General features: G+C 42.5%; 10 protein-coding genes, 5 long non-coding RNA genes and 1 other non-coding gene across 21 annotated transcripts; 11 read left to right on the forward strand and 5 right to left on the reverse strand.

The window, feature by feature from the left end:
• Positions 1 to 1,750: 1,750 nt before the first annotated feature.
• On the reverse strand, positions 1,751 to 4,872 carry LOC105095829 (uncharacterized). Of its 2 annotated transcripts, XR_010381782.1 has the most exons (3): positions 4,414 to 4,872; positions 4,144 to 4,339; positions 1,751 to 2,464 (listed from the first exon to the last, which is right to left on the reverse strand). It is a non-coding gene; the product is annotated as an uncharacterized LOC105095829 (long non-coding RNA). The 2 variants fall into 2 exon arrangements; XR_010381781.1 differs by having other exon boundaries at positions 4,144 to 4,872.
• Positions 4,873 to 5,642: 770 nt separating this feature from the next.
• Positions 5,643 to 9,447, forward strand: HOXA11 (homeobox A11). Its single transcript, XM_031455100.2, has 2 exons — positions 5,643 to 6,552; positions 7,971 to 9,447. Exons 1-2 carry the CDS (start codon positions 5,829 to 5,831, stop codon positions 8,201 to 8,203), a joined length of 957 nt encoding a protein of 318 aa, XP_031310960.2. The 5' UTR covers positions 5,643 to 5,828; the 3' UTR covers positions 8,204 to 9,447.
• Positions 8,055 to 11,283, reverse strand: LOC135321681 (uncharacterized). The gene is made up of 3 exons (XR_010381650.1): positions 11,223 to 11,283; positions 8,808 to 8,936; positions 8,055 to 8,121 (listed from the first exon to the last, which is right to left on the reverse strand). It is a non-coding gene; the product is annotated as an uncharacterized LOC135321681 (long non-coding RNA).
• Positions 10,775 to 20,352, forward strand: HOXA10 (homeobox A10). 3 transcript variants are annotated; one of them, XM_031455097.2, is made up of 3 exons: positions 10,775 to 11,338; positions 15,604 to 17,623; positions 18,809 to 20,352. In XM_031455097.2, exons 2-3 carry the CDS (start codon positions 16,657 to 16,659, stop codon positions 19,081 to 19,083), a joined length of 1,242 nt encoding a protein of 413 aa, XP_031310957.1. In that variant the 5' UTR covers positions 10,775 to 11,338; positions 15,604 to 16,656; the 3' UTR covers positions 19,084 to 20,352. The 3 variants fall into 3 exon arrangements, with proteins under 3 accessions (XP_031310957.1, XP_031310958.1, XP_031310956.1); XM_031455098.2 differs by having other exon boundaries at positions 15,766 to 17,623; XM_031455096.2 differs by lacking the exon at positions 10,775 to 11,338 and having other exon boundaries at positions 11,345 to 17,623.
• Positions 20,353 to 23,072: 2,720 nt separating this feature from the next.
• HOXA9 (homeobox A9) lies at positions 23,073 to 28,512 on the forward strand. Its single transcript, XM_031455099.2, has 2 exons — positions 23,073 to 26,047; positions 27,118 to 28,512. Exons 1-2 carry the CDS (start codon positions 25,468 to 25,470, stop codon positions 27,354 to 27,356), a joined length of 819 nt encoding a protein of 272 aa, XP_031310959.1. The 5' UTR covers positions 23,073 to 25,467; the 3' UTR covers positions 27,357 to 28,512.
• A 4,303-nt stretch (positions 28,513 to 32,815) lies between these two features.
• HOXA7 (homeobox A7) lies at positions 32,816 to 37,177 on the forward strand. Its single transcript, XM_031455095.2, has 3 exons — positions 32,816 to 33,013; positions 34,119 to 34,706; positions 35,672 to 37,177. Exons 2-3 carry the CDS (start codon positions 34,328 to 34,330, stop codon positions 35,995 to 35,997), a joined length of 705 nt encoding a protein of 234 aa, XP_031310955.1. The 5' UTR covers positions 32,816 to 33,013; positions 34,119 to 34,327; the 3' UTR covers positions 35,998 to 37,177.
• Positions 37,178 to 38,530: 1,353 nt separating this feature from the next.
• On the forward strand, positions 38,531 to 83,481 carry HOXA3 (homeobox A3). 2 transcript variants are annotated; one of them, XM_031455088.2, is made up of 6 exons: positions 38,531 to 38,590; positions 50,811 to 50,914; positions 63,937 to 64,116; positions 68,382 to 68,464; positions 79,689 to 80,334; positions 81,731 to 83,481. In XM_031455088.2, exons 5-6 carry the CDS (start codon positions 79,809 to 79,811, stop codon positions 82,534 to 82,536), a joined length of 1,332 nt encoding a protein of 443 aa, XP_031310948.1. In that variant the 5' UTR covers positions 38,531 to 38,590; positions 50,811 to 50,914; positions 63,937 to 64,116; positions 68,382 to 68,464; positions 79,689 to 79,808; the 3' UTR covers positions 82,537 to 83,481. The 2 variants fall into 2 exon arrangements, with proteins under 2 accessions (XP_031310948.1, XP_031310950.1); XM_031455090.2 differs by lacking the exons at positions 38,531 to 38,590; positions 50,811 to 50,914; positions 63,937 to 64,116; positions 68,382 to 68,464 and adding an exon at positions 76,793 to 76,852.
• On the forward strand, positions 43,046 to 45,342 carry HOXA6 (homeobox A6). Its single transcript, XM_010995407.3, has 2 exons — positions 43,046 to 43,696; positions 45,082 to 45,342. The coding sequence occupies exons 1-2, from the start codon at positions 43,255 to 43,257 to the stop codon at positions 45,339 to 45,341; spliced, it is 702 nt and encodes a 233-aa protein (XP_010993709.1). The 5' UTR covers positions 43,046 to 43,254; the 3' UTR covers position 45,342.
• HOXA5 (homeobox A5) lies at positions 45,363 to 49,953 on the forward strand. The gene is made up of 2 exons (XM_010995408.3): positions 45,363 to 47,940; positions 48,927 to 49,953. Exons 1-2 carry the CDS (start codon positions 47,046 to 47,048, stop codon positions 49,175 to 49,177), a joined length of 1,146 nt encoding a protein of 381 aa, XP_010993710.3. The 5' UTR covers positions 45,363 to 47,045; the 3' UTR covers positions 49,178 to 49,953.
• Positions 60,185 to 62,479, forward strand: HOXA4 (homeobox A4). Its single transcript, XM_031455093.2, has 2 exons — positions 60,185 to 60,894; positions 61,449 to 62,479. The coding sequence occupies exons 1-2, from the start codon at positions 60,288 to 60,290 to the stop codon at positions 61,793 to 61,795; spliced, it is 954 nt and encodes a 317-aa protein (XP_031310953.2). The 5' UTR covers positions 60,185 to 60,287; the 3' UTR covers positions 61,796 to 62,479.
• A 9-nt stretch (positions 83,482 to 83,490) lies between the features above and the next one.
• Positions 83,491 to 85,786, reverse strand: LOC135321682 (uncharacterized). Its single transcript, XR_010381651.1, has 3 exons — positions 85,734 to 85,786; positions 84,427 to 84,488; positions 83,491 to 83,961 (listed from the first exon to the last, which is right to left on the reverse strand). It is a non-coding gene; the product is annotated as an uncharacterized LOC135321682 (long non-coding RNA).
• A 1,804-nt stretch (positions 85,787 to 87,590) lies between these two features.
• HOXA2 (homeobox A2) lies at positions 87,591 to 89,885 on the forward strand. Its single transcript, XM_031455092.2, has 2 exons — positions 87,591 to 88,456; positions 89,115 to 89,885. Exons 1-2 carry the CDS (start codon positions 88,075 to 88,077, stop codon positions 89,852 to 89,854), a joined length of 1,122 nt encoding a protein of 373 aa, XP_031310952.2. The 5' UTR covers positions 87,591 to 88,074; the 3' UTR covers positions 89,855 to 89,885.
• A 446-nt stretch (positions 89,886 to 90,331) lies between these two features.
• On the reverse strand, positions 90,332 to 94,456 carry LOC116154023 (uncharacterized). The gene is made up of 2 exons (XR_004137840.2): positions 94,127 to 94,456; positions 90,332 to 90,832 (listed from the first exon to the last, which is right to left on the reverse strand). It is a non-coding gene; the product is annotated as an uncharacterized LOC116154023 (long non-coding RNA).
• Positions 94,457 to 94,512: 56 nt separating this feature from the next.
• On the forward strand, positions 94,513 to 97,247 carry HOXA1 (homeobox A1). Of its 2 annotated transcripts, XM_031455094.2 has the most exons (3): positions 94,513 to 94,942; positions 95,146 to 95,240; positions 95,727 to 95,787. In XM_031455094.2, exons 1-2 carry the CDS (start codon positions 94,595 to 94,597, stop codon positions 95,203 to 95,205), a joined length of 408 nt encoding a protein of 135 aa, XP_031310954.1. In that variant the 5' UTR covers positions 94,513 to 94,594; the 3' UTR covers positions 95,206 to 95,240; positions 95,727 to 95,787. The 2 variants fall into 2 exon arrangements, with proteins under 2 accessions (XP_031310954.1, XP_010993708.1); XM_010995406.3 differs by having other exon boundaries at positions 94,513 to 95,240; positions 95,727 to 97,247.
• Positions 97,248 to 102,637: 5,390 nt separating this feature from the next.
• Positions 102,638 to 201,157, forward strand: LOC135321746 (uncharacterized). The gene is made up of 3 exons (XR_010381783.1): positions 102,638 to 102,866; positions 104,719 to 104,760; positions 201,076 to 201,157. It is a non-coding gene; the product is annotated as an uncharacterized LOC135321746 (long non-coding RNA).
• On the reverse strand, positions 136,570 to 136,676 carry LOC116154149 (U6 spliceosomal RNA). Its single transcript, XR_004138034.1, has one exon. It is a non-coding gene; the product is annotated as a U6 spliceosomal RNA (small nuclear RNA).
• Positions 201,158 to 242,410: the final 41,253 nt, after the last annotated feature.

Below are 242,410 nucleotides of genomic sequence, written 5' to 3' on the forward strand. Positions count from 1 at the left end.
AATGGAGGTCAGACGCTTTGCCCTTTAGCTTCCCACCCCCATCTGTTCTCACTCAGTAGAGGAAAAAAAAACTTTGATGAGTCCTCAACAATAAAAATTAAAATAGTTCTTCTCAAAGGAGGTAACCCTCTTTCTCCTATCACTTTGGGATTCACTAAACTAAACAACTAGATTGCTTGGGTGTTTGAGACTCTCAGCTGAGCCATATGCCCCACCCCTCAGTGGCCAGGAGAAGGATGTGGACTTCTTCAGATGCTTAGGGACCTTGGAGATTGAACCTATGAGTCAGAGAAGAACCAACCATAAGGTCAAATTCAAGGCATTACCTGTTCCTGTGCTTTAGGGAAGGGTAGAGGAGCTGGTGGGTGGGTCAGGGTGAGAGAAATTAACCCCTGCCTCCACCTCATAGTGATTGGGGGAGTGTGTCTCTAAATAATTCGTCAAAGCTTCAGTGCCACCTCTACACAGTGCTTGGAAATGTGGTAAGTTGGCCATGATCTGCCAATAGACCATTTCCTGAGAACAAATACTGGGAGATCTCCTGGGCTTCCCAGACAACCCATCTCCTAGGCTCATCGTGGAGGACAGATGTACCCCCAGGACATCTCCCAGTTAGAAGGAGAAAGCCCCCAAATGGAGACCTGGCCTCTAACCCCATGAAGGGCTTGATGGCCATATCTAACCTGGGTCCTCCAGCTGGCTCTCACACCTATGTGCAGTATGAGCACCAGGGTCTAAATGGTCTTGTGGGTAGCTTTCTAGAAACAAGTGATATTTAGGGATGGAGGAAGGTAGGGGCTCAGATCAGCAAGAAAAAGCAAAAAAATTGGTGCCCTATGTGATAAGCACAGATAAACAACTATAGTTCTTTGAGGGTGAATTCTGGCTGTCAGGTGAGCCTAACCCCTCCCAGGCTGGCTGCCATCCAGGATTGGCAAGGCCGAGAACACAGGAGCTGAATCCCAAGAAGAGAAGGAGGAAGTATTGGTCAGGAGGTGGGGAGGGGAAAAAAAAAGAACATGGTAGGGCCTTGGCATGGAGTATTCAGAAGAAGGAGGTAAGAGATCCAGTCCAGACCCCTGGTGGAGGCCTGAATTGGGGAATCGGGAACCTAACAGCCCCTTTTCTCTGTGCTTGCATACTGGGTGCCCTCCAGTGGCACCTCAGCTCTTGCTCTTACTGGGAGAGTTATCAGAAGAGGCAGGAGGCTGCATAAGGGAAGACTCCGCTGGAAAGAGGCAGGGCAAGCGGGAGCCATGCAGGGAGAGGAATTGGCCAGCTAGGGAGGGAATGGAGTAAGTGGGCAGCTTGGTGTTAGCATTCACATTAGGGATCACACACTGAGCAGTCAAAGGTCTGCAAGTGCAGGCACTGGGGACTCCAGATTCTCACATTCTGGGATAATAAGCCGCTGCCAGAGTCCAAGCTAGCCCCAAGGAGAGCAGAGGGCAGCCTATCAGTCGGGCCAGTTGGGGTTGGGAACCCCAAAGTCTAGAGGCAGTACCTGCCCACAGCTCTATTCTCCCTCAGTGTGAGAGGGTCTTAACTTACATATTAAGTGATGGTCCTTTCGGCTTATGTCCCTCAAATAACTATGCTGCAAATGACTGCAGGACAACCCTGGGGGAAAGGCTCACTCTGCCCCGGTGCACTCTGACTATACCAAGGCTATCCAGCCTGGGCACCGCCAGCAGGCATCCTCCAGCTGCTGCCCAGACCCCTCCGCTGCAAGAAGAAGGGAAGGCGGCAGTGCTGGCCAGAAGCACCTGGACACACTTTATTCCGATATCCCGCCTGGGAAGGCATGTGGAGCACAGGGCTCACGAGTCTCCGCCAAGGTGCACTCAGTCCGCCCGCCTAGGAAGGTCCAGGAGGCGCTGCAGAATCCCCAACCCCCAACTTTTAGGGCCAAATCAAATGAAGTTTAGAAAGGCTTGGTCTGCTTTGCTGAGCAAATCGCCTCGTTAGTCGTTTCCGCCTGACAAGGCTGGCTCGGGCGCCAGCCTTTTCCTCTCCGGGTGGCCATCTCCAAAAGCAGCGCAGGGAGCGCAGGCCAGCCTGCGGAGGGCTGCCTAGACCCTGAAGTTTGGAGAAACAAGATGAGATTGAAACGACTCCCTCCCTTCTCCGCAGACACACACGCACCGTCAGTCCGCCGCCACTTCCTGCCTTTGTTTTTCTTCCTCCCAAACATTTTTGGCCTCTTGCATTAGCTGCCGTGGGGCTCTGGGTTGACGATGAAAGGAAATACACATTGAAGACTGTTTTCTGGAGAATGGCCCTGCGCTGTGGAGCTCCTGAGAAAGAACAACTCATGGAAGACCAGTCTTCAGGGCCAATGTCACAGCCTTGCCCGTCTTGGACTCTTCAAAAAATGCAACTCGCACTTGGCCTTCCAGGGCAGGCCTAGCCCCCATCGGGTCTTCCCTTGAGCTGGGTGGGCTCAGCTTGGCTGTTGGGCCTCCTGCAAAGCGGAAGAGTCAATTAGGATCAGAGCAAAGTCAAAACCAAGGACCCACAGCTCTGCCTCTTCTGCCTTTCCAAGATTTGATCTGATCCTTAGAGCTGCTCCCACCCGCAAATAACCCCCCCAAAACATTCACACTGCCAGTATATTCCAGGCAAGAGGGGCAGAAGCAGGCAAAGCTGGAAGCAGTGCGCAGCATTGGGGATCTGAGCACCCCCTCCTGTCCCTGCTGAGGAAGTAAAAGCATTCGCCGCTGCAGGCGTTTTCCCTTCTTCTGGCATCAAAAGGCTTTTTCCTCATCCGTCTTCACGGCAGCGCCCCCACTCGCCCCCTTCCAGGCTACAAGTCTCTTCCAGCACCCCGCTTCGGTACAGCCTTCGGAATTGCCCTGCCAGCCGCTCCCAGAGTGCCTTCCTCTGCCCCAGCCTTTCCTCGGGAATTTGCCTTTGTCTGCTCCAGACACCCATGGGATCCAGACTGGCCAGCACCCTCTCAGCTTGGCTCTCAAGGACATGGGAAGCACTGGTTATGCGGCACAGCGCACATCCCCATACCGACCTTTCTCCGGTGACCCCTCTCCCTGGCACCAAGGGGAAAACCTATCTAATTGGGAGAGGGGTTGAGTGTGGCTAGGGTAGGTAGCCTGGTGTCCCCCGCTGGCGGGCCACTGCAGCCGGTCTGCTCAGGAACAAGCTGAAGTTGACTGCCAACACTGCTATAAAACCCCAGGTCTGTCTAGAACTGTTTTCGGTTCTCCTAGACGCCCCCGGGTTCAATTATAGTCCTAAAAGCCCTAATACAAGTGCAAGAATTTGTTTGCCTTCACCCAGGGGCGGGGCAAGCCCTGCGATGGTGGCGCCTTTGTTATGGCAAAGTCACTGAAACCCCTCAAGCGTTCCTTTTGTTCGAGGGTCGGGGTGGCGGGGACTGGGTGGGCTGCTGGGAGGGAGTTTGAGAGAGCCAACATCAGCCAGGGAATGACTTAAATACTGCTGTTCACAAACCTCTCCTTCTCCTTTTTATATTCTGTCTTCAAGAAAGAGAGGCTGTGGAGAAATAAATATTTTGCCATGTTGGTCACCGCTGGAAATAGAAGTTTTTTCACTGCAGGGCAATCCTGAAACTGTGATTTCCAGCTTTAGGAGGTCTCAAGCTACCCTTCCCAAACAACCTTCCTTCCCACCAGACCTTCTTACTCACACTGATACTGCCCTCTGCACAAGCCACAGTGGACAAATGAGTCAAACTGAAGATGCACAAATAATTTCAAATTCAGCTCTCAGGGATTTAAGGGGCATGAAAGTTCTTGCAGCAAATCCTGAATAAAGAGTTCATTAAACCAATGTGTCTGAGTAGTTTGATTTGTGATATGCAACCCTTGTAAAGGAGGGGGTTAGGAGCCACATAAACATTAATACTAATAAATTAGTTTACTCCACTACAGAGTAATTACTTGATATTACTGATATTTACAGCATGTATTCAAATACAATGGTGGGCCATCATTTGGAAAAAATGCATAATAAGAATATTTCTTTCCCAGTGCAATACATGATTAGATTTGTTATTGAGTCAGTTACAGTCAGCTCGGCAATAAATAAATAAATCGATGTTGACACTTAAATACCAAAGATATTAGAGTTTATACTCTAAATCTCCCCAAGATGTATAAATACCTTCGGCTATTTCCTGGATGGGGAAAGGGAAAATGTTATCCTTTTTCATTTTTCAACTTTCCTTCAGCGATATCCAGGTCCTTCCAAGAGGATAGATGTGGGGAGGCCTCAGAGCTGGGCCCCTCCCAGCTCCTGGCCTTGCCTGCCGTCTGTATGCCCTCCTCTTCTCCTTCTCCTAAACATTGTTCATTTAGTCCTGTAGGATGACAAACATTTTTCACCATATCAGGTTCCCCCCACCCCACCTCTTCCCTAGTAAGCTAAACATACTAGCTGCTGTGGCCTCTGTCTCCATCTTTAGCTCAAATCCAACATTTTCAAAGCCTTCTTTTCACTCAAGGTGCTGGGAGTTTCAGAAGCATGTCTCTTTCCTTTGGCATTGTGTTCCTTCTTTGGGATAGTATCAGGAAAGGCACCGAGAATTCTGAGTTTCTGCCCTGCACATCCCTAGCTCTCAAGCTTTGCAAAGGAAAGGAGACGTGTTACCCCTTTCTGAACCACGGCTCCCTAGCCCTCGCCCTCTCCCCACTGCCCCTAGTCTCTCCACAGCCCTGGAGCTCCACTGTGGGCCCCCAGAAGGCGCAGCATACCCAGGAGAAGCGCCTCTAAAGCAGCCAAAGCCTCGCCTCAACTGCATGGTTTTCCGAGTCCTCAGCTCCAGGAGACCGGGCGGGCGGGCGAGCGGACCAGTGCGCAGCGGCTCAGCCCCCGCGCCTCTGGCTCTGAGGAGTCACTCCGAACCCCAGCAGGCAGCGGGGAGGAGGGGATTTCTCCAAGGGCAGGGCGTGGGGTGAGGAGGCTGGCGGGGAGAATGGAGGGGAGGTGGATCCCGGGTAAGACGAAGGCCCTTCCGGGACCTGCGGATCCCTGACAAACCGCGGGGGAAGCCGCCCTGGTTGTTGGCGGTTTAGGGACGGAAGGCACTAAAGCGCTTCGGAAGTGACCATGAATGCGAGCGTGTAATCAAGTCACCGTGCAAATCGAGCAAGCCACGAGGCAGGCACATCCACGGCTGCGAACCCTGGCCCCGAAGGGGGTCCGGCCAGGGTCGGAGGCAGAGGTGGTTCCCAGAGCAAGCCCGTGGAGGGAGGGGACAGCGAAGAAGGAGGTGCGAACGCGAGCCTCCAGGCGAATAGATTCCAAGACCACGCACTGGTCACGCAGCGACTGTCTCCCACCTAGCCACCCCCAGCCTGTGGCATCCCTCACCCGGGGAGTGGTGGGTGGCAGGAGTTGAGCTCTCTCACCGCCCTCGGCGCCCTCGAGGGCCAGGACCGTGCAGCTGAGCACAAGCAATTGGCATGGGGTAGCACCCAGTCTAGCCGCGCTCCGGGAGGCCCCCCCAGCCAACATGAGTTACACCGGCGATTACGTGCTTTCGGTGAGAACACGGAGTGACGATCTGTTGCTTCCCCTGAGGTGGCTACAAAGAAAGGAAGCCGGGGAGGGAGGGAAGAAAAAAAAAAAAAAAAAGGAAAGGGGGAAAAAAAAAGGCCCGGACTAGCTCGCAGCTTGTCAATTTCAACATCGGGTCACATGACCAGCACCTCCCTGCTAAGGATGGGGATAGATTTCCACGTCAGCTTACGTCTCCAAATTTCTACTTCACGGATCCGCTTCAAAGAGGCAGCTGCAGTGGAGAATCATGTTAAGCTCAGCTACTGCGGAGAGCCCAAGGTAGCCCAATGATGGATTTTGATGAGCGTGGTCCCTGCTCCTCTAACATGTATTTGCCAAGTTGTACTTACTACGTCTCGGGTCCAGATTTCTCCAGCCTCCCTTCTTTTCTGCCCCAGACCCCGTCTTCGCGCCCAATGACATACTCCTACTCTTCCAACCTGCCCCAGGTCCAACCCGTGCGCGAAGTGACCTTCAGAGAGTACGCCATTGAGCCCGCCACTAAATGGCACCCCCGCGGCAATCTGGCCCACTGCTACTCCGCGGAGGAGCTCGTGCACAGAGACTGCCTGCAGGCGCCCAGCGCGGCCGGCGTGCCTGGCGACGTGCTGGCCAAGAGTTCGGCCAACGTCTACCACCACCCCACCCCCGCCGTCTCGTCCAATTTCTATAGCACCGTGGGCAGAAACGGCGTCCTGCCACAGGCTTTCGACCAGTTTTTCGAGACGGCCTACGGCACCCCGGAAAACCTCGCCTCCTCCGACTACCCCGGGGACAAGAGCGCCGAGAAGGGGCCCCCGGCGGCCGCGGCGACCTCCGCGGCAGCGGCGGCGGCGGCGGCGGCGGCAGCGGCCACGGGCACGCCGGCAACTTCAAGTTCGGACAGCGGCGCCGGCGGCTGCCGGGAGGCGGCGGCGGCGGCGGAGGAAAAGGAGCGGCGGCGGCGCCCCGAGAGCAGCAGCAGCCCCGAGTCGTCTTCCGGCCACACTGAGGACAAGGCCGGCGGCTCCAGTACGTATAAAAGCAGCGCCCTGCGCTTTATGAAAGGGGAGTTGGAAATCTAGCACAGCACCGCTGTTAAATTTTTATATGCTGTTTTATAAGCATATAAGGTTTATGAAGGGCCTTTAGGTTTCCCCCAACAAAACTTTGTTATAAAAGGCGGGATCACGTGGCGAGTGCTGAAATTGGCCGTGAAATACCCACCGGCCAAGGCATGCCTGCAAAAAAAAAAAAACCAAAAAAAAAAAAAAACCAAAAAAAACTTTTCCCCCTTTTTTTCCCTTCTCAGCTCCCAAGCCCGGCAGCTCGACCCCGGTCGGGGCCAGCTCGGGGCTGGGGAGCCGGAGGTGGGCGCCTGTAAATTCCCCCAGCAAGGGCTCGGGAGCCTTTGATAGCGAGGTAATCCGGAGATTTTTATAAAAGCCATGTGTTGCGCCGGGACTCCAGTCCCGGCCGGGATTCAAAGGCATCGCTGTTTAACGATGGCGCTAGAAGCGTGTTTAACAGATAAAATAGCCCGCTTAGCTCGAGCAATATATTAAAAGAAACAAATTAACCCAAAGTTGGCCTTTTTGTCCAAAGGAAGCCATTTTCCTCCGGCGCGGTGGCAATTATGTGCTGCCTTCTGTCCGACTGCATGTTACAATTGTTATTCAATCTGTCAAAAGCGGGTTTTTTTTTTTCTTTACTTCTTGTGGAATTTTATGGAAAGGGGAGCAAGTTGAGCCTACTCACAGCTTTGGGAAACCCCTCTTCCTATGTAAAACAGCACCCCGGTCCTGCCAGGGAACCAGGATGGCTGTGTGGCCTTGGTGCTCAGGGAAGGCCCAGGGTAGGGGGCTTCTGCTGTCTCCTCCCCACCTCGCAGAAGCCAGGACGCTGGCTGGAGAGGCAGGAGCTGGTGTCCAGGACTCAGGCTGACAAAGACACGGCAGCTGCCCCAGAAGTTAAGGAGGGCCGAGTCCCGCCACAGCCGGGAAAGACTGGGGCTGGGGCCACCTTTACTGCCTCAGGACCCAGCCAGCCGCCCAGGTGCTGGAAGGTGAAATGTCCGAGGTCGTCTGTTTGTTTAGTCTGGCTGGGCTGAAGGCAGCCGGCAACCCCCACTCAGCTGCTTTGAAAGCGGTTTCCGCAGCACAAATTCTCCTGTTGCAGTGAGGAGCCCTCCTTTCTGCTCTGGGGCAGAGTAAGCAGCTTCCCTGGGGGCCTATCTAGGGAGCTGGCTTTTATCTGGGACGGAGCCTCCGTCTGCAGCCTGTCCCCAGCCAGCAGCAGGAGCCTGAAGTCAGGGACCTTGGGGGAGACCCTGATGGGGCTTGGGTAGGGCCTCCAGTCCCTGGGGCCAGCCCTTTTCCTCTACTTGGGACTCTGAGATGGATTGCAGCCACCACACCTGGCTTATTCCCTGCCTCCTTCTCCCTCCACAGGTGGCCAACGAACCCGAAAAAAGCGCTGCCCCTACACCAAGTACCAGATCCGGGAGCTGGAGCGGGAGTTCTTCTTCAGTGTGTACATCAACAAAGAGAAGCGCCTGCAGCTGTCTCGCATGCTCAACCTCACCGACCGTCAAGTCAAAATCTGGTTTCAGAACAGGAGAATGAAGGAAAAAAAAATTAATAGGGACCGTTTACAGTACTACTCAGCTAACCCACTCCTCTAAGTCTCCAGCCAGCTGGAATTGGGTGGGGGGCTTCAGACACTTGAGATCATATGCAGATTTTGTCCTTGACAAGGTCAAGGCACGCAGTGACTTTTGAAGAAAGGAGATGTGCAAGAGAGGGGAGACTACACGGAGACAGCCCTGAAGGAGGCAGCTTGGTACTCTCCTGGGGATCTGTGGTTAAGATTTCTAACAACAGTTGGATTCAGAGAGTTGTACATCAACTAAAATGAATGGTTTGGGACCTCTGGTGGTTCACTCTTGGAGATTGCGGAGCTTCGGGCTGGGTGTGGTCTCCAGCAGGGACTGGGCTCCTTGCCAGGCCCCCTGGAGAGTGACCCCTGCCCAGGACCCTCCACATGGAGCCTGCCCACCCCCAGGACCCCTGTGTCAAGATCTCCAAACCCAATTCAGCTTGAGGACAGGAGCAGAAGGAAGGGGGTGGATTCCTAGATGTCTGGATTGGGGCTGCTTTCCAAAACCAATGTGAAAGATGACTGACTAAGAGGTGCCTGTGAGGTGGGAGAGGGCTGCTGATCATTAAAGGAAAAAAAAGATCTATTCCAGGTGGCATTAGTGGCTCTCCACCGCTCCGGTCACTTACGCATTGTCCCAGGCCTGAGCTTCCAGCAATTGCCTTCTGTGGCCCACCTAGTTTTTCCTACCGATGAGGGTCTTCGTCCAGGCCTGCCACTCGAGCCTAAAGCCTGGTTGCAGAGCAGCAGACCGTTCCCTGAGGTGGAAGACATCAAAAACCCTGAGAAGCTGCACCCAGGCTACTGGCCCCGAGATCTCTGCAGGAAATGCCTGTGGAGTGCAGCAGCTTGGCAAAGTCTACTCCACACTTAATTCAAGCTTGGATTTGCTCAACGGAGCAGCGGGCCTGGCCAGCGGTCCCCATCTATGAGGGACCCAATTCCTCCAAACACTCGGTTCCCACTCCGTACTCTGTTCTTCACCACCCCAGAACTGAGCTTGGAAGCTTCTGGTGACCTTCCAAGAGCTCAGGAGTGATTTGGAATTATTTTAAAAGATAAATATTATATTATATATATATATATTTCCCTGCAGGAACCAAAGTGAATTTTAAAAAATGCAATGTAGGGGGGGGGGGAGAAAGATGATGAAGAAAATATTTAAAGGCGCTATCTGTTTACAGTGTTCCATGGTTAAACTCACTCACTGCTAGGAATAATTGAATGTACGCTTCATACAGGGATGGTATTCAAAAGACTTGTAAATAAAGGAACTATAACCTATTTTATTTTAATGCTTTTTTTTTTTTGCCATTAGCTGATTTCCTTTGGGGTGTTGGAGGGGGCAGAAAAGGTATTGGGAATGGTCTTTTTAATTTCTTGCAATACTTGAAAAGCATTAGGGAGATGGTCTGAGGTAGTTTGGCCCACCAGAGTCTAGAGATCTCAGCTGAGAAAGCCAGGCACCCTCCCATTAAATCTCCTCTGCCTCCCTGTGTTAAGAAGTATCTGGTGGCTCTGTTTGTAACGGGAGTGCTGGCCTGTTCCTCAGTTCTCACTCACCGCGTATGTCACAACATGTATACAGGCGACAGGGCACAAGGAAAATGACTGTGGAAACTTGAGTATTGGGTCCTGGTGTGACATTCCTCTCCCTGTTCACCTTTTACTGCCAAATGTCTGCCCCCCCAGCACTATCACCCACCCCACTCAGGAAAGGGGCTAGTCACTAGGCCCCTGAGGGGATGCGGAGCTTGACTTAGGATTTAACTCCATCAGAAGCCAGGTTTAGAAAGCCAAGGTGAATGGCCAGGACCTTTTGGAAAGTGGGGTCCCAGGAATGGAGTATCTCAGGGCCTGGAATATGGGGCTTCATCCTCTCAGACTGACCCCATCCCTGGGAGAAAGCCTTGGGGCTTGAGGTGGCCAATGGGTCTGAACCCAGGCTGAGTTCACTCACCTCAGGACTAGGAGGCCTGAAGAGGAAACACTCTAGGGTGCCCTGGGGAGCACTTCAGCAAGAGGGAGATGGGTCTGGGTACAAAGACAGAGCAGACTCTCAGGAGACTCTAAGGGCGCTTTCTCCCTAGCTCCCAGCGGAGGCTGCCTTTTCCTTTTGGGAAAAGAAAGATGCCAGTTTCCTTTTTGTTTCCTGCCTTTGAACTTCTGCCTTAAATTTGGACATCACACATAACCTTGAGGGGCTGGGCGGAAAGGCCAGAGCCTTTTGTTGCCCACCCCACCCCCACCCCACCCCACTCCACCCCACCCAACTCTCTCCCTAGCCACCCAGGAAGGACCAGAGCAGCAGAGAGGGTGGAATTTGGAGTGAGGCCCCAGACTCCAGATCCCCATTTTGTTTATTTGTTTGTGTGTTTGTCTAACTGGCGCGACTGGGGAAATCAAGCTCAAAGGGGAGTGGGACAGACCCCAAGATGAATGTCTAGGTTGATAGACAGACAGAGGTGAACAAGGACTCTCCTGGGGGGCGGGGAGGGGGTGGGTAGGGAAGTCCAGGATTTAAGGAAAGACTTCCTTTGGGACGGTTAAAGATTAACCAAAGTCTCGCAAGTTGCTAGAGTCTAGCCAGGACTGTTTGAGGGCGGGCGGCAAGCGGGCGCGGGTTTGATTTCTGAGCCCTATAAAAGCCCATCCTCCGATGGCTGTGACAATGTGGTCGTAAACCCGTCCGGGGCCGGCCAATTTGCATATTTGGAATGCGCCGCTATAAACCCGACTGGGGTTTTGCAGCAATTTCTTAGATGTAAAAATGAGATCTCTTTAGCAGCGGGCTGGGCACATTCTCTCCCTCTTGCCTCTGCGTTGAGCCTGCTCTCCGTCTCCGGGCTCCGGGCTGGACTTCGGGCCCGGCCTAGGCGCTCAGCCGCCACGAGATGGCGCACTTCCGATCAATGTCAAAGCCGCCGGGGAGCCCGGAACCCCAGCGCGATTCCTGGCCTTTGTTCGCTTCTGATACTAAGAGCAGCACGTTACATTATTTCGCTTGTCCCGCTCTCCTTCGTATCAAAAAAGGGGGGGCTCACCTTCAAGAAGTTGTTGGTGGTGTAATTTAAAGCAACGCGCCTTCTCTAGGCCTCGCAGGCGTCGCGGCGTGGAGAAGCCAGATGTCCCTAGGCAGTGATTTCGGAAATATGTCAAGGTAAGAGGCCACAAGTTTAGTAATTTCAATCTGGCTGGGGCAGGAGTGGGGCCGGTGTCAGAGGAAGGCTGGGGAAAGTGGCTGGGTTTGTGAGCTCGTGGGTGACGCTATAGGCCCTCAGCCCACCCCACCCCCCTTCTCCCATCGCTTCCTAATGTTGGAAAGCAGGGGGAGGCCTCAGTGGAAAAGTTGACGATTTTAACCCTCCGCGCCAGCAATTCACCTAAGGCGATCTTTAGATTTTGTAGAAATATTCAGAGTGGGATGAATCAGGGATGGAGGGAGTCCAAGCAAAAGGGTCCCAGGCTTGTGGAGGGTGGGGGAAGGCGGTGGCGGGATTGGGGAAAACAAAGTTTCTACTCGGAAACAATGAGGTGGTCAGGAACCGTGGCCGCCGGGCGAGCTTATTCCCTGGGAGGTAGCTGGTTTCCTACTAGGTGCGATCTCTAGGTTTGCGCCACAGCCTGAAGGAAACCTTTGTTCCGAAAAAGGCCAAATCAGAAACGTCGCATTAGATTTTTGAGGCTGCCAGAGAAGTCTGTATTGCTTATTTGGAGTGTACCGCTATAAACCTGGCTGGAGTTTTGCAGCAATTTCTTAGATGTAAAAATGAGATCTTTTGCAAATATGCAAAAATTGTATTGGTAAATACCTATACATTTTCAAAATCTGGCCCTGAATCCCTCCATCAGTGTTGTCATAAAACAAGTTTAAAATAATGATATCACTTACCTTTCTGAGGCCAGATTCAAATTCCCCCTCTTCTTATATTAAAATTTTTTGTTCCAATATGTTTTTATTCATTTCTTGAAATGGTTATTTTTCTTTTCAGAAATAAGCAATGCAAGGGTGAGTGGGAAAGGGAATCTCAAAGTAGGTGCTGCCCGTGTGAGCATGTATGTATGCATGTAAATTTTGCCGATCATAGTCAGGAGTCTTTGTTGATCACGGTCTCCCAAATTCTGATAGAATAAAGCAAGAAGTGGGCACCCACACGGTGCTCTCTGCAGCCTGAACCTTCCCTGAAATCCCAAAGCTGTCTCTAGTTTCAAGGCCAGAGGCAGTTTATTATGGACAAAACTAAGGATATTGCAATTGAGGGGTGTATGTGTAAAGGCCCCAGCACTCCTGCCATCAGGAGAGAAGGGCCAGTTCAGTGGCTGGATTTAGAAAAAAATTTAAAGCAGGTTGTTTAGGGACAGATTGCACCTGATGGATTCAAAGCAGATACATGAAATATTCCTGGAAATGTTCACATTGTTAAAGATGAACGGGGAAAGAATGTCACTTCTCACCCCCCAGATTTTAACTATGCAGTAAATTCATGAATCAGAGAAGTCCAGAATTTTTGTTAAAGCTGGATATGTGGAAGTAGCATTTATTTTTCCTCTCTGGTGCCGCAGTTCAACAACACAGATGATCAGATAATTCTGATCACCAAAAGCACTGAGAGGAACATCCAGATACAAATTGTTTACTGGTTATCTCAATCTCAGTACCTAGTTTTTAAGATTTTTTTTTTTTTGGTAATAATAGTTTATTTCTCATGGCTTGCAAAGGCCTACTCAGGAGAAGGAATCCGCTATCTGGTGAACTGCATGGTAATCCTCACCAGAGAGCTTATTTTACCAGCCTGGCATTTACTTCGGCTCCATAGCCATGTGGGAGGGGAGTGTTAGTAACCAGGTAGAAATGAGCAAAATTTACTCCTAAATAAAATGTGGACCCTGGTGGCTGCACAGGCCTGGTTGAAGCAAGCAGACACCAGAGAGTTTTAGGTTAAAGGCATACTGACCACCAGAGAGAAATTCAGCAGCTAGGAGAGAGGGCGAAAGAGAGAGAAAGAAGGCAAATGGGCGAGAGGGAGAGAGAGTGTCCAGAAGTCAACCCGTGCTGCAATTGAATTGCTCTTCTTAATCTCTCAGGGGTGGGGAACCCCAAGAAAGCCAAGATGATCAATAAATGGACTATTCTATTGAGGAAGCTAACACTTTATTGTTACAGTCTGGGGGGTGTGGAGCCTTGGGGCTGTCAGGGATGCTGGGAGCTCCGAGATGAAGACCGAGACCGACTAAGAAGGCAGCAGGCATTTTGGTTAAGTTTCTGCTGTGTGGCTATCTTCTCCATCTGAACCATTGGGGCAGGCCCATCTGCATCCCAGGTCCCAGGTGCACCCACAGGCTCCTGATTCAATCTCGGCTCAGCATGGAGGTGGGGTGGCAGTCCTGGGCCAGTGAGAGGCTCCCACTAGGGCTTACACATTTTTTTTTTTTCCAAACAAGAAACAGCACAAACCCAACGGGGTGGAGGGAGGGTGGAAGATGTTGGAGAAAAACATCCGACTCTCCCCAAAGGAAGACCCAAGTGCCAATGCCATGGTTTGTGAGCCCGCAGCAGGCCTTCTGCCTCCTCTACTCCACAGCCAGGATGGCCCTCTTGTAGCTAATGCCATACCAAACTGATTTTTGTAACCTCGGTTGGAGCGGGCGTGCTCTTGGATCCCATTCAGCCAACAAGTCCATTTGGCCACCCTAGAGAGCCTTAACGTGACTGGGACTGAGCTGCCTACTGCCGGATACCCACCTTGTCTTACCAAACTGACAGGGCTGCTGAATTCCCAGAGAGTCTTGGAACATTCTGGAGAGCCCAAGGAGAAGGCTTTGAGGGGTCTGTGAACTCCTTGAAAAGGATGGGTCAAATTGTGGGAATGCACAAATGTGCATTTTTCACAGGATTTGAGAACTTGGCCTAAGATTTTCCAAAGGGGCCTTAACTTCTGAAAAGATCAAGAAAGACAGATTTAGATCATTGTCTTTCACTTTATTTTTTTAGCCTCCACCATCTCAAGCATTCTCTCCTGTGGCCACTAGCCTTTCCCAACCTGTGGCCCGGGGAGGTTGCTTTCTGCGCTTCATCTGGAAAGGCCTAAACCCTGGTCCACTGGCCTGCTGGGGCTCATTCTCCTCAAGGGACCCTCTCCTGTATTTGGGACCTACTTCCAACTGGGCAGAGCTCTCTTGAGAGGAGTGGACACTGCTGAGGGGCAAAGCCCTCTTCTCAGGCAGTCCTCAGCTTTGTGGCATTTCTCAGTAGCATTGCTGAGCTCAACAGTCCCTGTCAGTTTCACTCTTCTGACAAGCTGGGTAAGGACCAAGCCCATTTGGAGAAGGGTCCTAGACTTCAGTGCTCTGAAGCTTTTGATACTCAAGTTCGTTGATCTCGTGGGCCTAGCCAGATTAGAATTTGCCTTGGCCTTGTGCGAGAGCAATAAGGAGACCGAAGGACAGTTCCGGATCCCTCCGCCCAGACACCTCACTTGATTCGGCTGCGCCGCTACTGCAGCCTCGAGACCCTGTCTGTTTGGAGACAACTGGCTTTCTCTTCCTCTCTCTCCTTTTCTACCCCTCTCTCTTCTTTCCCTCTGTCCTTTCTTTCTGTTCCTTTCTCTCTTTCTCTCTCTCTCCCTCTCTTCTCCACCCCAGACACCCAGTCCTCAAAGCCAGTCACCGCGGGGCGCAAAGGTAGAAGTGGCTGGAGCGCAGCGCAAGTGGTGGCGCGGCCTCCCGGGTGCTGCGCGCTGAGCCGCGGCTGCCGACAGAGACGGCAACTGCTTGCTTGTATCTCCGAAGCCAGCGCCAGGGCTCTGCCGTCGCTCTCCCGTGCGCTCTCTCTCGGTCCTCTCAGGCTCAGCTTCCTCCTCCGACTGGGTTCATACTGGGAGGAACAAGGCCAAGTGCCAGGCAGATCACCCAGGACGCAAAGGTCTTTCCCCGCCGCACGCAGAGGCCTGAGCGGTCTGCTTCCTGGGATCCCGGCGTTCAGCAGCTCCAGTCAGGGCCTCTGCAGGGGCTGGTGCTGGCGGAGCGGGCAGGCCTGGGCATCCTGGAGAGCTGTATCCCGCAGGGGCAAGGCAGCGACCTCTTGGGCTCCACTGGATCCGGCCGGAAAAGGTCGCATTTCCTGAGGCCCACACTTGAGGGCTAGAGCTCTGGGCCAGCCATTTCCAACTGACTAAGAGCGTGGTCCCTACGGCCAGGGAAGAAGGAGGCCCCGGTGTCTACTGAGCAAAGGGCTTGGCCTCCGAACGCGCCTATAACTGGGCCACGAGCCCAGGCAGGCCTCACAGGGAACGGATTTCCTCACCGAGGGCCTCGTTAAAATGCGAACACCGCAGGAGTGAGGGCTGCCCCAGCCGCGGGTTTGGTGGGGGGTGGAGGAGGGAGGAGATGGAGAGGCAGGAGTGGTGACACTGTTTCTTGTCATAGCCTCCAGTAGCATGCGAATGCCAAGTCTAAAAGGAGAGTTGGAGAATTGTGTGGCAGAGGTGTCCATTAGCCACCCCCCGCCTCCAGTTTTCCCCTCCAAGTCTTCCCCTCCGGGCAAGCCAAAGACCCTGAAGATCAATGTTTCTTTCACTTCCCGGAAAGGAAAGGCATATGAGCTTGGAGGCTGCCAGGGTGATGCTGCTTGGGGTGCCTGGACCTGACTCTCGCCTCAGAGTAAAGGTGAGGGAGCCTTTCAGCCAAAGTTGCCAGTTGCCTGGACCCCGTCTTATGCCAGCCCACCAAGGTTCACCGACAGAAGCTGCAGAGAAGGCAAGCCAGGTGAGCGCCCCATAGGCGAAGATCCTAATTGGGTCAACCCATTGGCAAGGAGGAGTGTGTACGAGGCTGAGAGGCCAGGACATTGCATTTTGGCGAAATTTCTTTGTGGGATGCAAGAAAGAAGTGGCAGTTGCCTGCTTTCAATCTACTCTGGATTTCATACACTCTGAGGATTTTGGTGGCCTTAGGATCAGGTCTGCCACTTTGGGGAGACAGCTCCAGGTTCAGGGCTAAATGAGAAGAGTTTGAGGCCCTGACAGGCCCCCTTAGTGTTTAGAGTGCACCGAGGTCTGGTGGCTGATTCCGAAATTAAAATGGGGAGCACCCAAGGCGGGCCGGGGTGCGCACCATAAACACCCCACTTGTTAACTGCTCGGGGCCCAGGGGCCTTTCAAACAGACCCCGAAGGAGGACTCACGTCTGGGCATGGGCGGGGCGAGCCCAGGGGCCAGGCCCCACATCAGCCACGTTGGAGCAGCCCCCGAAGCTTCTGGCCTTTGGGCTGAGGTATCGGGTGTGCGTCTCACAGCCCATCAATACAGATTACATATTTATATCAATCGCGGGCTCGGAGGGCGCCCTCGGAGAGCGGCCCCGCGCCTACGAAACCAAACTGGGAGTGGTCGCTCGGAAACTCTGGCTCAGGATTGGCTGCGGGCGCCCGCCGCGGTGCGGGGGGATTGCTAATCGTATTCAGCATGTTTTGCACAAGAAATGTCAGCCAGAAAGGGCTATCTGCTCCCTTCGCCAAATTATCCCACAACAATGTCATGCTCGGAGAGCCCCGCCGCGAATTCTTTTTTGGTCGACTCGCTCATCAGCTCGGGCAGAGGCGAGGCTGGCGGTGGTGGCAACGGCGCGGGGGGCGGCGGCGGAGGCGGCAGCTACTACGCCCACGGCGGGGTCTACCTGCCGTCGGCCGCCGACCTGCCCTACGGGCTGCAGAGCTGCGGGCTCTTCCCGGCTCTGGGAGGCAAGCGCAATGAGGCGACGTCGCCAGGCGGCGGTGGTGGCAGCGGGGGCTTGGGTCCCGGGGCGCACAGCTACGCTCCCGCGCCTATAGACCTGTGGCTGGACGCGCCCCGGTCCTGCCGGATGGAGCCGCCCGAGGGGCCGCCGCCGCCGCCCCAGCAGCAGCCGCCGCCCCCGCCGCAACCACCCCAGCCCCCGCCGCAGGCCACCTCGTGTTCTTTCGCGCAGAACATCAAAGAGGAGAGCTCCTACTGCCTCTACGACTCGGCTGACAAATGCCCCAAAGGCTCCTCCGCCGCTGCCGAGCTGGCCCCCTTCCCGCGGGGCCCGCCGTCCGACGGCTGCTCCCTGGGCACCTCCAGTGGGGTGCCAGTGCCCGGCTACTTCCGCCTCTCCCAGGCCTATGGCACCGCCAAGGGCTACGGCAGCGGCGGCGGCGCTCAGCAGCTCGGCGCCGGCCCGTTCCCCGCTCAGCCCCCGGGGCGCAGCTTCGATCCGCCATCCGCTCTCGCCTCCGGTTCGGCGGATGCAGCCCGGAAAGAGCGAGCCCTCGACTCGCCGCCGCCCCCTACGCTGGCTTGTGGTGGCGGTGGCGGTGGCGGGGGCTCGCAGGGCGACGAGGAGGCGCACGCTTCGTCCTCCGCCGCGGAGGAGCTCTCCCCGGCCCCTTCAGAGAGCAGCAAAGCCTCGCCCGAGAAGGACTCCCTGGGTAAGCAGGGCTCGCTGAAGGGCCGAAGTCAGGCGGGCAGATAGGCCGACCCAGAGAAGGGAAGGAGCAGAGAGCCAGGAGTTCGCACAGCAGCCGGCTGGCCTTGGCCCGAGCTGCAGTCAGGCTGACCTTGTGAACTTGCTTTTTAATATTTGGGCGTGGGGACGCAGTAAAAATTCATGTCCGGCTTAGCGCCCCACACAGCAAGACGTCCTCTGCGCTCCCCTCAGCTCACCCCAACTGGGGGCGAGGACACCGGCGAGCAGCCCCCCTCTTGTGCATGCCCTTCTCCGTGCCCCAGAGCACCCTAAGCGGTGGTCTGGGCCCAGCCTGCGAGGCTCGGCCCACGCGAGGGGAGGGGGAGGGAGGGAAAGTAGCTCACCCGCAGATAGCGCGGATGTTTGTAAGACATCCAAAATAAGCAGCCGCCAGCACCAATAAATAAGCCCATTAACCGGCGAAGTTCGAGTTTACGATCCCCCTTGCTTTTTTCAAAGTTGCTGGAGGGGCGGGAATCCTCGTTGTGGGGAGAAGAAAAGACAAACCCGGCCCGGACGCCGGGGCCCTGATCTGAGTGTCAGAGAGGGGCCATTTCGCTTCCTCTGGAACTCGGAATCGCCCAGACCGCACGTCCCTGGCTCCTGGAGAGACGTGAGAGACGGTTCTTGACTCTAATCAGTTTTTCGTGCCTTTCCTATGTCCCAACTATGCTGTTCTCCCTCTTCTTATCAGGCCTTGGGCAACCATGGGGCTGGAGTGAGACAGGGCCACGTTGCCCGTCCCCCTTCCAAGTAAGCACCCCGCGCCCCCAGCCTGGGGGCTGCAGGAAATGCTTGTCTACCTTGGGGCGAGAAGCAAAGAAAGGCGTTAAGTTCAAGATATACAGCCTGCCCTCCCAGGCTGTCCAATGCAAGTGCCTGGCAGCTTTGTGCTAAAACAGGTGTTTGGGGGGAAAAAAGTGGGGGGAAATGTAAATTGTAAGAGTAGGTGTAGATTGAAGCCCCAGTCGATTTCGCACATGACTTTTGGAGGAACTGTTCTCCCTGGGTAAGCTAAACCAGGGCATAACTCTATCCGTGTCACTTGGGGCATCCCTCTTATAGTGGAGACGACCTGAATTTACCCCTGCGTGCAGCCCGCGTGGCCTCGATTTAACCTTTCCCTCTTTATTCTTTTAAATGCCAGGTAATTCCAAAGGCGAAAACGCAGCCAACTGGCTCACTGCAAAGAGCGGCCGGAAGAAGCGCTGCCCCTACACCAAGCACCAGACGCTGGAGCTGGAGAAGGAGTTTCTGTTCAACATGTACCTTACTCGAGAGCGGCGCCTAGAGATCAGTCGCAGCGTCCACCTCACGGACAGACAAGTTAAAATCTGGTTTCAGAACCGCAGGATGAAACTGAAGAAAATGAACCGAGAAAACCGTATCCGGGAGCTCACAGCCAACTTTAATTTTTCCTGATGAAGCTCCAGGCAACGTGGGGTTTTTTCCCCCCCACTTCCAGAGAGCTGTTCTCCCTCTATCTTCGGCCTCTGCCCAGGAACTCGCACCTGTGCTGGAGACCCATTCCTTCCTCCCACACTCACCATCTCGCTGGCCGTTACATCTGTGCAGGGCTGGTTTGTTCTGACTTTTTGTTTCTTTGTTTGCTTGGTGCTGGTTTATTTGTTGTTTTCTGGGGGAAAAAGCCATATTGCGCTAAAATTCTATATATAGAGAGATTGTCCTAGGTGTCAAGCGGTGACTAAGATGGTTTGCTGTCTCGGGGTTCCACTACTGGAAATGGCCCCTGTCCTTCTGGTGGAGCTGGTTTCCTGTAGGGCTGGCAAACCTAGCCAGAAGGCGGAGGTCCCATTGTAGGCAGCTGAGGTGTCTGGCCTGAGGTCAATGATGCAAGAAGCCGCCACCGGGCTCGCCTGCCTGGAGTGCTGGGCTGTGTTTAATCAGGGGATACAGGCCCCTGGGTTTCTTTTTTCTTTCTTCCTTTCTTCCCTGGCAAAGAGAAGGGATTGTAGGCATGAACACGCAGGTTGGCAAAAGGGCTTGACTTTGGCTGATGGGAAAATGGGGAAAGTCAGAAAGATTAATTTTTCCTTCTCCAGCTTTAAGAGGCGAAAAGAATGACCAGGAGAAGGAAACTTCTCTTCCAGTTTGTGTAAGGTTTTGCATTGCAGGACTAAATTATTTCACTTACCTCTGAATTTCCATGTCCTTCTGTCTGTAGATAAATAATTGAATGTCGTTTTGTTATACATACAGATTTAATGGATTTTTTGTCATTAAATAATTGTTACCATTGGTAACACATGACAAGCACACCCCAATTCTCCCTATCTTGTGGAGGTTCCCCCCCCACTTTTTCCTTTTCTTTTCTCCCCCCCCCCCAGATTCATGGCAGCCGAGGAGGGCTGGGGCAAGCCGAATAGACTAGAGAAGGGAGACATTGTTTGGGTTTCCTTTATACTGTGAAGTTACATGCATAAAAGGGTCAAACCTGTAGGTGCAGAAAAAGAAAAAACTATAAAATACAAATCTGTATAAATGTCTATTATTATGAAAAATTGCCAATCTTGTTTTATGCAAATGCATTCTATCGTTATTATAAATGTTAGTTCTAGCTCTATTTACTTCTAATCTTAAATGAGAATAAATTAATATTGTAATGCTGCTGTGCGTGGAAAAAAAGACGATGTTTATGTTCTTATAGAAGAATAAAAGCTGTGGAATGAAGCTTTTTTAATTTTACCTCTTTTTTTGACTTCTTATCTTCACCTTCCACTTTATCCCGTCTACCACTTTTACAACAGGAGGACTAGCCCGCGCCCCCTGCAATTACTTTAGGCATCTATTTAAATATTACCTAGACGGTCGTAATTTGTCTGGGCCCTATAGCCCTGGTGCCGTAAGGTTTGTCGGCTTTTGTTCAGTTTTATGACTTGCTAGTATATCTGGATTGTGGCTGTCTTGGACCAGTGGTTTCAGTTGAGAGGGGAGCTGCATAGACAGAGGAAGCCAAACAGGATTTCTTTCGGGAGCCCCAGGGAGGTTCGCAGAGGCCGGTTATTTCGTGGGTCTCTTGGTCCTAGATGACACCCAACCTAGGATTCGGGGGAGCAGGCTGGGCCCACAGCGCGTCAGTAGCATCCGTGGCAGCGGTTAGGCAGACCTCGGCGGGGCTCCAAGGGTGCCCCCTCCCCCAGCACGGCCTCCCCCACCTGGTCGCCCTCGGCGGGGCCACGCGTTTCCTGCTCGCGGGAGGTGGGAGGGGGGCACGACAGGGGGGAGGGGGCGCGGGAGCGCGCGCCCCGGCTGGCTGGCTGGCGGGGAGGGAGCGAGAGGGAGAGCGAACAGCGGGGAGCAAGCGCGGGAGGCCGAGACCAGACAGGGAGCCAGGCTCCTTGCTATCCCTGGCGCTTTCGAATCGCCCAGGGCTGCCGCCGCTCGGCGCCCCGCCAGCTTGCTGAGCTGCGAGATTTGGGAAACCAGCAGGCACACTGCTCTTTCTCTCCTCTCTTCTCGCTTTCTCCTCTCCTTCCATTTTCCTCTTTTTCCTTTACCTTCCTTCCCTCCCTCTCCCAGGTTTACCTTACCAGGGCTTCTCCCTCTGCGATGCCTTAGCGGCATCCCGGGGCAAGCAATGGCAGCGGCGGGCGCAGGTTGGCGAGGGGCCGGGTCGGGCGCGATCGCAGGGTCCTCCGTGGGCCGCGGCGGCGGCAGTGGCGGCGGCGGCGGCGGCGGCGGCGGCGGCGGGCGAGGCAGCTCCGCGCGGGCAGCACCAGAACTGGTCGGTGATTTAGGTAGTTTCCTGTTGTTGGGATCCACCTTTCTCTCGACAGCACGACACTGCCTTCATTACTTCAGTTGAAATCGTCTCCAGGTATCTGTGCGCGCGGGGGCCGGGCCGGGCGGGGCATCCAGGCCCTGGTCATGCCAGGCCTGCGGTGGCAACCTCGGCTTTTCCAGCGAAGGAGCCTCGACCCTGCCTCTTTCTCAGCGCTCTGCCAGGCTGCTGGCCTCACCGCCACCCCCACCTGGCCTGGAGCAGGTACGATCAGGTTAGCTGCTTCTTCGAGGACGCCAGGGGCGTGGTAGGAATTCTGGGCCCCGGGCCATTCAAGGTCAGGGGCGCACGCTTCCATCCTGGGCCTCTCCCGCTCCAGGCTTGCTCCTGGCCAGGGCCTCCGTCATACTCCTGCAAGGCTGGGACACCTCCAGCCCCAATCCATGGTACTGGATCAGGAAAGATCCCTTTGACAGTAAGAGGCTTAGGCCAAATTAGGAGGGACAGGGCTGACAGGGGCTGAGATCCTGGCCTTGTCACTTACCCTTCTCTCTGTAAGCCGCCCTCTAACGAGTTACCTTTGACTCTTTTCTTCCTTCTTTCCTTCACACATTTCTTTTTTTCTTTCTTCTTTTCTCCCCTTTATTTTTCTTTCATTTTCTTTCTACCTCCACTCCCTCTCCTCCCCAACTATTCTCTTTGGGAGGGACCCAGGAAAGACCCCGAGCTTTTTGGGGAGAGCCTGGGAGTGGGGTCTTAGTTTTCTAAGCGTCTTCAAGTAGAGGTCGGACTCTGCTGAGGAAGGGCTCGAGGGGCGCGGCTGTCCAGGGCTGTGGATCTGGGCCTGGTGTGCCGCGGCACAGACAAGGCCTCGGTTACGATCACGACCGGATGGCGGCGGCCTAGCGTTCCTACTCCGCAGGTCCGCAACGGCAGCCTAGGAGATCTGATTAGGGGGCATTCGCTGCGTTTTTGTGTGCCCACTCTGAGTGCAAAGAGAGGCTTTCGCCAGCCTCACTGGGGATCTGAGGCTGGGACGTGGGCTGTGACCCAGCCGGGCTCAGTGGAGCCTAGAGAGGCAGGGAACTCTGCTGGGAAGCTTCCTCAGCTCTCTCCGCCTGCCGGTGCAGGCTCCAGCTTTAACAGCGATAAGGGAGCCCCGCTAAGGCAAAGATTGGCTGCTTGCTTGCCAGTATTCTATCAGGTTCAGAGTATGTTAGATATGGTATCCTTGTGGGGACCAGTGCTGGAGAAGGGAACCCTTGCACTGCCAGTCTGTTTCAAACAACAGGGGAAAGGAATCCTAAATTCCAGAACTGTTGGAATACAAACTTGAGTCCATGTTTCAAGTTGTAGAACACTGGTTCGAAGCCAGTGAGACCATTCTTGCTGCTGGGAACTGAAAACAACTTCTATTCTCTCTATCCCCCAACACACGCCTGGTCCTTCAAGCTCAAGCCTACGAAGAAGTGCTTCCTTTCCCAGCTCCAGCAGCCCAGGAACTGTTTTCACTGCTCAGCCTACCTTCCTGTTATCTGAAAGGCCATGCACAGCATTCCCCTCAATTTCTCTCTGCCATTTTCAGGACCTGATTATTGGATTTGTTTTGGAGATCAAGATTTTTGAACTCTCAGGCTAGAAGAGGTTTGTAATTACACCCACTTATTATTTCTTTATGCACACACAATCCCTTTCACTTCTAAAATAAAACCAGACACAAAAGCCTGAATATTCTCTCCCCAAACTTGTGGGTTGAGTAGGGATAATATTTGGTTTTGTGATTTCCCCCTATTCTAGAGACCATTAAGGACTTTTTAATACTCAACGCCTGTCAATTATTTAGTATAAGTTCTATTTGGGGGGCTAAGGCTATTTAAAGAAAGTCTTTTTATTTTTAAAAATACGAATTGGTGTCTTCTCTAATTACAAAAAGTGGAAAAGACAACCAAGCATGTCCAGCCTGTTTGCAGACAATTTAAAATTAGGGGCGACGGTTTCTTCCAGGGTTAATTTTTCTTAATGAAAACCTAAACCCCGCAAACTACTCGGTATTTGGGACACTTTGGGGTAGGCAGCAGTGGGAATAAGGCGGAAGAATTTACAGGGAAAGGAAAATATTAGGAAGGAGGAGAATGAGGCGGCCGGGACCGGCCACGTCGGAGTTCATTGTGTCCTCCACTTCCCTCTTCCGGCGCGGGCAGAGAAAGGGGCACCCGGTTGGGCTCTGCGTGGCTACGCAGCCTCATTCTCGGGGAGAACCTGGCATTTGAGGGTTCCTGCCTGGGACAGGGATGTATCAGGGTTTGGGGGTGATTACTGGAACTGTTGGGGAGGATGAAGGCAGAAAAGAAGATGGAAGCGACCGAGGCCGCGGGCCTGCTCTCGCCGACAGGGAAGTGGGCTAATGAGAAACACACTCTTGCAGGCAGAGTATTCACACGTGAATTTAATTACCCCGTTTTTTTTTTTTTAGCAGTCGCCTCTTTTTGTTCAGGTTTGGGGTAGGTTTTTCCCTCTGCAATTAACAGACAAGCCAAGGCCTTTTAATTTACTCCTAGAAAGACTCGAAGGGATGAGAAATACCCTCCTCAATTTGGCCAAGCTAAGGAATGGGAGTTAAAGTCAATGGCCCATACCCCTCCCCGTTTTAATTTCTAGCCCTGGACTTGAGCTGCGGGCCATCTTGCTTTGGGCCTTGTAACTGCTGAGCCGCCGACCGGGTAGGTAACAGAGGCGGGCCCGGGATAGTGGCCAGGAAGGAAGGAGCCCTGAAGGACTTATACAGGGCCAGCCGCTTGGTCTCTTAGGCTGGGGTGCCTCTTCTCAAGCGGAACTCGCCTTCCATTGATGCTGCCTGTTTTCCCCACCTCGCCGCCCGCACCTCAGGTTCAGGGAGTGCGCTGAGGTTTGCATAACTCGGCGTTAGGGCCTTCGAAGTCGGAACACAGGGCTGGGGAGCCTGCTGCGTCCGCCTGGGAACAGTGAATCCAGGCTGGCTACGAGGAGGGCGCGCTGGGCGCCCGTGTGCGCGGGGTTGGGAGCAAACGTGCGGCACAACCCAGCCCTCAAACCCATCGCCTCAGGGAAGGCTGGCCATTCCCTTCCTGACCCCTTCTTGGTGGGGCCCTCGCTGGGGGCTCAGCTGCGAATCTGGGGGCTGCCGGGGCTCCCTGTGCACCAGTCAGGCAGATGCGAGGAGACCATAGTAGGTTGTGCCTTCTCGGTGGTCTGTCGCTGCAAAGCGCGCTCCGTTAGAGGCTATGGTGGCTCAGTTTGGAACGGATACTGCGTTGAATTTGACTTTTCTCAGTTGGCTCGGGGTAAACTCGCGTCTCCTGGGACCGCAAGGATTATTTACAGGGAGCTCGCCAACCAAACACAACAGTCTAATTTAACCTTTCCAAGTTCTCATAAATTTTTACAGCTGGGAGTCACGATGAGGCAAACGAATCTGTTCGCCGTTCCCAAGTTCCCACCAGCCTGTGTGGCTTCTGAAACAGTAACTCCTTATGAAATATCATAAATATAGATTTAAATACAGTAGAGCGAGAATGCGATTTAGCTGCTTTTTTATGGCTTCAATTATTGTCTAATTTTATGTGAGGGGCTCCGCTGGCCGCACTCGCACGCGGGACCCGCTCCTTGCTGATGGCGTGATTAATTGTGATATAAAATAGTCCGCTTAAGAAGTGTGTGTATGGTGGTGGCGGAGGGAGGGGAGGGAGTACAGAGGCAAGGCCAGATTTGATCTTTTAATCTTCGTTGGCCACAATTAAAACAAACCCGATCGTGGAGCGCCGCGATCCCTTTGCATAAAAACATATGGCTTTTGCTATAAAAATTATGACTGCAAAACACCGGGCCATTAATAGCGTGCGGAGTGATTTACGCGTTATTGTTCTGCTGAGCAGGCACGTGACGCGCGCGGCCAATGGGGGCTCGGGCGCCGGCAACTTATTAGGTGACTGTACTTCCCCCCCTGGTGCCACCAAGTTGTTACATGAAATCTGCAGTTTCATAATTTCCGCGGGTAGGGCCGGGCCGGCCGGACGCGGGGCACGGCGATGGCCACAACCGGGGCCCTTGGCAACTACTACGTGGACTCATTCCTTCTGGGCACCGACGCCACAGATGAGCTGGGCGCCGGCCGCTACCCGCCGGGAGCCCTGGGTCAGCACCCCCGGCAGGCCACGGGGCTGGCCGAGCACCCCGACTTCAGCCCGTGCAGCTTCCAGTCCAAGACAGCGGTGTTCGGCGCCTCGTGGAACCCAGTGCACGCGGCGGGCGCCAATGCGGTGCCCGCGGCGGTGTATCACCACCATCACCACCACCCCTACGTGCACCCCCAGGCGCCTGTGGCGGCGGCGGCGCCGGACGGCAGGTACATGCGCTCCTGGCTGGAGCCCACGCCCGGTGCGCTCTCCTTCGCGGGCTTGCCCTCCAGCCGGCCTTATGGCATTAAACCTGAACCGCTGTCGGCCAGAAGGGGTGACTGTCCCACGCTTGACACTCACACTTTGTCCCTGACTGACTATGCTTGTGGTTCTCCTCCAGTTGATAGAGAAAAACAGCCCAGCGAAGGCGCCTTCTCCGAAAACAATGCTGAGAATGAGAGCAGCGGAGACAAGCCCCCCATCGATCCCAGTAAGTGTCTCCTCCCTCCAGACCAGCCACCACCTCCACGCCGGCCGCCTGGATCTGCCGGCCCGCCAGCTTTCCCCGGAGCCTGCCTTCGCCCGCCCTGGGAGCCTCCTGAGCAGAGGCCGGGAGCCAGAAGTTGCTGTTTGGGAGGCCTCGGATGGGGCTCCAAGTCCAGAAAGCAGTGACAAGCGGGCCTGCAGGGCACCGGGGGAGGGGAGGCGGCAGCTGCCGAGAGAGGGGGCGGGGAAGGCGCTGCGGGACAAGCCAAGACCCGCTGCCCCTCTCCTTGGCTGCCCCGGACCAAGACAGAGATACTTTGGGCAGTTCTTCGAAAGCAGGACTGCAGAGAAAGTCTTTTGTGCGGCTAGATTGTCCGGGAGTGGCGGCAACAACTGCAGCCTGACCCGGGACGCTGGGGAAGACGGCCGAGTCCCGTCACTTCTTGCCTTCAGCCAGTGGCGGCGTAAATCCTGCCCAAGATGTGGCTGCAGGCGACTGGGATACGAAGGTCCCCATGCCAGATTATTCAAATAAACTGGAGAAGTGAGCAAGGGCCTTGGTGTGCGTAAGGGCGCCAGGCCGGCCTGCCCAGCCCCGCGGCCTTCCATGGAGATCAAAATAAGGAGTGGGGAGAGTAGAAGGAAAGGTGGGAAAAGGACGACACAGAGAGTCAGTGAGAGGGAGAAAAGAATATTAATCTCGCTAAGGAACGCAGGGCAGCGTGGTTTCCTTCTGTGTGGCAAGAAAGAGACCTGTTTTCAAATTTCACTCCTAACACAATGTGCAGAGAGTGGGAGGAAGGAGAGGAGGGGACAGGAGGACAGAGGAGGAGAAAGGAGAGCCTCGGAGGGGAGGGGGGAGCCGAGGTTTTACTGCGTGCAATTGTAAGTGACCGATCCAGCGTCTGTCTGCCAGGGTTCCATTGTGTCCCAGGCTCAACTGCCTTCCCTAACCAATTCAGCAGCGTCCTGCACTTTGGCTGAAGACTCCAGGAGTTTTCCTAGCCCCCAGCAGAGTGGGGTGGGTATGCTTCTTCTCCTTCTAAATCCCTCATCTGTCTCCCCCACCCATAGGTAACCCAGCTGCCAACTGGCTCCACGCTCGCTCCACGCGGAAGAAGCGCTGCCCCTATACAAAACACCAAACGCTGGAACTGGAGAAGGAATTTCTGTTCAACATGTACCTCACCAGGGACCGCAGGTATGAGGTGGCCCGACTGCTCAACCTCACCGAGAGACAGGTCAAGATCTGGTTCCAGAACCGCAGGATGAAAATGAAGAAAATCAACAAAGACCGAGCAAAAGACGAGTGATGCAACTCGAGTTCATTTAGAAAAGAGAGAGAGAGCTAGAGAGAAAGAGAAAGAATTGCCCGTCCCCTTCTTCTACCCCTACCCCACCCCAGCCTCCACCACACTGCACAAAGCGGCTTTAAACTCCAGGCCTCATCTCCCCCTGGCAAACCCTGCTCAGGCTGGCTCCTTGGCCTGCCTCTTTGATGGAGGAGGTATTGTAAGCTTTCCGTTTTCTATAAGACAGAAAAAAGGCGGGCGGGGGGTGGGGTGGGGTGGCATTAGCGCTGATGGCTGTGTGTGCTAGCTTGTATATATTTTTAAAAATCTACCTGTCCCTGACTTAACACACACACACACAAAACTACCTTTTTATAATGCACAACTGTTGATGGCGGGCTGTATAGTTTTTAGTCTGTGTAGTTAATTTAATTTGCTCTTTGTGCAGCAGAGCAATCTGCCCAAATACTTGAACACTGTGTTTTATTGTGGTAATTATGTTTTGTGACTCAAACTTCTGTGATGGGTGATGCACCCGTTGTGATTGTGAAAGCTAGAATTCGATTTGAACTCAGGTTGTTGGGGGGGGCAGTTGCATAGAGTATAGCTCTGTAGTGGAATATGTCTTCTGTATGACTAGGCTGTTAACCTTTGATTGTAAACTAGCTGTAAGGAATTCCTAGCGAAATAAAATTTTTTAAAAAAGAAAAGAAAGGGTTCTCCAGAATGCGTAAATTCATGGTTTTCTTCTCTTTTGAAATGCGGACATTTTAGTGTCTACATGCTCCATAGACCCGTCTTGTTCATTGTATATATATAATCCACATATTAAAGAAAAAGTAATCAAACAAGCTTGAATATTGTTTTTGCACCAAACAGTGAGGAAATTTGGAGCTATACGTATGTGCAGAAGGTTACTACCTATGGTTTACATTTAATTTTAATCGGGGAAAAATGAATGCTTATTGTAATGGAGTTAATTTTATTGATAATAAATTATACACTATAAAACCGCCATTGGGCTACTGTAGATTTGTATTCTTGATGAATCTGGGGTTTCCATCGGGCTGAACATACACTGTATATTTTGCAATAGTTACCTCAAGGCCTACTGACCAAATTGTTGTGTTGAGATATTTAACTTTTTGCCAAATAAAATATATTGATTCTTTTCTAATTTTTGCCGGTCAGTTCTTTGCACCCTCTTCTCCGGGGCCGGGGAGCCTGGGTAGAGTCTCTGGGCGGGGGCCGGACTGGACTGGATGAGGACAGAACCTTAGTTTTGTCTTGGGTGGGCCTTTGGGAGGTGGAACCTGCCACATCCAGGCCTCAGTTCTGCCTACCAGGCCTGCTGCCTGGCTGTGCAGACAGCGGAGGAAGGCTGGGCAACAAGCAGCGGTGAGGCCCGGCTCCCCGCTTTGTGTCCATTTGCGGGACGGCGGGGAGGCCTCAGAGAAACAGGTCTGGGGTGTCGTATATGGCTGGCCAGTAGCTGGGAAAGGCCACTTTTTCATCTTGGCGCCCCAAGAAATTTCTCAAACCCTGGTCCACGGAGATCCCGGGGGCCTTTTACCCTGGCGGGGGACGGGGAGCAGGAGAGGGGAGGATGGCAGAACGGAGACTGAGGGCCTGCCTCCTAAAGAGTCTGCCAGGAGGGAAACAGGAGTCTGGCCGTTCCAGTGTGGTCGCAGCAGAAATTCAGGGCTCTCAGGGGACTGAAGGCCTGCGTCCCGCGAGTTCCCCGCGTCCTGCCAGGCCGGCCCTGGGGATGCTGTGTCCTGTCCCGCGCACGCTTCCCAAGCACAAGTCCTGACAGAGGCAGAGCCCAGGCAACCGACCAGCCCAAAGCGCCATAAAAGAAAATGAGGGCTGTTACCGTTTATGGGGTGTAAAGGGCTGTGGGGGGAACTGCCACAACTTCGGAGGCCCCAGCGCCTTCTAGATGTGGCGAAGGGTTCAGTCTCATCTCCCCCCTTTTCTCGCCCTCCCCTCTGACCCCCCACGATTTCTGCAAACTGTAAAGTTATCTGTGGGTGTAAACGGGGAACCCAGGCTCCAGGGGATGGGGCGTCTCCTCACTCCCACCCCCACCCTGCCGCCAGGTTGGGATGCCCTCTGTTGTTGCAGACAGAAGGAACTTCAAAGAATGGGCAGTAAGGGTGTGCCATAAAGGCCGGGTCTGCAAACTGTCTGGAATTCGGCCCTTAATTAGTTTACAACTGTCCAGCCCCAATTAAGATTTTCCACCAAAGCCCTTTCATTTGTTTGCTCTGTCTGCCGCCGATAAAGCGGCTGCGGAAACAGCTCTCTTTTATAGGCACTGCCCTCTTGGCAGCAGAGATTCCGGGCTCCATGCAGACCCCCCGGGGATGGGCCCTTGCACATCTTTGGGAGTGGGACACCCGGCCCTAGGCGGCAGCTGACGAAGTTCGGGCCGGGTTGCTGGCCTGCAGTGTCAAGATATGGCCAGCAGATGGCAGTATGGCTCCACGCAAAAGGCGCCCGCGCCGCCATCTCCCGCCGCGGCGACCCTGGGAAGTTCCTAAGATGTCGACTTGACGCCAGCTTTTCTGGAATGGGAGCTCCAGATTTGAGTGAACGGCGGTCGTGTATTTTCGGCGTAGCTCACGCCGGGCCAGAAGCCTCTCTGGGAAACAAAAAAACGAGCGGCGGGGCCTCGCCTGTCTTGCACCGGTCCCGCCCCGGTCTCTGCCATCCCAAGGGCCTAGCCCTGCGGGGCTACAGCTGTCGGGCGGCTGCGGGCAGTAGCTGCACGCGCGGGGACGGATCTAGGGCCACCGTCCCCAGCTTGAGACAGGCCTCGGGGCGGCGCGACTCTCGGAGAACGAGGCTGACCGGCAGACAGACACAAGGACTAAGGCCTACAGTCTCTGGACCTGGTGGCCCCCACCCAGGGGATGTGCAGAGGGCATATACGGTGGCCAAGGGTCCTGCAGCGTCTCGGGAGGCCCCCGAAGGCTGTGCCCCGGTACAGGGTCGGAAAAGCCAGCACCCGCAGGCGAGCTAAAACTCCAGGACTCAGCCGCTTTTAAAACGTGACAACAAAATTAGGGGGCTGAAAGTTTGGCGCAAAGGCATTCTTGGTAACTGTCTAGTGTGGGTATGGCAGGATGGGGAATTCCGGGGGACAGACTGGGAACTGCTTTGGTTATTCTAAAATAAATGTGATATTTGAAATAATTTCATTACCATCCCAGCTCCAGGATAGGCACTCATGTGGTGAAAGCCGCCTTTGCTTTCTCTCCTCGCTGAACTACCTCGGTAGTGGAGGCACTGCGGCTACTCTGGCATCCTCTGCTCAGGAGGAGAGGAGAAGGGAAGGGACTTCAATCCAGGCCCAGCCTATCCCCGACCCTGGGCTGGAGAACATGCCTCAGAGCCTTCCAGGAGGCGGCCTGGAGCAAGGGTGCAAGGATCAGACCCAGGTGCAGGGTTTCGGAGGGTAAACGCAAAGGCAAACAGGGAACCCTTCGAAGCACCCCGGAGCCCTGTGAACACGCCACGCGGTGCATTTATTTGGGTTGTAATAATCTCTGCCAAGCCCACAAAATGTTTACAACCTGCATCTCCGCGCTGTACACACAGTAAAACTGGGGACTGGAAATTTGGCTGACATGTCTCCTGACTCAGTATCCTTCCCCTCCCCTGCCCTTTTCTGTTTATATACACACCTTGGTATTACAGACACATGCTTTCATTGTATTTACTTATATAATACACAAAATTCCACAGCATCTGATTGAAAGGGTTTTATAACCTCCTCCAAGATGCGCCCCTGGCTGTGTATCCAAGCCGCAGATACGAAGCCAGATTTATGTAACTACAAATAAATGGCGAAGAAGCAAATCGGTGGTGACCGCTTCTCTTCACCGATCGCCGAGGCCCCACGTAAGGTGCAGGCCAGTCGGGAGCTCAGAGGCCTCATGAACTGCCAGGCGGCGCCTCTCTTGCCCTTGGCCGGTGGATGGCTGGGAGGCAGTTCTCCCGCTCGGCTGCCAGAGAACGGCTTCCCTGTAAACAGCGCAGACAAGACCTCGCGCCAGCCGGAGCTCCTTTGCCTTCGTCAGGGAAGAATCTGTCCCCGCGACGCGACGGAAGACTGCTCACTGGAGGACAGACGCGCAGCCGGCGCAAGGGTTGCGGATTGGAAACGTTTAGAGAAGCAAATCGCCAGCCGCCCAACTCCGAGCAAGCTCCATGCGCTGCCACAGAGTTTGGTTTATCTTCTCAGCCGGATTTAAATATTGAGGACTATCTGGTAACATGAAGCAAGAGAAACACATTCCGCTTGGTAGGTAGGAGCCCAGCTCCAGGAGAGCACTGGGGAAATGTCTTTCAAGACAGCTCGGCTAATTAGAACCCCGCCTTCACGTGCCTGCTCCAGGCCTAGAGTCAACGAGTATTTCTGTGACTATTATCACATCTAGAGCAGTGCATTTGTGTCTTCTCAGCCAAATAAGTAGAAAACCAGTGGCTCGAGAACACGCAATTAAAGAGGCCATATTGAAAACTTGATTTTGTCTGGCCTTTTCGTTTTAAAACCTCGCTGCATAAGGCAGGATGGGAGAGAAAAGCCCAGAAACGAAAGGGAGGTTTCAGCAGCCTCAGGACTTGGCCCAGTTGGCTGACTTGGACCAAAAAAGGCCGAGCACTATCTGGATCCTCTTTGGCCCAGGTGGAGGAGTCGTGCGTCCTGCCAGGACAGCTTGGACCCGTTCTGGACAAAACCTGGGCAGGCATGAGCCTGTGGCACCGGTTCCTGGATCTGTTGGCTGGAATTGGGTTTTCTCCTGCACTCCCAGAAATCGCTCCCCACTCAGTCTGATTTGTCGCCCCATTAGGGCAGGTTCCACTTTAAATGCCATCGCTGTCGGCTGCTCCAGCCGCAGGAGTCTAGACAGCCGGCGGCGGCGGACCCAGTCTTTTTCTTTGCATTTTGCTCTGTGTCACCAGAGGAACAATTTATTGGTCTAAAGATGTCTAATTCCACCTCTTTGATCTCCTAGCCTTCTTCTTGTTTGTTTGGTCTTCCTTTAACTTTCTTAGGTTTTTATTTCCTGCAGGAAAGTAATGCTATTTGGAATATCTGAGTTTTTCTTCCTTTCCAGTTTTACCCCCTCCATTCTCCAATGGAGACACACTATCATCCTGACCCTCCATAAAGGGCATCCCCGGATATTGCCCCCACTATGGCCCTGTACCCCCAGGGGAAACCACCAGGCACCTACCTGCCCTGACGGCTCTGGTCTCCCCATCTATGCCCCTGGGCAGACCACTAAGCCAGAGCTGGGGCTCCTTGCATCTGAGTATGAGCCCTCCCTCCCCCTTTTGTGCTTCTGGGACCCCTGAGAGGGTGCGGTAAACAGAACAGCCAGGACCCTCTGAAAGTGATGGGAAGCGCTTTGTACACAAGGAACCAAACTCTATAATTCAGAGGAGAATTTCCGGGGCAATTTCATTGTGAGGCTGGGTTTATGGTGTGCAATCGAGCTGAGCAGTAAAAGGCATCCTGACCTGGCGGCTGGGCTTCCAGCACGGCCTGGGCAGTTTATGAGGCATTTTAGGGGAAGAGTTTGCCCCACCACCCTCCTGGGGAGTGGTGGGCAGCAGGGGCTTCGGTTGGTCCAACCCTGCACAGAGGTTGGTGGCTTGGGAAGGTAAGCTTGGAGAGTTGGGGCCCTGGGTGGAAGGGAGGGAGACTAGTGTGCACTCTACTCTCTGTGAGCCAGAGCTGGGTGGCCTTTACAGATGGACCCCCCTATTTGTTTTGGGGATCTCCAAAAGAAACAGAGATCCATAGTGGCTGTAGTCCCCAGGCACCTGGGCCCTCTCTCTTCTCCAAATTGACTTTAAAGCATGCGTTGCTCCCAGGCATCCAGGCCCATGAAGAGCTGAATGAGGCCCAGAGGTGGCAGGGATAAACGCTGCCAGAAACCTCACAGCGCGACTGATACCTGGAAAGGTGCGGGCCTGAGGTTTCTCCCAGTTAGGGAAAAGAGACTTGGTTCTCCTTGAGCGAGAGGGAAACCAAGGGTTGCAAGGAGGACAGAAGAGTGTCTAACCATTTCTTAGGCTGCTAGAGGCCAGCGGGTGCCCAGAAGCAAGGGCACAGAGCCTGCTGAGCTAGCGGTGTCCAGGAGGAGGGGGAAACCTCATGTTAATAACTCTGCTGGCAAATGAGACTCATTAATAGATAAATATTTCACTGCTTCCTTTAGGGCGGATAACAGTGCACTACCGATTAAGGAAAGGAAGCTGGGAGACCTTGACTTTATTCCAACCACATGGTTTCAGTTTGCAGTGGCCTTCTCCCTGCAGCTGGAAGCGACGCTGCGCCTGCCCCATGTGGATCGGAGACTAAGTCGGTCTATGGCCCACTGGACCTGGTGGTGGTGGGGGGGGGCATTTAAAGTCGAACCTGCCCTAGTGGGGCGACACAGGCAAAGAATCAATTTGCCCAGAGCCGAGGCTTGCCCACCCCGCCACCGTGGGGCTGGCGGGTGGCGGGGTGCGGAGACTCTCCCTGGGCTGGGTCAGTGGGCAGAAGATGATCAGAGAGGACCTTGAGGTTTCCGTAATAGGCAAGTGGGGACTGCACCCGGCCGGCTCCGAGCGGCCTCTGCAGGCCAGGCGTTCAGGCTGGCGGCGCACTGAGCGCCCGCTCGGAGCCTCAGGAGTTCTCTTCCCGCAGGACGCGCCAGGCCCGCCGTGCGCGGGCAGACTGTTGGCCACATATTTGAGCCTCTTCCCCTTCCATTCTAGGCTGCCGCGGGCCCCGCGGAGCGAGACCACCTGTGAGGGCTGCTGAGATTGGCGGAGGCGGTCATGTGGGCGGTCACGTGCTGCGGCCAGCTCCGTCCAAAAGAAAATGGGGTTTGGTGTAAATCTGGGGGTGTAATGTTATCATATATCACGCTACCTCGTAAAACCGACACTGAAAGCTGCCGGACAACAAATCACAGGTCAAAATTATGAGTTCTTCGTATTATGTGAACGCGCTTTTTAGCAAATATACGGCGGGGGCTTCTCTGTTCCAAAATGCCGAGCCGACTTCTTGCTCCTTTGCGCCCAACTCGCAGAGAAGCGGCTATGGGGCGGGCGCCGGCGCTTTCCCTTCGACCGTACCGGGCTTGTACAATGTCAACAGCCCCCTCTATCAGAGCCCCTTTGCGTCTGGCTACGGCCTGGGCGCCGACGCCTACGGCAACCTGCCCTGCACATCCTACGACCAAAACATCCCGGGGCTCTGCAGTGACCTCGCCAAAGGCGCCTGCGACAAGGCGGACGAAGGCGCGCTGCATGGCCCGGCCGAGGCCAATTTCCGCATCTATCCCTGGATGCGGTCTTCAGGTAGGCGCAGCCGCTAGGAGGGCCGGGTGGCCGGGCGGACTGGGAGCTGGGAGCGTGGGGCTGAGGGCGCGGAGCGCCGGAGCAAGGCGGCTGCAAGCCGGCGGCCCCGTGACTCCTGGCGGCGCTGCCTTTCTGGTTTTAATTAGAGCCGAGGCGCCATAGCGTGGAGAGCTCATAGCATTGTATGTAAATGAGGCTCATAAAACTTTTTATGGCCCAATTAATGGGTTCGATCCTCGTAAATTTATTTAACTCCATTTGCCTTGGAATCTCAACATTAAGTTTGTTCGCTCTTCTCTCTTTCTCCCTCATTTTCTTCTCTCTCTCCTTCCTCCTTTGCCTTTCAGCCTGACTTTTCTTTCTCAAAAGCAGGCAGAGCCAAACCCTTTAGCGCCCCTCACACGCCCCTGTGCCAGGGCCATTCAAGGTGGGGATGCATGGGTGGGTGGGAGCGGAGACGGAGAGCAGGAGTGCCCTAGAAAAGTCCGGGGATGGGGGCGCGGGCTGCTGGGGAGGGAAGGCGCCCCTGGAGTGCGAGCCGCCTGAGAGGGTCTCCCACTTGCCTAGCAAAGCGGGCAAGCGGCCCGGCTCGCCTTTGAATGGCAAAAGCACAGCGTCTCCCACTTGCCCACACTCTATATTTACAATTTCCCTTTGTCAGGGGGAAGCAGGACATTGTGGAAGCCTAGCCGGCTGGAAAGGTCGGTTGTAAAGTTGGGATTCTGCGCCTTCCCTCTTCACAGGGCTGCCTGCGCGTCTGGGACCGCAGTTGGGGTCTTCTGCTAACATTCCCGCTCCTCCCCCAGCTCAGTTTGGGGCGCAGGGCGGAGGGGGACTCGTGCGTGGGTCAGGGCCGGGGGGAAGATGAGGGCTCAGGGGTAGCGGCTAGGCGAATGCACTGTCCTGTCTGTGTCCTTGTGGGCTTGTCTTTCTGTGTATCCATGTGTCCGTATGTCTGCTCGCAGGGCCGGACAGAAAGCGGGGCCGCCAGACCTACACGCGCTACCAGACGCTGGAGCTGGAGAAGGAGTTCCACTTCAACCGCTACCTGACGCGGCGCCGCCGCATCGAGATCGCCCACGCGCTCTGCCTCACCGAGCGCCAGATCAAGATCTGGTTCCAGAACCGCCGCATGAAGTGGAAGAAAGAGCATAAGGACGAGGGTCCGGCCGCTGCCGCCGCCCCCGAGGGCGCCGTGCCCGGCACCGCCACCGCTGCCGCCACAGCCGCCGACAAGGCCGACGACGAGGACGACGACGACGAGGACGATGACGAAGAGGAGGAGGAATGAGGGCCAAAGCCCGGGCCCTGGCTGCACCAGACAGTCGGGAAAGCATCTTTAGAGACTGATTTTATTTACAAAAGTGGGGGAAAAAAAGAAAATGTTAAAAAAAAAAAAAAGCCCCCAACCTGCACCCAATCTACCCCATTACCCACTCCAGCTCCCAACCTTTCTGGACTGAGCAGCCACCTAGACTGGGTCCACGTGGGGATCCCCTCTGCCTCTGAGGACCCCCAACAGGCACCCCCCACCCAAGGCCGGCCAGCTCTGCGCTGGCACGGTTAAAATACTACCTATCACAGGCCTCGGGGAGAGGCACCCCCAAACTACCTATGGGCCCAGCCCCGGAGGGCCTCCACTCCTGGGAAGCCCAGACCTGTCCCAACACTGGCAGATACCCAGCAGCCCCCATACCGGCAAGGACCTGACTCTCAGTACTACCTACTAGCCCCAAACTACCTATCTTGTGCTCGCTGGCTTGCCTGCTACCTAGTGCCGAACCCTCGCCAGCCAGGCCTCTGCTGCTTCTGGCTGGCAGCCTTTGGGGTCCCTGAGGCTGCACTGAGAAGGTGCTGGGGTCCAGGGACCAGGGCATTGGCTTCTATTTAAATTGAAAAATTAATATATTTATTCCAAAGCATTCTAAGTGCTGCAACCTAAAATCCCTCCTTCTCTGGCCTGGGCACCCCAAGTTCAGGCCCATCACCCCCTACTTCTGGAAGGGAGCATCCCCAAACTAGCTGTAGACCTCTGGGTTCGCTTCTGCTTAGTAGGACTGCAGAGATGCTCCCAGCCTCCCTGCCCCTCCCCTGGCCCCCATGTTCTACTGTCCAGCCATGTTGAATATATACACCCTGACTTTTCCTACAATGGCAAATATTGTATATTTGAACAAGATTTTTTTGGTCATGTATATAGTCTTGGAGCTCATTTGTAAGGCAATGTCTTGACTTGGGAAGGAGGTGTTAATGGGATGACTTTGTAGCATGGTGTGTTGTCTTGCGCTGACTCTAGTGGGTGGGGAGGGCAGCCCTCCCTAGTGCCCTTCATCTCCTGTATTGTCCTGTGTCCCCCTCATCCCTCTCGGTTCTAGCCTGGGCTTCCAGGAATGGGAGGTTACGCTTCCTGTCTTGTCCAGTTAACTGCGTTTTATGTAACCGAAAAATAAAGATGCTCGATGACAAAGAAATGTGGACTGCTTTATGGAGAGGGGCCTGGGGAAGAGAGGGTAAGCATGGCTGGAGAGGAAGCCCTGGCTGTGTCTGTGTGGCCCAAGGGCTTTGGGGCAGCAAAAATGGAAGGACGAATAGGGTCCAAGTGTTGGGTATTGGTGTATATGTGTGTTGAGTCCCTTTATGTGTGGATTTTTTATGTGTAGCTTTGTATAGTTACATATGTACCTCTCTTTGTATGTCTATTTCTGTGTATGTGCGTTTCTATGTATATTTTAAATAAGTCCATAATTGCATATATTTCTGAGTCCATAATTGTGTGCATGTGTTTCTGTGTGTCTGTAATTGTATATGTGCACTTCTCTGTGCAGAGATTTTTGTCTGGTTTGTTTGTGTGTGCACAGACATTTTCTAGATCTCTTGAAAACATAATACTCGATTGATACATTATATTCTATGAACCTCCCAAAACACCTTCATAAATTCCATGAGCGAATCCCAAATCCACCCTTTCCTCTAAGGCTATAGGTTGGGCTTGGAAAGGGGTATTGCCCTGAAACTGATTCCAATTTCTCTATGAGCCCTAAACCTGATGCCAGGGTAGGACCCGAGATTCAGGGCCTCTGATGTAGCCCTGACCCCACATTCAGGCAAAGCGAGGCGGCCCCAGGGCCCAGAACGAAAGCTGAGGGGTATAGGAAGGGGCAGGGGCCACTGTGAAACCTCACCCGGGCGTCTGGGCGTGGAGAAGGATGAGGGGCTGGGGAGGGGGCAGAGGCGATGAGGACAGCGCAGAACAGTGTAAGCTCGATGGGCAAAGACCTCGACTCCAGCCTCCTGCTTGGGTTGGGCCCGCTTCTTATTGCTCTTTTAGTAAAATCCGGCCCAATTTGGGTCTGTAAAACCTGCGGCCCAAAGTCGGGGCTGCCTCCGTGGTAAGATGGCGCCGATGTAAGAGCTGCCTCCTCTTAGTGATGGGGAAAGGGTCATAAATCCGTTGTTGTTTATGAAAATTTACAACTTTGCAATACAACTTTATGAGTTGTTCGGCCCTTCCATTGGCCGCTGTCGGTCATGTGGATGGGAACCGTGAACATGAACTTTTTTATAATTTCCCTTGCGAGAATAGAGCCGCATTCTTTTGCTCCGCTCCATCCTGCCTGCTTCAGAGCTCTGCCTTCCAGCCAGGCTTGGCTGCGCTTTGTCCGGCGATGGCGAGCGAGGCGAGGCCCCGGCCCGGCCCGGCCCGGCTGCTCCCGCTGGAGATGGGGCGCGTCCAGTTCCCGGCGCCGCGGCGGCCGCTTTGCAACTCGCAACCTGGCTAATTTCCTGCGTCCTCTAGCACCAGGAAGAAGGACAATTCGTCTTCCCGGGCTGCCCAAGCGACAGCTGTCAGAGGGGCAGGAGCTTCTGGGAGCCGTCATCTGAAGGTGAGACAAGTGGGGAGACAGGAGCAAAGGTGGTGAGATGGCAGCCGGAGCTGGCAGCGGTGGAAGAGGGCACCCAGGGCGGCTTTCAAGAAGGGCATACTCACCCTCGCCCACCCACTTACCAGTTCACACCCGCCCCCATCACACACTACAGCCGCTCGCGCGAGCGCGCGCGCTAACACACACACACACACACACAAACACACACCCAGACACACACAGTCCCTCCCTCTCCTCTCCTCTCCTCTCCCAGACCATGGCAGTGAATGCCCTCCTTCTTTCCGTGGCACAGCGCTCTGCGCCGGGCAGGAGCAGTGAGGTCTTCTCTCTCCCTTCCCCAACGACCTCACAAAGCCCAAAAGGAAGTGGCCTTGCACCCCGCATTCCCCCGCCAGCCTCCTGGGTTTGGATTTTTTTTTTTTTCCTTCACGACCCAATTGGTTCGATTGAATTCTCCAGTAATTGGAGACAGTTCCCGACCTGGGAAGGTGGGAAGAAGTGAGGGCAAGGTGAATTCATCGACGGGCGTTTTATCAGCATCAACACAGCACCTTCTATTCTGTGGGAAGTGGTTTCTGGAAAGAAAGGTAGAATAAGGAAAAAAAAGCAAACTTACTAATTCAGCCAGAGTCCTCTGCTGAGAGCTCGCTTCCCTTCACGCGGTTTTCCAATAGGTGTCTGAAGCGCGGGGAGAGGGAATAGGTGCGTGGGTGGAATTCTGTTTTGGAGAAGAGTATGGGGTTAATTGGCTGAGTGTTGCTTGGCGGGAAGTTTCGGTGCGCAGGATCTGGTGTTATTGAGAGTGGCAGGAGCCCGAAGCTAAGGCTGAAGGAAGGACGCAAACCGAGCCTGGGCTATAGGGGGACCCCCCCCCCAAACCACCTCGGCGCAGCAGACTGGCTGGCAACCGCCCCGCACCCCATCTCCCGAGAGCCGGGAAAGGACTGTTCAGCAGCCCCGGAGGAGGCGTGGAGGGTGCCGCGGGCATGGGCTTGACGTAGGGCGGTGGAACGAACTGGACTTGGCCGGCCTGGGTGCGCCTCGAATAGATTTGGCATGGGAGCTTTCTGGGACAGCGACCAGAAATGATCCTGAGGTTCTGGGCTCAAGTTCTTTTTGTTTGTTTTTTGCTTTTGGTTGTTGTTTTCCCACCTTAGGATAATGGCTTGGTACGCATTCGATAATTAAGAAGGGCCTGTGGACCTTGGGGTCGTCCACCCGCGCTGAGAGGGGTGCGCTGGGGCGGATAAAGCGGCGTATTTGCATCGAAGGGCCCTGGGCGGCTTGACTGCGGCTGCCGCCGGCTGATTATTTATTGCGAACGCGCCGGGCGCTCGCTGCTGCCACGCTGTGGCCGTCGCCGGGACCGACGCCAGCCGCAACCCCGCGTCGTGCAGCTTGGCGCGACTGCTGCGCGGGCCCCTCAGAGATTCCCAGGCAGCTTGAGGAGAGGGGGGCGAGGGAGAATCTGAGGGGCGGCCTCCCAGGGCCTGACTGGCCAGGAACCTCCCCCGCCTTGGCCACCCATGACTGGAGCTGGACGCCCGACTAGACTCAGGTCCTCCCCCAACCCTAGCACCATGGAGACTGGTTGCACAGGCCGCTTGGCACGTCACGGCTGCTTCTGTCCAAACTGCGCGTCCCAAGGCGCCCCGGGGACGTACACTGGTTCGGGAACCGCGCCCGCTTTGGGATTTTGAAATCGGAGATAGCACTCGTAGCCCTGAGGCCTGCAGGCCCGACTGGCCCTGAGGAGGATTGGCTATGGCAAGGAAGGCGGGCTTTGGCTCCAGGCGAGGGCCTGAGACACACAGAGGACGCACCTGTGTGTCATGGGCTCTGGCCTGGTCTAGCGATCGGGGAGAAGGGGGGCCCTCAAGGTCCCCCCTACCCACCAGCAGGCTGCCCTCCAGGCTGGCAGAGGTCGAGGAGCTCAGTAGGCAGCCTAGTGAAAGGGCGGACTGTGAGGCCCTGCTCACCTTCCCGTTTCCCTTGAAGAACAGCTGAAAGGTAAGTGGACTTTCTGTGTGGCTTTGACAGAGAAAAGAGCCCTGGTGGCCATTATCACCATCCCAGGAGAGGCTCCCTCCAGCGTCTGGGGCTTCTATCCTTGCCTGAATGGGTCTCTCTCTCTCTCTCTCTCTCCCCCTCTTGTTACACACACACACACACACATACATACATACATACATACATACATACATACATACATACATACATACATACATACATACATACACACCCCTAATGCTGGTTGGAGAAATAAATTGGGAGTCTGCCAACATAAGTACCAGCCTTGGCTGCCACATACAGATTTCAATTTAATATATTTTTTTCCATCTTAGTGCCTGTAGAAGCTAGAAATATAATGTTTTTTGGTTCTTAGCTGAGAAATCAAATTCTTTTGTCGGCTGGGACAATGATTAGATTGAGAATCCCAGGTCGAACCATAACAAATACTACTAATAATAGTAAACTGCCACCAGCCCCAAGACTGTGTGGGACTTGGAGGAATGAAGCAGACATTATAAATGTAAACATTTATCAACATCTCTGAATGATTATTTTCATCTTACATGATAATTACTTGCTTGAAATCACTGTCATCTGACGGTCTTGTTTAAGAAACAATAACTCAAATATGATTTTCTTCTAAAACAGCTTTAAAAAATAATTCCCTTTTTAATTTTTGACTCTTGAACTTTCATTTTCACCTACCTGATTTTTTTCCTTGAAGAAATTCAAGAGAAAGTTAAAATTGTATCCTCTCCTGTCAGGCCCTTCTTTATACATGCAAAGGAGAAACTTTCCAGAATTGGATTGATTGGGGCACAGGCAGAAGGCTTCTGGGTGCAGCCCCTGCTGGATGGGCAGCAGCTGCTTTCAAAGATGCATGATAGGTTCTGGGGAGGCCAACCATAGCCCTGTCCTTTCCCAATTTTTTCCCCTTGGGGGAAATGAAGGGTAAAAATCAAGAAGCAAGGAAGAGATTAGGAAATTCGTTTCCAGATTCCTAGGGGGGCCTTGCCACCCTCAAGTCCTGAACCCCACCAATCCGCATTCGCCAGTTTTACAGAGCATATAAACACCCTCCGGAAATTCAACCAAATCATATAAATAGTCTTTCTTCAAGCTCCACAGAATTGAGGATTTTAAAGCTAATTCAAGGGGTTTTACAAGCCCAACAAATACAGTTGTAAAAGTGCCATTGGAAAGATACCACATTTTACAAAATGAGATTGATCCATGTGCTGTAAAAGTCAACTGTCTCGAAGGCACAACTCTCAGGCAAGAGATGGCAGCCCAGGACAGGCTTTTCACGTCTTGTCTGGGGAAGGCCAGGCCTGGGACTGTGGTAAAAGCAATTCAATTTCTGGAGCCGGTGAGACAACTGTTTCTGGTTCTGGAGCAACTGTGGCTCCAACTTTTTGGCAGGTCCCCAAAAAGTCCCAGGAAAGGGGGACACCCCAGGACAAATAGGCAACCCAGAAACCAAGCACATCAATTACCCTCGCCTTTGGTCAACAGAGCTGCCCTCTGTGCCCAGCTGGGCCAGGGACCCAGAGTCACCGGCACCTCTGAAATGAGGATAGAGATTCCACATCTGGGTCTGTCTCATCTCTGAGCAGTCAGGGTGGTGGACTGCAATTCCGGGGAGCGGGGTGAGAGGAGCAGGTCCCAAGGCTGGCTTCAGAGTTCAGTTTCACAGCCACTCCTCTGCAGGTCCCTTTCTCGTTGAAACCAGTGGTTTCTGACCTCTCAGTGCCTGGATTCAAAGGCGGTGGGAAGGGGACATACAGCTTGTGGGGGTGCTTTGAGGCAAAGCAGTCACTGGCCATTAGAAGGAAGCCCTTGGAGACTCTAAGGATATGTTGTGTGTGGGAGTAGGGGCCGGTGGGGGAAGGGGGAAAGAGACTGGACTCATCCTGGTCCTGATCAACTCGAGATGAGCCTTCCTCCTCTTGTTCTCGTGGCCCAGGCCCCTGGTGGGAGTGGGGAAGGAAAGAAGGAGGGGATGCACCGATTTCTAAGGCGCAGAAGTGAGGAGCAGGGCATGAAGGCCTGGTTTCTCAGAGCTCTTCTCCAGCTCCGGAACCCACACCCACGCGTGGGGAGTGCAGAGGGTGGGGCAAACTCTGGGCCCCGCCGCGAGGGCAGGGCGGCCCGGAGCAAAGCCATCCTTGTCACCGCCCCTCCCGGCGCGGGGCTGTCAGGTTTCCTGTTTGGAGAGAAAACCCAGCAAAATCCAACAAGGCGAAAGGGGTGGAGAAAAGAGTGGGCCTGGCCGGGCCTTTGCGGCAGCCGGGTCGCGGGGTGGCCCTATCCCGGACCGATCCTCATGCCCTTGCCGGGGCCGTGCCCGCCGCCGGCGTTCGGGGAGAGAGCCGGGCCGGCTGGCTGTGCGCGTCCATTAATCTGCCGGGCGGGCGGCGGGCGGGCGGGCTGGGGGCTGTTTGTAACTTTGCTGCCTCGGTCGCCGCGGTCCCCGGGGAGCGGGCTCCGGCGCTCGCTCCCATTGGCCGCCGCCGCGTCAGCTGGTGCGATTTGCTGCTGTCGCTTTTGGCGTTCGGCCATCCAGAAACAAACCAGTTCGATGACTACTAATAGTTATAGCCAGATGTACTAATACACAACAAATCACAGTCCTGCAGAGGGGCGCGCAAATGAGTTCCTATTTTGTGAATCCCACTTTCCCCGGGAGCCTGCCTAGCGGCCAGGACTCCTTCTTGGGCCAGCTGCCCCTCTACCCGGCCGGCTATGACGCGCTAAGGCCCTTCCCGGCCTCGTATGGGGCGTCGAGCCTCCCGGACAAGACGTACACCTCACCTTGTTTCTACCAACAGTCCAACTCCGTCCTGGCCTGCAACCGGGCGTCCTACGAGTACGGGGCCTCGTGTTTCTATTCTGATAAGGACCTCAGTGGCGCCTCGCCCTCGGGCAGTGGCAAGCAGAGGGGCCCCGGGGACTACCTGCACTTTTCTCCCGAGCAGCAGTACAAACCCGACAGCAGCAGCGTGCCGGGCAAAGCCCTCCATGACGAAGGCACCGACCGGAAGTACACGAGCCCTGTTTACCCCTGGATGCAGCGGATGAACTCCTGCGCGGGTAAGGTGCTTTCCTGCAGCCCCTCAAGAGAGTGGAGGGAGAGGGGAAGGAGGCAGGGAAAGAAGGAAGGAAGGAAGGAAGGAAGGAAGGAAGGAAGGAAGGAAGGAAGGAAGGAAGGAAGGGTAGAAGGAGGAAATAGAAAGGAGGAAAGAATGAGCAAAGTTTTTTTGGCTTTTATAAAAAATTAAAAAAAACAAAACCCTACCCATCCCCAGTGGGGAAATCACGTTGTGGCAGAGTGAAGGCAGTGCATTTGTGTCCATGTAAGGTGACACCTTAGGGGACCTTGGGGGAGTCACTGCCATGCTATGTGAGACTCAGTGACAGGTAACCTGAAGAGAGAGCAAGGCTGGATGGGACAGAGTGCCTGCCTACACTACATCCTGGTAACACCCTGCTCAGATCCCCTTCTGCACCCATCCTGAGAACTCTCCTTTACCTCCCACTCCCTCACCTTTCTGCCCTTCTTAAACCCATCTAAAGGCCCTCATTTGGCCCCTCAAAGTGTCTCCCCAAAGCCTAGGAGGGCCACATCCCCAGCCTCAGGATTTTTCCTCTCTCCTCCCTCCCCTCCTCCCCCTTCCACTCAACTGCTCACTCACAGCCAACTTCTGCCTCCTTCTGAGGCCCTGCCTGAGTCTCATATGCCCAGCTTGGGGAGAGACCCCCACCCATGGGTCTCTTAGGCACCAGAACAGATAGCCCATCACAGTCCCATATTCCAGAAACCCCTGATGGCCCATAGCTCCTTCTTTTTGCCCCTGGTTTCCCAAAATTCCACCAGGAATCCTTGGAGAAGGACAGAGCCTAATGTGGATTTTTTTAAATTTGTAGTGTCTTACTTTAAAATTCACTTGTGTTTTCAAGAGCTCTGTCTTCCTCAGAAGGGCCATACAGTTGGGAGGGATTTGCAAAGATTTGAGAGGGCTGACCATTTTGAGTTTTCCAAAAAGCATGTTGTGTTCTGATGTGGTTGGCTACAGTAACATCTTCACAGAGGTCCGTGTATGAATTCAGAGTGTCTACCCTACTCACAGGGTTCCACACCCACTCCCAAACACACACACACTATACTCCCACAAAACAGACTTAGGTACCCCGAATTAAGAATGCTGTTCTGTTCTTTTGCTCGTACTGTTTCTTTTACAGAACAGATTTTTCAAAAACAATAACTTGCCACCCCAAGTCGTTTTAGGAGGAGAGTATCTCGCTTGATATGAAATAATCTTCTCCCATCCAGCCCGCTTTCGGCCCCAGACATAGGGGAGACATAGTGGGAGAGGCTGGTGGTTTCCAGCCCCGAGGTTCGGGGCGTGGGGCGCGAGGCTGGCTGGTCAGGCTGCCCGGATCCTGGCTTACCGGCGCCCGGCCGTTTCTGCCCGCAGGTGCTGTGTACGGGAGTCACGGGCGCCGAGGCCGCCAGACCTACACGCGCTACCAGACGCTGGAGCTGGAGAAGGAGTTCCACTTCAACCGCTACCTGACGCGGCGCCGCCGCATCGAGATCGCCAACGCGCTCTGCCTCACCGAGCGCCAGATCAAAATCTGGTTCCAGAACCGCCGCATGAAGTGGAAAAAGGAAAATAAACTCATCAATTCCACACAGCCCAGCGGGGAAGACGCTGAGGCAAAGGCGGGCGAGTAGACGCGTGGGCAGGGACCAGGCCCGCGCCGCAACCTCCCTCGGGTTTGCCCCCTTGCCTTGGCCTGCTCCCCAACTTTTCTTCCCGCCTGCTCCCATCTGGGGGATTTCCGCAGCTTCAGGGGATCCCGGCGCTTTGCAAACGCCTGAGCATTTATTTCTTACGAGAAAGAAAGAAAAAGAAAGAAAGAAAACCCACACACAGCCAATCCCAGCGGTGGACCGGGGCGCACTGCACACGCAGTACCGCTCTCCAAGGCTGCCTAAGCCGGCTCCGGATCTCAGGGCGCGCCCCTGATCCGTCCCCGGCTCTTGTGTTAGTGCCTCTGCACGGCCCTGAGCTCGGGAAGCTGGGTTGCTGGAGAGGAAGGAACCTTGGGGCCGAGCACCTTTCGGTGTCTGGACGCTTCCGCCTCGGTTCCTCGCCACCAAGGCCCGGAGGGCATCACCAAATCAACTCCCGCCACTGGAAAGACAGGGCCTAAATGTTGGGGCCCCAGTACTGCCGTGGCTTCCCGGGCCGCCCCCAGACAGGAAGAAGCGCGAGGAACAAAGGGGGCCCCGAGAGAGCCTAGTCTCTCGGCCCCGCGCGCAACCGTCCGTGGAAGAGAAACAGCCTCAGCCCAGCGGAGCCAACCTGGGAGCGGATGGAACTTTACAGATCCGGGAACGACTGGGCTCCAGAAGCCCAGATTCTGAGCTCCAGATTCCGGTTCCCTGCCTCCGACAGTGCCGGCGCTGCCATAACAGCTTTCAGGACCTAAGGTGGGAGCCCAGGGCTATGGGAGCGGCAAAAGTCCTGGTTTCCAAACGTGCCAGTGGCAACTGCGATGCCTAGCCTCTAGTGGGGGAGACACCCACCCCATGCCTTTAGGCTCTATTTGTGATTTGCTTTCGTCTTTCAGAATCCAGGAAGACAACTACGGAGGTAGTTGCCACAAAAATGCTTTCATTAGCGCCCTCGTTTTACTCCTGGAAGTCTAAGCAAGACCCTAATAACTCAGCCCACGGATCCCCAGCCCCCAAGCAGCTTCTATGGCTGCAAGGAGCCTGGGCCCACTCACTGGGTTCACTGAGAACCCTCCGACTTGGGGCCCAGTTGGCTGGAGAAACGGTACCCGGTGGTGAAGATTCTCCAGGACGGATACTTAAAGAAATTAAATAGCAAACTAATGACACGAAAACCGTATTTACACGAAAGAAAAATCGACTCTGGTTATAAAAGTGTATGGAATTTGACCTCGCCTAAGAGAAACACTACACAAAAGCTATCTTTAATAGACGCCTGTCATTTAAGAGCAGCAGGGATACTGTCCCTTATGCGCTCGCAAAAACAGAGCCGTAATTGTAGCTGCTGCTGCGGGCAGGATTTATTTCTCCAATTGGCTAAATGGCCTCCCCCCTTCCCCGAAGGTGATATCTGTATTTTCAAATTTCAGAGCTGCCAGCATGACGGGCAGAACGGACCCCAACCTCGACATAAAAATAAGAGGGGCTGCACAGCGGGGAAATAAAGTTGTAAATAAAAACCAAGTCACCATCTCCCCTCAATCCTCTGCATCCTCGCCGGGCACGCGATCGGCAGCTGACGGCCTCACAATTGGTACATCCTAATGGAACTGCGAGGGAAATGCAATAATTTTGCCATAATGGGCTGTAACCTCAATTCGACCCCGGCCCTTGCAGCCCCGGGTCGGAAGCGGAGCGATGCGCCCTGCCTCCAGCGGGTGGCGCTCGAGTCCAACTGAACGGCGGCGGCAGGCGGCGGGCACGCGCCTGGGGCGCGCGCGCCACCCCTCTCGCCTCCACCCAACTCCCCCATTAGTGCACGAGTTTACCTCTAGAGGTCATCAGGCAGGATTTACGACTGGACAACAAAAGCACGTGATTCGAAGTCGTACCCCATATTTGGGTGCCTACGTAGGAGGGAACCAAGTACATGTCCCAGTCATTTCCATAATTCATCATAAATTGTGCAAGGGTGCTATAGACGCACAAACGACCGCGAGCCACAAATCAAGCACACATATCAAAAAACAAATGAGCTCTTATTTTGTAAACTCATTTTGCGGTCGCTATCCAAATGGCCCGGACTACCAGTTGCATAATTATGGAGATCATAGTTCCGTGAGCGAGCAATTCAGGGACTCGGCGAGCATGCACTCCGGCAGGTACGGCTACGGCTACAATGGCATGGATCTCAGCGTCGGCCGCTCAGGCTCCGGCCACTTTGGCTCCGGGGAGCGCGCCCGCAGCTACGCGGCCGGCGCCAGCGCGGCGCCCGCCGAGCCCAGGTACAGCCAGCCGGCCACTTCCACGCACTCGCCTCCGCCCGACCCGCTGCCCTGCTCCGCCGTGGCCCCCTCGCCCGGCAGCGACAGCCACCACGGCGGGAAAAACTCCCTGGGCAACTCCAGCGGCGCCTCGGCCAACGCCGGCAGCACCCACATCAGCAGCAGAGAGGGGGTTGGCACGGCGTCCGGAGCCGAGGAGGACGCCCCTGCCAGCAGCGAGCAGGCGAGCGCGCAGAGCGAGCCGAGCCCGGCGCCGCCCGCCCAACCCCAGATCTACCCCTGGATGCGCAAGCTGCACATAAGTCATGGTAAAGCCAACCTTTTTCTAAACCCATGCGGCCGCGGGGGCGCGGCTCTCGGTCCCCCCTCTCTCCTTTACCGCCTTCTCTCTCCCTGTCTCTCTCCTGGTCTCGCCTCTCCCAGCCCTGTGGAGCCTCTCCCCGTCGTTCTCCTTCCCCCTGCCTTCCTTCTTCCTCCTCTTCTCTGCAGCGCCCAGCGCTCCCAAATTGGGGGAAAGGGGCTGCTGGTGAGGCAAGTTTACACGTTGGGTGGGAGGGAGAGAAAAAAACCCAGATCGAATCCCAGCGCCTCGGAACGCGCTCACGGGTCAAGCCAGCCGAGCTGGGCGCAAAGAGGTAGAGGATGGCAGTAGGGGCCGTGAATCGGGCTTGTCAGGACGGATAATTTATGACGAGGGCTACGCTGGGGAAACAGCGTTACTAATTAGAGTCCCCGAAAAGGGGCTTGGCGGGGGAAATAATCGAGGCGAGAGCCGCCAGAATTCTGAAGTTTGGGGGCGGAAGGGACAGCAGGAAAGGAAAGGAAAGAAAAAGAAAGCAGGCGCCCCAACCGTTCAAGCTGGAACAGGAGGCGGCTCGCCGGGCTGGAACTTTTAAGGAAGGGTGACCTGGAGGCCACTTGGGCACTCAGAAAAGGGCCTTGCTTTGGTGGGTTTCTTAGCGGTAGGCAGCCTGAGAGGTCTGTGCCCCGCCTCGGGTGCGCCAGGGGCAGGGCCAGAGGGCAGGAGAGGGGCGAGGGAAAGCAGGGCGATCCTCCGGGAAGCGGCTCCAGCCTCAGATGGGCCGATTGTTCCCAGAGTCCAAATCGTATTGTTTTCTCTCTAGAAAGGAAGAGGGAAGGAAATTTGGGAGGGGTAGGCGGGCGAGCAGGGAGGACTTGTTGAGCTTTTCTCCTGCTCAGGACCCTGCTCAGGACCCTGGCTCGTCCAGCTGGAGGACTTTGGTAGCCAGAGGCGGAGGAGTTGGTGGCTAAACCGCTGACTTTTCTATTGCAGACAACATAGGCGGCCCGGAAGGCAAACGGGCCCGAACGGCCTACACGCGCTACCAGACCCTGGAGCTGGAGAAGGAGTTCCACTTCAACCGCTACCTGACCCGCCGAAGAAGGATTGAAATAGCACATGCTCTTTGCCTCTCCGAGAGACAAATTAAAATCTGGTTCCAAAACCGGAGAATGAAGTGGAAAAAAGATAATAAGCTGAAAAGCATGAGCATGGCGGCGGCGGGAGGGGCCTTCCGCCCCTGAGTATTTGAGCGTTTAAAGTACTGAGCAGTATTAGCGGACCCCGCGTAGTGTCAGTACTAAGGTGACTTTCTGAAACTCCCTTGTGTTCCTTCTGTGAAGAAGCCCTGTTCTCGTTGCCCTAATTCATCTTTTAATCATGAGCCTGTTTATTGCCATTATAGCGCCTGTATAAGTAGATCTGCTTTCTGTTCATCTCTTTGTCCTGAATGGCTTTGTCTTGAAAAAAATAGATGTTTTAACTTATTTATATGAAGCAAGCTGTGTTACTTGAAGTAACTATAACAAAAAAGAAAAGAGAAAAAAACACACAAAAAAGTCCCCCTTCGACCTCGTTTAGTGCCAATGTTGTGTGTTGCACTCCAGTTGTTTAACTGTGCATGTGAGTGGAAGTGTTCCTGTCTCAATAGCTCCAAGCTGTTAAAGATATTTTTATTCAAACTACCTATATTCCTTGTGTAATTAATGCTGTTGTAGAGATGACTTGATGAGACACAACTTAACTTGTTCGACGTGTAGTGACTAGTGACTCTGTGATGAAAACTGTGACTCTGAGCGGTGTGTCCCTGCGTGCCTTTGTAGGACCCTTTGCACGAACTCTGGAAGTGGCTCTTATAAGCGCAGCTTCAGTGATGTATGATTTTGTGAACAAAGTTACAAATATTGTCCAAGTCTGGCTGTTTAAGCAAACTGTGATCAGCTCTTTTTTTTTTTTTTGTATTTGTTTTTAAGGAAAAATACTGACTGGAAACAAAAAATAAACTTTCTATTGTAAGTTCTCTTGGTCTGATTTGTGCCAACTAGCAAGCGGCTCTTTCTGCTCGTCTGTCTGTCTGTCCAATGCTGGGAGGCAGTGAGTCTGAGGCTACCTGAGCAGCCTGCTTGTGCAAGAGGACCTCAGACCAACATCCTGACCCGCGGCCTCCTTAACTCTGACCCATCAGAGAGTTCAGGGCAGGAGGTGGAAAAGCTGTTGGTGGTTCCAAAGCCTGAGCCAACCTGCCTATCTCTGAGGAAACCAAGTTAACTTTCTGGGTACAAAAAAAGAGGAAGAGAGAGAGAGGAGAAAAGGCCAAGGGCTTTGTTAGGGACCCTCGGGGTCCACCCAGATGCTGCCTCTCTCCTAAGGCCATCCTAGGCCTCCACTTGCTGCTATGTCAAGTTGTGGCCCCCAGAGCCTCTGCCCCTAACCCATCCAGGCACCCTTTCCCACTCCTCGCCCTCCCTGAACCCAGTTGGCTTCTTCTGCTACAATTAATTTGCTACAAATGGAAGGTACTTACCCCATCCTAGCTCGGTTGGGAAACTCCTCAGAGCAGCTAAAGCGCAACTAGAGATTTGCACATTTACCGACTGCTTACACTGATGCCGTCTTTCCTTTTAAAAGTTATAAAACAGTAAACTTTATAAGCCCCAGTTCCGGCTATATGACATTTGGGTGCCAAATGAATAGGGTTTTGTCTATGAATTAGATCGTAAAATCATCCATAGCACAGACAGATCGGCTCACTGGCTATAAAACGTCACGTGGGGCCATTAAAGTAAGTTTTATGGTTTTGGGGAGTTGACATCCAACATTATATACCACATAACATATAATCTCACTGACGCTGGACTCCATTTGACTCTTTTGCAGGCTACGTGTGCCGCCTGGTCATTCAAACTATCAATTTTAGGTCCAGAAGTGTCCAAACCACAAGTTCTCAAAACTCTCTGAAAAATGGCTCCCTCCGAGTTAAGGTAAGCTCGCCCCCTGAACGCTTTCAAGTTTATTTGTACTCTGAAAACTTTCTTTCTCGATCTTTCTCTTTCTCTCTGTGGTTCAATAACTCTGAGCTTGCCTTGCAATTCCAAAGGGGAGAGTAAACTTTTCCTCTGTCCATATTAGCAGCGCCAGGAGCCAGCTTTCACAGGCACCGCGGTGCAAAGCGCCTGTGGCCGCGCCGCATCCCCAGGCCTAACTTTAATTGCTGCACCACCGCGGATGTTAATGACTTCCGCTGCTCTCGCCCTCGCGGAAAAAGAGGATTTTTGTGTGCGAAGGGGCCTGCGTGCCGAGACTGGGCAGGGCCACCGCCCATTCCGGGGCTGGCGGCCCGGTTCTGCGGGGTCAGCGGAGCCCTGGGTGGGGGCTGGGAGCCAGGGGGGCGCCGGCCGCGGGCGCCGAGGCCGCGCTGTGCTGGGGCGCGCTGGGGAGTTGGAAAGAAAGGCCCGGGCAGGGCTGAGCGGACTCTGGCGGGATTCCTTGCGGGGCTGTGGCAGTACGTCTTCGCGGGCCCGGGTCATTTGGCGGCACTGAATCGAGGCGGCGGCCTTCGGGGCCGGGCTGCAGGCTGGCTCGGGAGAGCCGGAAGGTGGCAGAGGCCGGCCGGGCGCGGGCCGCACCTCCAGGCTGGGCCCCTGGGTTGCCTGGCCGCGCCCAGGCCGCTGGCGCCTGCAGGAGGCTGAGGACCGATGGTCCCCACCTTGGGGTAGGGGGCTCAGCACCCCCTCCTCTGCACCCGGGACCAGGCCCTGAACCTTGTTTGCCTGCGCGTTCTTTTTACTTCGGTGGGACTGTTCTCACCCGCCTGTGAGTCTGAAGCAATAAACTTTATGGCCGGATTTAACTTTACTCTTTGAATCCCCAGGCTAAATGAAAGGAGTTAAAGCGCTTTCTTTTCTTCCGCCTTGCCTTTCTTCTCCCTCCCTTCTTTCCTTTTCCTCTCCTCCTTTGTAGAATTAAAACATCTACGCACAGGACCCTCAAAAGGCAACTTAGGCATCCCCCTAGATAACACTAAAGATTAGAGAAATTTATTCCCCCTCAATATACAGGCAAAGTCTCTCTTCCAAACTGTGCCCTAAAGTTTGGGGGGAAATCGAGGTGTCTTCAATGCCCAACTTAAAAGTCCCCAGAGCCATTAGGTTGTTTTTCCTCACACATCATAAAGGATAGTTTAGGGAAGAAATTGGTCGTTTGTCAGTAGGAGATTTCCGCCTTTCTTTTGTTAGCTGCTCTTTCTGTTTGATCCCAGGAAATTTACATAATCTATGATTTCCAAAACAATCCCCAGTATTGCACCAATGGGGGAAGTAAGGTGAAATAAATTTTTCTGGGGTACAATTCTAGCTTGGTCTCAGCCACCCCTTCTGGCCCCAACCCCTTACATTCTTCAGTGGCAAAGCCGTGACTGGGGACGCTGTGGCCTGTCCTGGGGTCTTTCTCTGGATGGGTACCCACAGGGGCCTAGCGGACTTCCCCATATCCCATATGAAGAACTAAGCTAAATTCTCCAACTCAGAAATGAAACAAAAAATGGGATCTTCTGTCTCCAAATGCTTTTCTGCTTAGGAGCTAGCTGAGTAGTCTTCTGCAGATGCTAATTGGTAAAGGTATTTACTAAGTCCTTAAAGTGAAGAAATTGAAAGTATAGGTGAGGAATTTCCACAAACTTTGCTGTGCAGAGGCCACTTACACTCAACGTAAGTCCAACAGATATCCCAAAATCAGAAGTCCAGAAAGCAAAACCTGGGAAGTTTTTTTGGAAAATCAAAACCCTCTCACAAGTTCCATTTCTCTTGAATAGTGGCAAGGCAAATCCCCGAAATCATTTTGTGTAACCTGTTAAAGTGAGCATTGATAATTCAGCAGCTAGGAAGATGTGTCTGCATCTTAGTGGGAACCAGAATATAAACTCTATTTGGGTTCTCAAATTCTTTTATGTGTCTGTGAGAATTCTGGAGTCTTTGTTCCGCTGCTCTGACTTTTGGGTTCTTTATTGGAAAATATTGGGTTAAGGTTTTATTTTAGTTACTCATTTGGTGACCTTGCTTGAGTGATTTCTTGGTGACTAAAATTAGTGGCAGAAAAAAAGAGTGATAAGGCTACTGGCAGGTTCATTTGAGTAACTTGCTTGGAGGAAGTGTCCACGCCACTTCCATGGCCAAATCCCACCCTAGGGTGTGGGTACCAGCAGAAAGACTGTTGGACCAGCATCACAGAATATGGGGAACCTTTCCCATGTATTAAAAAAAATTACAGGCTATAAATATTGTCAGCTTGCTTATTTCTGTCTGCTGTAATCATCATAAAACTTTAGAGCTTAAGAGAGCAGGCCAACTCACATGAAGTTAAATGACTTTTTAAAAATACAGCATCCCATCAGACCTACGTGAACGTCATTGGAGGAATTTTTTTCTTTCCTCCTATTTTCATAGGAAGCATAGTAAAGAGGATGGTTGGTTATCTGCTCATGTTGTAGATAAGTTTTTTTTTTCCCCTCGTGCATTCTGTGGGGTTATTTTCGCAGAGGAACTTACTTAGGGAAAAAAAAAACTGTCATCAAGGGCTTTATGAAGACATCCAGCCTCAGTCGGTGGCAAAAGTGTCTTTGCTCCTTGTCTTGTAAAAGGAGAAGTCGTCTGAAATGTGCCGGGCCCTGTGTGTTTCTACAAGCTGAAGAGACAATATTTCCTGAACTATAAATATAATAGGAAGCTTCTGGTCACACTTACTTAGGGGTTTGTTAGGGTTTCCATGGTCTAATTTCACAACATTATGCCAAGATTCCTTTTTTCCCTGCTCTTTCCCCTGCTTCATTGTTGGCAGCTCTGGGACAGCAACAGAATTTTCTACCAGAAACAGAGTCATGTTCATTTGTTGAGATGTGAAGAGTATTATATCCAAACAATTAGTGAAGAGAGAGCAAATTACATCCTGAAAGATGGGTTTTTAAAGAGGAAAACAATCCTTTTATCTTAAAAGATGCCCTTCAAAGCCTCTCCTCAACCTTGGCTCTGGAGTCTGTCCGAGGTTTGCCCACCATGGAGAGTGCAGAACATTGTGGGTGCCATTCCTTTGGCTTGTAAGGTAGAATTTCTTTCCAGTCAATGATTATAAACGGGGCTTCCAGGCAGGGCTCAGGGGGTCTGCCAAAGCTCCCACCCACACTGGACAGGGGAACCTCAGTCCAAACCATTCTAAACCCCAGAACTAGAGGATCTGTGTAGGTCTGTTTTATTTGCTGTTTTTCCACAAAGAAAGCTGCCTTTCTCCCACCAGGTCCTCTCCCCACAAATGGGTCTTTTCAATAATAATATTTGTTATGAAGGTTATTGGGTAATTATTACGATTTTGTGAAGCAGCCCTTGCTGGAGGTGAAGTCTGTCATCGCCTAACAAATGACGCCCATGCAGTTCACTGCCGGGTTAAGTAAATGCAGAGAAGATAAATCTGCACACCCTAGGAATCGCCAGCAGAGCACGCTTTAGTACAAGTTCACAGTCAACTCGCCTGCCTGGGCCAGCTCTTCCAACAATTAGGGCTGCGTCTTTATTTTTAAATAAAGGGCTAAAGTCTCCAGCTCCCATTGCCTGCTTTCTGCCCATCTTCCTTTTTCTTTTACTTTTTGCAAGTTTCCCCTGTCCCACTACAAATTTTCCTTGTAAAGGTAATGATGAGTGACTTAAATGTAATCTCATTCCTATTTAAGTGCTGACAAAAGGAGGTAGGAGGCTGTTTTGACAGGAAATACAGTAAGAAATGCACACACACACACAAAATCCAATTCACTCTCTTATTACAAAAGGCAGAGGCAGAGGCAGGGCATCCCTGCGATCCTGGGTGTGTGTGTGTGGAGGGGGCTTCCCCTTGAAAGAAGAGGCACAGCTTTGTGTATCTTTGTGGTTGCAACTGCAGGTCAAAAAGTTGAGGGTCAAAAGTTTACGTTGTGCAGCACTCTTAGTCATCTGCCCAGACAGAGTTTGATGTCAATGTTAGAGCTGCGATCTTGACTATCAGCACAAAAGATAAAATGGCTCGGAGTGACGCGTGTATCATGGTATGGACTCCAGGTGAACCCTAGTGGTTGAATGACCTCAATTATGAAGGAAAGGATAGAAAATTCCTTTTTTCAAGAGTAATACATGCTGTATTTCATCTTGAATTATTGCTCCCATTCTGAGGGAATAGCAGCAGGTAAATAGGCATAGATTATTGAAAAACCAACACCTTAGATGTTGGAGAACCAGGAGTCTGTTTGTGGGTTTGTCACAAAATAAAAAAGCTCAAAACTCATCAGTGGACCTTTAAGAAACAACATAGCAAGTTTCCAATGTTCCATCATACCTTTAAAGGCAAGAGAATGGGGCAGAAAACTTCTTGAAAACCGTGATTTTGATTGGCCAGTTTTTTTGCTCTTTAGTACCTATAATGATCCCTAAAGTGTGTGAGAATGAGGACAAACACAGGCACTTCTCGCAAAGTGTATTCTTTGCAATTTTCAAGCACAGAATGCTTTTTCTGAAACTGCCACTCAGTAAATGTGAAGACATCTTAGAGCTGGGAAGGGCAGAAAGAAAGCAGAAACCCTCCCAAAAGGGAAAGGATTCCTCTACCCCTCCACCAGTGAGAAAGTACTTCTTGGTACCATGAAAATATTCCTGTTATCAAAAGGTTTTCGCTATATTTATGGTTAACCCTACACTGAATGTAAGAGAAATACTGTAATCTCTAGGTGAATAACTTGAACTGTGAAGAATATGCCATTTTAGCAGGAAGGTGGAATCCACAAATGCAAGACCACTTCAGAAGCCCACTGAGACAGACTTCCCTTCTATAGAAAATACTCTTTAAAAATACATTGGGAATAAAAGTTAAGGAGAGAGAAAGCAAGCTAAGGAGGGAGGGCAGGAGAGTAGAAAAGAAAAGGAACAGTGTGTGAAGGAAGCCGACTGGAACCATGCCTCCTGTGTGCGTTGCAACTGGAGAGCTAAACGATATTTTATTATTCATGCACCTATATTAACCTTAAGTGTTGGTGTCATTAGCATCTATTTTTGGGGGGACATATTTTTCTTCTCTATGTATTGATCTTCAAGTAATCAGTGTAGTGAAACAGAGAAGAGAAAATAAATTTTTTCCAGGTTTTTCTTCTAACTTTACAGATAAGCTAATTCAGCTACTCAGAACAGAGACTCTTGCAGGGACATTTAAGATCATCCCACTATATTCTGGTTGATTGGATTTGCTGGTGCCAGGTATGTTCAGTGGTAAAAAACAAATATTTCCCAAACACTGCATTCATGGAAGTAATCAGATGGCTTCCACTGTGCAATGTGTAAAGTTTTCACTCTGGCCAAGAGCTTGAAGCCAAATGGGTGTGAGCCAGATGAGAACAGAAGAAAGGGAACAACTGTGGTGACCACTGTTCCAGCAGTGAACACTTCACCACATCTGGGCTAGTGAAATGATGACAACAGAAACCGCCTCTATTACCAAGACAATTACGTGTCTCTTTGAGAAAAACCTTCGTATTGTGTTATTGGTTAAAGACGCGCCACACCTTAGAAACATGTCAGCTTCAACAATCACAGACACCTCTTACCTAGTTTGCAAAGTAAAAGAAAAGGTACCTGCAGAAGTTATTGCTTTTAGAGTACTTTTTTCATTTGGAGGATTTTGATCTTTAGGCCTCTCACACAATCCTGGTTAAAATTAATGTCTAATCCGAATGTGAATTCCAGTCCTTAGACTTGGGTTGTGTTCATTAGTATAACCTACTTGGAGGAAATTACCGCCAAACAATTAATTGGTCAAATGCTTGATAAAATATTGCTTCCTTAAAATCATATGCCTAGCGTAGGTTGGGGGAAGCCCTTCAAATGCCACCATCAAGCATTTTGAAATTCAGCCATTCTCGTGCGCGTTCCAGAGGCGTGCTTCAGATGGCGAACAGTCAGGCTGGGGGTCTCTCACTCTAGAGAACAAAGGACAAATACAGTCAATACATTCCATAACGTTTACATTTCCTTTGCCCCCCCACCCCGATTTTCCCTGAGAAGGAGTGACCTGGGCAAAGCACCCTGCTCTCTAAAAGACACTGTATAGACCTTTTAGAAGCGCAAAGTCCAAGGCCGAGGTGAACTTCAGGTCAACGCGTCTAACAAATATGAAAATGTCGGCTGGTGAAGGGCGCGCCTTGTGATTTAACAAAGACTGTCAATGTGTAAGATTAATAAGAAACAAAATGCACACGGTGTCACTGTTCGGTCACTTTGAAACTTGGGACAGGGTTGCATTCAAGAGGGAAGGCTGTTCCAAATATATTCAAAATGATTCAAATCAGATTCAAACTAGGCTGCAAAACACTGCCTCCCTCTCACCCTCCCTCTCCCTTGGACTCCCTTCGCTCTCCTCCATCTGGGATTCGAGGACATGATGAAAAGTTATTTCACTTAATGGGATTTTAAGAAAGCTTTTGTTGGGAATATATGTTATCCCAGCACGTGGAAAGGAGCAAATGTGCTTACCAGTTTCCCAAGGAAAGGATAACGCTTTCACCCTGCTTGGGACTGGAGCCAGTTGGTGTGCGAAGATTAGCACGCTCCCTCTCTGCTCGATTTCAGGGCGTCCCATCTTTTTCGGGCGAGATGCTGCTGGTGAACTTGTTTATTTATTGAGTTAGTTCCTTCCTGGCTTTACTTTGGTGTCTTGGATCTCATGTGAAGGCAAGAGTTTTTTTATTTTGTTTTTCAAAAGATTATTTGATTCAATTGAATGATGCTATGGCTTGCAAAGAGAGATTGTGGAAGGATTAGAAAAGGTACTGAGATTGTTTATTACAGCCATAAATCTTGCAGTAAAATGTCAAAATGTCGGTGTGTGAGATAACACTTGGTGGTCCTGGCTCCGTTTGTGTTTATGATACGAACCACAAAGACAAGTTGCAGGCCTTGGGGGGATTCTGTGTAAGCCCATCTTCCTAAAGTAATAGAACCACATGAAACATAGGCACAGTTAACTCGTTTAGGTTACATATACAAAACAGTGCCCGAACCTCGTTAATACTTTAAAATAGAAACTCAGTAGAAGGTTCTGAGGCTAAACAACATGAATTTTGTGTTTTAGAGTCTGTAAATAATATTGAACAGACATGGTTAAGATCCTGTACTCAAGACTGATGACACGAGGAGGGGGGCAAAATTTCCTTGCTATGTTTTTTCTTCCCTGAAACTTAGAGAGCCCAGTTTTGTAAATTACATTATGTAGGTATATATTATTCATGTTATATGGTGTGTATATATATATATATAATTTTTTCTTGCTTTAGAGAGATACTGGTTTAGGCAGCTATATCACAGGCTAGTTTTTTTTCCCCCAAGTCTAGAGAGGATGTCTAAAGATTACAGTCAGTGTTGATTTCTGTCTGTGGCTCAGATTTCATTTAAAAATTTTTTCAGGGTGCCGCATGTCGATGGACAGCACTCTTTACAGACACACATCCAACATGGAAAACCTCTTTGTACCACTTCAGGGTGATTGCAGTTAGAAAGCTAACATGATCCCTTTTTTAACCTCTTTTCCTAAATTAGTTTAAAGATTAGTCCCATATAATAGGCTTTATGTGGCTAAGCATTAAATGACTATCCATCAAATGGATATATTCCAGCATTTAGTAACTCATATGAGTAACCGATATAAATGAAGATAGAATTGACATTCCTTTTGAAGTGTCTCCAGGCTTAGGCTATAACTTTCCTTGTCTGCGTTCCAGACTCAGTTGTGAGAAGGCTGTTTATACTGCTCTTTGAAAAATCAACTAAGGTACAGCAGCTGAAAAATCCCTGCTTTGCAAGCCAGTATGAAAGTATTTTTAAAATGGTGACTATGCACTGCTTTAATCTAGGCTGAAAAGTAAAGGATCTAGGTGTGTCTGTTACTTAGAAAAGTACACACTAAAGGCATCATTATTTACTTCAAAGATCAACATTAGATGGGATTAATAAGTAATTTATTTGTTAATAATGGCGTAATTAGTTTACCCATCAAATTTCAATTACCAAATGGCAGGCAACAGTCCTCTCTCCCCACTTTTCAGAGCTACAGAAATCGTTAATATGCTAATTTTCAGCAATTCAGAAATTATAAGCTGTCCTTAAATGTAACTTTAGCCTCAGATACAGCCTGAGAAAGCAGCATCCAAAAGACAAAACAAAGTTCTTAACGGGAACAGACCTATCGGCATAGTGCCTATTTTCTATCCTCGTCTTGTTCTTGTTTGCGGATTGTTCTGCAGTAGGAAGTTGTTGGTGTCAATGCTCGATTTTGTGGAGGCGTCGTCACTTCTATCTATCCCCACCCCGGATCATCTTCTTTCTCACAATCGCACCTATTAAATTCGAGCATGTTTAACTCTGATTCGACATCTCTATCAAATGAGATGCTATTTAAGAAAATTCTGGTTTTTCTTAGGGAAAAAACCCAATTGATTCTGCTTTTAAAAGAAAAAGGTAAAGTGCTCATCCGGTTATATTGGAATGGCTTTGCTTTACCTCCTGAGGCCAATTTCTCTCAGCTGCTTACCCACCCACCCTTTTCGGCTCCTGCCTGGTTTCTCAAACCGGGGAAGTCGGGCGCGGACGCGACGAGCACGAACTGGGGCAGGGAAACCGGTCTGTTGGCCTCATTCGTTTCATTCTGGGGCCAGGATGAAAAACAGGATACCCCCTTGATCCCGACGCCACTCCCTCCCCCAGGAGGCCTCGAACCCTGGAAGACGCCAGGCCAGGCGAGGCTGAGCCCCCGAGGTCAGCGCTGGGCCGTGGCTGCCTGGCTGCCCCGTTGCTGCCTAGCTGCCCCGAGGCCTAGGCCAGAGTAGGGCACGCACAGGGCCCGGCCTGGGCATCTGAGAGGACCAGAAGCCTGCGGGCCCCGAATTCCCAGCGGGACTCAAAGTTGGGGGGTTGGAGGACCAAAGAGCCAGCTCCCTCCCTCCGCTTGGTGCCGGACAGCAGCATCCATCACCCGCCCGCGCGCTTCCTGATCCGGGTCCGCGCGCGCGGCGCGCACATTGGCGGAGGTGGGTCACGTGGAGGTACTGGGCGGGGCGCGCGCGGGGCAGAGACGGAGCGCGCGCGCGCCCGGGCGCGGGCGGGGGAGGAGCGGCGCGAACTTTGGTGGCGTTGGCGGCGGCGGCGGCGGGAGGGGGAGGGGTGGGCGCTTGACAGCGGGGGAGGGGAAGGGAGCAGAGGAAAGGGGGGATGGGAAGCGAGGCAGGAGGGGGAGGGGCCTCAGCCAGCCCAGAAAAACGACAACGCGAGAAAAATTAGTATTTTTGCACTTCACAAATTAATGACCATGAGCTCGTTTTTGATAAACTCCAACTACATCGAGCCCAAGTTCCCTCCCTTCGAGGAGTACGCGCAGCACAGCGGCCCGGGCGGCGGAGACAGCGGCCCGGGCGGGGGCCCCAGCTACCAACAGCCCCCAGCGCCCGCGGCCCAGCACCTGCAGCCGCAGCAGCCCCAGCTCCCCCACGCGAGCGGCAGCCGCGAGCCCCCCGCCTCCTACTACGCGCAGCGGGCCGCCCGTGAGCCCTCCTACCCCGCGGCCGCTCTCTACCCTGCGCACGGTGCGGCCGACACCGCCTACCCCTTTGGCTACCGCGGCGGCGCCAGCCCCGGGCGGCCGCCGCAGCCCGAACAGCCCCCGGTGCACGCCAAGGGTCCCGCGCATGGCCTGCACGCGAGTCAGGTCCTGCCGCCGCCTCCCCCGCAGCATCGAGCTGCTCCTCCAGCCGCCCCGCGGCGGTGCGAGGCGGCTCCCGCCGCCCCGGGCGTCCCGGCAGGGGGCAGCGCCCCCGCGTGCCCACTGCTCCTGGCCGACAAGAGCCCGCCAGGCCTGAAGGGCAAGGAGCCCGTGGTGTACCCCTGGATGAAGAAGATCCATGTCAGCGCCGGTACGTGGCGCCGCTGGGGAGGCGCGTGAGGGTGGGCTGGGGCCGAGCCCGGGGTTCTAGGGTCGGGGCGAGGGTCAGGGGGAGAGGCCGAGGGGAAGGGGGCCTCTCGAGAGGGGAGCCCCCAGCTGGCCCAAGCTACAGTGGGATGTGGGTGTGTGTGTGCCAGCCAGCCGCCTGATCCCAACGTGAGAACCCTTTTGTACCCGGGTCCCTTTATCGGGAGATTTACGAGACGCCAAACTGTTAGGGCAGTAATTATAGCCCCCATAAATTTAATTGCCCTGGCAGAGGCTTCAGGCCATGTGTCTTTGAAGCTTTTCTTCAGCCCCAATGCCCAGCACCATTCTTTATGGCTCTCGGGTGTTTCCCGTTGTCAATAGCCTGTGAAACATTTTCTTTGCCGTTTTATGTATCTTGCGTGAACTTGGTGTCAGGTTATTATATAATGATGATGTCCAATTGCTCTTTCCCACCCCACCTTCTCTCTCCTCCGCCTTTCCCTCTTTTCCACTCCCTTCTCCTTGGCTTTCTCCTTCGGGGTGATGGGCTTTCAGTCAACCCCAGTTATAACGGAGGGGAGCCAAAGCGCTCCCGAACCGCCTATACCCGGCAGCAGGTCTTGGAGTTGGAGAAGGAGTTTCACTTTAACCGGTACCTGACCCGGCGGCGCCGCATCGAGATCGCCCACACACTCTGCTTGTCCGAGCGCCAGGTCAAGATCTGGTTTCAGAACAGGAGGATGAAGTGGAAGAAAGATCACAAACTGCCCAACACAAAGATGCGATCCTCAAACTCGGCCTCGGCCTCAGCAGGCCAGCCAGGGAAAGCACAAACTCAAAGCCCGCACCCGCATCCTCACCCTCACCAGGGCGCCTCCACACCCATTCCCTCCTCCATATAATGTTCCAGTTCTTTCCCTCACCTTTTCTCCTCTCTTCTGCTTTTCCCATCCACCCTTCCCCACCCGGATCATAATAGACCCCAAAACAAAACCCAACTTGGTGAAAAGTATAATTAAAGAAGAAGAAGAAGAAGACATTATCCTAGTAAGAGTATGAGCTGGTTGCTACCCAAGAGAGGACAATGACCAAGATGCTGGCTGGTGGAACAACCTGCTGGCCTGAACAAGGCTGCCAGGTTTGGGTATCCGAGAAGGACCACTAGGTATCAAATATTTCTGAGACGGCTAAAGTCAGCTGCACAGCCCATGCTGACAGCAGACATGTACGTGTATATTTGTTTCAAGAGGAAGAAAACAGACCCTTTTCCTGTTTTTCCCACCTCCCCCTCCCTCATTAAAGGCAGCTCATACAAGCTTGTATTGAACTGAATAAATGAGTAGACATTGTGGATCTCACAAGATTATTTAATTCTCAAAATGTATAGACATTGGTGGTAGATATGATGTGTTAGTTTCCCTTCTTTTCATTTATTTAAAACGTTGTAGAGATATTGTTGTCTTATTCTGAGATACAATCTCGGGGGAGGGGGAGTGCATTTAGACCCATGTGCAACTGTCCAAATTGTGGTGTGGCTCTATAGAAAGCCATATGCTAAGAATAAACTCTGTTTAAAAAACATTAAAGTTCTATGACACATTTGTGTGTTTCTTACTTTTAATTTAAGAAAAAAATTTTCTGGATTGAGATGTTTGACCTTGCATGTAAAAATCCTGTAGATGGCTTGAGTTGTGTTCACTTGAATTGACTGCTCCCATAATTTGTACGAGTGTGTTCAACTTGAGCTGAACTCTTGTCGAGTTTGACCCACTATGGGAAAAGTTCCAAAGAGTAGGAAGGCTCTTGAGCTCTGAGAGGGCTCCTCTTCTTCCCAAACTTGGCCAGGCTTTCAGGCTTCAAGTCTGTGTAAGGCATAGAAACGTGTCCTTCCCTGCAATGAAAGGTGAAACCGCTCAGTGCTGTGGGCCCAGGAGTTTCTGCAGCTGTTCTACACGCTGAACTCCGAACACACTTGGAAAGAAGTGGTCCCTTTGGTATTTATTGCACCTTCACACTTAATCTGCCTGTTTCCCTGGAGATAAAAAATAGTTTGTGCAAAGGGTTGAGATTGTTTTTTGTTTCTTGGTTGTTTTTAAGGTTCTCGTCACTAACTACAGCTTGGGATTTTTGTTTGTTTGTTTATTTGTTTCTTTCTTTGAAGCAAGAGCTTTCAAAATAAACTAAACTTTCCCAGTACACCCTCCAAAATTTCTTCTAAGGAAAGAAGAAGCATCATGGCACCCTAAAATGTGCCCCAAGCAAGGCAGATCTGGGAGTATTAGGTGCTGGAAGAAAGCCAAACTCTGAACTAGGGTCACCTTCCTCACATGCTCTCAGAACTTTCTGCCCAGCCTAGAGATCTAGATTCAAAAGGTTGAACTCAAAACCCACTTCTCAATCTCCATAGCCCTAGTATTTGTTTACTGATTTACAAATCAGAAAAGAGAAGTTAGATTTGGTTGTCACTGAAGGGACTGCTCTGCAAAATGATTCAGAAAACCAGCACACACTATCCCCAGAATATTAGAAATGTCACCTGGCCTTGAATTAGTGTAGTTTTTAGTTTATGTAATAATTTTAGCACAGATGGGAGGGGGCACTCACCTACCTCTGCACTGTCAGAGGCTTTTTCCGTCAGTGGCTAACCGTTAGCCAGTGGTCAGCGCTGCTACCCCTTTCGCCTCTGATGCCCTGTGTGTGATACAGGCAAGGGCGATCAGTTGTCTACCTGGGAGCAAACCAAATTCCAGAGAAAAGCAATGGACAGTTAGTCTCTGAGGGCCCTCCTCTTCTCCCCAAGAAAATTCAGGGGCAAACAAATACACTCCTGCCCCAGTCAGGCCAAACCTGGCATAAAGTGCATCTTACAAGGCGTGAACGGGTGCCAGGGATTTCTGGAAGCACTGTGACTACTGCTAAAACTTATTATCCCTCCCCCTACCACACGCACTTGTAAAACGAAATTAAATCACCCTGAAAATAGCAATTTTCTGAGGAATCATCAATCACCTTATACAATAAATACTTCTTTGTGATTCAACAGCAATTCTGAAAGGCCTTCTCTGGGAAAAGTCTATGGAGAAGCTTGGGATCTTCTTGCAAATAATGTGGTCTCGGGCAAAGACTCAGCATCTTCACTGTCTGCTCAAAAAATGCCTGGATTCTTGGTGGAAATTGAATGTCAAGCTGCAAAACCTCAAATGGCAGATTATCATCACTTAAGGTAAATTCTTATATTTCTCCTTGATAGGGAAGGAAGGAGGGTACAGGGGCATTCATTAGCTTCATACCGCAGGCACTTGTATGGGGGTGAAAGAGGTAACTTTCTTTCACTTATTCTGAGCCTATCCATGAAAGCAAGAGAGAGAGAGACTCAGGCTTGTTTTTCTAATATTCCAGGACAAATGGCAAGTTTTTGCCCAAACTGTCTTGCTTATTAAGGTATTGTTAAGTTTTACAAAGCTAAAATTATCCACAGTGATCCAGATGATTATGTCATTTCTTCAAGTGTTTTGCCTGTTTCAGATCTGGTTTAAGGGAGCTTGTTATAACAGCTTAGAAAATCCCACTTTGTGCTTCAAAATCGTGCATTGTCTGCCCTTTGCTAGGGCAACCATGAGAGTTCACCCAGAGGACAAATTTTCTATCTCATTAATTGTTTTTTTTTTTTAAAGCTAACCCTACTGGCCCCTCAAACCCTTGACCTTTAAAGACAGTATTTTGTGTAAGCTCTATAATTCTACCAAAATGACCCTTATACATGCTCCCCTCTTCTTTCTCTCTTTTTCCTTCCTTCCCTCTAATACATACTCATCTGCTTTAGTCACAGAGCCACACTGTGCATGACTCCAGAGATAAAAGTTTTGTCAACATCTGAAATCAACCTAAATCGGATAAGAGACACTTTAATGGTCACAGTTTGAATTAAGTGCTTAAGACTCTCCCCCCTGAAGAAAAATGGCACTTTGTAGGACCTCTTTCCTATTTTTGCTGAAATCTACGATATACCCGGTGTTTTATTACAGCAGGAATTCAACTGTGACAGGCATAGTAGAGTACTTAATACCCAGGATGGAGCTCCTGGGAAGATTACCTAGATATATGGGGAGTGGGCTCTCTGCACAGCATCTCTGACTTTTTATTCAACTGTCCCAGGGTGCCCTCATTCCCCTCCCCCCACCTTTCAGCCTCCTCCCCGTGGGGTGGGTATCACCATCTCTCCTCTTTCCCCCTGCTTCCCTGATCTTCCAAACTGTGCTGCTTTTCTCACCGCTGCCTTTCCTACAGTGGTTTCAACCTAGAAACAGATAAATGACTCCTTAGAATGGAAGGAAAGAAAAACCTCGAAGAATCAATGTAGCAAACAGAAACCTGGGACTCCCCATGTGAATGAGTCCGTTCTGTGCAGGCAATAGGCTGTTCTTTGCATTCTCTTGGTTTCTGCATCCCCAGCTGCAGTCCAGTATTGAAGAACACAGGTTCACCTTTCCCAACAGCTGCTCCTCTTGCCCCTTCTCTGTACTATATGCTGGCCCAAGAATAACTCTGCTTCCTCTCTCAAAGAGTACAAGCTGGGAAGGAGGAGTGTGTTCTAACCCCGTGATAGCATCATGGAGGCTGCAGGGGCTGTTGTGAAACATTCTAGTCTGAAACTTCAGTCTTGGAACTCAGGCATTTCTTCTTAATGTCCCAAACTCATGGAATAACCCCGCCTCACCTCCCCCTTTCAGGGCAGTCCCATTCTCGCTGGGATTGATTCCTGAGACTCAGAGAGATTCCCAGATTGAAGCAATGTGCAAAGTAAAAGAGATCTGGAGGCCATTTTGGTTGTCTTCTCAGTTTACCAATGAGGAAACTGAGGCAGCTGAGTGCTCCCCCTACCCCTGCATGTTCTTTGTGTTAATGAATGTGTAGATTGAATAAAGTCTTTGGTCTCACCTTGGGTAGAGGTAAGTGAATTGACATCTCTTCTCTGCAGAAGCCTATTCTGCCTGGCATGAACATATGCATCTGGGCTTACACTTGAAACAGACAGCCACAGGTGTGGAGCGGCCAGGGAAGAAGGGTTGGTTCTTGCCTGGTGAGCTACCAAATTGAAGCAGAGAGGCAGATTTTGTGACTAAACGGCCTTAGCTAAGCGCTGAGACAGGTGGGCTGACCTCTGGGCTCAGGAGGGAATGGATGGCAGTGTGCCTGGGAGAGAATTGGGCACCCCACTGTCTACAGTTCTCCTGGCATGACTAATTCTTGCCCAGGGATTTCGATGTCAGTGGCTTGCCTGGGAGCCGGGCAAGAGCATCTGTGATCCGGAGACCTGGGAACTAAAAAAGCCAAACAACGACCCTGGTTGCAGGAGATAAAGGTGTAGCGTCTGTTCCAGGGAGATACTGAAATTGTAATCTCTGAAGTCACGTGACTCATTAAATAATTAATGCGGATCGTCAGGAATGGATTGGAGTCGTCAGGGCCTCACTAGGAATGAATCTCTCAGAAGTGAGTCCCCCAACTTCCTATTTGATTTTTAAAAGCACACAACCTCAGATTTATATCCAAAGGCTTTTTAACTCCTTCAGGAGGGGTGGAGAGAGCCGGTCAGCGGGGAGGACCGGAGCTGGCAGGCCCACACTTGGTCTTGGGGCTTTTCCTGCAGGGTTTCTGCGAGTCTGGGGATTGCGCGGCGACCAGGGAAACGTGAGTTGGGGCTCGGGATTTCTGCGGTCACATCTTGGCTTTGGTGATGAAGTGGGACGGATGCGCAGACAGTTGGTAATGTTCTGATTCACACCGGGGAAGGCTGCAGAGATACCACAGGACGGGTGCGCGGCTTTGTTCAATTTTCCCGGTGTTCATAAATCACCCGCGCCGGGCTAGCGAGGGAGCAAGCGAGCGCCAAAAACGCCGAGAGAGAAGCTACGGCGGCGGCGGCCATTGCAGAGGGAGAAACCTAGGCAGCATCTCTTTGTGACTCATTAGTCTGAACGATTTATGGGGAGCAGCAGCCCTGAATATTTGACTTGGGGATAAGGAAATAGCAACAATAATAATAACCATAATAATTACAATACTCCTAAGCGTCAAGGGGTGAGGTGTGTGTGGTAGTGGATGGTGGCGTAAGGCATCTTTCCGGGTCTAAGTTCAGTGGCAATGTGCAGGGTAGCTAAGCCCCACCTTGCCCAGGGTCAGACCAGGTCCCCAAGGCCAGGGGGCACTCCCTGTGGGGACACAGAGGGCAAGTATGAACAAGAGAAAGGGGCCCAGCATGCATTCTGAATCCCAAGTGTCTGATGGATGGTGGGGGCTGCAGTTTCGAGGTGGTAGCAGAGGGCAGCTAGCTGCTGGTGTGCGGCCACTTGTTCAGTGTGCTATGAGGCCTTGAAGCCTGAGGGTCAGGGGACCTGTTACTTGTTGGTAGCCTCTCCTGGCTATCAGCAGGATTGCATGGACACAGAACAGTCATCTAGGGCTGATTTGGGCAGGGTAGAGTTTGGGGAGGCTGCCCAGATCTGGGTGAAGGGGTAATGGGACAAGGACAGGACTGTGGAAGCAATCGGACCCCACAAAGTCCCTAGCCCAGCAGAGGACTTCTCTCTAGGGCCCAGCACCCAGGAAGATTCTTTGCCCCTCCTCAGTATCTTCCCACATCCCCCCCCCCCAAATTTGGCTGACCATTTGCTAGTTAGAGGGCAAAAGAAGGTTGCAAACATCTTGAGGGATGAGGCGACAGCAGAATTAGGGCTTGGTGCAGCTCAGGGCCCGCTGAGCAAAGGGAGGCTGGGTAGGGCCTCTGGGGCCGGTATTGTCTGATGCTCGCTTCCTTCCCAGGTTCCCCTACTTCCAGCGGTCATACTTAGCCTACTCTGAGGACCTGGGTGCTGTGGTAGTCCTGCCAGCCCACTGGGACCCAGAAGTGACGTCCCAGGGCTTGAATGAACCTCTCAAGACTGCCCTCCGGTCCATGGACTGAACCCGGGTCTGATTTCGCGCCAAACAAAAATGAATACTATTAGTGAGGTTTCAGGAGAGTCCGTGATTGAATGCTCCCGGACAAGGCTTCCCTTTGTTAGCAAAAGAAAATAAAGCGTGCATTCACATCCCCAAGTTGAGGTGCGTGAGGAACTCTTGCTGCTGAGCCGGCCGCACCAACAGAAAGCTTCTTCCACCTTTCCGTCTTCCACCGCCTGGTCTATTTTCTTCCCGCTCCCCTTTCTCCTCCCCTAACCCAAAGAAAGAAAAAGAAGAGTGTGGGTGCGGAGATGGAGTATGTATTTATTTTACAAAAATAAATCACCATCTTCAGGCCATTTGTAGACTGGAACCTTTAGAGCAATGAGTGCGCCTCATGGACGAGTGCCCTGGCGACTCCTTCGTGTCCGCGTCACCCTGGGGGCCACCTTGGCGCCCGCGCTGCCCGCGCCTCCGACTCCGATCCTCCAACTCCCTTCCTCCTCCGCAGCCACCGTTCACCCTCTGCTGTTTATTTGTCCGCAGAGTGCCTGGACACCGGAAACAGCGGTTCCCTGAGCTCCCAGAGCTGGAGACACTCTCTGGTTCAGTCTTCGACATCTTTCGAGGTAAGCGCTGCACCAAAACTCTTCACTGCGCCAGGCTTTGCGCCCGGGCCTTTGTGAGTTTACTTTCCCTGGCAGCCGCATCCCTTTGCCCTTTGAAAGAAGTGCGGTCAATGTTTAACTTCGGAGGAGTTTGGGAGCTGGTTCCACTCAGCTGTATGTCCTATGAATGCGGGGCTTCGGGGCTTCGGGCGGACAAAGAGTCTGCCCCAAAGCCAGCGTCCTGAGGGAGGGGCGGCTGCAGAGACCAAAGATGTGTGTACTGTAGGGGGAAGGAGGGTATCAGAAGGGTGTGTTTGTTTCTTCCCGCAAGCCCTAGACAAACCGCCACACGGAACAGCAGGGCAAAAGCAAGTCGAGGCCACCGGCGCAGCAGCCGCCGCCGCGTGGGCCGCTCTCCTTGTCCACTGTTCGTGGCGCCTGCGGAGACTCAGTTAGATGATCGTCTTCAGTCTCAGCTCTGCGTGGAGGAAACTTGTCTCGCCGCCTTTCAGTTTCTCCTATCCGTTTGCCTTTCTTTGGTAGGGGGAAGTTGCTGTATTTCAAATGTGTAGAACATCACAGGCAGCTGGGCTTCTCAGTTCCTTTAGCCGGGTTGATCCGCTGTTCCTCCAACTGGAAAAGCATGGGTTTTCTATGTCTCGGCGTTTTCTTTTCCTATTTGGAACGAGGGAAAACTCTTTAAAATTCTTTTCAAGTTCTGGCTTAATTTGTTCTCTTAGTTTGGGATGCAAGGAGGTAATTACTGTGGTTTATTACCTTGTAAAAGATCCATAAATTTTGTGCCTATTTGGAGGAGGGGCTGCTGGAATAGCTTTCAGAAGCTCAGGATGAAGGAATGCATTTGCTTTATTCTTTCAGGAATTACTTATTTTTTGAAGTTTTCCAAGATTTTGTTTTCTATTCCCTAGGCCTCAGTCTTCCTTAAAATCTGCTACCACGGTATATATCAGGTTGTTAAATAATCAAAACATGCTATTCAGTGATGCTCTAGGGCTGATATGGTGTTCCAGATACAATTATTACTTTATCAGATAGGAAGTAAACAGAGTAATAGTAAAGATGGTTACTTTCTCAGCTACTGTATGTCTATTTATACCAAGGATAGACGGAACATTTCAGGGATTTGCAACGCAGTGTGTACTTACGATTTGCATCTCTGCACACAACAGAACCACACTGCATGTATAAATAGTTGCAGGGGTCTGTGGCCATGTGTATAAAATGATACACACATCCATATGTGTCCAGAGAACCTGGAGCCTATTTGTACTGTAGTTGCACCCACAGGAAATACCTCATGTTAAATAATGATCTATAACCTACACACACACACACACACACACACACACACACACACACACACACACACACACAAACAAAGTGGGCTAAGAGGGCCTTACCTGATGCTACGTAGAAAGACCACTAGAGTTAAGAAAAGGGAGAAAAATGTTAAGTGTATTTTTGACAGAGAAATCAGATTGCAGTGTTTGAATACAGATATAGCTAATCTGCCAACAGCCTTGCAAATATTGACTAAAGCTCTGTATCCTTGGTCACCTGCTCCTTCCAAGACAACTTTGTGGCTATTTTGGCTCTGGTGTGTGGATCCAGGGCATGTGTCCCCAGTCCTGGCCAGGTTGGGGATGTGGGGAGTCAGTAGAGGGGGTACTGGCAGCTGGGTTTCCCAACCTGGGGATAGATACTTGCGCATCTCTGTTCTTGTTCTCTGGAATTGAACTATAAAAGGCCCACAGCTTTGCTCCAGGAAGCTGGGTTTCGGAGTGGTGAAGGAGGACTCTCAGCTGCTGGTTCCCTGGGGGTTTGCCAAACCAAGATCTCTCTTAGGGAAGCCGTTTTCAACCTCAAAAGTTAAATTTCCTTTGACTTGCTCAGATTTTTCCTTTCACATCCCACCCAATCACTCCATCCCACCCCAAGTTGTTAATGTTAATTGTTAAACAGCAGTTGAAGCATTAACTGGGCTGTTAACAGCAGCATAGAGGCTCCTGGCTGGAGCTGAGATGCTGCTGGGCCCTGCTGGCGTTAAGGCATTTCTCTGAAGCAGTACCAAAGGCTTCTCCTATTGATTTATTGCCTTGGGAGTTTGGTTTGCTCCAGACTGCTCTGAGAGTTCTGAAGGGGGCCCCTTCTCATCTTTGAGTTAAAGCCTCTGCAGAAACTTTGGTTGTGGGGGAGGGGAGTTTGCCAGGCTATCTGAGGAGCTCCGTGTGAAATTGTGTGGGTAGAAGGGATAAGAGGAGCAAAGGACAGTGCATTAGTTGTCTGAGTCCTTGGGGGGGACTGGAGAGTGCATTTTTGAAACCAGTCTTTGGTCCTGTCCCTTACCCCCAAACCTGAGAGAAGCAGGTTTTCACTCTGAGTTGTCACTTTCTAGCTTGTGGCTTAGGTCAGAACTGGGAAGGTTCACATTAGAGGTTCTCTCCCAGCTATCCCACAGATGGAACCTTATTAGAACACTGCCTCCAGCTTAGACCAGGGCTCACTTCCAAGGGATTAGGTCTCCTCTTTTATTGCCCTTCTGATTTGGAGACCCCCATGACCAGGCTCCTTTACGGAAGGCCTTACTTTCTCACCAGGCCCCTCGGTTCCTCTGCAGGGTAGGAGTGGGGGGAAGGAATCATGCACAGCTTCCTGCAGCTGCTACAAGTGAGTCCTCACACTTAGGGAGGCCGAGCCAGCTGAAGACCCACTCAAGGAACAAAGGAATATGGCATGAGGATCTCACCACCTCAGAGCACTCCCCAAGTTCAGAAACTAAGACCTGAAAAGAGGAAATTTTTAGAGGGCTCCTGAGAGCTTGACAGTGGGCAGTGTCACCTAGAAGAAGGCAGGAGTTGGAGTAGGGTGAGGGCAGGGGAATGCTAGGATCCTCTTGAGCAAAGTTGGTCCAGTTCAGTTTCTGATGGTTGACAGAGAGTTGTCTTGGGGGAGTGGACCCATCTGCAGAGAGTGTCCTAGGTTGTCTTGTAGGTTAATTCAAGGGATGCCAGCAAAGGTTGGTTCCTTTTTTTCTCTCTTGAAGAGACAATTAAATCATTTCCTCTTACATTTTTCATCATTAGAAGCCTATAATTTCATGTATCACTCAGCTATGCACTGAGGAAATGATTAAGTGCAGGTTTAGCCAGGGTACTTGGTCTTTCCAGGTTTTACAAAACTCTGACCCTCCACTCTAGAGCCAAGCATCTCTCTTCTAGGGGGCTACCATTAAACAAACCCAACTGGACTTGGAGGAAGTGCTTGAGCCTTTTGTCAGGTAATTATGGGCCTTTTGGGTTTCTCCAATGAGTGTGGTGTATGGTGTGGGTGTTAGCAAACTCCATACAATGGCAGGCCATTAGGGAGTCCACTGACTAGGCCAGTCATTACTGGGTTTTCTTCTGGAGACAGGGATCTGTGCCTTGCCTTTTGATGTACTGGCCAGTGGGCCAGGGGAGACTGGTGCTTGGATGTTCTGAGTTCAGCTTGTCTGTGAGTGGAAGCCTGTAAGGAAAGTTACATGAACTATAAGGATGGGGACAGGATTGCTATTCCCTTGTGTTTGGATTGGGTGTAAAGAAATTTAAGCAGAGATAAGTGGCTTTGTGTGGCATGTGTTGGTGTGGGTGGGGTGGGGCGGGGAGGTGCCCCCAGAGTCCCACTGCCCTAGACAAAACTATTCCCTACTGCTGGTCAGGGTCCCCCACTTCCCCTCCCTGAAAGCTAAATGTTCTGCTAGCAAATCTAGTTCCTTCAGTGATTCCCTATTTCAAATAAAAGGATTTAAGTTGACGTATGACCACGTGAGCACATAATACAGCACATTATTGTGGCATTTGGAGCGGAGACCCAGGCGGGCTTCATCTGTGATTACGTTTTCTAGATTCTCTACAGAGCGAGAGCTTTTTCCCCCACCCCCACGCACCCACCTCCTCCTTCTCCTTCCCCTTCTCTGGAGAGCACTCTCCTAGCGGGTTGCAGTTTTCAGCGCTCATGGAGCAGTTCTGGGCAAGCTAGCCGATGGGATTCCAGGCCACACCGGGAGGATGGAATTTATTTTAAGGTATTTCCGTTGATTGTTCATATCTAGAGTGAGTTATGGCTGTGAGAGACAAAGGTCAGGCGAGGAGACCCTGGTTCAGGGACAGGACCCTCTGTGCTTCTCTTCTTTTGTTTCTCCTTTAGAACCGAAAGCATTTGAAAGATCCCCAGTAGCTCCTCAGACTGAGTTTAATTCCCTGGAAAGTGTTGGGGGGATGTAAAGAAAGAGCAGTTGGGGGCTACTAGGTGGGCCTGGTGGCCTCCAATGCTTGGGTGGCTTTGTCCACTGCAGAGGGACTTGAGTCCCAGAAGCTGAGCCCCAGGCAGAGGGAGGGTCCCGAAGCGCCCGCTCCGGCCAAGGTGGCCCGTGTTGCGCTTGCTGGACTCCACTGCCTGGAGGGGGTGGGGGCTGGGTGAATGAGAAAGGGAATGGCTTCCTGGGTAGCCGCGTTTGCCGTGTTTGCCGGCGGGATGGAGGGTGAGGGCTGACTTGCACAGCCAGAGCAGCTGGGAGAGAAATCAATGAGTGTACAGATGCGCTGCCATTTTATTGATGATGCTTCAGGCTACTTTGTTCAGTGCTGGGTTGCAGGATGCACTTTTCCACTTGCCAGACTGAAGGAGCCAGACCCTGAGGAGGAGCCATTGTTTCCTGGAGCACCTTCTGCTCAAGCAGGGGGTGGAGAAAGACAGTGCAAATCTAGGAAAGGCTTAGGGTGGGGGCAAGCATGCTGGATGCCCAGAAACTCTGTTATTCTAACATTCAGGAGACATAGAAAGGAGGGAGCTGGAGCTGAGTTTGGGCTTAATAATGCGAAAGGCTTGGGCACCCTGTTGTACACCCCACCAACCTGATGTGGAGAGTTGGAGGACAGGGCTAGAGGGAATTCCGAAGGCAGGGTCTGTAGGAAGCAGAGGCAAATGTCTCAATGGCTTCAGAGGTCCAGAAACGGTGCTGTAGCCAGGATGGAGGCAGATGAGAGTTAAACAGTGTGCTTCCAAATTGCTGGGAAAGCCAGAGCTAATTGGGCTTTAGGGACCCAGCACTCCTGGGAAGGATGGAAACTCCCTAAAAAGGTGAGGGAAACTTTGCTTTCCTCTGCTCTTAAAGCTCTTGGAGCAGAGAAAAAGGGTGCTTACAAGGAATCAGGAATCGGATTTATCCCCTGACTTAAAAAAATCTTCTTTCTTTCTGCACTTGAAAAAAAATCAAATCAGGTTTCCCCTACTTGAGTGGGATTTACTTCTCCAGACGGAAGGGCTGCTTCAGCCCTCCCCTGCTACTGGCCCAGGCGGTAACCGTGTTTAACTGAGGCCGTTTCAAGTGCTCTAAAACACCCCTTGGAAATAAAATGTAAGCTTTAATTGCTGTTCAATTACTTGTCAGCATTTCATATGATTTATGACCCAGTTCTGGCGCATTTTTGACCCAGTTAAAGACTCATAAATAATATAGTTTCGCTAGAAAGAATGAGAGAGGGAATAGAGGTTTGTTAAAGGCATCTTTTTATTGTCACTTCAGTGCCAGCAAGTGGAATAAATATCTAAGGATGGACTCTCAAGCTGATTCTGTATGAAAGTGTGCACAAAGAGAAGCCAATAGTGGTGTTTATAGAGAAGCAGTTGGTTTTTCCTCCACAGAAAGAGCTAAAGCCACTCCATTATAGCTAAACTATAGCTTAAAAAAAAAAAGATAGTCCTCTTTTACCCTCAAAATGCCAGCCTAACCCTCAAAGGCAAGCATATTTCCTCATTGATCTTTCTCCCCATTCTGGGATTTCCATGCCTCTTCTTGCCAACAGTTATTCCTCACCTTCCTCCTTGGGTGCACAGCCAGCCTAGGACCCACCCGAGGCCCTCGTGACAAGTTCACAGGGAGAACACTGTGAAGGGTGGAGAGGCACCAGCACACCTCCGCTCTTTCAAATATTCTTCTAGTGCTGAGAAAATGTTTTCTTCTCATCCTCCCGGGCAAAAGATGGGGGGCATGGGACTTGGGGTATTGGGGGAGTCAAGAGGTCCTCTCCCCAAAGAAAACCTCAGTGGTTTTGGCGGAGCCGAGTGAATTGTTGCTGGATTTGCCTAGAAAGAGCGCAACGGCAGCGGAGGGTGATTTCTGACGCTGGGAATCGACAAGGTATTTTCCTTTTAAAAGACAATAAAAACCCTTCAGATATTATACGTTATTATTTTAAATCACCTCACCTGCCTAGCTCCAAAAGCCAGTCCTTTGGATTTCAGCAGAGGCCTGAACCCCAGCAATTTGCGTGTCAGGCTGCCGGCCCCTAGTCCTGAGGTCGGAGCCCCATTTCTGTCCGCAGCAGCTGTCGGCCAAGAGGCCACTTAGTCGGGCTCAGGCGGAGGCCCCGGCTTTCCCTGGGCTCCCCTTGCCCTGGGCTCCTGCGGCTCGGCGGTGTCCAGTCTCCTCGTTTTGCAGGCCCGGTTTTGGCACAGATGGAAAGGTATGCGCCCCGGGCTCCCCAGCCCTCACCACGGCGCCCTGGGCCCCCTCGGCCCCGGCCTTCCTCTCCCTGGTAGGTTCTCACGGAGTGCATGCCTTCCCTGCAGCTGGCTTAGCTGAGAAGGCGGTGAGTCGCGTCAGCAGTTTGGAGGAGAAAGTGCGGGTTGATTATTGACCTACGCCTTCTTTCTTCAAATGCCACATCCGACCCAGCCGGTTTGAAGAGAAAATGCCGCCCAGCGGATTTTTGCGGCCGGCTCTCGCCTCCTACGCGGCCCGGCTCCCCCTTTCAAGTTGTGCTGCAGCAATATGCCATAAGGAGCAAGTGTTTGCTGTTTCGTGCTCTGTTTACAGCTTTGGGGCGCCGAGTCATAAATCTTGCCCAGCCATAAATGACAAAAACCATTGGTATGCATGAGGCCACCCTGGCCCGGAGTGCTTTTTGATTTCTCCCTTTTCCCTTGGCTTTGTTTTTGCTCTAAGGTGACACTTTGGCTCCCTGACAGTTTAAACATACTACTTATATTTTTAACACCTTCCTTTGAGAAGGTCCGGCCGTTGACACCTTGGAATTACACGAAAGCTCCATTTCTCTCTTTTTGTCACACACATATCCTTGCAGAGTTCAGTTTTGAATCTGGGGAGTTGAAGAAGCTTTAGGAGGGAGAAAGACCATCCTCCTTAAAGTTGTGGCAATATTGCCGGGTACACCGGGCCTCTCTGCTCAGCGTGCCTATCACTAATTAGGGGAGAAAGTATAGATGTGGATTCCTGTTGGGGTCAGAGTTTGTCTTTGCCTGAGAGTGAGCTGCATGTTTGTACTGTGAAATGGGCACAGAAGAGCTGGAGAACGGAGTTTCTAGCACCTTTGTGTGTACCTGAGCACAGAACATCCCATTTCACTGCCCCATAAACTGCATCTTCCTCAGGCTACTTTCCTCCTGGCTACCAGGATTTCAAGGGTTGCTGCCTAAAAATATAACCAGAGACAGCTCAGTTGGGTCTTGGGGAGTTCTTCCGAGAATGGAGGCCCATCCCGGGCCCCCAGAGATTGACTTTGAGGTTCTTGGGTTGGGGGTGGCAAGTAAGTTAAACTGCTCAAAGTCTGGGGAACTCTATTCTGGTTCTCTTTTTCCCTTTGCCCCACAACTGGAAATGTCCAGGGCACAGGGTTAGGTGGTTTTTCAAACCGATTCCTAATAGAGCCAGCAAGAGAGCCCCTTTGTGAGAGCCGTTTGTCCTCATTAGCATAATTTTCCTGGACTTTAGAGACGCCTAGGAGCGGGGAGAGGGCGAGGGTTGGGGTTGGGGGGAGGCTACCCTCCTCCCGCAACCACCGAGCTCCCCCTCTCGCTCCTGTCCCTCCCCTCGCCTCAGCCCCATCCCCCACACCGGCCCGCGCTCCCCCAGAGCCTTGGCCTCCCCTCCCGCCCGCCCCAAGCACCCCCCATCGCACCCCCCGACCAGACGCTGCTCCGCGTGTAGTATTCATAAGAAACATACCCAAGTCGGTGCCACTAGCCCAGGCAGAGCCCCGCGCCGCGCTAGCGCTTATCTCCAGGCCGCGGCTGCTGCCCTCGGGAAGGGCAGGGGGCGGGTGTAGGGGGGAGGGGAGGGAGGGTGGGTAGTGGGGGTGGGAGGGGGGGTCCGAGCCGCCCCAGTCCGCCCTGGGCGAGCCGTGCTGGAGCAGTGAGGCAGCCACGCTCTGCGCCGCGGCGTCCGGGCCTCAGGGTCTCCCTCCCGCCCTCCGTCTCGGCTGATGCTGAGGGTTGGTGCCCATCCCGCGCCGAGGGGACCCGGCCGGGCCGCCAAGCCGGGCCGGGGGCCGGATCCCAAGCCTGCGCCCGAGCCCGAGCCCACTCTCGCAGCGCTCGTCAGAAGTTAAGGTAAGCAGGGCCACAACCGGCTGCTCTCAGCGCTGAATGGCGGAGTTTACGTCTCGGTGATTTATGGCTGCAGACTTAAATCTCGGTTCAAGAAGAGTTCACAAGCCGGAGCTTCCTTCCCGGCAGTGACTGATACCCTTACACTTCGAGTTCAGGCCGCTTTCCCATCCCCGCCCCCACTTCTTCTCTCTCCCCCAGTCCAGCCTCAACTTTTCGGGGTTGGGGAGAGAGGAAGGGGTGGGCAAAGGGATGCGGGGGCTCTTACCCGTTGTTTCCGCTTAACTCGGGGTGAGGGCAGGCAGAGGAAGGGGCAGAAGTGGAAGAAGGGAGCGGTGCCTGAAGGTAAAAGGTTGAATTTGGGCAGATCTTCCAGAGAGACAATAGGGCTTGCTTCCTGTAACTCAGTTTAGCCTCCTTAGCCCTCTTTCAGCTCTTGCACCTGGGGGTTATTGTCCAGAAACACATCTTTCCAGGAGACTCTCCTCCCATCCCCAGCCCTTGCTTAAGGGTGCAAAGCAAAGTTTCCTGGCTGGCAAATCTACAACTTCTTTACTAGGTTGCAAACTTTAGGGGCTGTGTTGGGGCAGCGAGGGGGAATTGTGGATTATGTGTGTCCCAAGGTGGTTATCTGCTGACTCAAACAATAGGAGGGACTTTGGTGGGATCTACAAGGTGAATTCACATTTTAAGTTTAGGAGGTTGTTGTATGTTCTTAGAGTTCTAAGGGTATTTTTGTTATTTTACAAGACAATGCACAACTTAATGGAAAGACCTAAGCAGCAGGCTGGTGTAGCTTGTGATAATGGATTAGCAAGTCGCTTGAAATATTGCATGTTCAAAATCAACTTAATTTTGTTTTATCTAATATCTTGCTGTTCAAGTGTCTGGAGTAATTTTCTTAACCTGATGTTTTATTTTACACAAGCCCAGTATCTTAAAAATTTATGATGGCAGACATTAACACTGCCAAATGTAATTGGAACTATTTTCAGTGAAAGAACAGGAAACTAAGACATTAAATTGCTATTCTGTTTTAAATTTTATTTTATCATTTATTTACTTTTAACCATGGTATCTGTAGCTTCCTATCTGTTTCCAAAAGAGAAACAATACTCCAGGGCTCAAGATCACATACAATAACTCCGGATAAGGGTTGCTGTAATTTTTAATTGAGGTTCTGGAAAATTAATTGTGCCTGTTTTCCAGATGTTGGGCAGATTGTTAGTTTAATAATGAAATCTAAAGGAGCCCATTATTAAAAACAAAATTATAATCATCTACTGGTAGATGCTTATTACATTAATTTTTTTAGTTAACAAACTGTCTGCTATTCCTGGAAGACTTGAATAACTCCAGGACTCAAATACACATAGTTGAAACATAGAAGTGTAAACAATTTTCTTCATGAATTTGTCATAAAGAAAATTTGTAATTTTCTTAAATGGCCAGGGAGACTAAAATTCTGATTGGGAGGGAACTATATGAACTCACATCGAAGTTTTCTGAGCTGAGAACCAGAGGTTAACCAAGAAAAGGTGAAAACAAAAATAAAACATAGATTTCACTTTTGTAGTCCACTTCCTAAATAAAAAGGGGTTGAGAAGACTTTCAATTGCTTTTTAGATTTCCAGGTTTGTCCTTTACTTGGTGTTTCTAAAGCAGGTAAAAAGGCCAAGGAATATTAACAACAACAACAACAGCACACAAAGATCAGGGAACCCTGGCAGCATTTTATGGCTTGTGCTTCCATCCCTCGTCCGGAGTTAAATGACCCCCATACATCAAATTACATAGCAGTTTCTAGGACAGAATCTATTATCGTTAAGTTGGAAGGAGAGTTCAAGCCGTGGTCATGGAGATGAACGCTGGTTTTTCAGGTTCTTGGTGGATTTTTTTTTTCTCTAATCCATCATGTTTTAACAGGTAGAATTTGATAGTTGCCCTGAATAACAGCACCTTGGAAAGTCCAAGGCAGGAAGGTCTGGGGACCTTCTGTAGCAGGGGAAAAGAGCTGGGAGTGACCTGCTGGGACCTGCCTGAGAAATAGGGAGAGAGAAGGAGTAAAGAATTGTCCAAGATTTGAGTGACTTCCTGGAGGGGAATGGTGGTGTTGGTCCCTCCCCACAGGATGTTCCATCCAAAGTTTTCTCTCTCCTCTCCTTGACCACAAGGGGCTCTTTGGAAGAGGTAGGTCATATCCCTTCACAAGTGTAGATTAACTGCCTAACAAGCTCAGCTTCTGAAATCCAGCAGGGTTGAGTATGGCTATTGCCTGAAAAAAAAATTGTGCATACCTCTCTAGGGTGCTGGCCGGTCCAAGAAGGGCCTGGATGGGAAGTCACCACACATCATGATTCTTTTGGCAAGTATCAGTTCTAAAGAGAGAATTGGAGGAAAAATTGGTGACCCAATCTCACCTTTACCCCCTCGCCCCTTGCGCGTGATCCCCAGAGGGGAGAAATCCAAGGAGCCGTGACGAAGAGACACCCTGTTTCTTCTTCCCTGGAAAAGAAGGATCCCGACCCTGTTTCTTTCTAGTCCATCAGGCCTTTCTCCTTTTGGACTCCAGCTCCCGAGACCCGGCTTCCAAGGACCTTTCACTCTCCTCCTCACTCCCCGGAAAACCCCCCAACTCCAGGCACAAGTTAAGCAAATATTTGTAGCTGCCAGTAAATTCCAGCGGCTTTTTATAGCGTGGCTCTCTGCGCCCGGGGCCAAGTCGTGCTGCTAAATATTGCTGACCACTTTTTCTTTTATGGCTTTCATGTCACTTAGCTATTGAGAGTAAGATGGATTTGCGCCGAGCCCTCACGGCGCTGCGATTCTCGCCCCTCAGGTCTGCGCGGGGCAGCCATTGGCGGCGGAGCGTCACGTGACCGCGGGGGCGTGCCAATGTGCGCCCTCACGGGTGTCAAGCCCCTGTCAGAGTGTGCGATCAAGATCCTGAAACAACGCGATGCAAAAAGCGACCTACTACGACAGCTCGGCGATCTACGGTGGCTACCCTTACCAGGCAGCCAATGGGTTCGGTTATAATGCCAGTCAGCAGCCGTACTCGGCGTCTGCGGCAATGGGCGCTGATGGCGAGTACCACCGACCGGCCTGTTCACTCCAGTCGCCCACGAATGCCGGGGTCCACCCGAAGGCGCACGAGCTGAGCGAGGCGTGTCTGCGCACCCTGAGCGGTCCTCCCAGACAGCCCCCGGGCCTGGGCGAGCCGCCCCTGGCCCCACCGCCACCCCAGGCCGCGCCCCCTGCCCCACAGCAGCCTCAACCCCCTCCGCAGCCCCCTGCGCCCATCCCTGCTGCGCCCCCGCCCCCCTCATCAGTCTCCCCACCTCAGAATGCCAGCAGCAACCCCACCCCTGCCAGCGCAGCCAAGAGCCCTCTACTCAACTCGCCCACCGTGGCCAAACAAATCTTCCCCTGGATGAAAGAGTCTCGGCAAAACACTAAGCAGAAAACCAGCGGCTCCAGCTCAGGTAAAGGGTGCCTTCCCGAGGAGGGTACTCCAGCCTGGTGCCCAGCTGGGCAGGCCACACCAGCCACAGCCAGCATGGTCTGGGGGCCCTGAAACATGCCCAAGAATTCACTCCTCCTCCCTCAAACCCTTAAAGGTTTCCAGAGAGTTTTTGCACTCGGGAGGTGACAGGACTCTGTGTGCTCAGGAAAATCCCAGAAAGAGACCTGATGAGAGTCTCTCTGGACCTAAGAGCAAGTGGGGCCTAGTGACTTTGGAATGCCTTTTGTGGAGTTAAGACCTTTGGGCAGAACAAACCTGAACTCCACTTTTCATCACAGTTCCTCATTTCTAGTGAAACAGTGACAGCTACTCCACACTGAAATGTGGCAGAATAAAAGCAGGACTCCAAATCAGAATCAATGCTCTGCCTATAATCAGAGCCTATTTTTAAGTTTTTGCTCCAGCAGATGGAGTGGCTGCCTTACCTCTGGGAAGGCTCTACTCAGACTTAGTACAATGAAGGCAGCCAGGGATCTCCTGGGGGAGGGGATGCAGACTTGTCATTCTAATGGGAACCACATGGGCCTCCTGGAACCAGATTCCAGTAGAAGATAGGTGTTGGGTCTTGGGCTTCCCAGTGTCTTGATTTCCTTTGCCCCTGGCTTCTCCAATTGCTAGGGCTCTGCTCTGAGCCTGAGTATCCGGGTCATCCAGAGCCAGGATTTGGGGGGCCAGGGAGGAAAGGAAGGTCAAGATTAGTGGGTGAAGCTGGAACCGGCTGCTTGATGACATGGAGAAGTCCTAATTAATAGCACCCAGCATCAAGGGCCTGGGCCTCCCCACCAGAAATGAATACTTTCAATGGGACCTCTTCCTTTGGGCAAAGAAGGCCTTCCAGATTGGAGCTTCCACTCCACGCATCTGCACTTGGTAGATTAAATAAGTGGCCAGTTGAGGCAACTGTCTAATTCTTCAGTCAGACAGTGACAGAGGGAAAAGTTTATTGAGTGTATATTAGGTGCCCCATATTCCAGTTACTGTGAAGGGAATGAAGATGGTGAGATTGCCCACAGGGAACTTGCAGTCCAGTATCCCTAGGGTCCATAAATTAGACAGAAAGTGAATGTCCCCAGCAGGGAAATATAGACCAGAAAAACAAACAGGGTATCCTGCTTTTCTGTCCTTCCCAGCCTTGGAGATGCCTATGATCTGCAACTTTACTCTGTTAGGAGCTACCAGCACTGTTTGCCCACCAGGACAGAGGACAGCCTCTAATTCCTCTTTCCCTTTCTGGGCCCTGACAGATGGAGGAATCTTTGGGGCCTGGAGAAAGGAGGAGACTGGCTGGGTCAGGGGCTGGGAGGGGCTGCGGGCAGCCCCTGATGCCACTCTTCCTCTCTCCTCTGATCTCGCAGGGGAGAGCTGTGCAGGCGACAAGAGCCCACCTGGGCAGGCGTCGTCCAAGAGGGCGCGCACGGCCTACACGAGCGCGCAGCTGGTGGAGCTAGAGAAGGAATTTCACTTCAACCGCTACCTGTGCCGGCCCCGCCGGGTAGAGATGGCCAACCTGCTGAACCTCACCGAGCGCCAGATCAAGATCTGGTTCCAGAATCGCCGAATGAAGTACAAGAAGGATCAGAAGGGCAAGGGCATGCTGACGTCATCAGGGGGACAGTCTCCAAGTCGCAGTCCTGTGCCCCCCGGAGCGGGCGGCTATCTGAACTCTATGCATTCGCTGGTTAATAGCGTCCCTTATGAGCCCCAGTCGCCCCCGCCTTTCTCCAAGCCCCCCCAGGGCGCCTATGGGCTGCCCCCCGCATCCTACCCCGCACCCTTGCCCAGCTGTGCACCCCCGCCGCCCCCACAGAAGCGCTACACGGCGGCGGGGGCGGGCGCCGGGGGCACACCCGACTATGATCCGCATGGGCATGGCCTGCAGGGCAACGGCAGCTATGGGACTCCACACTTACAGGGAAGCCCCGTCTTCGTGGGGGGCAGCTATGTGGAACCCATGAGCAACTCTGGCCCACCCCTCTTTGGCCTAACTCACCTACCCCACGCCGCCTCGGCTGCCATGGACTACGGGGGCGCTGGGCCGCTGGGCAGCGGCCACCATCACGGGCCCGGGCCAGGGGAGCCGCACCCCACCTACACGGACCTTACCGCCCACCATCCTTCTCAGGGAAGAATTCAGGAAGCCCCCAAGCTCACCCATCTGTGATGGTGGGCTCAGGGCTGCGCGCCAGGAGAGTGCCCCCGCCCCCCCCCCACTTTTCTTTTTCATTTGCTTTTTCTGTTTTGTTTAAGGTTTTCCCTGCCCCTCCCTTTTCTCTCTCCTCCATTCCCCATTCTCTCCCTCTCCCCTCCCCCGTTTTGTTTTCTTTGGTATCACGTTTTTATAGTTTATGTGACGTAGCAATCTTGGTTGCTGGAATGGCTGTCTGTATCGGTAGCGATATTTATCTTCTCCCGCCCCTCGCTGGGCCGCTGGCCCTGCACCCTTTACCTTCTCTACTCTTTGATCAGAAACAGGGTATATGAACAGATTTTCTAGCCGAGTTCTCCAATGTGAATTTGTTCGTACATTATGGCTCCCGAGGGGAAGCGATTACTTTTTTTTTAATTTTTAATTTTTTAAAAAATTGCACTTCTTGTAAAGAGCGAGAAAAAAAATCAAAGGCGCTTTGAAACAGGGGCTCCCTGTGCAAGGATGACTAAGTGTACGTCTTTCCGTGTGTGTATGCTGGTGAACAGTCAGATTTATTTATATTTTTTTTTGCAAGCATTGAATAATCTAAGTTTTAAATATTATTTATCCCCATCCGCTCGTATTTATATTAAAGAAATTCTGTACCCTGATTGTTCAGAAGGTTTCTTGGGCCTTTTGTTCAATGGTGTATTGGCGTACATAGAAAAAATTTTATTTGAAAGGGAAATATAATTCCTTTATAAAAACGGTAATGATGCAATAATACCAGAGAGGATCCAGCTTTTGAAAACAGTGATTTAGGTTTGTAACATCCGGCAAAACTGAAAAAAAAAAAAAAAACAATCTGTAAACGCGAAAAACGCTAGATTTGTTTTGAGAGTTCTACATTCCTTGCTGCTCACATTAAAAAAATGAGAAACAAAACAAAACAAAAAATAAAGTTTTTATTCTGAATAATATCCGTGTTCAGAAGGGGTTCTTTGGCCGAAGATAAGGGTCTGCGTGGAGTCCAGGCAGAGGCGAACTGGCGGAGCAGGCCACCAGGGCCCTCCAGCTCCAGCGTGAGGCCTGGCCCGGCGGCTCGCCTGGGAGCGCGACGAATTCTCGGGAAGGCAGCTGGAGCTTCTAGCGGCAGCAGCTCTGGAAACGCCAAGCAGCCAGCCCGCTGGGCTGCCTGGTGCCCAGCTGCCACGGAGGCCGGCCATGGGCGCAGGGGCTGCGGAGTGCAGGAGAAACAAAGGAAGCGGGGCCGAGGCGCACAGGTGCCCCGCAGCCCCGCGGGCGAATAAGGTAGGGCTGTCTTCTCCTCCACCGTCTTCCTCTGGTCAAAGCGGAGCAGCCAACGCCGTAGCACGGAGACCTGCCCGCAGCGCGGAGGATCCCTAGCACTTTCTAGGAGCAATCGGACTCTTCGCAGATGCTTCGCTGTCTCAAACGCTAGGAGGAAAGAATCACTCCTATAATCGCCGCTGGGAGCAGAGAGGCTCGGAAAAGACCGAGGCTGACCCAGGTCTACAGCAAAAGGAAGGCTGAACCTCGAGGAGCCTCCCTGAGCCCTTCCATGGACTACTTGAGTTCAGCATCGGCTTCTTCCCGGAATTTGGGATTTGGCATTGTCTGGATTTATTTCCTCTGCTTCCCTCCTCGCTTTCCTTTTATGGCCCCAGGGGGAGGGGGAGAGAGAAAGAAGACTGGTATCTTTCTAATAAAAATGCAGTTTTACAAGTACTTCTTTTATTTGATGCTACAGGAGCTAAACATTACATTTCTACTCCTGAATTTAAGATAGGGCTGCGTACTGACTGGCTGGCAGAGGCAAAGGCAGTCACAGGAAAGGGAAATAGTTTCATCGTCAAATAAAAGAATTGCTCAGAGAAGGAACCAAAATCAGAAAGTGCAAACCTCAGAACTGCATCCTTAGCAACATGCTCCCCTTAAAGCTGGAAGCGAGGAACCACCTGCGTCTGGGGATCAAGAACATCTGATGTGAGAAATAGATCCCCCTTCTCCCTGGATTGTATCTTTCAGAGACAGAGATGGAAAATGTCGCCATTTTGTTTGCAATTCAAAATATACATCATCATGGCCTTTATCTTCCCCCTGAGAAGCTCTCTCAGATGAGCTTTAAAAACAGACACTGAAGCCATTTTGGGGTACCTGCTGGGTCCAAAGGAATTGCTTTTAGGGCACCTCCTCACGTTTTAAAAAAGAAAGAAAAGAAAGACTGGGAAGATGCAAAGCCAGGAAGCTGTAGAGATCTGAGTGTTTCTCTCATGCCAGAGATGCTTCCCCTACATCTGTCCTTGGGGCTCCTGCTATGTCCTTTTTTTTTTTTTTTTCTTTTTAAAAAGTTTGGGCTGTGGAAGAAGTAGATTTGCTCCCTACCCCACCTCAGCCTCCCTGCTGAAATATGGTGACCCTCAGAAATGCAAAGCCTAGAAAACCAGTCTTTGTAAGGACTGGAGCTTCTGCCCTTTTGGTTGTTCAGCTCTGGACACAGTGGGCTGAGCAGACAGGGAGTCTTCTTTTAATGAATAATTTTAGAGAAGTGTGTAAAATTACCTGGGAGAATTCAGAACAGTGGAGATAGAGAGAGAGACAGGGAGAGAGCCAGAGAGAGACAGAGTGAGCAACCCACCCAGGGAGGAAAATCTTTCAGGGATCTCACTATTTGAACCCATTTCTAAAATCTACTCTTTAGCTGAAAGAGAACTGTTTGGAGGCTTCCTCCTTCCCTCAGGGCAGAGATTTTTAAAATGAGATTCCAATATGATTTCCCATATCTTGCCAGTCAAGACATCCATTTTGGCTTTCAAAGAAAAAATATCGATCTCAACGCCCCAGCTTCCTAGATATTAAAAAGTAATCCTTATTAAAATATCTCCCAAGTTAAAGTAATAGATTTGGGGAAGATTGCAGTGTTGAATGGTCAAAGAAAAGGATTTTCTTCCAGATGGTATTTGAATTAAGGCCTCTCAGGCAAGCAGAAAGCTCTCACCCACACAGCCCCTGACAAAGCCTCAGCGATATGGGGGCAGCGCTGCTCCCTCTCGGTGCTCCCCCTCCCCTTAACCCTCAAAATTTTCTGGTAAAAGCAAATGCCCAAAGCCACCATCCCAGAGTCCGCAAAACACCCTTCTTAAAAGCAGCCTGATAACTCTTTCTGCTGCCAAAAAATATCTTTTAAAAGACTAGTTTTCCTTGTTTACTTGCGTTTCCTCCTCTCCTCTCTGCTCGGCCACATTTGATCTTGGAAAGAGCTTGAAGCTGAAATGTGTTCTTAAGGGCCAGAAGCTGTCAAGGCTTTTGGTGAGCAAGATTGATCGCACCCAGACTTCCTTCAGAGCTTTGTTTGGAATAAAAGCAAGAAAACTGAAAAACCTCACATTTTTCCAAAATAGCATCTCTATCTGTAAGGCGATGCTCTGGGCTGGTCAAAGACGGAGGCCGCTTCATATATAATTTCCAACCCAAGCCCCCTTTGATGCCAGCCTCAGAGATGGAGTCCTATCCTTGTGCCTTGGTCGGCCTTCCTTGTTTTCTACATAGATTTTTCTCCCCCGACAATCTCTCCCTGGCCATCAGAATGATTTATTTTCCTGCCACCGATGCCTGCCGGCCTGGGGGAGTCTGATCACTTGGTCCATTTCAAAGGAAGCAAAAGCGAATCATCATTCTCAGGGTTTGGGGGAAAACAGATACCTTCAGATTTCTCTCTCAGCCTCCTCCCTTCTTTCTGGCTTGGTGGATTTTTTAGAAGTTATTGTTTGGTACCTAAAGGTGTTATCTTTTGAACCCTCCAGCACAGTCCAAGATGCGCTGAGTCTCGTCTCGAAGTTGGAAAAAAGAAAGTGAACAGAGAAACAGAACCTTTATATTTCCTCCATGGGTCGCCCTCTCTCACCCACCACACTGTTTCCCATAACTGAACCCGAGTGCAAACGTCCCTGGTGGCCAAGAATCAGGAAGGTGCAGGAGACAATTCAGGCTGCCAGGGAGGGCTCACTGCGCCTGAACCAAGAAGCCCCCATCAGAGCGACAAAAAAAAAAAAAAAAAAAAAAAAAAAAAAGACAAACCGAGAAAAAGGGGATGAAAAGAAAGGGGGGAAAAAAACAGAGAGAGAGGAACAAGCGCCTTCTCCCTCCCTGCTGCTAACTTCCAAAAGACTTCCTGGAAATCAGAAATACTCACCGCACCCGAGCCCCACGGGTATGAAACCCAGAATGCCAGGAGCCGCACGCGTTTGCTCGGGGCGGCATTTCTTTGGCTGGCCGCCGCCCTGGCTACAGGGATTTGGACACAGGGACCTGGGATTGTTGGCTCGCTTGGCACATGCATCTATCTTTCTCCAGCCACTTCTGAAAAGTTGATAGCGCAGGGAGGTCGGGAAGCTTCGAGAGCCGTCTCCCGTTTTCCGCTTCCCGGTGGAGCCAGATGCATAGCCGGCTAACAATTGGAAAAGCCGGCTAACAATGGGCTGGGGTCCGGGGTCCGGGGGCGCGGACTCGGAGCCGGGCTTGGGAGGGGGGCGAGGGCCTGCGGGAGGTTGGGGGAGGAGAGGTGGGCAGAGGAGAGAGGGAGGAGGAACGGAGAGAATAGGAAAAAAAGAGGATAAGAGGGAAAGACAGACTGATAGGAAGGAAAACAGAGACAGATGAGTTCAGAGATCCAGGAACTGGTTTTAGAAAATGTGGAGAAAAAAAAAAAGAGGGAAATAAATGGGGGAATCCCCCAAAAGAATCCTTCTTCTCTTTCTCCGTTCTCTCCTTTTTTCTCTCTCTCCTCCTCTCTCTCTTCTGTCTCATCCCCCCTCTCCCTCTGCTTCTTCCTCCTGCCTTAGCAGAACTTATGTGGCTGGGATGCGGGGGCCCTCGGGTGTCAAAACTTTGAAGATTAATGAATTACTTTGTTAATGACTGCAGGCGTCAGACTGAGGTGCTTAAATGATTTGTGAGGTGCGAGGCGTCTTCCCGACAGTCCCAAACAATGCGCGGAGTGTGCGGGGGAGGCAGAGGGCAGCTGCCGGCGGGACCCGCGCAGGGCTCACCGCTCGCACGCACTCGCACACTCACACACACTCCCAGGCGCACACACCAGATCTTTGCTGATCAGGAGGCAGGCAGGCACCCTTGCCCCCACGCACTCCCAGGCATCTCCACCCACACCCACATATATGTATTTTTGCCCTGAAAAAAGTGTAAATAAAGCCTCGCTGGCCCCCAATGAGGCGTTCCTTCCCGACTTTTTTGGATCAATCAAACAGACAGTGGCTTCTTTTGATTAAAGCCCAAATTGTCATTGGGCAGAAGCAATCATGTGACAGCCAATTCGGTCCAATTTCAACCTTGTCTCCATGAATTCAATAGTTTAATAGTAGCACGGTCCCCATACGGCTGTAATCAGTGAATTAGAAAAAAAACACCCCAGCAGCGATCTTCTATGATAGATTTTTTTTTCCCTCCGTGCTCGCCTTTTTCCTGGGCCTTGCCCCCCCAAAGCCCCTCCAGAAGAGGGAACTTTTTCTCCGAGGGGGCTCCAAGGAGAAGGCCATGAATTACGAATTTGAGCGAGAGATTGGTTTTATCAATAGCCAGCCGTCGCTCGCTGAGTGCCTGACATCTTTTCCCCCTGTCGCTGATACATTTCAAAGTTCATCAATCAAGACCTCGACGCTTTCACACTCGACACTGATTCCTCCTCCTTTTGAGCAGACCATTCCCAGCCTGAACCCGGGCAGTCACCCTCGCCACGGCGCTGGCGGCCGCCCCAAGCCGAGCCCCGCGGGCAGCCGCGGCAGCCCAGTGCCCGCCGGCGCCCTGCAGCCGCCCGAGTACCCCTGGATGAAGGAGAAGAAGGCGGCCAAGAAAACCGCGCTGCCGCCCGCCTCGGCCGCCGCCGCCACCACCGGCCCTGCCTGCCTCAACCACAAAGGTCAGTCCAAAGACTTGGCCCCAGGTCCCGGGACCCTCTTCCCCTTCTGGGCTGCCCCAAGAGCGGTTATGGGGGGAGGGGAGAGTGGGCTGGGAGAGAAGGGGGAGAGGGAGAGATGCTTGGCTGCTTTCCCTTCCCCTGTGGGCTCAGGAGCGGGTTTGATGTTGAGAAAAGGGATCCTGCGCTCCACTATGAGACATATATATATATATATATATATATTTTTAAGAAGGGGGTGGGGGAACTTTCCCTAACTTGTGTAATGTGGGATGATTTATTTGAGTTGGAACTGACCTCCTCTTGTCTAGTTGTCCTAGAGTTTGGCTTTTTGACAGTAATGAAGAGTGATAGATCGCTCTTGCTCAGCTAAGCAGCTGATGCATTAATTATAAATTGTGGTGTGGCTAATATAAAGTTTGCTCCCGGATGGAGAGGTTGGGGGGAACTACAGGCAGGAATTTGATGGAAGTGGAAGAGATGGGGTCTCCTCGGGTTGGGCTCCCAGGAAAGGCAGCACAATAGCTTTCCTGCATCCAGGGGCGGCCATTTTGTTGCAGTTGATCTTTTCTGCTATATTTATTCTCCAGTGGAATAACTCTGCTTGGACCCCTCCACCTCCAACTGTGCGTGTGTCTCTTGTTGGTTTCCCTTTCTGCAGAATCCCTGGAAATCGCCGATGGCAGCGGCGGGGGCTCCAGGCGCCTGAGAACTGCTTACACCAACACGCAGCTTTTAGAGCTGGAAAAAGAATTTCATTTCAACAAGTACCTCTGCAGACCCCGAAGGGTGGAAATTGCAGCGCTGCTGGATTTGACTGAGAGACAAGTGAAAGTGTGGTTTCAGAACCGGAGGATGAAGCACAAGAGGCAGACCCAGTGTAAGGAGAACCAAAACAGTGAGGGAAAATTTAAAAGCCTCGAAGACTCTGAGAAAGTGGAGGAGGATGAGGAAGAGAAGTCGCTCTTTGAGCAAGCCCTCAGCGTCTCCGGGGCCCTTCTGGAGAGGGAAGGTTACACTTTTCAGCAAAACGCCCTCTCTCAGCAGCAGGCTCCCAGTGGACACAATGGCGACTCCCAAAGTTTCCCAGTTTCGCCTTTAACCAGCAATGAGAAAAATCTGAAACATTTTCAGCACCAGTCACCCACTGTTCCTAACTGCTTGTCAACAATGGGCCAGAACTGTGGCTCTGGCCTAAACAATGACAGTCCCGAGGCCCTCGAGGTCCCCTCTTTGCAGGACTTTAACGTTTTTTCCACAGATTCCTGCCTACAGCTTTCAGATGCAGTCTCGCCCAGTTTGCCAGGTTCCCTCGACAGTCCTGTAGATATTTCAGCTGACAGCTTTGACTTTTTTACAGACACACTCACCACAATCGACTTGCAGCATCTGAATTACTAAAAACATTAAAGCAAAACAAAGCATCACAAAACAAAAACCCCTCTGACCAGGTGGTTTTGCCTTCTTTTATTCTGAGAGTTAATTTTAATTTTATTTTCTTCTCCATCCATCTACCCTCTCCCTTCTTTAAATGTTGAAGATTTTCTCTTTAGTGATTCCCCTGACCCAGTTTCAGAGCCATCTTTTTCAGATTATTTTGGAGTTTTAGTTGTTTTAAATCTAGCCCAACAATCCTCTATGTGATTTCCTGAAAGCAATATATGAGGCCTGCAAGAAAGTGATCATGTAATTGTATCTTCACTTTCTTTTTATTTTTGTATTACATTAGGATGCATTGTCATGCGTATTTTTGGTAGAATAAATTCTCCTTTGCTATAAGTAGCTTTCTTATTTTTTTTTCTCCTCCTCTTAAGGCTCATAATGGTTTCTTTTTCTTCTTTTAGTCTAACTTGGTAAATAAAATTCTGGAACAATCCATTTTCTTTTTCAATTTTAATATATTTATTAAAGGGGGCATGTCCAAAGTCTTCAACAGTCAGCAATGGAAAAGAAAGCCAAAAAATGGTTAGGGCTTCTGAGAAGTGTGGGTTTTTTCTTTTTGCTGTTGTTGTTGTTGTTGTTGTTGTTTTTTAAGGGAATGGATTTGGTTTTTCAATGTAGAGGTTCAAGCCATAGATTTAAATTGGTAATAGAAACATGATTGGGAAGCTTCAGAGCTGGGCCAAGCCCAAGCTTTTGAAAGTGGAGAAACACAGTGCCTACAGAAACCCCCAACTCCAGGAAGGAGGAACATGAAGTTTCTTTAACAAGCTACCAATAACTAAGTTATCAGGTCAATAACTAAGTTATCAGCAACTCATTTATTTATACATATTTGTTTCAAACATCTACATTCCAAACCCCTCCCCCACAAATCCCCGAACATTTTCAGTGTGGTTGATTAGTCTCCCAGCTGTTGATGGGTCCAGGCAAACAGACCTAAAAGAGAAAAACAAAAATAAAACAAAACAGAGGTTACCAGTTGGAAAATGCACTTTGGAAAGGGTTCTTTCCAATCCTTTGGTTCAGTCAAACTAGGATTATTTTCCCCCAGGGTCAGAAAAATCAATATTTCATTCTTAAATATGTTTACATGGCAAATAATGGACCATTAAATCTTTGAAGTCAGGTTAGCAAGATGAGATTTAAAATATAATGTTCCTACACCCTAGGTTATAAATTAACCCAGTTTCTAGAGAGAAAAAGCAGAAAAGCACTTTAAATGAAATACCAATAAAATGTAATCTAGGCTATGTTACTGGGTTGCTCTGTCTTTTTCTTTCCTTCTTATGTCTCCCTATGTTTATTTTTTCCCTCACTGAGCTCTGTTCTGATGGCTACTGACCGTGAGAAAACGCAGCGTGTAAGCAACATGTGTAGGGGGCGGGTTGATTTAAGAACCCGGCTCTCAATAGCAAAGGCTTGTAAGTTATTAGGAAATCGCGATCTTTCTTCCTAGGTATGCTCCCTACCTTCCCCCACTCTTTGCCCCCTTAATCCCGGCAGCGGTGGAGGCGTGTGAAGACCCTGGCCGGTCTCCTGCCCCAGGCGCAGAGCGGAGCTGAGCAGGCGGCCGGGCTGCGGCCAGGGCTAAGCCGCTGCTGTTTGCGATTCATCCTACACTCATAAATCAAACGCTTTCTATGAATGAGAATGTCATCAAAGAGATCAATTGCAGGAACACATGCACAAATAAAAATCCTCTTACGTATTTGCCGGGGATCCCGTCCGAAAGCATTAAGTTAGAAGGCGTTTAGTCATAATTCATTTTTATTGCTCTTTAAAAACAACAGCTTGGCTGAGCCGCGGATGCCGTGAACCGCTCGGGCCTCGGCGATGTTTTGTCTCCTCCTCGCTCCTTCCCCTTCTAGTAGAAGAGCCCTGAAAGAGGCTCTTTGAGCCCAGCAAGCCGCTTGCAGGCGATCATTTAAATAGTGACCAAGCTCGCCTTTCACCCACTCTCCCGGGGGGGGTTAAAGAGACTAGCTCGAGTCTTGGGGCACTAGACCACTTGCCCAGAGGACCAAGGGTCTCCTACAAGGAGAAGTGAGCCTTAGTATTTCGTGGGGGTGGGGAAGGAACCGAGCTACGGAAGCCTGCGGGCTCGTGGCCAGAGGAAGCTGCCTTTGTGAGCCGCGCCGGGAGAGCAGAGCTCTGGGCAGCCAGCCGGGGCGGGGTTGGCCGGGCCGCGAGAGCCCGGCCTGCCGGGAGCAGTGAGCGGAGGCAGGCTGGTCGCCCGCCCGCGTGCAGCGGACGAGGGTCCGAGCGCACGCTTGTGATCCCAAGAAAAACGCTCCACCCAGGATTCCATCCTGAAAAGAGCCCCGGAGGGAGGAAGAGAGGCGGAGGGAGAGGAGCGCCAGAGGCCGAGAACAAGCAGAGGAAGGAGAGCAGCTGTGGACTAGGGTGGCTTTGTGGCTCGAGCCCTGCGGCCGGCGGCCGAGAAGGCCAACAAAGGGACAAGAAAGAGACAAGTGGGGAGAACGTACCGATGGGTTCGGCTGGGAGAGCAGATCCTCCGCAATGCCAGCCGAGACCCGCTCACGTCCTACCTCCTCCCCAACAGGAGCCCCTTCTCTACCCCTGACTGGAGGCCTGGCACTCCCAAGGAAGCCACCATCGGTAGGGCTGCCTTGCCTTTTCCCTTCTCCAGGATGAGGTTCCCCAGATGCTGCAATTGGGGCAGGAGTGACCTTTTCTGCCTCCTTCTTAACCATGATTGGGGATGGGTCAAAGGTCACAGGAAAGTACCCTTTCAAAAGGAAATGTTTAGGGGAAATATTCCTTTGCTACTGAAGGAATCCATAGTCAAATATCTGCCAGAGATGTGGACAGGTTAGGAGGGAACTCCTATATGTGGAGAACAAGACACAGAAACCTGAAAGGCTAACACATTGGAAATGTGCTTGCCTCGAGCAAAACTTCCTTCTTCTAATTGGGAAGGGAAAACTAGAGGCGAGTGGGAACCCCAAATCCACATACAATCCTCAGATAAATTTCATCTGTCCGATTCCGATGTGGCAAACATGGTCAGAGTAAAATCTGCACAGCATTGGCTACAAAACTTCTTGGATGATCTTTGGATTTCTTTTACCTAAGAATGCATCAATTCTTGGCCTCTGGCCTTTTCTCTCTACAAGCCAAGGGTTGACACGAAACCTAATAGTAAACAGCAATTAACCACCCCGTCAGCATCCGGGTAGGATGAGGGTGATGGAGAACAGGACCCCTGTCCTGGGATGACGCTCAGATTTACACGTGTCTCTCTAGAGAGAGACTTGAAGATTCACACAAGTAACTACAGTCAGTCACAAAAGGGAGGAAAAAAATGTCCCGTCCACCATCAGCCATCTGTCCACTGCCCTCCCACCTGCCAGCCCTCACCCCCACTTCAGCTGTGCAGCAGAATCGGGGTGGGGGTGGATAAAGGAGGCTTTACCATTCCTAACATCCCCCCTCCAGAAAACGAGAAACGTTGCGGGGGCGGGGATGGTAGTTTAACGTACTTTGCTGGAGCTGTGTACTAGCTCGCCTTTTGAGGTCGGGTTAGGAGGACCCAGACTCCTGGGTCCTAGGGAGCCAGCAGATGGTCTGCAGCGTACGGCCCGGCCCCCACGCTGGCCACGTCCGCTAGCGTCATCTCTCTCCCCCGCCTCCTACCCCTCAAAATCCAGCGGCGGAGTTGCTCCGGATCCCGTAGGGCTCCCAGAGCAATTCTGAATGGGGAGGAGAAAGGGGCGGAGAGCGAGGAGAGAGGGAGGGCGAAGAGCCGGGCCACCCCCGACCTCTTCCGGCAAGCTTAACTCCCAAGGCTCACTCGCTCCCGGGCGTCGAATTACAGAAGCTCCCCGTTGCCATGCTAATAGCCAGTGGGGGGAGGGGGGAAGGGGGGAAAAGGGGCTTCAAGACCCTCCTTGGAGAAGGGAAGTTTCCTTTCTTGCCCTCCTCCCATCCACGCCCACTCGAGATCTTCCCAGCCAGCCAGCCCTCTGCGCACTTTCCTCTCCTTCCGGAGTTTGGAGAGTTGGTGGCCCAGATTCGTCATACGCCACAGTTCTCGGCGCTCCTCACAGTCCCACGGCAACACAGCAGGGACCGCAGTGAAAGCGCCCGGGGAGCGACTCTTCCAGCTCCTCGCGTTACGGGCTCGGCCTCTGTGCTAGTGGCGGCCCACAATGCTCCCGCCCACTGATTCCCGACCCAAGAGAGCGCGGAGCCCTCTTTGCTTCTCACCTCTTGCCAGTTCCTCTTTCTGTGCACCGTGGGGAGGGGGCGGTGACTGGGGATGCCTCCCAGCACCCCCTCCCGGAGAAGGGTGGCGATCGGAGTCAGCGCGCGCAGAAGGCAGCCTCCGCTGCCCGTCGCCCCAGCGCTCCGAATCTGCCCCTGCAGCCGCCGCAGCTGCTGCTGCCGCCCGAGCTGCCTGGGGGGGCGACTGCGCGTCACCTAGACTGAGGAGCGCCGGGGATTTAAATGCCACTGAAACGGTGATCCATCACCGCAGGAGCCAGCAAACTTTCGCAGGAGGCTCGGCCATTGGCTGATACAGTCACGTGCCTCTCCCCTAGCGCCCTCCGCCCTCCCGCCCCCCCTCCTGCGCACTGTACATTCATATCATTTTTCTTCTCCAGCCCCATGGAGGAAGTGAGAAAGTTGGCACGGTCGCCCAGAGCTTCGCAGGACCCGGTCACTCAGTGACAGATGGACAATGCAAGAATGAGCTCCTTCCTGGAATACCCTATCCTCAGCGGTGGCGACTCGGGAACCTGCTCAGCGCGAGCCTACCCTTCCGATCATGGAATTACAACTTTCCAGTCGTGCGCGGTCAGTGCCAACAGCTGTGGCGGCGACGACCGCTTCCTAGTGGGCAGGGGGGTGCAGATCAGCCCGCCCCCCCACCACCACCACCATCACCACCCCCAGCCGGCCACCTACCAGACTCCCGGGAACCTGGGGGTGTCCTACTCCCACTCGAGTTGTGGTCCAGGCTACAGCGCGCAGAACTTCGGCGCGCCTTACAGCCCCTACGCGTTAAATCAGGAAGCAGAAGTAAGTGGTGGGTACCCCTCGTGCGCTCCCGCTGTTTACTCTGGAAATCTCTCATCTCCCATGGTCCAGCATCACCACCACCACCAGGGTTATGCTGGGGGCGCGGTGGGCTCGCCTCAGTACATTCACCACTCATATGGACAAGAGCACCAGAGCCTGGCCCTGGCCACGTATAATAACTCCCTGTCCCCTCTCCACGCCAGCCACCAAGAAGCCTGTCGCTCCCCTGCATCAGAGACGTCTTCTCCAGCTCAGACCTTTGACTGGATGAAAGTCAAAAGAAACCCTCCCAAAACAGGTCAGTCTTGCCATTCCAAGATTGCTCCTTGATGATTCTGGAAGGAGCTGGTATGCTTAGTTTCCAAGGCAAATTAATCATGTTTTTTCCCCCAAGTTTTTGTTTCCCACTAGTGTTGTCGGGTGTTGGGAGGTTGCCCAGGTGCAGTTGGGGCAAAGGAACATCTGGGACTGTTGTGGTTCCAAAGGGGCTGGGCTTTAGAGGTTTTGGAAGTAGGAAATGGGGAAGTAGGTAGGTGTGTTTGTGTGTGTAGGGGGGCGTTCTGTTAATATCTCCAGGATCTATTAATCACTGGTCTGATGAAGTTAATGGTCGGCTTCAGATTAACAACGTTTACACCTCATCACTCACACTCTCCAGCACAGTTTGTGTTGAGAAATTCTTGATTCCTCCTTTACCTTAATGTTGCTCTGAAGGGTGTAGGGAATCTCTTATCAATTATAAAAATTTTACTTTTTCTCTCATCACTTCCCACCTTGCCCCCAGGGAAAGTTGGAGAGTACGGCTATGTGGGTCAACCCAATGCAGTGCGTACCAACTTCACCACCAAGCAGCTCACGGAGCTGGAGAAGGAGTTTCACTTCAACAAGTATTTGACGCGCGCCCGCAGGGTGGAGATTGCCGCGTCCCTGCAGCTCAATGAGACCCAGGTGAAGATCTGGTTCCAGAATCGCCGAATGAAGCAGAAGAAGCGAGAGAAGGAGGGCCTCTTGCACATCTCTCCAGCCACTCCACCGGGAAGCGAGGAGAAGGCCGAGGAATCCTCAGAAAAGTCCAGCTCATCACCCTGCATTCCTTCCCCGGGGTCTTCTACCTCAGACACTCTACCTACCTCGCACTGAGGCCGCCCCAGCCCCACACTCAGCAGCCCAGGCTAGTCCTCCGGCTGGGACTTCTTACCTAAAGCACATTCTTAGCTTATCTTCCTTTCCATTTACAATCTCTCTCTTCCTTTCTGATCCTATCTGGGGGACTCCTGGCCAAGATAATGTATTTCCAGAGAATTCTGGAATAGAGACTTGATGGGGAAGGGAAAGAGGAGGGAGTGTTGGCTCCTTAATGCAGACTGAGTGCCAGCATCAATTTTCTGATGGCCCCTAACACTCCTACTTTTAGGAGATTTCCACAGAACCTACTGTTCCTTTCAGATGCCCTTTGGAATATAGTCTCCTTGCCAGCAGAATCATGTCAGAGGGAGGCCCCTTATCTTTTATCTATGTGTATATTTACAGTTCTCCCCTACTTTGCCCATAAAGCAGGCTAGAGAAAGAGGAGAGTCCAGGAGCTCATGAAGAAGAGATGTACCATGAGCGTGTTTACACAATTAATTCATTCCTTAATTTAATTCAATTTCATAGTGTTTGAGTTTGCTGGTTGTAAATACTTTGTCCTGAAAGATTTATCTTTACACAGATTTTCTAGAAATGTTTAGATTAAGTGACTAAAACAGGGTGGGCAAACTCTTAAAGCTGGTACAACTTTCAATGTGATTGTAGGTTAAAGAATAAAAGATCTCACTTAAAATCAATCAGATGCCTCAGAGGGTAGCCTCAATTTGTTCTTTCAGTGAGTTAAGAAGGCCTGCAGAATACAAGGTCAGAAACCTTACTTCCTGTGCTGAGTCTCTCCCCATCCCCACCCCTTTCTTGTTTCTCTGGCCACACTCTAAAATTTGTGCTAGATTATTCGGGTCCTAAATGTACTCTTTGAACCAGCTTCTTCTTTCCACAGTTACCTTAGCTGGATATGATGTATTTTCAACTCAATCGTTAATGTGATGGATGGCACAATGAATGTATATTTTGTGTGATTCGTGAATAGGCTTTTGCATGTCGCACAATGTTTTGATGTCCCTAAAGTACCACACTGAGTTCTATCAGTTAGTTAGCCTTTGTGATATTCCCCATTTCCTGTACAATCATGAGCAGCTCTGAGATCTGGAGTGATATGATCCAGAGCAGAGTTTACGGGTCTTAAGATGTCTGTAATAAATATATTCAAGTTTCAGATATGCTTAAGCATCCATGTATTTGGCTTGGCTACAGTTTGTTGGTTCCGACAAAGTTGGCTCATTTCATGTGGGGAAGGGGAGAAGGGTGGTGTGTATTTTCAAAGATATGGATCATGTTCTTGAAAAAAAAAAGAGTAAATGCTTTTCATCATGTAGCTGAAGCTTCCCCTGTAAGTGTAACTGCACCTAGCCAACGTCTATGTAATAGGTTGATTTTCTTTAAATAGCAACAGCTTCTTTATCGTAATCAAAGTTCATCATGGAAAAAATGAATGGTGAAGAAATTTATGGAGCAGATCTATTTTTGAAACAAACATGGATACTTCCTGGGTCAAGTGCTAACCTTTTCACCTCCAACTGAATGTTGACATATATATAAACAGAATCCCCTTCAAAAGCCGAAACTCTTCAGTCAGTCTTTCCTCACATCAGTGAACCAAGAGCTGAGAGATTCACATTTAATTAGCTCCAGTATAAAGCTGTTTGAGGATGAGGCCCCCACGCCACCTCTCTTTCTTTCTTTCTTTTTTTGGATTGTCAGATAGTGCGCCAAGTATTCCACCCTTTAAATTGAGTGTGGTCTGTTCTGAGTAAACCCTTGTATCCCTCCTCCCAGTCCTCCTGTCAATATCCACCCTTTCCTGCCACTTTTTAACTCCCACCCCCAGTTCCTTCTGGGTTACACATCTCATTCCCGTCCAATTCAGCTTTTACTTCACAGCCATCATGGCTCTAATGGGTCTACAGTTCGAATTCCATGCCACATAACCCAGAAAAAAATTTTATTTTCTCCTCTGGGTTCAACAGGTTTTTCCAGGTGAACTTGTGGAAGCCACGAGGAAGTCTCTCAACATTCAAGTTGCTTCTGACCAACGTAAGAATCTGCTGCTCTCAAGGAGAGGAAGCCAGCAAATCAGAGTTCAAAGTGGCTCTCCTCCTAGACCTCTTACCACAGTTTCCTTTACTTTCACGAGTTTTTGAAAGCTTTAATTTAGCCCCAAGAGTAGAGCAGAAATTTTACAGCATGACAAACAAATACAGACATATGACTTCCTTCCTCACCAAAGGGTGTTATACAAAGGATGGGCTGGGATTGGACTGGGGAGAGAAATCCTACAAAAACTTGTTATTTGCAGGCCTCCTGGTGTATCCCTGAAATTTCCTGTAGTTCGCTGTCAAAAGGCAGCAAGCCCGGACTCTGCAGGCGCAGTTGCTGCGGCCATATCAAGGGCACCCTGTGCCCTCCCCTCAGCTCCTGGGTTCTGAGATTGCTTCTAAAAGACTCAAGTGGATGGAGAAAAACTTCAAAGTCGGCCAACTCTTTCTTTCATTTCCCGCCTGGCTTTATATAGTATCTTTTGTTTATTAGTGTAAGGCCACACAGCAAAACAGATGGCTGGTTTCCAAATACTTTAATGTGTTAAAGTGTCATTTGCATGCCACTGCCGAGATTTCAATATCTAAAAGCAGGGCCGGCCTGCTGGAATCCCAAAGATTCCAATCTTCAAGGTGCTGGTTTAAATGTAGTTGAGAGAGAGGAGAACGATGAATTATGGCTAAACATCTCAAGCCTTTTCTAGGTCATGGAATAAATCAGTTAACAAGCAATGCATTTAGGAAACATTAATATACCTTTCAACGAGGAAAACATTTGTATCTTTTTAGTTGTCCCAATCGATTAAATCAAAGGTGCTTAACACATCCTATTTCAAGGTCTCTCTTTTTCTGTTTTGGTCTCTGAGGAGCATGGTTAGCTCCTTAAAAATGGCAGCCATGGCAACTAAAATGACAGAAGAGAGAAAACAGAAAATAACGTTTTGTTGATAAATTTTAAAGGGACAAGAGTCTCAGTTAGGAGCTTGGGATCATTGCAATATAAAATTCCAGTTTCCAAATGATTTTTTTCTCACTTCTCTCACATTCATTCAGAGTTCTCCAGAAATTCAGGGTGTCCCCAAACTAGGCTGAGTTGAAATCGTGCTGTGGTTCTGAAGTCTGCTCTCAGCTTCACCTTTGAAAGTTTACTTTTGGAGGCTATTCAGATGCTGTGGTGTTTTCCTCTGGGGCAATCAGATTCAAACCGATCAATATTTACTCAGTCTGAAAGGGTTGTTGAAAAGGCTGCTAACAACAAACTGCTTAGCTGCTCACCCCCGTTTAATCTCAGGTTCACCGAAAGTTCAAGAAGAGATGAATGCAGTGATGGGTCACTTTAGAATGAGTCCCAGCGGTTTATCTGAGCTCTCTGCTAAAGGCAACAATTACAGTTCCATCCCTCTTTGGGAAAAGGGGCAACTTTCATATTATTCTTTTGCTAAACAGTGCTTACAAGAAACTTAAAACACTTTCCACTCCCTTCCTGGCTTTTTTTTTTTTTTTTTTTTAGGGGTGGGGTTGGGAGGGGGGTCTGCCCTTCTCCTACCTCCTCTTCTAGCTTTCTGCCAGTCCACTAGGTTTCATTCAACTCAAAACAAATTACACTGAATATTTTAAAAACGTTAAATTAGACTGACAGGAGAGATCCGATTTATTTCAGATGCCATGAGCTATGAAATGAAGCTCTTTGGGCCATTAGAGTTTATCTTCTTTGCGAAAGTACAGGGCAAGATTGAATTGAAATCCATTTGCGTTTGAGTAATATCGACAATCAGAGCCCCCAAATCCATCTGAGGCGGCTGTTTAGACAGGATTGGGGGGAGCGGAGTGGGGAAGTGACTTGTATAGAAGCAAATACCTCAGGTGGAAAGTCAACTTTAAAATTTTATGCCCTTCTAGTACACGAACTGCTGAGATGAAAAAGGAAAGCCCGAGGAAGCCAGTGGGGAATGGTGGGAGAAGATGCTGGACACTGAAGCTAATTGCTACAGCTCTTCGGAGGTCAAAGTTCATGTAATCACTGCATAAATGCATACTAAATAGGGATTTATTAAGCTTTTCTGATGGCTGAGCACATCTGTGGGGGAAAAAAAGTCACTGCTGTATGTGTTTCCTCCTGAAGAATAATCATCCTTGCAGTAGAAGCTCTAGGAGTCTGAGTCTTTAATTTACTATTTTGAATGACAGGCAACACTTGCTTTTAAAATTTTGAAATCAGTGCATGAACAGCATCTTTCTTTCTTTCTTCCTTTTTGGATTTTTAAAATAGATTTTATTTTTTGCATCTTTCTTTATATTGAATGGGACTGTAAAATACCTCTCTCACTCTTAGAAATGCTGTTTTCAATACACACAAGAACATGAGTTAGTATGTCCCTATCAAATAAACTACTCACTAGATGGCTAACTTTGGTGACCCTCTGCTATAGATAATCTACTTTTTGCCTTCATTTCTGAGAGCATCCATCTGAGATGGCTGTTTAGACAGGACTGGGGGGAGCGGAGTGGGGAAGTGACTCCAAAAGTTCTGCCTTAAGACTTCTTGTGCCTAGGTGACCAGAATGGAAAGGAATCCATCTATCCAAACTCTCATTTTATGAATCAGATAGATAAGGCACCCAGACATAGATCGGTTTAACTTAGAGCACATAATATGAATATTCTTACTTTCTAAATAAAAACCAGAGTGGCTTAGAACCTGAAGCCAGTGCACTTAATTTTAAATTCCTGATTTGATCTTGCTCCTTCTCATATATTCTATGTGATTTGGTTCAGGCTGGATATTGCTTAAATTTTTCCACTTCTGGTTTACCAGTCACCCACTCAGTCAGGTCCTTGATTTTGAGGCCATCAGGATTACTGAATCTTTGAAACATCTCCCAGTTGAATGTTTCTGCCATTTTGTTTGAACAGCAAAACATTAGGCTACTTACTTTTAAAGACATATGTTCTTAAAATATAAAAATAGAGACAGAGTGAGCAGGTTCAATATATGTGTATGTGTGTATGTATATATGTATGTGTGTGTGTGTGTGTATACATATATATGTGTGTGTGTGTGTATATATATATATATATATATATATATATATATATATATATATATATATATATATTTGTTTTTAAACCTAGACTAGGGAAGAATAAATGAAAGAAGAGTTGCCTGCACCCAAGATAAAACTCCTTTAAATTATCAGGAGGTATCAGCTAGGAAGGGCTTAGAGATCAAGGACCATTTCAGGGGTGTCTGAACCCTGAATCTTTTTTTGGTCTTTGTTTCTGTTTGGTTTGTGGCACAGCATATCTTCCTGAATGTTCTGGTTCATATTTCTTGATTTTCTCCACGACTCACTCATGTACCTAAAACATGCACGTGGGTGCAAACCCACAGGCACCCCAAACCCCCAAAATTAACAAAGTTTCCTTGCAACAGAACTTTTCCTTCCTCAGTGGGGTCCTACTGATCTCAGCAGAACCTGCTGCCCAAAGGGACATCTATGGCTGTCAGTGTTTGAAGAGCTGAACTGAAATCCCTAGCGTTTTACAGCCTTTATTTTTAATAACACCAGTCAGCAAATACAGCTGACCTTTGGGTTGCAGAACCGAAAACCTAATATCAATCAAACTACTCTGCTCCGCAGACGTTAGCCTATGAACTCTTTCCCCCTCAATCCCAAATCCCAATTATGTCCCGCAAAATATTCTGGAAAGACTGCAGTTTGGACTTACTGTGAATAAATGAAAAGCCCAGTGTTTCTTTTTCAATATTTCCAGACGCACCTCAAATGTGTCTCCATTAAAAAAATTCCATTAAATTTTTCTTGTCAAAAACGTGTTTGTAAAACGTCTAGTCACAAGGCTAAACTATAGAAATCAGATTGTTTTACGTCTTCCTTTCAGGCTTGGGTGGTTACTTGGTTGGAAAAAAAAAAAAACTCCAACTGTTTGCAACAGAAAATAAAGGAAAAATTATTGAATGACTCTTCAAATCGGGAGACTTTTTAGCCACGCTGGACATTGCCCAAACTACAACCTACTGCCTTTTCAAAGAAAAATCGCCGCAGACCCGTAACGAGAAGGCAGAAAGCAATGATTTTAAATGGTAGGAGACCCCCCCCCCCCGCGCACCCCCTCCCTTCAATGCCCGCCAAATATCACCAGTGCGGTCTGGGAACGTATGAACGGGAATTTTCCATTACAAGGAACAAATGGGGTCCCTGCTTCAGGGAGCGCAGGGGGCAGCTGCCCGAGCCTCGCGGGGACCCACGCCTGCCTCCCAGCGGCCCGGCTGGCGCAACTAGCTTGGGGGATGGGGTTAGGGGTGCCGCCCGGTCCCTGCGGGACAGCGCGGGTGGAGGGGAGCCCCGACGGCATGGCTACGACCACTTTCCCCCTTCGCTCCCCCGGCTTCTCTTTCCGAATTCCGGAGCAAACGCCGCGGCTCCCGTTCGCGTCCTCGCGGGACCCACGCGGCGCGGAAGGAGCAGCTTCCGGGCCTTCCGAGTGTGTGGGCGCCGCCGAGCCAGCCGAGTGCCCGCGGGCTTGACCGTGAACGCCGCGGGAGTCGGGGCGCGCCCCCTGCGGCGGCCGAGAGCCCCGCCTTGTCTCCGGGGACCACTTCGCCTCCCGCTTCCTCCTTCTTTTCCCGCCAGCACCCCTGCGCCCGGGGGTGCTCCAGGAGGGAGTCGTAGGAGCTGGAATGGAGAGCTCAAGTGCCTCAGGCGGCCGCCTGACTCCCGGTGAGGGCCTAGGCCTTAGAACATTCTCCTGAGGGCAGGAAACCCGGTCGGAAGACCAGCCCCCTAGTTCACCTTTTTGAGATTTGAAAGGGGAGGGAGGCTTTAATCCCTGCCCGCGCCCTCCTCTCAGATATTTTCAAAATATATTTAATTGAGTAACGCATGCATTCCCTTCTAGTTCAGCTTACATGTTTTGAGGTAGAGGTGAGGGTTGCAGTGTGATGAGTAGAACTTTCTAAACCGTGAATGTTCCTGGAGAGACAAGTGCTTCTCTACTCAGGGAAACGTCCTTGTTTCTCGGATGTCCTCTCCTCATTCAGCTCCAGAGTTAGACCCTGCCTTGCCTCAAGTCTCCCTTCTTTCTAGAAAGTCTCCTGTACTACTTCTGACTCTTTCAGCTGATCCCCTCCTCAGAGCTCCATCTTTTGCACTGGTAGCTTTGTTATAGAGCAGCTAAAGGAGGTTGTGAGCTCGACTCTCCGTGTGTGTTAGTCTGGGCTCCCGCTATGGGGTCTTAAGCTTCTTAAGGGCATGGCTCTTGACATCCAGTATGACGAGGCAATCCCTCTGGAATGTACTCAGGACTGGAATTCAGGACACTTGTGTTTAGTCTTTTCTCATTCACAGTATAAGCTTGGGTAGGATACTTAATTTTTCTATACTTGGGAGATTCTTAAGTTACAAAATCAGGTGAATGTTCGTCTTGACTTTTAAGTTATTCTCTAAAATTGATGTGGTTTTCCAGTATCCTGAAAATCTGGTATTTATTCAGGATTACTCTGAGCCAAGTCGTATGTCAAATACTTTACATACATTAAATTATTTAATCAGCCTCAAGAAGGAAGTATTTTCATTGTTTTGATTTTCAGATAAGGAAATGGAGAGGGCTAAGATATTAAGTATCTTGTCCACTGACCCCAGAGCCCAACCTCTTACCCATTTTGTTGCAGTGCTCCTCCACAGGGCCAACCACGTAAATCCTCCACAAAGAGTTATCTGGCTGTTGGTGTTTGATACAGGTATCATAGTGGATAATTGCTTACTGGTAAATAATTAGAGAGTTGGAGAAACTGATATTTTAATATCAGATGTATATGCATACTGTGGCTATACATTCTTGGGAAAATTAGCGAATGGCAAATATTTGAATGAAAACAAAGCTAAAGAGAGAGGTCAAGTTTACCAGTAAAGTCAATGAGAGGATTAACTTTACAATAAAAGACTTTTCTCATATCTGACACTAATTGCCTAAGGGAATTATTTGCAAGGAGAAGAAAATACACTTTATATTCACAAATTCTGTCTGTGGCATGCCTAACATGTGGACAAAATTGGAAATATATAAAATACAGATGTGTGGTCTCCATGGAAGCTAGCATCCATATGGTTGGCAACATTTGAATGCATGATGTCCCAACCCCTCAGTTTTTGCTTAGTTATTTTATATACTGCAAATCCAGTCACAATTTACATTTAAAGATAAAAGGAAAAGAATAATTCATCCTCACCCACACAGGCTACCCCTCATAGTTTACCACTTAACACTTTCTGAGAATAACAAGGGGAACCAGGTTCAACAAGAACTTGACTGAATGTGTATTAAGTCCTAAAGAGAGCCAGTCTTTAGAAGCCAGTTGTTCTCAGAACTCAGTTTGCACTGAGTCAGATTAAGAATTGTATGTAGAAGCACAGGTTGTTGCTTCCTCCTACTTTTCTAACTTTCATAATTGAACAAGGACTTGGCATAGTTACAAATATTGCAATATTACTGATATTATTTAGTTTTGAATCACAGAATCTAAGACAAGAAGAGACATTAGAAATCATCTAATTTCGTTTATCCATTTTACAGGTGAAGAAACTAAGGCCCGGAAAGGTGCTAGCAGCAATAGTGGTAAGAAAAAAATATTTACTTATATCGTTAATAAGTACTTAAGTGGATATTAAAATTGGCAGGCAAAAGTTAATCTCAAGCTAGATGTATTAATGACATTAATGATTAATTACTATATTAAATGTAGTAATTAAAGTAATTAATTACAGTAATAATTAAATACTGAAGATCTAAAAGTTATTAAGGATAAGCAGGTTTGAATAACTAGATATATAGCCAGAGGGTTCCTACTTCCTACTTAACCTCCATGAATCCTACAGAAAGGGTGACTGCCCAGATCCCTCCTATCCCACAGGTAAAGAGGAACTGGCTGATCCATTTTATTTCTTCCACTTCAGAAATTTTTTATATAGTGTGACAGATGAGCTAGAGACAAAATCAAGAAAAAAGCTGAAGGGGGAGGATATAGCTAAATGGTAGAGTGTGTGCTTAGCATACACAATGTCCTGAGTTCAATCCCCAGTACATCCATTAAAAAATAAATAAGTAAACTGATTACCCCCCAAAATGGAATAAAGTTTTCAAAAAAGCTAAAAAAAAAAAAAAAAAAAAAAAAAGAAAAGAAAAGAAAAGTAAAGAAAAAAGCTGAACCTCTTAATTGTCCTGCCCAAGCCACTTAGATGCATGTTAACTCCTTGGTTGTTCCTTGATTCGGGCACCATGGAAATTGAGAGCATTCAGGCTTCTCTGACATATTCCCTGTGGACCACAAGACTTAATTTGCAATTCATTGTCTTGCATACAATACACTCCTTCTATGAGAGGGACCCAAACTTCAGCAAGTTATGACAACTTATTTTTTTATGTTAACATTTATTTAAGACATTCTTGAATAAGAGTTCTATACGCCTTACCTCAGTTTTGTATGCATTATCTTAGTTATTCTTCATAGACATCTTATGATGTGGCTTTTATTATCCCCATTTACAAATGGAGAAACTGAAGCTTGGTTCTGTAAGTTCTGTAAGTTTCTCACCATTACACGATAAATGATTAGTAAAGTTGGAATTCACAGCCCACGCATTTAATTCTCACATGTGGAGACCTGATATCTTAAGGATGTGACTGTAATAATGTTATTAGGACTAACCTTAAATTTAATTTCAGATTTAAAATGTTTATGTTTTAGAAACCTAATGTTAGGTTGTTATGAACCTATATGTAAGCTATAAGAGATCTTAGTTCTGTAAAAAATATTAAAAATATATAATTATGCACATGCATAGAAAAAGGTTAATTCTTCTATTTGGGGTTTTATTGCTGACACAATTGAAGCTCTCAGAGTAACAATGACTTGCTTGCAATACTCATAGTCTAATAAAGAAGGAGTGTGGTTCTATAATGTCATACAGATAAAATTATTAATAGGAAAAAACCTAGTTGCAGTCTTCCAAATATAGCTTTTTTTCTATAGTCCAGTCTTTGGCCCTATGCATAGTTGTACTTAAAGGTAATTATTGTGCCACAATTTTGAATCCTACTCTTTTTCACTTATGTTATATCATAAACATTTTCTGTGTTTGTGTGGTATAATTTTTATTTGATTGTTAGTTAAAACAGTAGAAGTACCATTACTTATTAGATAAGATTTTTTTTTTTCCTTTTCTTTCTTTCCCTCTCCCAACCCTCCTTTCTTTGAGTGAGATTGGCCAACATCTGAACCATGTTTATGTAGAGGAAATTTCTCACTGTGAGCCAGAAGAAGTCATACCCTTGCTTTCTGGGTAGCCTCATCTATTTGCAGCACAGCCACGGTGAAGGTGCTGGAGATTGCGTCCAGTGGCAGTGAGGCCTAGTGATTTGGCGGTACAGGTGCAGCATCAGGGTTTGGCGTAAGGGTGGTTATCTCCTTACCAGACTGGCTCTGGGGTGATATTTAGCTCTGACGCTGGCTGTCAAACTTTCCATTTTTTGAGCTTGATTTCTAGTCTTCCTAGCAATTATCTGAGCTATCCATGTGTTCCTTTTCCAATTAAGTCACCAATAGTCAGTTTCTATTGCTTACAGCTAAGAATCCTAATAATATATCATGTGATAAACCACATAATAGTGCTTTGAAATTTTTTAGGTCTTGTGGGCTATGGCCTGGAATTGTGGGAGGAAGTTAGATTGTATGGTTTACAAAGTGTCTATGTAAGATGGACCAGATGGAAGTTTCTTCACCTTCCATTTTGTCTCCTTCCCCAGCTTTGGGCTCTTTTAATGCACACCCTTTTCACCTGTTCACTTTCACCTAAACAAGTACGTTAAAAGAGCCAAAGATGGTCCTTTTTTATACACCAAGAAAACATAAATTTATCTAGTTGGTTGTAGAACAGAACTTATTTCCTATTTTACTTAAAGCATTCCTATCCTATCATCTTGAGTAGTTATTCTTCTGAGGCTGAGCCAATATGTACAAGAGCAACTGACACATTGATAGCTTATACTGCACTGAGCACTGTGCTAAGCACTTTACATGGATTCACTAAAATCCTTTCCTCAACACTGTGAGATGCAGGTACTATTAAAATCCCTATTTTAAAGAAGAGGAAACTGAGGGGTGAGGTCACCCAGCTAGAAAATGGCAACACTCACTTTTAAACTTAGTCTGGCTCCTGAGCACTCATTCTCAATCACATTGTATATACTCTCTTCCCTAACTCGCTTGACTGATCCAATTTTTCATTTTCTTACTTTTCCTCTTTCTCATGTTCTCTCTCTCTAATTTTTCCTTTCTTATTTGAGAATGACACAAAAGCATCTCGTTAGTCCCTAATTGAACACCTATAGTTGTTTAAGGTGAGTGGTTCAATACCTGTCGGCTGTGAGTGCCCTTGAGAAGAACCTCTAGTTTTGCTCTCCTGGCTCTAGGAATTCCTTCTGGCTTCACCTCTTCCTGACCTCCACTAACTCCCTCTCTGCCCTCACTTGGAACTTCTGCTGTCTTGTCATCTGGTTTCTTTCCTGCTGCCTTCTATTTAAATCCTGTCTCATGACTTTGCTCCTTCATTAATTAAAACATTTATTTGGAGATAATGCAAAATTTTACAGAGAGAAGATACCATTCTTTTCCAAGGAGTTTACAAATCATAATGAAGTGTATAACCTATTACCTAATTTATGTTATATTACACTTTTATTAGTATTTTTATTAAAATTTAGTTAGACATTTAAACTCTTAGGATTTTATTATAATAGTCTTATAGAGTAATTATAGGTGACATTCCTTTCTCCCCAAAATGGGTAACTTGAGAGTAAGCCTTTGATTCTGATTGTGGCTGTGACCAGCATGTGATTTGGGTCAAATGCTAAGGTTTTAGGATTACTTTTGCCATGGAGGAAAAGACGTTAGGGAAATGTTAATATAAACTTCATGCCCCCTGTTTGACTGTGAAAGCCAAGGGAATGGTAAAAGAAGACAGTCAGAATTGGGGCTTTTCAAGTGTTTATGAGTCAGAACGGATGTACAGAGAGGATGAGATAGACAGAAATGAACCTGGGGAAATTGTGTACTTAGGGAAAAGGGGATCTAATTTTGGGAAAATTCTGTATATGGAATCTAGGGTTGGTACCAAGTCAGAGTCCTTGTGGTTTCAAGATGATCCAGTGCTGGAATATGTGAGTGCCTAGAAGAAGTTTAAAAAAAGAAAAACTTCTGGTTTAAAAAAAGAAAGTAGAGTTAGGAACAACTCTAAAAGGAAGATAATTTGTCTATGCAATTATACATATATGTGTATGTATGTCTCTTTAGGAAGAGCCTTTCCTCCTATTGCAATACTGCTCACATTGTTCACCTGCCTTCCTGAGTTCTGTCCAAAGAGCCAAGCTCTTTCTTGTCTCAGGGGCTTTGCAGCCTGGAACCCCTCTCCCCATTTTTTCCTAAGATTTTGAGACCTTCAGTCAATGATGTGCTTCAGAGAGGCCTTACCTGAGCACCCTCTTTGTTTTCTTTATACACGATCACAGTTTGCACATGTAGATATATATAATCTCTTCTTCTAGACCATAACAACCTATGCCCAGAGGATGTCTCTGTCCATTTGCTACCATATGTTTCCTCAGCATACAGTTCTCATCACGTGGTAAAATCTCAAGGGACACTGAATGGATGTTGACATTAACTAGGGTCCAGCTAAGCCGCTGTAACAAAGAAATCTAAAAACTCAGTGGCTTAAATATAGCTGAACTTAATTCTCTTGCATGTAAAATTTCAGAAAAATGTAAGAGCCTGGACTGGTGAGTGCCTTAGCTCCATGAGGTCATTCACAGTTGGGTTTCTTCCATTGTGCTGTTTCAGTATTCCTTAGGTCTTGTCTGCATGATCGAAGCTGTGTCACCTCCACATTCCCATTGCAGTGTTTAGGAAGAGGGGTAGAGGGAAAGTGGAAGGCAAGCAATTTCCTACAAAGTAAGTAACTTGTGAGCGGCACACATAGTTTTTATGCACATTTTAGTGTGATGAACTTAGTCCCAGGGCCACACATAGCTGCAAAGGATACTAGGAAATGCTGTCTCCAAGTGGGTGGGCACAACTAAAATGGAAAAAAGAGAGGATAGGTATTTGGCAGATAACTAACCATTTGCCTCATTGTTGGATAAATATTTGTTGAAAGAATAGATATTCAGTCTTACATTTTCAGAGGTCAGAATACTACAACGGTTTGAGGTCTGTGTTTTAGAACTCCAGAAAAATATTTGTGATACAAAATATTAAATACTGACTGAAGTAACATCCAGTATGTTTTATGACACAACATATTCCCCTGCAAATTTTGGGGCAAAGGGAGTTAAAGGTCTAAGAAAGCTTCTTAGGCCCAGGAATTGAGCAAAGGGGGTGTGGGTGGCTCTGGCTATTGTGAGTACATACCTGGTTTTGTTAGAATTGGGGGATAAATTCTCTGCCTTCTGCAGGCTCCCAGAAGTAAGCTATTAGCTGCTACAGTTGGGTAAGACCTCCCTCGAATCCTTCCCTGGCCGGAAGGGAGCTATTGTGAGGCAAGGGCATTACTTGATTATCAGCCTTTTACCTTGATTAACCTAAATTTGACACTAACAAAGGCTTTGAAATTACAAGGCCCAAAACAGAAAAAAACCAAATAGTAACTATTTTAAAGAATATGGATCAAATTTATGTTCCAGTGATGTGTCCTGATAGAGAAATCACATTTTAACAAGTGTGGCTTGAGTATGGACTTATATGACAATGCTTGCACCTGTCCTTCCCTTTGAGTGGCTTACGACATCTTGGCTTATCATCAACTGGCCTCATCAGATGACTACAGATGAAAGGAAGGGCCCCAGCTGCTGACACAGCCCAAGTTGTCTTTGTTTGTGGCTGCAGGAGACACTGGGCTTGGTGTTAGCCCCTCCTGCCTTAAATTTTCTTTGCACAAAAAAGGTAACCATTCCCCGCTCCCATCTCACCATATACTTGGCCAAAAGATTTAGAGAACCCATTTTGCCCCTTTCTCTGCCTTTCTCAGCCTAACAGACTTCTTCCAGCTGAGCTCACAGGTCTGTCTGCTGTGAAACCTGCCCCAGGGAGAGTGAATCCCTGTCCTCTCTTGCATTTTATTTGTTAGAGAGAGCACTCCTCACATTTGGACTTTAAATTCTTTTAACGTGTATGTTATTCTTCTTTGTAAATTACTCCAAGATAGAGACCACACCTTATTAATCATTCTCTCTGCCTTGTACAATCCCAGGCACATGGTAGGCACTTGATAAATGTTTGCTGAATGCATGAATGGGTGAGTGGATGAGGGAACAATTCTTTGGGTACTTTCTATAGCCTCTCAGTTATTCTAATGTGGTTCATGGCTCCTCAAGTCTAGGAATGCATAGTGTGATCTCAAGTTCTTCCTTGTTTCCAGAAGGTTTTCTTACTTTCTTACTAAAGTGAAATTGAAGTTCAGAATTCTTTAATGGAGAATTGTACATTCTCCAGTATACAATGAGGTGTAAAATGGTTTAAATGTAAATGTTGCTTGAATTAACATACTGACTAAAGCTTATTGAAACTAAAGTGTAATCAATTAGTCAGTCAAAAAGGGTAAATAACTGATACTAGAGCCTTTTCTGTTTTGACAGGGGGGTGGAGGTCAAAGAGAAGTTGGTGCTTGGGCCTTAGTGGGGGCAGGAGAGAATGGGAGGTCAAAGAGTCATCTAGGTAGAAACAGAGCATAGAAAGGGGAACTAGGGGCCACTGATTTAGCACTTCCTTAATGTCTCAGTGATAGAGAGAAGTATGGCACGACTGCTCATGTTCGCGTTTTGTCAGAACAATGTTGGCAACTATGTGGCCCATGAACACTGCTTTACAGGATTTGTTAAGATCTGAGTTTTTGTGCATGTGTGCTCTTTAAAGAGTTGACTTTGTTGCAGAGGAATTACATTTTCAGAGGAATTAATTGAGTCATATAACCTAGATTATACCCTAAATAACTCTACCAGCAGTAGAACAGTTTGTGTACTTTGCATGACTAAGTTATGTTGGAGATAGCCTTGGACAGGTGGATGATATGCCAAGATTGGATTTTGAGTTGGAGCTCCCTAAATGGGGACTGCCGGAATCTACATCTAATGGTAAATTGCTGTTAGCAAAGGATCTCTGATACCTCAGATTATTCAGGTATTACTGCTTAAATAGCTCAAGGCACTTTGCAAACTTCTGGTTAGTTCTCTCAGTACCTTTGGAAGTGGAGAGCAAATATGTGTCAACAGAGGCCCAATGCTACACAATTGATTGAACATTTGCAGCTTATGTAGTGCCAAATGATCGGTTTGACTTTTCTTTTCTTTCTAAAAAATCTCCCTTGAACTGGAATTGAACTGGAATTGAAACTGGAATGTTGGTTTGAGAGTGAAATGTCCTAGGTTTTAGTTTCCATCTTCACACTGAGTAGCTGTGCAGCATATCACAAATCACTCCTCCACTGTAGGGTGAAGTGAGACTGTATGAACTCAGGGCTCACTCCAGACATAATACTTTTTGTTTCCACTCAGTTGCAACTAGAGTATTTGACATAGCAAAACAGTGGCAGAGTTTGGACTGAAACATATGTTTTATAACCCATTTAACCTTTACTTTTAAAAAAATTAATTTTAAACTTTTTCATGGAAGTATAAAATACACTTAGTATAGTTAACATATAAAGTGCACTAATCTTAAATGTATAGATTGTTGAATATTTTTAAAGTAGGTATTGAATTATAATTAGTTATGTTAAAAAATAATTAAAGAAGACAATTTAGATGATACGAAAAACTTATTTAACACTTCCAGGAGTGAATAGTCTCCTTATGGAAAACTGCAAAGAACCTTTTACAGGATAAAGAAGTAAGAACAAGGAAGAGCAAAGAAAATATCTGATTGTTTGGAACCACATAGTCAACCTTGTTTGGGGTGAGAAGGCCTAGAGTTGGCTTGGCGTCTGGGAATTGGCTGACTGGATATACTGAGTTTCTGGTCAAGTGGCGCAATTCCAGGGACATGAAAGTTATCTAAGTTTTGGTTTGCTGACGTGGCACCCCAAGCGCCATCTTGGGCCTAGAAAGTTATCTAAACATCTATAAGTGGATTCAACCTTTTAAAATGTATGAGGTTTGTACATGTATTCTGTTGTGTAGCACCAGATACAGGCCATTTCCATCATCCCTAAATTTCCCTCTGTCCCTTTGCAGTCAGTCACCTCTGCCAACCCTAAGCTCCTGGAAACTACTGATCTGTTTTCAACCCCTATAGCTTTGCCTTTTCCCAAAATGTCATATAAGTAAAATCTACCATATGTAGACTTTTCTGCCTGGCTTTTTTCTGTAGTTCTTTTAAGATTTATCACATACCTGTATAATTGCCACCTAGATCAAGATATAGTCCTTTTCCAGCACCCCCAAAAGTTTCTCTCATGTCCTTTTCCAGTCAATACCCTCTTCACACTATGCTGACTTCTACCAATGTATTAGTCTTATCTGTTTTTTACTTCATATAAATATAAATGGAATTATACAGCAGGTACTGTAATGGCTTTTTTGCTTAACCTGTAGGATTCATTCATGTTGTAACTAGTAATAATAGTTTTTTATTTTAAAAAAATCACTGTGTAGTATTCCATTGTATGAATATACCACATTTCATTTATCCATCATACTGTGATGGCATTTTGGTTGTTTCTAACAGTTGGCTATTTTGAGTAAAGTAGTTGTGAACATTTTTACTGATGTCTTTTGGTGAGAACATGCACTCACATCTCTTGGATGTATTCTTAAGAGTAGAATTTCTGGATCATAAGCCAGTCATACATTTAGTTTTAATAGGTGCTACCAAGCAGTTTTCTAAAGTGGTTGTACCAATTTGTACTCTCACCATCAGTGTATGAGAGTTCCAGTTACTCCACTTCCTTTTCAACACTTGGTATTGCCATTTATATTTTAGCCTTTATGGAGAGTTGTAGAGTTACTGCTACTTTTTCTTCCCTTTTTTTTTATTGTGGTAAAATAGACATAACATAAAATTTAGTATCTTAACTATTTTTAAGTATATAGTTCAGTGGTATTAATTATATTCATAATGTTGTGCTACAATCACCACCATCTATCTTTAGAATGCTTTATGTTGTAAACCTGAAACTATATACCCATTAAACAATAACTCCCATTGCCCTCTTCCCTTCAGCTCTTGGCAGCCACCATTCTCCTTTCTGTCTCTATGATTTTGACTACTCTCACATTAGTGAGATCATACAGTACTTGTCTTTCTATGACTGGCTTATTTTACATAACGTAATGTCCTGAAGGTTCACCCATGTTGTACCATATTGAAGAATTACCTTCTTTGTTTTTAAGGCTAAATAGTATTCATTGTATGTATATGCTACATTTATTTATTCATTCATCAGTGGACACTTGTGTAGCTTCCTCATTTTAGCTATTATGAATAATTCCATTATAAACATGGAGTGTACAAATATCTCTTTGAGACCCTGCTTTCACTTCTTTTGGGTATATACTCAGAAGTGGAAATACTGGATAATAGGGTAGTTCTATTTTTAATTCTTTTGAGGAACTGCCATACTATTTCCCACAATGGCTGTACCATTTTACATTTCCATTAACAGTGCACAAGGATTTTAATTTCTCCATGTCCTTGTCAACACTTATTGTTTTCTGTTTTCTTTTTTAAAATAATCATCATTCTAATGAGTGTGAGGTGGTATCTCATTGTAGTTTTGATTTGTATTTCCCTGATGATTAGTGGTATTGAACATGTTTTCATATGCTTATTGGTGATTTGTATTTCTTCTTTGGAAGAGTATCTGTCATGTCCTTTGCTCATTTTTGAACTGAGTTTTTGTTGTTGTTGATGATGTTGTTGTTGTTGTTGTTGAGTTTTAGGAGTTCACTACAATCTGGATCTTAGTAACCATTATTTTTAAATAGAGTGAAATTGCGTGTGCAACATCAGTAGTGCAATTCAGAGGTGTGGAGAATCTGGAGTGATTGGTAATAAGGCAACTAACAAGGGCAAGCAGTGGTGGAGCCACCTTTTGTTGCCAAGAAGACCCGAGGGTTTTTTTTAATGTATCATTGCTGTATCACTAAGAAGAAATGGTGGTGGTGGTGAGCCTTCCCTCCCTGGTTCAATCACCCCCTGTCCTCTTTAATATTTATTTAATCCCAGTTTCCCTGAAAGAAAATACCTGGGAGATTGGTTGGTAAGGATCCCCTTCCTTCAGCCTTATCGAAAGAAATAGGTGAGTTTATTCCTCCTTCATTCGAGGTGGCCTTTGGAAGCCTGTATCAAACCTTCACTGAAATCAGAGTAATAATTATTCAAGAAAGGAAAACTAGCTGCAGAGAATCCACAAATGGAGTATGGGTTCATATGCATGTCTGGAGCAAAAACATGCTTTCTATTTTTAAAGACAGTAGTTTCCAGGAAGCATAGTGAAGCTAAAGGGTCCATTTAGGATTCAGCTCTTCTTCTTGATGTTGCTAGCACCAGGCAGGTTTGAGCTGGTGGGCTGTGGGTGGGCCTTGCAATGTGGTTGTTCATCTAATAACATGCCTATGAAAGTACACCCCAAACTGCCTGATTTTTTTGTACTCTAAGCCTAATGCAGACTGTATAATGAAGTCTTTATGTGTACCTAAGAATCACTATGCATTTTAGAGTATTTCTGGCTACTCTACAAATACATGAATCAGATTAAGGAATAGTCAGTCAGACTTGAATTAAATATATATTCCCATAATGGTGATTATCTTTTCTTTTCTTTTCTTGGCTTGACATTATTATAGCAAGCTAAAATAATAGGAGATAAGTAGCTATTATAAATGAACCATTAAAGGCAGTAGTAAGCCAAAGTTATCATTGATCTCTCCCTGTCTCTTACTTTATAAAAACTAATGTAGTGAATTGCCATGGAGTTGCCCACTTTAATAATAAATCTATTGTGTCAGGGCAATGACCTGATGTTTTCTTTTACATATAATTTATAGTCTATTGATTTAATTCTCTGAATATCTCACTGTATTAGTATAGCACAAAACCATTTCTTAATTGAAAGACAAAGGAAGCTTGGGATGAAACCACATGACAGAATGTTTTTATTGAAGATTTCTACTTGATCAATAGACAAACATGAGCTTATTTTCAATGACAGTTTCACATTTAAAAGAGCAAAAAAGGAGATGCTTTGATTCATCATGTATTTAGATAAAACATTTTTGGATTTATTTAGAAATTGGGGTTTTCTCCATGGTCCAGGAAGGAGGCTTATGGAGACATTTTAAGAAGACACTAGCTTCTTTTTGCAGTGAGTCATAAACTAGAATGTGGAAAATGAACTCAAGTAGCAGACAGTTTAATGTGGCCAAATAAAACATTGATGTGCTGCTAAAGCTCTTCCCTCAAACTGTGGAAGAGAAAGCCAGCACTTTATACTCTTCCAACCAATATCTGGCACCGTTCCACTTGGCTACACGTGCCAGGCTGCTAGGCGCCACACCACCACTCTCTCACTTGAGTAGAGCTACTGACTTCCTCTTCCTGCCAGTTTTAAATTTCTGGCCATGGCTGTTGCCATAGCCCTGTCATACCTCCTGTCCATCTGCAGACATCTTCAGCTTAGTGTCCAGCTCCTGAGATTTTTTTCACTTATATCAGGCAAAAAGTAATGAGTACCGTTAAATATTGCTGAGAAAAAGCTGAGAAATAGCAAATATGATAGAAATTAAACACAGGATTAATTTGGCAGAAAACTTTTCTCCATTTTGGCCACTCACCTACTTATTTATTTATTTTTCTTTCGCTGTCACAGATCTTACCCAGGCAAGCTAAAAAAATGACCATACATCATTGTCATGTCACAGACATCACTCAGATTGGAAGGAAGCAATTCGAGGATATAGGTATCCTATTACCATGCTTTATTTTTTCCTCACATAATGCAAATAACTGTAGAGACTATGGAAGAACACCTCAATACTCGACCCTTGAGGAGAAAGCAGCGATTTTTTTTATGGTGCTCATAACTCATGCCATTAGTTTTATCTGTGGTAGGTCCATGTCAAAATTGGAGTAATTAAATGGAATGACAATGTGTTAAATGTGTTCATGCCATTGCATTGGCAATAAAGCATGTGCAGTTTTACAATTAAGGCTTGTCTTTCTCCTTAGCTATAGAGAATTGTGGCAACCATTAAGTTGCATAGGCATAGGGATCCAAAAAGGTATTCATCAAAATAAAAACACCAGGTGGATACTCTTTGGATTATAATGTCCTCTTATGCAATTATTCTTTTTCACTGCATACTTTCTGACTGAATAATAATTACTTTTACACTAAGAAAGGCAGGATCAGCTAGTTTCAACTTGTTTTATTATAACCCCCACTTTTTAAAATATGCAAGGCAGCATAGAACCATAACTGTTTATTCAGATAAAAGTGAATATTTGTTCCAGTTTTTAGCTTTCAAAGGGTAACAGACTCTTTCAAATAAAGCACGCTGAGCTTTTAGTACAGTCACTTTGGTGCTGCAAACACACTATTAAGATGCATATGAGTGGTGTGGTTAAGTTCCTAAGCTATCACTAGGAATCATCAATATAACAGAGATAAAGGAGACTTGAAACCCAGCCCAAGCAGTGAATTGACAGCCATCTTTAAGCACCATGACCTAAGAATGACCCTAGGCTCTGCTGGGTGCAGGAGTTAGATATGTAGCAGAGCACAGGCATCAGATATCTAAAAGACTTGGAGGGCCCCACTGTGATGCAACTGCAGAATCACTTGAAAGGTCTGATATACATATAGGTGACAAATAGTGATGCCAGCTCCAAGCTCTTTTATTTTATATTTTGAAATAAAATTCTGAGTGTTTCATGTTGACTTTAGTTGCTCCCTGCTTTGTAAAGTTAAGATCATAGAAGAACAATTAGTAAGCTTTTATATCATTTAAAATATTCTAATTTAACAATGTCTTCAAATACTGGTACTGTGTGTGTATAGTATACATTTTACAAATACACGTATCAAGAATTAATTTTACATCAGTGGAACAATATATTCTAAAGTGCTTAAAATCACACACGGCATTTTATGGTAAAATGTACCCTTTGTTTTGTTTTTGGTAGCTCTTTATCCCTAAAATTTGCTTGCATTTTAAATTTCTTGCTTAAATCTTTATAACTTGGTTAATAATGATAGTTTAAGGGAAGCACACATACCAAGCTGCAGAATATGGATTTAGGCTTGATTGTCATGCTCCCTTGTTACAGAAATGCTGTGTAAAATAGTTATTTTAATAAAGCAGAATTGTTAATAGGGAATAGACACTTGGAGGAGCTAAGCAATAGGAATGCAGTTTACCTCATTAGCTTTCAGTGCCTAAAGTGGGGAGTTTTAGGTTGTTTTCTCTTTTGTAACACTTCTTTTCCTAGGATTCTCATGCATGAAAAGTGAATATATTCACCTTAAAAAAAGAGATAAATTATTTGTACTATTAGCATATGCACAATGACTAAAATGTTTATAATCAACCAGTGAAAATGCAAATCAGATGATATCCGTACAATCTCCTTCAAGTGTAGAATTGCATTTAAAAAATTATTCACAAACAATAAATAATCATAAAAATCCTCTATTTCTCTGAAGTCTCCCTCTTCAGTTTTTCAAAGACCACAGCATCTCACAAGTAGATTCTGCATTTGGAATTTGCCAGAGTCACTTTGGAATTTCCACTGGCAGCACCCTAGGAATTGGACTTTCAGGTCTTTTGGGGGTCTGTGACCCTGAGCACAGAGCTAGGGCTCCCACCCTGACCACTGGAAAAAAAGGAAAAAGCCCTCTGCCTCCTGCTTACAGTGTTGAAATATAGTAGAAGTTTTGAGTCAGATCTTCACAAATACCAAATTTTGGCTGAATCACCTTCCCTCCAGGGCCATACAGGATGCCAAATTCAACTGCCATATTTACTTTCAAGCCTATGCTTTTCCCAGGATGGCATTTCATGGTTATTTTTCCTTGTTGTGCTTTTAATGAGACACTGGTAGTGATCTGATCTGCATACTCTAGTTGGTAATGCTTTCTAATAACATTGTAATTTGGGTTTATGTAATACTCTGAAAAGTGTGGAGGGATCTGTGGCTAAGGGAGGATTATTACCTCCCTGGCTCTATGACAAATGAGGATTTTAATCTGATTCATAACCTTTTACAAACAGCTTCATCTTGCCAAGACCACTGTATCTGGTGACCTATTCAATTTATTAATGTTCCACATTGGGTCTAAGTGCCTACAGTGGGGAAATGACAAGTGAGTACCAGTGACCTCATTAACTTGGCTAACACTTCTAAACGGATGGCTTGGCATTATGTTAGTTTGCCTCATGGAAACTCTTCTACCTGAAGACAAGGATAGTAAGACAATTGTCTGCTGCACAGATATCTATGTTCTGCTGCTTTGCTCATTTGCTTACATCCCAGTGCTTTTTCTTTTATGTGCACTATCATTTGTGCTCAAATGACCCTTCCCTGTAAATGGGATGCATCTTTGGCTTGACTTGTTTATCATCACAAATCTGTAATGTGTTAGGAAGTAGGATGTTTCATGGTTCAATTTCAGGAAGCAGAAACCATTTAGCTCTTTCAAGGAGAGATTTAAGTATATGGAATTTTGTTCTTATACAGTTGGAGCTGTGAGTGAAATGCTGGGCCTGCAGGAGTGACTCCCAGAACTGTGGAACTGACCTGAAATTTTAGCTGCAGCTTCATCAGGAAGGTGGGGAATCAGGAGGCTGCCATGGAACTGTGAATCTCAAGAGCTCACCACAATAGCCTCACAAACCTAGTGACTGGACACTGGGACTGTGCTGTGGAAAAACTCAGCATCTTTTCTTCTCAGTTCTACTTGCCAGCGGCAAGCAAAAGAACAGGGTGATTGCTCTCACCTCCTTTCCATCTTCCAGATCCCATGTAATTGCATCTATTTGGTGGGTCCTGATTCCAGAACTCTTGCTACAAGGGAATGTAGGGAAATACGTATTTTAGTTTTCTAGTCTCTGCACAACTGGGAGGCACAATATTGGGGAGTTGGAATTGTATGTTGATTGCTGATTCACCATTTTCATCTCACAGCCTAAAGAAGCAAAAATGTGTAACAGGATGAGAAATCCATTGGGTCTCTTTCTCTTCCTAATGCTCTTTGGTTTTCATTTAGGCAAGTGATTTTTTTTTTTAACTAAAGTAGTAAAAAATATGATGATTCTACAATATTTTTCTACTGTTTGTCTGAAACAGTTTGACACCTTGACAGCCATTTCCCAGATATGATAACCTGGGTCTCCGAGATTCTTCATCTTCCATCTTCTGTTCCAGCCAGTTGCTCCTGATCTCTCCCTTGGCTCCCACTTGTTTTTGTCTCATTGTGTGCCTATTTCCCTCAGCTTTTTGCTTTGGTGGAAAATTGTGCTGCTTGACTTTAGCTTTCTTTCTGGAAACTATCTTTGGGCTCTTCCTTGTTCTAAGCTCAGAAGCCAGAGGAAGCCATGAGCAAATGCCCACTCCTGTTCTTTTAGCCCCAGCCTGGATGTCACTTGGACCCCCAGTTATCCGGGAGGTAGTTGAGCCAGTAACAATTATGTTACTGAAATGCTCTTAAAATTTACTGTTATAAAAATCTCAAACAAAGCTAGGTATGTCATTTGAACAAATGGAAGCATTTAGAGACTGCATTTATTTCCCATTGCTGAACTGCCCTGACCTTACTAGAACTGACACCTAGCACAGTCACAGAATAGGCATGCAATATACGTTGAATTAATCACAGAATTTAATGGTGATGAATCCAATTTTCAGAAATCATGTATTGTGATAAGCAAGATTATGCTTTAAGTTTATGCATCTTCCTTTGGGGATGATACATCCTTTCTCTTGAACTAAGGATGCCTCCAGGTATACTCATTTTCTATCTTCTTGCCCCGTTTTATGCTACCACTGTGAATATGATTGAATAAGGACAAAAGTTCTGCTTTTTACAACATTTATGTCTAGTTTTACATGGCTTTGAGAGTAAAAGATTCTAGATTTTCCTAATAAATGTTAAGCCTAAAAAAATGTTAAAATGAAAAACTGGATCATGTGTGTATGTATGCATGTATGTATACACACAAAAACCCCCATATTGATGTGTGTATATACATATACATACACACACATGTATGCATCTTCCTTTGGAGCACAAACCTTATAAGTGCTATGCTGTCAAGCCATCTGACTATACAGTGTGGCTTAATTACCAAAGGGAGCAATTAAGCTACATATCCGTGAGAGCTCTTCATGTAATTTATTGACTCACACAGCTGAAAGGCCAGGGACAGTCTTCAAAGGCAGCTGGTTGGGGCTCATGTAATATCGTTAGAACCTGTCTTCCTTTCAGTTCCAGTGGTTATATGGCTGCCTTCTGCTATATTCGGTTCTTTGTCAGGTCATGCATGATGCCTTCAAGCAGCAACAAGAACACATTAACCCAATATCAAATCCAGTAGGAAAGAGTTCACTTTCCTCATGGCCAAACAGTAGTCTAAGACCTGAACTTCCTCAACCCTGATTAGACTCCACCCTCAAATCCAGAGATAGAATCAGCTTCTTTATGGATTGAGAATGGGGCTGGACTGGGTCCCTACATGGAAATTTAGGAATTGTTATGATAGGAAGCAGAGTAGATACAGGCAGCAAAAACAACACATATCCACCATAGGCAGAAAGCAAGCTACCTCTACCAAGAACTGTGTCCCAGAAACTCCCCAAAGAGGACACATGAAGTCAAGAACCGTCCTAAACCTTCTGGCTGTGTATCAGTGTTCTGGGCCATAGGTCCAATTGACCTTCTGAAAGCACTTTTTGTTTTCCCATGAAACAAATGAAATCAAAGCTGAGAGTCAGCTTTAAGAACAAGTCTAGAGTCAAGTTGAGATGGCCCATGATGGAATACACCCTGTAGTTGTCAAGAATGATTCAGGACTCTGGACACCATTTGTATGGATTTCTGTTTTTAATTTAAAATTGCTTTTGCAGTAATGTAACACTTAAAAAGAAAAAAATTAAATATACACATATGTAGAGAGATGGTACAGTGAACCCTCATGTACTCACTACCCAATTAAATCACTGTCTAGATTTTGTCATTTTCTTCGTCTGTCATCTCCTTTTCCCCCTTTGCTGAAATATTTTAAAGCAAATCCCAGATACCATGCCATTTTATCCCTACATACCTTGGTATCAAATGTCCTTTTTAATCACCTTGTTTTGTTATTGTTATTTAATACAAATACAAATGATTCCATTGTAAATCCAAATATAATGAGGCATAGGAGCTTAAGCTCCTTTCTCCTAAAACCACAGAAGCCAAATATACCTTGGACCCAGTACCAGGCCTACAGAATATTCACAATACTGAAAGACTGTAGTGTTTCCAAACGATAAGAAAGGAATTTTTAAAATAGGTGTGTTCTAGGTCTACATGGACATGACTTTGGCTAACTTTGTGTTGAAGCAGTTTAGACATTTGAGAGATACCTCAGCTGCCAGGTTTGTGGATCTCTTCATCTTTAACAGTTGTCTTTTTATTAGGAAATTAAAGTTCTGTTTTGAAATTTCAACATGATTGTTTTCTTTTCTAGACATTGATTTTCTTAGAAGACTAGTTAAAAAATGAGGATGAATCTCAAAGTTTGTTTTAGTGTTATTAATATGATCTTGGGTTTCAATACAGTTACCCCAATCTGGCTACCTTGAGCCATTTTCTTATGTATAGTTTGATACATGGGGATAACCAAGTTTCAAAAGAAACTTGTGGTTAGAATTTTTATGCTAAAATATTCAGTTGGGATTGTTGTCAGGGAGATTATAAATCAAAGTTTAGACGTGTAGTTTGGCAGTATCTCTTTAAGTAAAATATCAGTATAGTTTCTACAAAGTTGCCAGTGAACCTTGTTCCTGGAACCTATAATTCAGGAGGTCCCATGTGGCTTTGATCTCTGGCAGCATTTCCATTGTTATTGATCTAAGTGAAACAAGGCAGTGGTGGAAAAAGCAGCTGGAAATGGCTATTGATTCATTCATTTGACAAATATTTATGGAGTTTCTGTAACTTGCCAGGCACTGTGCTAAGTACTGTGGGTAAATTAAAGAGGAAATGACAAGGACCCTGGTTACAAGTAGCTTATAGTCTACTGGAAGATAAGACCTTTGCACAAAGTAGAGCATGAAGTGTCGTAAAAGGAGCATGGGAATTGTGTAGGGAGGATTTGTTACTTCCAGATCGGGAACTGAGATGGTTGCATGAGAGAGTGATGGCAGTTGAAATGACCTGGAGATTATATTTTGGATTTGGACATGCAGACATGGGCAGGAAAGAAAATAAAGGCTCTGCAGACCATTACAAACCACGGTATCTTTTACAGAAGAGCCATAGGGAGGCTGCTGCCATAGCCTTTCGGGTGTGCGGACAGACAAGCGGTATTGCTGTTTGTCAACGTATGTCTTATGTGTTACTTACATATTACGTACAAGCTGTGTAATACTCATTGTAAAAGGGATAAAAGAAATTACATATCAAATATTCTGATGCTATATCGGATCAGTATTCTGTGGATCTGCTGTAACTTTGCTTCTGTAACTTTTCCAAGATTTTGGGATGAATAGGGTGCGAGCTATTGCTTCCATCAGTATTTAATGTGAAATAACTTTAGTTCATAAACTTTTAACACCCTCCCCATAACTAAAATGTGCAAAAAGTATAAATAAAAGGGGATAAGATATAATATAAACAGCAGTGATTAGTTCTGTCTATTTTATCTCCTTAAATCTTCCTTGAATCTCTTTGTTTCTCCTCATGTTCACTGTCACTATCCAATTCCAGGTCAATGGTTCTCATCTAGAATTCCTTGCCTTTTGCTCTGTTCTCTTCCATTCCATCTACCATCTGGCAAAGGGAAATTTCTAAAACACCAATAGTATTCCCCTTGCTTAGGAAATAGCTCTTGAATGGCACTGCATTGCTCTCAAGATAAAAATCTGAATTTCATTACATGATTTGCAAGGCCCTCCATGATCATTTGACCAGGGTTGATGTGATCAAAGAATATCTAAATATAATACAAGCAACTGAAAAAAATAGTTAAATATTATGTTACAGGGTATTAAACAGTAATAGATATCACATGATAATGCATTTACTATGACTATATTTTGTTCAATATTTTTCTTATCCTATTCTTACATGAGCTATTTTAAGTCCTTTCTATACTAGAGCTCACTATAGAATTAGAAACTGATCCTTGTGTAAGGACTGTTGACTTTAAGATTAAAAAATTTTAACTTTTAAACACTACATAGTGAAAAGAAATAATTCAAGTTTTAACATATAAATTTGTGTATACTTAATATATAAATTTAAATAAGTTAGGATTATTTCTATTTTTAAGACAATGAAATAAAGGTCATTCTAGAAAGATGCCAATGACTTGATTGCATATAATACAGCATAATGAATAATCTTCATAATTAATCAACCTCTAAATCTCGATAATCTACAGCAAGATGGCATGTGGTTTTCATTTTATTTCTTTTTTTTAATTTTTATTGAGTTATAGTCATTTTACAATGTTGTGTCACATTCCAGTGTAGAGCACAATTTTTCAGTTGTGCATGAACATACATATATTCATTGTCACATATTTTTTTCACTGTGAGCTACCACAAGATCTTGTGTATATTTCCCTGTGCTATACAGTTTAATCTTGTTTATCTATTCTATATATGCCTGTCAGTATCTACAAATTTTGAAATCCCAGTCTGTCCCTTCCCACCTCCTGCCCCCTTGGCAACAACAAGTTTGTATTCTATGTCTATGAGTCTGTTTCTGTTCTGTATTTATGTTCTTTTTTTTTTTTTTTTTTTTTTTTTAGATTCCACGTATGAGCAATCTCATATGTTATTTTTCTTTCTCTTTCTGGCTTATTACTTCACTTAGAGTGACATTCTCCAGGGACATCCATGTTGCTGCAAATGGCATCATGTTGTCATTTTTATGGCTGAATACTATTCCATTGTATAAATATACCACATCTTCTTTATCCAGTCATCTGTTGATGGACATTTAGGCTGTTTCCATGTCTTGGCTATTGTAAATAGTGCTGCTATGAACATTGGGGTGCAGGTGTCTTTTTGAAGTAGGGTTCCTTCTGGATATATGCCCAGGAGCAGGATTCCTGGATCATATGGTAAGTCTATTCCTAGTCTTTTGAGGAATCTCCACACTGTTTTCCACAGTGGCTGCACTAAACTGCATTCCCACCAACAGTGTAGGAGGGTTCCCCTTTCTCCACAGCCTCTCTGGCATTTATTGTTTGTGGACTTTTTAATGATGGCCATTCTGACTGGTGTGAGGTGATACCTCATTGTAGTTTTGATTTGCATTTCTCTGATAATTAGTGATATTGAGCATTTTTTCATGTGCCTATTGATCATCTGTATTTTTTCCTTGGAGAATTGCTTGTTTAGGTCTTCTGCCCATTTTTGAATTGAGTTTTTTTTTTCTCCTTATTTTCATATTATTGCTTGATGAATTTAGTTACAAGTTAATCTGGGCAAAAGAGGGAGTGAAATACAGAAAAAAGCCAATGAAATTGTTTAAAATCAACAATGACTTTAATAAATGGGATAGTACAATTATTGATACTTTTTCAAAGGGAAATAGTGTTAAGAAACTAATATCAAAAAGATATTACTAAAACATAGGCCAAGGGGTCCTGAATTTTTGAGCAGTCTGCTGGGTTTATGCTCTCATTCATTCATTCAAATGCTTATTCAGAGTTCATTCAAAAATATTTACTAAGGATTTACTCCATACCAGGCACAGTAAGCAAGCCCTAGGGATGTAATGGCAAAGGAGTCAAAGTTCTGACTCTCTTAGAATTTTCGGTCTAGTGTGGGGTTGGGTGGAATGGGTGGGTGGAAATAGACAGTAAATAAGTATATAATAAGTAAGAAAGTTAATTTTTTATGGATGTGAGTAACATGAAGGAAGTAAGACAGAGTGGGAGGTGATAGCAACTGCAGGGGGAGTGGTTATTTTATACAGGGTGGTCAGAAAAGGACTTTCTAAGGACAGCAGAGATCTTTATAATGAGAAAGGAGCCAGAGAAATGAAGGGCTCAGAGAAGAGTGTTTCTGGTTGAGAGGGCAGTAAGTGCAAAGGCCTGGAAGTAGGAATAAATTTGGCATGTTTGCCAGAAACTCAGGGGCAAGGAGGGAGATGTGAGGTGGACAGGCAGGAAAAAGATCACACCAGGCCACGTAAGGTATGGTAAGGGGTTCAGATTTTTATTTTAAATTAAATTATTGAAAACCTACTATGCCAAAATACTGTCTTCAAGAAGTCCACAGTCTAGTAGAGGAGGCAGACCTATAAAGAAATGACAAGTCAGTGAAATAACTTTGGAAATACTGGCTAATTTATACCTCTTACCAGTATTTCTCAGTTCTGGCAAAGTAGAAAAAGTTAGAAACTACATACACCTGGGTGCCATCCTCCAAATTTCTGATCTTAATTGAACTGGGCTGAAGTTGGGCCACATTGAGTTTAAGAAGCTGTACAGATGATTCCAATGCCATCAAGATTGTGAACTACTGCTGAGGATAAGGGCTGGACTCCCCTGGGCAGATGCTGGTGGTTTCTAGGCAGATACACTCAAGAAACCACAAGTACAGCACACTGGAAAGTTTCCTTGAAGCTCAAGGGTGGAATCAAATAGCTATGTCCAGAAGTTCATGTTCATAAAGTAATGTGTTCAGAGGATAATCACAAAGCCCAGAGCAGGTAGTCTTGGGTAAAGAAAAAAAATCAAAAGAGCAGCTTTTCAAGAGAAGAATGATACAAGAAGAAAATCAGAGGTAACATACATATTTTAGAAGAAAAGTAAAAATGAAGCTGTCAATTTGACGGTCTAATTATTGAGTCCTGATGGGCAGCCACTATTTGATGTTCTAAATAGTGTGAGACATCTGCCCTACAGCAAGGGAGGAACAAAGGGAGCTATAGAAATGCTAGCTTTTTAAAATGGAACCTTGGCAGATGCTGTCTTCTGCAATCCAATGATTCATCCTATTATTTGTAGGACTTTTCTTGGTACAGTCACTCAAAATAAATAACAGGGTTTATCAGTCTTTGCTTTTTCTCTTACTGTATACTCTGAGAAAGCCAAGCAGTGACAAATTATGTTTGGGTCAGTGTCATAATCCAGAATTGAAACTGGGGTGTTATTAACTCCATTTACCAAAATATTAAATAAATAAAGGCAAACCTCGAGACTTACTGGTTTCCTTAGGCTTTGTGAATAGTAGAGTTGAATAGGATATGCATAATGTATTGAGTTGATTTTGATATCTCAATTTAGCACACACACTAACTCTATTGTTGCTGGGTTGTATGAGTGTGTGTGTGTGTGTGTGTGTGTGTGTGCGCGCGCAAGTGTATTTGGAAGTGTTTTGAAATATTGGAACTTATATCCTGCTCATTCTATTTGTATTTTGTATTTTCTGTATTAAATTATTCTATGTAAAAGTTTCTCCTTTTTATATATTTTTGATTTCTTACATTTCACTAAATTACCTTTGCTAAAATCTATTGAAGAGATGTCAACAAATAATGAGCCCCTAATCTGTCACCATTTTACTGCTCCAATATTACCATTCTACTTCTTAGGGACCATTCTAATTGCCTATAGAATTAAATATATGCTTTTTGCTAGATGACCTTTAGGACAATGCTTTCTAAACTTTTGGATTTCATGTATTTGTAAAATTTTAATATAAAGTAAGGAAACTCATATGGTTGCAGATGTGTTATTTTCCCAATTAAGGTCATCAAGGAAAATAAATACTGTCTAATAGAATCATCAGTTCATTAAAAAATGGTAACTCCAAAAAAGTAAGACATGACTGCGTAATATTCTTTCTAGTTCTAAAGTTCGATTTTAAATGCTGATTGTATAGAGGTGATAGTTGCTTCTCCACATTCCTCTATAATAATTGCCACCATACTCAGCACAGTGCTAAATATATAGGTGGCACCTAGGAAATATTTTAAAACTGATATTCTGGTTGTTTTAGATTCACATGATACCTGATACAGCAGTAACTGCTCCAATAAATGTTTATTGAATAAGTCAGTGAGTAAAGGAGTAAATGTTCTTTGTTACTATATTCAGAGATTTCAGACACTGATTCTCACTACTTCGAGCAGGTAGATCATGGATTCTTCTCTGTCATTGTACTATTGTAAATAGCCATAATCAATGGAAATGTAAATTCTGATTATAAGTGGTTACATTCTGTTATTAATTACCTCATCTTATGTAGGTAATTTTTAATAAGTACTTAACATTTTTCTAATTTAATTCTTATTGTTGTGCTTGACTGTGAACTGATCAATAACTGTAAACAGTTGTTTTACTTATTTAATTTTTTTATTAAATGAAATTCTTTACATTCTACAGTGCTTTATAATTTTCAAATGTTTCACACACATGACTTCATATAATCCCATAGTAACCCTTTTTAAAAAATCCTCTACCCCTGTATTGTCTTTCCCCTTTCCTCTCCCCACTGGTAACCACTAGTTTGTTCTCTATATCTGTGAGTCTCCTTCTTGTTTTATCCACTAGTTTGTTGTATTTTTTACATTCCACATATAAATGGTATAGATACAGTGTTTGTCTTTCTCTGTCTGATTTATTTCATTTAGCATAATGCCCTCCAAGTCCATCCATTGTTGCTGCAAATGGCAAAAGTTCATTCTTTTTTATGGCTGAGTAGTATTTCATTGTGTGTATGTATGTGTGTGTGTGTATGTATGTGTATGTGTGTGTGTGTGTGTGTGTATATATATCACATCTTCTTTATCCATTCATCTGTTGATGGACACTTAGGTTGCTTCCGTATCTTGGCAATTGTAAGTAATGCTCCTATGAACATTGGGGTGCATGTATCTTTTCAAATGAGTGGTTTTGGGGTTTTTGGGGGTATATATTCAGGAGTAGAATTGCTGGGTCATGTGGTAGTTCTATTTTTAGTTTTTTGAGAAATCTCCATACTGTTTTCCACAGTGACTGCACTAATTTGCATTCTTACCAACAGTGTATGAGGGTTCCCTTTTCTCCCTATCTTCACCAACATTTGTTATTTGTGTTCTTTTTGATGATAGCCATTCTGATAGGTGTGAGGTGATATTGTGATTTTGATGTTCATTTCCCTGATAATTAATGATGTTGAGCTTCTTTTTCCTGTTGGCCATCTGAATTTCCTTTTTGGAAAAATGTTTATTCAGTTCTTCTGCTCAGTTTTTATTTAACTTAATTTTTTTTTATTATTTACTTTTGAGGGGGAGGTAATTAGGTTTGCTTATTTATTTATTTTAATGGGGGTACTGGGGATTGAACCCAGGACCTTGTGAATACTAAGCTTGCACTCTACCACTGAGCTATACCCTCCCCGCTTCTTATGCCCATTTTTTAATCATGTTGTTTGTTTGTTTTTTTTATGTTGGGTTGTATGAGGTGTTTATATGTATTGGATATTAACCCCAGTGGTTTTTATATCTTTGATTTATTCTATTCTATCCCCTGAGTACTATAATCTTTTCTTTACCCAACACTTTGACATTGAAAAGTTGATTTTAAAGTTCAGGTAACTTCCTAGGGAAATGATACATGTTTTTAAATGTTTCCCAGTCCTGCTTTGATCTGCAGGCTCTGTGCTTCTATTGACTGCTAAATTGGATACAAGTGACTTAACCTATTACTCTTTCATTGAAAGTTATAGCAGTTAGGATCAAGGAACCACAAATGAATCTAGGTTTCACCCCCAAATTAAAGAATTTTAATAGTTTTAACTTACTGAAAGTATTCAAATTATACAGAAATATTTAAAGTAAAGAAAAAAAAAAAAGTCTCTCCTGACATCCCCTTTCCTACTTCTAAGGGGAAACTCTTGCTAACAATCTGAAATTTTATCCTGATACACATCAACACACATACCAATGTTCATATAATTATGCTTTCTAAAAAATTGTGGTAAAAAGCAGGTAACATAAAATTTACCATTTTAGCTATTTTTAAGTGTACAGTTCACTAGTATTAGGTATATTCACATGGCTGTGCATCAGATGTCTAGGATTTTTCATCTTGCAAAACTGAAACTTTTTATACACACAAATCCCTGATTCTCCCTCCACTCAATAACCACCATTCTACTTTCTGTTTTTATGAATTTGATTACTTTATACTCAAAAAATACTTTATACTTTATACTTTAAAAAAATCAAAAATAGAATCAATGTACATCTACTATTAGGAAATTTGTTTTTTTTATTTGATCATGTGTGAACTTTCTTCCATGTCCCATTTTTTTAAAAATTAAAATTTGCTTGCAGTTCCCAACCCATTGACTTTTTTTATGATTATAAAAATACTACATTTTCATTATACAGTGTTTAGAAATTACTGAAAATGATTAAGAACCAGAAAAGGGGGGAAAAAAACCCTACAATCTCCTCAACCAAGAAACTACCACTACTGTTATTTTCGTATATTTCCTTTCAGTCTTTTTTTAAAATTCACTTTCCTCTTTCCATTCCTTTTTAGATCATAAAACACATATAATTTTATATATGACCTTTTCATTTAATATTATTATATCATAAGCATTTTGTCTTTTCACTTAAAATATTTTTGTATACATAATTTTCAATAGTTGTAAAGTATTCCATTTTTTCTATTACCATATTTGCCTTAAGCATTCCCTTTGTTGGAGTTTTAGATTATTTCCAGCATTTTGTTATCATAAATAACTCTGGCACATCTTTGGGGGTGCATAGTCAACATTTGTGTTACTTTCTAAAGATTGACTCCCAGAAGTAGTAATACTGAGTCAAAGGGTGAGATTATATACAGAGCTCTTGATTCATATGACCAAATTGCTTTCCAGAGAGGACCAATTTATTTTACAAAATGAAGTGAGCAGAAATGTCCATTTCATTGCACTCTGGCCAGTATTAAGAATGAAAATAAATTTCAATATTTTCCAATTTGATTGTTGGAGATGGCATTTCATCATATTTGACTATTGAAATATAGAGATTATTCTCCCTTCCTCACTTGTTCTTTTTATGTTCACACATGTATTTTATGTCTTACCAAATCCCTACATAGAATCTAGCAGGTATGGGAAGAAAGCTAATAAATTTAGGATCTGAGATTCTTGAATATAAATAATTTGTCTGAATTTGAAATAAGTAGCTGACTAATAGTGCTATATTACGAGTAATGTTTGTAGCTGGAACAAAGTCCTCATATATCTGATTGCAAACATTGTTAAATTATACTAATTTAATACCTCTCTACCACTGTTTCTATAGAAAAGAAAATGAAATGTAGAGATTAAAAAATATAAAAGCCATCCAAAATGGCAATACCAGGAAAATTTTGCATAAATTCCTACAATAAAGAAGGTAGTGAAAGCAAGTTTTATTGTGAAGTAAAGAATAAGGACTTTTATTTAAATGAGTGAAAAAATTTCCACTTAATTTTAATGTCTTTAAATGATGCATTTCCTACTGTTAATAGCAGTAATTCCCATGGAGAGTAATGTTCTTGTTAAAGTCATAATAGATCTCTGTTCACTCATTTAACAGCTTGAAGGTACACTTTTAGGCAGTAGAATGGTAATTAATTTTGCTGCAATATTTCTTCAATTACTTGTGAAAAAGCAGTATTTTGTAAGGGTATCATCACAACTGGTGAATCTGTGGGATTACTACTACACATTTTAAAGGAACTTTAAAGACTTGAGTTAGAGATTACCATTTGCTAATTAAGAGTCATCTTTATCAATCAATTCTTTTCTTTACAATTGTAAATCCTAGCTTTGGGTTATGCAAAGAATTATATGTCTTTACATGCCATGCTATGTTTCTCATTGAAAATTTATGTCAAAATATTATCTGATATTCAGCAAAGTATTTTAATATACTAATAGTCTAATTTACCTTCCGCATCAATAAACTTAGTTATAATCCCAAAACACATTACTATCAAATTAAAATTTCATATATTTGAAAAGTAGACTAGCTGAACTAGGTCTTTATAATATACTAATTTACATTCATTTCTCATTTTTCACTAAAGACTCTTAATAAACTTTATAGGTATTTTCCTAACTCAACAATTATTATTATTCGTTTTGAAAGAGAAACCAAGGTGATAGATGTTAATGGCTTGCCAGGGTCATAGAGCTAAAAGGAAGATATTAAGATTGCTGATTCAGTCCTTATCCATTAGACCAAACTGTTAGTATATAATGATATATAACAGTTGTTAACCTTTTGAAGTCTTTGGAAAACACACATGTGCATATGAAAGGGGGCATGTTCTAAATCAATACACAGCTAAACCAAGATTTGATTAAGGAAGAGATCATTAAAAAGGAAGCATTGATAACTATATAGTATTTTTCATTGTATTGTCTCAGCAAACTTAAAAAGTCTTATCTGTGATAAATAAATATTAAAATTTCCTTTTCCTTATCAAAATGTGAAAATAGATTTTTTTAAAAAGAAAATAATTCAATAATCATATTACTCTGATTTAACTATTCACATGTGTATAAGATACACTGCTGTTTGTAGATTGTCTTTCAGGCTTTGTCACATCATAATTTTTTTTTACATAATTGCAATAATAATATTCATGTAATTTTTACTACAGATTTTATAATTTTATTTTACATTGAGATTTAAGTAAATCCCCAAGGACCCATATGAGTTGAATATTCATAAACTCACAAAGTCCAGATATTCTAATAATCTGTCACATGCTGAGGCTATTTTGCAACACAGGCTATTCTGTTAAACTGTCTTTACTTTATACTGAGAACCTGCTGGAATCATGTAATTAATTCTTTAGATAGAGTTGTAAGAGGAGAACAGCAATACAGAAATTCTCGATGTTTTAAAATAGTCAGGTCTGAACAGCCACCTGGGGCAGAAATGACAGGGTGGGAAGGAACAAGACTGTAATTGAACAGATGTTTTTGAAATGGTCATTATTGTGAGGCTCTGGCTGGGTCTAGAGAGGAAGGCTAGGCTGATGGGCACTCCATGGTATATGAGGTAGAAGATGTGGCAGTGAAATTGTATGTGTCTTGAAAGTCCCACGTGGGGATAATAGCATTCCTCAACAAGCTGCAAAGCACAGGTATAGAGAATCCAGGAGCTTGTGGTGTCTGAAAATCTATATGATCAGGTTGGTTATTACAAAACCTCTCCTCAGGACTTGGGGTTCTCTTCTCTGAAAGGGGCCTGACAAGAGCCTGGCCAGGTTACAACCTCTGGGGACAACTCAAATTCAGGGAATGAGACCATGAAGGATTCTCTCACCATAAGTGGAGCCTGGATGGGCACCAACCTATGGAATAACAACAAAGTGAACTTGACAAAACTGGGCTAGTTGGACCAGTCAGAAGGGGTAAATTGAGCTTGGTTCCATAGTATTGAGTTAAAACTTCTTAAATCATTATTGTCTAAGGTCAGGATTGATTGTGGAGACAGGGGTCAGAGTAGGGCCTACGGGTAAGAGAGCAGGGGAAAGGGATGAGTATGAGACTGGAATAAAGTTGACGCCAAATAGCCTGAGCTATCTGGAAGGGTGAGAGAGGATGAGGAACCTGGCTGGAGTGGATTGAAAGCATGTTGCTGAAATACACAGGATACTTTTTAATACTCTTTACAACTCAAAATGGAAGGTCAGAAAATTATTTCTTAGTTTCAGGGATACTTGGGGTAAAAATTACCTGAGATTTTTCAGTAAAGATGCGCAGGGATTCAGGCAAAATAATGTAGTTGTTACACGAGCTATCTGAAAGCTTCTGTTACTACTTTTTAGTGGCTTGTCTTAATTAATGTTCAAACTAGCTTATAATTTTTCCTGAAATAATCTTTCCTTTTAGATGAGTACTTGAAATCCTCTTCATTTAGTGATTATTAAAATGATAGATATGATTTGACCTTCCCCTTTTTGGCCTCTATTTTTTTTTTAAACTGAGATATAATTGACATAACATTATATTAGTTTCAGGTGTACCACGTAACAATTTGGTATTTGTTGTGAAATGATCACTGCAGTAAGTCTAGTAACATCTATCCCACGCATAGTTACACATTTTTTTCTTGTGATGAGAACTTCTAAGATTTACTCTCTTACCAACTTTCAAATATATAATATAGTATTATTAATTATAGTTGCAATACTGTACATTATATCCCCAGTACTTGTTTTATAACTGGAAGTTTGTACCTTTTGACAATCTTCACCCATTTCTCCTACCCTAGCCCCCTACTTCCTGCCTCTGGCAACCGCCAGTCTGTTGTCTGTATTTATGAGGTTTTTTTGTGGGGGGGGGTTGTTTTGATTTTTTTTTTTAAGATGCCACTTGTAAGTGAGATCATAGGGTTTTGTTTTTCTCTGCCTAAAATTTTATTTAACACAATGACTTCAAGGTCTACCAATGGTGTTGCAAATAGCAAGATTTCCTTCTTTCTTATTGAATATTCCCTTGCATATATATACAGCACTATCTTTATCCATTTATCTATTGATGGACACTTAGATTGCTTCCATGCCTTGGCTATTGTAAATAATGTTGCATTGAACATGGGGGTGCATATGTCTTCTCGAGTTAGTGTTTTTGTTTCCTTCAGATAGATACCCAGAAGTGAAATTTTTGGATCATATGGTAGTTCCAGATTTTTTTGAGGAATCTTCATACTGTTTTCTATAGTAGGTGCACCAATTTACATTCCCACCAACGGTGCACAAGCGTTTCCTTTCTCCACATCCTCACCAACACTAGTTATTTCTTATAATTTTGATAAGAGCCATTCTAACAGGTGTGAAGTGATATCTCATTGTCCTTTTGATGTCATTTCCCAGATGATTAATGATTCCGAGCACCTTTTCATATACCTGTTGGCCATCTGCATGTCTCCTTTGGAAAAATGTCTATTCAGATCTTCTGCCCATTTTTTAATCGGCTAGTATGCATTTTTGCTACTGAGTTGTATGAGTTCTTTACATATTTTGGATATTAACCCTTTATCAGATATATGATTTGCAAATATTTTGTTCCATTCAGTAGGTCCATTCTTATTTTGTTGATAGTTTCCTTTGCTGTGCAGAAGCTTTTTCATTTGATGTAGTCCCACTGGTTTATTTTTGCTTTTGTTGCCTTTGATTTTAGTGTCAAATCAAAAAAAAAAAAAAAAAATCATCACCAAAACTAAAATCAAGGAACTTCCTGCCTATGTTTTATTCTAGGAATTTTATGATTCCAGGTCTTATGTTTAAGATTTGAGTTAATTTTTTAATATAGTGTTGGCCTCCATTCTAGTTTAGTTGACCTAAACCTTAGCTATGAGATCATCAGTGATCTGACCAGGCAGAGGAATTTCTTAAGAATTTTAAGTGTGGTGACCATATAAGTTCTTGTTTAAACTGGTTACTTGTGAGAGTGAAAGGGGGTGCTATTAATAATTAAGTTTGGACAATAGGTACTAGCTAAGGCTGTCCCAAGCAAACCAAGATATATGGTCATCCTAGAGTTAGCATATAATTCTCCTTGGTTCTCTAACATTTCTGTGTGTCTTGTGAGTATAGCCACTGCCAGCCTTTTGTTTATGACTATTTTTTTCAAGAATGTTAGTATAGCAAACAGATTTGGTAGAGAGAATGTCTCTCTCTGGAGTAGAAGGAAAAGATTGGGGGTTTTTAAGCTCAAGGTTCCTCTCCTTTAACACAACCTATTTGTACAGGTGTCTCCTAGCCCTTGTGTCCCCTGTGGGAACTGGGGCTTGGAGAACTGGCACAAGAATATGATGCTCTGGCTCTGGCTATTCTGTGGTTAATAAACTGACTTTTGTTTCTGAGCCAAGAGTTTTGTCTTTTGCCAGCAACAATGAAACTGTGGCAGGCTGATTTGTTAGTCTGCAAATAGGGTGAGCTGTCAAGCCCTTCACATTTCTTGCTACCTAGTAAAATTATAAATCACATTCAAATGTAAAGTTTGTACTACTACTACTATTGTTACTATTAATTCAGGTGAAATTTCATTCTTCCAATTTAAGTATTTCTCTTCAAAGAGAAAAGGTGAAAAGCAAAAGCAAAGATAGGCATTATTAGATTTGGCATCATTTATACCAAGATAGACTCAATCTTACCTCAGCACTCAGGTTAAATATATAACTATTATAATTAATAAATTATTAAAAATAAATAACTTTATCTTAATGCATGATTTAACTACTTAATTCTATTGTAAATTTATTTCTTAAAACTATATAGCATATTTTGATCTGAAAGTATATGTGGACAGAAAGTTTTCTTCTAGAATAAAGATCTAGATTTTCAAGGAGATATAGCTTTTTTTTTGGTGTCATGATGAAGTTGGATTTATTATTATTTCTACAACAGTTTCATTGAGATATCATTCACATGCCATACAATTTACCCATTTAAAATGGTTCAATGGATTTTTAGTCTAAGAAGCATGTAATTTGATGTAACAAGAAGCATGTAGTAAAACATGCCAAATTCCAAATTTCTTTCTTCTGTCGTAGCTTAGCTCAAGTACTTTTTTTTTCTTGAACTTTCCTTCACCTTTTTAAGTATTCTAGAAGTGAGGCACCCTTACAAGTCATAGAATTTTAAGGTGGCAGACAATTGCAAAGAGATATACAATGCACACTAATGATAACATTTAGCACTTAGACAGTGCTTTAGGAACATTAACCAATTAATTTGCACAGTATCCCCTGTGAAACAGTAAGTAGCATTATCTCCACTTTCACAATGAGAAAATGTAAGACAGAAGAAGCTCATTGACTTTATTGAGATATTAAAGCTAATGATATCTTAATACAAATTAAAACTCTCCTGTATTCAAACTTCTGAAACAGGCTCCATTTGTGATAGAAGTTTTTTTTTTTTTTTAACTTTTTTTTAATTGAGTTATAGTCATTTTACAATGTTGTGTCAAATTCCAGTGTAGAGCACAATTTTTCAGTTATACATGAACATACATATGTTCATTGTCATATTTTTTTTCGCTGTGAGCTACAAGATCTTGTATACATTTCCCTGTGCTGTACAGTATAATCCTGTTTATCTATTCTGCATATGCCTGTCAGAATCTACAAATTTTGAAATCCCAGTCTGAAAAATATGGAACTCTTCACAAATTTGTGTGTCATCCTTGTGCAGGGGCCATGCTAATCTTCTCTGTATCGTTCCAGTTTTAGTACATGTGCTCCCAAAGTAAGCACTGTGATAGAAGTTTATTTGCTGGCCTTGGAAAAGGTATATATCTTAGGCTATATGTCTTGCAATATGTTCATATTATGTATTTATTTTGCAAAGCATGTTGTTGAAATTCCTTTATCCAAAAAATAGAAGTCTTTTTTATTAGCCAAATGTTTTGAATTAAATGATCTCTCACAGCAATCACAAGGAGATTATTGTCCTCAGAAGTGGAACTGTAACAAATGACTTCAGTTATAATAAGATGAGACAGGGATCAAATATTAATTTGTATTAGTATAAGGATCAGTAGTTAATGTTACTGTTTTAATCTTGTAACAAAGTCTCACATTCAGAAATATTGGAACTTTCCATATCAAAATGATGCACAGCCCATTTATTATCAGTTTAATTTCTAAATAAATACTTCATAAATTATCTATTTTAGAATGGTGATGAATTGTATTAAACTATTTCTCTCTCTCTCTGCTTATCTGATTCTTCTTGCATCCATGGGAGAGATGGCTTGTTGGAACAAGATATGAAATTGTGACTAGAACAAGGTCAAAAGACTTTTTTGGGAATTGAGCCCTTGACCTCAGCTCTTTACATGTATAAACCGAGCTCATTAGCCACAGTGCCTATTGCAGTATGATACAACCTGGCAGTTGCTCTTCAATAAGTCAACTGTGTTACTGGTTTAACAAATATTTATTGACTGCTTGCTATGTGGAACTTGCTAAACACTGGATGTAAGAGGTTAAAGAGACACACTTCTTGTCCTTGAAAGAAATAGATAATCTACAGCTAGCAAGTAATTTCTAGGTCCCCTAGTTGTGAATCAAAATATACAATTTCATATATTAACCACATTTTTGTTCAAAAAGGTTTCAGTGCATGTCCATAGACAAAATAGTCAAATCGTTCTCTAGGAGTGAGCTACTTTGTCAGCTTGTCGCTGTTTCTCCAATTGGTGAACCGTAACGTGTATGCCAAAGAAATGGTGCATTTTGACAGAATAGGAGCTGGTCTAGCTTCAGTGCATTTTGTTTCCTCTTAAAATAGCATCACTAGCAGCTCTTATCCTTGACCTGATTTGGGTACTTGATAAGGCATTTGGGTCAGTTAGATGTGAGTGGACAAATTCAATGAAAAAGCAAGTTCATAAAACTAACTTGAGAAAGAGCAATGGCATCATCAAATAAAGCAGTTTTCTCATTCAAGTGCTCTAAAAGGAAGATTTAAGTTTGGAGTAAATTCAAAGCTTAGATTTATTTTTTCTTTGGTAAAAACTGTTCTCTAAGTAAATTAAAGCAGCATAGATATTACTAGAAAGAGAATGGGAATTACAACCTTCAGTAAGAGATAAGTCTTTAAAAAGTACATGAAAAGTACCTGAAAATGAGGAGCCAATAGTTCGAATTTTATATTTAAGGTAACATAAAATCACTTTCATTCAAAATATGACTTTATGGAATGAGATTTCTGACCATAAGAAAGTAGACACTTTCTTTTTTTTTTTCTTTTCTCTTCTTCCTCTCCTTAAAAACATATTTTGCCCAGTATGGAAACATTTAGTAGCCCGAACTGCATTTGAAAAATTTGTTAACCTTGGTATTTGATGATGACCTAGACAAGCGCTTAAACTTGCCAAACACATGAGCAAAGATGATTCTTTCAAACAAAACAACTTTATTTAAGAAGGATAAGTTTCAGAAATAAAGTAAAAGGTAGCCTTGGATTCTCTAATACTTGAAAGCTAACACTGGTATTTATGACTCCCTTTTAGAGCCAGAAGACAGGTCTTCACAATCTGCATAACACGACATAGTTGAGTAATAAAAAGGAGAGCAGTGATCTTTTGTATTCACTGGTTCAACTTACTGAGGTTATTTTTGAGTCCTGGCAGAAGAAATCTGATTAATTTTTCTCTTTGTTGTTTAAGAAGCTGCTTTAAATACCACATAGCCTAATTTAATTAGTTTGTTTTTTTTTAAACAGATGACCAATCCCAGAGCCTATATATAATAATGAAGTAATGTGATCTAAGCACACAGTATTAATAGCTTGCATTTATATAACTTTTTAACTACTATTCAAAGTTTCTTTTTCTTTTCAAATTAATATGTACTTATTGTACAGTATTTGGAAAATACAAAATGATATAAAGAAGGAAAAAATATTTATCATCTATCTTCTTACTCCCAAATAACCAGTATTACTATTTTGGTGTACTTCCTTCTGATCAGTTTTTTTGTGAGTAGATGTTCTTTTTCACATACTTGTCAAATTAGATGTACGATTTGGTACTCATTTTTTTACTTTTAACACTACATATTATTAATTCTACAGATTAAATATTTCTCATGTTTGTTATTACATCATCTTTTGAAATAGTTTTTATGATTTAAAAATTGTGTATAATGTTTTATTAAGTGAAATGTAATTTACTTAGCTGTTCTCCTTTGTTGGATGTTTAAATTATTTCATATTTTTTACTATTAAAGATAATATTTGAACAATGTTTTAAAAATTATTCCATGCTTACAGTTTTTCCTTAGAGTTGATAACTAGAAGTATAATTAGTGAATAAGAAAAAATAAAAAAAAATTAGGGCTCTTGATAAAATATTGTCAAATTGCTTTCCAAAGATGTGTAGTACTTTAAAAAAAAATACTTTCATTAGATTTATTATCTAATCTAATGGCATGGCAAACTCCAGTTAGACAGGACAGATATCGCTATGCCCATTTACTAAATGAGGAAACTGAAGTACATAAAGCGTGAATGTCTTACCCAGGCTCACTCACTTGACCATTAACAGATTTGAACTAGGCACTGTGAGAAATACAAAATGAATAAATTCAAAGTTGAGTTGAAGAGATAGTTATAGACAGTAATAACTATAAAACAAAGTGATGGGGAGAAGCTGCAGAAGAGATCAGGAGGCCCATGGCTGCATGCCCAGAGGGTGCTCAGAGTTCTTCCAGGCAGGGCCATGGGAAAATACCCTGTGGTGGGGGTTGTGGGTGCGGAGGTGGAGGCTGAGGTGCCTGAGTGGCTGTGCAAGGCTGGAAAGGGCTTTCAGGAGGCGTGTTGTGGAGACAGGGAGGTGGAGGGGTGAGGCAGGGTGTTCCAGACAGAGCAAGCGAATGGATGTGGGGAGACTTAAGAGGTGATATTTGAAGAATAAATTTTAGCTAAGTAAAAATTATTTTTGTGTTAAAAAATGCTTATCCTCTTCTTAGGCTCTATTATTAGAAAGATTTTGCTAAAAAAAATTATTTATCCTATCCTAATTTGTTGGCTTTTAGTCAAGCACAAAGCATTAGTTTGTAATCGTACTTTTCTTTAAAAAGAAACATCCCAGGACTTTTTTCATGTGTATTGATTAACCCCTAAGCATGGTTCTAAAATACTGAGCTCATCTGGGGTACCGGGTGACCAAACTCACATGTTTTGAACCACTTAAAGACTTTTCTAGAGGCAACTGAAAGGCAATCACTAGTAATGTGTGTGCTCACGGCAGCTCATGGCCTAACAAGTGTTGTCAGGCAGCAGTGCACTTCAACTGTTCATTTTGCTGAAGGCAGATAATTTATGCTACATCCCACAGCACAGATCAAGTACATAAAACTAGAGAGGAATGTTAATGGAAAATGTTGCAAATTCTTAAAGTGACAGAGTTTTTAATATTGAATTGATTTAATCAGGTTGCAGTATTATCAGATTATGAGAAAATTTGAGTGAAATGTAGATAATGATAAATGAAAGAATTTTGTTAAAGTAAATAAATACCACATGTGATTTAAAACAGGGCAGCATCTGGCACATTGTAGGTATTCAGAAATGTTTAGTGACTGAATAAGTGAACGGGTGTATTTCTATTTTCTGATGTGCTTAATATACATTTAAAAATTTTGCTGCTACTGAATTTTACTGAACTGGTGAACTTTTAAAATATGTAGAATGAATTATTGTAAGGCTGATAAACCTTTAATCAAATGTGTTTTGTCTCATTTTTGATAGAAATTATGAGACACTTGCCTTAATTGCCTTTTTGACTATAACTTAATTATAAAATAATAATACATAACTACAAGCAGAATATTAATCATAGCTCTCAGAGAAAATTCAAACTTTTCAATTACTCAGATAAATTTTCTGCCTAGTTTAGTTAGAGCCAGATCATACGGTGGACCAATCTAAAAGTATTCTGATACCCTGGGTAAATTACTTCCTCCTGGGAAAAGATGCTAGATAAATTGTCTTAAAAGAGAAAATTCGTTCTGATTAGAGTAAGAAATGATTCCCAATAGACAATAAATTTTGGTTTCTCTACACAGAGAGGAGGTCTTTAACTTTAATAAACGGCCCTCTGATTCTCCTTTTACAGTGAGGGAAACAATAATACCTGTCAGTTAGTAAGCCCTTTTCATGTGTCAGGGACTGTACTGAGAACCGTATATGGACATGCACTGTCCGTTTTATCCCCACTCCAACATGATGGGGTAGATATTATTATCATCCTCATTTTATTTACTATCATCCACAAATGTGGAACAGAGCATAAAGCTTATGTGACTTGTCCAGGGTCACAGAGCTGGTGATAGGTGGAGCTGCAACCCATACTCAGCTCAGATACTAGGTATTTAGTCACTGGGATTTGCTACCTTTCTATACAGATGTTCAACTTGTTATCTTAAGTAGCTCATAAAACAGAAACATTTGAAACTTTTCTACATTACCAGTGAGTATGCAAAGTCTGTTCTTACGTTTGATGCTACAGGAAAATTTTCACTTTATCTTTCACTCTAACTTCCTATTCTCTAAGCCTTAGGAACCAAGGTTAGCTAGTAAACTTGCCTTTTGAAACAATACTGTATTAGCCAGTATTTATTGGCTGCTTATGATGTGCCAGGTACTTTCTTATTGCTTTATAAGCATTATCTTGTTTAATCATTGCAGCATCCTGAGGAAGGTACCATTATTAGCTCCCATTTTATAGATCAGAAAACTGAAGCTTAGCAAAATTAAGCAACCTTGCTATAGAAGTTAAGCAACTCAAAATCACATAGGTTAAGTACATAAGCAGAGGAATTGGGATTTGAACCCAAGTGGTTTGACTGACAATCAGCTTACTTAACTGCCTCGCTCTACTGCCTTCCTAAATCATAAGCAGTGGGCCTGTCTCCTAGCAGGTTCAGACACCACTTCCCCTCCCCTGGGAAGTATGTCTCCTGCTGACATTCCGAGTTCAAGTGAGAAGCCTGCAAGAGTCAGACTCCCATAGAACATCACTCTGAGCTCTATCAGGCCTCCACATGTTGGGATGTTCTGTATAGATTTTTTGTTTTCTCATAGTTAGAACACTGACAGCCTTCACAATTCCCCTGAGGGAGGACAAACTTTTTTCTGACATGTGAGCCTCTCTCTGATTGCAGATGGAGGGTGTGGATTGCATCTGTCTTGGGATAGCTTCTCTCTCTCTCTCTCACTTATCAGCTGAAAATGCCCCAAGCACTTGCTGGTTTCTTTCGTTCTCCCACTATTTCCCACAGGTTTGTTTTTTTTTTTATTTTTATTTTTTTTAGGTAAAACAGATCTTTCAGTTTCATGTTGCACGAGCTGTCTGGTTTGCTCCCCTTCACCTCCTACCACCAACTGGAGCAAATGGAAAGGAATACATTTGCTAGAATGGCACTGACCCATGCTGCCTATCCCTATTGGCTCAGTAGGTACGCTCCACAGGGGAGACAGTGTGAGCTTTTGTAATCTTGCTACTCTCCCTGGGAGGTCTTTTAAGGGCTGGGGACCTAGGGATGTTTTTCTATCAGACCTTTTTTTTTTCTTCACCTAGATTTAATCTTGCATTCCACTGCTAAGTCAGATAACAACAATAACTAATATCTGCTATGGAACTTTACAGTTTCTAAACTTCTTTCGTATTTCGTTTCTTATTTAACCCCTAAAAGCACCTGGTGGTATTGTGTGCACACTGGGGAAGAGAAAATTGGCTTAGCGAGGTTAAGTTGTTTGCCGGATATCACAAAGCCCAAGATCTTTTACCCTGTCCTTTCTACTGTATGGTGTTATAGTAGCTTTTAAGTAGCACGATCACCTTGAGAGATGCTTTAAACCATGGAAACTCTTTGAAGCGGAGAGCATTTTGGAATGTGGAGGTCAGCACAGTGCTCAGGCCCTAGCAGGTGTTCAATAAATTGTGGAACTGAGCTAGTCAGACATCGTCACTAACTTGTAATGTGCACTTTAGCCTCAGGCAACCCTTTTAACCTCCTTTGCTCTTTATTCTTTATCTGCCCTGATGGTCTCAGAGGATTGTTGTGAGGATCAAATGAGATGACATAGTTTTACAGAGTGATACAGAAATGTAAGCAATTAACTGTATGCCACTGTTTTAAATCTGATTTTCCCTGGTAAACACCGTACTTTGTTTCCTTTATGAATATCTTTCTTTGGGATGATCTTGCTCAGAAATCTATGGGAGTAGTTTAGTGACTACTTGCATCCTTTTATTAAAAAGAGAAAAGGAAGGAAAACAGAGAAAAAAAGAACAAGGGTTCATGGAAAGGGCAAGTAATAGGGCAGGGAAGCAGCACTTTTAAAAAAAGATAAACAGAAAAACAGTTGAAGAGCAGGTAAAATAGCAAACATTTACAGTTCTTACTGTGAGCCAGGCACTGTTCTATGTGCCTTTTGTGTATTAATCCTCACAGTGAACTTTTGAGGAGGATGCTGTTCTTATCCCCACTGTCCAGGTGAGGAAACAAGGCACCATGCAGTAAATAACGTGCGCAGACCATACAGTCACAAGTGGTGGAGTTGGCATTGGGGCTTGTCCGCTTTACTCCAGGGCTCAGGCCTCTTCACTTCGCGCCTGCCTTTGGAATCAGAGGTGTGAAAGGCAGTGCGTGGAATGCCGTCTAGAAAACTGAAGACATTGCTGAAGGAGAGAGCGTTCGATACTACTATAATGTAATTCCTCTTCAAAATGCTTTTTGCTCACCTTTAAAACATAGATGCAAATCAATAAAGCCATAGGACTAGTAGATAATTTTGAAGGTCTTTTAGCCTGTCCTTCAACCAGAACCAATCTTAGCTCCTTTCACTGATGCTTTTCTAAATGTTATTTTTCTATTTCCTGGATATTCTCTTCAACAAACTATTGTTCTAGTAGCCTGACTAAGAATGAGGCTCTCTTGGTATTTTCTTTCTTTCTGTCAGTCTCCTTAACACTGAATAAAGCTACTATTTCTTTCTTTTTGACTTAAGATTTTGAATAGGCAATAATAGTCATATAGTTCAAAAATCAAGTGTAAGGTGTACCATGAAAATTGCTCTTCCCACTCTCCTTTCATCACACCTAGTCCCCACACACACCCAAACCCAGTAACCAATGTTTTGTTTTTGATGTATCTTTTCAGAGTTTCTTTATGAATATAGAAGCAATTATGAATGTTTTTTGCTTCTTTAATGCAAAATACGTTACTATTCTGTCTTCCTTTTTAAAATTTAATTTATCTTGGAAGTCTGTCCATATTGGTACTTAGAGAACATACTCATTTTCTTTCTTCTTCTTTTTTTAACGATGCATAGTATTTCATTTTACAGAGTGCCATAATTTATTTAACCAGTCCACTATTGATGGATATTTGAGTTGTTTCAGTCTTTTCAAAGATGCCATTTTAAATGCGTTGGTGAGGGGGTGTGAGAGGCAAATATAAAGCTAGGACAAGGAGTAAAGTCTAGAAAATCTCCAGATAAGAAATTGTGACATGGGAGGCAAGAATAAAAAAGTTCTGGCTCTGCATTGTGATGGAGCACATCTGGAGTGCTAGAGGCTTGCATATTGACTACACCTGTCCTAGTTGGAGAACGAAGGAAAACAATTTATTCTTGTAAAGCTTCAATACACCCGAGCTTGGTTCGCTGCAAAGTCTCAGGATGAGGACAGATTGACAGCTGGTGTATGAGCTGCCCAAAGGTAAACTCCTGTAATAAAGAAATTGATAGCGTGATAGATAGAGGTGAGATAAGGACTATTATCCACAGGTAAAGTTCTTTCAACAGGCTGCTACCAGTTCTCATATATAACTAGCAATAGAAAAAAAAATTAGTTCAACAGCCCTATTCTTAAACCTTTAAGTAAGCTCTGACACCTTATCAAAGAGTAAGAGGGAGGATTTATCTTTGTACCTTGGACACATGTCAAATAAAAAAAACCAGAAAGGGGTAAAGTATTTAAAATAGAAATGGCGTATCTTAAACATGTAGTATTTAGAAGTTTATTAAATGCTTGATTTGATGAAAAGATCAAGAAACAATTTAGTCTTAGACTTTCTAAGGTTAATAATCATATATGTGGGAGTTTATGTCTTAGTTTTGATATGGATCCATGGTTTACCTCTGTTAATAAATAAAGTATAGCTTGTAAGCTGATTTCACCAATTATCACTGTACTTAAAAAAATCGAATATACCTGAAAATGTAAATGTATAGTTTATATCAGTGTTACACAAATGCTGCTTTATGGACTGACAGTAAATGGAAGATACTTTTAACTCATTATCATTGCAAATAATTTCCTGATTTGCATGTTTAGGGAAGAAAACTTAATATTACTACTGATATTCAGATGTAAACTCGAAGATTGTCTGTCTGTCTTTTCTTTCTTTCTTTCTTTCTTTCTTTCTTTCTTTCTTTCTTTCTTTCTTTCTTTCTTTCTTTCTTTCATTTTAGGTTTATTCTTTTTTGTTTTTATAGAGTCAGATGAAAGGAGAGAAATGTCAGGGAAATAATAGTTTCAGATTTGTAAATATTGGGCCTGAGTGAAGATGATAAGGCAGATACAAAAAGGAGGTTAAGTGTGACCAAAGCATGCAATCAGTTTTCTCTAACCTTGATTATGGAAGCCTCTTCAAAAGGTCCATCCTATGGATAATTATTGGAAATAGGTTCTTTAACATTTGGAGTTAATGAAATTGTAAGGAGTTTATTAGGACTCACTCTGTATTTTTTGTTACTTTGGGAATGTTTTCTGAGCTTAACTGAGAACTCTAAGTAACTGTGAAATCCAAGTGACTGGAAGAAAAGCAAATTGACTAACTTGTTTTCTCCTCTATGAAATTGAGAAGGTACAAAAATATTATTTACCAAAGCAAACTTTTCTTTTCAAAATTTGAATAATAAGCTTGGAAATAAAAAAATTCAAATCAATTTAATAATTTTGTAGCTTTTGAGAAAAATGTTTTTGAAGATTTAAGGGTGACAATTTCAGAAATATAACCAAATATCTTATTTATTCTTTGACCTAAAGATTCTGAATCCATGATGGAATAAATCAAGTCATGTCTTCCTAAGAAGTCCACTTGGACACTGATTTATTACCCTCCTCCACAGCTAACAGCCTAGATTTTCTGAAAGTGTAAACCAGGAATATAAGGATCACTTTGGGTCTTTAGTTATGGTTATTGTATTGTAGTCATATTAAAAAATAAAGTCATTTTCTTTTAGAGATACAAAATTAAAGTATTAATTGATAAAATGTTATGATAGCTGGGATTATCTTCAGAATGAATTAGTGATGAAGGATGAGTGGATGGGATGTAGATGAAATAAGACTGGTCTCTGTTGATCATTTATTGAAGTTGGGAGAGAAGTATGTGAGTAATCTCATACTATTCTCGAAATTTGTGTGGTTTAAAATGTCCATTGCAAACAGTTCAAACAAGAATCTCTTGTGGTCTTGATTCCTGAGTTCCACCCTAGATTTCCTGAGTCAGTGTCTTACAGATGAAACTTAGAAAATGACATTTTATGTAGTCACTTGTGCTCACTGAAGTTTGAGGACTGCTAGTAAAAGGTTTCCTTTGCACCTGATTCAATGTATTCATGTCATCTGTGCATGCATTTCATATTTTCCACACATTAGCCTATTTCAATTCATAGACTGTAATAGCAAATTAGTTATTGAATTTGTGTAAGTCAAACTTTAAAATTTAGTTTCAAAGGATTCATAAAGTGATAGAAAATAAAACAAAGCCCACATCTGCTTCTAACTGAAATATTCAGGCAAATAGATTAGCTTTCTTTCACCTTCAACTGAGAATGGATTATTTTTGTGAATGTCTTTTTTTTTATTGAAGTATAGGTAATGTATAATATTATATATATTACTGGTATACAATATAGTGATTCATATGATTTTTAAAGATTATACTCCATTTATAGTTATTAGAAAATATTTGCTATATTCCCCATGTTGTACAATATATCCTTGTAGCTTATTTTATACTTAGTAGTTTGTACCTCTTAATCCCCTACCCCTATATTATCTTTTTCCCTTTCCTCTCCCCGCTGGTAACCACTAGTTTGTTCTCTATGCCTCTGAATTGGCTTCTTCCTTTTTGTTTTGCTCACTAATTTGTTGTATTTTTTACATTCCACATATAAGTAGTATGATACAGTGTTTGTCTTTCTCTGTGTGACTTATTTCACTTAGCATAATGCCCTCCAAGTCCATCCATGTTGCTGCTACTGGCAAAATTTCATTCTTTTTAATGACTGAATAGTATTCCATTGTGTGTGTGTGTGTGTGTGTGTGTGTGTGTGTGTGTGTGTGTGTGGTGTATACTACCTCTTCTTTATCCATTTATCTGTTGATGGACACTTAGGTTGCTTCCATATCTTGGCAATTGTAAATAGTGCTTCAATGAACATTGGGGTGCAGGTATCTTTTCAAATTAGTGTTTTTGTTTTATATATTTTTCAGATATATACCCAGGAGATGAATTGCTGGGTCATATGGAAGTTCTAGTTTTAGTTTTTTGAGAAACCTCCATACTGTTTTCCACAGTGGCTGCACCAGTGTACAGTCCCAGCAACAATGTATGAGGGTTCCCTTTTCTCCACACCCTCAACAACATCTGTTATTTGTGTTCTTTTTGATGTTTGTGTTCTTTGTTCTTTAGCCATTCTGACAGGTATGAGGTGATATCTCACTGTAGTTTTGATTTTCATTTCCCTGATGATTAGTGATGTTGAGCATTTTTCCACATGTCTGTTGGCCATCTGCATGTCTGAAGAGACATTTTTCCAGAGAGGATGTGCTTGGCTTTTTAAATATTTATTAATTTACCTAAATTAAATTATATCTCATGACCCAATTTTTTTCCAATAGTTTTTGTGAAAAATTTCAAACATACAAAAGACTCAAAAAAATACTATACCCATACACTTGGGTTCTACAATTAAAACAAGGTGTTCTAAAAGTTTTTGTGCAGTTTTTTTTATTTTACTGAGTTATAGTCAGTTTACAATGTTGTGTCAATTTTAGTGCAGTTTTAAATTTTAATAATTTCAGAGTATAAATGCTATAAACATAAAAATACTTAAACATTTTGATTTTATATGTATTCAATCTTATAAATTAATAATATTTTAATTTTGGTTTTTTGTGTTGCATCTTCAGAGGGATTGAAAGAAAAAATTAAAATTAAAAGTTTATTAGCTAAAATTTACAAAACTAAATAAGTCTAAAAATGGAATAATTAAACTTTCAAGTAACAAAAATTTGTAACATTAGATTATTAAAGCTTAAAACTGCAATAAGAACACTATCAACAGAGTGAAAACGCCAACACATAGAATGGGAGAAAATATTTGCAAATTATATGTGTGACTAGAATTTATGAAGAACTTCTACAACTCAACAACAGCAGCAAAAAACATGATTAAAAAATGAGTAAAGGACTTGAATAGGTATTTCTCCAAAGAAGATATATAAATGGCCACGAAGCACATGAAGAGATGCTCATGCTCAACATCATTAATCATTAGGGAAATGCAAATCAAAACCAGAATAAGGTACATCTTTACACCTACTAGGATGACTTTTTTTTTTAAAAGAAAAAACATAACAAGTGTTGATGAGGTTGTGGAGAAATTAAAACCCTTGTGCACTGCTGGTGGAAATGTAAAATGGTGCAGCTGCTATGAAAAACAGAGTTGTATTTCCAAAAAAAAAATTAAATGTAGAATTACTGCTTGATCCAGCAATTCTACTTCTGGGTATATACTCAAGAGTGAAAGCACAGACTTAAACGGCTATTTGTACCCCCATGTTCATAGCAGTTATTCACAATAGCCAAAACCAACCCAAGTGTTCATTGACAGATGAATGGATAAACAAAGTGTGGTGTATCCTTAGATATACAAAAGCTTTTAAGTTTAATTAGGTCCCATTTGTTTATTTTTGCTTTTATTTCCATTACTCTAGGAGCTGGTTTGAAAAAAAAAATATTGCTGCAGTATATGTCAAAGAGTGTTCTGCCTATGTTTTCCTCTAGGAGTTTTAGAGTATCTGGTCTTACATTTAGGTCTTTAATCCATTTTGATTTTATTTTTGTATATGGTATTAGAGAATGGTCTAATTTCATTCTTTTACATGTAGCTGTCCAGTTTTCCCAGCACCATTTATTGAAGAGACTATGTTTTCTTCATGTATATTCTTGCCTTCTTTGTTGGAGATTAATTGATCATAAGTATGTGGGTTTATTTCTGGACTTTCTATCCTGTTCTGTTGATCTATGTGTCTGTTTTTGTGCCAGTACTACACTGTTTTGATTACTATAGCTTTGCTGTATAGTCTGAAGTCAGGGAGTATGATTCCCCCAGCTCCATTCTTCTTTCTCAGGATTGTTTTGGCTATTTGGGGTCTTTCATGTTTCCATATAAATTTTTAACATTTTTTTGTTCTAGTTCTGTGAAAAATGTCATTGGTAATTTGATAGGGACTTCACTGAATCTGTATATAGCCTTGGGTAGTATGGCCATTTTAACAATACTGATTCTTCCAAACCGAGAACACAATCTATCTTTCCATCTGTCTGGGTAGTCTTCAATTTCTTTCATCAGTGTCTTACAATTTTCGAGTACAAGTCCTTTGCCTCCTTAGTTATGTTTATTCCTAGGTATTTTATTCTTTTTGATGTGATGGTAAATGGAATTGTTTCCTTAATTTCTTTTTCTGATATTTCTTAAACAAAATCAAAAGACAACCTAGGAATAGAAGAAAATATTTGCAAATGATACAACCAACAAGGGACTAATTTCCAAAATACACATGCAGCTTAATATAAAAAAAAGCAAGCAGCCCAATCAAAAAATGGGCAGAAGACCTAAACAGACATTTCTCCAAAGAAGATATTCAGATGGCCAACAGGCACATGAAAAGATATTCAGTATAGCTAATTATTAGAGAAACGCAAATCAGAAGTACAATGAGGTATCACTTCATACCAGTCAGAATGGCCATCATAAAAAATTCTACAAATAATAAATGCTGGAGAGAGTATGGAGAAAAAGGAACCTTCCTACACTGTTGGTGGGAATGTAAATTGGTGCAGCCACTAAGGAGGACAGTATGAAGGTTCCTTTAAAAACTAAAAATACATTTACCATATGATCTAGCAATCCCACCCCTGGGCATATATCTGGAGGAAACTATAATTTGAAAGAGACATACACCCCAATTTCATAGTAACACTGCTTACAATAGCCAAAACATGGAAACAACCTAAGTGTCTATTGACAGATGAATGCATAAATAAGATGTGGTATATATACAAGGAATATTACTCAGCCATAAACAAGAATGAAATAATGCCATTTGCAGCAAAATTCAGGGACCATAAATGGATGGATCTAGAGATTATCATATTAAGTGAAGTAAGTCAGTCAGAGAAAGACAGGTATCTTATGATGTCACTTATATGTGGGATCTAAAAAAAAAACCAAATTTTATTTATAAAACTCATGGACATAGAAAACAAACTGTGATTAACAGGGGAGAAAGTGGGGGAGGGATAGATTAGGAATTTGGGATTAATAGATACACATTACTATATAGAAAATAGATTAACGACAAGGACCCATTGTATAGCACAAGGAACTGTATTCAATTTCTTGTAATGACCTGTAATGGAAAAAAATCTGAAAAAAAATGTACATATATATATAACTGAAATGCTTTGCTGTACACATGAAACTAACATTGTAAATCGACTATACTTCAATAAAAAATAAGAATTTTTTAAAAAGTGTGATGCATACATACAATGGAATATTATTCAGCCTTAAAAGGGAAGGACATTCTGACATGCTACACGACATGGATGCTATTTGAAGAGATTATGCTAACTGAAATAAGCAGTCACATCACAAAAGGGCAAATAATAATGATTCCACTTTTATGAGGTACCTAGAGCTGTCAATTCATCGAGACAGAAAGTAGAATGGTGGTTGCCAGGGCTAAGGGAGAGGGAGGACTGAAGAGTCATTGTTTAATGGAGACAGAATTTCAGTTTGGGAAGATGAAAAGAGTTCTAGAGGTGGATGTGTGGTGCTGGTTTCACAACAATGTGAATGTACTTAAATCCCACTGAACCTGTTCTTTTAAAAATGGTTTCAGTGATAAATTTTATGTTAAGTATTTTTACCTCAATAAAAAAGTGCTTTTTAGAAGGTGTTGAGCAAATATTCATAATTAAGTAAATTTTTGTGTTCAAATGCTAATATTAAAAGAAGGGGAAAACACCCATTTTAAAAGCAAATTAAAAAGGAAAAAATATACTGCTCCCTCTTAAGAAGGATGTTGCAATAGAAAAGAGACTATCAAACAACTCAGTCAGACAACAGTTTGGTTTAATCTGTGATCATTTGCTGTGGTGAAGTGAATATAGAAAGAAAGTAATGGGGGAAAAATGCTGGCTCTGGTAAATTTTTCCTGTATATTCCCATTAATTTATTTCTCTCTCTCTTTAAACTTACTTCTTTGTCAGTTTGAATGTCTTCAGATATAAATAGCTTGTCCATAGATGCAAATAATATAGCACTTTCCCCAAAGGCCGAATTTGTCCCTATGGTAATTTAGAAAAGAGACAATTTAGCTCCCTTGTGTAAATTGCCATGACTACCCTGGATATGCTTCTTGGAATTAGGGACAGATAAGATTGAGATTATTATGAAATCACTAGTTGTGGCCTTATTGAATTAGCTTTATTGAAAGGGTCCAGAATTGAGTTTATTATCCAGCCTAATTGAGAGTAGTTAACAAGAATCCCATAAAAGCTCACAAAAGTCTTTATTTAGTGTGCAGTAGCTGCTGTGATGATGATGAGCTGAAAGGAAAACAAATTTGGGCATTACAAATATATGGGTTTATAATGCTTGAGCTTTCTAAGAAGTGAAGATCCAGAAGACTGGAATGCAAATCGTGTATATAGATGGTCTTAAAGCTGACTCCACCACAGAGAACACTGCGTTAGAGATCACTGTCATGTTTCCTTCAGCTTCAAAACAAATTGATAGAATGTGATATGCTATCATCCTGCCACAGGCAGCAGCAGGAAATACAGATATTTTATACTGTTTGGACCTCCGAAAAGAAAGAAGAGGAAACAACAAACAATTAATGGTTAACTTGGCCTTAAGATTTGAATACTGCTCTTTCTTGAGTCATTTGCCCCAACAACCTAGTTCAAAAAAAAAAAAAAAAAAATCAGGTTTTTTGTGGGCAAGGGAATTGGGTGAGAGTTGTTTAAAAAAGGAGGAGGGAGGAGGGGAAATATGTTTTCTTGCCTGTGAAAATCCATAGATAACAAATTCATATTTTACAAAGTTTTACTTATTTTGAAAAATACTTTGAAATTAGCTACTAATGTATATCTGTAAACTCAGATGTATCCCCTTTGTTTTTATGTGTCTCTGAAATGATCTGCCACCTGCCTTAGGCCTGGGACACACCAAATTGCTTGGGTCAAATGTCCAACAGGCTTCCATCTTAAATTAAGGAATTAAGCCATTTTCTTGCCTCCCAGAGGTACGTCTGTGATTTTGTTCCCATCTTTTCCCTTGTGAATCAAGACAAAAATCAAGACAAAAATTCCTTTTAAGTGTTAAGGCTCTTTAAAATAAGCATGGCTATCATGACATTATGTGTACACCAATACACACAAAATACATCACACACACATATGCACACAGATGTAATTTTAAAAAGACTCTCACTGTTTAAATACAAAATCTGAAATAATGTGTCCCTCTAGATTTTATTTGGAATTACTAACCATAGACCTCTTTCCTTTATGGACGGTGGTCCCTGAATGTGCTGAACCGTCTTTGGAGAGCACAGTGGAAAACTCCTCTAAGTGTCACTGCTCCTGTTATTGATGTTGGTGGCAGAGCCTTCTAATTCTAACTCCTGCTGAGTCTTTAGAAACCTAGTAGATTGTTAACATGGTTAGCGGGAGTTCATGAACTCTGCTCTGCATAAATGCAAAATCGTGAGAACTTTGATACGGAATTAGAAGAGTTCCATTCATATTTCTTAAAATATTTTGCCAGTTTGTATTTTAAAAGGACAAATTTATAGAAGCTTGTTCGGTTTTAATATTATAGTTTCTACCATATAAATACTGCATTTTCAAACATGAATGCTTAGAGAATTGTTATAAAGCTTATTTTTGGGCAATATGCTTATACCCCTCAAAGCCATTTAAAAACAAATAGCAAATGTTTTTCTACATGCTAATGGAGTAATTTAGAAATATTTAGTTATTTACATAAAGGAAATATATAGTAGCAATGCAGTGAAAATCAGTCATTTCAAAATGATTAGAACCTATAGTCATTAAAGGGTGTATTTATTACTCACATAAAATTAAGGAAATATCTAAAGAAACAGCCATTACATTAGATTTACAGTTAAGATACCCAGTTGTATGTGTTGTGGTTATAAATCAAGTATATTTTTCCAGAAGGTATTTGAGTACGGAAGCTAGAAAATTTTCCTGGTGGCCACTTTAACTTTCTCCTGCTTGTCAGATATGAACTCAGTTAAATATAGAAATAGAGAGAAAGGGAGGCAGAGGTACATTAAGAGAGAGAGGGAAAGAGACATTGGAGAAAGAAAAGGTAAAGTGAATGAGAAGCTCAGATTTTTATGTATAGTGCAAGTTCCTACCAAGCAGGTAGCATTTACCTATAGGCTAATTTGTCCAAGTGCCTTTTAAGTATCTACTAAATACAGAGAACTATGAAAAGTTCTGATTAGTCTTCAACTTTATAAGCAAGGAATAAGGTCTCTTTTCCAATGTGGGAAAAGTATACTGAATCCTCAAAAGGGTGGCCATCTATCCCTCTTTCCCTCCTTCTCTCCCTGTCTCTGTAACCTCTCTCAATCCCTCTTTTAAGCTGAAGGAAATATTCTGAACATATTCCACCTATGGGCTGATACATAGGGCAAGGCTACTTGGCTCAAAGAGCTCTCTCTGGGAAAGGGTAGCACTTTCTGGAGGGCCCTAGGGTTCTTTCTTTGTGTGGAAAGCTGATTCTTTTGACATCTGTTTGCATTTATTGAATGTTTAGTGAACAGCTCGGGACACCAAAAGGAGTAAGAGCTGATACCTGTATTATAGGAGATCACAATCTTGGTCTCATTTGTCCAGGGAGACAAATACATAAACCAGTACTTGCAACGGCATTTTGAACAGTGCCTTGATAAAGGACCAAGGATCCCACAGGTAGATGTTAAGTAATCTATTGGGTAGTGAGGGAAAGCTTTACAGAAGCATGACATTTGAACTTAGTCTTAAAGAATGTGGAGCCAGGGAAAAGCATTTCACACAGAGAGAACAGAACATGTAAAGGCAAAAAATCAGGGAGAATGTGTTTGGGGAATGGTAAGCTGCTTGGTGTGGCTGAACTTCAGAGCTTGAATTAAGGGTGGCAGAATGTGGTGGGGAGGGAATTACAAGAGGTGTGGATGTTAAAGAATACTGAGGCAAGGTTATGAAGAACCTTGTTTGGATTTGGGAGTTGAAGTAGAAGAACTAGTCAAAAATGAGTTAAGAGCTACTTTTACCTTGAGAACTGGTGGTGAGACATGTGGCTGGTGGGAAGAGGTTTAGGAAGAGTAGAGATAACATCTTTGATTTTAGACATGATCACCAGCCAACTAGCCATGGCCAGTTTGGCCTGTGGGATTTTGAAGAGAGAGTTGGTTTACAGATGTGTATTTGGGAGTCATTGTTATTTAAGGGGTAGAAGAAGTCAGAGAAGTAAATAAAATTGTTCACATAGAGATTCTGGAGTGAGAGCTCTGAGGAGTGAACTCTGGGGACTAATCAGGGAGGGCACAGGAGAAGAGGGAATAGAATAGAGATGTGTCCAGAAAGCCAAGGGGCTGAGAAGTGCCAAGAAAGAGGGAGCAGTCAGCAGTGCTGTCCCCTGAAATGCTCTTCTCCAGGCTGCTCACTGAAGGAATGCTCTCCTGGAGGCTTGGGAGAGAAACCACTTCCCCTTGAGTAGAGGTTTCCTTCTCTCTCCTCTTTCCTCTTACTCCCTCTCTCCTACCCCTGTACTCTTTTCTTTTAAATCATGGTTGCTTCCTGAAATGAATTTGGGGTCCCTTCCATGCCCTCTTTCAAAACAAAACATATGACAGTACTTTCATTGCTAGTTCACAACTAAAAAATGGTGGAATTTGAGCTATGATTCATTTCATTTTGAACACAGAATTTATTCTTCTCCATGGATGCAGTTCAGACTTCCTTTCTGCTCTTGAACCTTGCTTTTAAAAAAGCAGTCCCCTGAAGCCCAGGTCTCACTGTTGCATAGGAGGGGTAGACAGCCTACACCATGGCTCAGGTTGAACTGAAGTCTGTTCAGTGCTTTGGAATCTCTGCCTAGCTGCTCTATCATTGTTTGAGAAGGAATCCAAGTTTATAACACCCTCTGATTAAGAGGAGCCAGGCATTCTTCTTTTCTAATTCCCAGATTCCCTGAAACTTCCTGTTATGAAAATTACATTCATCAGATTATTCATCAGATCAACAGGAAATTCAGTCTTTTGGGATCCAGATAACTGTGAAGACCATCAGCCCTTGTGACCAAACATCCCATTTACTTCAGGGACTGGGAAATCTTTCTATCTAAAGTCACTCATCCATAGAAAATGAATAATGAAATAATGAATAATAAAGGGCCTGAAGTTCTAGCAGATGTGAAAAAAGTTAAAAAGAAGAAATATAGGCTAAAAGAATAAAAGGAGGAGGAGAGGAAAAGTGCTAACACATTTTAAGCATCCACCAAGAGCCAGGCACCTACTGTGTATTTTAGTTTACCTTAGTCCATTCCCCCTGTCAACAATTTTGTAGGGTAAGTATCATTCTATCCATTTACAAATGGGGAGGCTGAAGTTTAGAAATATTAGGTAAATTACCAAAACCACACAACTAACTCATGATTGAGATTTATACCTGACAATGGGTCCAAAGCCTATGTTCTCAGCAGCAAAAAAAGAAGGTGGTAAAATGACTAAAAAGAGAGAGATTTAAAACTGGATAGGAAGAAAAGAGCAGTACTTCTCGCCTTCTCTTGTGTTCCCTGCAACTCCATTTGCAGGGCTTTCAATCCTTCCTGTCAGCTGTCAGAAACTTCTCTTTTAGTTGCCCAAGAATTCCCACCAATTAGCCTTGGGTCTTCTCTTACTGGCTCAGGCTGGACTTTACCTTTGCGAACATCTCCTCATTCCTCTTTGAGCCTGCTGACTCAGAGCATTGTGCACATGTCTGCAGAAGAATTCCCCCAGGAAGAGCCAGGGCATGCATCTTACCACAGGAACACACATTCCTGCTGTTTGCACAGCTGTATTTGTTGCTCTTAACGGTAGAGATGGGAGGCTCAAAAGATACTTGGTTTTAGAAAACTTTTCATGGTCTAGCTAGAAGAAATTAAACTAAGGGCCAGAGGTTTCCCATTGCTTTTTCTAGAGACCAAGATTCTTTTCTTTTTGAATTCTCTCTTGTCAATGAGGAAGCATTATATCAACTACTATATGAATGTTACCATTTATTTTTGAGATTTGCCTGAAGGAAGTTTCTCCCTAGAGAAATTTTTTTCTCACTTTCTAAAAAATATTTAAGTTCTCTTTCTAAATGGAGTATTTATGACTTTTTCTTGAGCAGAACTTGGTTATTGTATTCAGTGACTGCATCGCTCACCAATGCTGAATCCTCTTCCTTCTGCCATCCTCAACAACTCTGGGTCTGTTTTTCAATTTAAAGCAACTGTTCATGGAACTCCTGCAATGAAAGAAAATATTGTGAGTCAATACACTTTGGGCCAAGTCCAGCCCTCAGATAACAAAGTCAATAGTACTTGTGCAAGAAGTAATTTGCCCCATGATAGTAATAAATCTGTTATTTGTATGTTATAAACATAAATGGCTAAATGTATTCCAAGGTCCTGCTTGAAATTAGTTAAATGGATTTCCCAATGCATCCATTACTAATTTAGTGACTATTCACAGAATTATTTTTACCTAGATCCTAATTACTTGTGAGTAAGCTTTATTTAAAGACTGAAATAGGGAAGAGATATTTATTTGTCATAAATGTAGGTCTTGATCAATATTTCTTTGTGTTGCTTGAGCATTTTATGCCTTTGGGGGCGGAAGTGGTGACACCTTACCGTAGGTAACTCAAGGAACAGACTGAGTGATTCATAGTGAAAATATTAGATTATTTAGTAAAGGGATGTTAATATTTCAATGACTAGAAAATTGTTGGTGTCCTCATGAAATGTCACTGCAAAGGTACTTTTGAGGTAGGTGACCTATTTATGTGCTGTTTCCAAACTAAATGGATCCCAAATCAGATTCTGTGAAGTATAAACCACATTAAAAATTATATTTGTACCAAAAGTCCCTTCTCCTTTCCAAAGGAATTACAGTTTTGATCAAATCAATGCTGAACAGTATTACCTTTTCTTCCTGGCTATGGTGTGCCTAGAAATGGTTTGTGACAGAAAGTCTTTTTATAGCTTTGCTTTCAACATGCATTTACGTTTTAATGATACATTCGCCGCCAGTAAAAATGCAATTGTAGCACACAGAAAATCAACACTTTTTAAGCTTTCTGAGTATATTTAAACTGTCAACAGTGTGCTGTCTGACATACAGCATTACTCTGCTTCCACCTTTAATGGCTAGGTTGTTTTCTGAAGACAGTCTAATGACACAAGACTCCTAAATCCTTTTGGACCATGTGAACTAAGAATGACCTGAGTGGATGGGGATGCTTTGGCCATCCGTCATTGATAGCCACATTGATCTGGAGATGGTGGCTGAGGGCCCTGTGTACTGAGCATATGGCAGTTTGCTGAAGTGATGATAACCATCACTGATACCTTTGTGATGGGCTTCATTTCTCACTGTGTATTCCTCAGCTACAGAACCCTTGGGCAGTGAGTAACCTGGTTTTAAAAGTACACTTCTAGGTCAAAAGGGTACATCAGTTCTCATGCATTATTCTCCTGGGTCACCCTTTGGCATGTCTAAATAAAGTACAAAAAAGAGCTTCTCTATAAGTTTTAATTTTCAAAAACTTAAAAACATAGAGGAATTTATTCCCTCTTCTTAGATTCACTAATTGTTAGTATTTTGCTTTATTGCATGTATCTATTTACCTATCTGAACCATTTCAAATAAGGTTTCAGATATCATGAAATATTTAGTTTCAGCCCTAAGTACTTCAGTGAACACTATCTAAAAGTAAGGAAGTGTCCTACCTATCCACAATACCATTATTACACCTAAGAAAACTAACAGTAATACTCAAATATCATCTAATAACCTCTCCATGTTCAAATTTCTTCATTTTTCCTCCAAATGTCTATAGTGTTTTTTTCAAACTAGGATCCATTCATGGTTAATGTATTGCATCTGATTATATCTCTTAAGTCAAAAGAACTTTTTAATGTTCAAACAGCCTGGCAAAAGTGAAGAAAGAAATACTGATCTCAGATTCTACTATAGACAGTTGAAGTGTTCTGTTCACACACACTCTACCCCCAAAAGTCTAAAGCAATTTAGACTCTATCTGATGAAATTCTTACCAAATTTAAATGCTAGAGTAAGGTCTCTGTTGTCACTCTTTTAGGAGAGAATGATTTTTCTTTTGGGGACAAGCCTCCTTTTTAATCTGTGTATGGTGACAAGAAGTTAAATTCTTGAAAAGGTGCCTTAGACAGATTTTTAAAATTTTATTTTTGACAAAAAAATTATATGTATTTAAGGTATACAACATGATGTTTTGGTGTATATATATATATATGTATACATACTGTGAAATGATTACCATGATCAAACTAATCAACATATGTTACCTCCTATAGCTACTTCTTTTTGTGTGTGTGGTGAGAACACTTGAGATCTACTCTCCTAGCAAATTTAAGTATACAGTACTTTATTATTAACTATAGTCATCACGCTGTACATGAGGTCTTCAGAATTTATTCATCTTATAACTGATATGGCTATTTGTGTATTACTAAGTAGACAGGGAAAACTGAATGGTCACATTAGTGCAAGGAGTACATTGTGAATATGGTGAAAAATCATAGTCGTGACAGATCATCTCAAAAGTAGTATTTGGTTCTAAAAGTTAATACATAGTTTAGTGCGGTTTAGTTTTACATAGAGTGGCAGCAGGCTCACTTGGATTAATATAGTAAGCAAGTTATAACAAGTATAGTAGAATTAGAACATGTAATAATAAACACAAATGTGATCAAATATATTTTCTGTGTATGGGAACAACCTTTGTTTTTCACCTGTGGTCTTCCTGTGGTTTCATGAAGATGTTTCTTGGTAGATAAGACCTCTCTGCTATTGTCTTATATATTACAAAGAGCCCAGTAGAGGGCTGTGTGTTTACATAGTGGGCACTCTGTAAACGTTAATAGTTGAGATACAAACCTCCTTCCACTCTTTGAATCTCTAGATCACAAAAGAAGGCAATAAGGTTGACAAATAATATAATGTGTAAGAGAAAAAAGCACTAAAGGGACCCAGGAAAATAATATAATTTTTCAATGGTTACTGTAAACTGCATTGGAATTTGAAAATGTTTCCACTTATTCCTGCACTTTATTCAGCATATGTTTGTTAAGAATTTTTGATGTGCCAGGTGCTGTGTAGAAGCATTACGTTAAAAACCCCTTTTATTATGGAAAAATTCAAATATACAGAAAGGTAGAGAGAATAGTATAATGGATCCCTATATACCCCTCATTCAGCTTTACTGAATTATAACATTTGACCAATCTTATTTCATCTATCCTTCCTACTATTTGGGAGGAATAGTGGTGGAGTATTTTGAAGCAGGTCTCAGATATCATGACATTCATACACAAATACTTCTTTATGAATTAAACTGTGAAGGTTTATGGAGACTATAAACTTTGGATTTCTAAAATATTTTGACTAGAGGTAGCTTAGTAACTTTAAAAGAGTCAAACCCTATGGTTAGTACTTTATCATTGACCAATGTTCATTTAATAAAGATATTTGTTCCATAGCAAAGTTGAATAGTATGGAAAGGACTATATGTTTATCTGAGGCATAAAATGATGAAATGCTAATAATAAGCATTTTCATGGAACTTGGTTTACAAAATAGTCATCAACAGATTGATTTAAATAATGTAGGTTATAGTTTTTATGAAGATATTTGTGTGTGTGTGTATGTGTCTTAAAAGAATAGCATTAAATTTTAGATACACACACACATGCATGCAATGGGGAAACAGTTTATAAATCTTTCAGTCACACGCTGTACTCTGCCAAGTCTAGGAATAATAATAATGCAGAATTCCTATACAATTTGTCACTTCATGATGAATTTATAACCCAGAAAAAAAAAATCAAGAGTGGTTTGATTGGAAACAGTTAGGAAAAGACAAAGAAACAAAGGCTCAAGCAAGGTTCAACTCAATTAGGTGACTTTTAAAGGGGAAGGTACAAGAGGCGGGCCTGTTTGCTCATCCTCTGATGTGCTTCCATTGTGTGCTAAGATAAGCCCATGGATGGTCTCCCTGCATTATCATACTTGCATACAAAGCCTATTTCTGAATTTGCAATGCTCCCTGAATTCTAGGCCCTCATTTTATGACAGAATCATATAATACAGTGTCAAGCAGAAGAGGATCTGATAAAATATCTGGTCTAACCAACTCCCTTATTTTAGAATGCTGAGGCCCAAGTTTCAGTGACTTGCAAGTCTGCAGCATTAGGACTATAATCCAGGTCTTCTGATTGCTGCTAGGCTTATGGTTTTCTACTTTACCATGTAGCCTCTCCATATTGTTTCATACTCAGAGGTAGTTCAGTCTTAGGATAAATGAGATAACCCTCTGAGACCTCAAATACATAGAAGTTTTTCTAGGACTTCAAAATGTGTAGAATGACCATTTCCCCTGGCCTAACGTGAGGGGCAGAACACTCCATCATTTCAAGTAAAGATGTAGTTCTCTTACAGTAGTGATGTCTTTACTTTGTAAATGTGCATGTAATTTCACAGTTTTTAGACAGCCTGACTTTAAGAATGGCTACTTACTTTACTGTAAGAATAGTTTGCACAACCTGCACTCTTGTGCAACACTGACTATTGCAAGGACCAAGCAATTCATAAGTGAACTTAGCTAATCAAAATGGTGGGACATGCACACACACAAAGACGCAGAAAGACACATAAACACACACACACACACACACACACACACTGAGCAAGCTCTATAAAGGAGGTGCTAACTACCAGTAATTCTGTTTGCCTTGGAGAGTCAGGGAAGGCAGTGTCATGAACCTGACATTCGACAATTTGACATTTGAGCTGAGTCTTGACATATATTTTTTTTGCCAGGAATATGTAGGGAAGAGTGTTTCAGGGAGAGGAAACAGCATGTGCAATGGCTTGGAGGCATATTTTGTTCAGAAAAGAGGCACTCATTTGACTCTAAGGGAGTCAGTTGGTTTGGGGCCCTTTTTGAGTTTGAGTCTGTTTTAGGTTAAGTAGTGTATGATGATCACTAAGACTTCTCTTCCTCACTGCATCAGCCTGCTAGCATTCATCCCTGTATGCCCATTGGTTCTTTCAAAGAGTAGATGGGGATCTTGGGCAGCTATTACTAACTTAGCCTCTTGACATTCCTTAAGTTCAGTGGCAGTTGGATTCTATTCAGATCCATCTCCACCGACTAATCTTTTTGCACTCAATCTACTGCAGTGGTTTGTATGTATCATGGGCAGGACATAGAAGTAATCTAAAGAGAATTTTTTTTAACAATTACTAAGAATCCTCAAAAAATATACCCAATAGCATTACTACAATTTTCAGTGTTCTTACCATATGGTGTAGTGGTTAAGAGCATTGGAATCAGACTTTGGTTTGAAACCTGTTATGTTACTTACTAGATTTATGACCTTGTTTGGGAAACTTATTTAAGATCTTTGCGTGTGTTTCTTCAAGTAAAGCATTCAGTTTACTGACTGGCATGTTGTAAATTTTCTCTTTCTTTCTCACTTTCTCTCTCAGAAAAGTAGATTTTCTGGACTGTTCTGATGAGGCCCAAGTGAGATATTGAAGAAGAAAAGCTGCAGAACATGATATTTATTTGTACTTGGGCTGTTCTGTGAATGTTTTCTGAAGACATTTTCTTATGTCTTTTCTGATTTTCAGCTGAACTGTGAACAGTTCAAGGGTAGGGACTGTTGTTTCTTCTTCATTTTTTCTCTCAATAGTAGTAAGGATTGCTGTACAAACAAGTGAGCCACATAACTATTTTGATTAGCTGATGTCCTGACTTCCCAGGACATCCTGGATGTGACTCTTTCCTCTCCCATTGGGGCCATCCTGGTGCAGATTTAATCCAATGGCAGCAGGTGCCTTGGACTTCAACTTTGTGCAAGTCCTGAGGCTTTCGAGTATGATGTTGGATATTTGTGTGTATGTGGTATATACATATGTGTTTTGACATATACATACACATACATACTATATATACACACACACACTTAGAATTTCCTACATATGTAAAATTAATTCAGCATTGGTGTTAGGTTAGGGAGAAAATGCTAAAATGTTTGTCTTTTGCCTAAGCCATGGAGGCAAGGCTTTGAACCAATTAAAATGACAGTCATTTTCCTGTTCTGTAAGATATCTCAAAAGTTTCACATTTATGTTTCTTACTCTAATATTAAATACTGAAATGAAATATTTTCTCAAATAATCCCCTTTATTTCTATAAGGCTTTGAAATTTACAAATCTCTTTAATATCCATTAGTTGACATAGGTACTAAATACATGCCAATGAATCAAAGAATGAGTTCCACTGACTCCTCTAAACAGACCTATAAGGTAGGCAGTACAAGTATTAATATTGAAGATCATTATTCCCATTTCACACATGAGAAAACTGAGCACTATTGAGTTAAACCATCCTGCTCAGAGAGCCAGGACTCAGCTTAGGTCTTTGGATTCCTGTATCAGTGCACTTTTTACTACTATCACTGATTACAGGAAAACATTTTTAAAATCCCCAATACTTAGGAGAGACTATATCACTGCAGTTAATTCTCCTGCTTTCACAATAGATGGTGCTTCTAACTATGGCTTATTTGTATATTTCCTCTGTATGATAACTTTAGACTAAATTTAGTCTTAACTGTGGAATACTTCATGCCCCAAGAAATATTATGAGAATGGAGTACAGCTATTGATTAAATCCAATGCCTACAAAGCAATACATTCAGTATATATTGAATCTATTAGCCAGATAGATTAGTATACATGTTATCTTCTTAACTAACATCTGTCTCTCACACTTCACTGAAATTACCAATGAAACTATGACTAATAAAATTGGTTTAGAACCTAAATTCAATAAAAGCAAAGTTAATTACGTGTTTGTAAGAGAATAAGCATACAGTTAGATCAATATGTAAATTGTGACCTTCAGTGGTCTTTTCTGTCTTCTTTTAAGCCCTTAGTCTTTCAAAGATTAATTTACTACCTAGAACTTCATTTTATGAAGCCACTAGGACTTAGATTACTGGATTTTTTATTGTTTACATATCAATGATATGTATATATTATCTGTGTCTCAATTTCTATATCTTTGTGGGGGAGCCTTGTTTTAATAGCAGAAATAGAACATTGCAGCAAATAAATTTATTCAGCTTCACGTTAACAAAAGAACAGACCAACTTAGAAATTTAAGTTCACATCAACATCTAAGCACCATTGTTTGGTACTATGGTTGACACTGTGGGAAGTAGAAAGTTAAGTAAGACATTTTCTGGCCCTTGAAGAGTTTACAGTCTAGTGAGAGAGATTGTCATGTTCACAAATGACTAAAATATAACTTAGTGTTTGTTAGTTTTTAAACAGAGTCACAAACAAAAGCAACAGAATGGAAAATGAAAGAGATTTATTCTATCCTTGGGAAGGCTTCACTGAGGAGATGGCATTTAATCAGATCTTGTGTAGGATTTTCATTGGAGAGGTAGGAAGGCAGGCCTGGGTGGAAGAAATAACAAGAACAAAGGCACAGAGGACATAATGTAAGCATCACTGGGAAAGAGTGAGTAGTACCCATCATACTATTCAAAGATACGGCGAAACAACAGCTGGCCTTGTATCTTCGTATCCTGACATTGGATTAGTTTGCACAATAGTTGATAGATGGATTCTTGAAAGTCATTCATATGTTGGGAACAGCTGGTAATAACTTACTTATACGTGGAAGTGACCACACCACATAAATATCTTATTAAGCCCACACTAAATGTATCACAAACTTAACTTCCCCTTGGATCTCAAAATATTTGTGGCCACTCTAAGGCACCTCCATTTGAGGGAAAGTGTGATGGAAGGAAAGTCAGAGTATCTTATTTTTGCAAATTTTACAAAAACATATGACATTATGAACACATTGTTAGACGCCTAAGCTTCATTAGTTTTATGGTAAATTGCTCATAAACCTGCTGCTAACCTCCTTTCTTTAAATTCATGAAGTGCTTTTTTTCAGAAGTGCTCCTTAAACACCTGCTAATAGGTTAAAGCTGATTTCCCACATGTTCCTAAAGATCTTAGAGCATACTTATCAACAAAAGCATCTGAGCCTGTAGGTGATATGCAGGAATAAAGCAGCCAGCGAACTCTTAGCTCTCTGCACTCAAGCTACTGAAAGGTTCAATTTGAATCAGTGTAGAAGACTGCATTTATACTCTTGTTAAGAGTGGACTACATAAGAGAAAAAAGAGGGGCTCTTTCTGCTAGTTCTATTGCATTTTGTTTGTTATTAGGCAGTCTGAAAAGTTGAAAACGTTTGTTTAATTCCCAGATATTTGAGATTTTTTTCCTTGGCTCCCTTCCCTAGTTTAGTTTTCTCCATTATTTTCTTTTTAAACAAAACAAAACTTACATTTTTTTCTAGGTTAAGATTTTAAGGTCATTTTTCTTTCAGTGCCAGTTATGTAATATGGAACAAAGAACTTTTGTCTTTAGGGCTGTCAACTAACTGAGACCCTTTGTGTTACGGAGAAATGTTGCATTTTGAAAGAAACAAATTATTTTTGTAAACTTTTGCTGACTGGCCAGAACAGATTTCCTGCTAGTGTCCATTTAGGCCCCTTTTGCTTGCAGGGTCATTCTATACCCTTCTGTCTGTAGCCATCAAATGACGTATGCTGAGTGATCTGGGACAGTTACATTGAAAATAAATGAAAAGAAACTTATTAATTCCATAAACATTTAGTGAACACCTATTTGAGGTAGGTGCTGTGATTAGTTTCTGGAAATACAACTTTGAAGAAGACATAGTCCTTGCCATAAAGAAACTCAGAATCTAATAATTGGATAAACACAGTATCGTAAGATAAATCCTACTGAAGAGAAAAGTACAAAGCATGTAATAACGTTCCTTGTCTGCTGGTGACAGGGAAGGCTTCTCTGTGGTGGTATCATCAAAGCTGGATCTGAAGGGATCCATGGGAGTTTGCAAAACACAATAGATAAGGCATTCTGGGTAGAAGGAATAACATGAGCTGAGATCCGATTTTGTTTTTTGTTTTTTGAAAAGTGCCCCAGAAAGTGAGAAATGTGGTATGACAGGAGCATGTGGTATGTCTGGAGGAATGGCTGGAGTTACAACAGGGAAGTTAGATAGAGGCCAATTACGACTAAGAAGATATGGTTTTTATTCTGCTGTGAAATCATACCATGTGAAAGGCAGAGAAAGTATAAACTTGAGGATGATTTTTAAAGATTTGCTTGAAGATGATCCATTAAGTTCTAATCCACAGAACTAAAATTTGATAACCTTTCATGGAGCTTTTGGATGAAAAGAAATTGTTTCATTGCATATTTTCAGATTATCTGCAGTTATTACAGTGTGAAACATATTGACTGTAGGCTTTGTAGACTTTAGATACAAAACACATCTCTTATTTTCCTTTAAGTTAGAAGAATAATTACAAGTTTGAATTGTTACAGTAACAAGGAGAAAGCCGAGGTGTTTTGAAAAAGTAGTAAGATTTTTTTTTAAGGCAAAAGCCTCACCCCATGACTTCATGCAGGTTTTATATTAGATCGGGACCATTTATTGATGAATACAGTGAAATTATACTTTAGCTTAGACAAAGTAAAGGGTGTGTTTTCTTGTAAACCATAGACAAATACTTACAAGGAGGTACAGATTACAAGTCTGAGAATTTTTTAAACCGGCCCTCTTTTCTCCTAGGCCACTTAGTGAAGATGCAACATAGAGAATAAAATGAGTAAAAAACACTAAAATAATTTTTGCTTAACACTGCTAATGATTACTAATTATCAGTAAGTGGGCAATGGACCAGGAGCCTTTCTGTATTCATGAAAACTCTGAAGGTTGTAAAACAAAAAGAAAACATTGATTTTCTCTTATTAAAAGAAGGTGAAAAAATAATAATTAAAAAATGTGACTAAACATTTACTCTGAATCTCACATTGTCTCAACCTGTTAAAATAAACTTGCAAGAATTATAGCTGTCACCCTTTATCACCAAGCTTATTAGGCATTCAAGTATCTGTCTAAGTAGTATTCACTGAGTGCTTATTCTTGGGCATACTTGGTGCTGTGCAGGGTTCCCCATAGTACACTCAAATGAAAAATTAACTAATAGTGTAAGACACTAGAAAACAAACCACAAGATGATCCATGATTATGTGCCAAAGATGAGGGCAGACATATATACTGGGATCCACAAGAAGATTCCCCAAGACGAGTGTTAATCTTGTTTTACATAAATAATGTTATAAGGTATATGTCATTCTATAATTTGCTTTTTAACTCAGTATGTCTTAGAGATCTTTCCATGTTAGCCCATTAAAAAAATCTATGTCATTTTAAAGTTGCATGGTACTCCTGGTATGTATATGCCATAGACTGTTTAGCCATCCTCCTATGTTGGTTGGCATTCAGATCACTTCTTACAGGTAAATGGACTTAAAAATGTCTGGAGCATCTGGAAGGTTGAAGTAAATTTTAGCTTTATCTGTTATGTTTAATTTTTTTCAATAAGGAGGATATATTAATGTACTATTTGTATTAAAAGTTAAAACATTTTTATAACATTTATACATATATTTTTAATAACACTTATTTTTGAGCAACCATTTGACATTTGTTTCCACTCCCACCACCCTTATGTCTTGCTGGTCTACCTGCCCTACCTCTGCTATTTATAGCCAATGAGACAGCTTAGAGAGGTGTCTCAGCTTTCCACTGGGCACTGGTAACCACTGGGGTCAGAGTTGTCCCTAAATTTCAGTCCCTTTGGCTGCAGCATTGTTTCCTTTGCCTCCTTGCTGTCAACATCTGTTGACAACAGAAAGTAACGTGTATTTTAATTCTCAATGTGGTTGGTTTTCTGAAAAGCACATCTTGATTTAATATTGTTGTGTGGTTATTTTAGATTGAGCTTCCTATTTCATCTTCTTTTTCAAAAAAATTAAAAGGTAGTTCTTATTTTATAAATTTTAGTTTTCAACATAAATTTTATCTTTGATGGTTTTCATTTAGAAAAATTTGGTCTTTAAAGTATTTTATGAACTCTGTTTAGTGTAAGTCTATATTTAATAGCACACAAGGGAAAGAACACTACCAACACTACAAACTCTAATGGAGTTACAGTTAAATCTTTTGGGCCAGTCTCTTTTCACACTGTGTTTTCAAAGTCATCTATTTTCTTGTGAGGTAAAGATATGAAGAAACTTAAAGCAGGCATTTCCAACAAATTAAGCACATATAGATATTTCTGGGCTTGTCTGAGATTTTTTTCAGAAAAAAACTGTAGGTCTACTGTAATCCTTGTCAAAAAGAAACAATAGCTAGTTCCTTTAATCTTGATTTCACTTTAGTAAATTGGTATTAGCTAATAAAAATTCGAGTATTTTTTCCAAATATAAGATAAAACAATTGGACGGAATGGAGAAAATATTTGCAAAAGATGAGACTGACAAGGGCTTAATTTCCAGAATATATAATCAGCTCATACAACTTAATAAGAAAAAAAGAAACAACCCAATCCAAAAATGGGCAGAAGACCTAAGCAAGCAATTCTCCAAGGAAGACATAAAAATGGCCAGTAGGCACATGAAAAAATGCTCAATATCACTAATTATCAGAGAAATGCAAATCAAAACTACAATGAGGTATCACCTCACACCAGTCAGAATGGCCATCATTAAAAAGTCCACAAACAATAAATGCCAGAGAGGCTGTGGAGAAAGGGGAACCCTCCTACACTGCTGGTGAGAATGTAGTTTAGTGCAGCCATTATGGAAAACAGTATGGAGATTCCTCAAAAGACTAAGAATAGACTTACCATATGATCCAGCAATTCCACTCCTGGGCATATATCCAGAGGGAACTTTAATTCAAAAAGATACATGTACCCCAATCTTTATTGCAGCACTATTTACAATAGCCAAGACATAGAAACAACTTCAGTGTCCACTGACAGATGATTGGATAAAGAAGATGTGGTATATTTATACAATGGATTACTACTCAGCCATAAAAAAGAATAAAACAATGCCATTTGCAGCAACATGGATGGAACTGGAGATTGTCATTCTAAGTGAAGTAAGCCAGAAAGAGAAAGAAAAATACCATATGATATCACTTATATCTGGAATCTTAAAAGAAGACACATGAACTTATTTACAAAACAGAAACAGACTCACAGATATAGAAAACAAACTTATGGTTACCAGAGGGGGAAAAGGATGAAAAGGGATAAATTGGGAGTTTGAGTTTTGCAAGGCCTAACTACTATATATAAAATAGATAAATAACAAATTTATACTGTATAGCACAGGGAACTATATTCAATATCTTGTAGTAACCTGTAATGAAAAAGAATATGATAATGAATATATGTATGTATATGTATGACTGAACTATTATGCCATATACTAGAAATTGATACAACATTGTAAAATGACCATAATTCAATAAAAAAGGAAATGAGGCAAAAAAAAAAAAAAAAAGATATAGTGACATTTAATGATATAAATAATCAAAAAAGGCAAATTAAAAGAAAAAACTGTTGTTATATGTCAAATAGGGACAATTAAAATGTTAACAATTCTTAAAAAAAGATAAAAGACTGGTCTCTATAAATGGGATTTTAGAACAATGCAACTTAAAAATTGCCTTCAGAGTATTTCTAAAAACTCACTCCCATTTACACAGTAAATACTTATATATTTGAGGCAGAAATTTAACAGAAAACATTTAAAATTAAGTACTTAAGAAAATAATCTCATCTGCTCTTTGCTGTTTTAAGAGCTGTTTTGGAAATTCTCAAGTCACCACACAGTGATGGAATATCATACACGTTGCTAAAGGTCAAGCTGTAGTAATCCTGACAGTTTACTCTAGAGCTTTGCTTCCAAATATGCTCTTTAAAAACTGTGTTTAGTGTGTCTTTTTCCATAATAACAGCAGATTTTGAAAGACTTTTTTTTTAATTGAAAGACTTTTGATACTTGAAAAATATCCCTTCCGGTTTATGGTTGTGGGAGCTTGCAGGAATGTGTTTATAGCTTTTACATTTCCTAGCAGGATAAATATCATTCCTTTCTTTCTTATTGTGTATTTATAGATGAAATTAAAAAAGCAGGTAGAAAGGAGGGTACATGCAATAACTAACCTCAATGAGAAATACACGGTCATTGAAATCTAAAAGGCAGGGAGGGTTCGATCTTTGGCTCACCTATAATTTGTGCTCCATAAATGTAGAAGGAAGTCAGCAGGGACTTTTTAATGACAGTGCTGTCTATAACAGTATCATCAAGCAAGACATTGGCATAAATCATTGGCACTTTGCGAAGTGTCACTTCTGTCAACCTTCTAGTGATGTGATCTTTAGTCTTTCAAATCCATAGACTGGCATTTGGATCAGCTAAGCATCTTACATCCTGTCTTGCATATTAAAGCTGTTTTAGCCAATATTGAATTGCTGAAGTAATGCTTGTTCTAAAATATTTGTAAGCAACAGGCCTAATAACTAAGCTTTACTCTTAGTAAAGCTTGCAGAGTTTCCTGTTTGCAAATGCAAATGAGGCTGTTATTCATTTTAGGAAGTTCCCCAGGAAAAAGATAACGAAGCAGTGATTTTTATGTCACTTCAAAAGACTTTTATTAATAAAGCTTTTATTTTAAGTTCAAAGGCAACTTTACTTTTAGTTTAAGTTTTATTTAAAAAATTAACTGCTTGTTAAAGTGATTGATACACAGTTGGATGAATTTCATAAAAACAATAATAACATTGATAAATATAATAAATTATCCTTGTTTGGATGAAATAAACTTATTCCACATCTGTACATAATAAGATGGGAAATCTGTATGCTTTACTCCAATTTAATTTGAATGAATGCTTATACTCAGCAGGATTGCTGTTTGCATCTGCGGAGCTCAAGTCTTATAGAACTTGCATTGTGTTTAGTGATCCTAAAATTAAACTGAAAAGTATCTTGAGAGGCATAAAGCTTATTCATACCTCCTTATTAAGTTTTTATCATAAATTTCTCCCTAAACTTTATGTTCTGGCTACAGTGTTTTGAGAAGTCTGAATTTGGAATGGTAGAGCTCTAGTTATACTGGATCAGCATTATGATTCGGGTTGTATTAATGTTGTTAATTTCATTTAAATTCTTTCAGACATAGATATTTATCACCACAGAATGAGACCTTTGGAAGTGTATGCAGTCTTCCCAGAGGTTATGTTTTTACCACCACCACCACCACCACCATTACTCCTCATCCCCTGGCTTAGCACCCCAGAAATCTAATAGCCTTTCAAATCTGTACTGTGAATTTACAGTGTCCCAGTATCTTTGGAACAATCAAATTCTTCTCTGTCCAGCTCCCCATGATCCCAGGTAGAGTAGAGAAGGCATCCTGTGTGAAACCTTCAGGGTGGCTACAGACAAGGGCAGTTTCAACCCAAAATTAAGGAGCTTCCAAATTTCTGGATTCTCTGAGTATCACTGAGACAGCCAGAATCTAGCTGATCCATTAACACAAGACATATATGAGAGGCCGTGGTATTCCCTGGGGTCCACTCAATTTCTAGGGTACTTTTGGTAATAGAAATACCCTTTAAGATGCTACAGGACTCCTAGAAATACAAGATATTGTCTCAAAAGATGCTAAATATTACCTTATTTACATCTGTTTATTCATAGCATCTTCACATTTGAGTCTTGGCTGTCAGCCTCCAAAGTGACTGAATATTAGCAGAAATTGCAAAGTATTGGCTCCTCTGTTTGTAATTTTTGTTTGTTTTTTCTGGATGTGTGAACCTTTCACTTTGTTTAGGGCAAATCCTGGCTTTAAAGGAAACAATCAAACCACTCTTTTCCAAAGCTATGTTTGGCAGAAGAATAGTTTTACTGGGCAAGGTGCTATGCTCCCAGTTTTAGTTTCAATTTTGTCATTGACCCTGTGCATAATTACAAGGGAGAAAAGGTGAAGCAACAGAAAATGGTGCTGCAAATAAAACACATCCTGTCTTTCCCCCAGCCTGTGACTGACCTTCTTTGAGATCTCATAAAACCACTCTCTCTGTTTTAACCTTCCTGTTATAAAATGAGAATGATCACCCGTGTTTACTGCGATAGGTGCTTATAAAAGAAGTTTTTAAAATTCCAATTGAAAAAACCTCAACAATCTGTTGGTTTTGCCCAGACCCAATTGTGCATCGAACTAGAAATAGTAGAAACTATTTTAGAAACCAGAAATAGCTTCTCTAAAGAGGTAGCTTCTTGCATAGAGGTGGTTGCCTCAGATTCATCCCCACCCTTTACCTGCTTGGCCTGGTTACAGGAGGGCAGACTTCTGCCGGCTGCATTTCCTTGCCTTCTGAGTGGGAGACTAAAGGCAAAAGGAGGAAGAAGCCATCACATTTCTCTCTTCCTTCTGCCTTGGACAGCAACTCTTTTCAGGTGTGGTTCTAGTTTCTATGAGATGACCTTACTCCCGAGGCTCCGGTAGGGGTCTCCTCTCATGGCCTTTTAGGTTAGGGGACGGTCATTTATGGCTTCCTGCTTTTGCTTATCTCGGGCTGTCTCACTGTCTCCAGTTTGCGTTTTATCTCTTCTATCATTTGTGTTACCTATTTCCTGTTTCAAATACTCCCGTTGACTTATTTGCCTGATTAAAGTCTAATTCACATATCTGCAATATTCAGATTGATAATTTTACCTTATCCTTCCCCAAGAGAAGATAAGGAAGGAGACAAGATGAAGGAAGGAAGGGCTTTCAGGATATTTCTGCTTCTTCTTAACACTTTTCCCTTGCCCATTTGCTCTTAAAACCTTAGGGTGGCTGGTTTATGAGTAGTGTCCTCTCAGGACTGAGACTAGGACTGAGATATGAGTAGGCTGGGGGTGGTAGAATGGAGAGGGGTGGTAGAATGGAGAGGAGTGCAAGAATCACTTATAGAAGGAGCCCGGGTGAACCCAGGTTACTCTGCAAGTGGGACCCCTATGATTTCCAACTAAATTCAGGCTTCTTCCTGAAGGCCCCATATTTCCATCCTGTTTTTTTTCTATCCCATTACCCACTCACCCCTCTAAACTCCTTACTAACTTTGCTACATTTTAAAGGTTAAGTTCTAATTTGAGAATAATTTAGATTTATAGAAAAGTTGCAAAGATAGCACAGAATTGCCATATACCCGGCACATAGTGTGCCCTGTTATTAGCATCTTACATTAGTTTGCTCTATTTGTCACAGTTAATAAGTGGATACTGATTATTATTAATAAAGGTCCACACTTTATTCAAATTTCCTTAGTATTTCCATAATATTCTTTTGATGTTCCACGATCCCATCCAGGATAGTGTATTTAGTCCCATCTCCTCCTTAGACTCCTCTTGGCTGTGACAATTTCTTAGATTTTCTTTGTTTTTTGATGATCTTGACAGTTCTGAGAAGTACTGGTGAGGTATTTTGTAGAATGTATTCCTCGATTGGGAAGTCTTTGATGTTTTTCTCATGACTAATCATAACTGGGGTTATGTGTTTTTGGGTTTTGGAGAGGAAGAACACAGGAAGAACACAGACATAAAGTGCTATTTTTCATCACATCATACCAAGGGGTATCATCACCTGGCTGGGGTAGTGCTTGTCAGGTTTCTGTACTATAAACTTACTCTATCCTCCTTTCCATACTGTATTCCCTGGAAGTAAGTCACTAGGCGCAGCCCACGCTTAGGGGTGGGGAGTGAACCTTCTTTGAGGGTGGAGTATTTGCGTAAATTATTGAGAATTCTTTTAATTATGAGATCTGTCTATTCTCATTTATTTATATTAGTATAGACTCATGGATATTTATTTTATTTGGGGGGTTATAATCCAATGCTACTTTATCAATTTTGTTGTTCACAGTGTTCTCGCTTTGGCTACTGGGGACTCTTTCACTTGGCTTCTGTGGCCCTCTCACATATTCGATCATTATGGTTTTTGTTTATTTGTTTGGTTGGGTTTTTTGTTTTGTTTTGTTTTGTTTTGTTTTGTTTTGTTTTTTTAGCACTCCTTGCTTCCTGGTGCTGCAAGATGCTCCAGGCTCATCTTGGATGTTTCCTGACCTATTTCTCCAAGGAGAATCCACCATATCTCCAAGGAGCCCTGATTCCTTTTATTGGAGAACAGTATTAGAAATCAAGATCTGGGCTCTAGGTTTGCTCATTGCATCCTAGATGTCCCCAATCCCCTTAATTCCATTCATTAGCATAGTTAACCAGTAATTCTTCAACACAAGACTCCAAGTTCCTTTCGCTTTCTTTACTCCTGAAGATAATCTGCATGGCAATAAAGCTCAGGATGAAAAAGCAAAAACAAATAAGTGTTCAGGTCTAGGATGGGTCACTTTTGGGAACATCATAGATTAGAAATTAGACCCAATGATGTCAAAAATCACATCCAGTGCCAAGGTTCTATGATGTCTAATTCTAATGGCTTGATGTAGGATGACATTTCATTTATTTCCCAGGTGGCCTGAGATAAGTGAGATGGGAATGTGCATGGGGACAGGGAGTATGCTAGTCTGGCTAGAGTAGAGAATTTTTTATAAGCAAGTGCTGAGGGATATGGTTGGAAAGAAAGATTGAGACTGTGTATGGGGGCCTGACCTTAAATACTAGGCTACATTCATACAGCTGTGGTAGCCATTTTATTTAAGAAACCAGGTTTATATGTCCATTGTTTTGTAATATGCATAAGAGAAAAATTATTCAGTGTAGGTTGACCATCCAGGGGTGGGCAAATATTAATGATTTGCCTTCAGGTTGTTGACTTCACTAGGGGTCATAGCTAGGGGTGCCAGTTCCCTTTCTGTTCCTTAGTCACTACATATTAATCATTCTCTTTATTACCTAGTGGGCATAGATATTCAAGTAAATTATTAGAATATTTTAAATACACTATATGAAATTAAGTCTGAAGTGGACTGTAAAGACACATTCTCCTTCATAACCTTCTGTTCCTATTAGATTTCAAGCAATTCTAGAAAGCCCTAGAGGATGTAGGAAAATGGTATATGTAACCCAATTGTCTCACTAGATGATTATATGTGTACATATAATTTTATTGTCTGAGGCTAGAATATTAGAGAAGAGTGAGAACAATTTTGAAGCCTTGGGCAGGAAATATTAATAGGTCTTTGTCTTTAAACTGACAAAATAAATATTGTCCCGTTTACCTTTTCCTTCTGAGTTTGTGTTACTTATTAATTCTCCTGTCTCCTTGTACCCTGAACTTTGACATTTTCATATATATTTTTTTCATTTTCACACATATTTATTTTTTTCCCTTTATGATTCATTCTTCTGAATCTGAGTTTGGGTTAGGTGGTTAACCTATTTGATAGGGTAATCACTATGAAAGAATAATAATTTACACAGAGGCGATTTACCTTGCCCCAAACCTCTACTGAATTGATAACCTTGAAGAGGCAGTTCTAATCCTCACTTTTAAAACTCTTTAGTATTTTATGACCTGCTCTCCCCTTCCTTTTCTTAGCTCTGTAGTTAACAATTTTCATGTAAACCTTAATCTGAATATTTGTATTGACCATCTGCAAGTGATAGTGGTTCCGATAACAGGGAGTCACTATTTTCACTAAGAAGGTTAAGTCTTAGACTTTTTGATCCACTCTATAATTCTTGCTTATTCAGATGTGGATATTTAGATGGTTCCCTCAACATCATTTAGAGGACAAAACATTTTAACAAGGCTAGTCTTATTTATCAAGTATTTTAGGAGCATTTCACAATGAGGTTTAACAAAACAAAACAAACAAAACACTTCATTCTGCCTTTATTGTATCTCATGTAAAAACCAATCAGATTAAAACTGAGGGAGAGAAGCAATGCCCTGGAGGCAAACCAGAGGACCAAAGGAGTAGGCTGGCAAGATTATAAGGAAGCAGAGGTGTCTTAGGAGAGAAGAAAAGTGGATTTTTGAAGAATGAGAGTGAGGGATGGTTGCCTTTTCTGCCTTTGCTGGAAAATGTCACAAGGTTTAAAAAGATGAAATGTGAATAGTAAGGTCAGAAGACTTTCTGGGGTTTAAAATGGTGAGGGGAGAAGGAGAAAGTCAAGTCCATCAAGCCCAGTGATGAATTTAAATTGTGTCAGTCAGAACAAAAGCAGGACTCCCAAAGGGAAATCACTCATTATTTGCTGTGTTTGTTAATAAAGATACATCTTTTATGCAGCTTTTATTTGATAATTATGACTACCCCCATTTTTACAGATGAGGAATCCATGCCATTTAACCCTTTACACGTCAGTTAGTGGGAGAATAGGGAACAGAAAGATTGATTCTTAAATTTGCTTGCAATGTCCAGACTTTCCTTCAGATGATGGCTTCCTTTTGTGATCTTCAATGCTGTTTCTACTAGCTCAACAGACTCTTGGGAAAATGGCATTTTTAAGTGGGTGTATGATATGAAATGCATAGAAAGAACTGCATTTTCATCATTTCCCACCTTCCCAAACATCACAATGTAAGTCTTTGCCAAATGCGAGTGGAAAGGAAAGAGCTGTGCAGACATTCTCCGGCTGGCCTTGGACAATGCTGACAGAACACATCAGCCACTCAGCACTTTCCCAAGTAGTGGCTAATGCCCGGCTACTCAACTTTAACCCAGGAAAAGGAGGTCAATTTAGGAAAGAAAAGCATGTCAGAGATTGTGCTGGTGGTCTGCTGGGGATGGTCATCTTCCAAGAGTTCCTTCAGCTCACTGTCAGCACCCTCTTTGGGGGAAGTGAGGCAAGTGCTTATCTGACAAGGAATGAATTATATGTAGATTCATCATTGCAAGCCAAGGGAAAGAAAATAGTTTTAATCTCAGAGTATTGGAAGAAATCATAATAATTAACATTTTTGAGCATTTACTGAGTTAGACACTGTGCTTAGTGTCTTACATAAATTGTCTCATTTAATCCTTTAAATAATCAGAGCTACACCTCATTTTTCTCCTAAGATTAGCTTCTTCCTTTAGTAGACATTGTGGTTAAAACACCACTTATTTAAAATTACATCCCGTCTCTGGCCTATACTTTACAATAATTGTACTCATTATAAAATATTCTGTCTCTGAGCCTGAGTTTCATGTAAGCTCAAATATGCTTTGTTTTGCCGCATAGCTCCTCTTATCCATTGTTTATTACCATGAATTATCAGGATAGAAAATGCCTATTCCAGTCTCTGCCCCTCGCACACTCAGAACCACATATGTGTGGTTGTTAGGGCTTTAGAGCTACACATATGAGAGAATCCAGCTCACCTCCATAACCTCATCATTAGTTCAGATACTCCTGGCCTAGTGTGTTAGGTTGAATGACTGTCCCCATGTATGTCCAGTGCCTTCAGCCCGGGAACCTGAGACTGTGTTTCTTTAAATGACAAAAGTGTAGGTGTGATTAAATTAAGGCTTGAGAAGGGGAGATTATCCTGGATTATCAGTGGGCCCAGTGTGATCACAAGGGTCCATAAGAGGGGCGCAGGAGAGAGAAAGAGAAGCAGAAATAGGAGTGATGTGTGTTGAAGATGGAGGAAGGGGCCACTAAAAGCTGATAAATCAAGGAAACAGATTCTCACTTAAAGCCTCCAGAAGGAACCTGTCCTGCTGACACCTTGACTTTAGCCCAGTGAAACTGATTTAGAATTTATGACCTCCAGACCTGTAAGAGAATAAATCTGTGTTGTTTTAAGCCACTAAACTTGTGGCAATTTGTTTTAGCACTAGTAGGGAACTAATATATCTAGTTAGTTTACAATTTAAGTCTTATGGGAAAGCAGTTATATGCAGGAAGTGTAGAAATTAATGTGCGCGCAGTACAAAGCACAGGACATCACAATTCTGAGTTCTTAAGATTAGATGTTGTCGAGTCGCACCCCACCGTGGGACCTCTTGTCCTTGTCCTCCCTTCCTACTGCTGGCACTTCCTCGTCCCCGTCCCCCCCCCCCCCCAGGAACAAAACAGCTTCTTTCTGGGTGATTAGTCAGTCTTCATTCTCAGAACAAGAATCATTTTACATTTTTTTCAAAGGAGGTTTTAGGAAGACAAAATATCTTTGATTTAATCTCAACAGCCAACTTTGTCTTTACTTGTGGGTGTGCAGAGGGAGCCGTTCAAAATAGAGAGCTCAGATACCAAGGGTAAGCAGGAAGGAAGATCTATTTGTTTTGTCCTTTGTTATCTTAGAATAGTAAAAGTAATTAATTTGCTTAGTCTTTGGTTCATTTTTATCAGTGAAACATCAGAGTGCTTGATATTTAATACTGTTTGGAATCTTAGCAATCAGGAACTGCCAGAAAGGCTGTGGTAAATTCTATGGTTCATCAGAGAATAAGCATTGTACCCAAGCATTGTGGTACAAGGAGAGTGATAATTTCAGTTACAAGCAGCATCTCAAGAAATACATTAAAATGATAGAGTAAAAAGAGAAATTTTAAGGAGAATTTAATTACTAACATCAACTCTAATAGACAGGAAGTAGAATGTTCTGGCTATTAAAGTACTTATATGATTAAGAGTAGTTCTGTATCAACAGTTGATTTTTTGAAAATTGGAGTTGATTTACAATGTTGTGTTAGTTTCAGGTATATAGCAAAGTGATTCACATATACAAATGTGAAATATATACGTATATTCTTTTCCATTCTAGGTTATTACAAGATATTGAACATAGTTCCCTGTGCTATACAGTAGGCCCTTTTTGTTTATCTATTTTATATACAGTAGTGTGTATCTGCTCTGCAGCAATTAATTTTCAAAGAATATAATAGATCAAAATTCAGTTAATGCTGAAGCTAAGTTGCATATAATTTATTCAAATTCTCATGATTCAGATCTTATACAGGATTATACTATACACCTAAAATACCACTGAACTGTAGAGGTACAGAGAAGAGGGTCTTTCTTTACATTTCTGCTTCTCACCACCACCAGTAGCAAATTTAGTGCCTTATTTGCCCTGAAGAATCCAAAATGTTGAAAAATATATCCTTATCATCATTGTTACAAATTTAAATCAATGTAGTTGCCTTTTCTCAATGCAAAGTGTGTATGTGAGTTATAGTAAATTCCAAAAGACAAGAGCAATTGAAATAAAACTATTAGCCTTTTCAGAGTCTGTGTATGAATTCTCCCCACCCTTCTTCCCCCACAGAGGGTTAAGATCGTGAAGTTGAGCTAAGGAAATGTGCTTGTAAATTTCAATAGCATCTTAATTTGAAATTGCAGTTTGAGAAGACAAATATTCACATTGCTTTTAAGAAATGTTCTGTGCCTGTACATACTCAATTAAAATGCCTGTATTTAGGCCAAATCACTTCATTGTGGTTATATTCCTGGAAGTGTTCTCATTCCCCTGGCTGGCATTTCCAGGAATAATGTTACAGCTCTGGCCAATCAGAGAAAAACCAATGGAAATGGTAAGAATATATCTACTAATTGCAATAAACAGTTAAGGAAAACATAAGGAAAGCAAGTGACAAATGTTCACACAGAAACTGAGCTGCTAAATGAGTTTCTTTTGGATAGTTATTCCTCCTAAAAGCACAATTTAATATCGTTCAGTCACCAATCACTTAGTCTTTGAGTGTTGGAAACTGAAAGTCTGTAGGCATGAAATTGCACTGATTCAGTCTCTTCAGGAAATATAAAATGGGAAATGTTACAAATAAGCAGTACATATTATAAATCAGTATATATTAGAAAGTAAACTATCTAGGCAAAATTCTCTGTCACTTTTTATTACCTCCTAAATGAAAGTTAATATTTCTGGGTATGCTATTCTAAATGAAACAAAACAAAACTTGCATTTAAAAAAATCATCTTTATGCTTTTCTTCTTTGGTAGTATTAATTTATTAATTAACTTGATCTAGAGATGAAAAATGATAGAGCCATCATTATGGTTGAATATTTTAAGGCAGAAGATGGTCATTTCCCATGGAAATCCTGCAAATTCTGAAGCCTGTGTGTACAGAGAATGTCATTCTTATCTAGGATCATTATTGGGGTTATAGACCATACATAAACTCTAACATTAGACTCATAAAAAGGCTGAATATTCTTGAGAGGTGTTCATGTAAGAGTCGTTCCTCTGTAATAATTCTGATCTTTTGTCATATGAATGAGGTTTTAAAAAAATAGTTACTTAGAAAATCAAAGTGAATTTTGATTCTTTTTGTAAATGACTAATTCAATTTTATTTTATAAAAACATTATAAAACATTTATTTTATAAAAACATTATATAAAATAACATATTAATTAACACCTACACTATATAAAATACTTGAACTTGTGATCTCAAATGCTGAAACAGCAGGTCTCTTTATTGAGTTGGTTTAGCATTGTCTTTTCAGATGGTATCATTGGTAATTAAGTCATTCTCTGGAAAGACAGGCAGATTTTAAAATGTGATTTATAGCTCTGTCTTTCAGCTGATTGCTAATTTTAGGGATAAATATACAGTAGCCTAATTTTACATATCCTTTTTCAGTGGTATTGGGATGATCAAAGTAACAGCTGCTTCTTTGGGGACTTGAGTGATTTAAAATAATGTACCTAAAATACCAGCTTTCTCACTTAGTTTGCCTCAGTTACAATCTTGCAGGCAGGCTCTACATCCATCTTTCAGAGAAAGAAAACAAGTTGATGTTTTTATATACCCTTTTAGCCTTGACTAACAATTATACTTATATTTTAAGTGAGCTGATGAGAAAAAATATTGTTCACCACTGAATTTTAAGAAAACCTAAAATTAATGTCATGTTTTTTCCCCTCTGTTAAAACAAACCTGAGAATTCACCCTCAGGCTTTGACAGTTAACAATTAACAACAGTTTGAAGAATGCTCTTACCACCATTTCCCCTGGAGAACTTTGTAAGCTTTGCATGTAAATGCAAACAAAAACTTTTAGGCTTTTGATCTTGGGGATTTGATGAAATCTCCAAATCTCCAGAGCAAATTTAAGGATTACAGGCTATAATAAGTACACATATGAAAGCATGACAAATTAACAGTAAATATCTAGTATTGATCCCAAGCAGGAATATGATGGATTTATTTCTTATGACGACATTCTAGTCTGAGTCACTAAAAAAATAAATGTCACTGGGATGGGTGTAGTGGGAGGAAGATGGCAAAAGTCTGTCTATTGACTGTATTCATATTAATTTACATGCAAAATAAAGGACACAGCTCACTCAAAGGCTTCATTTGCTTTAATCTTTTTTCTTTCTTTCTTTCCTTTTTTTCCAAACTTGTTCAAAGCAGAGTAAAATTCAATTCTGATCAGACCTGGGTCACCAGGGAGTTGATATCCCAGAGGTCTTTTTGTTTCCCTTGTGTCAAGATCTGAGTGAGCTGGTATTTAGCAGTGGGAGCATAGGGGCCTCTTGCTAAGTAGGACAATGACTAGGGCTTGTGGAATTACCATAGCTTCACACAGTAATTGTCATTCTGAGAGATCATCTATGCATTCTCTCTCTCACTTGGTAGCAGTGGTAGCAAGTTGACCTGGTCATCCCAGGTTCAAGTGTCATTGATTGGCTGATGATGGACAAGGCAAGACATGAATCTACTTGACATTTCACTCAACAAGCATCTTAGATGCATTATCTAAATCAGTCTTTCTTTTTCTTTTACTTTGCTCACAGTTTAGCAATAGTAGCATGCAGAGACATATCACCTTGTTTGCATCTAGTAGCAGCTCTAGAAATAAAAAAAGGTCTTCCACAATCTTATGTAGACATTTCACATTCCACAACTGTTAGAGAAGTTGAACCATAGCAGGTACTAAAATGATTAGAAATAGATACAGTTGTCTCTAAAGAAGGACAGAAAATGAACCTGAGCCTGTTTCTCTTATACTAGGGGTTATTGTTGCTTTCTTTCCTTGCATGTTTTAAATACTGAGGAAAATGAAACTTAGTGAAGTGATAGTTCCTCTCTGGAGTTCCCCAAAGAATTTACACAAATCTAAATATGTGAAGTTTGAGAATTTTCTTTAATTTCAGTATAGAAACCTTGTGAAAAGGAGCATAATTTTTTTACATGCTGGATACATACTTCTGTTCCTTCTATAAGCCTTGATGTCTGCACTGAAGACTTGCCCTGGCTCAGTGGTGGATAATAACAATAACTAAAAATGTAGAAAATGAGATTTATAAGGAAATAAGGCAGCTGAGAATAGTATGTGGGAAGAGACCAGAAGCATAAACAGAGGGAAATTCTCAGTGAGATGGTAAGCGTTGCCTTGGCTTGGGCCTCTAGGAGACATCTATGGAGCTGGAGAGATTTTTGATCTTAGTTTCTGCACCCACTCTTCTGGATGACATAACTGGTAACACTTACAATGCAGATTAGATCAAATTCACATATTTTGAAAACGTTTTCCCATCCACACACATATCTTCAATTTTCAAAAATGCACATATAAAGTCTTACAATATAAATAGTTTCTAAAAGTACATTTCTTGTAAATTGTAAAAAATACTATCTACAGTATTCTACAGGGTATAATTCCACATGATACCAGGTTGGAGAAAGGTCACAAAACAAAACAAAACAAAAGACTTTCAACAAGTTGAGAGTTGTTTTTGGTTTAATTTTCTTTCCTTTTTAATTTTAATTTTTTATTGAAGTATAGTTGATTTACAATGTCTTGTTAGTTTCTGGTGTACAGCACAGTAATCCAGTTATACATATATATACATATTCTTTTTCATTTTAGGTAATTAAAAGATACGGAGTATAGTTCCATGTGCTATACAGTAGAAACTTACTGTTTACCTATTTTATGTATTTTCTTTTTAACCTTGGTTAAGACCATAGTTCAAAATTTTCATCTTAAATAGGCATTCCCAACAATTCTACCAATGTAATGCTGAAAACTTTTAGCAGAATCTATTAAAGATATTGAAATTAGGGAACAGAGGTAGGCAGATACTTACGTTAGCAGTCCAAATTGAACACAATAGTTTATGATTAAGTAATGAACCTCTCATGAATGCATTGTATATAAGATGAGGTTTATTACTTAAATGTCACCCTAAAGATTTGGTCTCTCTTCATCTATCCCAGTCATTTATTCTGGCTAGGGAAGAACTTTTTTCTGGAGAAGAAACCTCTCATGCCAGCTTCCTTTGATACTGGCAGACTGAAGTCGCTAAGGAGTTTGAGGGGCTTGGCTTTCTATTATACAGAAATAAATACCTTAGAAATACTCAGGCCATGACCCAGGAATTGCAAAGGTATAATCAGGCAAGGAAAGAGAATAAAAGTACCACTCACCTACAAGTCTTAATTTTTAGCATATAGAGGATCTCTGATAAGATTATTTGTAATTCAAGAAACCCACTAAATAGAGTAAAAGGGCAGCAATATAAACAAAGTTAGGTTACAAATTATTAGTAAGTAACTGTTTCTGAGTCATATAGCATTGTGGTCAATTGTATTATTTTTCACAGTAACTTCTATTGTAGGAGAACATCTTCCTGTAAGCAGGAGTGCTACATGCCAGATTCTAGTTGAAGACACACTGTGTGTTTTCAGTAGTTCTCGTTCTTTTCCCTTTGCTACAAAAATGAAGTGACCCAGGGCATGTACCAGATAGGGGCCACTGCCCAACCTGGACCTTGGAATGAAGATCATTGGGGCAAAGCCAGAACTAATCTGCAGCTTACATAAAAAATGAGCAAGAAACACTCTTTTTTCTTTTAAGTCCTGAGATTTTTTTGGAGTTGTTTGTTATAGCTGAATAATATAGTAAAAACTAACTGATAAACTTATCAAAAATAAAATGTTTTAAATGTTTAAATTCCTTTGTAATCTTCAGTACTCATTCATTCATAAATTTTATTGAGCACCTTCTGTATTCGAGGTACTTGCTATGTTCTGGAAATACTACATGAAGCTTCCAGTAGGGAAGCTTTCAGTGTAGGAGAGAGACAAGAAATAAGGGGGGAAAGTACACAATTAAAATAACCCTATGGGCTGTAATAATTTCATGAAGGAGATAAACAGTGCTGTGAAATAATAACTAAAAAGGAGATAGAAGGAAAATACTTTATAAAGGCTGGTGATGATAGATATTTTTAAGAAGGTGACATTTAAACAAAGACCTGAAGAATGAGAAGCTGGCCTCACGAAGAGCATTCTAAGATTAGGGAACAACAAATGCAAAGGCTCTGTGTCATTCTTCAGCTTCCAGCTTGACCAATGTCTAAAAGATAATAATAGTATTCTGGGAGATTATGCTGTAAATCACTTCATGAGATAGACCTGAATTTAATCTATCAGTAATTATGAGATTGCACTGCCTTCCTTAAATAGAGCAGAATCTAAAAAAGCATCTTCTCATTGGGTTATAGCATGCTAGGCATAGGAATGTAGAAGGGATAATGGTGGCAAGCACACAAACCAGAGTAAAGGACAGCTTTGCTTTCTCTCTGAGCAATATCCCAAGCAGCCCCACTGCTAGCCATTTCCTAGTTAGAAATTTCTTGTTGTCTCAAGAGTATTCTTGAGCAGGACTCTCAGAGTTCAAAATTGTATCAACAAAGAAGTACTTCTGGAGTGTCAACTCTACCCAAAGGTCCCATGCCAAAGTGGACCTGCACTGTCAGGTGGCCTCCTACCTGGTTTGAGAGGTATGGGTCACTATTGCACTGGTGTTCTACTGGATAGTAATAACATAATCACGCCACACAAATGCTTCCAATGGAATTATGTTCATCCTGCATCTGGACCAAAGCTGGAGAGCTGCCTGCATGTCTAACCTGATTTTCAAATTATAGGTTTCTCTTAGTTCACACTGACATGGATCAGTGGGGACACTGAAGATTCTCAAAGCCACCTGTTCAGGCAGAGAGATCCACAGTAAAAGCAATTAAGTTCATTTCAATTCAGATGACTTCTCCCAGAGCACTATCCCCCACCCTTTTCTCTCTCCCCCTAAGGCAAAATGTGCAGGAGAACAATTTTTGACTTGGTGTCTTTAAACTCCGAATTCTGCGTTTCTGTGATTCCTAACTCGTCAAGTACATTTAGAAATCAAAACTCAAAGCTGGGCTGGGAAGACAGCCAATTCTTTGCCTATTGCACCTGGACCCTTAAGAGATAATTTATATATGGGGCAAAGAAGGCATTGGGAGTGTTCTCTCTAAAAGAATAAAAATGCTTTTATCTTTTACAGACATAATCTATAGACAGCAGCAGACAATTTATATGTACAATTTCCGTATTGATGTAGTAGTTTAACTATTTTATCTGGCCTTTGCAGTGATAGAAAACACACTCCTGTATAGCTCCCATATAACAACAACATAAAGCAGAAATAGAATATAGACAGATAAAACTGCGTAATGCTCTCATGATGGTGATTGGAGAAGCAATTGCTACATTTCATTTAGAACAGGGGAAGTGCCTGCAGTCTTCTTAGAGAAGGCCATTCTGGTCTAATTAGGGATGCAGGTAAATACCCCTAACTGTTCTGATTTTTCAAATGTATTTTCGAAATGAATTCAAGGTACAATTTTAAAATACAGTTAGTATTAAACTAAATAGCCTTTTTTCTCTTTAGAAAGTGAATGTAAAAGGGAATAGTTTGTAAACCATTTCCCCAGCTAAAATGCTAGTTGCTGCAAATGGATCATCATTTAGATGAAGACTGTTAAAACTGAAAAACAGAGAATACCAACGTAAGTGTGTTAGGGAATAAAACTGCAAATTAAGCCAGCTTTAAATTGGTTGTCAAGTGTCAGTATAAATCCTCAAATAAAAGCCCTGTGTACTATTCACAAAAAATCTAGGACATTTAAAAAATATGTGCCAAGTTTGAGTGACTTTGAACAATAATACTGAAAAACAAATTTGGGATATATTAAGTATCTAATTACTAGCAATATTTTAATTGTTTTATTTATTTAGAATTATAACATTAATGTGTTAATTTTACATTTGTTTATATTTTTACCTAGAACTCAGAAGTACTTAGTACATGCACTTCTTTGGAATATCTATTTAATAAGATAGCTTATTTTTACATTAACTATCTTGCCGTATTATCTTTCATAATATAAACATCCTTCCATTAGATCTTTTAAGTAGCTTTATGTGATCAAGTGAAGTGGTTAGTATTTAGACAAGTTCTTCTGTGTAGTAATGATCTAAACAGAGTAGGATAGCATAAAGGAAGTTTGAGCGCTTTAAAAATAACCATTAAATAAATCCCTACACTTTTACTTACCAACCCTATGTTGGTAAGTGAAATAAGATCTTTATTTCTTAAACAGTTTACAATTCTCAAAAAAGGTGTGTGCATAAATATTATTTGAAAAACTTACCTTGTAAAGCAAACCAAACAATCAGAAATCCATGTGAGAAGTTTTCTTTTTGGGGGTTATATATCAAACTTAGTTTTTATTTGAATCCAGGTTATACATGCACATAGTTTAAATTTTTAAATAGTTTTGCGAGCCTAAGTTTGATAAACAGCAGGTCTGTCCCTTCCTTTCCACCACCATAACTCCATTTCCCAATTACTAGAGAAAACCACTTTTTTAAGTCTATTGGCTGTTTCTCTTGGTGTTTACCTCTGTGCCACTGAATATTCTTATACTGATAATTCTTAACTTTTAATTTTTAGGCACTATCTATTGATATCCCCTTGTGGAAAATAACTATTTATCTTTCACTCTTCTTGCCACCAATATTCTCATTCCTGCCTGGTACCTTTCTACTTTCCCCATTTTCTTCGTAGAATTATATTATAATTTTGTTTAATGCAGTGCTTACATTATTATGACTACATAAATGCCATTCACAGCTGAACCATGCAATAAACTATAATAATTTTTCTTCCTGTACCATTGTTTAAAAAATTATTTTAATAATGTTCATTTTTCATTTATTTAATTTTCTGGGCCTGTATAATCAATTTATCCCCTAATCCTTCCCAAGTTGTACAAATCTCCTTTAGAGTACATTCAAACATTTCAGCAATTGTATTAATTTTATCTTTTTGAAGACCTCTCTCCTATGTCCTTCTGATTTGTTCTAGTTTGGGCCACTGTCAGCTATTATTCCAGTATCTTCCTTAACCGTCCTCCAGGGCAAGTCAACTTTTTCTGTGAAGTATCAGATAATAAATATTTTGGGCTTTTTAGGCCAGATGCCTTGGGCACATTGACTCAACTTTGTTGACAAAAGCAGTCATAGACGATACATGAATAAATGTGACTGTGTTCTAATAAAACTTTATTTATGGACACTAAAATTTGAATTTCATATAATTTTCATGTATCAAAATATTCTCTTGCTTTTTAAAAACCTTAAAAATGTAAAAACCATTCTTAGCTCATGGGTCATATAAAAACAGGTGTCAGGATGGATTTTGCTTGTCTTTTATATTAGATCTTCAGGTTTCCTGGATTTCTTGTCTTTTTCCTATTTCACATTCTTATTTTGATTGATCATACCTTCCAACAGTTTCCTGAAAAATTCTGAGAACCTGAATTACTGAAATCACATTTAGTTGCCTGAAATTTAAACATTTGAAGGCATTTCTTCATTGCCTGCTGGCTTGCATTATTGTTACTGAGAAGTCTGATACCATTCTGATTCTTAACCTTGTATATGTGGTGTTTTTTTTTTTTTAATCTGAAATTTTAAAAATTTTTTTCTTTGTGCTATGGTTCTGAAATTTCTTAATGATATTTCTAAATAAAGATGTGGGTTTATTTTTATATAGTGTGCTAGGCACTCCATGGAGCTTTTCATTCTGGAAACTCATGTCCTCCAAAGCTGAGAAGTTTCTTGAATTATTTCTTCAATGATTTCCTCCAATCTCTTTTTAGAACTCCTGTTAGCAGATTTTGAATTTCCTAGGCTGATCCTCTTTCATGTTTCATCTTTTCTCACTGAAAAAACAATCTATTTATCTTTTTTCCTTCCTTTGTTAGAGATGATATCAACCCCTGCATGGACTTTTTGATTTTTAATTTCCAAGATCTCTTTCTTATTCTGATTTTTTTAAAAAAGAAAAGCATTCTATTCTTCTTTTATGTATGTAATAACATCTCATTTTTTCTGAGGTCTGATAAGAGAAGATATCTTGATTGTGTTTTGAAAGTTTTCTTCTCTATGTGTAGTATCTGTTTCTTCTAATTTGCTTTTTTCTCTTTATTTGTTTTGATGGTTGACTTTCATGTTAGAGATTTTTTTTCATGTCTTGGCTGTCTTTTGGTGATTAAGAATGGTGAGATTATAAAGGTGGGTGGAAGCTCTGAGTATGTGAGTAGAACTGGTTGACTTTGAGCTTTACTGTAGATTGCTTTCTGTGGGCTGTTTGTAGGGGAACACCTAGTATCAGATTCTTCAGTCTGTCATCTTGGGCTGGTAATAATCCCCCCAGAAGAATCATATAATTCCTTTTTAGAAGATATAAATCTGCCTGCCAAATTCTGGGAGTAGAATAGGGCAAGAGGGCTTGGGGGTTTTAAAGTTCAATATATAAACTTTCAATTAATCTCCCTATTTTTAGTATGATACTTCTATCTTACCTGTGCCTGGATTCCTCCAGTCCAGAGTCTCTCTATTTTACCCTCTCCTGAGAATAAATCTGTCTTCTACCGAGATTGGGAAGGTGTCATTGTCCAGTTGCATTGAATTGAGAAGGGAATAGCTCTACATTCACCTCTTCACTTACATAGCAACTTGTGATGTCAATTCCTGGGCTTTTTGTAAGCAGTTAGGATGCTTTTTAGCTAGCCCCACTGGCAGTTTCGGACTCAGCTCTTTGGAGTTTCAGCTTGTTTATATGCCTTCTAGCGTCCAACATTTTTCAATTTCGCCCTTTCTCTCATTGTTGTTCTCCTTGTGGGTTTGTCTTTAAAATTGTCTGCCATCATTAGTGGGTTTAGAGGAGGGAGTAGAGATAAATGAAATTGTTCAATTTGTCATTTTAAACTGGACCAATTTTATGTAAGAATTTCTCCTCTTTTGGAAAAATATTAACTTCTTTATACATTTAATCAGATATCATTTGGTTTATAAAACAAATCTCCATGTGAGGCATAAGGTGTGAAGAAATAAGTTAATTCTCAAGGGGGTAGTGAATGGTTGTGTATCTTTCTGGTAGGTGCCTTGAGTTTCATGTTTTAAGTTTTTACATATTTTAAATATATAATAGTGGAAATCTATAGTTGTTCTAAAGTATGTTATGTGTTATTATATTGTTATAAAGATTGCATTTATTAGTACTAGATTTAGCTGGTATTGACAAAAACCCTCAAATATCAGTGGCTTAGATAGTACATGAATGTATTTCTTTCCTATATAAACTAAGTCCAGAGGTCAGCGGACAGAGTTTATAAGAAGGCCCAAGAGCAATAGGATCCCAGATTCTTCTATATTGTTGTTTCATCATCTTCAATATATGGCTTCCTCCTAATGGTCCAAGATGGCAGCTTGAACACCAGTCATTGTATTCTCATTTTAGCCAGCAGGTAGAAAAGCACATATCCTCTCTTTAAAGACACTTTCCAAAAATTACATGCATTACTTCTGCTTATATCTCACTGGCTAGAAATGAACTATATGGCTATATCTAGTTGCAGAGTAGTCTGGAAAACGTAACCCTTATTGTGATAGCCCAGTAAAAAAATCCCTGGACAGTAGGTTTGCAGACAACGTGCTAGTTTTGGTCCTTTAATTAATTCTGTTCTCTTAGGCAAGTCTCTTACCTCTTTATGCCTTGTTTCTTTATTAATATGTTGAAAAACATCTAGTAGTGAATACAAAGAGAGGAATGTCCTGGGAGGTAGTTCCATATACATAGGCCTACTCTGCAGATTCAAGATCTGTGGCATCCAGTTAAATTTAAGAAAATGGGCTAAAATCTTAGTATTTTAAACACAACTTCTTGTTTTGGCTAAGTTTATAATTAGCTGTATAGTCTTGGAAAAAGTTCTTTAATTATTCTCGATCTCACTTTGCTAATTCATGAAATGGATTATTAGTCTAGATTCACATTTCTCAAACTATGCACTAAGGTGCCTTGGGATGCTGCAGTGAACTCACAGGAGAGTTGGAGGAAATCTTAAATTTTTAAGGGAAGTACAGCGATATTTGACATCTTTCAGATATCAGGCAACATGCTTACTTGAGATAGTTCACACATTAGCTCATGCTGCATTTCTTTTGATGCCGTTATCTTTGTATAGCTGGGTTTTTGTACACTGTTGTAATAAAAAGTAAGTACTCTGTGAAAAATCAGTGTAGAACAGGTAAGGAGGGTGGTGGTGTTCAATTTGATTTCAAGGTTTGAGATGTGCAGTGCCAAACAGGTACACACATCTCATTAGGAAGTAATTATGGTTAAGAATTAAATAAAAACATGATTTTTAAAAATTTGTGTATTTAATAAAACAGCTACTAAGTTTTTAGGAAATAAATACTTATTAAGCATTTGGGTCTAACTACTTAATAAATGGGGCTATTGTTTTTCCTTTTTATATTATCTTAGGGGGGTACATGACCTAAAGATTTTCCTTCTCATTCTCAAATTTAGAGTTGGGTTACTGGCTCTTAAGAATATCTACCTCTTGCTGAGGGAGCTGCCTTACTCAGTCATGAGATCGATTTTCAGCCAAAAGGCTGAGCAGAGATTTATTTCTGGCAAGCTAAACTGGAACTTGGAATTCATTTTTAAAAGGAACAATGTTGTGAATATTTGCTATAGTTTAACCAGTCCAATTTTTAGCATTTATCAAATGTGCATAATATATTTGTGACATTCAGATTTTTGGCATCTTATAGATAAAACACCCAAGTGACTGACCAAAATCTTTTCTTGGAAATACTTGATAAACAAACTCATTGCATCATCAGAAGCTTTCTTACAGCACCTTTCCCAAACTCTATTAACTTTATAAAAGTGGCCAAGTACTCCAGAGCAAACAACCGATCAAAACTCTGGGAAAATCAAACACGCTTTAATGTTCAGATATGCTGACTGATTCAAAAAAGGAAATTTTGTTTATGTCAAGGAAGCTTTGAATGGTTTAATGAGAATATTAACAATAATGAGTTGCTAAGTTGCTGTAAGTTTAAGAAGCATTCCTTTGAATTGGTTTCCCAGTGATGCAGGAATTCATCCTAAATACAGAAGCTGTCCTGTACCCAGCAGTTTAATCAAAGAAGAAAAAAGGAAATTAGGTGTCCTTCCCTAGATTGTCCAAATAATGTCCAGCAGATTTGGATGCTGCAACCCTAAGGAAACACAAATGCAGGGCAAATGCCTTCAACATTTTCAACATCAAAACATTGCTGTTTTGATTCTGAGTTGGAATTTTGAATGTTATAAATGAAGCATCTTTTCTCAGCTGAATCATTGTAGCTAAGATTAATTTTTGTTATACACAAATAGGGTTCAGATGATGTTTTTCACTTAAAACTGTTTTAGTTTTTCCTGAGATGTCTGTGTTTTTCTGATACTTACAGTAAACCTGGCATTTTCTTATACTAAAGGGAATGACATGAAAGTTTAATTGATATATCTGCTGATATCTTTTTACATGTGTAACATGTTTATATACCCTATATTGAATAGACACTTTTTTTAAGGAGAAATATGTTACAATGAAAATACAAAGCACTGAATTTAGAAGATTGGTTCTTTATGGTCTACTCTGCTATATGCTAGCTATGATCTTGTCAAGTTGTTTAATTTCTGTGTCTTAATTTCCTCATCCACAAAACATTACAAATTGGCTGCGTATAGGTCATAACCCATCTACGAAGTCTCAAAATTTCACATTCCTGGTACTCAGGGATTCAATATGAAATCAGATATTCATATATTTTACTCCCTGGGTGTGTGCTTTCTCTTTACTTCATAGTTTATTCTTCTAGAAATTTCTAGCTTAGATTTAGAATGAAATCTAAAGTGCTACCACTTATGTAAAGGTCATATACGGGCATGAAGAGATTGAAGAAGGTGAAATGTGTGACTAAGGGTAGCAATCTTTCTGAATACATCCCCCATACTGGTTTGCCACACTTACTGGTGTGCTTTTAATTACAAGACTGAGATTTTGGATTTGCAGAAGAAATTGCTTACTCAGCAATTTACATGGGTAAATGTTCTTGATGCTGCTACCCCTGCCTCCCAACCCCCTCCATGTATGTTTCTGTCTGTCTCTACTGACCTTAGTAATAACCTCATGTCCTTGACAGTTTAGCAACATGTAAGAATTAATGTTTTGGGAGAAAATCAGCAGATTCCAAAAGCCTGAAAATTTTCCAGACATATTAAAAGCTGGAACCAGCTGCAGAGAGTTTCTGAGTCCTTGAGAGTACTGCAGAATAAGGGGCATGGTCTACCTTAATCCTGGGGTACTGCAAAGCTCAGAAAACATAGGTCTCAGTTTCCAACAAAGCAATAAACATGTGTAAGGAAAGAGTTATAAATATCACCCCAGCATGCCTTACATTAAAGGAAAACAAGAGATACCTGCTGAAACTAAAAGTAATGTTCAAAAAACAGCTCATTCTCTACAAATATTATGAATTGGATTCTGCCAGTATCAGTAAAATCTTGGATTACACATCCCAGGAGCCTATAACATGAAAGCTTTGGTGATTTGGGGATGAATCAAGATCACACATCAAATGTGGAATCTTTTTGCTGTGTATGTTTTTTCAGTGATTTGCTTTCTTGGCTTACCCACTGGGTTTTGCCTGTTTTTCCTCATTCTCTGCTGTGTCTTTAGACAGCGCTGTCGCTGACAGCAGGCTGAGTAAATCATCAATTGCATGCTGATGAGCTGGTTTGCCTTCTTTTGCCAGATTAAATCAGGTCAGGCCTAGTTTAGAAAAGAAGAGGAAGGTCTGTGCCATTACTTCTGACCTTTCCTGTCTTCTCTTTTATCTGAGAATTTTTCCACAACCAAACTCTCTTCTATTATGTTCTCAATTTAGGATACTTCCTTTCCTCCATCTTTTCTGCCAGGAACATAGCTGATTCATTGCCCTGCCAGTTTGTTTTCTTGCTGTTTCTACTGATTTTACTTTGTATTCCTTTTAATAAATAAGTATGCAATCTTATGATAGTTCTAAGGGAGATCAAAAGAAAAGTAAAAAGTCTATTCATTGACATTCTGAGCCAAGAACCAATATTTACAAATTCAATTTTCTTGTAAGATGGTAACAAGGGAAAAAACCCTATATATTAGAATTACCCAAAGTTGTTTTCAGAAAACATATTCCAGAATCTTTGATATGCCAACATGCTTTTTAAATCTCCAAGAGAAGATTGTAAACTGCATTTCCTTAACTTATTAGATGATAAATCCTTGTTTCCAAAGGATTTTGAATGGAATGTTTCTAAGAACACACTCTTGGAAATGTCATATTCCATTTTCCTGCAACATATTTTATAATTCAGCCTTATATGTAATTTGGTGACTAATCTTAATATCAAAGAACCACAGACTGTGATCTTTTTATTAGTGACCTTTCTGGGGAAAGTTTGGCCTGAGAGTAGATAAGGATTTAATGAAACTTCAATATGTTAAAAATGTTTAATATCCTAGGAATCTTTCAATAGTCTATTAGATAGGAAACCTTTTTGTTTCAGTTTTATTTTAAGAAAAATTGTGGAAAGTGGTGTGGCTGGGATTCAGTTTTTTCCTAATTATTATTTATTTACCATTTTATGTACAATAGGAAGAAGTAACCAAAGCCATGGATACAAATACTGAATTTTACCTGCCAATATGAGTCTTCTGATTTGTCGATACTTCAGAACATTGCTCTTGGGGCTCAGCATGTCACATTAGCATACAATGAAGCGTCCTTTCTCTCCCAAAATGCGTTCTGTATCATGACTATGCCCAGTCAAGGCCCTAGTCATCAACTTTACACCCACAAGGTCACTTGGTCATCTTGTGATTACAACAGCAGCTTTACTGCTTGTAATTGTCCTACAGCTGTGGCAGGTCAATGGAAAAATGTTCTTTAAACACCATAAGCATCTGATTGTGCAATACCTAAATGAGTGTCATTGATTATTCACACTGCTGGCTGGTCAAAGCTGGGGAAGTAATTAGGGCTTTTTGTGTGGATTATCCACTGAGAAAAGGTCAAATAACTACAAACAGTGCCAGCAGAGAGGAGCCACCAAGGACGACAGCATCCGTGATCAGTTAAGAAATGCTAAAGCAAGGCTTAATAATGATATGCTTATGCCAGGTTCTACAGAATGTGATCATTCTGTCATAGAAATCCAATGAAGCATGAATGATGGCTACTTTTTCCCTGGAAGCTCTGCTCCAGGTCCCTGATGCCCATCAAACAGATTTGTCAGGGAAGTAGACTGAGAAGAATTTAAAAAGCAGGGCTTTTTTCCGTTCTCCTTTCGTTAAATCAAGAATAAAGACTTCAGCTAGCAACTATTCTTTTTATGTTTCCTTTTGAAGTATTATAGCAATGTTGTTTTTCATATTTTGAATAAAATATCCCATTCAATGGTCTGTGTTATGGGGACTTGAAATCATTCATTTGTTGATTTAAATTAGGATCCTCTTTGAGCCACAGTTCTAGTAACATAACACTGAAAACATGTTTCAGTTTGCTGAAGGGTCTTTCATATTTTCCAAGCTTAAGATATTTCTTCTAAATCCACTTAGTCATTCTTGGGACTAGCCTCCATCCTCAATAATACTTGAAATTCTAAGATTAAATTGTATTATTTTAGTTTAAATTACTGTTCAAAAAAAATTAAACTGAAGATATTCTGGGAAAGCCAGCAATTTAGTCATTTTTCACCCTAGTATAAATAAAGCTATCCGAAAGTCAGGTTTGGGAAGGCATTATGGAAATGGTATTTGGAGAATAAAGTTGTGGGTACCGAACACAAAACATTCTTGAGTTACTTCCTAACTCTGGAATCGTATTAGTATAGAGAGAAAAAATACTGAGAAGTAATTAAGAACACCAATTTTATGATCGTTCAAATCCTGGTTTTACCAGTTACTCTGTGATACTGGGAAAATTACTTAAACATTCTGAGCCTTAGTAGGGGGGTAGACAGTACTTAAAAAGAAAAAAAAAAACCAGTCTTTATTAGAAGTCAGTGAAATAGCAGGTAGGAGATGAACTAGATGAAAAAATGGACTGTGAAAACTGTCTTGTCCTTTAGAATGCAGACCTGCTGGGGTCTCCTAGGAAATAGTTGTGACCAATGATCCTCACATGAGGACAGCCTCTTGGGCCAACCTCCTGGATTCAGCACTGGGTTCTCTCGTCTTCCCTGCCTATCCTTACCCTACTTCTTTTAAGTATGAACTCCTAGAATCTATGAGACTGAGGTTATGTTTGATTATAGCTTGAAGAGGATCTACTTTCTAAAACCGGACAGAAGAACCTTCAAAACCTAATGGTGGAATTTCAAGCAGTGTAAGAAACCAAAAGGAAGGTGTTTTGGAGCAGACTCCCTTAACTCAATTCCCCATTTGACTACCTTCTTTTTCTACCATTGGTCACTGTCCCAGTCTAGAAGTCCCCTGAGGTGACAGACAGAAGTATTGTAATGAGAATGAAATGAGAAAATATATTGTGAGCTGCCTGGCATGCAGCCAGGCTCAGTAACAGATATATACATGCCAGAAGCCTAAGAGAGGCAGGAAAACTTGCTTTTAAAAACTAACATATTTCTGTTTCTGAAGTATTATTTTAAAAACTCTACAAGTTCTGGATGATAGAGTTGTGAGAGTTGTCTGCTATTCTGTACTAATTCTTTTCCATCGATCATTTAAATAAGGGATTATCTTGTTTTCTCATTTTAGACTGAAGATTAGTTGTTGAAAAGCAACAATGGCATATATAGCGGTTTCGAAAGTGAGAATATCCAAGGAACACTGCAATGACACTTATTTATATTTTCTAAGAAAGGAATTTTCACTATTCAGCAATAAGTGGAAGAAAATGAAAGTGATATGGTTTAAATGGTGAGAAAGTAAAAAATTAATAATTCAGACTCCTTGTCTTTAAGAATATTTTAGAGGTTAACTGAAAAATTTTTGGTTTTTTGTTTTAGTTCATAGACAAGATGAAAAAATTCTATTTTTCTTGTTTGCATTACTGTAATTTATGAGGAGAATGCTGTCCTAGACAAAGCCAAGGCAGAGGCAGCAATACTGGAGGCAGGCAGAGTTTGTCTCCAGTGGGTACTTGATTTTCTGCTGTTTACATCTGTTACTGTTTCTAAAGGTTGATGGAGCAGATAAGTGCCTGGGAGCAGCAGTGACAGAGTGGTTGAGCAGTGGGAAAACCATTGTGGGAGGAAGCAGAAGACCCAAGTTTTCATAACAGCCTCATCTTATAACAGTCTTCTAGCCCAAAAAAACATTGTAAAGGGAGAATTTTTTTTATGTTAATGTAACAGATTTGTTAAGATATAATTCACATACCATAAAATTCATCCTTTTAAAGGGTACAATTAGTGGTGTTCAGTATATTTACAGAGTTGTGCAACAATCATCATTATCTGATTTTAGAACATTTCTGTCACCTCAAAAAGAAACCTTATATTCATTAGTAGTCATTCTCCGTACTTCCTCCCTCCAGCCCTTGACAACTGCTAATTTTATTTTCTACTTCTATGGATTAGCTTATTCTAGACATTTCGTATGAATGGAATCATAAAGCTGTGGTTGTTTGTGTCTGGCTTTTTTCACTTAGCACAATGTTTTCAGGGTTCATCCATGTTGCAGTATTACGCATCAGTACTTTATTTCTTTTTTCTCTTTTTTTTTTTTTTTTTTTTGTTGTGGTAAAATACACATAACATAAAATTTACTATCTTAACCATTTTAAGTGTACACTTCAGTGGTATTAAATACATTCATATTGTTGTACAAGCATCACCAACATCCATCTCCAGAGCTCTTTTCATTTTCAAAACTGAAACTATATTCATTCCCTTGTCTTTTGTACACAGCATATAGTTGAATCATGTTTTTTGTTTTGTTTTCTTTTGTTTTTTAATCTATTCTGCCAATCTCTGTCTTTTGATTAAAGAGTTTAAACTATCTACTTTTAAAGTAACTACTGATATGGAGGGATTTCTGTCATTTTGCTATTTGTTTTCTATATGCCATATAGCTTTTTGGTCTTCATTTCCTATAATACTGTCTTCTTTTGTGTTTAGTTGATTTTTTTGTTGTAAGATATTTAAATTACTTTCTCATTGCCATTTGTGTATATTCTTTAGCTATTTTCTTTGTGGTTACCATAGGAAGTACATTTAACATCCTAAATTTATAACACTCTAATTTGAATTTATACCAGCTTAACTTCAGTATCATACAAAAGTCTTTGCTTTAACATGTTCTTGGTTGTTGATGTCACAAAATACATCTTTATACATTGTGTGACTAAAAACATGAACTAATATTTTTCTAATGCATTAATCTCCTAAATTATGTAGAAAACAAAAAGTAGAGTTACACACCATTGTTACACTAATGCTAGTTTTTATAATTGTCTATGTGTTTACCTTTACAGAGTTCTTTATTTCTTCATACAGGTTTGCGTTACTGCCTAGTGTGCATTCATTTTGCCCTGCAGGATTCTAGCATTTCTGGCAGGGTAGGTCTAATGGTAATAAATGTCTTTAGCCCCTGTTTATCTGAGAATGTCCTAATTTCTCCCTCACTTTTGAAAGATAGTTTTGCCAGATATAGGATTCTTGGTTACCAGTTTTTTTTCTTTTCTTTTCTTTTCTTTTAACTCTTTGAATATATTAGCCCATTGCCTTCTGGCCTCCAAAATTTCTGATGAGAAATCTGCTGATAATCTTACTGAAGATTTCTTGTGTGTAATGAATTGCTTCTCTCTCTGCTTTCAAAATTCTCTATTTGTCTTTTAACAGCCTGATTGTAATCTGTCTCAGTGAAGATCTTTTTGATTTCATTCTATTTGGAGTTTGCTGAGCTTCTCTAATTCTTATATTCATGTATTTTATCAAATTTAGGAAGTTTTTAGCCATTACTTCTTCAAATATTCTCTCTGCCCCTTTCTCTCTCTCTTCTCCTTCTGGGTCTCCCACAATATATTGATGGTTGATGGTGCCCCACAGGTCCTTAGGTTCACTTTTCTTCCATCTTTTTTCTTTCTGTTACTCAGATTTATAATTCCCATTGTCTTATCTTTAAGTTTGAAGATTCTTCTGTCTGCTCAAATCTGCCTTTGAATCCCTCCAGTGAATTCATTTCAGTTCCTATACTCTTCAGCATCAAAATTTCCCTTTGGTTTCTTTTTAGGTTTTCTACATCTTTATTGATATTTCCATTTTGTTTATATATTTTCTTGATTTTCTCCATGTCTTCTTTTAGTTTTTTGACCATCTTTAAGACAGTTGTTTTGTTTTAAAATCTTTATTTAGTGGATCCACCATCAAGTATTTTTTCAGGGACAGTTTCTGTTGGTTTATATTTTTTTCCTCTGAATTGGCCGTACTTTCATGTTTATTTGTATGCCTTGTGATTTTTTGTTGAAACTGAACATTTAAATCTTATAATGTTGTGACTCTGGAAATCAGATTCTCCCTCATCCCCAGGGTTTGCTCTTTTTTTTTTTTTTTTTTTTTTTTTTAGGTTGTTGTAGTCTGCACCAAGGATCAGCCTGTGGTGTAAACTTAAGGTCTTCTCAGTTCTTTTCTGAGCCTATACCTTCCCCTGGGCATTCATGGTGACTTTCTGATTTCACCTGTATAGGCAGTTGCTTTTGAATGTCCTACTCTTCAGTGTTTGGCTCCCAAAAAGGGGGAAACAGGCACCAACTTTTAAAATCTCCCCCACCAGGAAGTCACTTCAGCCAGAGGGGGAGGGCTTACAACAGTGGGGGGAGGTACGACAGTGGTCACCACCTCTTTGCACCTCTGTGATCAGAAGCAGTGATTAGTGAACAGAATACAGATCCCTGATATTTGGCAGACAAGGCTCTTTTGCCCACCCTGAATCCTACAAGCTGTGGGGAAACTATTCCAGTAACATTCGTACAGCTGCCTGCCACTAGGCTGAGAGGTGTTGGATGCTAAGAGCTGAAATTGACTGAAGTTAATTGCATCCAAGTAATTCCAGTCTTCCCTTGGATGTTGCAAGCCTCCAATAGACTCCAGAGTTAAATAGTTATATCATGTAGATTGTGCCAGTTTAATTCTTGTCTAGGTGGGGAGACAGAATCCTGGTGCCTCCTACTCTGTCATCTTTGCAGAATCCTCCTTCATTCCTTTTTATTGCTTAATAACATCCCATTTGTAGGTATCCCTCATTTTGTTTATCTGTTGATCAGTTAATAGACATTAGCATTGTTTCCACTTTTAGGCAATTATGAACAATGCTGTACAAACACTTGTGCAAAGTTTTTATAGATATATGTTTTCATTTCTGTTGAGTATATACCTAGGAGTGGAATTTCTGGGTCCTATGTTTAATATTTTGAAAAACTGCCAAACCATTATCCAAAATGGCTGCATCATTTTACATTTCTATCAACAATGTTTGAGGGTTCCAATTTCTCTACTTCTTCAAATAACATTTGTTATTTTCAGTCTTTTTGATTATAGTCATGCTCCTGAGTGTGAAGTGGTATCTCACTGTGATCTTGATTTGTATTTCCTTGATAGCTAATACTGATGATCATCTTTTCAAGTGGGCTGCTTTTTGGCCATTTGGAGAAATGGGAGGTACATAGTTTATATTTAGTGTTCTACTTTTTGAGTCCTTCTCCCCTTTGATGGTATTATAATCTCTCCAAAGTCTCATTTATCAAGGTGTAGTTTAGGCAGCCTTAACTGAGAGCTCAGTATCCTGAGATCTTATCTGCACGGGCCAGTAGAGTAAAGGAAAGAAGGTAGAAAAAGGAGGCCGGTGGTGAGGAGGTGCCAACAGTCCATACTGTGTCATTTAGAGAGGTAAGGAAACTATAACTAGGCCTCAGTGGATGTTAGTACCCAGAGTCTGCTCTCGTGATCAGGGCACAACAGCAGGAATCTCTAGTTAGGGACTGTTCCCAGAGTCATTCATTAATTCAACAAATATTTATGGAGCGGTTGCTATGAACCAACCAGCATCTGTTTTATATGCTAAGGATAGCACAATAAAATAGCAGTTAAGTTCCTCGGCTTCATATCACTTACATTCTAGTGGAGGATCAATCCCGTTTAGGATAGAAATTCAGTCTGTAGGCAAAAGAGGTTGGAGAAGGCTGGGCAATGGAATAGGCCCAAGATTTTAACAGAACTCTTCTCCCAACAAGGGACTTAGATATCATGTCAGAAAACTGCAGCAGAGTCCTGATCACAGGGGGGAAAAGCACACACTAGGATGAAGGACCAGAGGACACATGTCAGCATGTGAGTTCTTATGTTGCTCTAGGCAGCAAGGCTAATTCCACAACCTGGCTGCTTAGGGATGAGGCCTCTTGCTACTGGGTCATGATTGGTCCAGGAGTAGATGAGTTGTGCTGAGTAGATAGTAGGAGGTCTGCAGAGTTAGTGCCTGCAGCAGAGTTAGACTTAGGGGAGAAAGGAAATGACACATCTCTTCTAAAATGAGGATTCCCTCCCTGAGTCTCTGTATTACTTTTTATGAGGATGATATAGCTGGTACGTGGCAGAGTTGTGAACTTTCAAGGAGAGAATTTCTGTGAAAGCACTCTGAAATATTGTCAAACAGCATCCATATGTAAGGTATGAGAATAATAATGATGATTATTGATTGTAGCTACTGATGTCTGAGAGGGCATCAGATTAGGGTGATGGCAGGTGAAACAGAGAAGAGACCATAGACACACAAGTGGCTCATCCCACTCTTGTTTGAGGAACTCAAATAGTTACAAATTTCTGCATACTCTATGTACCACAAATGTGGTTCTGTCAAAAATGATGGAGTGGCGTCCCTTTATGTCTCTTTGAAGCTAAATGCTGCAGAAGGAGACAGGGGAAGCAAGTAGGTAAGAGACTATCTGGTTTTTACCTTTCTGCTTAACCTGTGTTTTCAACTTTCAAACTAGTTGGATGCAAAATTCTATTTTTTTTTAATTAAAGTATAGTCAGTTTACAATATGTCAATTTCTGGTGTACAGCATAATGTTTCAGTCATACATATACATATATATATATACTTATTTTCATATTCTTTTTCATTATAGGTTACTATATGATATTGAATATAGTTCACTGCACTATGCAGAAGAAACTTATTGTTTATTTTATATATACTAGGTAATATTTGCAAATCTCAAACTCCAAATTTATCCTTTCCCACCCCCCTTCCCCCTGGTAACCATAAGATTGTTTACTTTGTCTATGAGTCTGTTTTTGTTTTGTAGATAAGTTCATTAGTGTCTTCTTTCTTTTTTTAGATTCCACATATGACAGAAATTCTCTTTCTGGCTTATTTCACTTAGAATGACGATCTCCAGGTCCATCCATGTTGCTGCAAATGGTATTATTCTATTCTTTTTTATGGCTGAATAGTATTCCATTGTATAAACATACAACAGCTTCTTTATCCAGTCATCTGTCGATGGACATTTAGGTTGTTTCCATGTCTTGGCTATTGTATGTAGTGCTGCTACGTACATTGGGGTGCATGTATCTTTTCAAATTAGAGTTCCCTCCAGGTATATGCCCAGGAGTGGGATTGCTGGATCATATGGTAAGTCTATTTTTAGTTTTTTTAGTAATCTCCATACTGTTTCAAAATTCTTATTATAGTACACAATTGTTTCCTTTCTGTAGTAACAGAAGCTGCTTTCTTCTGGTTGATTATTAAAATCTTTGTTCAAATAAAACCAAGTAAGAAAAAAATGGCTTGGGCTTCATCGTTCAGATGGTTCAGGGAGAGTTAAGAAATAAGCAGAGGAATTACTGTATTGGAATTTATCTGAATGTAAGAAATAGAAAACTCATCTGTAGAGGCCTAAACAAGTGGCATTTCATATTTCTTACCTAACAAGAAGTCTGGAGGGTAGGCAGTTGACTGTGTTGATCTAATGATTTCAGGGTCAGTTTCTTTGTCATTTTCCTGGCCAGACTATAGCTGCTGTGGCTCTAGTCACCGCATCCATGTTTAGGACAGAAAAGGTGGACAAGTGAAGACTCTCTCCTGTGAAGTCTTGTCTTTTTATGTAGAAGAGTCTTCCCCTAGTGGTTATACCATGTCTCATTGGCCAGGATTAGATCATGTGCCACTTTTTGGTCAATCCTTGAAGAAGGGGAAAGCAATTGCTATGACTGATTTAGATAATTTCAGCTCAGGTAGGGGCCTAATCTTCCTGAAATCAAGGGATCTCTGCCAACAACCGACAAGTAGTAGTTTTGTTACCAGGGAAGAAACAGCTGTAGCTTAAACAAGGCTCAGTAGCTGGCCCATGTGCCAATGGATCCAAAAGTGGTTGTACACCCACGTTGGTGACAGGGGGATTCCTGGAAACTTACTGCAACAACATCCACAGAACTTTGCCACATTAAACTAGAAGGTTGTCCCTGGCAATCTTGTGCTCTAGTGCCTTCACTGTAGAGTCCTATGTGTTCTTTTCCTTCTTACTGCAAATTAGATAAAAGATTCTTCAGCCAGGACACATGTCACTGCCTTGAGTGGTCTCCTAGCCCCTTTTTCATTCTCTCTCTGCTGTCAGAGCCTCAAAAGGACCTAAGGGGGAAAAATAGCTATCTGTCAGGCTCTTACTGTGTGCCAGATGTGTGCTGAGCACTTTATATTCTTTATCTAATTTAATCCTCCTAAAAGCCCTTTGAAATAGGTACTGTTAGTATCATCCTTATTTTGTAGTTGAGAACTGTAAGTTGACCTTCCTAGCCTAGGGCCACAAATACCCAGAAACTGTGGACTTCTGCAATTCCCTGGTTAGCATCTACCAGCCCATCATTTTGTTCCTATTTCCAATAAGCTCGATTTCTGTGTCTGTCATTTTTATGGTATTTCTCATAGTGTCCTGGAGAAGGCTACTATGTAAGTGTAAACTGACCGGAGTCACACAACTAGTAAGTGGCAAGGCCAAGTTTTGACTCCAGAGTCTGTGCTCTGAAGAAATGTGATGAGCTATCTAATCTCTCCAAACAGAATGAGAGTAAGGTGGAGATGGAGAGGGCTCAACTAAACATCTAGCATGTGGTGTTAATCCTTATAGGCAGTATATGTAATATTTAACAAAGGCTTTCTGTCAACATAATGCACCAATTTAATATTAATAGAAGAGTCTTCATATTCTGAGGCATTCTTGTGGGGTGACTGTCTGGGAGAGGGACAAGCAGGTTCTTGTGACTTTTTCCAGTAACAGCACATTAGCTCTCAAAGGAATGTTGATGATATGGGTGATCGTTCATTTTCTAAATTCAGGTATCCCCCACTGTTTGAAAGTCTGCTTTACACCACTTCACTTTTACCAAAGACCTATATTAGGATATATTTTCCTAGTCAAAAAAAAACCAAGAGGATTTTAGCTTTTACCAAAAAAGGTGGAAGGCAAAAGTAATGTTCAGCATTTCCTTTGCAGTGAGCCATTATAGAGGCAGCGCACACCCTGAGCAGTGACAGTGGCACTGCGAAGCTCCTTCTCCTGGAGCTCCACTCAGTATCCCAGCATCAAGCTGCCATAGCTTTGAATTGTGTCTGTGAGCATCTGTGCTTGATCTCGATTTATTTCGTGCCTCTGTTAGCGAATGTGTCCTAAAGTAATTGCTTCATTGCCATTTTGGCCTAGGAAAGTTTTCATAGGAATGCTCTACTTTTGGATAGTGGGCAAATCCTGTATTTTCTTTGTCTGAAGCCCTTGAGTTTATCAGTACAGGACTTCTAGAGAAGAATAAAGATCAAGGAGTTTCACATTAGATTGAAAACCTTGCCTCTTACAAGTGGCGTAAAGCGAAGCACACCTATTTGAATATTATTTTTTGTCCTCATTTTGTTTCATGGATATTTTTGTTGAAGCTGAAAAGCTGTTTATGAAAACTAAGTGACCTTGACAAAAACTGGCTTTACTCTGCAGATGTTTTAAACTTATAGTGGTCAGATGGACATACCTGATTAATATTTTTTTCACACCCAGTTTTATGCTGTTTATTTTAAATTGTGTAACTTGCTTGCATTAGCTTGTACTTGCACTAACTGCCAGTGGAGCGTTCTGTAGTAATTTTTTTTATGGCAGCCTTCATACAAAAGTAATTCATGGTGTAGTCTGAGCCAAGTTGGTACACTGAAAACTAAAAGGACTGTTGTTTATTTAAGACTGAGCTGGGGGAAGACTCCAGGGCACTGCCCTTCTAATGCCAAGCAATGAACCAATCTAAACACTCTGTCATCATCATATATAAACATCATTTAATGAGTGCTCTTGTTAAACATAAAGAATATGGAAGATTTCTTTTTTTTCTTTTCCTTTTTCAAAAGTACAGAAGGTTTTGCCAAATCAAATATAGTCTTGTTTTTGCTGGCTTATTGATTTTGGAATAAATGAATAACCTGTTCGTTTGGAGGGAATTTCTTAGTATTTCATATTTTGTTGAATTACTGTTCTTATTCCATAATGTGCAAGCACTGTAACAACTTTTTGTTAATGAGGGGATTGGGATGGGATGGGGTGGGGGACAGGACTGAGCAGCGTATCAGAGGGATGTCTTTGCCTTTTCTGTACAGTCTCAAATTAGATCCTTTTTTACAGATTAATTTTCTTTATGAAGGAAATACATTTGAATTCCCCACATATGTTTAAACAACTTCTGTTCTGTATGCAAAGTATAGCACATAACTTAGAATATAAATTTCCATTTTGCAAGCTTATGCCTCCACGTATGCAAAGACTGGTTCAGTAGCCAACAGAACAAACAATAAATGCTTTTGTCTAAGGGGTACCTATTGGAACTTGGGTATTAAAAGAATTGTTACTACTGCCACGGATCTGAACTGGCCTAGACATGCTACACCAGTTATGAGTCATTTTAGTGATGATAATTACAGCAGAAATTATACACAAAGAGCTTTAATTTAAAGAACTTTTTCCTACAAATACTCTCAAATTGGCCTACAACTTAACCGGTATTATTATAGAGGTAATACAAGAGGAGAGGCAATGTATATATTCTTTCACAGGAAGCTAGCCACTCAGAGTAAACTATGCTCGCATCTTAATCAGCCACTTGGTGATTGCTGGTTAGGATGTTTACTTCTGGAGAGAGGCTTCCGGTAATCTCTAGTATAAGAACAGAGGCCCATTAAACTGGCAGCACTTAATCACAGGTGAAAACTCCTTCACTATCTGAAACTGTTGTAACATTGGATTGTGGTGATGGTTGTAAAACTCTATGAATATACTAAAGACCATTGAATTGCACATTTTAAATGAGTTAGTTGTATGTTATGTTAATTGTATCTTAATAAATCTGTTTAAAAATCCTCCTTCATCCTCACAAAATGAAGTCACTATTTTTTGTTGTTGTCTCCTATTCTCTATCTCTCCTCAGATCTCTGTTTATTAATTTTGCTGCTGTGCAACACTATAATTTTGTACTGACTGGTTTCACTTTGGAAGTTGATTAATGTGCTAATTAGCTATTTGGGGCATATTTTCTCTCTTCATCATTTCTTTGTATTTAAAACAATGTGCTTAATTCTTTCATTTCCTCAGTTCACATTCATTAATATGGAGTTACTTTTAAATAATGTTCCAGTGCAATGGTTCTCAGCTGGGGGAAGGCATTTGCCAATACCTGAAGACATTTTTGATTGTCAAAACTTGTGTGTGGGGTGCTACTGGCATTGAGTGGGTGTATGTTGGGGATCCTGCCAGACATCCTATGATGCACAGGACAGCTTCCCACAACAGAGGATTATTTGGTCCAAAATGTCAGTAGTGCTGAGGTCGAGAAACTCTACTGCAGGGAAACTAACTTGTACTATTTGTGTTGTGGATAAACTGAGGCCTAATTCTGAACTCTGTCGTGAAGTAGCTTAGTTATCCAGAAAACCAAGCTCCCTCTCCTCATGGAACAACAGCTTTTATACGGGGGTCACAGGTGACATTTCCATGCCCACTCATGAGTTAAAATTTCAGGAAGCAGATGGATTGACTTTTCTCCTGTTAACCTTCTTGCGTATAGAGAGAGAAACGTCTCTGTACACCACTGTTTTATTCTCCAGTTTCAGATGTCTCCTTGCATTTGCAAAATACTTAAAAAAAAAAAACCTCTAATATCTATTGTCTCACCCTACCCACACGATTATCCTGCGAAACAAACTGGACAGAAATAATCCCTCTTTCTAGCATTAGGAAATTGAGAACCAGAGAGATGGTGACTTTCTAGGCCCGTGTTTCAGGTTATTAATAAAGTTGGCACTAGACCCAAGCATCCTTTCCTCTGAGTCACAACAGCAAAATTAGTGACTAAGGGCTTGGGCTTTGATTTCATGCAGACCTAGGTTGGTGGGGTTTTTTGTTTTTTGTTTTTTTCTTTTAAATTTCTGGCTCTTTTAGCTGTGTGACCTAGGATGAGTTAAATAACCTCTTTAAGGCTCATATTTCCTTCTTGGCAAAATGGAGACTTTTCTTACAATAGAAATTTCTTACATTAGAACTTTTCCTACTGGATTGTTGCTAAAGAAGAAAGAAATAATACATGTGAAACAACTTGTTCTTGACCTGTTGTACATGTTCAGTGGCAGCTGGCAATTATCATTGTTCTCTTGTTTCTGAATTAAGACAGAAATGCCTGTATTGTACCTGGCTGTTAAATAGTGTCAAGTCAGTAAGTGTTTAAAGGCCTTAGTTTTGTCATCTCTAAAATAAGGGGATTGGATTAAATTATTTGAACTCCCCTTTCAGCTCCAAAGCGCATGGTTTTTTATTGTTCAGTGACCAAAGGAAGACATATTTCAAAAATAACATAGCAGGGTGTTTGGGGGAGTTATCATAGTAGCTACTGCTGAGGAGACAATGGAATTCTCTTAGTTATTTTACTACTGCTCTTACGAGTAGTGTTTTAAGGTCATGTTCACTTTCAGGACCATATATGGACTCTGTTTCAGCCACCTTCTATCCCATTATGTACAGAAAGAACACTTAAATCACTCATTCAAAAAAATGAATGAAAAATAGCAAATATAAAAGCCCTGTCAGTAACATAAAACATAACATGGAGCAATATCTGCCTCAATTTCATAGCCAACAGTTTTATGAGACCCCAAATGAAAGCAGAGAGCGTATCTTTCTACCAAACATCTTCAGAGGGCATTATTGGACTATTTTGGGTAATCTTACTTAGTTAAGCGCTATTCATAATATTTTAGGAATTATTTAACAAAAAAAAATGCCCCTACTTAGCAAATATGGATCAGACAATTGGAAAGATTATCTCTCACCTAGTGCCAGGAAAAGCACAAGGTGTGTAGGTGACATATCCTTCCTCTCTTCTCAAAGCTATTTCCCTCTGTTTTGTCCACCCCAACCCCTGTCCAACCAAGCTCCATTACCCCACCCCCACCAGTTTCCGTGATCTCCCTCTCTTTTGGGCCCGCTCCTTTTGGGCCAGTTTCCCCCTACTCCCCAAGATGTCGGATATCCTTGTCTGCCTTCTACCTTGAACTCTTTGCAGGTGGCCCCCCTTACCCACAGCGAAACTTCAGGGCACCTTACTCTTCAGGCTATAGTAGCTCTGTTTTATGAGACGTCAACCAGAAGTTTGGTGTGATTTAAAGTTTTCAAGTTTCCTCCTAGCTTTGATCTTTACCATGGATAGCATTTTTTGAATATGTGTGTCAAATCAATCCTCACAACAACAGCCCTAGGAGGTTACAATTGGCATTACCATCTTAGCCCTGAGGAAACTGAGATAATGCTTGCTCATATTTCTCTCCCACGGCCACACGACTAACAAGTATTAGAGCTAGGATCCAAGCCAAAAAGTCTGATGGAGTCCATGCTTCTAACTGTTACTCTCTATTCAGTAATAACATTTATGGAATCATTACTATGGGCTGGCGTTGTACTAAGTACTTTAGTACAGTTTCTCACTTAATTGTTAAAACTACCCTATACTATTAATACTATTACTACTGAACAGATTCCTTTTCTGTAAAATGAGACTAAGATACCAGTTATCAGAGCAACCCCATATTGCTCAGGACTTCATCATGTCTGCACTATAACATGTTAGAATGATCTTACTCTTCAACTAGAAACTAAGCTTGCCAAGCATATGTCTTATTTACCTTCGTGTCCCTAGTATGGAGTAAGTAGCCTGGCACCTAGTAGGCATTCATGAAATATCTGAGGAACGAGTGAGTACATACTCCAAACCCTCCTTCATATGGCAAATGAGACAGTGTATGTGATGGTACCATGCAACTTAGTTGTTAAACAAATATGATGTATATTAACAAAAATTACCTGTTTGACTCTGTTTCCTAGGAAGTAAGATGTTTTCCCCTTCCTTGTGACATGTGTAATTTTACAGTGGTTTCTTGAATCATTGTCCTTGCTTGTGCTACCCAACCAAAGGCAGACTCTTTTCTGAATATTTCCAGGGAAAGAGAAGACCACTTTGGCTTGAAAATCTACACCCTATTTGAAAGGCATAGCTAATCTAATTTTTAAAAATCTTGAGATTCCCAATTGTAAATGCCAGTACTGTTAGGTCTTTATCTATAGAATAAGCATGATGAATAAAGCACAGTGTATCTGAGGAGAGCTAGGAGAGCCTCAGATGACAGGCAAGTAGATCAGAACAAAGTGTTGTTAATGATTCCCCTGGATGCTTTAAGAAGAGTGCAGAAGATCAATAGATCTACAGAACACTAATCCCTCTTGAAAGTGTGGACATCCTGGATTTTATTTATTTAAGGTTGATACAATTGAGTTATATTTTTGAGAATCTGATGGAAGAGAATCATATCATCTTTCAGGAAAGCAATCCTCTCAGCTGCACTGGCCACACTTCATCTATTAACCCTTTTGACCAATGAAGTAGCTGGTATATTCTTGTAAACTTTCTGGAGGCAACTTGTCCATTATTAGACCTGAACTTGAAAGAGTTGGAGAAAGATAGGAAAATTCAACAGTTCATCTTGCATCAAGTGAGTCTCATTTTAATAAAACCCTAGAGTACAGTATCACCTACCAAGTAACAGGTACTCAGTAAATGCTCTTTGAATAAATGGATGAAAATATAAATTTGTGAAACAGATCAAGATGTGATCATTTATACTCCCAGAAGACTTATCAGCTTATTTGCTCAGAGTGCTGACTTTAAATATGGATCTTTTAAACTAGTATTAAGAAATAAGAAGGTGAGATTTTTCTTTTGAAGTTACTTAGTCCTTTTTCCCATCTACAGGGACATAGCTACCACCTTAGTGGCTTATCACTTTACCTTTCATTTGTATGATGAAAGAGAGGGCTTCTAGTTCCTTCATTTTTATAAGTACCAATATCTAATTTTTAAAAGTAAAGACCTGCTGGACCGCCATGATTTATAGATTTAAAATGTGCTGTAATGTATTATGACTTAGCATCCATAGCTTTCTCTCCAACATCTGTATCCTGATTTGTAGTCTAATAAACCTTCCTGCTGCAGATGGCATGTGCATAGTTGTTCTGAGGTGTAATACATCAACACAGCATTTCTAAACACAGAGCAATAATGTATTCAATTAAGGGAGGAAATAAAACATTGAGCCGTTTCTTATAATAAATCTTTTACTAAGCTTCCCACATCACATGTTTGCTGAGGAAATAATACATGTCATTCAGACTAAGGGTTATTGTAGACTGCTGAGGGAAACATGAAATTCTGGAGGTTTCAGCAGTCTTGTGAAACCCTGAAACATGGAAAGTGTACAAATTAGAAAAGGATGTAATATGTGACTAATGATACCTCTTGGGATACCTCTGGAACCCATATTTACTGTTATGATCACTGGATTCATTTAAGTTACAGGAGTTGAAAAGCAATACCCTAGGAAGTGAAAAACACCTCTGAGTTCAATAGATGTGGTTGTAATTCAAGCTCTAAAGGCTTTTTTCCTTGCTGTCAGTCTTCATATTTCTGGAAATGTGCTACTTGAGCTCCTAATAAAAGTGGTCTACATCATGACCATATAATCTACAGTTCCTGGAAAGCACATTTACACCTCCACATCTGTAGCTAAAGCCGGGACTAAACAGAGCTTAATTCACCCCAGATGTCACTCAAAAGAAAGTTCTGGAGAAAGGCTGCCATTCTTAGAATTTTCTAGCCACTGAACATGTCCCAGGCAATGATATCAATATACAGCCCAGGTCCTGCAAGCCCAAACGTTGGAAACTCTTTTCATATACTATTCCGAGTGCAAAATTAGCTGAATCCCGCAAAGTAAACCCAATCCCACTCCTCCATTTGTTTGACATTATTTATACACAAGATTCCAGGTATTTCTGTCCCGAGCATCTTAACAAGAAATTGTGCTCTTCTGGATTAGTAAGATATCATTTCACAATGCTTTAAAGAAGCATACATGATAGTTTCTTTGAAAAAAATGTACATTATGTGATTTTTGGCTGCTAGTCACCAGAATAGCATTTTGTGGATCAAAATAATTAGGCAATTCATTTCTACCTAGTGATCTAATAGTACTCTTCCTTCCTTAGCTTTGTGTTTCCCTGATCAGTTCTTCTTTTCCTCAGTGATGGTCAGTTTGGTATGGAATCAGTTTCTTTCCATTCCCAGGCGGTATGTCTGACCAGGACAGCTTTATGGTTGAAAAAAGATCAACACACAAACTATAGGATTCACCACAGTTTGCAGAAATCAGATTAGGCCAGACTTCAGTCCCAATCTAGTCTATTTATAGTTTTTAGTTCTGCCTCTTAAAGTCATGAGTTTCTCGGGGCCTTACTTAGAGCCACCTTCTTTCCACATGAAGCCCACCAGGTGTGTGGGTGAATGAGTGTGCACAATTTCCCAGGAGGCCCCACTGATGCTGCAGCATCTTAGTAGTAGTTCAGAGAAGGCCACTGCAGGCACACTGTGCCTTCTGAATACTGGAGCTTTCTCTAGAGGAAAATCATTTGCTACTATGTCAGGTACAGAAGCCAGATATCTAGGTTCTCAGTTGGTGTAACTGCTTATAAAAATTACTATTAAATAAGGATATCTTCAGGATTTATAAAGGGACCAATGTAAAAATGGCCACATGAAAAATAGTTTTGCACGTTTACAAAACTGCTGTTAAGGACATTGTTCACTGAATATTTAATAATTAATCAGAGATCCATCCGCCTGACAAATTCCTCTTAAAATGTGTCTCCTGAAAACCTGGTATGTGTTTATCTTATTAAACATTGAGCTCTATACTACCCATTGAATTCTCTCTTTTGCTTTGGCTACAAGATTAGAGCTAAATTCCATGCTTAATTGCACTGATAATTTTATTCTATTTTCCTGATATGCATTTTCTTTCCCCCTTCCTGTGTGGTGGTCTGTGAAAGGTATTTGTGGCTTTTGAACACTTGAATTTGTATTTGTGTGTTGTATGTATATGTATACCCACTTTCATTTTTCTGGGGAAAAAGCCCGAAGTATTCATCAGATTCTCAAAAGGATGCATTAGCCAGAAAAAGTTAAGGACCATAGTACTTATGGTCCTTATAAGTTGTTTTATATCTTTGGTCTCACCTGTAACTATTCTGTCTATATAACAAATGTAGCAATTATAAACAATCCAGATCCTTTTTTGTGGGGGGAAGAGAAGGAAAAGCTAGATGGTAGTAAAGATTATATAAACATATAAAACAGCAGAAAGTACTCAGCCTGTTTGTTAGTAGGTATAATTTTGGAGGGCAATTTGTTTGTCTGTTTTTCAGAAACAGTGGGCTAAAAGAATAACCCTAGATGGCACACATCTGTATGAAAATGTAATCTGGTGTCTTATCTCTTTTTATTTTTCTCCTATCTTAAAAATAAGCAAACAAACAACTATCTAGAAAGCCTGCTATGTAAAAGGTCTCCTAAATATTATAGGGTGATAGCAATATATGTAGAAAATTTCTTCACAGTGTGACATTGATACATATTGACATTGAGACTGGAAAAGTCCACTGTGTTGTACATATCAATATGGAATTTTTAAGACAACCCCTAGGAATTAGCTTGCTAATTTGGAAACTAGATAAGTCCATTAAAATGAAAACTTGTTCAGAGAGAAAACCTTGATGAGAAAAAAATCTCAGGAGATCAAATAGTAATACCAGACCATCGGAGGAGCAGATATATTTCCCCCTAGAACAAAATATCTTCCATCTTGCTTTTTCCAAAATAATTTTTTATGAACACATTGTGAATTACACAGGACACCAACCCTGCTACTTTGGGAACAAAAAGACAGAGCTGACAGATGTAGTTATTTGCCAGGAACAACCGTGTGAATTTATAAATATTTTACAAGTGCAGCTTTCAGAAGAGTGACTTTTACTGCCATATTAATGCAACTTGCTAATTTATAGTCTGGGCATTTGTGGGTTATGAATGTCCAGTATTTGAGGCTAGTGCCAAGAACATGGTTTATGTTTTGAAATTCTTTTTTTCTCTGAATACAGACTTCTTGGCTGTTAAGTTATAATTCAGCTACACATGAGATGCAAGGCTACATAATACATCGGTTCCCATTGCCAATGGCTGGACTCATAAATATACTCATTACAACATACTCCATGTGACAGAATGACACACAAAGCATAAAAATATCTCTAAAGAATACAGAATTAGTAATAGTAAAAGCAATAATGACATGATTCCATACCTCAGGCCAGACCCATAATATGTGCCCTGAAGTTACAATTATGTGTCATAATAGAAAGAAAAGTGGAATCATGTTTCGGGAAATAATATTTTAGAATATATTAGATCAACAGGCCCATCAGTGGTGTCATATGCTTGGAAGGTACACTACTGAAAAGACTTCAGTTACGCTACTCATGTTTCAGCAGGGGAATCCTAGAGGAAGGAGTACCACTGCAACTCTTCCCTTGTAAATTTGTAAGTTGCTTTCTCTTGATCATGCCCAAGGTGAAAGAGTCTTTCTAGTTTTCCAGATCTAGAGAAAGGAACAGATTTCTCTGGACTGGAGCAAATAAGGCCTGGAATGAAATCTTAAAGTAAGCAGCCTGGGTCACATGTCAGAGGGTCCTCCTCTTTCAAGATGTTATAACCTAGGCAGAATTGTCAGCCACTGATGGAAGCCAGCACTATTGCCTGGTCTTTCTGCCTTCTACTAGGTAGCTCTGTTATCTTGAACACATCACTTCTCAGGCTCTCATTTCTTCTGTAAAATGTTCAGGTTGTACCATATGATCACAAAATCCTTCCCAGCTAATGGATGATTTTTTCCCCTAATGCATGTGTGCCAACATATGTAGATACTGATAAATATATTATATTTGGCAATATTAATTGCTTATCAGCATACACACTTTTCATTCTCTAGAAACTGCAGGTGGAAAAAAGGCTTTACTGTTTCACACCCTTATGTCCACCATTTTTAGCTCTGTATTAAAACTGTATATTATCCTTAAAAGATTTAATTGGAAGTCTAACCTTAAATAATGGAGCATCTTGTGCTTTTACCAAAATTTGTAATTAGTACAGTGAGTATAGCTCTTATGAATTACCAAAGCTAAACAAACAAACACAAACAAACAAACAATCCCAGTTTATTCCAAGGCTTAATCCTACTGAGGTCTCCAATCTGATTACTCATGCAGCAGGCAGCAGATTGCCCTTATTAGCTGACCTTACACATTTCAATGAAATGGTCTACAGCTTGTGAAAAATGACACACACGCCCAAATCCCATGCAGTAATTACATTAGAAAATACTTTGTTAACAGGTTTTTAAGACAACCTTAGTCTTAAGAATAAGATTCTGTCAAGAGCAAATCCTCCTCCTTTCACTGGCTTCTAACCTAAGGGATAGAAGTAGTCAAATGCTGATTACGGTTACCCAGGAAAAATCCAGTCTTAAAACTGATTGAATCAACTTCCTTTATCTCATTATCTTAGACCATAGGAATTTTTAAAAACCCAGTTAGAATGATAGCAGTCCTCGATCTGGATGGTCTCATATGTCCCTTGTTTGTTTGTTTGTTTATCTTTTCTTCTTTTCCCCTTTATCTCTAGCCTGACATTTCTTTTCTATCCTCCCATGAAGGTAGAAACCCAAAAGGAAAATAATTAGCTATTCATACTTTCTAACACAGCCACATGTTCACATGACAAATGGAACATGAGCATATAAAACCACTAAAATGACATCCTTATTGCAGGCTCAATTTACTTAATTTTGTGTCTTCTAGCTAGTAAGACAAGGGTCACTCATTCTGCAAAATTAATGGCTGATATAAATTTAGAATAAAAAGTGTAGGAAAATAGTTCTTCACCCAATGTATGGCCAACCTGTGGAATTTACTATCCTGGGAGGTCATAGATTTAGTCAAGGGATGAATTAGAAAGGGCTAGATAATTTTATGGCTAGTTATAATATTGTAGTTATGAATACTAAGATAAAGGTAATGGAATCTCATGCTTCAGGGCACAAGCTGATCATCTTGGGAACTTTGCAGGAGTTCTCATTTCCTTAGGAAGCTCTGAACAAGCAGCTTGATTTGTATTGAAGTTTTACCTCTGGTAATATTCACTACTGCTGTGAACAGGATACCACATTTAGGTCACATTTTTGTTTGTTTGTTTGTTTGTTTGGCAATGAAAACCACAAATATCTGCTTATACAATGCCAAAGAAAAATGAAACGACAAAAGAATTTCTTCTTTCATTCAATAAATATTTATTGAGGGCCTCCCATGAGCCTGTCACTCTTTTGGGTATTTGGGATACAGCAGTGAAAAAAGCAGAGAAAACTCCTTGCTTTCATGAAACTTACATTCTAGTCGGGGGAGAGAAATAAGATGCCAAACAAGTAAGTTATATAGTACACTAGAGGGTTTTAAGTATGGAGAAAAATAAAGCAGGGAAAGGAAAAGGAAACAGTTATAATTTAAAAAGAGTGGTCAGGAAGGCATCACCAAGAGGTAATATCTGAAGCATAGAAATGTGGTGGGGAAGAGTGTTCCAGACAGAAAAGCAAGAAAGGTCCTGAAGCCTGTTGAAAGTAATCTATTAATTAAAATATATTCTTGATTAATTGGAAGATTCAGGGAAATAAGGTATTCTGATTGATTTTTTGTTGTTGTTTAAAATGCTACAACTCTTTTTATTTCTTCCATTCTTGCTGAAGAAAAAATTTTCTGAATTTATAAGATAATTTTCCTGCCTTAGTGTTATAGAACAATGCACATGGCTACTAACAGTACACAGATCTACTCGCCTTTGATTGGGGATGAAAATTCCAAGTTGTCCATTACTGTAGCACTCAAACTATTGACACAGGAACTGAATTTGTACAGATTCCCAGATGGACTCTGGTTTTTACTTTAAAAATCAAAATCTGTGTTTGTTTGTTGATTATACTATCTCTTGTTTTCTTCTTCTTAATTTCCCCTCTGCTTTACTCTTTTCATTTTCCTTTAGCAACTTTTCTGTGAAATCTTGTTTTGGATTATAGGTTCCTTTATCTTTTCTGCTCCTGGTGCAGTTTCTTCCTGAAGAAGCTTCTTTAGGAAGAACCCCTTTTATCCATTGGATTTGCAGGGGTAAAAACCATACTCAAACTTAGTGGATTAAACAACATTTATTATTTCTCATGGTTCTGTGGGGACTGGGAGGTTCTTCTGATCTGGACTGGCTTGGCCAAGCTGGATGTGGTCTAGGATAGCCTCTGTCACATGACTGGGGGTTTCTCTGTGTCAGTTGGGATGACAGCAATGTATCTCGCATCATCCACCAGGCTAGCCCAGGCACATGGTGGCAGAAAGATTCCAAGCAACAACAGAGGGCAAGCCCCACTGTACAAGCTCTTTTTAAGCCTCCATTTATGTCATGCTTGCCAATGCGCTATTTGTTAAAGCAAGTCACATTGTCAAGGTCAGATTTGAGGGGTAGAAAAATAGATTCACCTCTTGATGGGCTGAGCTGTGAAGTCAAATGTTCAGAGATGGAAGGAACATGTGGCCATGTTTTGGTTTACCAATCTGCTTTCTGGACACACATCATTCACATTTCTTGGTCTCCTAAAATAAGCTCGCTCATATCTCAGGACCCTCGCTCCCCCATGATTTTACCCTAAGATATCAGGATTGAAGTCCAGGACCTTTGTTATGCCACTGGTCCCAGTCATTGATGAGGCTCCCTGAATACAGCTTCTCAAGTACAGTTCCTCTTGAAGTTACCTGGCTTCACACCCTACATAAAATAGTGACACAGGTGCAGGGTAACTGCAGTAATAAACACTCCCATTTAAAATCCCACCTTCCTCACTTCTTGTATCTTTAATTGTATTGCCAAGGACACTGGCCCTGAGCTTGTGTTCTCGTACCTGGCCAGATTAACATGATTTGCTGCTTCTTCCCAATGGCCTTTTGAAGTGTACAATGGAAATTACTTTTAAAAATTAGGGAGGTACAACTCCAGGAAGAACTGAGATATTTCTGTTTATAGTTAATAGATACTAATTTTAAAGAGTCCATGTCTCCCTGCCCCACCCCAGAACTACTTGGAGAAACCCCTTTCTATTCAACATAAAAGATAAAGTAGTTATGGCTTGTCCATAAAGTGGAATTCTAGTCAGCAATAAAAAAGAATGAACTATTACTTAACATAGCAACGTGGATGAATCTTAAAATTATCATGTTGAGTGAAAGAAGTCAGCCAAAAAAGAGTATACACTATATGATTAAACTAGAAAATTCAAAACTCTAGTGATAGAAAGAAGATTGGTGACTCCTTAGAAATAGAGGATAAAGAGGTGTGGGAGGGAAGGCTTACAAAAGCACACGTGAAAACTCTTGGAGGTGATAGATATTTTCACTATTTTGGTTGTAGTGATGATTTCACAGGTGTATCTACATGTAAAAATTGTATGTTTTAAATATGTGCAGTTTATCATAAACTTTCTATGTAAACTTTAGTAAAATGTATATACATTTTAAAAAAAAGATAAAGTAGGAAACCCAGATGAGGATTGGGGGCATGTAAACACTAGAATATATAGATTTGATCAGGGAAGAAAAAACTGAAACTCAAAATTAGTGAAACTAGCAAGACTTTTAGATTCTGATAATCTAGAATTCAAAAGGTTTCTAATTAAAATGGGTGAGCTAACATAGTTTCTAATGTGGAAAATTACCTTCCTAAGCTCCAAAAAGGAATATAATTGGTATTTTGGGTATACTATTTTGTTGTGGTTCTAGCTTCAATAACCAGGGAACGAAGCCCTCACCCCTGGAACACATTATACACCAAAGTTCTTAAGGAAGTAACAATCAGAATAATAAACTTTTTCCAACACCTGAAAAAATATTTTCCCTAGCAGTTCTGAAGTGCAGCCTGGCACAAGTTGCTAGATTCCCTCTACTCAAGAAGCAAGTGAACCTTCTTGATGAGGGCACATTTCTTCTTCCTGGAATTGACTCCTTGGCTTATTGTCCTTGAGATTCTTTTCAGAGGAAGGGGATTTATTACCCTCTAAGCTTTTTTCTTGTCCTTTATTGAAAATTTTTATTTTATTTTTTAATAAAAAATAGCTCATATTTGTAGCTGAGTTGCTTTCTCAGTCTGCTTCTTGCATGTAGAAAATTGGTGGCCCAGATAAATCTTTTCATTTTGAATTCTTTCTGTTTTCGTCTAAGCTGGCCAGGATTTTATTAGTCCAACACTTTTAAAAACTTGTAGGCCTGCTCTATGCCTGAACCAACTCTTTTTGAGAAGGCTACTTTCAACTTTGGACGGCCTGTCAAGCCTCTGATTGAACTTCCTTGAGATTCTAGGCACCACCTTAACAGTAGTTAAACAAAGGGTCTTTCAGCCATACCCTTGATTTGGATCTTTACCCTGATGTCAGTTCTTACTTTGAAAATCTCTTAATGGCTAGTGAGAGCAGAGATGTGAAATAGTTTCATTTTCCAAACTCTCAAGCCCTGACTCCTTTATATAGCCTGTGAATTCTGTAGGAACATTGCACGGTTCTCTTTTTAGCTCATCTCTCCTTTTTTGGCTCATATCTTTTGCAATTAAAAAAAAAATACTCCTTCAACATTTTGCCTGGGACTCTGCTGTAGCAAATCGATAAATTCATTAGGTAAATTTTCTGTCTTACAAATGTTCGTAGACAACAGCTTGGCCTTTGTTTCACTGCTATATAGCAGAGATGATCATTTTTCTAGGGTGCTGTATCAGTTTCTTTACCCATTTTCTAGGCTCTGCTAACAGTTTCTTTACCCTGTTCCCAACTTGCCTAACTTTTTTTTGCTGCTTTTCCGATCTCTATCACCTGTCCTAAAGCTAATGCTGTGTATTTTAAGTTGCTTTTAGAGCAGCACTCCAGTCCTCATACCACTTTCTATGTCAGTTAGCTTTTGCTATATAACAGACTGTCCAAAGCTTCAGAGTGAAAGAATAATATCTATATTTTTCACAGTTTTGTGGGTTGACTGGGTGTTTTTTTCCTCATCAAAACTTGCTTGGCTTGGGCTAGAAGGTCTAGATGGCTCTGCACACGTCTGGTTGCTCTGTGTCTGCCAGAGTGATAGCCCTATGTCTGTGGTCATCAGAGGCTAGCCCAGGCTCATCTACATGATACAAAGTCATAATGCCCGGGCAGGGCACACACACAGGAAGGGGAGGAACTTGTGCACCACCTTTTGCAATCTACCACACCCTTCTCTTTTCATTCAATTTCTCTCATCTTCTTTATTCTTATACTGATTTGGCTTTGTTAGCAGTTTCATTGGTTGCCTTACCAGTCGTTGGCTTTCTTATGCTACCTGATTGCAACTATGTGAAGATTTACTAGAACCATGCATTTGGCATAACCTAATCGAATTGTTTCTTTGGATTTTCTTGTCAAGTTTAACTCTCCCCAGGTTCTATTTGAGAATTCCATATTTTAAAATGTTCAGTTATTCCTATTTGAAATGTAGTTGATTAAAACTGTCATACTTGGGGGGGCATGGTTTACCACTCATGAGCTTTTATATTCCTTCCTATATCATTTGGAAACTGACATTTTCCTTGAAACTTACCTTGCCCTTAAGAAAATGAATATTAAATACAATTATGATTTGTTTGAAGAATTGAATTTTGTATTGGTAGGTTATATGAAACTTTAAGAAAAGTTCTGTTTTCTCTGCATTAGGTTTTTAGTGGTTCCAAAGGAAGAGGGATTTTGAGAGAGATCAGATTTGGGAGTGGGAAATGGAATTATGTTTTGAGGAAAGCAACCACTTAAGGCTTCTGCATTCTTAAATCCATCAAAAAAAGTCATTTATTTCTTTAATAAATCTATAATGATGGCACAGTTGCACATAATGGTTTGTAATTTCCTTTGGTCAGCAAAGAGAAGAATAGAAGAAGTAAACAAGCACATGAACCTAGTAATAGCCACCCAATATTTCTTAATAGCCCCTGAGATAGTGAACCTAAATGATCTTGCTTGCTGAAAATCATGGCAATATTTGAGAGGATGAGTTTCTAGTCATAAAAGGAGCACAAATAATGAGATGATTTCTTCTGCCCTGAATAACTTGAAGTGTTAGCCACAATTCCCTGCAACTGGTGGCCCTTCTGCAGTCACACAGACCTGCAAGAGAATACTCAGCATATTTCTATTCTTAGTCCTTTCTTATTCTCATTGCATAAAAAACTTACTAACATGTTTATAAACTAAAAGCTTAAGCCAAAATTTTGACTTTGTTTCGCTAAACTCTCAAATTCATATCTTGCCCTCTTAAGATAATTTTCTATTGCCCTCTCTCAAAACTGAAGTTTGTGGTATAATAAATATACTTTACCTAAAAGTGTCTGTTTTAAACCAAGATGCATTTTTATATACATGTTATTAAGAACAGTATATGAAAATATCAACTTAACTACCTGAAGGAATTATTCTGTGAAGTGGTTAACTGGGATTAATGTATGATAAATACACTATCATTTGAAGGGGAAACTCTTTCTGTGAGCAATTTATAGCCAGTAAGAGATTTTTCTGACTTCATATCAGGCCCATCAATACTACCGCCATTATCTGAATGTCTGATGCCTCTGCTCTGGAATATTTAAATTGCCTAACTGATCTTTGCTGCTGCACGCTTTAACTGCCACCAAATAATGTTATTCATTGCTCTCGGAGTAAATTTCCTTAAAGTGTCATTCCCTAGTTTAGAAACATTAACTGTTTCCTCCTAGCCTACGGAATAAAGCCCAAATTCCCTGCTTGGTATTCAAGGCTCTCTATTAGCAAGGTATCACATATATTGCCACTTTCATCTTAACACACAATAATCTCAGAAAAGAGGTTAGTTTCACTGAAGAAAAAATACTTTATATAACATAAGGAAAAACTGTCTCTTATTTTAAGTAGACAGAGAGTCTGAGGATTCTCTATTATTTTAATCTGAAAGGCTTAGCACCGCTCCAGGCCTACTCTGCAATTTGGATTCAACAAATATTTATTAGAAGTCTTTTATCTGCCAGACATTTGCACATAACAGTGTCTTGTGATCCTCAGAACAGTCTTGGTGGGTTTTATCACAGCCAGTTTTCAGACAGGGAAGTTGAGCTCAGAAAAGTTAAAAAAAAAAAAAAATGCCCAAAGCTTCATGACTAGTCAGAGTGGAGCCAGAATTGGAACAGCATTCTCCTGAATCCATAATCTGTGTTCTTTCCCCTTTACCGCAGCTCTAGCAGAAGTTCATCATAATGCTGTTTTGGTCCATCACGGAATCTTCCTATGGTTCTCTCAGGTCATCTCTACACCAGGGTGACTTTGGGAAATGACAGCACAATAAGTGAACTTTTTAGAATTACAGTGTTCCAGGGACTTAACTTTCATATATGCTAGGCTCAGAATCTTTCTCATTGGCTCAGAACTACATGTTGCATTATGGCAAACAGCTGTTTTCTTCTTGGCATTATGTTTTTTTCTAGGTATTCTTCATCTGATGTGATGATAAAGATTGACTTGCAGTGATACTGAACATAAGACACTTTCCAGTGTCAGAATTCACATTCTTTAATGTATTCACTAATGTTGCCAATGCTGCCAAAGGCAGGAATGAATCACAGGGCCATTTCCGGAAGACGTTTACTGGTATTATGGTTTAGCTTAAGATAAGCATTTTTAAGACATTTGAGATATTTTATTGTGTTTTGGGTCTACAGGAATAATTGCAATAGTCCTTGAAGGCTTTAGTTAATTGTAAGGGATCCTTTTTTCCTGCTTCCTCCAAAATGGTCATATCTTAGAGGATAAATATTTTGGAAGAGCTCTGCAAAAATAGAGAATGCTTGATTGTAGAAATAGTGAATACTGATTAAAAAAAAACAAACCACATAGGCACTTTAGGTGCATTGCAAAAATATTTAGCTTGTTGAAGCCAAATTTCAATTACATTTAATTTTCAGACTCCTACACTATGGTTGAGTTTGAATTCTATGTTCTTAAGCCAAAAGTTTTTAAATTGGAAATTCTTTTTAATCCTTATATCCCCCAAATGTTTCTCCTATATATTTTTGGATCTCTCTCTCAAGAACTGAAAAAGGGTCTGGAATTTTATCCTACTGCAAGCCAACAATTTAGTTTGCCACAGTTTCATGGGTGCTGGCAGAAGACATGATCTTCCTGGGTCAGAAACCAATTTATTACTCATAGCACTAGCAGTAGCCAGAGTATCAGCATTTGTATCCATTCCCTGAGCCTCGAATCTTGCTGGGCAACGTGAAGAGGATTGGGTGATACCTACACATGCAATGAGGAGTGTTATAGGTGAGGAACCTTGAGTTTAGGGAACCCAAATTGTTTACAAGGGGTTGTAGGTATGTCTGTCTTTTCCTTCAGGAGATATTATCTCTACCACCCAAGGCTGAAAGAAACCTGCTCTTTTGTCCAGAGTAATACATTATCTGTATCTCCTATGGCTATTCACTACACATACCTCCTGGAAAAGATAGTTGAGAACAAAGGCAATCAGTTCTTCTGCTTATAAGATGTGCAGAAATGTGAGACACCCAGGGAGAACTGTCTTCCAAAACTTAATTTCTGGAGTCCCAAGAAACTTTAGGGCATGCTACCAGCTTGACACATTGGGTAGAAATAGAAGTTATGCCCTGTGAGTTGAGGGATCCTACCCCTCAAATTAACTACATATCATTGATTGTTTTTCCATTATAACTTCACTCCTTTGATTCAAGCACTACCTAGAAGTAGGTCCATTTTATCCCTTCATACTTTAGTAAATGGAGACTGTGTATTATAGGGAATGAATATTCCTGGGCTTAGAAATAGAGAGATGTGATTTTGAGCCTCTTTTCACCACTGACTACACTGGCTCTTAATTTCTCTATTAAATACTAAAAACTACTAACAGTGGAGAAATGCTATAAAAATTCTGAGATAAAGTGCTTACCAAACTAAAATTCTATTCCTATGTAAACATGAAAGCAAATGTGTTTTCAGATATATGAGGTCTTAATACAGTTACTACCACTGCATCTTTTTTCAAAAAAGTATGAAGGGATATGCTCCATGAAAGTGAATAAGTAAAATAAGAAAGAGGAAGGCATGAAATAAAGAAGATAAAGAGTCTAACATGGGAAGGAGGCAAAGGGAATTCTCAGGATGATGGCAAAGGGAAGCCTGGCAGCGGTGGGTATCCAGCAAAACAATTAGTCCAGGTTGTCATGGAAGGACAGAGGAGTCCATAGGGAAGTCTCCAAGAAACAAATTAAACTGACAGATTACAGGAGGTGTTTGACTACACTGAGAGGAGTTTTCAGTTCTAATGGAGAGTTTGAGAATGAGTTGATGACAGGTATGTAGAAACTCAAGCAACCAAAAATACAAAGGAAACTATAAACTTTTAGGAAATAAAAGATTGTACAGGAGCTATATATAATTGTATTACATGACTGAGCTGTAAACAATATTAATAGATTCCTAATTATGTAAACTTCAATTATGAATTTAACCTAAAAGTATGCTATAGTTACGTTAAGAAGATGGTGAAGGAGAAATATGTGTATGTTTTGGGAAGGTGTGTGTGGGATGTGTTGACAGGTAATTTCTTGCACAGAAGGAAGCAAATAGTGTTCAAAATTAAAAAAAAAAATCTGTATAAGCACATTATTTCTAAAATTGATGTAAACACCAAAAGAAACAGCTAAAAGAACTGCAAGTGGTTATCACAAGGAAACAGAAGTAGGGATTGGGAAAGGGTGGGCTAGAGAACTGCTTTTTGTCATGTTTTACTTTTAAAATGATGTGCATGTATGACTTTGATCAAAATTAAATTTAACTTTAAAGTGTAATGCATTAATTGGCCCACTGCCAGTTAAATGTTTAGCAGAGATTAGTTGAAATTAGAGTTGGGAAGGAACCTAGCAGAATAAAGGCACATACCAGAAAGCAGAAAGTGATGCAATTAGGAGAGGTGTGATTTATATTTCTAGCTCCTTTACATGTTTTTTTCTAGGGCCAGTCTTGGTCACATCTTTGATCTCACATCATAAACTATGTTAGTTAGAACATAAATCACATTTAGAAGCTGTACTAACTTGTATGGGACACTAAGGTCTATATAACAAGTCACTACTCTAGCACATTAAATGCTATCATCTCAGCCTGGGTAAGATAATGCATCTTCGCTGAGTGCCTCATTCAGTATCCAGGGGTACCTTGACTTCCTGGAGGAATATTGCTGCATTGCTTATTGAATACATCTCCTTGGAGGTGGAGGAAAGAAGGCACTGGCCTTTGCTCCTCCTTATGTTTCTGTGGGTCTGCAGAATTTAAATTACCAGTCTCCTGGGTAAAGATGATGTCCAATTCAACATTCTGAATCACATCTAGCAATTGTTATTGCTCAATAAATATTATAGTAGTAATGCTTGGAGGGCTGGGATGCTTGCAGCTTAGACAAAACCGTTGCCAGTTATGTGGAAATTAACTCAAACTGTAGTCATATTTCTAGCTGGCTCTCAAGTGTTGAACTTGTTAAGCTGCTCATCATGTGGTACTTCTAGAGCTTTACTTTTCAGGGCAGTTCAGCTAATGTCGGTCTCAAAGCACTGAGATGGCTGCAGCTTCTGCCTTATGGACTATATGCGGTTTTTATAATCTATACTAATAAGCTGAGGGAGGTGGATGGTAGGAAAGAAAGGAATAGTATAAGAAAACTCTACTCCATTAAGAGTTGTCAGACTTCCACATTGTCTTTTCTGTTAATTTATTAAAGAACGTGAGCAACGATTATGCACAAAACACAGTGCTAGACTGTGGGGATACAGAGCTACAAAGACACAACCCCACATCTCAAGGAGTGTACAGTTAGGATAAAGACATAGTTATGAATACTAATTATAGTATCAGGCAGAATGTTCAAAAAGAGCACGTCTCTGGGGTTAGAGGATCTGGATTTCAATTCCCCGCTTGCTAATTGCATGGCTTTAAACAAGTTAATCTTATAGAGGCCTGTATAAGATAGAATAATAATGGTGATCAAATGAGTTAATACTTGCTTAGCAAAGTGTCTAGCACATAGTAAGGCAATAATAATAATAATAATAAAAATAATAATAATAATTTCATTCTAAAGCAAAATGTCATCAGAACAAGGTGAAAGGAGTTCCTACTGACAGTATTGGGATAAAATTAACTAAGGAAGTGACAATCGAGCTGAGCACCAGAGGATAAACAGGAAGAAGGAACAGAAGGAAGGGGATAGCATTTCAGCATTTCAGACTCCGGGAATGGTATGAACAATGACCCAGAGACATGAATGTTTTTAACTTATTTAGGGGTCAGGTATGCTTGGGGGTTTGTAGTTAGAGGTAATGGCAGAGAGTGAAATGAATCCAAATTGGGGTGTACCTGGAATGCCATAGGAAAGGAATTCAAATGTTATGCTGTTGATAGAGAGAAAAGTTAAGAAGCTACTAGTTGTTACGTAGTTGAGTGGAGATGGGGAGGGCACATGTGAGCTTCTCTGTGGACACTGGGAATGTGGGAAAAACAGTACATACCACAGAGTTCCTGGGAGGACTATATTGCCATTAACTAAGGTAGAACCTAAAAGGAACATCTGGTTTACAAGGAAAATGATAACTTTTGCTGAGAAACTGGTGATTGTTTTAGTTCTCAAGATTATTAAAATTATTTTCTCAAGAAAAGATTTCTTAAGTCAATGATTATATGAATGCTAAAGTTTTAGAAAAAATTTTTTAAATTAACCATTATTATTTTCTTTTTTCCTTTTATTTATTTATTTGGGGGAGATAATTAGATTTATTTATTTGTTTACTTATTTTTATTTTTAATGGAGTTACTGAGGATTGAACCCGGAACCTCACGCATACTAAGCACACACTCTAACATTGATCTATACCCTCCCCCGAAAGCTAAAATTTTGTGTAGCTTTAGAGGCAATAGCATATGAATAATTTGACTTTCAAGTGGCCTGTGTGCCATGCCAGGAAGTCCTGTACTATATAATGAATTATGTTATATATTTTCAGCGCAAGAATCCATTAGCAATATTAACATGCCAGACACTCTCTACAACCCCTCAATGTCCCCTCATACCTTAACAGGAAGTGTAGTATCTAAGGTATGATTACCGATAATTTTCTAGGAAAAATATCTCTTCACATTTGTGTTTATTTAGCATTGCATTTGCTTGAATTACTGCCTTGTGTATATTTAAAGAATTTGTTACTGTCTTATCTATAAGGCATCAAAGGCTGTTACTAAACATTTACATAATGCTAAATTTGGTTGAAACTCAACAAACTGAATTTAAAGTAAAATCCCCCTTTTGGATGGCAGGACTTTTTTCCTCCTTAGTCACAGATTCACCCTGGGATATACCCTTGAATTCAGTGGGTATTGTACACACCTCAGATAGGAAGAAAGGGAAATAACAATTCACTTATGATTCTTTTTGATATTCATTATTATGGTCCCAGTTGGGTGATTTCTGTTACTGCCATCAGCTGTGACCTTGAACTCTGAAGGCTATAAGATGAGCTGGCCAGGAGTTTGGATCAAGGGATTTAATGGAGCCGAGTGGTACACCATTCCTATTGAGAAGCGTATGCCAACACCTTGAATCAGTCTTCCAAGATTAAATGAGTTTAGCTGACAATCAGATATTTTCCCACTGGCTTGCAAAAAAAAGCTTACTTTTCCCCCACCTGCTATTTCTAAGGTCAGTGAGAAAACATCAGAGGCTTGTATCTGGTAATTGTCAAATATTTTTTTTTGTTTCCCTGCTGGGCCCTTCCAGCACTAGAGTTACTGCAGGGTTGTTCATTCATTCATTTATTCATTCAGTATTTTTTATCCTCTTCCTGTGTGTCAGACACTGTGCTAGGTGCTATATACAAGGTGCTGAAGATAACAGAGGTAAAAAAGGTCTCTGCTCTCATGGAACTTAAATTCTATTCGGGGAAGGCAAATCATAAAAACAAAGACTACGAAATAATAAAACAAGGTATGAGATAGTGATTGGATGAGAGGCTGCTTTAGATAGAGAAGTTCAGGAATGGCATATCTGAGGAGGCAACATTTGAGTAGAGACCTGAATAAGAAGGAGCCAGGCATATGAGCATCTGAGGAAATAATAAAAACTTAATTTGAGAGCAGTAGTATGTGCTCGATTAAAGAGGTAGAGCATCACTGATTTAAGGAAGTAGTTACTAGATAAGGGTGGGTGGAGAGCTTGCAGTTAATAAGGGTTTAAAAGCATAAACAACATGTAAACAACAGTTTCCACACCCTTAGGAAAAATATAGAGTAGTGAGGCAAGAAACAACAACTCTTGTCCCATTCTTAGTAACAGCATTTCTAGGTAGACACATTGTTGAGAACCACCATATCAGCTCTGCATGGCTTATATTTGGACTGTAATATGAGAGAGAAATAAACTGCAGTCTTGTTTAATTTGCCAATATGTTGGATCTTGTTATGCAGCTGATCTGTATGCTGACTAATAGGTTAAAATAATGCAGGGAGTAACAAGATTGAAAGAAATTTTGAGAAAAGGAAAAAACCCACCTGTCATCAACTTTTTAAATACAACTATCTTAAAATTTGTATATGATCTTCTAAGCCTCATCCACATGCATGTTGTAACATAATTGTAATGAATTTATATACCATTTGACATTCTGATTTTTAGATTTAATCATATATGTTACATATTCTGTTTTAACACAGTTGTCATGGTTATTTTTAGCAGCTTTATGCCATTCTAAAGTTTTGCTGTACTATAATTTACAAATCCATTCAAGGGATACATTTTTTAAAATTAGGTTTATTAACAATCTAGTTTTTGATTTTTTGATGAATCTGGTTTGGTCTATGAGTATCTCTTAAATGCTTAGCTTGAGCCTGAAATATGTACATGTAGATGAGTATAATAAACAATAGATGTTAGCTGGCATTATTATTGTTGTTATTAGGATTGGTCTCCATTGTCTATCCCTAGAAATGGGAAAGTCAAGAATAAGATCTGGTTTGAAATGACAGCCGGGGCAAGTTGGAGGGCAATGATGCAAACAACCTTTAATGAGCTATAACCAATTAATTCTCATGTGCCATTTGTAAGACATCTAGTTGTTAGTTGTAAAATTTGTAAGTTGTGCTTTATTCTTCAGATGTTTTGGGCTGGACTGCCAACTCAGCCTCCTTCTGTTCATCTTTAACCATGTCTCCTCTCCCTTTCCTCTGATTGCTTTACCCCATCTTGGATATTCAGTGTTTCCTCTCTGTGGTTTCAGGCATTTGTGAGCTTGCTTAGTGTTCTGGATGTTCTAATAGAAATGGATCACTAAGAGGAGAAGTCCACAGAGAAGCTTTTAAATTTCTCATTTACTGTTGTTTTAGCTAAAAGTCTAATATGCCATTGAGTAGAGGTGGTAGGGTTTCTCATGTTGGTGGGTTCTTGATGGTAGAATAATCAATTAATTTGGGGTACTTCTGGTAAAAAGTGTATTTTAAATTTTAAAATTAAGTTTATTTTTATTAAAGTGATATTTTAATTAATGTTGCATATAGGTAATACAATCTCATATTTCAAAGACCAGAGAGTATGGAAAAGTATATAGCGGTGTCTCCCCCAACATCCTCATCAACCCAGTCCCCTCGACTCTCCTTGAAATTAACCACTGTTCATGCTTTCTTCCTTTTGCAGTTTCCTGCTGTCTATAAGCCAATATAAATGTAGATTCTGTTTTCCCTCTTTTATCACACTCTTCTGTATCTTAAGAAGCATCTTTTGAAGAAATGGATTTTCAGTGTATTTTCAACAAAGTTGAATAGATAATAGTAGTTTTTGGCAATATTATAGGTGTGATTTAATTTCAAGGGCATATTCAGAGCCTAGAATTTGGAATTATTTTTTTGAAAATTCATTGAAACATTATAAGGAAGTTTCACATAATATACTTTATACTGCTAAAAACAAAAGAACACAGTCAAGTGGTCAGGAAACAACTGGAAAATGTGGAAAATGTGTCAGATTTCAAAGTCCAGGTTTTCACAGCTGTGCAGTACTTGCAGCCCAAGTGTTCATGTCACTGAGACAAAAATACTGTTGCGGAGTACCCCATAAAAGATGTCACATTTCAGGTTTGCACTCTATCATTTCTGAAGCCCAGTACCAACAGTTAAGATCTGAAATCATTTATTTCAAGAGCATAAAGGGCTGATAATATGATACTCTTTTTACCTGTAACAGAAACCCCAACTCAAAGTGGCTTGAATGATATATAAATTTTTTCGGTTCATATAACCTGAAGTCCAATGGTAGATTAGGCTTCAGATTGATTGATACAATAATTCATTTCACCAAGGATCCCTGTTCTTTCTGTCTTTGCTTTCTGCTACCAATGGTGTCTAACTTCAGGTTGATTTTTCTCATTATCTCTACTTCCTACAGGAATTGGGATTATTACTTTTCCCAGATGGAGTGGTGTGGAGTAGGGAAAGACCAGCAAGGAATACTGAACATCAAGGAGTTCTCAGGATCTGCCCTTAGCTGAGACTCAAGAATGAACCACCATGTGTGCACTTAGTGAGTTTTACAATGAATGGATAGAGAGCACTGTGAGCAAGTATGCTTTCCTTTGAGACAACAGTATCTTGCTCAAGATCAGGAGTTTTCAACTAAAACTGCACATTGAGATCACTGTGGAGATTAAAATTGAAAATACTCATGCCCAAGTCCAATTCCCAGAGATCTTGATTCATTTGTCCAGGGCTGGAGCCCAGATATTAGAATTTCTATGATGTTTTTTAGGGAATTTTATGAGTAGCCAGGACTGAGAACCATCTTATAGGAATGAAAGAAGTCCAGTACTCTTGGGAAGAATAAAATAGAGAAGTCAAACATAGGAGTAAGTTGTAATTCTTAATGAAATAATCATAATCATCATCCTAATAATAAACATCTCACATTTATTAAGCACTTAACATAAAGCTAAAAGTAGTCCATTATTCTAATGAAAATAAAGGCAGAATCAGACAACGCACATTTTACAATGATAACAAGAATAAGAAACTAGAAATACCTATACCACATTATCCTCCTTTCTTTACTAATTAACAACACATTTACTAATCTTTGTACATCCTAGTTGCTCCAACTTTTGGATCCACTCCTTCCCCTCTAATTCCACTGTTCTTGCCCTAAATCAGCACATCACAATCTTTTACCTGGATTACTGTGAAGTCTCCTAGTTGGATTTGGTATTTCTTCCCTCCACTTTCTTTCACAAAGCTTGAAAATGAACTGTCTCTTAGTAAAGCTATTACCATATCAGTCATATTATCCCTTTGCTAAAAAAAAAATTTCAAATTCCTTTGCCTGGTCTACTAATACTCTACAGTATGGTCCAAATCTGCACACACACACCCCTTTTTTTTCTGTCTTATCTCACACTTTACACTTTCATTCATTCCATGCTTTAGTCAAATTGAATTAGTCCCTGTATCATAAACACACCTTACTTATTTACCCATTACCATCCTGCTTAAACTACCTTTTGCATATACAGGTATCCTCTACTTTTTAAAAGTTCACTTTATGATGTTTTGCTTTTATGAAAGACTTACATTAGTACCTGTTTTTGCTAACTGAAAGAAACCCAAAGAGGATTTTTGCTTTTTACCAGACAAGGCAAAAAAGCAAAAACAGTGTTTGGCATGTGTTTCACAGCCAGCCGTTACAGATGCAGTGCATGCCCCACGCAGGGAGAGTTCCCCGGGAACTGTACTCAGCATCTCAGCATCAGGCCGTCATAGCTTTGAACTGTGTCTGTGAGCATCTGTGCTTTATCTTGATTTATTTTATGCCTCCATGAGCAAGATGTGTCCTAAAGTAATTGCTCCTTTGCTTTACATCACTTCGGCTTAGGAGAGCTTTCACAGAAACATTCTACTTTTGGAGAGTGGGGGAATCCTGTAATATTTTCTCATAATTTAGCTGAAAATATTCTGTTTCTCAGAACTCCATAGCACTTTAACTCAATTTATCTTGTGGTTCATATCTTGTTCTACTGTGCAGTATGGTAATGTGTATACCTGACTTACGTTATAGACTGACATCTCTGCATCTTCCTCTTTGATTATATTTGTTGAATGGATGAATGGACTTTCCAGTTTCTTCTCCTTATGAACTTTAGACTAGCTCTGCATATTTCTATGGTTCCAGACCACTTGAAAGAGTTTAATAGGAGGGACTTGTGGTAAAAATGTCTCATGTTTCAGCTGGTAGCATGATAATATTTAATTATTTTCTGACTAGTTCCACAGTTACTGTTTACAGGCATAACTTGGAGACATTGTGTGATCATTTCCAGACCACTGTGATAAAGGGAATATTGCAGTAAAGTGAGTGACATGAATTTTTTGGTTTCCCAGGGCATGTAAAAGTTATGTTTACATTATACTATAGCCTATTAAGTGTGCAATATGATTATTTCTAAAAAAAACCAATGTACATGCATTAAAATACTTTATTGCTAAAAAATATTAACCATCATCTGAGCCTTTAGCAAGTTGTAATCCTTTTGCGGTAGTAACATCAAAGAGCACTCATCACAGATCACCACAACAATGAAAAAGTTTGAAATATTGTGAGAATTACCAAACTGTGACACAGAGACATGAAGGGAGCAAATGCCGTTGGAAAAGACTTGCTCATTGCAGGGCTGCCACAAACCTTCCATTTTGAAAAAACCCACTATCTGCTTAGTACAATATAGGGAAGTGCAATAAATCAAGATATACATGTACTGAATACCTGTTGTGTGCCAGACATACAAATATAATTTATAATTCTCACAAGAGTCATCTTATTCTCATCTTTCAGAAGAGTCAACTGGTACTTAGGATAAATAACTTGCCCAAGTTCCTCCATAAATTGACAGAGCTGAAATTGCAGATTTGCTCTGTTTCTATTGAAAACCATACAGGACAGGGTTAAAGTTGAAAATAGAGATGGAGGCTAGATATCAGGGTATTAGTGGGGTTTTTTTTCCAGCTCATCTAGACAAGGTCAGATTCCCACCTGCTCATTTACACATCAGTCTATTCTGACTTTATTCCCAGTTCTACCAGGAAAGCTACTTCTCATCCAAATGTACAATTAAACAAAGAAAAGCCAAATCTGCATTTGATACCTTGAATCCAGCCCAATCCAATCCTGAAGAAACCATCAGAAACCATTAGAATTTAATAATAGGGACTGAGAAACATCAAGATGAGAGACTACAGAGCAGTTAATGAGAGATGAAATTTCATAGGGTAAACAAAATTGGTATCAGAGCTCAGCCTCTATATTCAGTCTCTTTCTTGCTTCTTACATATTCATTGGATATAGAAATTGTACCTACATGACCTCCAACTTTCAGTTTTAAAGTGAATTTGAATTTGTTACCAGAATATTTCTCAAATAACCAGATTAAATTTTAGCCTTCAAGATGTTTACCTAACATTTTCACTTCACACCCAGAGACAGCATTGCAGAAAACTATGAACATTAGTTGAATAAAGACAATTCCAGTCCTATAGGTTTAGACCTAGAGAATTAAACTTAATGGGAATCTGACAACCTCATTCTAAAGCTGTTACTAGAACAAGGTTATTATTTAGTTCAACAAAGAGGGCATCCATTTTTCTTACTCAAAGTTGTCCCAGTACGATAAATTTCTATCCTAAGTCAGTCTTGTGAAGGCCAAGTGTGAACATAAGAGGTAATAGCAGCAGGGAAAAAGCCTCCTTTAAAACTGTTGAGTGAGAACTATGGGTCCAATTTGATTTGACAGCCTAAGGGACATTAGGAGAGACAGTTTTGGCCATCAGATTTTTATGGTAGAGCAGAGCAGTAACTTTAATCCTCATATAAGCTTCATCTAGTTTTTGGATACTCTGTAGAGTGACGGTCAAACGAGTTCAGGATTGAGATTTTCAGAGTCAGAACTGCTCTACACCACACTTGCTTTTTTGTCTCTGAAGTAATGATATACAACTAGACAAAGTGGCTACCCAGGTACCACAGAGATTTTGTGATGAGATGTGAAACTAAAGATAAAGCATTTCCTGGAATCTCTAATATACAGGAACTGCATTGTTTCCAGTGTACTATGCCTTGTATTGGTGAATACCTTTGTTAGTCTTCATCTCTGTAGGCTGAGTCTCAGTTGACACATGTATAGGGAAGATACCAAATGGATCATAAATACAACTTTTGCTCTGAGTCAGAGAAAAAATTAGGTGACCAGAATAGTTGGCTGATATTTGGTGCTTACCAGGTTCTCAATATTCAGACATTTAAAAATAATTTCTGTAGGCTTTACCTTTTTCCTTTCCCAATTAACTTGAGAGTCAGTGACAAGATAATGTTACTACAAAGTAGGAAGTTTAAGTTCAATTTCTAGCACACTATGGCATTACTGTTGAGCAATTTAAAGTCTCTTTATTTTTGTTTTTTGATTTGTAAATTTGGGAGGTTAATATCTTGATCTCATAGGAAGGTTGTGAAACTAAAGTAGATTAATAACTAATAACTATGGAAAGGCTCTGAACAAATAATGAATTACTAAGTATGTTTGTTTATAACTATCTTTAAGGAATACTGAAATGTAAATTAGTACAAACCTTTTAGAAGGCATTTTGGAAATCCCTATTAAAATCCAGACTAATAATATTGGGGAAAGGGAAAGGTACTTTTACTTTTCACTTTATACCAGTTTGATTTTTTTTTTTTTTGCATGAGAATGTGTTCCATTATCACTTTTAATTAAATAACTTTAAATAAAGCATACTGGGCTACTTTTTAAAGAAGGAATGCTTAAAGGGAAGTGAATCATTAATGTTAGTCTTTATTCCTTAGAGCAGTTGAAGACCAATCAGTTACATAGTTCAGTCTTAATTTTTATTTTAGAATGACAGCATATTAGTGGCTCAGTTTGCCATGATAACAGCTTCAACTCAGACTATCATATTCTGTATTCTGACCATAGGACGTAAAAGCTCAAATAAAAATGCTTCTGGTCAGCCTAAAAGCACTTTCAAGAAACCCTCAAATGGCTGTGTCTTTCCATCTCAGATTTCTTCAAGCTGCACTCTAGTTGCTAATGCCAGGGAGAGCAACAAGAAGAACCAGAGCAAAAACTGCTTCCAAGTCTTCATTAATGCTGTGATAAATAACCTTCCGAACATTTCTACTATTACAGGAATTGTTGGAAAATCTTGAGGAGAGAGGAAAAAAAAATTAAAACCAACCTAAGAAAGGACCAGCTTTAGTAATATAGAGGTAATAAAATGCTTTAAATCTGTGCTTCACTTTTGTTCTCGGAAAATACTTTATGCTGGAAAATTCTGCTTAAATTTTGAGTATTCTGAAGGTCTAAATCGTCCTTCATCAGTGAATGTTGAATTAATTTTTCATATAAGATTCTTTATAATGTTTTTCTATTTTAAAATAATGTGATAAACAAACTCTCTCATCCAGTTATTTTGCATAATATATTCAAAATGCAAAGTTAGATTATATTAAGAAAATATGAAGGTTCAATTAAACTGCAGTTAAATTTGTGACTAATACACTTTCTTTGGTTAGTCAGTTGATCAGCTAATGCTCTGCTTTGAGCTAACAGAGTGGATTCTAAACCTAAGCCCCTGTAAGAAAATGCAATAGTAACAATTACTATTTTTAAAAAAAAATTGTAAACTCATTTCTGAGCCTCCTGGCATATATGAAAAAAAAATAGATGTAGATTAACCTTCCATTATCTGGAGCTTAAAACAGATTGCTAATACTTCTAGTTCAGAAAATGCTACAATTAAATTTGTGAAGAAAGGTTTTATCAAACCAAAATGGAGAAACTAAGTAATAGACTTCATAACACACAAGAACATTCAATCAGGAGAGATGACCAAAGATGTTAGCAGCTATTCAAACAGAAAGTAGAGCTATTCCCTAAAAGTTTTTTTAAAAACAAATTCTCTAGGATTTCAAAGCCCAGTGCTGTCATAGATTTTTGTTCTGCTGTTATTCAGCAAGAAGAAACATAGACAACATATGTGGCAGAATGCTAGTCATTCCCTAGTATCCGTTCTCCTCTTCTTCCAGACTAACAGAATTCTTATCTGAGCATGGGATCACTCTGAATAAATACTGCCCAGACCCCTTTGAGCAATGTTGCCATGTAACTAAGTTCTGGCCAGTGAGATGTAAGTGGAACTGTCCTATGACAGCTTGAGAACAGTCCCAAAGAAAAGGCTAGTAGTACATCCCTTTTTTCACTCTTTTTTGACATTCCTCCATTTTCCTGCCTAGAACACAGATGATGCCATCTTGGACAATGAAAACCTCACCTACAGAAATTTTACTCTAAATATAAATAAGGAAAATTGAAACAATTTTGGCAATCATGAAGAACTTTAGAGATTTGTAGACCAACAATAAGTGGTGCCCTCTGATCTCAGAGTCTCAGTAAGAGAATGAATATGAATAGTGCATTGGTAAAAGTTTAGTGAGTGGATGGTAGGATCTAAAAACAGATGGGAAGGCAGACAAGCATGAATCTGAAGATGGGAAGAAACCCAGAGAGGTTCATCAAAGCTGGACTGCCATAGTTACTGCCTTTGTAAATATGATGTTGTCAAACTGCATTCACTAGTCAAGCCTTCAGCTGACCACTGGCCATTCCACAGGTCTCTGAGAGTAAATTATTGTTAAGTCAGTGAATTTTGAGAGAGCTTAGGCTTCATTTTTTGTGGCAATAAGAGTTAACTGATACAGTAGAGTTTTTGGATTTTCCTCTCTTACTTCTATTCTCCACTTACGGTTATTTTACTGCTAGATAAATAAATAGGTATGTAAGTAACTGCTTTTTTGGTGTGCCTAGATCATTAAGAAGCATGTGTTAACTAACCTTATTTTGTAAATATTTTTCATTATGTATGTATATCAAATCATAACATTGTACACTTTAAACCTATGCAATGTTATATGTCAATTACAGCTCTTAAAGTTGGAAAAATTTAAACAACAAAACCCTACAAGTTTCACCTGCTTGAAGAAGAATGAGGAGAAATTTTTTTTTGTCACTACAGTTAAGGTCATTTTCATTTATACTTATGTGGACCTACTCACTAGTTTTTCAGGCGAGTTGTTTTTCAACCGAAGCTGAGATACATGAAAATAGGACAAAAAAAAAAAAAAAAAAAAAAAAAAAAGGGTGTGTGTGTGGTGGGAAAGGAATGAAAGAATACCTGAGTATAATAATATACAATGCAAATTCTTGGCAAATATATAAGGTAGTGCTTAAAATCCTGTAAAGATGTTTTTTTCCTTTGTTTGCTAGTAGTGGGACACTATAGAAAAAAGGGGGAATTTGTTTGAGCCTTTTAAATTTTATTTAATTTTACTTTTACTGGTCTTAAAGTAGTCATTTGTAAAACACTCCTGTTTAATATTGACAACTTTGAAAGTCACTGAAAAAAATTAAATGGCAATTTAATGTTAACAGCTGCTTATGGTTATCAAATCCATCAAAGCCCTTCATGAATATATTAGGCACAAACCCACTGAATACTGTTGCTGAAGACAGCTTGGTATTTTAAAATTGCCTAGTGAGAATAGATGTACTATAATAAGGGGAACAATTCTGATCACAACATACTATTTTGTTTTTACATATAGAAAGAAACCTAGACCTGTTTCTAATTATTTAATGTTCTAAAACCTCTACCAACTTAGCTATAAAATGATCTCTAAAAGTGTATTAAAAATTAGGCTTCATCTAAATTCATGTTTTTAATAGCTGCAACAACAAAACAAAAATAAAATAAAATTCCTGTAACAAAAATAATTATTATAGGTAAGGGTAGAGAAAATTGACTAACTAGTTCATTTGGAGCCAGTGATTGAACACTGATGAGTTCAATCCAAGCCAAGTGTGAGTCCACCAAAGTTTACTAATAAGGCAGTGATGCTCTTCACTTTGACTCTTCTAGAAGACTATCTCCTCATAAAACATTGGTAAGGACACTGTGGGGACCAGAGCTATCCTAAAGAAAGTGGAAGACACACCACATAAAATATGCCCATGAACACCTTGCTAGTTTTACATAGCTAGTCCTGAAAACACTCCTTGATAGGGCCATGCAGCCTGCCCTCTCTCAGGATGTTTTAAACTCCAAAATACTGTGTCAGTTATTGTCATCCAGAACCACAGTGTGCTTAATTCAGGTATTAGTCGACCTGACTTCTCTACCCAATCTAAACTAAAGTGCAAAGGGAGAGTTATCTGTCCACTCTCCTAGGTCTCTAATTGGTAGAATTTCAAGGAATGCAGGTTGGGATCATCGGTGGGAGTGGGGTAAACTGGGGACACTTAAATTACACCAGTAACTTGCATATTTCTTTTCAGGTTAAGCATAAGGATAACTCTCCTTAAGTCTATTATGGGTCAAGTATAAAATTGAATCTTCAAGGTTACTCAGTTGGGTCTTTGAGGTAGAAAGCAGAGATTTTGATGACAAGAATTAAGGGGGAGAATCAAAAGTTATTGTCTTTTTATGCATCTGCTTACAGTTCAGGGTAACCTTACCAAACCACAGAGGAGTAAAACAGTTTACATGGAGAGGACGGGGTCTGCTTTCAATCTTACACAGTAAAAAAGAATGAACATTTTCCTACTGCTCACACTCTGGGGACCAAACCTGATTAGTAGAAGGCAAGACAGGAGTTTGGGTGGATCTCTTCTCTGGAGATCACTTAGACTATAATACCTGCCTGTATCACTACAAGAGTAAGGCAGAGCCAAAAAAAAAAAAAAAAAAAAAAAGAGTAAGGCAGAGCCATAGTCCAATAGGGCTAGAAGGAATCAAAACAAATATGTTCCTTTACTAAAAGTAGGCAAGGCTAAAGGTTTGGTCTCAGAACCTAGGCAGGAGAAACTCAGTTATTAGAATTTGGATATAAAATCAGAGCCAGATTATCAGGACTGACCTTACAATGGTAAGGTCTCTGAGTATTGAGGGTCTCGATACAGGAAACCAATTTCAGTTAAAGGAGGAAGAGGGCTGTTACCTGGGCAGAGAACCAGGTAGCCTCTGACAAGGCTAAAATGGAATGGACAGTTCTCTCACCTTATTCCTAATTTGTAGAACCCTAAAGATACACAGCATTTTGTTAGGAACTCAAATCCAGTCCAGATTAAATCGCTTATTCTTCTTATATTAAAATGATTGGCTGAAGCAGCAAAATGCCTGAGTATGTGTTTGTGTATGCAAATGAGATGGAAAGCAAAAGAGAATGAATTTCCTTATCTTGCTAAATTCATAAATTATACTAAGATTAGGAACTATTACCTAAAAACTCAAAAGACAAGCTAGTGAACCATATTTATCAGAGCCTGAAGGTTCAGGTAGGTTCTGTATCACATCTTTTAAGGGTAAATGAATTCATATTCCAGAATTCCAGTGAGAATATAATTTTTTTCCTACCAACTGCCACACAATAATAAACTTATACCTATCAGCCCTAGAATATTCAAATGAAGAGAAGGAAAATATTTTTTAAATTTAGAAAGTAGAAACAAGCCTTCATTTCTAAAAAACTTTTAAAAGGGCTTTTACTAGATAACTTAAAAGACATAATAGGTTTTAAAAGTTTAAAAAATGTAGGCTACAAAATAAATTCAAATTTTCAATTGCTTTTTTTGTTGAATCCACTCTTACGATAGTATAAGTATATGCTTGGTGGCTTTGCATCTGTTAACCTGAATCTCATGATATTGCTTTTTCTGTCCAGATCCAGTTAGGGTGGACGACAAAAGAGATTCTTGTGTGAGGTTTGCGGAAGTGAAGCAGCAGTCATTTTGTAGCTCACGTATATTGCTGCTTATCTTCTAACCCACTTCACTGGCTTGAGGTAACAGCTGGACCTGCAACTGCTCCATCTTCTGCTGGATCCTCGTTTAAACTCTGACTCATGAGTCAAGTTTGTGTTTAACTCTGCAATGAAGGACCCCAGCTTCTGCAGCGCATCTGTACCACCAAGGTCAGAGGCAGCAAGGGCTAACTTGGGTTTTAGGTCATCCTCATGAACTGTGCTTCTGAATTCTATCTTATCATGAATCTCCTTCATCTTCCCTTCCTAACTCTGCTCTGTGGACTTCAAGCTCCAGCATCAGATGCCAAGATGCAAAGATACAGAGACAGTTTATAGAGACAGTTTAACCACCTTCCACAATTATGTAGGGTCAAATCTCTGTAACAAATTCCTTTATATTATCTATCTCTATCTTGATTCTCGTGGTTTTGCTTCTCTGATTGAACCCTGATAGAAATTGGGATAGTGACAGTACAAAACGAAAAGGAGTCCTTTGACCCTGTGAAGACCATTGGCAGGAAGCAGGCTGAGAAAACTATTCAACTGAAAACATAGGCTACCTTCCATGAAAAAGGAAGGATGACTCAGAGGGCAGAACTGAGATCGATGAAGAAATTATTCCAGGTGAGAGTAGAATTTTGCACTAATCAATGAACTTCCACATTTTCCCAGTTGGATTTCAGAATTGCTGTGAACCAGTAATCTCTGTATATGTCTTGTTGTTCCTACCCCTCCAGAACAGGAATGTTTACAGTGGTTATCCTATGCCTGCCCCACTGTTGTTATGTGGGGAGCAGATAACTTGTCTTTTTACTTTGGTCTCAATATTGAGAGAACTGTACTCAAGGAGCTGTACTTAAGGAGCATCATCCATGCTTGGATTTGATTTAGATGATGAGATTCTGGACTTTGAGCTGACACTGTAATGGGATGAAGCTTTGCATGTAGCTTTGGGAGAGGATGGGTGTATTTTGCACTGGGATAGACGTGATTCACTGGGAGCCAGAGGGCTGACTATGGTAGCCAGCTTCCAATATGACTCCAGTGATTCTCATCTCCTGGTATTCACAGCCTTATGCAGTCCTTTCCCTCTATATACCCAGTTTGGTCTGTGTGACCAACAGAAGATGGCAGTAGTAAATTATGCCCCTTCTGATATTAAGTCACAAAGACACTACAGATTCTGTCTTGGTTGTGCTGCCTTTTGGATCACTTGCTCTGAGGAAGCCACTTACCATGTCAAGAGGACACTCAAGCAGCCCTGTGCAAAGTCCATGGAGTGAGCAACTGAGGCCTTCTGCCAACAGCAAAGGGGAACAGAGGACTCCAGCCAATAGTACTGTAGTTGAACTTTCTTCAAAGCTGATCCTCTAGCTCTGGTCAAGTCTTTAGATGACTGCAACCCAGCCTATAGCTTGACTGTAACCTCATGAGACTCTGAGCCAGAGCCATCCAGCTACACTGATCATGGATTGCTGACCATCAGAAACTGGGTGAGATACTAAATGTTTGTTTTAAGCTAAGTTTTGTAATGTAGCAACAGATAACTGACACAGTGCCTAAGTATAAAAATAATCTTTCTTCCACATGCCTATGAAAGCCAAATAAAGATAAGAGAGGCAGAGAAAAGTAAATTGTTTTAGCTCACTGTTTTCCTTCAATGCTCATTTAGATTCTTTTAAAACTAAGCCTATGGGCAAGTAATTATTCAGCTAAGCTAAATTTGGAAAATGTAAGGAAGGGGGCTAGCTTTAGTTATAAGGAAAAATATATGTATACACACATATACACATATCTTCTTTGAACTGAAGGATTTACTTTTTTTTAAATTGAAGTACAGTCAGTTATAATGTCAATTTCTTGTGTACAGCACAATGTCCCAGTCATGCATATACATACATATATTCATTTCATATTCCTTTTCATTAAAGGTTATTGCAAGATATTGAATATAGTTCCCTGTGCTATACAGAAAAAACTTTTTTTGAAGGATTTACTTTTGAAAAGATAAATTATGAGATATTTTCCAGAATCTAGTCTCTTCTTGGCAGAATGGTAAGGAAGCTTAGGCTGTCTCTCTCAGGTTCAGATTTAAAGTTTCATTTATTGTTCCTTTTTACAAAATATGACTAGTTTAAAGAATGTGAAGTATGATTTGATTTCTTTCCTACTTTTGTTATAGAAACGTTTGGAAACAAAAATATTTCTTCTAGCCTCTCTCTATTTCTCTTTGTGTCTTATAATCAATTTCAGTAACTTTAACAATAAACGTAAAAATGATAGAGTATACAAAGCATTGCCCAAGTGAATCCATCAGGAACCTGTGTCTGAGAATGGTTTCCTAAATAGGGGAAATGTGTTTCATACAAAGAGTCCATTTTCTGTTATTGCCTTTTTTATTTGGACTACAAGATGCTATATATTTTAAGGCAATCTTAATAGTTTCCTGTCTCTCACTAACAAAAATGACTTGTCATAATGAGCAGTGTAGACAGTGTCCATTTGATCCACTCCAGAAAGCTGTCTATTTGATACAAGAGTAAATCACCTCAATTCCTTTCTGGAATGAGTGGAGTGTAAATAAATAAATGAGACACAAGAATAATAAAAAAAAAATCTGGTCAGTTCTATCAGAAAGAAACAAAGGATAGGAACATTTGGATGCCTAGTTTAATAAAAAATGTGACAAGACAAAGAATTGTATTTGATAACTGTAAAGGGAGGAAGAATCCTCACTAATATGTCCATAAAATATTTTCTTCTTTCTTTAGGAAGGAATATAATTTTGCAGTTTAAGAATAATAATTCTCAATTCTTTGAAGTTGGAGGACCTGTGTTGTAAAATGACTTTTTATTTATTTTTACCTCCACCCAAAAGAATTCTAATTTTCAGAGATTTTTTTTATAATTCATCACTCTAAATCTGAGTAGGAATTTCAGATTCCATTTTAGGGAATAAGTTTGTTTTGGGGGTCTTTTTTTGTTGTTATTTTGTATGTTTTACTTCAATTGTAAAGTTTTTGTCTTGTTTTTTTGTTTTGCTTTGAAAGAACTCCAAAATGTTTTAATTTTTCCTTTTATAATTAATGTTTGATATATTTCCTAGAGAATTACAAAAATGTCTTGCATTTGACTACTTAATTTTTTACTATTACTGTTTGAGATTGTTTTGGTATTAAATGTTAATAGAGCCATTACTGTGTTAGGTTTTGGGTTCCACGTGGGGATGAAAGGTAAGTTATGACAAATCCTGTACTCTGTAGGAACTGGAAAGTAGTAAAGTGACTCTCAAAATCAAATCTCAGGATGGTTAGTATCAGAACCACCTACTGGGCTTGTTTAAAATACAGCCAATCAGATCCCATCCTAAGCAGAATCAGTTTCTAGGAGTGGGACTTCACAATCTGCATTGTAATAGATTCTCTCTGTGATTCTAATACAAATTAGTTTAAGGACCATTGATCTAACGAGGGTTGGAGGGTAGAGGAATAAACAATTTAACACTGCAACTGGAGCCACAATACAATCTTCAAAATACAACGGTAGCATCTGGGAAAGGCCTTTGCCATGGCAGTTCCTACCTGAATTTTATATATACATATAGTTTTTTTTTACACGCACACACACACTTTATTTTAAAGGCACTAGAACGCGCCTTTCGGGGTTTTAGTAAAAACCTAAAAGAAGATTTAGAGATAGGAGACAATAAGCATTTGTTAATTAAATGTTCAGGTTGGAGTAAACAGTTTTTATAATTCCATTCTATTAATCACCAGCAATTTTATTTTTGATGCTTATAAGAGGTAAAATGGTATCTGTCTATTTAGCTATCTGTGACTAGAATTCCCTGCTCCTCATAGTGGGGTTAATCAGTCACCTCAAGAATCTGAATTAGGCACAAAGTAGTGTTAAGAGCCAATCAGAGTGCTCCCTGGAGCGGTTGCAGACTGGCTTCAATGGAAGGACTGGCGGAAGATGGAACTTTGTTACTATCATTCAATCGGACAAAGAAGGCTATAATAGTTTCGGGTGGTCGAAAATTCCATGTGGGGTACTGAGCGAGGTGTTACTCCTTGGCGGGGCTGTTTAAAGGCCAGAAAGTCTCTTAATCGGGAAATCTGGAGGAATTTCAGATGCC

Source organism: Camelus dromedarius, chromosome 7 (genome assembly GCF_036321535.1).
Source record: "Camelus dromedarius isolate mCamDro1 chromosome 7, mCamDro1.pat, whole genome shotgun sequence".
Taxonomy (NCBI): Eukaryota; Metazoa; Chordata; class Mammalia; order Artiodactyla; family Camelidae; genus Camelus; species Camelus dromedarius.

Coding starts and splice junctions, on each gene's coding strand:
- HOXA11 (XM_031455100.2), top strand. CDS start 5,829: ATGATGGATTTTGATGAGCGTGGTCCCTGCTCCTCTAACATGTATTTG. Junction 6,553..7,970: donor GGACAAGGCCGGCGGCTCCA/GTACGTATAAAA, acceptor CTCCCTCCACAG/GTGGCCAACGAACCCGAAAA.
- HOXA10 (XM_031455097.2), top strand. CDS start 16,657: ATGTCAGCCAGAAAGGGCTATCTGCTCCCTTCGCCAAATTATCCCACA. Junction 17,624..18,808: donor GCCCGAGAAGGACTCCCTGG/GTAAGCAGGGCT, acceptor TTTAAATGCCAG/GTAATTCCAAAGGCGAAAAC.
- HOXA9 (XM_031455099.2), top strand. CDS start 25,468: ATGGCCACAACCGGGGCCCTTGGCAACTACTACGTGGACTCATTCCTT. Junction 26,048..27,117: donor CAAGCCCCCCATCGATCCCA/GTAAGTGTCTCC, acceptor CCCCACCCATAG/GTAACCCAGCTGCCAACTGG.
- HOXA7 (XM_031455095.2), top strand. CDS start 34,328: ATGAGTTCTTCGTATTATGTGAACGCGCTTTTTAGCAAATATACGGCG. Junction 34,707..35,671: donor TCCCTGGATGCGGTCTTCAG/GTAGGCGCAGCC, acceptor GTCTGCTCGCAG/GGCCGGACAGAAAGCGGGGC.
- HOXA6 (XM_010995407.3), top strand. CDS start 43,255: ATGAGTTCCTATTTTGTGAATCCCACTTTCCCCGGGAGCCTGCCTAGC. Junction 43,697..45,081: donor GCGGATGAACTCCTGCGCGG/GTAAGGTGCTTT, acceptor TTCTGCCCGCAG/GTGCTGTGTACGGGAGTCAC.
- HOXA5 (XM_010995408.3), top strand. CDS start 47,046: ATGCGCCCTGCCTCCAGCGGGTGGCGCTCGAGTCCAACTGAACGGCGG. Junction 47,941..48,926: donor CAAGCTGCACATAAGTCATG/GTAAAGCCAACC, acceptor TTTCTATTGCAG/ACAACATAGGCGGCCCGGAA.
- HOXA4 (XM_031455093.2), top strand. CDS start 60,288: ATGACCATGAGCTCGTTTTTGATAAACTCCAACTACATCGAGCCCAAG. Junction 60,895..61,448: donor GAAGATCCATGTCAGCGCCG/GTACGTGGCGCC, acceptor ATGGGCTTTCAG/TCAACCCCAGTTATAACGGA.
- HOXA3 (XM_031455088.2), top strand. CDS start 79,809: ATGCAAAAAGCGACCTACTACGACAGCTCGGCGATCTACGGTGGCTAC. Junction 80,335..81,730: donor AACCAGCGGCTCCAGCTCAG/GTAAAGGGTGCC, acceptor CTGATCTCGCAG/GGGAGAGCTGTGCAGGCGAC.
- HOXA2 (XM_031455092.2), top strand. CDS start 88,075: ATGAATTACGAATTTGAGCGAGAGATTGGTTTTATCAATAGCCAGCCG. Junction 88,457..89,114: donor TGCCTGCCTCAACCACAAAG/GTCAGTCCAAAG, acceptor CCCTTTCTGCAG/AATCCCTGGAAATCGCCGAT.
- HOXA1 (XM_010995406.3), top strand. CDS start 94,595: ATGGACAATGCAAGAATGAGCTCCTTCCTGGAATACCCTATCCTCAGC. Junction 95,241..95,726: donor AAGAAACCCTCCCAAAACAG/GTCAGTCTTGCC, acceptor CCTTGCCCCCAG/GGAAAGTTGGAGAGTACGGC.